Source organism: Adiantum capillus-veneris, chromosome 17 (assembly GCF_014529385.1).
Source record: "Adiantum capillus-veneris isolate H3 chromosome 17, ASM1452938v2, whole genome shotgun sequence".
In the NCBI taxonomy this organism is placed as follows: Eukaryota; Viridiplantae; Streptophyta; class Polypodiopsida; order Polypodiales; family Pteridaceae; genus Adiantum; species Adiantum capillus-veneris.
The window spans coordinates 63,475,117-63,742,428 of NC_140947.1; the positions used below are offsets into that span (position 1 = coordinate 63,475,117).

Consider the following 267,312-nt stretch of genomic DNA (forward strand, 5'->3'; position numbering starts at 1 on the left):
GTAGTGAATGGCCGGCCTTGCCAAAAAAATTTGACCATACAAGTCACAGGTTGACCGTTCAAGCCATTGGCCATGCCTCTATTGGAATGTACTACTAAACAACCTTGTCGATACTTATTGTCGGCCATACTTACACCTTGACATTTGTCCTTGACAAACATCCCTTGGAACAAGATCCCCTTCTAAGCAATGGCCTATTGAAAAAACTTCGCAAAATGAAATGAATGAGAAACATTAATTTCAAGTTTATTTTGCTTATCAATCATAAAAAATGTCTAGATAACCATCTCCATCATATATGAAGCAATTGAAGACGTGTTGTTGTAGTTTGCCACATGCCTTGCATGTTGTACACGAGTACTTCTCATATTTCCCCTAGTGGGCCCTCCATAAGCCTTACATGTGGCTCATTAAGTTCCCTTGCCTTAACGTGCTTGACTATAACTAGATGACTTACCAAACTCTTTAGACCTTGGTGGTCGTACTTGTCTTTGTCTGACATAGCACAGAATGAGCTCCAACTTTGTAGCCCAATTTGCAAGCCCTTCCAATCAGAAGGTGCTCCGTCGAGCTTCCCGTCAAACAAAACTGCTTTCCAAGCATAAAATATTATCACTTGAAGACTTTGAAAGTGGAAGCGTTTGAATGTTGCACGAATCTTGTGTGCCAAATTTCTACAACTATAGAAAATTGGCGGATTGCCGAAGATGTGCCAAACCCTTGCCAAGATGCGGCTTGAACTTCTTCACGACTCCAATGAGACAAGGGGGGGCGTGGGTAACCGCTCTTATTCAAAGTGTATTTCCCTAAGGCCTTATGGCCTTGGGCGTTCAGGTTTGAAAAGGGGGAAAAAAGAAACCACTACAATCGGCTATGGCGAGTAGAAGCTGTCGAGAGAGAGAGAGAGAGAGAGAGAGAGAGAGAGAGAGAGAGAGAGAGAGAGAGAGAGAGAGAGAGAGAGAGAGAGAGAGAGAGAGAGTTGCTACGAGTTGTGGTGCATCCCGACACTCGTCACAGAGACACGAAGTCCTCCTCCAGTCCTCGCGCTTCTATAGAACACCCTTGCGAAGTTTGGTGATGGTCGCCTTTGTTCCCCCCTTTCCGCAAGAGACTTTGCACATGGTGCTCTGCGACTTTGGCCTCGTGCCTTGGAAGAGATAATCTCCATGGCCTTCCTCCATGCCTAGCTTTGCATGAGCATGCAACATTGCATGAGAGGTCCACGACCCCTTTTGCCCAAAATAGCCCAAGCTTGGATACCAGTGTGAGATTGAGGGAACTGTCGTGGAGATTCACTACTCTACCACCCGTTATATAGGCCCTTGGCTCACCATACTAAGAATCTCCCTGTCCGCACTAGGCAGCCAGCCCTTGGCATGTCTGTGACTCCCCTTGGGTTTGCCCTTGGCATTATAGTTGTGCTTCTCACATTGTTGGAATTGGGGAGCGAAAGCGTGCTCTTCCTTAAGCATCATTAGTGTGCTAGGCTATGGTGGATGAAGCCTTAAGCTCACCGTGATGCTAATGTTAGGGTTAGAGCAATGGAAATTAGGGCTAGGTTGTAGCTTAGGGCAAGAGCATAAAGGTAGAGTGTAGACGCAAAGAAAAGTTTAAAAGTGTCATTGATTCATAACAGAGTAGCCTCTTAAATAAGCTCGGTGCTTTACATCCATTGGCTAGAGAGGTTGCATCCTCTTCCTATTGGACCATCTCATCATCTATCCTCTCCTAGGTGTCTAGGAGTCTTTCCCATGTGGTGCCACGAGTGTGGTCTTACCCTAACACTCACCCCTTAAGCCAAACTTGGGGCAAAATACAAAGGTTTTGTTTTTGTCATAAAACACTTCTAGGTTTATAGGATTCAGCCACCCTAATTCAACATGATTCATCATCATGGTTCAATGCCTCATGATTTATCAGAGTGGTTCTCTTCTAGATTTTCTATGGTTCACAAGTGAGACCTAAGATAGGTGCTCTAATGACCTAGGGTTTTTGCATCATTTATATCACGGGTTTTGATTCATAAGTGAAGGGTTTTCAATGTCATCCTCTTTATGTTGATGTCGTTCATTGGTCCAATTTTTTGAGGATGCAGCCTTCATGGCTAATGTTTTAGAGTACATACATATTTCAAATGTGGTGTTTGTGTGTGTGCTCATGTGTGTGCATCTTGTTGGGGAGGTCTTACCATATTCAATGGCAATGTCTAGTCCTATGTGCACATTGCATTCGTGCACAAATATTGCATACATTTGTGTCATGACATAAGTGTTGACATACATCTCAAAGATAAGTTGTGTGCATAGAATTCCAAGAAAGGTAATGTGTGAAAGATTGTGTGAAGTCAAAGATAGCCTTTGAAAAAGTTGGGCACTTGAATGCTTTTGAGCTTTTGATGAGAATGCAAGTAAGCATTCGAGGCTCATAAGCTGTAAGAAAGATGTCCATGTTCGAGTGTGTTGAGGCTATGCTACATAAAAAGCATAATCAAGTGTTGGAAATTACTTTTATTTACACATCCTGCATTGTCTCTTTCTATTTGTATTTTTTTATCGTGTGGAAAGGAACCAAGCATACCGGAAGGCCTTTTGTGATGATCTGAAGAAGGGTGGTTGCGCTCACTCTGTCCAATCACTCTAGAGGTGGTGCATATGGACCCCCTAGACCTTGAATCCCATAATGGACTCGACCTACATGATTTCAAGTGTTACTCGGAGTCTCCCTACTCGAAATCTGAATTGCCACCTTGTTGTTCACTCCTTTAATCTGATGCTCTTCTGATGACTCCTTCAATTTCTTAATGACTACTCGACCTCTCTTTTTTTCACTAGATGGTCCTCTTGTTGTTGTTTTTGGGCTTGGATGTCCCTTGGCTATGCTAGAAGAAAGGCATTCAAGGTTAATTGATGGTGATGCTCAAGCTCTTATCCTTTTCCCTTGCCTTTTTGTGTAGTGTTGCAAGTCATATCAATAGTGAGGACACTAAACACCAACAAGTGTCATGTTCTTTTCATAAAGAGAATAGAACTTACCATTGTATAATTTTGTTTTTTGTTCAAGAAACTCGCTATTGACATAGTCGAAGAACCATGGACAGTCTCTCAAAGCATCTTTACCATGGAGCTTGTCTATCCACTTGTCTGGATAGATCATAGATACCCATAAAACATAATATTAAATACCTATTTAGTAAGCCTCTCATTGTGCATGAATAGTGCACCCACTCCTCTTCATTGTTTGTGGCCCATATGGTCAACTTTTGCCGCACAAATTCTTTGCCAAAGTGATCGTTTTGAAAAGCTTACAGTGCCTCTTCAAGAGATAACCCGTAATCGCATGGAGCTTCTTCACCATTGAATTCTCTAACTCCATCTTCTACACCAAGCTCAATACATTGCACTCATTTATACGTCACCCTTCTCAAATGTTATTGTACTTACCTTTCTAACTATCACTAGTAGACATCTCAACCACTGTGAGACTTTTCTTGTATTGAAATAGATGTCTCGATCGTTGCAACCACCCTTGGCCAATATACCCACCAAATGATTTTTTCTAAAATGTGAAAATGATATAATGTTAGATTAATTTGCAAAAAAATATTTACATTCAAAAGTGAAGAATACTCACTCCGCAAGGCTAATATGTGCACGTGCAACCTTAGATACTCTGAAGGGGGTCCTTTTTCACCCCTTCTCTCCCCAGCCCGTGAATGAGCTGCACTATTGAAACAAATCAGTTTCATTATTTGGACTTGTAGAGACAAAAATTTCCAACTCCTTCTAAACAAAGAAGGTCTCCGTACCACTTAAAGACAAGGTATAGTTTGCTTTGTGTTCTTCTTCTCTTGACAAGTACTCCCTTGTGTCTCTTGCCAACAAGTTCTCCATTTTTTGACAATACATTGCATCGAACTCATGCTATAGTACACAATATTAAGGTGGATTAAATTTTAAACACAATATATTCAAGTCATCCAATGCATGTCTACTATAAATTACACTCACCTTTCACAAGGGCTAGGCTAGCAAAATCATTGGAAGTGCAATGAAGCACCCTTTCAACTTTTGCTTTGTGTTCCTTGTTGAATTTGTCCAACAAGGATTATGGGTATGCAAGTGCCAACTTTTTATCTTAAAAATGTCGTGGGCAATAGTGTGAGGCATGTGAACTCATATAGCCCTACCTAAAAGTACAACAAAGAAAATTTATAGAACCTTACTTGTTGATCATGTCAAACATCGATAAAAATTCCGTCATCTCCTGAGAGTCAAACTTCACAAGCGTGCACTTAACTTTTTGGATTGTGAATTCATCTAGTCACTCACACAATGCTCAATCTTTCTATGCATAAAGTTGACAATTCCCATCCACACCACGAGCATTTTTTCTGCCATATGGTTGAGCTCTGAAACAGTCCCGATCTGATCAATGAAAATGGCATACATGACCAACTCTCTCCCATGAACACTTTACCTGTTGAAAGATACAAGATCTTTCCCAAACAAGGCTTTAAACATAATAAAAGTGCAATTGTAGGCTGATAGCCTATGTTTAACTATAGAAGCGGTGAGCTATGCAATACATTCATTATTCGTTCTAATGGCTAGATTGGCCAAAACCAACAAAGAGGAATCCTTGGCAAGAGGTGATTGTATGAAACATATGTGGATCAATTTATTCCGCCAAAATGTGACTATCAACAACTGAATCAAAGAGACAATTAGAAGGTTCAGTATAGGAATTGTGCACATGTATGGTTGTCAAGGTCGTTGCACTCGTCAATGGAGCTACATGTGCAACCAACACTATGGATGCACCAACCACAAATGATGTTGCTTGCAACAAACCACTTTCTTAAGTCATGTTAAATGGAATTTCATCCTAAAAAACGATTACCTTGGATTAATTTCATGTCAAAATTGGCATTTTTTTGGTAATGGGAGAGGTGAGGTGAGGAAGAGAAAGGGACGAGGTGAGAGTGAGATAGCGTAGGAAAGTGGTAGTGTGAGAGAGAATGATGGTGAGAGAGCATAAGAGGAAGTGTGTGTGTGTGTGAGAGAGAGAGAGAGAATGATGGTGAGAGAGATCATAAGAGGAAGTGTGTGTGTGTGTGTGTGTGTGTGTGTGTGAGAGAGAGAGAGAGAGAGAGAGAGAGAGAGAGAGAGAGAGAGAGAGAGAGAGAGAGAGGAAGAGTGAGATAGAAAGAGGGTGAGAGAGAGCACAAGTGAGGGAGGCTAGGGGAGTGGTAGGGTGTGTGTGTGTGTGTGTGTGTGAGAGAGAGAGAGAGAGAGAGAGAGAGAGAGGGAGATAGAAAGAGGGTGAGAGAGAGCACAAGTGAGGGAGGCTAGGGGAGTGGTAGGGTGAAAGAGAGTGAGAGAGGGTGAGGTAGAGGGAGGGAGAGGGTGAGGGTGAGGGAGGGCACGAGCGGGACAAAGCATGAGAGGAACTACAAGAGGGTGAAGTACAAAGAGGGAGAGGGTGAGGGAGAGCACGGGTGAGAGAGCATGTGTGAGAGAGCAAGTGAGAGAGGGCATGAATGAGATGGGGCTTCTTTCCCCTTTTATAGGGGGATCCTCACAAATAATCCAATTGAAACGTTTGACCGAGGGATAGTCCACGTGGACTATCGGATGGACAACGGGTCATCTACAGTTCCGTGGGTGGTACACGTGGATTGGCCTTGTGGTCCATGTGGCCTACCATAAGGGATGTTAGGAATCTACATGCTATGGCCGGTGTAGATGAGTACATGCCATGAGAGGAGGGCGAGCAGAAGCAGAAGAATGAGAGAGAGAGAGAGAGAGAGAGAGAGAGAGAGAGATGATAGAAGAAAAAATCACATGCTATATCATTAGATGATGAGCCTTTTACACACACACACACACACACACACAATTTACCCTTAGTAGATGGTAGCTTTCTGCCTCATTCCAAATGCTTCAACCAAAACATATGGTTGCTTTTACCTCACTAATTTCTTTTTGGGCAAAAAAAAAAGGTACAAAAAAGTTGCATTTTTGCCATTCTGCGAACCTATCATCAAAGTTTCTATAGTCACGCTCAATACATATACTATATACATGTTTTCTTAGTTTCCTTTGCGCCTGTGGATTCAAAAGGAGCCATGGAGCATGTCAAAAGGATAATGGATCTCTTACAATTGGAACCTTGGGGGCAATGATAAGTGCTAAATACAGCAAACATGAAAAAACGGGGTTTAGCATTATGACCTCTAGAAACCCATAGAAACTACTCAATATCTAGCCAAGTTTGTAGTCTATGATTAGATATGGTCACTACCTACAAAATACACACAATTGGCCTAAGAAACTAGCAATATTGAGAGAGTTATACTTGCTACTCTAAAATGTATCGTATTCTTCAGCAAATAAAAAAACTCAACCATCATCATATACTATGCTATATAGCATATTAGGTCCCCCAAAACTCAAGGAAGATTAGCTTTATGTTATACATTACACTTACACAATCAAAATTGAATTTGGATATCAAGAAAGCCACCAAAAAAAATCGTAAAAGTGCTAATTTTGGCCAAAAAACAGGATTATGTAATTCTTGTAAATTGGTCATAACTTTCAATTTTAACACTTAGCTCTCCCTAAAAGCATCAAAACATGTTGAGAACTATGAAGGCCTAACCTCTAGCCATCTAAACCTCACAAACATGAAGTTTAGAGTGGTATAGTTGCCAAAAATTGAAAAAAAAGCCAAAAACAAGACCCGTTTTTTCACACAATTTAGGTTCAAAAATGTTGTGCAAGAGTAAGGTTAATGGTGAGATCGATAGTAAAAAAAAAATGCTAAGTTTTTTTCAGCTCATAAGGCAACTTTGTGGATATATAGCACCTAGAAATTCATTTTCATACTCTTCAAATAATTCAAGCAAAAGGGTCACTTAACAGGACACAAAAGTGTCCAAGGACATAAAAGTGTCATGTTACCATTCTAGTGTTAAGAGTTCAGAAATTACACGGTCTTTACAACACATCCGCAAAGAGAAGAAACAGATGGCTTGGGGAGATTCAAATGTGGCGGAGTGCCATGCGAGGTGGCGACGGTCACGAGTCAAGAGCGGGAGAAGACGGACCTGAGCCCGTCGTTTTTATCCTCTTTGATGCACCTCCTTCTTCCTCACTTTGTACCTCTTCGATGTGCAAGCTCTGTAGACGAGCTCGTTCCTCTGTTGATGGCAACATCCCCACGAGCATCAGGCGTCTTCTTTCCCTCAAAGACAGCCGCTTGTTGTATGGATCTAAGCTTTTCGAGTCTTCAACCCCTGCAGGCAGCCAGAGCTTGAGCTGTGTAGGGCATGAAATAGGGGGCTCTGAGTGCTTGGCACCCATACCCAATGCCAAATACGCGTAGAGAAAACTGTTTCTCAATCAAAATTAATCTTTCTACGTTTAGTGGGAGGGGGTGCCCACCACACAATCTTGTAATAACTTTCATTGCAAACAGTGGGAACTTTGCATTGTCATCGGAGTATTCCTTGTGGTATATTATGATCTACATAAAAATTGCAATGAATTTATGGGCCGTAAGTGAGATGAGTACAATTGCCAAGTACTTGAATTGTTTCTACAAACCTTTTTGTGGTTGAAACACCCGATGTAGTGAGACAATGCCGTATCCTTGCCTTGGACTCCAGTGACAAGCCCTTGCCGTGAGCCTCCCGCTCTTCTAAGGAAACTATCGTCATACACTAGCACCTGGCAGCAAAAAAAAAAGATCATGATATTTTATCACTGGGCCATCTCTATGCACGAAAAAAGTTACCATCTGATTCTCGTCCATTTCCAGCATCGACCTCCCCCACAAGTGAATAGACTGACTATTCATTACCTGATCTTTGGGTGCCACATGCCTACCCATGTTTTCCAAGCCGAGTTGTTTTGTTGTCGATTGAAACTGCTCATATGTTGGCAAATTGGCCTCTCTGGACTTCGCTTCATTGAACGTATCTTTGATCAGTTGCCACCCTGAAGTGAACTGTGAGTTGCGGACAACTGTGTCAGCAATAAGATGTTGGTCCACTCCATCATCGTCCACAAACCCCATGTCTGCCTCACAAAAATTTGCAATTGCTGCTAGGTAGTAGTCCTCCCGTATATTGAGCTCATGCATGATACCTGTGAGCAAAACATAGTGGGTGCCGCCCGCCAGAGCAAAGTTGGGAGCACAATTCAGAGTCAAAGTCACTTCCTTACTTGGACTTTCTTGCTTGCACCCTATTGCTGCATCCGCAAGAGAAACAAGAGTTAAGCCCGCATCAAATGTTTCCTTTACTGCCTCTACCCGCTCTTCTTCTGGGTCGAACTGCACCTCCACATCCTCTACCTCTTCCTTCGGCACCAATGGACAACTACCGAAAGTTGTTGACTGCGAAGTCTCTGACTCACCATCCGTCTGCAAGTATAAGTAACAGACAAACCCATGGTAGAATTACACTAAGCGAGACTTTTTGAAGTGCTTCATACACCTGTCTTGTACAAGAAGTGCATTGGAGGGACACTTTTCTAGACAGCGATTCAGTCTCCTTGAAGCACTCTTGTCAGGGTCAAGGTCGGATGAGTGCACATATCTCATGCCATCAACTGTCATGGAATTGTCACAAGTGACTGCCTCATATTGTTGCGAATGGGTTTGTAGGTACTCAAATGAGCAATCTATAATCCTATGTATAGAAAACTCTGCATTGAACATTCCTGATAGTTCTGGTGCACGGTGATGAGCACGGGCGTTATATAAGAACGTGAATAGTTTTTCTTCACATGTATCCTCGTTCACGTCTGTCTCCAGGGCTATGATCCCCATGACTGAAAGAAAAAGCAAGCCAAAACTATTTGGTGTCATAACCAAGAGAATATTGAGCCTCGAGTACCCCTCAATCTTTTCGCTTGGTTCTGTCCCGTGCGCTAATGTCATAAGAGGTGACGTTAGTTGAGTCAGAACCAAGCGAGTAGGGGCCCCAAGAATCGCTGAAGGGACCTATTCGCTTAGTTCTGTCCCGTACGCTAATGTCATAAGAGGTGACGTTAGTTGAGTCAGAACCAAGCGAGTATGGGCCCCAAGAATCACCGAAGGGCCCTATTTGCTTGGTTCTGTCCCTTGCGCTAATGTCATAAGAGGTGACGTTAGTTGAGTTAGAACCAAGCGAGTAGGGGCCCCAAGAATCACCGAAGGGCCCTATTCACTTGATTCTATCCCGTGCGATAATGTCATAAGAGGTGACGTTAGTTGAGTCAGAACCAAGCGAGTAGGGGCCCCAAGAATATCCGAAGGGCCCTATTCGCTTGGTTCTGTCCTGTGACCCAAGCATTCGGAACAGGTGGATAAGGACAGAGCATTTAATGTTATCAGTTATAGATTTATAGGCCTACTCACTCACTATGCCCAAACTCAGGCAAGGTCACATAAGGAGTAATTATTCCAACCATGCATGCGGTACGGTCACATAAGGAGTAATTATTCCAACCATGCATGCGGTACGGTCACATAAGGAGTAATTACTCCAACCATGCATGCGGTTTGAGACTTTTAATTTTACCCTAATGCAATGGCTTCGGTGTGCACACAGTTAACAGCACACAGGAAGGGGGGAGGTAGGGAGAAAGAACCTGTCTCTACAATATCCAATGGTGCCGAGTTGGATGGTGATGTCGCAGGCCACCGACAGCAAGAACCAGAGGGGGGCGATGGCGATGGCGATGTGGCAGCAAAGGACTCGACCCAGTGGAGGTCGCTCAACACAGGATCACAAGAGGTGGCCAAGCGAAAGAGCATAGAAAATGCAAAGGGAACGGCGATCTATTTGTTCTACTTGGACATGGAGATAGCGACTGCAAGGGCAATCAGCGTCTGATTCTCAACGTAGGATCACGAGAAGTGGCCAAGGGGAAGAGCGCAGAAAATGCAAAGGCGATGGCGATCTGTTTGTTCTACTTGGAGATGGAGATGGCGAATGCAAGGGCGATCGGTGTCTGACTCTAAACGTAGGATCAGGAGAGCTGGCCAAGGGGAAGAGCGCAGAAAAGGCAAAGGCAGCGGCGATTTGTTTGTTCCACTTGGAGATGGAGATGGCAACTGCAAGGGCGATTGGCGTCTGTCTGATACTAAACGGTCACTCAAAAAGACACGTGGGCTGCACTCATAAGGACAACCAGTAATAAATGGTCTCAGATTCCCATGCAGTACGATTTACCAACCACAATCTCGCACATAAGTGAAATTGTCACCCTCCCAGAGGTAAGCATTCTAAGTTGAGGCATTTCCCCCCGTCAAACATCTTAAGTTTCAACTATTCTGCCTCTTTTCGCGTCCTCTACTGTGCATCATTCTAATTAACTCTACCCCCATTGACGCTATGCGGTAAGAAAACTCCATCACCTCTTACTCTCGCGCATCCTCCTTCTCTTACTCTTGTTCTGTAGTGCTTCAGTGACGCGGAACTCTACACACAGTGAAGAGGTATACTACTTACTACCCGTCTGTGCACTTGTATTTTGTGTAGTCAGTACCAGGCGAATAAGGGAAGGTAAACCCTGTTTTCTGGACCTGTTCGCTTGGTTTTGACCATCGTCCTTGGTCAGTACCAAGCGAATAAGGGAAGGTCACTTAGTTCGAAGAGCCCTATTCGCTTGGTACTGACCAAAAGAAAAGTTAAGTGATGTATGCTAGTACAGAGGTCAATCCTAAGCAAATAAGGGGAAGGTAAACCCTGTTTGTTGCGGATTTAGGGTTTTTTTTTGTGCCAAATACGCGTTTTGATTTCATAAGAAAGAAACAAAATTACAACTGAACACCAGGTTTTGAGTTAGAAAACACTTCAGACTTTACAAAGAGTGGCCTACTAATTTCCGGGGGTTTAGGGTTTGCAATAACCATGTAGTCCTTTTCCTTCATAGCCAGACTATCTCTTCCTGAAGCCTGTTGGCAAAGTTAATGGCTTCCTCATATTTACTGGCTAGCTCAAGCACTTCCTCCTTCATTTCCTGAAGCCAATTAATGATAGCCTCTGTAGAGCCATTCTCGGCGAGCAATCACTGCATGTCTTCAGGCCTTCTTGCTTCCAAAGAGTCTTTAAGGATCGAGACCCTCTGCCTGACGATCAGCATTTGCTGCAGCTTCAGGCTAGCATCCTGCACAGAGAATTTAGCAAATAAGCTCTTCAAACTAGGAGCTTGGAAATTGGGAGCACAAAGCAAAGAATTACCAGCGGCTTACCTCGAGAATTGACTCCCGTGTTGACAGCAGCCACTCCCCGGATGTGTCGGTCGATAACATTAAGGGTAACATCGGGGGAGGGCCAAGGGGGGACCTCATGAGGAGGGCCCGGATGCGGTGCTTCTGGCACTGTGGTAGTATACCTTAGAAAGGCATCACCACTATCCTAAGCTTCTTGTAGTTGTTCTGCGAAACCCTGAGGGAGGTTCTGAAACAACTGTTGCTTAAATAGACTAGATGGACATGCCTAAAAAGTAGAGCCTGGGTTCTGGCTTATGAGTGAGTGGTCTGTGAGGGGTGGTACCGCCATGCGGTTTCATGAGAGGTGGAAGTGGGAGAGAGAATCAATGGTACCCCCCCCCCCCCCCCCCCCCCCCCCCCCCCCCCCGAGATTAGGGGAGACGATGGGAGGGAACGACATGACAATTAGGACCGCATGGATTTAAACGTCTCCTTCACATTGGTACTTTGTTGTAGGGGATGCAAACCTGTTCGCTTGCTTGTACACTTTTCTGAGGTCACTACCAAGCGAATAAGGTATTTTGTTGCAGGGGATGCAAACCTGTTCACTTGGTAGTGGCCTCAGAAAATATAAGTCATGTTTGCTATTACTATTTTCTGAGGTCACTACCGAGCGAATAAGGCAAGGCAAACTCTTTCCTATGTACCTATTCGCTCGGTAGTGACCTTAGAAAATATAGTTCATGTCTGCTATTACTATTTTCTGAGGTCACTACCGAGAGAATAAGGCAAGGCAACCTCTTTCCTATGCACCTATTCGCTCGGTAGTGACCTCACAAAATATAAGTCATGTCTGCTATTACTATTTTCTGAGGTCACTACCGAGCGAATAAGGCAAGGAAAACTCTTTCATATGCACCTATTCGCTCGGTAGTGACCTCAGAAAATATAAGTCATGTCTGCTATTACTATTTTCTGAGGTGACTACCGAGCGAATAAAGCAAGGAAAACTCTTTCCTATGCACCTATTCGCTCGGTAATGACCTCAAAAAATATAAGTAATGTCTGTTACTATTACTATTTTTTGAGGTCACTACCCAGCGAATAAGGCAAGGCAAACTCTTTCCTATGCACCTATTCGCTCGGTAGTCACCTCAGAAAATATAAGTAATGTCTGCTATTCATATTTTATGAGGTCACTACCGAGCGAGTAAGGCAAGGCAAATTCTTTCCTATGCACCTATTCGCTCGGTAGTGACCTCAAAAAATATAAGTCATGTCTGCTATTACTATTTTTTGAGGTCACTACCGAGCGAGTAAGGAAAGGAAAACTCTTTCCTATGCACCTATTCGTTCGGTAGTGACCTCAAAAAATATAAGTCATGTCTGCTATTACTATTTTCTGAGGTCACTACTGAGCGAGTAAGGCAAGGCAAACTCTTTCCTATGCACCTATTCTCTCGGTAGTGACCTCAAAAAATATAAGTCATGTCTGCTATTACTATTTTCTGAGGTCACTATCGAGCAAGTAAGGTAAGGAAAACTCTTTCCTATGCACCTATTCGCTTGGTAGTGACCTTTTCCGAAATTTGAAGTCCCTTGTGCTGATAAATGAATTGTCTTTTCGTGTTATGCTATTTGTAGAGATGCCTCGTGTTAAGGCCACGGCTAGGAGGACAACAGGTGAATCTTTGAATGCTCAAGCAAGAAGACGCCGATATGAGGCGCAGAGAGGTGTACTGCAAGAGTTGCGCAGGATAGAACGACACGTTCAACCTGCTATTCCACGTCTCCCTTTCCAACGAGTAGTGCGGAGATTTGCGAGCAGTGGAGAGTCGGCATGTGATGGGCCAGCAGTGCTACGAGTGCAGATTTTCGAGACGATCAAAACTGGATGGGTCGGGCGACCAAAAACTTACTATATTTGGAAAATTTTCACAAAAATTATTTTAATTCACATTTCAAAGCTTTATAACATTCTAAACATCATGGCACTGACAGAATTCGGAAAACTGCTAAAAATAGTAACTTTTTTGTCCATTATGATCATTTCATGGTACAAGGGTGCTCTTTTTGGTTGGGGTCAGAGACCTTACAGTCAAAGTTACAATGATTATAGCCAAAGAGACAGGGGAAGAGTCCGAACTCGTGGACATGGAGGTGGACGATTTGTACATCCTCAAAGAGATGGATATTGTAACAGATGTGGCATTTATGGTCACTTTGAAAGAGAATGTTACACAAGGCTAAATCAAAATCGTGATCGTGGTGGAAGAGGCCGAGGTTATGGCAGACATGGAGGAAATTTTGTTGGATAAAATCCTCATGATCAAAATATATATGACAATAGATCGAGTGGACATTTATTTCCTATGGAGCATGTTGTTGGAAGCATGGTGGAGCCACATCATACAGATGATTGGTATTTAGATAGTGGTGCCACAAATCATATGGCATATCATGGTGAATGGTTTGACAAAAAAGAGAAATTAGAAGAGGATGAGTTTGTCGCTACTACAGGTCATGATACTATGCATCGGATTACACGTGTTGGTTTAGTTCCATTGCTAGAAAAAGACGGGACATACAACACATTGGGAGATGTTCTATATGTCCCTTCACTCACAAAGAATTTAGCATTAGTTGGACAAATGACAGATCAAGGGTTGCAAGTCCGTTTTAATCGTTATGGATGCTTCATAGAGGAGTTTCACAAAGGCAGACCAGGAATATTGGCACGTGGAAGAAAGAAAGGTCGCTTGTTCTCATTGAAAGCTGGAGATCCATGTTTACACAGTGGTATGTATGCAAACAAATCAGCCACTCAAGATAATTGGGCAGAGTTATGGCATAAGAGGATTGGTCATGTCAATTTTAGAAGACTAAAGCATATGCAATCAAATCAAATTGTACGTGGATTACCAAATTTTGGCAGATTAAATTTTGATCATGTTTGTGAAGCTTGTCAATTTGGAAAGCAATCTCGTTTACCATTTCCAAAGAGGAGGAGAATTAGCCAAAGTCCTTTGGAAATTGTTCATTTAGATATTTGGGGACCTTGTGATCATGCTACGCCAAATGGTTGTCGATATTTGGGGACCTTGTGATCATGCTACGCCAAATGGTTGTCGATATTTTATCACATTCACGGATGATTACAACAGAATGACATGGGTTTACTTTCTAAAGGCAAAGTCAGAGGCATTTGAGGTATTCTTGGAGTTCAAAGTTATGGTTGAGAAAGAGAATGGTTGTCAAAGTAAATGCCTACGTACAAATGGAGGGGGAGAGTACATGTCACATAGTTTTGATGATTACTTACGTGAACAAGGCATAAGAAGACAGATTACTTACATATACACAGCACAACAAAATGGAGTTGTTGAGAGAAAGAATAGAGTCATAGCAGAGATTGCAAGAGCCATGATGAATGAGTTGAATATGCCATTAACATATTGGGCTGAAGCAGTTCATACAGCAGTACACATTATGAATCGAACACCAACAGCTGCTATTCATGAAATTTCACCTTATGAGAGACTTTATGGGATCAAGCCAACAGTTTCCTACATGAAATTTTTTGGATGTGTTTGCTATGTTCATGTGCCAAATGAAGCAAGAAAGAAGATGGAGCCAAAGGCAGTGAAGTGTATATTCTTGGGCTACCCAGTTGAAAAGAAAGGTTACAAGTGCTATGATCCTACGACAAGACAAGTTTATGTCAGTAGAGATGTCAGATTTTGTGAGTATGAACCATGGTATAAACCAAAGCCAGTGATGATAGAAGATGAGTATGAAGAGCAAGAGAATGTGCGTCATGTTGTTGATAATCCAGGACCATCAACAAGAACTATTTCAGGAACACATATGGCAGAGGAGATTACAGGAAGTGTCAACCCATGGAGCGGTCGTTTGTGAGATAAGAAGCAAGACGAGAAAGGCAAGAAGAAAGTGGTTGAAGAGAGTTCTGGAGATGAAAGCCTCAATGGAGAGCATGGTTTACCACATTTGAAGACACTTGGCAGTAAGCATATTTGAGAAATATGTACCCCCATATGCAAGAGTTGAAGAGAAGAGTGCACCACAGTTGAGAAGATCAGAGAGGGTTACATGCGTACACATTATGCATACATGGTTTCACGTGTGCAACATAAAGAGCCTACATGTTTTCAAGAGGCAATTGGAAAATCAGAATGGGAGTCAGCTATGGATGATGAGATGGATACTCTTGTGAAGAATAACACTTGGAATTTGGTTTTCTTGCCAAGTGGAAAGAAAGCAATTGGTTCAAAATGGGTATACAAAGTCAAGTGCAAGTCAGATGGTAGTGTGTAAAGATACAAAGCGAGGCTTGTTGCTAAAGGTTATGCACAAACAAAAGGTCTTGATTATGATGAGACATTTAGTCCAGTTGCAAAGATGACAACAGTCAGATTGATGATAGCAATGGCAAGTATGTTTGGTTGGAAGTTATGGAAAATGGATGTGGATAATGTATTCTTGAATGGTGACTTGAAAGAAGAAGTTTATATGATACAGCCAGAGGGTTATCAACATCCGGAGTTTCCATATTATGTGTGTAAGTTGAAGAAAGCATTGTATGGTTTGAAGCAAGCATCTAGAGCTTAGTGTGAAAAGATAACCAGATTCTTGAAGAAGATTGGATTTAAACACTCTATTGCTGATCACTCATTGTTTTTGAAGCATGTTGATGGAGAGATCGTCGTTATTGTTATCTATGTTGATGACTTGATTCTCACTGGAAGTCATGATAAGAAAATTTTGCATGTCAAGAAGAGTTTGTTGAGAGAATTCAACATGAAGGACCTTGGTGAGTTGAGATATTTCTTGGGAATTGAAATTGTCAATACATTATCAGGAATTTGGATGATACAAAGACAATACGCGTTGGATATGCTTGAGAAGTATGGAATGACAGCGTGCAAACCGGTTGATACACCTCTTGATCAAAATGTGAAGTTGTTTGATGATGGACATTACATCACTATGTACCGCAAGATGGTTGGAAGCCTTGTTTACTTGACAATAACAAGGCCAGATTTGAGTTATGCAGTGGGTGTTGTGAGTCAATTCATGCAAAAGCCATGTAAAAGTCATCTTGATGCAGTGAGACGGATTATGAGATATGTGAAATCCACCGTCAGTTATGGAATGTTTTATGAAAAGAATGGGAAGCTTTGTCTTTATGGTTACACAGATGCAGATTGGGCAGGAGATTTTATGGATAGAAGATCTACAAGTGGTTATGCATTTTCCATTGGCAATGGTATGATAAGTTGGAGTAGCAAGAAGCAATCAACTGTAGCATTATCAAGTACAGAAGCTGAATATCATGGAGCAGCTTTGGCAGCATGTGAAGAGTCATGGTTGAGAGTACTTATGGTAGACTTTGGTTTTGACTATCTTGACAGTGTCATTATATATTGTGACAATATTAGCAGCATCATGTTGGCAAAGAATCCAGTCTACCATGCTCGCACTAAACACATTGAGGTACATTATCACTTCATTAGAGAAAAATTTTTGGCAGGTGAGATTGATTTGGTGTATGTGAAGACCAATGATCAAGTTGTGGATATATTCACAAAAGCTCTTGGAAAGGAGAAGTTTTGCTACTTTTGTGAAGCATTGGGAATCCATCATATGCAAGATCACTCTGAGCTTGAGGGGGAGTGTTAAAGAATATGATGTTAAAGAATATGTCCATTGTGCTATGGGCGGTTGGACATTGACTATACTATGTTGAATATACTTTGGATAATAGTTAAAAGAGAAGAAGAGAAGAGCAGCTGGTTGAATGGCTGCTGTGCAGGGTAATGATTGTGTGTGTGTGTGTGTGTGTGTGTCTTGATGTGTGTTGGTGTGTGTGCATAGTCTTCTTTTCTACCTTCTCCATCACCTGCGCACTCTACACAGGCCAGGGTGGAGCCTGAGGCATCTATGGAGCAACCAATATTGAAGGAAAATGATCCAGAGCTTGAGGCTGTTAGGGAGGCTATTAGGGAGGAGCCTGAGGCAGCAAGGGAGCTAGCTCAAGAAAGGCAAGGGCAAGGCTCTGCATCATAAGGGCCATCCAACATATCGGATGACTCAATTATTTTAGAGAAAATCAACGAAGAGAATGAAGAGGATTTGAGAATTTTGTTGAGCTCAGCGCCTTTGCATGCGCAGATACAACTGCCTGCAAGGTCAGAGGAGGCCTGCATTTTCAACCTCGATAATCTAGACTTTCGGTGCATGCGCAGTTTCATCGACTCGCTCACAACGAATGAGTTCGTCAATGTTGCTTTGTGGTAATTCTCATGCTCATTAAATGGGTCTCTATCGAGACATGGGTCAATACCAAGTGAGATAGTGGCTTATGAAATTGGATAGTGGTACTACTCGCTCGGTATTGACCCATGTCTTTGCGGTAGTTTCGCCAAGTTTTTCTTTATAATGGCTCACTACCTTAAAGACATGCGTCAATACCAAGTGAGTCAGTGGATTATGGAATTGGAATCTGTCACTAACTCGCTCGGTATTGATACATGTCTTTGCGGCAGTCTCGTCAAGTTTTTCTTTATAATGGCTCATTTCCGTTAAGACATGGGTCAATACCAAGCGAGTCAATGGCAGATACAATTTGATAGCTGCCCCACTCGCTTGGTATTGACTCACTTGGTGTTCAAGTTTAATCTCTGCCATTTGTTCATGTTAGTCACGCTGTCTCGCTTCTGCCCCCTGAGGTCCAAGAGAAAGTATACGTAATAGATCTACTGATATCGCCTTATCTTCAGAACAACTTAGTTTCCTTTTTGAGTCTGATGAACTGGTTTAGCAGAGTCAACTTTGATCTAGCGCGCTTTCTGGTCACTGCGTACAATCAATCGTGAGTATTTTCTTGCCTTGTAGAAAACATCTTGCATTGAGAATCTCTCCTCATCTTTGATGGTATCTCTGTAGTGATCATTGGAGTCTGATGTTATTTGACATGGAAGCTAAGATTGTTTACTACGCAAACTCCGGGCAAAGCAGGACGTTTCACGGTCGTGTAAAAACGTAAGGTCCATTTGGGTACATTTGGAAAGCAGTGTCTCTTTGTAATGTGTTGCTGACTCAAGTGGTTATGTATGTAGTGCCGAGAAAAAACTTGTATGCTGTGTAGAGCATCTTTTGTTAGAACATGATATAGGAAATGTAGTCCGGCATGAACAGGTAACCGTGCCCACGTAGACTAATGACTATAGCTGTGGCTGGCGAACCTGTTTTGTTAGGAAATAAGACGTAGCTAAATAGATAATTGAGTAGATTACTTAATGGAGAGAGACAGATTTATATACACGAGATTATAGAGTAGAGAGAGAGAGAGAGAGAGAGAGAGAGAGAGAGAGAGAGAGAGAGTACACACGATATATGTGGTTCACCCAATGTGGGCTACGTCCACGGGAATGCAGCCACTCAATGGCTTTAGTACTTCAAAACAAGAAGTAGTTTACAAAGGGATTATACCCTTAATGGAGCTCCCGCCTTGCTTCACTCTCACCACCTCACACTCACCTTGTTGCATCAACTTCACACTATGAAATGTGTGTAGAAATGGCCTCCTTTTATAGGCCAAAAGGGCTGCCCTCTCTTATGAGAGACAGCCATGTGTAGCCGCCCTTGTGCGAATAAGTCCAAATCAGACCCTCCAATCCGCCCATGTGTGGCCGCCCTTGAGAAGACAAGTCCGCTTTTGAATTCGGCCACCGGCCATTGAATTCGTCCACCAACCACCAGCCATTGACTTCCGACCACCGGCCACCGGCGAACCGACCGGTTGTTTTTCGACCACTTTCCGGCCGCCGTCCGGCCATAATATTCCGGCGAAAAAAAAGTCCCGGGGGCCTCCGCCCCCGAGGCCTTTAAAGTTGCCCCTGATTCTTGTCCGTGAAAATTTTGGTTTTCGGTGAGTGATTTTCCTTCACGCACGATGGCTTCTCATCATAATGGGGGCCTTACAAATGTGCGCTTTTACCACAGAAAATTACAAGGGTAAATCAGGCTCCATACTTAACAATCTCCCACTTGGAGACTGATCTCCAAACCAAACCTGTGACTGATTTCTATTCTGGCTTCTTATCCTTGAATGCCGATTGAAGATGAGCAAAAGCTCAACTTCTCCTTGTTGACCACCTTTGTAAACATGTCTGCAGGATTTTCACTTGTATGCACATTTCCTAGCTTTAGTTGTCCCTCTTCCAAAAGAGTACGTATGAAGTGATATCTTACCTCAATGTGCTTTGTCCTTGAATGAAAGGCTGAGTTCTTCGCAAGATGGATAGCGCTTTGGCTATCACTGTACAAGACACAATTGTCTTGTTTGAATCCAAGCTCTTCTAAGAATCTGTGAAGCCACAGAATTTCTTTGCTTGCCTCCGTCATTGCTACATACTCTGCTTCCGTGGTAGAAAGTGAAACCACTTTCTGCAGCTTTGAAGCCCAACTTACTGTTGTGCCTCCAACCGTGAACACATAGCCAGTAGTGCTCCTTCGAGTATCTTTGTCACCTGCCATATCTGCATCAGCATACCCTTCTAGAAAAATATCAGTTCCTCCAAAATACAAAGCATTTGTTGTTGTCCCTTTTAGATACCTAAGTATCCACTTCACAGCTTGCCAATGCTCTTTACCTGGGTTGTCCATGAACCTACTCACAACTCCCACTACATGTGCAATGTCTGGCCTTGTCCAGACCATAGCATACATTAGAGAACCTACCGCTGCAGCATATGGAACTTTAGACATATAGGCTATCTCCTCTTGTGTCTTTGGACAAATATCCTTTGTTAGTTTAAAATGACCAGCCAAAGGTGTAGAAACTGGTTTTGCATTTTGCATTGCAAACCTTTCTAGTACCTTCTTGATGTAATCTTCTTGAGATAGCTTTATTGTCTTCTTCGTCCTGTCCCTTGATATTTTCATACCAAGTATCCTCTTTGCAGCACCTAAATCTTTCATTGAAAAAGATTTGGACAACTCCTCTTTTAGGTCTTTGATGTCCTGCATGTTAGCACTTGCAATCAACATGTCATCAACATACAACATTAGGATGATGAATTTCCCATCTCCCAAATTCTCCGTATAGACGCAGTGATCCGAGTTGCATCTTGTGAATCCATGATCCAACATCCATCGATCAAACTTCAAGTACCATTGTCTTGATGCTTGCTTTAAACCATACAAGCTCTTCTTTAATCTGCAAACCATTTTCTCCTTACCTTTTACTTCATACCCCTTTGGTTGAAGCATGTAGATTTCCTCCTCTAAGTCACCGTGAGGGAATGCCGTATTTACATCCATTTGCTTGAGATTCAGATCATGAGCAGCCACAAGGGTTAAAACAAGCCTAATTGAGTTCATTTTTACAACAGGAGAAAATATTTCATTGAAGTCAATACCTTTATTTTGAGAAAAACCTTTTACCACAAGCCTAGACTTGTACCTTTTCTTCCCACCTTCTTCTTCCTTTAGCTTGTACACCCATTTGTTTTGAAGTGCCCGCTTACCTTTAGGCAACTCAACCAACTCCCATGTTTGGTTGCGATGTAGTGAGTCCATCTCCACTTGCATGCTCTTCGTCCATTCTTCTTTGGATTCATGTTGCATAGCTTCTTCATATGATTCCGTCTCTCCAGAATTTGAGATCAAGAAATGGTTGAAGGAAGGAACAAACCTTTCTGGAGGTCTACTTGCTCTTGTAGATCTTCGGGGAATAGGTTGAGGCTCCTCATTTGGTTGACGTTGTTGCACATTGTCACCGTTTGCAGTCCTTGAGTCTTCACCGTCCTCAAGCTCCATGTACTCATCACCTGTTTCTTTTGTTTGTTTTCTTTCCAAGTAATCTTTGTACATATTTTGTTCGTTAAAAATTACATCCCTACTCCTTAAGATTTTACCATCTTCAGGATTCCATAGGCGATACCCAAAGTCTCCTTCTTCATAGCCAATGAAGAAACACTTTTTGGACTTTGCATCTAACTTTGATCTTAGGCTTCTATCTATGTGCATGAAAGCCTCACACCCAAACACTTTGAGAAATGCATAATTCACCGGTTTACCTGTCCATGCCTCTTCTGGAACTCCCCCATCCAATGCCGTTGAGGGTGACCGATTGATTAAGTACACAGACGTACTTACAGCTTTCGCCCAAAGCTCAAGCGGTAGGCCTGCATGTAGCTGCATGCTTCGTGCTCGTTCCATGATTGTCCTGTTCATCCTTTCCAAAATCCCATTTTGTTGAGGTGTCCTTGGGGTTGTCCTTTGCCTCCGAATGCCATTGCTAGCACAAAAGCTTTCAAAAGCTTGGCTGCAATATTCGCCTCCCTTGTCAGATCTGAGGCATTTAACCTTGGTACCTGTTTCATTCTCCACAAAGGCTTTCCACCTTTGAAATATGGAAAATACATCAGATTTATTCTTCATGACATAAACCCATGTTTTTCTAGTCACATCGTCTATGAATGTTACATAGTACAATGAGCCACCAAGTGATGGTGTACTTGCAAGACCCCAAACATCAGAATGAACCAACTCAAGTTTTTTATTTTTTCTTTCATTTCCTGATTTTTGAAATTTTACTCTCTTTTGTTTACCATAAACACAATCTTCACAGAACTCTAAGTCCACTTCTTTCAAACCTGGTAGAAGCTTCTTTGTTTGAAGGATTTGCATTCCTTTGGCACTCATATGCCCAAGTCGGTAGTGCCACACCGCACTGTCAACTTCTGTAGTTGCTGCACAAGCTGAAGGTTGCGTGCTAACAGTACACAAGTAAAATGTACCAACTTTTTCACCCTTGGCAACCACCAAAGATCCCTTTGAGATCTTCCACCGTTTGTTTCCGAATGCAATGTTGTGACCTTCATCGTCCAATTGTCCTGTAGAGATCAAATTTTTGCGAAGAGAAGGAACATGCCTAACATCTTTAAGCTTCCATTCATTTCCGTTAGCAGTTTTGACAGAAACTGTACATTTGCCGAAAATCTCACAAGCTTCATCATCTCCCAAGTATACATACCCAAAATTACCTTTGGTGTAGTCTTGGAAATGTTGCTTGTGTGGTGTCGCATGGAATGAAGCCCCGGAATCTACTATCCAGGAATTAGACACATTGTCTAATGAGAGAATTAGAGCATCTTGCTCTACTTTACCTGCCACATTGGTCTCTGATGTTGGCTTGTTGTCTTGAGACTCTGTATCCTTCTTCTTCTTGGACCAGCAATCCTTCTTGACGTGGCCCTTCTTGCCGCAGTTCCAACATTCAAGAACTGACTTTGTGCGTGACTTGCTCCCCCTTGAGCGATCACGACCCTTTTGGTTTTTGAACCTCTCCTTAAGCCTTCCTCTTGTTTCCACTGATAGTGCAGCACTTGATGATTCTCCTGTGCTTCTCCTTCGCATTTCCTCGCTTAGGAGAACACCCACAACATCATCAAACTTAAGAGTATTTGTGCGAGAGATAGAATTACTTACAGCCATCACAAGGCTGTCCCAACTATCCGGTAGAGATGATAGTATAAGGAGAGCTCGCACTTCGTCATCGAATTTGACTTATGTTTGTGTTAAAGTCATTTAGGTGTTCTGCAACTGAACCATTCTCTGTCATCTTTAGATTGAACAAGCGCTTCATAAGAAATACCTTATTGGATGCCGATGGTTTCTCGTAGAAGTCGTCAAGTGACTTCATCAAGTCCTCCGTGGTCTTCATCTCCGAAACATTGAAGGCCACCGTTGACGCCAAGCTTAACCGGATTGTTTCCAGTGCCTTTCGATCAAGGACAATCCATGCTTCATCTGCCATTGTTGCGGGCTTCTTCGCAAGACCGCCTAGTGGCAAATAGAGGTCCTTCTGGTAGAGATAGTCTTCAATCTGCATCTTCCAATGTTGGTAGTTTTTGCCGTTGAACTTCTCAATCTTGAGCTTCCCTTCCTCCGCCATAACTCCCACTCAATTCAAGGAATCCTTTCCTTGAGATAATTTAGCTACGAGCAAACCTTGCTCTGATACTAGTTGTTAGGAAATAAGACGTAGCTAAATAGATAATTGAGTAGATTACTTAATGGAGAGAGACAGATTTATATACACGAGATTATAGAGTAGAGAGAGAGAGAGAGTACACACGATATATGTGGTTCACCCAATGTGGGCTACGTCCACGGGAAAGCAGCCACTCGATGGCTTTAGTACTTCAAAACAAGAAGTAGTTTACAAAGGGATTATACCCTTAATGGAGCTCCCGCCTTGTTTCACTCTCACCACCTCACACTGACCTTGTTGCATCAACTTCACACTATGAAATGTGTGTAGAAATGGCCTCTTTTTATAGGCCAAAAGGGCTGCCCTCTCTTATGAGAGACAGCCATGTGTAGCCGCCCTTGTGCGAATAAGTCCAAATCGGACCCTCCAATCCGCCCATGTGCGGCCGCCCTTGAGAAGACAAGTCCGTTTTTGAATTCGGCCACCGGCCATTGAATTCGGCCACCGGCCATTGACTTCCGATCACCGACCACTGGCCAACCGACCGGTTGTATTTTGACCACTTTTTGGCCACCGTCCGGCCATAATATTCCGGCGAAAAAAAAGTCTCGGGGGCCTCCGCCCCCGAGGCCTTTAAAGTTGCCCCTGATTCTTGTCCGTGAAAATTTTGGTTTCCGGTGAGTGATTTTCCTTCACGCACAATGGCTTCTCCTCATAATGGGGGCCTTACAAATGTGCGCTTTTACCACAGAAAATTACAAGGGTAAATCAGGCTCCATACTTAACATGTTTGAATATCCTGTTGCTCATCAGTCAAATTATGGATGTACCGAACGTAAGTAATCTGCTGTTTTATTGTTTACTGCAACGTATGTATGAAGCAAAAAACGTCTGTATCACGCTTCTACAGGAACTTTGATTACATGACTACACCCCCAATGATGTGCGACATTTTTCTGTAATGGCCATCTAGCATATTATAATCTTGGTAAACAGGCGCACAAGAGAGGACGCGGCGAGAGCTGAGGAGTTTGAAGAGGCTCTCATTAACAAAATGACGCAACACCACAATCAGACTCAAGAAGAAGTTCGAAATATGCAAGAAGCAATAAACCAATATTATGCGGACGTCGCAGAAGTAGAGGAATGGGCTACACGTCGACGGCAAGAGCAAGAACAATGGGAAGCTTCACAGGTGCAAGAAGCATGGGAAGCCATGGAAGAGGCCCATGATTTCGAGCGACGCAAAAGAATGCCCGAGACCAGCGTCCCCAGAGGCAGAGGTAGCAGCAACTGGAGCAAAGGGCAGGGGAGAAACCGGAGCAGAGGGCAAGGGACGAGTGGCACAAACCGGGGAGAGGACAAGGGATGAGTGGCACAAACCGGGGGAGAGGACAGTAGCACGGAAAGAGAGAAAATTACTTGTATAAATCTTGACAGAAACAACACAATATGTAAAGTTTTAAAACATTGAAAATGTACATTTTTGAAACATTGTTTGACCGCCAAAAATGTCTCTGCATTAGTCATTTGAAGAGTACATCATGGTTTGCATGGCATCAAAGCTCTTTGTGTGCACAAGGTATGTGACCTAGCTTCCGATGGAAGCAATTAAGTGAAGTGTATTTGTTAGTGACTCCTTGCACAATGTTGTTTTCTCCTTGTGCCTTGGAATCTGAAAAGAAGAAAAAGTTAGATTCTGTCATAGTGTATTGAAGACAATCAAAATTTATCTATTTAGTAAGCACCTTTCTATTGTTGAGACTGAATGCATACAATTCCAGCAAAAGTGGAAGTTCTTCACATGTAAGATCTATCCTGAGCTGTGCAAGAGTTGTGCTTGACATTGTCTCCATCACTGTAAGTAGGATTTCTCGAAAGTAGAGCTCCATTGATAAAGGTTTGTTCTCGAGGCTGTTCTCTGTATCTTGGTCGAGTGGAATAAGCTGCCCACTAAGAAGATGATATCTAATATAGTAAAACGATACTAAGAAATTTTGAGAGCTTATAATGAACTTGCAAATTATGGACTTCTTTTGCAAAATACAGATTTTGTTCTGTGATTGTTTCCTATCCCAGTTATCATCTAAAAAGTCCAAACAGCTCTCAGACTTGCAAATGAACATTGTTGTGGTAGTTCTTATTTGCTCATCAAAGAAAAAATCTACAAACACTTCAAGAGGCATAAATAGTGCGAGCAGAACTATTTTTGTGGCAATTGAATACTTGAGGGACTTTTGTATATCCTAAAACAACTTATTTCTAAAGCTTTCACTAGTTTGCGAAGCAGGCAAGGACCAATCCTTGTTGTTAAAGGATGGAAGTGACAAAGGAGCTACATGACCCCAACCAATGGAAGTTCTCGGTTCCACATATGACATATCATAAAAGAAAATTTCATTATCTACAAGTTCCTTGTGTTGTCTTCCTCGGTACATTTGCTCACCCATAAACGCATGGAAAGCATCAAAAATCCCAACTATGCTCTCAACTGGTTGCCAATCTGTCCTATTCGATGGATAAATATCTGAAACATACCCAAGATGATATCCACCACTTAATATTCGAATATAATCATGCACTAAGCGAGATGTTGAAATAACTTACAGTTGGGTCGATGCCTTGGAAAACTTGGAGGAGATGTTTGCAACCTTAAGTCTGCATGATGGAAAGCATGTTGTATGAGGACCTCTTTCACCAGCTTGCTTTGTGCACACACTTTAAACTCTTTAAATTGACCCTTGAAAGCCTCCACAAAATCATTGCGTTGCCTCCTCTTCCTCCTCCTAGTTTGCTGTAGAACCCAACTTCCGATAGTTATTCGAGATGGAATCCATGCTTGATTGTCTGTAGTATAACTGTTAAAAATGCTAACAGAGTCAATGGTAGTGCTAGGCCTTCGAGAAGTAGACATGGTGTGCAGTAGAATGAATACACAGAAACGTTAGCGCAAATATGAAAAAGTGAAGAAGTTTTGAGAGGGAAGTAGATCTACTCAAAGTCATATTTGGGCGGGAACAAAGATACTAGATAAAGTCTTCAATGAAAGTTTTGAAATTCCTCGGTACACAGTTAGTACGAATTACGGCATTTATGCCTTGAAAGCGTGAAATTGTGCAATTTTATGAACCAAAATAATATTTTCTCCCTTTTTTTAAAAGAGTTTGACTCCCAAATATCGTTTTTCAACGTAACGTTGTCGTGCTGTGACACGTACATAGTGGAAACGCATGCTACAAGATCTATCTTGTATTTTTTTAGATACATAATTATATTTCCTATAGTTTACATATGCATATTTAAGTATAATAATAAGCCTTCTATCTCATCCTATTATTTTTCTCAAGGGTAACCTATCCTTACTTTACCATCAGAAAATACTATGGGAAAAGCATCAATAGCTCCGCCTCTTTAACTTGGGGCAAAAAGCATTGATTCTTTATTTCTACTATTTCATTATCATCTCACACCCTAGCTAGATCCTATATCTAGGGTAAACTCCAATATATATATATATTCTATGTATTTTTTATACTTTTCTGATATTTCTTTTTAAATAGCTACTAGGAGAGAATCAAATCCTAGTGGGACACTAGGTGGCATGATTTCAAAGATACACTTATTTTAATGCATTATTGCAAGCATGATTACAAAACTTTGTCAAGGAGCAATGTCATGCTTTCATATGGCATGAGGTGTCCTTTGGAATTAAATGAAAGTCTAGGCTAAGGAGACCACATGAAGACTTTTGCTGCCATAAATGGACCCTATTTTGATGAATTTTTTACACAAGGTTCCAATCCGAATTGGAAAACGATTTCTAAATGAAAATCGTAGCTAATGAGCTGAAGTTTTTGCCCATATTTTTACTTTTTTATTTGGAGCCACGGTTGAGGAGATATGATCAAAATACTGGACCCCAGTCTGCCCACATCATGCAGGGACAGCTCATTTCCAACTTTTCCAATTCCTGTTCACACTGGCTCCTCTCTTCTTGTGTAAACCCTTGGGGGTTCCCTTCACCTATAAAAGGGGACCTCTTCTTCCTTGGAAGAAACTCAAGCATTCAAGCCATTGATGAGAGGAATTCTTGAGGGAGTGAGTAGTAAAGCCTAATTGTACTTAGCCCCATTAACATAAGCCCAAGCCTACACTTTCTCCTAGAGGAAGACTAGCCATTCTTGTACGCTATCCTTGGAAGATCAACTCTAATCAAAGAAGGTGTTGTACTTGGTGTATTAATCAAAGTGGAGTGCTCCCCTCTTCTTCTCTCTCCATCAATAATGGTGCCAAAGGGTTTGTCAAGTAAGATGTGTTCTACATTGATGTTTTCTTGATTTCTTATTGTTTTCTTTTTCATCTCTAATCCGACATATATATATATATATATATATATATATATATATATATATATATATATATATATATATATATATATATATATATATATATATATGTGTGTGTGTGTGTGTGTGTGTGTGTGTGTGTGTGTGTGTGTATCTAATCTCATCTCCTTAACCAAATCTATCACTCTCACTCTTAGTAATTCATCCTCTTTACAAATTTTAGGTTCTCTTTGCTACAGGTACATCTCTCCCCGCAGTATCCTTATTGTCTACGTGCAAGAATAGGGCTTGGGAGGGAAATTTCTCATCTCTTCACTTCTCTTATATCTACATTTCTCACATACTATCCTAGATGAATAACCCACATGATGATCATTTCTATCACTTTCACTCTATACGATCTATTAGAATTAACGTATGGATTAGCCGTAAAATACACTTTCAACAACGTATAGTGTTTCTCTTCGGCCCTGAAAGGCTCAATGAAATACTTCTATCACCGGATCCCATCATACTACCTCTCATAGACTATAATTTTTCTTTTGATGTAAGCGTAGTTATCTTGCTATGAACCAAGAGGATTTGTACACACAATTAATCCCAATCACTAGACAAAATATATATATTATGGTAAGCACAAAACTACAATTCCAAAGAACAATTCGTAGCCTATTTGGTCAGCCAAGATTGAATGCCATTAACTCATCCATTAACCCTTTCATATTACCCATGATACGATATGACCATAGCCTTGATGTTTTCATCTTCGTATTGTTTTGACATTCTCTTTTGCGTTATTTCTTTGTGTGTGTGAGTGCAAGAGAGAAAGAGTGAGTCTTCTTTGATTGCACTTCTTTCCAAACCCTAGTCTTCACGGCATCTATGGTTTAACTCCTTCATATAGTTTTTGTTGAGTTCTCTCACAAACTCTCACAGCCATAATCCCGGTGCTTTCCTGGCAAGACCGCAAATTTCTCGACATATTTTTGGTGAACCCGATGTGAATCTGCTAGGGTGAGAGTTTGTGGGTAACCATGGGTGATCATGTTGAGCAACAGGGTATGCATTTTGACCCAGCAACAATGCAAATGTTTCAAGCATTTGCAATGTTCATGCAACAACAACATGCTACTGAAAGAAGGGAGATTTCAGCAACAAAGGCCATACAAGCGGTCGTCAACAGAATGGATCGGTTTAATGGCAAAGATGTAACCAAGTACTTACGCGAGTATGTGAAGGAGATGGAGTTGCATCGCGTGTCAGAAGGTGAGATGATTCAAAGCTTTGAGCTAGTTGTTGCTCCAGAAATTAGGGAGCATGTTAGGGCAATTAAAGATGGGCATGGGAGAAATTGGAAAGAACTCAAAGTAGCTTTAAAGGAGGAATATTTCATGGAGGACTCAGAGAGAGTGACCAAAAGGACATTCTTAGAATGGGTAGTGAAGCCAAAGCAAGGACTATCAATAACAGAACTACTTAGGGAATTTGAGCGGCGCTATGCACAACTCACAAGGACTGAAAGGGCCACACTAGATGGAGAGAAGACAGATCTTTTCTTACAAGCTGCAGGTAAAGAGTTTCAAGAAAATTTGGAGCTTATACTTGAAGATAAAGATGCTGAGCAAGGACTAAAGACCGACTGGAATGAGGTTGAAGGTGCTGTCTCATTGCTTGCCAAACGACAAAGAAGAAGGGACAAGATGGTACTAAACACTACAAGTCCTTCCACCTCAACTCCTGACAAAATGCTAAAGCCTACTTTTATCGCTCCTAAGTTTGATGAGTCCATGCTAGATGAGCTTGTGAAGGGAATGCGTGACTTGAAGGTGAAGCTTGCAAAGCTTGAAGAAAAAGGCCAACCATCAGGGCCACTTCCTAGGCAAAGACAACAGCCCAAAGAAGGGTTTGTTAATAGATGTATTTGGTGTGATAGTACAGACCATGTAAGAAGGGATTGTGATGATTTTAGTGATGCTTTGTCAAAAGATGTTGTCTTTTTTAAGGATGTTAAAATCCACTTAAGAGAGACAGGTCTACCCTTGAGAACTAACTTTGGGAAGGGGGGAATGCAAACCTTAGTAGAAGATATGGCAACCAAGCATGCCACCTCTTCAGTTGAGGCAGCTACTTATGGAGTAAAAATTGAACATTTTTGTGATGAAGAGGTGAGTGACCATCATGGTCAAATTTGGCCAAATGTCATGCAATTAGCTAAAAAGGGAAAGCTTACAAAAGAGATTCTACATGAAGCAGGTGATTGCATACGTCTAGAAACAGGATGGAATGATCCAGTGGACTCATTGTCAGTGCATGCCTACATTACAAAATGCCAACAAAATGAGGCAATTGTAGAAGAGAAGCGCAGACGTGAGAATGCTGATGAAGGACCATCAAAAAGATCTTCTAGAAGTGGGGGAAGAAGCGACTCAATGCCTTCTCAAACACCCTCAACACAAGGAGCATCTCCACCTGAAGTACTCATGGAGGAGTCTACAACAGGAAAGAAGAAAGAGCCAACGAAAGGTAAGACAAAAGGCCCAACTTATAAACTACAATATGATATTGAGGTTGCTACAGATTTAAAGAAAGTCTTGGACGAAAGGATCTTGAATAGCAAGATTGAGTTCACTCTGGGAGAAGTTCTTGGCATTGCAAAGCGTGAATTCCGCGAGGAGATCATTGACATCATCAAGAGGAAGAGGCAAACCCTTGCTGAAGTTTCTCATCCACAGGTTGAAGGGGAAACCTCGAAGACACAAGGGATGCAACTGCAAAATAAGGAGAATGATGGAGCTGTGGTAGGATGCTACCAATCTAGTGGGAGAGTGAAGCAAGTGTATTTCTCAAATGATGATGAAGAAGTTGAAGATATTCTTAGGAGTTACTATTCACGAAGTCATTGGGCAAGGGCTACTACAGAAACTTTGGTCAAGGTAGGTGATCTTGAAGAGCCATTTGTTGCCTTGATTGACCATGGTTCAGAAATAAACATAATGTCAAAGAGTCTCTACAACAAGTGCAAATGGCCGATGGACACAGATCATGGCTGGATGGTAAAAGTGGCAAACAATTCATCCGGTGAATTGTATGCAGCATGTCCAGGTGTGAAGGTAACAATAGGTGATGTAAAGATTGACCAAAACTTCTTTGTACAGGATACATCTTCATATCATCTCATCCTTGGACAACCCTACATTGTGGGAGTTCGAATGGAAACAAAGGTAATGGACGATGGTTCAGCATATGCTAGAATACGTAGCAAAGATGGTAAACGAGCTGTCCAATTTCTCACAGTCTGTGTAAACCATGAAAGAAATCGTGACAACTTCAGAGAAAATCCTCTACCAAAGGTAAGCAAAGAGTTTCATGATCATAGAGAAATGATGGGTTTTGGCCAAGTACCATTGTAAAGCGGGATTGCAGTGGTACAGAAAGAAAAAGGGTCTCACTTGATCCAAAAATAGGTGAAACTTTCTCGATGAGCTCCTTGGTAACAAGGAATGGATCAGTATGTTTTACAAAACTTGAAGATTTGAAGAGATATGAGAGGCAATATGTGCATAATGTACAAATAGGCATGAAAAAGAGTGGGTTGCTAAAGCCTACTGAAAATGTTTTGGGTTTGTGTGAACAAGTTTCTTTTGTAGATACTATGGGTGAGCTTGATGCTATAATGAGGTCTAGTTTGCATCTTGAAAATGAAGTTGTGGAAGTTTGCTCTATGGAAATGTATCAAGTAATAGAAGCCTTTAAAGAAAGCCAAACAGTTGGCCCAGAAGTCCATGTTGAAACTAAATACAAGAGTGTAGCAAAGAAGGTGAAACCAGTAGCTTCACCCTTACCACCCAACAACAAGGAAAAGATTGAACAGGCTTCTTTACAACCAAGTTTGCGGAATCCTAAAAAGATCGGGCATACCTTCACAAAGGAGTCCTTTCAAGAGTTGCAGATTGGTTGCGAGGAGTTTCTAACACAGGAGGAGACAAAGTGCTTCAAAGAAATGCTTTCAAAGCATGGTAAGGCTTTTGCATTTGAGCCACATGAGATAGGATGTGTTGATCCTTATATTGTAGCTCCTATGGTAATTTTCACAATACCTCATGTGCCTTGGAATTTGCGTCCTATTCCGGTTCCAAAGGCTCATTTGCCAAAGTTAGTAGAGCTACTGAATGAGAAAATCAAAATGGGAATCTTGGAGCCTTCTTGTGCTCCATACTCAAACAGGTGGTTCACAGTTCCAAAGAAGAATGGTTCTCTACGATTCATCCAAGATATGCAACCAGTGAACAAGGTGACAATTAGAAATGTAGGAACATGTCCAATTGTGGATGAATTTGCAGAGGCGTTTGCAGGGAGGGCAATCTACTCAATGGGGGATCTCTACTCAGGGTATGATCAATTTCAGATTGCAATCAAAAGCAGAGACTTGAAAACCATGAGGACACCTTTGGGTTTGGTAAGGATGTGTACCTTGCCATAGGGAGCAACCAACTCGGTTGCACATATGATGAATGGGATGAATAAGGTCTTACGTGACTTTATTCCTCAAGTCACAATGCCTTTCATTGATGATTTGCCTATCAAAGGATGTGAAGAAAGTGACAAAGATGAAGCTTTGGATCTCAAGGGATGTCGCAGGTTTGTGGTAAATCACATAAATGATTGTGATAAAATTTTGTCTAGGTTGGAAGAAGTGAATCTTACATTGTCATGGAAAAAGTCTATGTTTGGTGTCAAAGAAGTGCTCATTGTGGGGCACATGTGCGGGCCATATGGTAGGAAACCTTGTCCATCAAAGGATAATGCCATCCAAAGAATGAAAGAAACATGCACTAGCATCACTGAGGTTAGAAGGTTTCTGGGAGCATGTGTCTTCTATGTTATTTGGATTCCACATTATGCACATGTAGCTGATCCTCTTTATCAGCTGCTTAGAAAGAATCAAAAGTTTAAATGGACAGAAGCACATGTAAAATCCATGAAAAAGCTAAAGGAGTTACTCCAGTCAGCAACGACTTTGAGAAAGGTAGACTATGAGTGTCAAAGGCCAGTGATTGTGACAGTAGATACCAGTCCTACAGGGATTGGATGGGCAATAGGGCAAGATGACAAAGAAGGACACAGGTATGTGGTAAGATTTGGAGCAAAGGCACTAAGTGCTCGCCAAAGAAACTATCCACAGATAAAGAGAGAGTTATGGGGTATAGTTACAACCTTGAAAAGTGGGAAAGAGTACCTAATTGGTGCATGTGTGGTTGTAGAAACAGATTTTCTACCACTTCTTGGGATGATTACAAGCTGCTCAACACCAGACATTGCTATGTTGCGGTGGATTGCCTACATTAAGTCCTTAAATCTCGAGTTTAAGCACATTGCAGGTAAAGACAATACAGTGGCAGATATGCTATCAAGGGCAAGGTATGAAGATGAGTCACAAATGATTGATGAGGGAGATGATGTAGGCACAAAATTCTATTCTATCTCTCATGTCAAAGGTAACAATGTCTGCATGACTAATTCACTTGAATTGTTCTTGAAAGATCTTTATGAAGGTGATTGGCTTTCTATTGGAAGGTACTTAAGTACTCTAACAAAACAGGATGATTGGTCTGAACAAGAATTCAAGAGGATACGCAGGAAAGCATATGGGTACTTTTTAAGGGATGGTTACTTGTGGAAGCATCCTAAACAAAAGGGTGCTACACCACAACGGGTTATATGTAAAAAAGAGACTCAAGTAAAGCTCATGCAAGAGTTTCATGAGAGTCTATGGGCTGGACACAGGGGTGTGTGGGCAACCTTCTCCAAGTTGAAAGAAAAATACTAGTGGAAGGGTATGTATAAAGATGTATCTCAGTTTGTAGAGTCATGTGTAACTTGTCAAATGTATTCAAATGTTCGACATCGTGATGGATTGCACCCTACATATCCACTAGCCATGCACTATAAATGGGTTGTGGATCTAGTCACGATGCCTTTAGGAATCTGGTAGATGAGATACTTGGTTCTTGCACGAGAGGAATTAACTAACCAGGTTGAAGGAAGAGCATTAAGAGCTAAGACCACAGAAGCTGTGTGCAAATTCCTTCTTGATGAGGTGATTTGCCGTTATGGTTGTGTGGGAAAAATCACTGCAGATCGAGGTGAACTGGATGCTGAAGAAGCAAGGGAGTTCTTTTCTAGATTAGGGATCAAGCTTTCTCTTACTACAGCTTACAACCCCGAAGGCAATGGAAAGAGTGAAAGAGGGCATCCTCCTATCATCAAAGCTTTGGCCAAGGCTTGCGAAGGAAGAGTTGGTGAGTGGCCAAAATTGTTACCATATGCTTTATGGGCTGATCGTACAACACATAGCTCAGTAACTGGCTACATGCCTGCGGAGCTAATGCATGGTCAAAAGCCAGTGATGCCGATTGAGGATACAATTCCCACATGGAATGTACTACCTTGGCAAGAGGGGCTTAGTAGGGAAGATCTCCTTGCACTGCGTATAAGGCAGCTAGAGAGAAGACCTGGAGACATTGAAGCTGCAAAAGAACGACTCAAAAATGAAAGGTTGAAAAACAAGGACTATTTTGATAAGCGACATCGACTCAGGAGCAAAGCAATTGACAAAGGTGACTGGGTTTTAGTGTATGATAGTAGCCTTGATAACCAGCACATAGTCATGCGTAAGTTCTCAAAAAGATGGTTTGGACCTTATGTTGTAAAGCATGTGCATGAAAATGCTACTTACAGCTTGTCTGAACTAGATGGTACAGAAGTAAAGATTCCCATTGCAGGAAAAAGGATTAAAATGTTTAAGAGAAGAGGAGACAATGATCTAGAAGATATTGATGAGGAAGAAGAGAAAAACACAGGTGAAGATCAAAGTGATCATGAAGCTCTGGAATCATCCAATGAAGAAGAAGACAAGGAAGATGTACAAGAGGTCTAATCTTACAAAGAGACAATGTGGCACATACCGGAGGATGTGCAGGTTTAGAGGGGGTGGATGTCGTGCTGTGACACGTACATAGTGGGAACGCATGCTACAAGATCTATCTTGTATTTTTTTAGATACATAATTATATTTCCTATAGTGTACATATGCATATTTAAGTATAATAATAAGCCTTCTATCTCATCCTATTATTTTTCTCAAGGGTAACCTATCCTTACTTTACCATCAGAAAATAATATGGGAAAAGCATCAATAGCTCCGCCTCTTTAACTTGGGGCAAAAAGCATTGATTCTTTATTTTTACTATTTCATTATCATCTCACACCCTAGCTAGATCCTATATCTAGGGTAAACTCCAATATATATATATATTCTATGTATTTTTTATACTTTTCTGATATTTCTTTTTAAATAGCTACTAGGAGAGAATCAAATCCTAGTGGGACACTAGGTGGCATGATTTCAAAGATACACTTATTTTAATGCATTATTGCAAGCATGATTATAAAACTTTGTCAAGGAGAAATGTCATGCTTTCATATGGCATGAGGTGTCCTTTGGAATTAAATGAAAGTCTAGGCTAAGGAGACCACATGAAGACTTTTGCTGCCATAAATGGACCCTATTTTGATGAATTTTTTACACAAGGTTCCAATCCAAATTGGAAAACAATTTTAAATGAAAATCATAGCTAATGAGCTGAAGTTTTTGCCCATATTTTTACTTTTTTATTTGGAGCCACGGTTGAGGAGATATGATCAAAATACTGGACCCCAGTCTGCCCACATCATGCAGGGACAGCTCATTTCCAACTTTTCCAATTCCTGTTCACACTGGCTCCTCTCTTCTTGTGTAAACCCTTGGGGGTTCCCTTCACCTATAAAAGGGGACCTCTTCTTCCTTGGAAGGAACTCAAGCATTCAAGCCATTGATGAGAGGAATTCTTGAGGGAGTGAGTAGTAATGCCTAATTGTACTTAGCCCCATTAACATAAGCCCAAGCCTACACTTTCTCCTAGAGGAAGACTAGCCATTCTTGTACGCTATCCTTGGAAGATCAACTCTAATCAAAGAAGGTGTTGTACTTGGCGTATTAATCAAAGTGGAGTGCTCCCCTCTTCTTCTCTCTCCATCAATAATGGTGCCAAAGGGTTTGTCAAGTAAGATGTGTTCTACATTGATGTTTTCTTGATTTCTTATTGTTTTCTTTTTCATCTCTAATCCGACATATATATATATATATATATATATATATATATATATATATATATATATATATATATATATATATATATATATATATATATATATATATATATATGTGTGTGTGTGTGTGTGTGTGTGTGTGTGTGTGTGTATGTGTGTGTGTGTATGTGTGTGTGTATCTAATCTCATCTCCTTAACCAAATCTATCACTCTCACTCTTAGTAATTCATCCTCTCTACAAATTTTAGGTTCTCTTTGCTACAGGTACATCTCTCCCCGCAGTATCCTTATTGTCTACGTGCAAGAATAGGGCTTGGGAGGGAAATTTCTCATCTCTTCACTTCTCTTATATCTACATTTCTCACATACTATCCTAGATGAATAACCCACATGATGATCATTTCTATCACTTTCACTGTATACGATCTATTAGAATTAACGTATGGATTAGCCGTAAAATACACTTTCAACAACGTATAGTGTTTCTCTTCGGCCCTGAAAGGCTCAATGAAATACTTCTATCACCGGATCCCATCATACTACCTCTCATAGACTATAATTTTTCTTTTGATGTAAGCGTAGTTATCTTGCTATGAACCAAGAGGATTTGTACACACAATTAATCCCAATCACTAGACAAAATATATATATTATGGTAAGCACAAAACTACAATTCCAAAGAACAATTCGTAGCCTATTTGGTCAGCCAAGATTGAATGCCATTAACTCATCCATTAACCCTTTCATATTACCCATGATACGATATGACCATAGCCTTGATGTTTTCATCTTCGTATTGTTTTGACATTCTCTTTTGCGTTATTTCTTTGTGTGTGTGAGTGCAAGAGAGAAAGAGTGAGTCTTCTTTGATTGCACTTCTTCCCAAACCCTAGTCTTCACGGCATCTATGGTTTAACTCCTTCATATAGTTTTTGTTGAGTTCTCTCACAAACTCTCACAGCCATAAGCCCGGTGCTTTCCTGGCAAGACCGCAAATTTCTCGACAACGTTAGCCTCTTCCTCATTGGTTGAGCGCCACTCTCTCTATAGAACTGAAAGGTCCAAAAGTGAGTCCAACTTTCTCCTAATGGTTCTGCTTTGGTAAAGAGTGACATTGGCAGGATCACGAGCACTTCAAACATGTTTCCATAGGAGTGGTAATAGGTTTGCAATCCTCAAGTCCAAACTTACATAGCAATGTCTCTATGTAACTTGTCTGACACAAGGAAATAGCACCATCACACTTCTTATACTGTATACCCAAGTAATGATGCAACAACCCCAAATCTCTCATCTTGAAAGTAGCATTTAAACTAGCCTTAAATTCAGCAATATGTCTCTCATTTGGTCCAATGATCAACAAATCATCTACATAGAGAACCATAACGAGAAGTACATCACCCTCACACTTTACATACAATGTGCTTTTTGTTGGACTGTTACAAAAGCCTCGTTTGACAAAATGAGTATGAGCCTTCTCATACCAAGAACGAGGAGATTGCTTCAACCCATACAAAGATTTATTACATTTGCACACTTTATCCTCTTGCCCTTTCTTGACGAGGAGATTGCTTCAACCCATACAAAGATTTATTACATTTGCACACGTTATCCTCTTGCCCTTTCTTGACGAAACCGCGAGGCTATGTTACATAAACTTCCTCAAATATGTCACCATTCAAGAAAGCAGTAACAATGTCTAATTGATGTACATCCTTGTTAGCAGCAAGCTAACATGGCTACCATTTTTTGGAGTTCTCATTGTAAAACACTTATTATTTTGATAAATCGAGAATATTGTAACTCCTATTTTATCGGATAAACTCTGTAATTAATGAGCCGGGGCTACAAGCTTCTAGATTGTATCAACCTGTCATTACCCATCTTCGGTAGAGCTCCCAGATTATTAGTTTTCACCACCAAAAAGCTTGGCTAAGATTTAAAAGCCAATTTTTGTAATTTATTATCAAGTTTTGGATAATGAAATACACAGCATGAGCTAACGACGCTCACTCCTCTCCTTCTCGCGCTTCCTACTCCCTCCCCGGTTGTCACATTGCAGTCGCGTTTGTTGCATTGCAACCGCAAGTAAGAGCTCTACGCATTGAAGTAAACACATCAAGGTATTTCGTAGCTTTTGGCGTTGCCAATCTGCGGCCTAATTTCATCATAACTAGGAATTTACACTTTCAAATAAAAAACTAAGCATAGGCGGGGTATTGGGGCATCATTGCTAAGCATTTAGATGCATTCTGGGTCGAAAACGACTAGGTCAAAAATTTACTGCTGTTAATAATCGCGATTTTGGAACTTGACCTAAAGTGGGGCTTGAGACCATAAGCATGTGTACTTAGGTCTTATAAACATGTCCCAGAAGTTTCATTACGTTTGGATGTCATTTGATGTTGTAACGGATGTGATTTGTTTGCCGATGAGCGATTGACTTTTGGTGATTTTAGTCACTTGAGTGTAGCTTGAGTTATATGCAAGTTGTTAGTTGTTTTTCGAGAGATTGACAACCTCTTGTAGCCTCTATGCACTAGTCGAGTCAGCTTCATCCCATGGATTGACAATCTAATCATGGTTCTCGCTAATACTGCAATAAGATAGGATGGTGAGGTTAGACATGCGTCCCACAATTGGCACCGCTGTCGGGGATCAAAGAGACCTAAACTAGGGAAAACCACAAGCGTCTTGTGAAGTTATCCTTTAAATTCCTTTAGGATTGCTTAGAGTTCAAAAATTTCTTTTAGAAACCGCATAGCCTAAGATTGTCGTCTTTTGCTGTGTAGAGATAGCTTGGAAGTAATTGTACTTGCTGAGTGCCTTTAGGATTGTAGGATTGTAGAAATAGATTAGGATTTTGAGGATGATTGGTAGACGAGACAAGTTTTAAGATCAATGCGCAGAAAACCATAAAAGACAAGAAAACAAGTGTTTATGGGCACTTTCCACAACTCCATTGCATGAGAATCTAGGAGTAGTGTAAGTAGGATCCGAGGTGGAATTCAGAACATTGCTCTCTCTCAAAGAATCATTGTGAGTTGTTATTGGAAGTTGCAGAATTTCAGGTCTACGGTTAGAAATAGCACGAAAAGACTTGAAACCACTCAATTTGACTAGAGAGTAAGCTTAAAAGTTGTCTGAACCAGTTGATAAGCTCAAGGACACTTTGAGATAAAAATTTCAAGAGTTGGCCAAAACTCAAATTATTTACTTTTTCGTGACATTTTAGGCCAAATTAAGTTTTGACTTGATTCGTAGGCTTAAAATAGCTTACATAAAGACTGACTTTGAAAAATTATAAAAAAGTGTTCATTTCAAGCCTGAAGTTAATAATCGCGATTATTAACTTTTAGCTCAGATTTGACCAAGGTTTATACCATTGACTCATTGCATGTGTACAAACAACGTTTTGTAAAGGCACAAAAGATTTGGATCAAAAAAAGTGGCCAAAAACTGGGTTAAAACTAAAGTTTGTACTGACTTTTTGAAACTTGAGTACAAATTGGGGAAAAAATTGTCCAAACTTGTTGAAATTTGATTCATAGGCTTATATTGATGTGATAAACATGTGTACATGCTCAGTTGACCAAAAAAATGGAAAAAGTTGTCAGTTATAAATAATCGCGATTATTTACATCTGTCCCATTTTTCAACTTTTTTGACCAAGTCAATATACCACTAGTTTTACCATTTTGTAATAAGCCCACAAACCAAATTTGGTAAGATTTGGATCATTGGATTGAAAATTGTGACCAAATTTGCAAAGTTAGTCTACGGACAAAAAATTGATAACCATTTGACCAAAAATTGTCAAAACTTGATGAAACTGGGCTAGTGACCTTAACTTGAGGTGCTTAACACATATGTGTCAAAGTTAGGACAAAAATGTACAAAAATATACCTGGAGTAAATTATCACGATTATTTACATCTGCTTCAAAAATTGACAAATTTGCAAATTTGACTGTACCACAAGGTCAAGCATATCAAGAAGACCCCACAAATCAATTTGGATGAAACTTGGATCATAAAAGTGAGACTTAAGCCAGATTCTGGAAATCAGAGTTTGCGGACACAAAACAATTGATAAACTTGATCAAATTTTGTCCAAACTTGTTGAAACTTATCCAGGGACTTTAACAGGTTGTATACTTGCCAAACCAAGCCAAAAAGTGTAAAAAACTAGCAAAAGTAGATAATCGCGATTATTTACTACTGCTACCCAGGGACACCAGCTTTGACTTTTGAACTTGTAAAGTGTTAGACCAGCATAATACGAAGTCACCGGGCAATTTGGGTTCAATCGGATCCGAATTGGTACATGTTCACTCAGTTTCCAAGTTGCAGATTAAACCTTTGATTTTTTGCTAAGTCGAATCTGAAAGTGCGTTTGACTCCCATAGCTCGATTTGAAGTGGTACACATAGACCAATCACAAGAGTTAGCAAAAACTCTATTGTCTTTATAGAAGAATAGCTAACTTGATCAAATTCGTAGAGGAATCAAGTTGCAGACGAGAAATCAGTAGCTTGACAGAAAGTTGCAATCGAATCAAGTGGAAATTGACAACAACTCAATCCAAAGGTAAGTACTCTATCCAGGGCTTCATAAGTCTATATGAACCTTATATCTGGTTGTGTACTAGGAAATCAATGCATACTCGGAGAATTCTCCAGTAGAGTATCCACCGAAGAAAGCGTGAGTCAAGGCAATTCCTTACACACAATCCTTGAAGAAGTCTCAGACACTTTTTCAGATTCAACATATGAAATGTCTTCTTACTCGACTCACTCGAAAACCAGAATGACAATGCACTGTAAACATATACTCTCTTTTTATAAGACTAACCGTCATGGAGCTAAGGCCTACCTGTGTTAACCCTCACGCCTCACAGACACCATATCACCTACGACGGACGTTGTATTATTTACTTGGTAGAGTCAGGTACCAGGCTTGTCGGTCCAATAGGAAAAGGGTAAGACTGATCATCACCGATGAGAGGCGCACTCTAACTGGAACATTCAAGGGATTAGTTGGCTAAGCATGGGCGCCCAAGTGTGAATGGGGTGAGCTCATATAAAAGTCAACTAAACCTAAAATTCACTCATTCTCTCATTTGTGCAATTGAAGAGTCCTCTTGCTCCATCTTCTTCTTCTTTTTCTTCATCTCTTTGTGTGTGTGAGAGAGAGAGAGAGAGAGTGAGAGAGGGAGTGTGTGGGCGATCGAGCATTATGAAGGCACGACGGCAGTGAAGCGGTTGAGCGCGGTGTAGCGACGTCTCCTTCTTCTTCGCGGCGAGGAATCCTCCACGAAGCAAGCGTAGAGCGGTGAGTGACACACCATCGTCATCTTTGAGCTTACTAGTTTAGGCTTGTTGTGTGCTTGGAGCCATTTGTGGCTCGCACGCGGTGTATCGGCAAGTTCCTTGCATTGACACGTGCGACATACGCGCACATTTTTGGCGCCGTTGTCGGGGAATGTCATACACTAATTTTGAATGGCACTCTGTGCTTCTTTTGTGGTGCAATTTCTATTGTAGGAAAGGTAAGGAAGGAAGGTGTGTGTGTTGAGAAGAAGGATTTTGTGTCATACTGTGTATTTTTTTTGTTAATGGAGTTTTCAAAGGTACTGTGTTTATTCTCTGTGTACCGTAAGTAGGAAGTAGATCTATGAGAGTTAATAGAGTGTGTTAGTGTGTAACAGTAGGTGTATTAATTAAGAGTAGGTAGATAGAGTGTGTGTGTGTGTGCTCTCGCGCAAGCTACGGCGACCTTATCCTTTTTTTTTTAATTAAAAAAAAATCTTTCTAAAAAAAATGTTTAAAAAATTTAAAGGTAGGACCGGGATCGGGAATATCTCCCAGACCCAAGCACAAGCTCACGCTCAGGCCTAGGCCTCAGTCGCCTTTTAAAATTATGAATTTTAATTTCACACGTAGCTAAAAATGGATTTTTTGAGGACCAACGAAATTTCAGATGCCCGAAAATTGTGCTGTAAAGCACACAGCGACCCTCTAAGTGATACGCTCGTTTCGAGCTATCACAACACTTTAATAAAAAAATAAAACATTAAAAAACATTTTTAAAAAATTAAAAATGTAAAAAACACGAGTGAAAACGTACGCTTAAAAAAGTAAGGGGTTAACCTTCGAGGTTAATCGCCGACGCTTGAAGGGTGCCAAAGGCACATGCATTTGCGCTCTAGTCGTGTGCTAGAGACGGAGTAACTAGAGAGAATTTCGACTTACACGAGTTCTCAATCGTCAATATCCACCTACTTTAGGTTCTGGGCCCTCGGTGGGGATCCAAGGCAGTACAAACCAAGACCCGAACATAGCGGCTAGTGACTCTTCCTCTGACTACGATGTCATGGAGGTTTCCCAATGCCTTATCCCGATAGATCAAGCCAAGACATGCATTCCATGGGCCCGTGGTCTGGGCCAAGCGTGCTTAGCCACCTGAAGGAAACCTTTAGTAGAGCCACTCGCTCCGAACATGGAGCTAATGATGTAAATGAGGGGGGTGGGGAAGTAAATTCTCCATTCGTGACCAACGTAGACCCTATAACGTTAGAGAATGTGCACGTGAATACTTCATTCACTACACCTCCTGACTCTTTAGAGTTATTTCCCTCCGAGGTCATATTACCCGATGGTAGAAGCCTTGCCAAAGTGCAAGAGGTTGAGCGATATATGCTTGCAGCGAGGGAAAAGGAAGTCGAGAGCTTACGTAAGGTGGAGCAACGAAGAGAGTTAAAAGCAAAAGCCCCTATGTCAATATCCTTGCTAAGAGAGCAATCAAGTGCTCCTAACTTAGCAACTTCTAAAGGGAAACCTCTAGAAAGCAACATTGCATCTAGCTCAAAGGACGCCCCTAGCACCTCAATCCTAGATGGAGTGTTCTTAAATGAGAGTTGGGAGTACGAACTACAAACGGAAACTCTGACCGACCTATACACAGGTGGGTACGAACTACAAACGGAAACTCTGACCGACCTATACACAGGTGGGTAAGAACTACAAACGGAAACTCTGACCGACCTATACACAGGTCACACCTATCACGTGGGTTGGTTAGATGTCCTACAATCCACAATGGGCGCTACTAGTGTGGAGGATCAACAACAAAGAGTTTGTGAGGTCATCCATAGGGTCATTGAGTTAGAGAGACAGAACAAGGGGATCAACATGCCTTCAACGGGTCTCATGAGATTCTTGGATATAGGAAAGGCTAAACAACCGACCTTATTGCAAATGGAGACTCCCTCGGTAAGTCCGATGGATCCCCCATATGTTGTTTTGCCAGGGGTCTCGGTGCAATCTGAGCCCACAAGTGATAGCTTTACCTTTCCAAGTCTATCTCATCTTTCCCTTGATGACACCACGGCTACAATACCTACCCCAATGATGGGCGTGCTGAGAAACACGCCATGGACCTCATTTGTTAGTAAAGCACCACTACATGGTAGTTCAATGCTTGCAACAATACCTACAAGTGTGTACCAATCGTATACACCCATGGGTCCTTGTACTCATGTAGTCTCTACCCCTCTTATTGTTTCAACTACCTATGCTCCACAACCACAACACCCAAGTTCTTATTTCCATGGGACTACACTGGCTAGCATTAGCATGTCACATCCGACGTCTGCTATGCCTAGGGCCACACATATGAACTTTGGACCACCACATGGCACAACATCGTACCCAACGTGGAACCCAAGGGCTTCCTATGCGCCAAGCCCAATGCCAATACCTACTCCACATGTAGTCTCTGGAGCACCTCCATCCACGGTGCCTGCTCATTTAGGTGACTTGGCAACATTTGCTCAAGCTATCGGTCGATCTATTGCTGAGAATATGCGTTACACACCTGATAGAGAGCCTAGAAGTAAGGCAGTACAAATAGCCAAGCTCACACAAAAATTTAGTGGAGACGGGGATGTGAGAAATCATATCGAAGTGTTTGAACAAATATGCGATTCTCTAGGAGAACACAATGACCTACATAAGAGAAATGCTTTAAGCCTAACCTTAAGTGGAAAGGCTAGGGATTGGTATAGAACCCTAAGGGTGGAAGAAAAAACGATTTACCCTACTCTTAGGAGACTGTTCTTAAAAGAATACATACGAGAGGGAGGGGTGTAGCCTCTGAGCTCTAGAAATACCAACGAGAGGACGGAGAGTCGGTGAGAGACTTTATAAGTCGCTTGAAGCATTTGAATTCTCGTTGTAATCCAAATGAGCGCTTCAACAATAACCAATTGCTTGATAGATTCATTAGGGGATTACGACATGAGGATATCTACAATGGCCTAGTCATTAGAGGTATCACCACTTGGGAAGCAGTCACTACCAATGCGATCCAATTAGAGGATAATTTAATGATTCAAGGAGAAAGAGTGTCTGTTGAGCCTAAATCTATTAGCTCAAAAGCATCGGGGCATCAACCAATTACCCTAAAGCCTATTGCTAAGGAGCCAAATATATCTGAGATGACTTTAGCAGATCTCACCAAGGCTATTCAAGAGAGTCTTAAAGACAATCATGCTCCGCAAAACAATCATATGTATCCAAGAAGGGAGCAACAATGGTGCTCAGTATGCTATGGACCACATAGTACCAGTGAACGCCCTACTTTTAGAGTAAAATTCAATGGGAACTGCAATGCTTGTGGGAGGTATGGTCATCAAGCTAAGGATTGCATAGTATTTAAGCGCGCGATGGCCAATAGACCAACCTTAGCAAGGACAGACACACCTCGAGTGCCTGCATTGATGCCGGCCCCACCTCTTGAACAAACAACACAACACATGGTCCCTAGGGCCCAAAATGTTGTTCAAACAACACCCTTACCACCTCCAGTGCTAGGACCGCAACCACCACATCCGAAAATTACTTCTATGAATCAAGTGGGTTGTGAGTCATCTATTTCTTGTTTGGAAGGCTGTGAGGAAGATATAGATCCTAATATTGCCTATGGGCTAGATGTGCTTGAAGAAAGTCCACAATACTACATGGAGGACTTTTGGGGACAAGTCAAACCTGTATATCAAGTAGCTGATCTTGCTGCAAGAGGCCAAAATATCAATTACACTGCTAAGAGACCACCTCTTCAATTCTATGAGTGTGAAGGCCCACATCGTGTAGCCGAGTGTCCTATTAGGCTAGAAAAGAATGCCACACTTATGCAAACCAATCAAGTGAGCACGTCTACAATGCCAATACTCATGTGTAATCGATGTGCCATTGATCATTTGATTGCCCAATGTCCAAATAATCCAAATGCACCGAAGATCACGCCATTAAACTTGATTGAAGTTACCGAGGAGCCATCACAAAGTACACATGTGGTACCAGTAAACGTACTCACACGATCGATGCTCCAAAAACAAAACTATATTCTTGAGGAAAGAGACATGGCATCAATTGCCCAATCTCAGAAAAAGAAGAAAACATGAAGGAAGAGATCGCAAAAAGCAGCGAAGTCAGACCCCAGTTCAAACACCAACATAGGGATTGGTGACGAACCCGTATATATGAATGACGCTGAAGATGATTCTAATTTAGGAGAAACCATGGAGACCAAAATGACCACTAAGATAGAAACCAACAAGGAAGATCTTCATGAGCCACAATGGCCAGGATCCAAGAAGAAGATAGGAACTTACCCAAACCCTACAGAGGAGATTGAGCGAGTCAAGCAATTAAGGACTTTGGTAGAAGATACCCAAAGGGATCTAGAACCAGCACCTAGGAAGATCCAGATTACAGACACCGTGTTCCCTACGCAACAACAACCTCACCAAGACCATAGACCCTTAGCCATACCTAGTGTCATCCAAGAAGAAAGTGACTTAAAGTCATGGGAAAGTGGGTGTACTCACTTCTTGATGGACAGAATGTTTACAGAGGGACTACTTGATCCAAACAAAGAAATGGAGATTCCATCTTCCCCACGTCAAGGGACTGAAGTCCAAAAGGTGCCGTTAAACATTGCCAAATTGATGGATTTCATGTCTTCAGAAGTTAGAACCACCATCATGTCCAAACTATATAAAGATCCTGAGCTAGTCTTAGCTCTTCGAGCCTTCCTCAATGGAGAACTAAAGTTTGGGCTACCACAATTTGCACAGATGGATGGAGCTGGGGAGATGTCAATAGAGGAGGAATACATAGATCCACAACCCAACCTAGATGAGAACCTTGTTATAGAGATACTTGTTAACAATTTGGGACAATACTTTGAGGGTGATGAATCCAATGCGACCATACCAATCACTACTAAGGGATTAAATGTGAAGGGAATCCTTGATGGTGGCGCTGGGGTTAGTATTGTGACTAAAAATTGCCGGGAAACTATGGGATGACCTCACCTTGCGACCACAACTATAGTAGTGAAGATGTACTACCTGGGATGACTGAGTCGGACAATGTGGATTGGGTCCACCTAGAAGCAACCATAGACACTTGGGGAAATAGGGGGACGACCTGGGTAACACATGAGGGGGATGAAATGCCACCGCTCGTACCCTTAAATATGCTAGAAGCAATACATATAGCTTTTGACAAGACTCAGCCTAATATAAGAAAGCAAACATACAAGTGGGTCCCTAAATCTTCTTTAGCGACCATAACTAGTGCTAAAAAACAGAAGCCTTCTAAGAAACTTCCCACTCGCTCCAAAAAATGTAAGGAAACATGGCGTTGGATTCCTAAAAAACTATTGGAAGCCCAAGGCTACTATCAAGGAAATGATCAAATCTGGGTGCCAAAACGTAGATTGTATTCTTACCTGTCACCTGACCCATGTAAGCCCGTGTAGCTCCAAAACAAATTGACAATCACGGAAAGAGAAAAATTACAGAATGCTACACACCCGCTCCAGAGCTAGTTTGGGTACCGAAGAAAGAACAATTTGTTCCACCTAGCTCAGGAAGGGGGGAGTCCCATGAAGCTTCTAGCTCCTCATGTAATGCATCCATATAGGTAAAAGCTTCTCCAAAGCCTCCACCTACAATAGTGGACCTCCATAAAGCTACAAAGGAATCCACACCTCCCAGTTTTCAAGAATTACCTGCTGAACCACTTCAAGTTCGATCCTGGGAGAGTACCTTACCACCCTTGCAACTCGATGAGGCACCTAAGGTAATAGAAAACTACTGGAAAAAATCCCCACCTATAACCAATTGGAACAATTGGTTTCAAAGGGTGACAAGCTCATTTCAAACGGTATGATCTACCCAAGGAAGGGGGGAGTGTTTGCTGACAGTCATCATCACTTGCTTCCCTCTCAACCTTCCTTCCTGACCTCTCAATCTCCGAATCTTAGGGAATGTATATATAAAGACTTATACTCACAAAAAACAAAAATAATAAAGAGCAAGATCAATTAGCAAACGAGTATGCACAATAAAAGTCAAAACATTGACCCAAACTTCACATTCACATCCGATACACTGAAACAGAAACCTATGTCATAAAACACCTTTGATCCTCATCACTCGAGTGATGGAGGGTAGGTAAGATTAGTACGATAGGAGTGTTTCTGTTTTATAGTTGAATGATTAGCAAAGTTCTTTCTTCCCATTGATGTGCCTCCTAGAGGTATTCTTTGTGTTTCCTTGTGTGTACAGGAACGTGTTGCTGTGGTTAGGATTTGGACCTTCATAGAATCTTTCTCTCATCCACTTTTCAAATCAAGAGCGACCATCAACACAAATACGTGTTTCTTGTCCATTAGCATTGCCCCTTATCTTTTTTGCATCTATGTTTGTCTGCTTTGATTGTGATTGGTAGCATAATATTCAATGCATTTTCTTAGTATCAAACATTTAATTCAATGTAATCTTTTTTCATAATCACTTGTCTAGGTTTAAAAATCAAGCAGTCTGACTAAGCTAGTTGGACCAAGTTAGGTGTTACAGATCTTCTCTTAATACCATGGGGAATGCCTTCCTAATAATCAATGGTTACTTAGGTTCTTAATCCGATTTAGGCAGCATTGTGTGAAATGTACTAGGGCTTTCTAGTCGGCTTAGTCCCTATTGACCTTTAGCTTAAGTATTATAAAGGGAGTTTACTATTGTGATGATCCTGGGGAGGGTAACAGTGTTATATGACCCCCCAAAGTTATAAAATTAAAATGCTGAAAACAAACAAACAAAAAATCAAAGTGCCACAATGTAAAATCTTAAGCTGGAAGAGAAATCTCAGCTTGATTTTGTACTTCACTCACATGTATCGCCTATGGTACTAGAGCCCTAGAGGTTCCCAGTGTGGGCGCTTTTCCTTGAAAAGCAAAAAACCCAAGGCATACAAAATAAGAACACACATCAAAATTGAATCACTATGAAAAGACTTTGGGGGGTCAAAGAAAAGAAAATAAATCAGGCGATGATTTCATGAGCAATTCCTTTTATCATAGCTTAACTACAAGGTCTTCTAGGTATAGCCTCTAGTCAGCCCTCGAACATGAAATACTTGGCTCTCGCGATTAAACAACTTATTTGACTAGAGAAAATTGAGAAGCTTACCCATGGAATTAATAGTCGATCTTTAGTACCTTTCGACCGTTAAATTAGCGACCCCAGACTTGTTTAATTTTTTACCTTTACATCTGTTTATGCATTTGATTATATTACAATTTAATGTTTATTGCTGACAAATGGTTTAAAATTCTGTTACAATCACATTGTTTGCCTACAACTGTATATGCTTTTTAATTATGTATGAGAATGCAATTACTGTGCCAATGTTGTTTGATTTTGCAGTGACTGAAGAAGGCTAAGGACATTCATCTCAAATGCTCTTCCACTTCGACGAATGAGCTTCAACTCAATAGCTTCCAAGGACGGAATCTACATCAGAAAGGGGGGTATGTTAACCCTCGCGGCTCACGGACACCATATCACCTACGACGGACGTTGTATTATTTACTTGGTAGAGTCAGGTACCGGGCTTGTCGGTCCAATAGGAAAAGGGTAAGAGTGATCGCCGATGAGAGGCGCACTCTAACTGAAACATTCAAGGGATTAGTTGGCTAAGCATGGGCACCCAAGTGTGAATGGGGTGAGCTCATATAAAAGTCAACTAAACCTAAAATTCACTCATTCTCTCATTGTGCAATTGAAGAGTGCTCTTGCTCCATCTCCTTCTTCTTCTTCTTCATCTCTTTGTGTGTGTGTGAGAGAGAGAGTGAGAGTGGGAAAGAGAGGGAGTGTGTGAATGATCGAGCATTACGAAGGCACGACGGCGGTGAAGCGGTTGAGCACGGTGTAGCGGCGTCTCCTTATTCTTCGCGGCGAGGAATCCTCCACGAAGCAAGCATAGAGCGGTGATTGACACACCATCTTCATCTTTGAGCTTACTAGTTTAGGCTTGTTGTGTGCTTGGATCCATTTGTGGCTCACACGCGGTGTATCGGCAAGTTCCTTGCATTGACACGTGCGACATACGTGCACAACCTGGACCCTAATGAGAAGTATTCTATTCGCATTGATGACCATGGTATTGAGTTCAAAGAAGAGATTAGGGCAAACAAACAAGGAAAAATACACATGGACAAAAACGGAACTCAATATGTACAAGTCAAAAACCCTGATATGATAGACAAATGGGGGTTAGAAGTAAACACCATAATCCAAATATGTCAGCAAAAGAAGGACCACCAACTTTAGAGTTCAAGGGATACGATCAAGTAGATTTGAAGCCTTTGAAATTGCTTAATACGGATAATCCTAGGATCGGAGTCTATTGTGGGAGGATAGAAACATAAAATATCTTATGTGGACTTTGCATGCCAAATCAGGACAATCAATGGCCATGAAGATCATCTATATGTTCAAGATCAAAGATAAGGGATCAACAGACCTACCAACCTACCTCTTTAGGATTGTTATAACAACAAATTTGTTATGATGACTCCTGAGAAGGTAGAACAAACCAAATACCAAGGGTATTCTATAAGGGATTGGATAATGGGACAAGGACTAGAAACAATTCCAAGAGATGAACACCATGAGAGATCATCTGAGAACAATGTTAAGAAACCAAAAACCACCTTACCACGTACAAAACCGGGTGACACTAAGGTCAATCCAGGGCTACATGAGTCAGTATTTCCAACAGACTAGCTTGAAGGACTCGGAACAGGACCAACTGCCAGGAGACCGGGAGTTGAACCAAACAGACGCGTCAGACCAGCTAATTTTCAAAAATGGGTCAGAAAATACACTGGATCAGGGGATCCATACGACCACTTAGCAAGGTTTAAGCAAGTGCTAAGAGTAGAACGTATATTCAATTTCCATACTCAATTCCAGGGGTTTGGAATGACATTAGAAGAAAAAGCATTGACATGGTTCCAAAACATTCTACCAAGGTCAATCATGGACTTGAACACATTAGATCAAGGATTTGTAGCTGCTTGTTCCGAAACGCGAATCAAAGATAATACGGTAGCTCAAATCTACAGCTTTAAACAGAAACATGGTGAGTCTGTTAGGGATTGTGTAACTCGAATAAAACAATACATTGCCAGATTCCCAGGGCTAGAGATACCTGCAGAAGAATGACTCGCATCTTTGTTTCTAGAGAGACTGCTAAACAAAGGACTTCATGCTATACTCTATAGTAAAAAGCATACAACCCTAGAAGAGTGTGTCAGATGCTATTGACTTAGGAGACAATTGTGATATTTTTAACAAAGAAGATATCCCTAAGGATAACCAAAGCGAGAAAATAGCATCCACTAAACCAACACAAGTGGGAACGGCTGCTGCAGCACCACTTTCAGCCATAGAGGATATGCTCAAAGGATGAATGACATGATGAACAACATGCAAAAAGCACCTGTGAGGGGACAACCAATTAGGCCACAAAAATGATGTGCAATTGAGGGTTAATGGACCAACCATGAGACCAATGAGTGCTACTTCAGACCAAAGTATGATGGGATGTTTAGTACGTGCCTATGAGGCCACAAGGACAACCCATGTACATATATCAGCCTAATATGGCCCAAGTTCAAAGACCACCAATGGGTATGGAAAGAACTCAACCTATGTGGGTCAACCACCTCCGTACCCATGACATAATGCAGTTCCTGTAAAGTACATGCACTTCGAAGGAGTCATAGATGAATAAGCATTAGTGCATGTTACACCCTATGTGGAGCCTAGTCCATCTATAGTGATGGTAGAAGGAGATTGGTATAATTCACATCCACTACCAATGGAAGAAACCGTGACTTATGCTCCACCAAAGCTTGCACCAATGTATTATGTAGCTAATCAAGGTGTCAGACCACTCATGGTAAGACCCATAATTAAGCCAAGAACGGAAAACTGTCACAAATATGGCGCAGATCATCATTGGAAAAATGAATGTCCAGAGCCTGACAAAAACCTCAAGCCAGTTGAAGCCTATTGCATACAATGTTGCAAAAAGGGAGGACACTTTCCAGAAGATTGTCCTAAAAATCCTTTAAACAAGGGTAAAACAGTAGTAAACGTAGTCCAAGTGATACCTAGTAGCTCATCAAAGAGTGAATCAATTGTTCCAATCAAGGTAATCACTAGAGCCCAGACCAATAAAAAAAAACACAACTCCTTCGATGATTTGGAAAATATAAAATTTTCCTCTCAAAGAATCAAAAGAAGCAGAAGCAAAAGGTATGAGATGAGAAAACAAAAACAACGGGTTGAAATCGAGGAGAAAGCAAAAAAGATATTCTAGGAAAAGGTAAAAGAAACTGGAAGTGAAATCAAGGAAACAATCGTGAAATCTAGAGGATCCATTCTGGTTTATAAAATTTTTGAGCCTATTAACACGGCCTTGAAAGCCTACCAAGCAGGACTTAAAGCAGGCCAAAACATGGAAAACAAATGGAAAAACTATCCTTCTCCAGACATGGAAGGAGCTAAGCTGGAAGCTTATCAAAATTTGGTAAGAATCACGCAAGAAATGCTAGAAAAACAAAAACCCAAGCTTGAAAGTATCACAAAACTTGAAGAGCTTGTGGTAAGAGACACTAAACAAAAACCCAATGTGGTGGCAGAACCCCACCTTGAAACAAAAGAACCAAAACTTATAGTGCCGGACAACAAAGATGCCTTAGACGGAATTCCATTCGTAGAGGAAGACTAGCCAGGACACTTATGGAAAAAAGTTAGAGAGATCAATGATGGGAGCATAACTCTAAAGTCAGCTCCTATAGAGGAAGTATGGTTGGATAACATACCTTCTGATATGAATATGGATGTACAATCCTTGTATGGGGATTGCAGCTCTGAAGCTTCAGGAATGTCAAAACCATTGACCTTGAAAACATTACCTTCTTACTTGGGAGATAACGAAGATGAATCCATAGTGTGTAAGACCACTCGAGTAAAAAGAGCTGAACAGACCCTAGAAGTAGACAGCATTCATTCAATCATGTCTACACCCATCCAATGCACTCTTACCTTGGGAGAACTGTTAAAACTCATACCATACTTATGGACAATCTATAGAAAACCCTAGAGAAGGTGGGGATAATGGGGCTAATCTCAAAAAATTTAGAAAAAATAAAAAACAAAATGGACAACAAAGAGATTCGATCTATTCCAGTGAACAAAGTCAGAGAATATTACGAAGGGGAAGAAGGAAACACCACCCTTCCAGTGAGATATAATGACATTGAAACCATGTCAATACTGCATAGTGGAGCAGGCATAGCCATAGCCACGAAAGCAGTATGGGAATCCTGGGGACAACCAGCCATTAGACAAACTCTAATGAAATTGCAATTGGTTGACGGACACATTGGGAGACCATTAGGGCTGCTTGAAAAGGTGATAGTCAATTCCTATGGAATTGAATTTCAACACACTTTTGCCATAGTAGACTTTGGGAAAAAACTCAATTATGAAATCATATTGGGAAGACCTTTCATGTGATAGGTACAGCTTATCCAAGATTTGGGAAACAATTATCTGTATTTGAAGCAAGTGGGATCTATAATAAGAGTAAATCTAAAAGATCACACTTATAGAGATGTCTTGAAAACACCCATACAAGAGTTTGATTCAGTCTCTTCAGCTGAAACTAAGCTTCCATCCTAGTTAAACAAAGACGCTTCCTATTTGGATGTGTGGAGCTTCAAAAAATGGAAGCTTAAAACGACAAGATTGTATTCTAGAAAGGGATTGCACATACGAAGCCTATGTACTTGAACCCTTTCCAGAGCATTTGTTTGAGCCATTCGAGTGGACTCAAATTTTAGCGACCATGGATGTATGTGTGAATATGTCTATACCTACTCAATTTTGCAATGAGGAAGGCTACGACATAATTCACATCCAAATGATTTCAACCCTCAACATTGAAGACGAAGATGAGGAACCCAAGGACTTGATGAAAACTCAACAAGTCTTTTCAGACCTCTACTACGATGCAACAGATGAGTTAGATGAACACTCAGCTACCTCAGAAGGTTCAGGATCATAAAAAGAACATGTGAGAGCTAAGCTACTCTTGAAAGGAGGGGAGGAAATTTGTTTTGACTTTCCCAACCAGAAATCAAGAAGACAAAAATGGTATAGACAAAAAAGAGACACCAGAAACGTGAAAACACGACCTATGCCATCAGTCTCCAATGGAACACAATTCCTAATGCAGATAGATGCAAATGATTGTGTCAAGGACAAAATTACTGGTAGATATCCTTCAAACAAAAATTCAAAAATTTCTAAAACATTGAGAAAAACAAGGAAAGATACTCAAGCAAACCCACAGGATAAGAAACCACTCATGACCTGAGTGGAGCGGAAAAAGAAATATCAAAAGTTGAAAAAGGCTCTAAAGGAGATATATACGACCGAAATGGAAACCACGGAAGAGGATGGTAAGGATGTAATGAGTGTTCCATCCCATTACAAAAAGTATGCTCTCCAAGATCAAAAAATCATAGTCAAACAACCTGTTAGGGAACTACGAAAACAGGGTGAGTCCTACGAAGGGCCTGAAAACGCTAAAAAGATAGACCTGGTTGAACCAACAGAAGAGCTTAGACCCGCTAAAGGAAGCCGAATTCATTTACGAAATTTAACACACAGATTGGGTGTCTCCAATTGTGGTAGTACCCAACAAGAATGGAAAATTACGAGTGTGTGTTAATCTCAAAAAGGTGAATGCAGCTACCATTAGAGACAACTTTACTGTTCCAATTACTGAACATGTTTTAGAACGAGTTGCAAGAAAAGAAGCTTACAGCTTCTTAATGGCTTTTCGGGATACAATCAACTTTTGGTTGACCCAAAAGATCAACATAAAATTGCTTTTGCAACAAAATGGGATATTTTTGCCTATCGGGTTATGCCGTTTGGGTTAACTAATGCTCCAGCCACATTTCAAAGATTGATGAGCCATGCTTTTAAAGAATATCTTAGGAAATTCTTAGAAGTAAATATGGAAGATCTATGCGTATATTCATCAATCCGGGCTGATCATTTTGAACACCTCAAGAAGGTATTCAAAAAATGTAGACTTTATAGGATTTGCTTAAATCCTTAAAAGTGCACATTCATGGGTAGACAAGGAAAAGTTCTTGGACATATAATGTCTAAAAATGGCATAGCTACTGATATTGAAAAAATTTATGTCATTGCTGAATTCCCTAGACCAACAACAGTCAAGGGGGTAGAAGCCTTCATGGGGCATTGTGGATATTTTCGACGGTTCATCTACATGTACGCTATAATTGCAAAACCCATGTATAGCTTAATTACACACTTTGAGTGGACCGAGTTATATAAAGAATCCTTCATGAAGCTTAAGCAAGCTCTCACCTCAGCTCCAATATTGAAAGCACTAAATTGGAATAAAATATTCCACATACATATAGATGCTTCCAATTTTGTTATCGGTTGTATACTAGCTCAACCAAGAGATGGGAAAATTGACTTTCCTATTTCTTATGCTAGCCGACAGTTGAACATGGCGAAAAAGAATTACACCACCACTGAAAGGGGAGGATTAGGAATGATCTATGCCGTTAAAAAGTATAGCCAACAAGTTTGTGTTCTTTGTAGACCACCGAGATTTGTTGTATTTTGTCAACAAGCCATGCAGCACAGGAAGAATAGTGAGATGGTTCATCATTCTTCTGGAGTTTGATTTCACTGTGGTTGTAAAAAAGGATACTACACATCAATGAGCAGATCATTTATCAAGGATTGTTTCAAGAGAATCACCTAAAGGGGTAGACAATGATCTACCAGATGCCTATTTGTTCTTTGTAGAAATGATACCTCAATGGTCGAAAAAGATGGTGTCATTGATGACAATAGATCAAGTGGATTCACAAATATCACTTCCTATTTTAATTGGATTAATCGAGCAATCAGCTATGTATCAATTACTAGCTGGTAGGCTATACAAAAGAAATCGAGATGGAATATTGCTCTTATGCATTAATCCTGAAGAAAAAAAACAGTACCTAAGTCAAGCACATGTTATCATAATAGGACTTCACTTTGCGGAAGACCAAACTATGCAATGAATTTTGAGACTTGGAGTATTTTGGCCGACCATGAGGAGCGATGTTCAATATTTTATAAAGGATTGTCCTCAATGTCAAAAACAAACACCCATACCTCATGTAACATTGTTTCAAATGTCACATGTTCCTAAGTGGAGTAACTATATGTTTACTTACTTATCAAGCCAAACATTTCCTGAGGATATGAGTAAACGCCGTCAAAGAGAAATTGAAACTGAAGCAAGAGACTGTGCTCTTATTGGGAATCAATTATATCGGAGAGGTAAAGATCAATATTTGCGTCTTTGTGCAAATGAAGACGAGTATATTCTGATTATAGAACAAGCACATGTTGGATTAGCTAGAGGTCACTTTTCTAGTGAGACCACCGCAAGAGCAATCTTGATGGCAGGCATATGGTGGCCAACACTTTTTCAGATGCCAAAGAATATGTTCGAAGGTGTGATGCTTGTCAACGAGCAAAAATTCCAACATGTGTTAGCATGCCCTTAAGACCAATGATGGGGGCTAGAGCTTTCGCAAAATGGGGTATAGATTTTGTTGGGCCAATACAGCCGCTTGCTTATAGAGCCCAAGCTCAATATATCATTGTAGCTACGGACTATTTGACCAAGTGGTCCTAGGCTAAAGCAACTCAAAAGAATGATGCCAGAACCACTGCTGCATTCTTATATGAGTATGTATTCACGAGATATGGACTGCCAATAGAAATTGTAAGTGATCGGGGAACTCATTTCCTCAATGAGGTAATCGAGTATTTGCTTAATGAATTTATGGTCATCTATAACAAATCAACTCCCTATCACCCACAAGCAAACGGACAAGTTGAGCATACGAACAAAATTCTTAGCTCGGTGCTGACTAAAGTGGTTAGTTCAGGAAGGACAGACTGGGAAATGAATCTCCATGCTGCTATATGGGCTTATCGAGTTTCATTCAAAATAGCTTTAATGCTACACCCTTTAACCTTGTTTATGGTCTTGATGCCATACTGCCAATAGAATTTCTATTGCCAACATTAAGGGTAGCACGGAATCTTGAGTGGAGTAGACATGAATTCTCAGAAAGACTTGAAGATTTGGAAAAGCTAGATGAGCAGAGGCTAACAGCTATAGATTACATTAAGCAACACATTCCCAAGTTTAAGAAAAAGGGAAACGGACCGTTTATCATTGAAGATGTATCTCCAAGTGGAGACGTAAAATTGTCCACCCTAGATGGTGAACCAATGGCGAATTGGATTAGTGGATGTCGTTTAAAGAAATACAATTTGCTGCTAACCAATGAATTGCTAGAAAGAATGCATGCAGCCACACAAAGGAGGATTAAACGACAGCAGGTTATTGATGAAACCCAAGAGGAAGCTCGGCTTGGGGTACTCAAATGGAAAGCTGCTCTCAGGAATCAACAGATACCAATTCCCATCAACACTTTGGAAATAGATGACCGACAATGGGAATTACCTAAAGATGCAGTTTCAACAGATGATGACTGGTTAGATGGAATGGACCTGCGCAACAAAGTACAGCTCAACAATCATAGCACCAATGCTTTGGTCGACACAGGAGCTAGAGTAAATGCAGTCAGTTATTCTATGTACAAGAAGGCAACAAGTCAACCATTGACAATAGGAATAGCGACAATCAAAGGATGCAACAAGAACCCAACCCCAACATTGGGAGTAGTCAACTTGAACGTGATAGTACATGGATGTTCATGTCCTCATCAGTTTGTATGCTTACCAGATGAACACATGAATGAGATGATGATTCTTGGAATTCCCTGGATGGGGACATACAAAGCAGTACCATATTGGGATACAAATCAGCTAAAGCTATAACCTAAAGGTAGGCAACTCATTGTTCCAATAACACCAAGCAAGGAGGAATGGAAAGGAAGCAATCAACAGACCAAACCACGAAGTAATCAATCTTCTCCATCCCCTCAACAAGCAAATGCTACAAGTAGCATGCAAGGAGTCGGGAAAATTTGGGTACCAAAAGCACAACTTAAGGATAATCCGACTCCAATCTGGGTGCCCAAAACTTCACCGACAAAACAAAAGAAGGTTCCAAGGGTAAAAACACAGAGACGAGCATCTTCGAGTAAGGAACCTAACATGAAATTGGTTTAAGGAGCACTTATCTTATCCACAAACCGTAAGATCAATCAAGCAATGGCGAGTTAAGTCTCAAAAGACTCCACCACACCATATAGCAACAAGTAAACCAAGCTACCAATGGCGAGAAAAATCTCGACAACAAACAAAAGTGCTACCAACAGCTCAAACAATCAGCATGTTTGAAGCATCCTGATGGTACAATCAAATAGAGAGCACACAAGCTACAAGATTTTCTCTTTGGAAGACAGCATCAGAAAGCCTCAACATTAGAAACCCTTGAGTTAATTACTCAAGACCCAGCTCTTACACAACATAGTGTTTTGAATTGCATTGATCTTCAAAGCATGATAGAGCCAGCCACGGCTATGCATAGACACAATTGTTCAACCCATGCACACATTCGTCCCGGAGTACGCCATCTAGGAGAGGTGGAAGGACACTAAGTAATTAAGGGCAATGTTTGAAGAAGGAGGAAAAAGTTTGATGTTAACGTGTGATTTTTTACAAAATTACCTAATAATGCCCTTATAATTCATCATCAAGGGAAAATTCACTGATAATATCTTCCTGATGAGTGTAAGTAGTATATATACTATCAAAAAATAGTCCTTTTTGGTTATTTTTCATCATTTTTATTGATGATGAGACTTAAAAATAGAGAAATCCAACAAAAAACAATAAAGCTATGTTTTTCAATGGATTTTCTTAATTATTGGATTTTTACTTTACTTTTTTAGAGCATTTTGTTATTTTTCTGATTTTTTTAATAAACAGGTCAAAAATTAATAATAAATAGCAAAGAAGCTCATATGGAAAAACAAAAGACACGATGGTGATAAAAAAGACAAGGTGGACAAGTACAAAAAATTTCAATGAGATAAGAAGATGGAAGCGGGAAGCCTAAATTAGGCGGCCAGACCTACTTTTGCAAAATTCTTGCAGAATAAGCTATAGGAATCCGATCAAGGAAATTTTTGAGTGTAACATAGATTTCACGACCTAGTAGGACTAACGAGGGAATCTGGGGAAAATGGGTTCGAAAAGTCCGGGTATAGATATCCAAGGTAGGCTAAAACCACCTCATTGCCACTTGTGGCCTTTGCAGAGAGAGCTTTTCGACCTCTTTCGCACGTCTTTTCCAGAGTCTACAGTTGCTTGTTTTCAGCGCCGTCTCACAGGAGACATGAGGGGTAAGTTCTTTACTCATCAATGATCCATTTTCTATAGCTGGTAGCTAGTCTAAACTCCTAGAAAAAACCCTAGAAACCGAGCAGTGCACAAGGACCTACAACCAAAAATTGACCATAGCAGCCTGCCATCTCAACCAAATCAGATGGGATTTGAACTGTAGCAGGCCCTAACATAATAGAAACTTTCTATATCATCAATTGAAAAGCTAGGTTTTTGGTAGATGCCAGAATTTGGATTTGACTCCACAGAGAGCTTGCCTACGAGGTTCATATACAATGTATATGATTGGTTTCACGAAATCAATCAAGCAAAGCCCTCGAAAAGCAGAAAATGGCTCGAAGTCTACAAAGCGTCAAATTCGACATACACGATCAAACTGACTCCAAATGAGCCAAAATTGGATGAGTTGATTCACGACTATGTTGCGGACAAGTCCAAAGCCTCAAAATTGACTGACCAACTCAACAGGCAGTATAGTCACAGAAATCAGAGATTTCAAAGTCGACAAAGCACAAAGTGATGCCGACAAGACCAAACTTGACCAAATTCAATTTAGGATTTGTTTTAGGTGTATAGAATGTGTTTAGATAAAAAAATTTATGTGAATGCTATAAATAATCGTGATTATTTACTTTTGTACTATTTTTACTTGAAAATTGTATCATCACCTCACCTATCAGGTGTACACACCTATTACATGCCAAAAATCAAGAATGAGCCAAAATGAGCACCTATAACTTGGAAAATTACCAGAAAATGGAAAGAAGTCTTTGCAAGACAATTTTTGGGTTATGGACCACATTTCTTGATTCAAACCACCTCATATCTCATACACAGAGTCTATACAATGCCTAGAACCAATTTGTACCAAAAATGTTGATTTTGGTAGAAATGTTAATAATCGCGATTATTTACTTTCTAGCCAAAATAGGGGAATTTTAATATTTTGTCATCATACATCCAAAGTACATGATGTGTTAAGCCCACTAGCCAAGTTTGAACCAATTTGGAGCTCAAAATCTCAAATTTCCATTCTATCTACTGTTTGAGAGACCTAAAGCCAAAATCTGGTACCATTTTCACCCTATGCATCCAAATGAGGCCATATTTCACTCAAAGTATGTATTTGGTATATACTTCAAGCCTATGATGCCAAGTTTGCAAAATGTTGAAAAAAATACTCAGTTGTAAATAATCACGATTATTTACTTTGGTTGCAAAATTTTGTTTGGACTTTGCAATTTTGTTCCTTGCATCTTATGCATCTCTGCTTGTTCAAAAATTGATTTGAAGCAAATTGGACCAAAACTGTCAGCATTTCAGACTAAAGGACATTTCAGAGAAAACTCCGTCGAATGTGCTAACTTTGACACTCCATCCACTGCACACGCGCCATGCAAGCAGCAGAGAGGGCCAAGAAGAAGCTCAACCAAAACGAAAAGTTGCAAGAGCTACCCGCATACCAACTGGATTCAGATTCAGTCAAAGCCGCCAAGGCAGCCTATCTTTCAAAAGAACAGCTAGAAGAGCATCACACCACAATGTTCACCGGTAGATTCAAGAGTGAGGAGGGACATCAGGTAGAGTTGTAACTCCTACCGAAAGAAGTGTATGATGTCGCCGCGAATCCTGAGACCAAAGAAGCCAACCACAGGCTAGGACTCAGAGATTTCTATGAACAGGAGCCGTGCGGTGTGGATTTACAAAAAGCTTACAAGCTTTTATCCACGATTAAAGAAGATGGAACTGCTCAGATTTCTGACCCTCAGGGGAATAAATTTGAAGTGGTCAGACTGCCCACACAAGGAATGACAATGAGGGCAAGGGACAGGAAAACGGCAAGTACATTCACCACAGAAACCGCTGCAGCCATCTTTGCAGACCTAATTCACAAGAAGGTCGAAGAGCCAGCCAGGTTATACCGCCAACACTTTCACTTCTTGGCTAAAAGGTCACCAAGCTATACCACGCCAAATCATGCAATTGCCACCACTTTCACGCAAATCCTCAAGTTAACAACCAGGCAATCGGTGGACCACACAAAATATGTCTTGACCACTTGGAAAGGCACAAAGAAAGAATGAAAGATTACTTACCTGGGTGCACCAGAGGTATTGACAAGGATTGCATACCATGCCATCGGCATGGCCGACAACCTACCACCTGCCCCAGACCAAAATACTTGGATACTGTCAGCTCAACCATCTCCTCGAGCTACAAGATCAGCTAAGAGACCTTACAAATCTGATGAAGAGTCGGCTGAAAGCTTGCCAGAAAGGCACAGCAGAAGTGAAAGCTCAGATAATGAATAAAGGAGAGCACGAAGAGAGGAAATGAAGAGAAAAGCCATGGAATCACACCAAGAAGAGTCCGTGCAAAAGCAAGCCATGTTTGAAAGAGAGAATCATGCATACCAACGCAGTCGACAAGCACAAGGAAAGGACCCAGAAAAATGGGTGCCTAGTGGACTTAAGAGACCAAGGACCAAGCATCACACCAGGAAAGAGGCTGAAGAACCCGCTGAAGCACTGGAACGTATGTACCAAGAAACGGAAGCTTTAAAGCTAAAGGAATCCAAAGAAGCGACAAGGAAGTCAAAAGAGGAAGAAGAACAAAAGAGAGCAGAGGAGACCACTGCACAAGGAGAAGCACAACATACCCAAGGTGATGCGTCTCCCCACATCTCTTCTCCTGTCTCTGAACACCAAGATCAACCCATGCCGAGCCCACCACCATCATTGGCAGTTAAAGACACCACAAATGAACCAACTAAAGAAGTTGAGCCTGAACAAGAGAAAGCAACCGAAGCTACATAAGAGCCTGAACAACAAAAGGCAGATGAATCTACACAACAAGCAAGTGAAACTACTCAAGAGCAGCCAATAGAGAAGGAGCCAGAGACCAAAAAGGAAGCAAGTCCTGCAACAGAAGATGAAACCACACAGTTTGAGCAGCCAAAAGAGCAAAAGGCAGCTGAACCACCCTCTATTGCAGCACATCAAGAGAAGGCTGAGGCACCATCCTCTACCTCCACGGAAAAAGAACAACCACGACTACAAGAACAACAGCAACTAGCCGTCCTGACATAGTCAAAAGACACACAAGAGGCTATAGAAACATCCACCCAGTTGGCACGACATGAAGACTGGCAATCGAATGACGAAGTCATCCTGCGGGTTAATAAATATGCTAAGCAAATGTAGGAGATGATTGAAAGACTTTGCTCAGCAGCACTTGGCCATAGCACAAGGGCCAAAGAGCTAGAGATGGTGATCTACGCACTCTAAGGGGAGTTAGATGGCAGACTTAATGTCATCACCGATCTTTAGAGGCAAGTGCAGGAACTAAGAGCAGAAGCTGAACAACATCAGCTTGCTAGAGATAAGCAACAAAAAGAAATGGAAGAGCTGGGTGAGCTGCTTACCAAACTATCAAATGCGTGCAAAGCCAAGGATGATCAGCTGAGAGACGTTACAAATGAACTTCTCGCTACCACCCTCTCAACTCAAAAAATCCAGGTACAGCTAGATATAGCTATTGCCTCTCTACAGTACTGAGAACAAAGAATTAATGATCAAACGATATTCTTAAGGCAAATACGAGAAAATCTAGTCGTCACCTCAATCAAAGGAACAGACGAGGTCTACAAGGCACTAGAAAAGAAAAATAAAGACCTTGAGCTGGAGCTGAAGTTAGAGCAATCTCAGCACAGAGACCTGGCCTTGATGCAAGTCCAAAGAGAGGATGAACTGCTGAAGGAGATAGCTGAACTCAAAAGAGTCAACCAACTACTGAGAGAGGGAAAGCCGGAAACGCAAGAAGAGGCAGGCACTTCAGAGCAGCCTCAAATAGAAATACCCTCAGTATCATTTGCTGAAATGGAGACACAGTCCACAGTAGAGCTGAGTGGTGAGGAAGATTTTCAGGTAACCATTACAAAAGAAGACACAGTGCCCATGGTCCAGCTCTCAAAGGCTGAAGAAGATGCACTGAAAGAAAAGATTACACAAGAGGTAGATGAGTAGTGGAAGGCAACGATGGATTGGGAGTTGAGAGTTCTTCACTCCGTCAATGTTACACAACTCACTCCCAATCAAATCAATGTGCAATGGCACCAATAGTCCGTGTCCTACCCTCTGATAAAAGTTGAGTTGCTACAGGTAAAAGAAAGGCTTTACACATACATGCAAATCGAGGGTGCAGATAAAGACCACCCAAAGTGGAGGTTGAGCTAGCTGAACAAAAACCCATGATACTTGATTTTTTTCATGAGAGCACGTGCGACCCTGCAAAAAGATCTGACTTTCTATCCTGTACCAAGAGTAAGGACCTGGATAGCACATGAGGCACTACTCAAGAAGCGGCCAACTTGGCTAAACTACCCTAGATTGCCTGCTCCAGAAAAGGGACCAACGATTGAAGAATACATGGTGAAAACCCTAAAGGGTGCCATGTCATTCTTTAAAAGTCTACCAAATTTGTCATGTGCTATGCTATATAAGATCTTCCGAATGCTGCTCACATGCATCAAAGTGTTTAATGAGCCAGAGCAAGCCACGTCATTCTTTAAAAGTCTACCAAATTTGTCATGTGCTATGCTATATAAGATCTCCCGAATGATGCTCACATGCATCAAAGTGTTTAATGAGCCAGAGCAAGCAGGCACCCCTTGGATGTCATTGCTCGAGGGTAACAAAGGTTTGTGCTATGATCTCAGTGGCCAACCTTCCGAAGACGTACTCTATGGATTCTACACCAGATGAATGTTTCTACCTTCACACAATATGTTGGCATTCGAGGAAGCGTTCTACACGGGATTCTTCACTTGGCGAACGAAGATATTTGCGCCAGTGATCAGCAACCTCGTATCAAGGTTTGTAGGCTACTCATCAGTGGAGTTGAAGAAGAGAGTAACTATGTAGTGTTTGCAAGTGCCAAATAAAGAAAGGAAGAAAGGGACGACACAGGCGAGGAGGGGGGAATGTTAGTAGCAAGCTAATACGGATACCATTTTTTGGAGTTCTCAGTGTAAAACACTTATTATTTTGATAAATCGGGAATATTTTGTAACTCCTATTTTCTTGGATAAACTCTATAATTAATGAGCCGGAGCTACAAGCTTCTAGATTGTATCAACTTGTCATTACCCATCTTTGGTAGAACTCCCAGATTATTAGTTTTGACCACCAAAAACCTTGGCTAAGGTATAAAAGCCAATTTTTGTAAGTTATTATCAAGCTTGGATAATGAAATACACAGCGTGAGCTAACGTCGCTCACTCCTCTCCTTCTCGCGCTTCCTACTCCCTCTCCTGTTGTCACATTGTAGTCGCGTTTGTTGCATTGCAATCGTAGGTAAGAGCTCTACGCATTGACGTAAACACATCACGGTATTTTGTAGCTTTTGGCATCACCGACCCGTGGCCTAATTTCATCATAACTAGGAATTTACACTTTCAATCAAAAACTAAGCATAGGTGGGGTATTGGGACATCATTGCTAAGCATTTAGATGCATTCTGGGTCGAAAACAACTACATTAAAAATCCACTACTATTAATAATCACGATTTTGGAACTTGACCTAAAGTGGATCTTGAGACCATAGGCATGTGTGCTTAGGTCTTATAAACATGTCCTAGAATTTTCATTACGTTTGGATGTCATTTGATGTTGTATCAGATGTGATTTGTTTGCTGATGAGAGATTGGCTTTTGGTGATTTCAGTCACTTGAGTGTAGCTTGAGTTAGATGCGAGTTGTTAGTTGTTTTCCAAGAGATTGACAACCTCTTGTAGCCTCTATGCACTAGCCAAGTCAGCTTCATCCCATGGATTGACAATTTAATCATGGTCCTCGCTAATACTTCAATAAGATAGGATGGTGAGGTTAGACATGCGTCCCACAATCCTAACCAAAATGAACCGCCAATACACGTAAAAAACGCATAGTAGTCATACGACAAGTGGGAGAAAAAGTATCTTCAAAATATATGCCTTTTTGTTGTGCATAAACTTTTGCAACAAGTCAAGCCTTATAGCAATCAACATCACCATCTAGCTTGCGTTTCAACTTGTAGACCCACTTTGTACCAATGGCTTTTTTGCTAGGAGGCAAATCACATAAAGTCCATGTGTTATTTTCTATAAGTGCGTCATATTTTGATTGCATGGTAGCCGTTCAAATTTCTCAATTTTGTGCGTCATCGAAAGATAGAGGTTTCTCAACATCATGTAAGCTAGACACAGCCAAAGCATAACAATTTGATGCATAAGATGCATGGCGAGAACTTGAACGAGTATGACTAGACAAAGGTGCATCCAATTTACTTTCACACAAAGTATACACTAGCCATTTAGTAATACCTCTAGCCTGCTCATTGTCAACCCTTTCCTCATCAAGCACATCATGTACATCTACATCAGTAATAGGCTGATCCGTAACATTTTTAGAAACCCCCATAGGGTGTACATTTGCCTCATTGGAGATTACAGTCAAACTTCCACCACTAAAAAGAGAAAACAAAGTGTTATAAATGTCATGTGAGCTTACATTATTGTCTCTAGTACATGATAGCAAGGGGTGAACATAATCTTCCACAAGCACAACATCCCGTGAGACCAAGATACACTTTGTTTGCAGATGATACAACGTGTAACCTTTGCTTTCAGCACTATTTAAAAAAAAAATACATTTGAAAACCTTATCATCTAATTTCAAGCACTACGTTTGTGGCACCAAAGCATATGCCAAACAGCCTAAAACACGCATGTGCTCAATAGAAGGCCTATTTTTCTGTGAGTGACCTATTTTTCCTCTCAACAACACCAGTTTTCTAAGGCCTATAAGGCACTGTACATTGGTATTTTATACCATGACTAGCAAGAAATGCATTAAACTCATAAGACATATACTCCCCCCCTCGATCAAAACGGAGGGTGCCCATAGTACATTTTGAGACATTTTTAGCCATAGCCAAAAATTGTTTGAAGCACATAAATACTTCGGACATCGCTTTAAGCAAGTATACCCATGCAGACCTAGAGTAATCATCAAATGAAAGTCAAAAAGTAAAGGTAATTTCCCAAGGAAGAAGTTTGGATGGGTCCACAAACATCACTATGCACAAGCTGCAACCTGCATGTGGCCCTAACTGAACCATTCTTTGAAAACTTTGAACGTTGCATCTTACCCAAAATACAGCCTTCACAAAGATGTTTGATAGGTGCTTCAAGAGATGGAAAAGAAGCAACCATATCAAATTTTTACAAACGTAGCAAGCTGGAAAAATTCATATGCCCATAACCTGCATGCCAAAGTTTTTCATCTGAAATAGCCTTGGAATCCACAAATGCATTTGCAAAATTTTGCCCACACTTGTGATATAAAGTGAGATTATACAGCCCACGGCATAAAATGCCAGATGCAACAATTCATCACCAAAATTGAAATCATGTATTGTATATTTTTCATCCACAAATATGACTACAAGACCAAGTCTAGCAAGTGCAGATATAAACAAAAGATTCTTCTTGATCCCAGGTACATACAACGCATCAACAAGTGTGAAAGAACTACCATTTGTAGCAATAAACACAACCTTTCCAACTCCCTTGACCAAATAAGAGGCATTGTTGGCACAAATGACTGAATTCCCATGAGGGACATCCTCGAGAGAGGTACACAAGTCACGATAAGAGGTAATGTGCTTTGTAGCACCAATATCAAGGTACCACACTTGAGAATTTGCAGCAACTAACAAACATGCATCATGGTGGACAGAAGGATCATAAGTGCACTCTGCACTAAAAGCCCATTCTACATCAACATCAGCACCACATCCTCCTTTCATAAAAGACTCAACAATAGCTGCATTTGTAGTGGAAGCCAACATTAGTAGTGGAACCAGCCTCTCTGGCCTTCAACTTAGGACACTGCTTGATCATATCATCATTAGCTTTACAGTAATGGCAATGCATCTTCTTTTTTTCCTTATCACCAAAATTCCCATAAGAATTTTTGCCAGCAAAGAATTAGGGACAAGTGATTTACCACTTACAGAAGAACCATGAGAAGTGGCTACATTGTTGTTGCCACCTTTTCTTTGAGCAACAATAAAGGCATGTTCAATTGCACATTGTCTAGTCCTTTTTTTTTTTTGGAAAGTGACTCTTGCAATAGCAATGTGTGTAATGCATTAAACGAGACAACTTCAGGATTTCCTTGGGGCAGGAGTAAGCCTTGAGAGTGAATATCACACACATACATGTCACGGTAGGGAGAAGGCAAGAAGTGGAAAGTGTGTGTGTGTGTTTATCACATACATGATGGCTCTTTATCAATATGTACAAGAGCAAGAGCGTAAGTAACAAGGTTCACTTCATGAAGAAGCTATTCCATCTTTGTATGAAAGAAGGTGACATAGTTTTTAAAAACTTACACGTGTCAAATGTACTTTTCAATCAATTGAAATCACAAAGACTTGATTTTGACAATGAGGTGCAGTCTATCTTCTTGTTATGCTCTCTACTTTCCTCATGGGACATATTCTCCACAATCATAGTAAACTCCATGTCTGAGGGAAAATTGGTCTATGATTATGTGGTTGCTAGTGTACTCAATGAAGAGATTTCTAGAGAGTCTATGGAGCCTGCCGAACAAGGTGATCCATATATTACTAGTGACAGATGAAAGAGAGGTCACACTCATAATCGTGTAAAAAGCAAGGATTTGTCGGGACTCTTGTAGCATATCTAGGGGTTCTTTATGCAATGTTGAGTGCTATCACTACCACAAGAAAGGTCATTTGAAGAAATATTATCATGCATGGCAAAAGAAAAAAAAAGTATTAAGACAGCAAGAGATCTCGCGATGATGGAAAGGACAATGCTAAAATTGAGGAGCTCAATGTGCTAGAGTCTCTTAAGACTACAAATGTGCCTAGGGTCCAACTTTCCTCAGATGTTCTAGTCTTTACAACGGATCTTAGTCTAGATGCTCTTGTTGCAAAAGATGCTAGATTTTATCAAAATTGGGTCATAGATTCTGGAGCCAATTTACATGCCACACCTCATCCATGTGTATACAAGTACACATGGCATAGTAAATCTTAGTGATGCTTATGAGTTTGGTATACATGGTGTGGGAAACACTAAGCTAGTCCTATTAAACATGCAATTCATAGTCAAGAATGTCAGACATGTTTCAAAGTTAGAAAAGAGTTTGTGGTCAGCTTAACGATTAGGGTGACACGAAAACCTTTGGGAATGGTTCATGGACGATCAAGAAGGGCAATCATGTTATTCTTAGAGGTCAAAAGCATGGAACACTCTATTCTATGCATGTATTGTGTGTAAAAGAGGATTGTATATCCTAGCCAAGCTATTGTCTACTGAATTGTATCATAGACGGATAAAAGCATTAGCATGTTTTGGTTACTTACATGTGTTAAATTTTTTGACTTTTCTATGTGTCACAGTGATGTTTGTGGCCTATGTTGACCAGTCTCTAGGCCCAAGCTAGCTATTTTGTGACCTTCATACATAATTTCACTAGGAAGGTGTGGGTTTATCCTTTGTGCCATAAGGATCATGCTTATTATACTTTCCATAATTTCTTATTATTTGTAGAGAATGAATATGGCAAGAAGCTTAAGAGCTTACTGATCGATAATGGTGGAGAGTATGTCTCGAGGGAGTTTTAAATTTTTGTACAAGCAAGGTATTTAAAGGTAGCTTACTACTCCTTATGAAGGGGATCGGGGAGCACCACAGACGGAGAGTGTGAGAGAGAGAAGGAGACACACGACACACAGATATGGGTGGGGAGACTCAAAGAGTGAGCAGCCCCCTATACACTTATGCTATGTATAAGGTATACAAGTCAATGGGCGCCCAGACTCTGGGCAGCTAGGCAAGGCACAGGCGCCTATATCCCAACAACCTCCCACTTAAAGGCGACTGTGCCTTTAAGCAAGGGAACCTAGTCTAAAGATGCCCACTGGCTGGCTGTGATCGTGTGCATCTGGCTGTCCTGCTCCCGTGTAAGTCCATACACCACCAGACGTACCGCACACGTACTGCAAGTATGTACGCAATACCTGCATATCTCCCTCGTGCACTATGCCATCATCAGTCAACAAACGACTGACAACCCCAACTGCAAATGCTCCAACTGCAGCTACGATATCCGGTCTCAAGATCAACATCTCATACATGAGACCACTGAATGCCGATGCAATACTAGCGGGCCCTGCTAGCTCTACAGAGCATGCATCAACATGTATATCCCTGGAAATAGGCATCTCTGACTGACAAGGAGTGTTAGCCACATGCATCTCCTGACTGTCCGCAAAAGACGCATCAACCTGTCATGCAACCTCAGAGCAAACCAGCTACTCTAGGTGTCTGCTGGAAGACATATCCTGCACAACTATATCCCCATGCCCACTGTCGAGCATAGAAAGGAATGATTGCATAATCGCTGACATCTCAGTCTCCTCTACAATCATCCACTGCAAACATGATCACTCAATCTGTTGTGACTCACTAGAGCTCTCATGCTATAACTCCGTATACATAGACTCTTGCACAACGTCCTCCTGTCGTGACTCACTAGAGCAAGACCGCTCTACCTATCTATCCTGCATAGAAGTATCTCGCACAACTGACTCTCTGCTTTGCTCAGTCACTAGCAAAGCATGCATGTCTGACTCTGTCACCTCTCTGTGTGACTGCTCAAGTCGTGCCCCAAATGTGTGCACAACGAGCTCATTACTTTGCACTCCATGCAAAGCACCTTGCAACCCATGAGCAAAAGAGACTGTCCGGGTCTCTCGCTCTCTGCATGGCTGTAACAAGATTGAGACTCAACCATCTCGCACCAGTACTACGTGCAATGGGTACCATGTGCCAACTCTAGCACCTCTCGCAATTACCAGCGAACCCAAATGCAACGCAAAAGATCGCTCAAGCAGCGATACCTGACATCCACTATCCCGTAACTGTCTGACTGAGATCAAATCCTGTCTTAGATCTGGCACATAATGCACATGACGTAGGATAAATCTCATACCACTGGGCAAGGACAAACATACGTCTCCTGCACCCTCAATGTCATACACAACACCATCAGCCATGTGCACACAACCAAGTCTCCCACTAGAAAACGTGCTAAACCACTCACGATGCGACGTGACATGGAAAGTAGCATCTGAATCTAGTAACCAATGTGAAGACGATGTGCAATCCGATATGCAATCCGTAGACATAAGATCGTCTGAAGACAAGCTAGATGTAAATGTGACATCGCCGTCACAAGCATACTCAGTAACCACCGTACTAATCTCACTAGCATCTATCATGCCCAAATCTGCATCACGCATCTATCGCCTCCGTTGTCTCAAACACCTGAAACATCGACGCCTAATGTGCCCTCTATGTCCACAATGCCAACATGTCAAGTCTCTATGCCGTCGAGACTTGCGTGTGGGACCAATCTCTCCCATGGACATAGAAGTGGGACTAGACTCCCTTCTAGAGATGGATGTCGCGTACATAGCATGTAAACTCTGCCATAAAGCATGAGTTGTAGTCTCCCTCGAGACCTGCCAGTAAACAGACTCAACCAGATGCAATCGAATCATAGACATGGCTAACTCATCAAGATCCTACCAATCATCATCACGCATAGACTTGGGCTTCGCCGATAAACCACGCAAGGGTTTATCCTGCCCCAAATCTGTCAATGCAATAAGCATATGCTCCTTCCAAGCAACAAAATCTGCACCATCAAACTGTGTCAGACCATAACGCTGGAACTCAAATGAAAAATCAGCCATAATGCTCGCAAAAGAGCAACCAACAATGAGTAGCAAATGTCAACCAAATCAGCCCTAAACTGGCTCGAATTGCATCAACAAAAGTCTGCAAATATGGCTGCAAATCAGCCCCAAATCAGCCCCAAAATTCATCTCTTAAACAACTGCATAAACAAGTCACAAACGTGTCCCATATCAGCCTACAACTGAGCCATACATGGACACTTGCAAAGAGGAAACAATGGCTGAAAATTCAGCGCCCAAATAAGCCCTATAAACTTGTTCACAAGCATACATCACAATACTCACTCCTGTGAGTGTGCCAAGATAACTGTACGCCTGTCAAACCGTGAGCTAATCACCAAGCCCACACTGTGCGGTATCGATACATATACACGCACAAATCTCCCACCTACAGAGAACACCGCACGCAAATGCTGAGTGCAACCCGCAATCTCTACCTAGATCACATAAATGATGCGCATAAAACCTCGGGAAAATTTCGCCAGAGTTTCGTCAGTAAAACGGCCACAAAACCAGTAACCAAACTGACTGCACGCTCAAAACCATGAGCAACCAAAGGGCATCAAACCGCACTCCAAATGCATGCACCAATCTCCACACTTTGCATACATCATTGCAAACACCTGCAAATCTAGTACACAAATATTTGCTCTACCTGTGACTGCCAAAAAAACCTGCTCGAGGTATACATTGCCGAGCTCAAAATGCAATCACATTAGTCTCCCTGAGCATCAAACCACATAAGGCATACAATTGAAGAGGATCGGGGAGCACCACAGACGGAGAGTGAGAGAGAGAGAAGGAGACACACACACGATGTGGGTGGGGAGACTGTGAAGTGGCAGCTCCCCCTATACAATATACTCACTATAAGTATAGGGTAACACTGGGCGGGCGCCTGACCTGAGCGACCGGTCAAGACACATAGTCTTAACCCCAACAACCTCCCACTTAAAGGCCAATGTGCCTTTAAGCAAGATCTACTAGTGTACAAATAATAGAAGGTGAAATATTCTCTCAACCTATGCCCACTGACTCTCGATGAGCTAGTGCATCCGGCTCTATTGATAGACAAACATCCCACTGCGGAAGCCACACAGAGCTAGTAGCTCCAAGCTCTGCAAAACTATGGAAAACAATGCTCGAGATCACAAGACTCTCCCACCCGAGAGCAAACCATTGTCTCAAGCAAAGAAAGATACACAACTCCTCACTCTTGCGAGAGTGGATACAAAAACACAAAACTGTGTCCAAACTGACAAAACCTGTCAAAGTGAGAGTAAGCACTCGATCACAAACTATGGCGAGAATCTGAGAAAAATCCGACAGAATTTCCCCTGAAAACTGAGCAAAAAACTCAAGTACAATCTCTACCATAAACCATAACACTACTCAATGCCAATGAGTAGAAATGCCAAAATGGCTCCACATTTTCACATACAATGGCAATCCGCACTCAACGTACATCAACGGAGGGACCGCCCATAAGTAAGCGCCAAAAGATTTGCAATCCGGAAACTTGATCAATGCGAAAACAATTCTCTCAAGAGAGCTCACCGGCACTTGAAAGTGCTCGCCAAAATGCATGTATAATGGGCATCAACCATGCGCCATAACCATATGCAAACCATCCGCAAAGACCATGAATCCCATCACAAAATCACTGCCAAAGTATCCTGTGAAAACCAGTGAAAGAAGCTCCACCTGTGTGCTCCAAAAAACTGTGTCTCTCAAGAGACCGCCTCGGTGGTGTGTAAACACCTCCGTACTTCGTTGCCCAAGTCTACCAAAAAAACCCTCAAACCACAAGCTTAACACAAGCTGAAATTGCATCTGCAGCTCAGAATTTATACACTCAACTTCAAGCATCTCCCGTGTTTCCAAAAGTGCATCAAACTCGCACACAATGCGACAACAGAAAATCTAGAATTTCTGTATACAGTCAGTCTGAGCTGAATATCAGCAAAACGGTGAGGAATTTGCAAAACGTTTCTTCTGCAAAGTTGTAGACTAAGTCGAAACGGATGGACAAAATTCTCAGATCTGCATTCTACAAGGAGAAAAATGAATCTAAAAACAGTGCTGTTGCGCACACAGTTTTTAGGGTAGCACCTTCACTTACACACAGTCTTCCACACTCCTTTCTGAGCTTCCACAAGATCATACATCACTCTCAACTGAGCTCACAAGCTCCCATTGCATTCTCACAAAGCTTCCAAGATTTCTTAATCTCTCTACCGTCGAGAGCGAGCGAGCTATCGCCTCGAAGCTCTCAAAGCCGTCGTGCTCTCCGCGGTCACCATAGCTTTGATACCAATTGAAGGGGATCGGGGAGCTCCACAGACGGAGAGTGTGAGAGAGAGAAAGAGACACACGACACACAGATATGGGTGGGGAGACTCAAAGAGTGAGAAGCCCCCTATACACTTATGCTATGTATAAGGTATAAAAGTCAGTGGGCGCCCAGACTCTGGGCGGCCAGGCAAGGCACAGGCGCCTATACCCCAACACCTTACACACTTAATCAAAATGGAATTTCAGAAATGATGAATCAAATGGTTCAAGAGTGAGTCACATATATGCTTTGTATGAAAAAATTGACTCAAGGTTTCTAGGCAAAAGTAGTACAGATAGCGATACATATCATTAAGAGATTACCTAGTATGCCATTGAATTGCCATATTCTAGAGGAGTCGTGGTCTAGAAAGAAGACACACAATGATCATTTGCGTGTTTGGATGCAAGGAATATGCACGTGCCCAAGGAGATTTGAAAAAAGTTAAGAGACAAAGTGACAAGTGTATTTTTCTTGGTTATGCTGCAAATGGAGAGATGGGATATGATCTCTTGCACCCAAAATTTTATAAATTTATTCGTAGTTCACAGGTTATCTTCAACAAGTCAAAGTTGCACCAAAATGCTATAAAAAGATTGAGTATAGAAAGTTTACATTTAAGGACATTGCCTCATATTTTTGTGAAAACTCAAAAGGCAAATGTGCACCTTCCACAAGCAGTGCTCCAATTGATAGGTTAGAGAGCAGTAGTCAATCATTGAGACAATCTAGTAGATTCTCATATCCACCTCAACGGTTTCACATGAAGGGTTGGACTATGTCATGCTGATGGCTTCGGCGTTGAGTCGTCTTGTTACAAAGAAGCCATACAAATGGATGACAAGGTCAACTATGAGCAGTCCATGCAATCAAAGTATAACTCGGTTTTCAACAATGAGACATGGGAGGGACTTGGTTGAATTTCCAACAGATATGTAGGCCTCACCTTGCATATAAGTTAACAAGAATAAGTTTATATTTGATGATCCTAAGAATAAGTACAAGACTAGATTGGCTTCTAAGGGATTGAAGCAATAATAAGGATTTGATTTTGATAAAATCTTATCGCCCATGGTCAAGATGACTACACCGCCTATAATGCTTGGACTAGTAGACATTGAGGACATGGAGATTGTCCAAATGGATGTGAAGATAACTTTTCTTTGTATGAATATTGAGGAGGATGCTTTTATGAAGCAATCTAAAAGTTTTGAGTAGCCTAGCAAGGATGAGCTTGTATGCAAACTCAAGGAAGTGCTTTATGGCTTCAAGCACGGTTCAAAGAAATGGTGTCAAAAGTTTTATGCACTCCCAAGGGCTTAGAAGGGGTCAAGAGGGACATTGCTTGTATACATGGAAACTCAATGATGGTTCATTGATCATTCTCAACTTATATTGCAAGAAAGTCCACTAGGAAGGTTGTCAAATTAAAGAAAATATTGAACAAAAGATTTGCTATGAAGGATTTGGACGAAGAAAATTATTTTTTTGATATGTGTATCAAGAGGGATAGGAGAAACAGAATTCTTGAGTTGTCTCAAGAATCCTATATCCACAAGGTCTTGCAAGGCTTCAATATGCAAGGGTGTGTGTGTGTGTGTGGGGGGGGGGGGGGGGAGAGAGAGAGGGAGTACCCCACTACCATCATATTTTAAACTAAGGTAGAAAGGTTCTCCCAAATGAGATGTTGAGGGAGCAAAAATGGCAAGTGTGCCATATTCTTCAATTGCGTAAGAAATCTTATGTATGATATGGTAGCTATGAGGCTAGACATTGCATTTTCAATGGGAGTGGTTAGTTGGTATATGGAAAATCCTAGCAAAAAACATTGGATAGCAGTAAAATATATACTCAAGTACTTGAAGGGTACAACGAGTAACTGTTTACGCTTTGGTAATAGCATTGCATTTATTGTTGGTTACATGGATGTGGATTATGCACTTTGAAAAGCTAGTAGGAGGTCTACATTTGGCTACATATTCCTATTTGCACGCGAAGCCATTTCTTGGACATCATTTCTCCAAGATTATATATCTTCTTCCACTCCAGGGGCTAAGTACATTGTAGTGTCAGATTCCAGCAAGGAAGGTAAACGGTTGGCACTTTTAGTGGGATATTTAGACATTTAACAGGTTCTAGTTTTGCATTGATAGTCGCAGTGCCATTGTTTTGGTAAGGAATCCTATGTTTCACTCTAAGTTGAAGCACATTGAGATCAGATACCATATCATTCACATGCATTTGATGGATAGGATATTGGAATTTATCAAGGTCTACATTGATGAGACAAACCAATGGATGCTCTTACAAAGAGCCTAGATACTGAGCGATTTGCACATTGCATCGAGTTAATGGGTATAGGGTGAACACAATTGTGCAAGGGTGAAGCTTCTTCACTTCACGGTTGTATATACTAGCTTTAGTCATAGCCACTTATGTCCACATTGGCCTTTAAGTGAAAGATTATTGGGGTAAGTCCATTGGTTGCTCATCCCTTGACTAATCCTACACCACTAACACTAACTCTAATTTACTCTTTTCATATAAGTAATAAAAGAACACGTAAACATGGTCCTTCTAGTGCGTGCACCGCAAGCATTCTCATCAAATATGATTTGCTTTGTACATTTGGTTTCAAAAGACTTAGATGAAATACATCATGAACCTTGAGATGCCAAGGAAGCTTCAATAAGTAAGCTTGATCACTTATCACCTTCATAATGTGATCAAGTATGCAATATTGATAGCTAATTTTCTTATACTTACCTAAGGATAGCTTTCCCCTCGTGGTCTTTTCACTCTTTAGAAAACCTTACCACCATCCTTTTGTAACTTTTCTCATATGCATACTTCTACTAGTCTTGGGAAGCTTGGATTTCTTTTCAGATGGTCTTATTTTTAGGGTCCATTTCTTCTAGCATCTTCTTTGAAGCTTTTATTTCTTAGAATGGGGATTAAAAAGGTCCATTCCAATACCTAGTAGAGATGTTATATGCATATCCCACTAGAAAAAAATACTAAATCCATATGTAGATTCAATGCTATAGTTTTCTCTCAAGATGTCATTGTGTTAAGAGTTACACCACTATGCTCCTTCATCTAGATAGGCATACTTCTATATGGATAATGTACAACCCGAGTCGCCACCCTTGCATTGGCATTTTAGGTTGCATGGGTCGTGGTTGGGCCAGTTTGGTTGATCTGCCATTTTTGTCCTCTTTGTCCCTATTTTTTATCTGTCCTATTTATGGGATTTATATATTACATTTCATGGATTTTGCACGGTCCTCGTCTTGGCTGGGAAATGTGCACCCCCTATGAATATATAGGCAGCCATAAGAGCCCCTTGCCCGTTGTGTGTTGTGTGTATGGTGCACCCCCTCTCTTAGTCAGTGACACAATACGAGGCCTTGCCGCTTTCTCTCACTTGCAGTCCCTTGATCTAGCCCTTAAATTCCCTTGCAGAAGCGTTATTGAAAAGGTTGGGTCGCTACCTTTTTAAAATAACGTCATGAGTTCTAAAAAACTAGTATCATTGTCTACTTACACTTGAAGCATTTCTTCTTAAGACGGAGGCCTAAGGCGAGATGGCTTCCCGGAGTCGTGGACAGCCCTTCCTTACCATGTTGCCTCCTTGGATTCCCTCGTCAAGCCCATCGGTGGTTGTTTCTCTTTATCCTTGATGGTGTTTTTGGTATGTGCCAAACAACACCCTCCCTCTAGGTGCTTGCACCATCAGCATTGAATGACTTTGCATTGGAATTTCTCTCCATCATTGACATACTCCTCCAATCAACCCCACCTATGCAATTTTTGACACAGGCTTGGCCATCTTCTTGTGGATACAGGTTGGCCATGAGGTTTCTTGGCCATAGAGGACGATCTACGTGGCATTTTGGCATTGGATCTTGCTAAGAGACACTCTTCTACTCGATATCTACAATTGGTGTGATTGTGACTACTACATTATGGTTATTGATTTTGAACTATAACTAGACTTTCTCTATTTTCATATTTTTGATGGCTGTGAACATGGAAATTCACCCATCTTTAGACCTCTAAAATGCGCCAATATATTATGAGAGCAAACAAGCACGCTAATTTTGGTTGGACAACATATTTTTTAGCCGCTCGTGGGTGGGTTTTTGGGTGAGTAACAAGCTCAAAGTTTGCCACTTAGGCTCTTTTCTGGTTAGAACTCACATGAAACCATCCCAATAGTCTAACTTTTGTAGCTTGTGGTATCCTTGACATTGGCTTAATAATTTCTTTTGGGCATGTGATCTACGAGGGACCTTTCATTTCAAATTGATATCGCAATTATGACTCCAAAGGTGGTATAGTTTGTGGTTTGATCAATACATATCATACGAGTGGACTTTGTATGAGAGAGAGAGAGAGAGAGAGAGAGAGAGAGAGAGAGAGAGAGAGAGAGAGAGAGAGAGAGCTGTACTTACATCATATAGGAACATTGACTTCCTAGAGAAGACACCACCATTTGTTGATGGATAGAGATTTTCTATTAGACCTTGGTAAGATAGCTTCATTTCCATGGAGGAGAATTTTCTTGAACTTGATCCACAAATTCTAGTGGAGCTTCTATGCCTTGGTTTTCAATGTGGAGTTTACCCATGGGATGTGGGTGATCATACATAACTACGTGATTGGTAATTTTGTTGACTTCTTCCTCTCTTGATCATTGGATTTATATTTGAACAATTTCTACACTCACCCTTGGTAACCTTATAGCTTACACATCGTCAAATTGGGTAAATGTGATCTTGTAACTCTGTGGGAAGATAGTCGCTCTAACTTGTAATCTAGTGGCTTATCGACATGCATTATGCTTTGGTTGACATTGGAGGATTGTAGGTAGGAGATATAGGCATGACTGCTCAAACATGTTGCTTTGGGCACCCCTCTTCTTGGAGGATCTTATCAATGCATACTTCTTAGTTTGGCTACCCCTCTTCTCTAAGGGCAACTATGATGCAAACAACTTGGTCTGGGCATCCATCTTCTCAAAGGATGACAATAGTGGAGGTATCTTAGTCTTGCTTGGATGAGGATTACGATCCTACTATTTAGTTGGGTTCTCCCTTGGCTTTGGGACACTATAGCTACTGACATAACACCATCTGATGGTGGTATGTGTAGTCTATCAATACTTCACACTAGTGAGTTTTGTGGTTCAAACTTCTCAGTTTGACCATCTGTGGATCCGATGCTTGGCTATGATGGCTTGCAACTACTTCCTTTTTATTTAAATGAATGACCAAAGATCTTCTTTGGCACGATTGGACATTTGTCGACCTTTTGAAACTCCTACAAATGTTGAGTCTATAACAAGAGTTGTTTCTAAAAGTAGTTTGGGACATCTTTCTTGGAGCAATACACCTACCTAGCAATGGTGGCATATAGCCACATCTACTTAGAGATTTCCTGGCAGCTCAAGTTCTCGAAGTACTGAGACACATACTTAGTGGTAATGATGTGTATAGCTACAGGAATATCTATGACAAGTCAACAATTAAAATGTGATATTTTTTCTATTTCGATATCTATACAAAATTGTGGGGCTTCAACAAACATATATTTTAATCACCAATCCATTGACGTTGTGGGAAAAGTATTTTCATCGTCTACAAAAATCCCTATACTCGTTAGAATGGATTTGAACCATAGAATGTATTGTTCTTTTGTATACGGAGCAGTACATTGACTTTCAAAGCTCACTATGACCAAATAGTAATAAATATTGGATGTTATTTATTTTTCACAAAAGAAGTGGTCTATTAGCTTCAAGATCAAACAAGGATTTCCAAAAAATGACAAATGTTTATCCAAAACCCTAAAAGGATATTGTCGTGTCCTCTTAGGTTTCAAATCTAGTTTTGGGGCAGCTATGTTGGCATGCTCTCATTTGCAGCCATCATTGCACACTTGCAACACTTGGCATGCTATCCTTTACAAGTTCGGTCCTCGAGAGAAACAGTACAATACTTCTCAAACAAAACTGACATTGTTTTCTTTGCTGCGAAACCATATACAGCTGGCTGCAAATTGGCTGTAGCCAAAAACCCTATGCTATAGTGGTTATGGCATATAAGCCACACTCTTGGAACTTTAAACTCCCCCCCCCCCTCTCTCTCTTTGCTACTAGAGACAGATATACTAGACTGGCCCTTGAGTCTTCCAGACAATTAGCTCTTCAGGGAGACACTTCATGCTGGTATGCACAGATGACGTCATGGTTTCACGCATGGTTTCACCATGGACAAGCGGCCCCCATTCCAGTACTCTCTTAAGGCACCCTGATGTCTCTTACACCATTCGTCAAGACCTGATCCATATGGATAACAGGAGGACATGGATAGAGCCGCCGCATGAAGAGGGATTTCTATAGAGAGCATCTTCTCCACCTCATAGGAGATGGGTTTGTGATTCAACCCAACTACACGGACACGTATGTCTCATGGTTTGCGGTGTGCCATTGGTCAGATACACACATCCTCACATCAACTGGAGATTGAGACTGGTAGATTTAGAGGGATACCAACAGACGGCAAGATATGTTGCTTATGCTAGTTGGAGCCAGAGACAAAGCTACATTACATGTCATTGCACAGTGTACTATGAGATACGGGGCCATTTCCACTGCTTATTCAAAGAGGGTTTCGGTCATTTCTCTAAGGTCATGAGTTATGAGGATCAGAGATGTCTTGGGCTATATCTACTTGAGTTACACAGATATAGAGACACTTTACTGGGGAGAGATAGAGAGAGAGAGTCCCAAAGACGGATTACAGATTTCTTTTCACTAGATATGGGACAGCCAGAGGAGCAGTCATCACTACAGAGCTCGACCACTACCGGCACTCTCATCGATCGAGCATTGGAGCTACGGAGATCTAGACGGCCACAATTGAGGAGAGGGCCTACACAACATCGACGGAGACTACAACAGAGGATTCGAGCCATACTCTCTCGATATCCAGAGTGCAAAGATGAGGATGGATTCTAGTAGTAGTATCTAGTTCTTTTGTACCCAGACATGGTATTAGATTCACCATTTTGTAGCAGATTGGTCTCATAGGTCATTTTGGCCTTTTGAAGACGTTAATATAACATTTCATTTCATTTCATCTCTCTCTCTCTCTGGGGGACATAAGTGAACCGAACAAATTCATGTACCAAGTGTAAAGACTAGAAACTACATACTTCATATTTATTGGAATGTCCCCGAGTTTATCTCAAAAAGAATAGAGCAATTACAAAGGACCTCTTCAGTTGTGCAAAAAACTTCCTGAAGTTCCAACTCTTAGCATACAGAGTACCCCACAAACCTATTCAATTGCCTCATGTCCTTCGGTGAGAACTTTTCACCTCATGAATCATAAGAAAATAACAGGGTTGAGGTAGGAATAGCCAGACATTCATAAACCCACCTATGCGCTGACCCTGTTATCTAAAGCTGAAGTGCAGGATTCATATCAAAGAGGAAACTCATTTTCCTGCCTCTGCACGCTTTTTGAAAGAAAGCAAAACTCCATTCTGGCATACCATGGAATCTTACCAAGATGCCCCTATTCTATTGGCACCCAACGCCTATACATTGACTCATCATGTGCATAGTGTCAAAACCTTATGTCATCTTGTTTTGAATCTGCCGGTGAACGTGGACAAGGTACTCCACATACGAAAGACCCAAAGCATTCTTGTCCTCCACAAGAAGTGAAAAGAAAAGAAACTCTGCAAGAAAGACGATAACGATTTGATGGTCTGACAATCATGCAAATTAAAAAAATAAAAGCTTGCCTAGCTCGAACCATTATTACTAGCCCAAAGTTGATCACTACACAAGCATAAAACTCACCCAACGGATCTCCTCTTCGGCACCAGTGGAATCTGAAATAAAAGACGGCACAAACGTTAAAAAAAATTCAGGTAAAGAATGCAGCATGCGATTAAGACACTTACCGCAAGTAAGAGCATCGTTCTTTTCGAATCTCATTGACCAAAGCATTCAACTTTCTTGATGCATCATTGTCAAACTCTTGTAATACAAACTGTCAAGCATTAAAAGATCACAATAATCAGTCCACTAGGAGCTTCAAATTTAACTACGAGTAAACAAGCACATGTTTGTGCACAACCATGTCTTGATCAATGCTTCAGCACACATGCATAGGCTCCTGCTTGTGAACATTGGATCGAATACAGGACAAAGAGCTGAATGTCATGTGCAACAGGAAATAAAATCCTGGGTGTGCTCGCCCCAACAAAAGGCAGTCTTGTGTCCAGTTTGGGTCCTAAAAACGATTACTCCATTAAAATTTCACAAGCACATAAGTTTGTCACTGTACACCAAAACTAACTGAAAAGAGCTAACACCTCAATCACAGACCCTCATCCACAATGACAATAGTCCTCGATAGTGACTTATAAATTATTATTAACACGTAAAAGAATGGCTGGTGAGGAAGCTCAACCTGATTGGTTTGCATCTCGTTTACAGATTGTACACCAAAAAGTTGAAATAGAGTTTCAGATGAAACCCCTTTTCCTGCATAGATAAAGGCATCTTCTCCTGTTTCCAACAAAAAAACCCCTTCACTCTCTAGATTTTCACTCGACAAATGTAGAGGGGGAGGAAGGTTGCCATCACTGATTTCCTGCAAAATGAAGAAACAATTGTTTAGATGCTGCTGGGCAGCTTTCTGCAGAACTCAAATGACCTTTGACACATCAAAAGAAAATAAAAGCACAACCTTCCGAGAAAGATCATGAATGGAAAACATTCTTGGATATACTGTTGGAATAGCAAGGGAAGAGGCTATTGTCAAAACTCTTGCTAGCCAGTAGCAACGATCATCTGTACGAGCATCTGAGCGGAGCCCTATACTCTTTGTCAATGCTGCCCAGAAGACATACATACACTTAAAGACCTCTTTAGAATTTCAGCATTAGATAGAACCAGATACAATACCAAGTTTAGCTTGTTCACCTAAAGTATATAGAGGAAGAAGCTTGAGAGCTTCTGGAAGTATAAGCTGCCCAGCAGATGATGCAGTTGCACAAAACTTGCGATAGGTAAAAAGGATGTTAACACATGAGTTGGTCATCTTTTCCCTTAATTGAGCAAGCGAGGTTGCTGGTGCTTCTTGTGCAGCTGTCAAAGTCAAGTGAATCATCAACGTATTGCAAAAATCTACAGCAAATTAAATATGTGATTAGTTGTTCAACATGTCTTTTACCATGTTTCAAAAAATAAGTAAACTGAGCATCCAAATCAGCTCCACGGAAAACATTATTTAACACTGTGGTGCATGTAAGAGACAGGGTTGTCACACGAATTCTCCTCTGACCATCAATAGTTGTGTATAGCAATGCGCACTGAAAACAGAAAAAACATATTTGTCAGTAGCATAAGCTCACGTGAAAATAGAACCTCATATTTGTCAGTGGCATACTTAGTTTTTTTTAAATCTATAGTGCCAAACAGCTAAGCAGCTTGAAACAAATCAACTAGCGATCAAAGATTCAAAGGCTAACAAAATCAATTTGTGCCCATTAGTGGCTTGGCTCCTGTGACTGAGATATGAGCACTTGAAACTAACCCTACATTGGATGAGCTGAAACTTGGCCCTTTGATGACGTGTCCTGTGAAACACTACCCATGAAGGCTATCACAGGCAACAAACCAGATGAAGGCATTTTGATAGAGGACTTGGGATTCTAAAAATCCTTGCCAACTGGCCCGGAAAGTCTCTCAAATGGCTACTGTTTTGTGCCACAAAACTAGGCAAAGGTTTATGTTTACTATGCCAAACATGGAATTTCATTTCTTCCACATAGTATGACGTCATGGGGCAAACCATATAAGCTAAGTAGTGATGCTCTGTGCTTCTTTTGATGACTATGTTTGTCATCACAATTGACTCTTGCAAAATAGGTTCAATATTCATAACTATCAAAAGGCAAAGAACCATATCAGACACAACTTTGATTGCTGTTAAGTGAGAAACAACACCTATAGGTTGTATTATGAGTGACCTAAAGGTACAACCAGACAAGGATTCCTCTCTCTATCCAAAAAAAATTTCTCTCCATGCAAAACAGACCTATATTTTATATGTACGGGAAAAGCAAAAAACCGATTCAGACCACCTGTCAGTAGGGCCAACACCTTTGACCAAACACAGGCACCCTCCCAATTCCCTCGAGTGTATGAAAAATCCAGCACCGAGTGTTTCTCACCATCAAGGTGGTAAGGTATGTAGTCTTCGATACATGTTCGGTGCGTAATGTAGGTAGTACTAAATGGTTTGAGTTATTACGTACATAAAATTTGTAAGTTTTTTATTGCGAACGCCTAAAATGTAGAATAATTCTGGAGGTTTATGATATATTCGTAATTATCACTCCACAATGGTAAAATTACAAACCAAAACTGCCATAAACTAAAAAATTTGAGACTTTCATAAGACTGCTCAATATCATGGACAGCTTCAAACATCCAACACTAACCAAGTAAAATTGGACAACGGATACAAAGCTTCAATTACCTCTCAAATGTTATTATACATAAAACAACCACCACCTTCAAAAAGTTTAAATTACGTATCTGATGAAACTCAATGATAGATATTAGTCTCATGGAAATAACAAGATAATAGAATGCTGCAGTCATTTCATCTTTCCGACACGCACTCAAACAATACAACACATGAGACACCACATGTAACAAATTCATTTTAGGATTCCCATTTCAAATGTAGATCTTTTCATAAAGTCATTCAGCACAACATTGTCTACCTGTCAGTATCTTTGAAATCTCAAAGAGAAATCATTGACTTTATTCCCATCGAGGTAATCTGCGACAAAGGAGTGAGTAGCTTCCCTCTTGTGCAGTCTGCACCGCACCTGATTCAACCTACTGATTCATCGTTAACTTTCGGAATGGTCGGAGCTAAACTAAAAACCTCAAGGTAAAATCTCTAGTATCTAAGGAAAATCTGATAAGTCCTCCTCCTCCATCCACTCGGTATCAAGAGCCAGATAATTCTTGAACTTGACCAAATATCTTCGGATCAGCTTACCTTTCACTTTCCTTTCCTTGTGTGCTAGGACCTGCTCTCGAATCCCTTGCTTGCCTGGCTCCCTATCTACTAGCAATTCACCTTTGAAAGGTCTCACGAGACTTACATGGAACGCACTGTGAATCTTCTAAGTATCTGGTAGCTTCAGCCAGAAGGATACACCATTTATCTTTTCTTGTACCTGGAAGGGCCCATAGTATCGCATACTAAGCTTTAGGCAAAGCCTCTCCTTACCCTTCCGCTTTCGTAGGCGTGCTTTCTCAAACATAAATTGTTTGTTGCCTTCTTTTGCCTTCTGCAAAGCCTCCCATACCTTGGCAAAAGCAGAGTCTAGCTCCTGTGTATATTGATCTACTTCAAAATCTTGTCCTTGGTGCTCAGAATCGGTGCAACCTTCCTGACACCCTTGACGATCTCAAATGGTGCCTTCCCCGAAGATATCTCAGTTGTGTTATTCTAAGCAAAATCTACCGTAGGTAAGGACTTCTCCCATTAAGCTTTATGGTCACAAATATAGGACTTCAACAAGTCCAAAACCACTGAATTGGCCATCTTCAATTGCCCTTTGGTATGTGTGCCTATATTCTCCCATATTGCCCTCCGAAACAAACTCGTAAATTTGGGGTCTCTAACACTATAGATTAACATATGCCATGTAGTCGAAACATCTGTGAGACAAACAACTTGGCCAAATGATCGGCTTTCATTGTTTTCTTTACTAAAATGAAGTGAGCCTGCTTATTGAATATATCAATGACTATCCAAAATCTCATGCCCACTTTGAGTCTTAGAAAAATCGAAAATAGATACCATTGCTATAACCTCCCAACGTTAGTTCGATACCATTGTGATAGACTTGGACACTCCAAGCCAAAGACCTACAACAACACACGTGATAAAATGTCACAAATTGTTGACGTGTCAAGCCATTAAAGACCTAAGCTGACTTGCAAATCCCAGCCGAGGGGCCTAAACCCTAAGAAGAAGTAGAAGTATAACCAACTTATGGTTACCCCATCCAACAGCGGGACCTATAATAAATAAAGCAGGACCCCTACACACACAAAAAGACATTGCGTAACAAATTGATGACGTGGCCACAACTATGCGGATGCTCCGTAATTTGCACTCACAAGCTGATAATGTGCCAGTTGTACGGACCCCCGTGTTTTGCGTTACAAGTTGTTGACGTGGCAGTAGCTTTTGGGATTAAATGCTTTTGGACCATATGCTTTTGACTTAATGCTTTTCATGTACCTACTTTTGGGCCTAGGGCCTTTAAATACGACCCATGGGCTCTCATTCTAGCAATCTACCCGCGGGAGATGCAGAGCAAATCCATGGGGGTTGTACTTTTTGAAGCAATATAAACAAATTCCAAAAGGGGCGCCAATGTTTGGGCCAGTGCTCTCTCTCTCTCTCTCTCTCTCTCTCTCTCTCTCTCTCTCTCTCTCTCTCTCTCTAAGACACCCATGTACTTCTGTGTGGCTATTGCATGACTCTATGCAGTCATCGCACATTAACCAAAGGATATCAAGAAGCGGTCGAACAGTGAGCTCATCACCTATCAAAACAATGCCGAAGGACACGACCCCCCACGCCCCCCAAGGAATCAAGGGACATGACAATTACATGTACTACCCAAGACATATGGGACTGCTACTGTATATCCAGGAACAGGTACCGAACTTACGACAACAGAATGAGGTGATTTCACGTCAAAACGACGACATCAAAGCCCTGACACTGCGCAACCAAGAGCTAGATCATACCATTAAATTACAAGCTCTAAAGCTTCAGCAACAAGAAGACACCATGAAAACGTTGCAATCCCAAGTGCTGGAACAAGGAAATCACATAACACAGGTCACCAATAATGTAATCGAAGCACCCAAGGGGTCTCCTCCATCTTGGGCACAAATAGTAAAACAAGAGAAGACTAAGGGGCATATGACAGGAGAAATGTATACGCATGACGATCCTACTGAGTACAAGGAACGAGAGAAAAGATCCCAAAACATTGTGATACGAGGCATGCCAGAACCTGAGGGGGAAACAGTCATGTCATTGAACGTAGATGTTACCACCTTGTTAGCAGAAAAGCTTGACATGCAAGATGCAGGAGTATATGGGGCACATAGAGTGGTGATGCTCATCGGGCAGTTGTATGTACAATGTTGAATGCTCGTAAAAGGAACATAATTTTGGAAACTGCACGCTTCTAGTTGAAAGGCACTCAGTACTATGTAAGTGAAGATAGAACACCGGCACAATAGGCAACAAGAAGGAAAGCATATGAGGAACGCCTCAAGGAGAAAAAACTGACATCACCATCTAAGGATGCATAGGGGCACGCGACCCATGGGATCACGACCATATAGGTTACGAGTTGGAATTGTAGAGGTTTCCCATTCATAAGGGAGAAGGGTTGGTAGATATTCTACCACAAGCTGACATACTCTTTCTATTGGAAACATGGGAACAAAACACATGCAGGCTCCCGGACATTAGTGGGTACATCAAGCACTAGGTATGGTGGACTGGTACCAAAATGTGAGGACAAGGAGGTGTAGTTGTAATATATAAGGAAGAGCTTCAAAAAGATGGTTGATGTATGCAAGGTTGACGAGCACAAACGCTATATATGGGTTAAGGTTTGCTCATCAAAAGGATTGATCTTTATCGCAAGATGCTATATCCCGCATCGAGAGTCACCTTTTTATGATAGAAACCAGCTACCTAAAAAGGATCCCTTTGCTGACCTATGTATAGACATTGCAATGTATGCACGTGAGGGAGCAGTTGTCATTCTTGGGGATCTGAATGCCCGGATTGCAAACACACAGGTACAATTGGGACCATTCACTGCACCCTACGGATAAGAATGGAGAGCTTATGCTTGGTCCTATGTGGGACAGATGTTCAAGTGATAACATCATGAATGCACACGGGTCACCTATGATAAGTATGATGAACTCAATGTAGCTTGTAGCCATGAATGGTGCGGATAGTACATAAGCTTGAACCTGTACATATGTACAAACTCTGTATGCTTATGTACAAACTCTGTATGCCCCGCCGGGGGCTCAAGAGGTGATATACACGGGGCCTCAGGCTGAATATCCAAAGCCCATCACCTTCCAAGCAGTCATTAAAGACCTCAAAAGCCTGGCGAATGGGAAAGCAGCTGACACATTACATCTTAACTCTAAAATGCTGAAATGGTCAAGTAGTGAGGCTAAGAAATGGATACACCATATGATGAATCAAGCAATCAACCAATACCTACCTCAAGACTGGCAAGAGAACTGGGTGAAAGCGCTCTTTAAAGGAGGTGACCGCAATTTGCTTACTAATTATCGCAGCATCATGGTGAGCTCATGTATGGCAAAACTTTTTGGAACCATTATCGAGAAAGATCTTAGCACAAGGGCTGAAAATAACGGGAAACGCGCCATTGGACAAGCAAGATTTAGAGTCCGTCATAGCACGGTAGACGACCTGATGACACTCCGGGTCTTGATGGAAGGAGCCAGGCTAAAAGGCAAAACTCTGTATTGCTGTTTTGTGGACTTCAAGAAAGCGTTTGACACAGTACCCCGTCAAGGTCTATGGTCACGTATGGAAACTCTAGGAGTTCCTATGCATATCAGGGCAGCCGTAGGGCAACTATACCAAGAGGTCAGATGCAAACTCAAGACAAAAACAGGTTTCTCACAAGAATTCAGGAGCACCATGGGAGTTAAACAAGGATGCCCTTTGTCACCTACGCTTTTCGGACTATGCATAGACGAGCTTGATGACTTCATCAACGAGGCTATGAGAGAGGGGGGAGATCACCCTAGTATTGGCACTTTCACGTTGCTTCTCCTCATATATGCCGATGATGTAGTTCTCCTTGCCTACAATGCCCTCATTCTACAGAAACTTCTCGATGAAGTACATGCATTTTGCAATGCAACGGGCCTTGTCAGTCAATGTAGCCAAAACAAAGATTATGTCAGTCCACACATGTAGAAATGAGAATCAGCCCATCATCACGTATGACGGGCAAACACTCCAAGCGGTTGAGAGTTTCAAGTACTTGGGCATCTATGTTCGCTCAAACCATGCATGGGGGAGTTGCGTGCAAAACAGAATTGATGCAGGACATGCAAAATACTATGAATTTGAGAAACATGTGCAAGCAGAGTGTCACAAAGCGATGGGAAATTAAGTCTATGGCATTTGATGCATGTGTGGTCCAAACAATACTTTACGGTGTAGAGGTATGGGGGGGGAGTATCCCCGCTAGCACTTGGAACAACATTGAAAAGATACACAAGAAATTCCTATGTAGACACCTGGGGATCAAAACTACCACCCCATACTCAGTGATGCTTTGGGAGACAGGCAAGAGACCTATGGAAATGCAAGCCTTACAGAGAGTACACAGATACCTCATGAAAGTTAAGATGATGCCAGAGAGCCGTCTACCCCACATGGCATGGCAAACCGGATGTAAGCCGCAAAAGAATTACAAGAGTAAGTTTTTCACATCTAGTCTTGTAGAAGACATACGGAAATGGTTCTCTAGATGGAATGTGGGAGACCATGTGGACATGCATATAGAGGAACACACCGAACATGAACATGGGCTGAATTTTGACGTAAGCATACTTGAAGCCCTACACACCAGATGGAAGACAGCAGTACACAGGTCCAAATTTGAGTACTACGGCAAGCACATCAATACACAATATTGGGAGACCTACAAGACTGGGGACACTCAGATGCATATAAAGACACCCATGTCCCACCGGGCAAGACGAGCCATTACTTTGATGTGGATGCGATCACACATGCTCAAGATTGAAACGGGAGGGTGGCTGAATATTAAGGAAAATAGGAGGACATGCCCACAATGGAAGTTGAACAAAGTGGAAAGTGAGGCTCATGTCACCGTTGAGTGCCCAGCATACGTACACATCCGTGTTGAATTTCCAGAGCTCTTTCAAGGGAATGTCACCTTTGAGGAGCTTCTCTCTCGCCTCCCCGGTAGCTTTAGGCATCTACTTTGCCAAAATATTGGATCATCACACAACACTCACACACAAGAAAGCTACTAGCCCACTACCCCCTCTCACATGAGGGGAGCATCGTGTAGATCTTTTGTGGTCCCATGAGTCATTTTGGCCCCCAGAGGACTTAAATACATCATCATCATCATCATCATCTCTCTCTCTCTCTCTCTCTCTCTCTCTCTCTCTCTCTCTCTCTCTCTCTCTCTCTCTCTCTCTTTTTTCTTTTTTTTTTTGGGAAAAATCAGGGCTGTATATTACTGAGTACAATATAATATCCAGCGGATGCCAAACTAGCTTGTCACGTGGGGTGTACAAGCTGAATGTAAGGGTGAGAGCCACTATAGTGACAACTCGACTAGTACAATCTCATGGTGGTCTGTGTGATGAGTGGAGGAGAAACCACTGAGGGGGGGCATAATGCCATGTAATCTGGCCACCTGTAAGTGTGAAAAAGAGTGGAGCTCGGGCCCAACGCCGAAGGAAGGCAAATCGTCGAGCCTCGGATGCTCTAGATGTACCCGAGGAAGAATCCCTCTCTCTCTCTCTCTCTCTCTCTCTCTCTCTCTCTCTCTCTCTCTCCCCCCCCCCCCTTTTCCATTGGCACGTGGTGCCCGTCCCGTTACTGAAAACTACAAACAACTGATCTGAACTTGAGGGGGCGGGGGGGAGAAAAAGAGAGAGCGGCGGAGTTCCGCTTCTAGATGCACTCGCCCCAAAGACTGACGTCCCTTCCACTATTTCTTTATTATTACTTCTCAATAGTACAATGTCGGAGGGTCCTCTCTCTACAATTGCTCCCAAGCTGATCTGCCAAGAGAAGAGAAGAGGCCCTAGCACTTATTTAAAAGCCCTTGGCCAAAAGCATACAATGAATAGCTCTGCTCAAGCTCCCAAAAGCTTCCACTCAAACGCTGGCGCCCGGAGAGCTGCCCCGTAAAATGCAAAAATCCTTACGTTGTGCCACAACAGCAAGCTACCGCAATTTCCAGACCAGGCAGTAACGATCAACCACGTCAACATGCTCCACGCGATTTGGGTTCTTGCTTTATTTAAAAAGGGTTTAGGCCCCTCGGCCAATGTTTGTAAGTTGGAAGAGGTTAGATTTTTAAACCTAACCCCTTCTGGACCTCTCGACCATAATATGCAAGTTAAGACATGCCACCTTTCAAAATTGTGACACCAACCTTTGAGGTGCAACTAATATCACAATTGGTAATATCACTGAAAATTATAATCGGAGGTTTTGGCACACCTATCTACGAGTACCCTTCTTCAAGAATTTGTCTCTGGACATCAACGTGAGAGATACACGTTGGGCTTCCTTCACCCCTTTCCAAGTAAGTTTCTCCCATTCATAAGCTTATAAACATGCATCAACTAGAAATGTAATAATGAAGGGGAAATTATTTAGGAGGCAAAAAATAAAGAAGCCTCCACGGTTATGATATCAACTCGACCCAAACTTATTTCAAGCCAACACTAGAGCCAACCACCCTTCAAGAGACACCTTGCAAGTCCCAAAGAGGACCACACCCCCCCACCCCCCCTCTTTTGCGCCCACAAATTTTTTAACAAAAAAACTCAATCTCATTTGCCTCTACGCTGTCATGCCGAATTTCGGCTACCTTGTGACAGGTTGGACAAGTTCTATTAAAAAGGACTATTTAACTTTGACGGGGTTTTGGGGTGGTTGTGCATCGATTCAATGGCTTACAAGAAATTGGAAATCACTCTATGGTGTGTCAAAAAGCAATTCTCGTGCGGGGATTGATGTGCCCATCTTCAACCTTTATTCGGCTCAAATTTGAGCCAAAATGGATGGGTTTTGTGCAAGTTATGGCAGATTCGGGGGGTAATGTTTGTTATTTTGGAGCATTTATGGATACTTGGCATCCTTCATGTCGCCTCTAATTAGAGATTTGATGCAAAAGTCGGGAACTTGGATTTTTGGCCCCCGTCCGGTCAAGTTTCATCCAATTCTAGTACCCGAAAGAAAAGTTATGTGGGTTTTTGTGTAACAGCATTGAGGGAAATGTTAAGGGCTCAGACCGATGGTGGCTCCAGTATCTCCCAAGAGCAGATCAAGGAGTGAGGATTGTTTTGTGGTTGTGCCCGGCCATATCTGAGGTAGACGTACCTTTTCTCGGCAACACTCCACAGTGTTGCCCTCCCGGTAGGCTGGCATGAGGTGGGACCCCTGTTCCTAGGGTTACCGAGGGTCAATGTCTCCAGTGTTCCCCGTTCCTAGGGTTACAGAGGGTCAATGTCTCCAGTGTTCTGCATTTCTGCTGCTAAATGTGTGGTGCAGGTCAACACCAAGGTTGATGTCACTTTTTCGGTGGGAGTTCTCAATTCTTTCATGCAGAGACATACCAGATCACGTTTGGAGCACGGTCTTCGGATTTTGCGCGGTATTTAAAGGCGACCAAGTCATTAGACATTCACTATGCACCTGGAGGTACAGACTCCAAGATCATTCCTCGAGAATGGAGTGATTCAGATTGGGGTGGAGATCTAGATGGACGACGGTCGACTACAGGTTACACCTTTTCCATTCACTCAGGAGTAATTTCATGTGGCAATAAGAAACAACCTATAGTTGCCTTACCTTCCACAGAGGCGGAGTACAAGGCTGTTTGCAATGCTACATGTGAGTTAGTGTGGTTACGGACGCTACTTTCAGAGATTTGATTCCCCAGTAAATGACCATCATGTACTCTGACAACCAGAGTTGTATAGCCATTGCGAGGAACCTGGTGTTTCATGCCCAGACCAAGCATATAGAGATACAGTGCCATTTTGTTCATGAGAAGACCAAAGATGGCTCTATTCGACTAGAGTATACTACGATGTCAGATAACCTTGCTGATATCTTCACCAAGCCTTTTCTACAAGCAACATTATCCTCTCACTTGCTTCCCGTCCAAGAGCTGAGAGGATAATGTTGCTTGTGGAAGAGGTTTGGTAAAGATATCAAGAGGAGGAAGGGCTGTTTTGTGGCTCTGCCAGACCATATCTAAGGTAGACGTATCTTTTCATGACGATGCACTCCATGGTGTTGCCTACCTGGTAGACTGGCATGAGATGGGACTCCTGTTCCTAGGGTTACACAGGGTCAAAAGTCTCCATTGTTTTGCATTTCTGCTACTAAATGTGTGTTGCAGGTGACTTTGAATGAGTTTACACATTTATTAGCATGTTGGCAATTTATCAGGATCATGGGCTTTTTATGCCGGGTAGAGCAATTTTGTTATTGCCCTATATGCAAGCCCCCCCCTTGGTACTTTTGGCATGTTGTATCGTTTTGGGCACACCTTCTCTCTAGAGTTTTCTCTCTCTAGCATTTTGTGTGTGCAACCCCTCTCTCTCTCTCTCTCTCTCTCTCTCTCTCTCTCTCTCTCTCTCTCTCTCTCTCTCTCTCTCTCTTTCCTCACTTTCACACTCACCTCCCATTTGTCACACACACCCACCCCACTCACACAGCCACATACCACTATTCATTTTACATACGAGCTCTCTCATGTCTATGCACACCATCTCCGCACACATCTCCTATCTCTCGACCCACATGCCCCCCTAGAATCACTCACATCAGATCTTACCTCCATGATTCACACATCTGCCATTCAGAGCTTCCCTCACCACACACGCACACATGCACCCCGCACAGGTTCCATGCCACGGAACAGCTGGTATGACCATGATTGCAGAGCATTACGACGTCAGCTCAGAGAGGATGAGGCCCGCGGAGTACTCACACACCGCCAGGCTCAGCGCCAAATGCAGTCTCTCACCCGCCGTAAAAAGCGGGAATGGGAGGAGCAGCAATACTGGGACTTATATCACTTGCTCATGAGCCGAGATAGTGCAGAGGCATGGCGCCGCATCCGCGAGCGCAAGCCACCGACATCGATCGAGGACCCGGACACATGGTACCGCTATGCAAAGGACCTTTACCAGATACCAGGACAGCCGCCGATACCCCTGCCACAGGGACCACGGCCCACCACTTCGTCCTTCTTCACATTAGAGATGATAGCTCAAGCCATCCGGCATCTACAACATGGTAGAGCTCGAGACCAGACCGAGCTACAGGCCGAGCATCTGATTTATGGGAGAGAGACCTTGGCACCTTTCATAGCTCATCTCTTTAACCGCGCACTTGTGGAGGGATTTCCAGACTCGTGGACACAACATATCATTGTACCTATACACAAGTCTCGAGACACCATGGATCCCAACACATACAGGACTATTATGATTGGCCACATGTTGGCCAAGCTCTATGGCGCGGTTTTAGAGGAGGAGCTTAGCACCAGAGCAGAGGCAACAGGCATCCGAGCTGCAGGACAGGCTGGGTTCCGCCGCACATACTCTACCATCGATCATATCTTCACGCTACGCTGCTTGATCGACCAAGCACGAGTGAAGAAGAGGAGGCTTTACTGTTGCTTTGTGGACTTTCGCAAAGCATTTGATACAGTGCCACGTGAGCGACTCTTCAGGCGACCACTCTCACTTGGGCTTGAGGAGGACATGATATGGGGCATATATACACTTTATGAGAAGGTATGTGGGCGAGTACGATGTCCAGGAGGCACTACAGAGACCTTGTTTAGCACCATTGGTGTGAAACAAGGATGTCCACTCTCCCCTACACTCTTTGGGCTCTACATTGATGAGATAGTGGATTTTATTCAGCATAGAGGAGGTGATGGGGTGGAGATGGGTGGCACCACAGTCCATATACTATTATATGCCGATGATATTGTACTCATATCAGAGTCAGCAGAGGGGCTGCGTCAGCATCTACTTGGGCTTGATGACTTTTGTGCGCAGCGAGGGCTCTCAGTGAACCTTGGGAAAACCAAGGTTCTCATCTTTCATACATTAGCACAGATCAGACGAGAGAGCTCTTTCACAGCAGCAGGGGGCAGTATCGAGGTTGTAGGCTCATATGTCTACTTGGGGGTGACTTTTACCGCGGCATCAGGGGCCTTTTCCATGACACAGGCAGCCAGAGATAGACTGACCAGGGGGTACTCCGCACTCGCACATATGGAGAGACAGTGCCACCAGGCACACTTTCAGGAGCCCCGTACGAAGGGGTGGTTTTTTGACACTTTGGTTACACCGGCTCCTATGTATGGGGCACCCATATGGGGACCTAGCTTGGCAGACTCGATCTGGCCTTTTGATAGAGCGCCCACAAGTATTGATGATCTCCAGGATGATCCGCAGCAAGCCGTCCGTTCCACATGATATAGTCAGAGCAGAGCTAGCAGTCCCACCTATGCTAGTAGAGGCACTGTTTCAGACGGTTTGCTTGTTACATAGATTACAGAGTATGGATAGGGATCGCATTGCCTATCGAGCACTACAGGCATCACAGTCTATGGCACTGGCGGGAGATGCCTCTTCTTGGTATGCACAGACTAGCGAGTGGTTCACTAGACATGGGCTTGATATAGATCGACTACCACCCCTCCAGTATGACATCCATGCACCTACTTATACTCTCACTCATCAGGAGAGGAATAGGATCATCAGGCAGGAGATTTCGCATATTTACATTGAGAGGACATGGATCAGCCCCAGGCAGCCACTACCGACGAAAATGCTCCACTACCATGAGCATTTTCTCCAAATATCAGATCAGGGCTTCATAGACACCCCTCAGTATATGCAGCAATACATGCCACATCACCTACGGGTAGCCATCGGCCAGCTCCGAGTCTCATCACACCAGCTTGAGATTGAGCGGGGCAGAGCCAGAGGCATACCACAAGAGAACCGGACTTGCCCAGTGTGTCAGATAGAGGTGGAGACGGAGAAGCACTTCATGCTACGATGCCCAGCTTACTCAGAGCTTAGACAAAGATTTGGGATTGAGGGCACTCTCCAGACATGCATGAGGAGGAGAGACCAGACTCATGTGGGCCATTTCATCACAGGAGCACTCTACATACGTGAGGAGTCTACACGACCACGACCACATGACACTGGAGGTGTTCAGCAGACGATCACTCAGTTTTTCCAGAGAATGACTTCAGGGGATCCCACACCGCCGACGACGACTGGGCTGACACTCGAGCAGGCAGAGGCACAGCGAGCACGACGCCGACCCTGGGAGTCAGGATACCGACGGCCCCGTCTATACCAGCAGGATATACTGAAGATCCGTACACTTCATGAGCAGCAGCTGGAGAGCGCCCGCTCCACCACACATTGGAGCACCCACTTACATCGGGTTTTTCAGCCCCTCCCCCCCATGTACCACTTTTTATACCCATCACCCATTACACAGTACTAGCTAGCTCTGATACGGGTATGCCCTCACACTTTTACTTTCACTCAGCACGAGGTAGTCATTTTTTGCTGTGACAGAGCTACATCCACAGCCATATATTCATATGGTCAGTATCTGCGGTGCCAGAGCCATATATACCCATACCACCACACATTACCATCATACCACCACACTGCACATCCCGGTTCTAGATTAGCTTTCATTTCAGCATTTTATTTTCAGTATTTTCTTTTCCGGACACCCGGACTACCACTAGATGTACATTGATTTGTCTCATAGGCCGACTTCGGCCTTTAGAAGACGTAAATAAAGCTCTCTCTCTCTCTCTCTCTCTCTCTCTCTCTCTCTCTCTCTCTCTCTCTCTCTCTCTCTCTCTCTCTCTCTCTCTCTCTCTCTCTCTCTCTCTCTCTCTCTCTCTCTCTCTCTCTCTCTCTTTCTTTTTTGCCAACAATACCTCTCTCTAGTGCTCCACTTGCCCTCCGCGTTGAGCCCTAGGTGCATGCATGCACTGGCACATTGCTACCCATGCCCGTTCAATGGGCAGTACGCGGTAGGAGTTCGAGGAGATCTAGGGTGATAGATCGGAGATCCATTGGCTGCCCGTTCCCAAGAGGAGGCTTGCTCGCCATTGCAGACGAGATCATCACCCAATTCACCCTTTTCCGCTGCACCTTTGATAGGAAATTGTGGAAGGCTTGAGACCTGCCACATGGCAAGGGAGGAAATCCCACATTGGTAGGAGCAAGAGGGAAAATGGAGGGTATATATAGTGGAGTCTTAGAGAGGGTTGAAATTTTCAAAGCTCATAAGGAGATGGCTCTCTTGTATGCCGCATGGGAGGAGGACTCTTGGCCTTCTTGGTGCATGCACATGGGAGGTGGACTCTTGGTCTTCTGGTGGGCTCGTGGGTTTTGACTCCTTGGGGTATGCGAGTGGCGCCCTTACGACTCTTGGTCTTTATCAATTTAGCTTCTTTTTCTTTGGATTGCACCGTTTCAGCGCTTCGTCTTCAAAGGGGTGCGATTCTACCATTGGACAGGGTTACGGGAAGTACAAGCGCTTCATCTTCAAAGGTGTGCGATTTATACTAGGTTATGGGAAGTACGAGGGAAAGAATATGATTGTTTTGCTACAAACTGGTTTGGGTGTTTCTCAAGTGTGTATCATCATAATGTTTAAGGGTATTTAGGCTTTGCATTGGTTCTTCCGGCAGCCATGATACAGATTCTTGTACTCAATCTATTTAATTGATCAAATAAACTTTGGGTTTCTCATCTTCTACATCTCTCTCTCATGTTCCAACTTCTCTAGCTTAACTCTTCTCACAGCCAAAGGCCCAGTGCCTACCCGGTCTCCTCTTGAACAAAAAATAGTCCCACAGGGCGCATCTGTCTCTATTTATCTTTTTTGTTTGATTTCTTTTCTTTTAGCCAGAGGCATTTTTTTTAACAGTTATGGCATCTCTCTGGATTCGTGCAGTCAATCTTAGTTTCTCCCAAGGACAGGTGGTAGGGAGTGGGGGTTGTTTTGTGGATGTGCTCGGCCAATGTGAGGCAGTTTTCTCATGTAGGGATATGTATAGCCATGTTTAGCTAAGGATTTTGGCTTTGTTCCATGGCCATGTAGGTTCCTGTTGCCTTTGGGCATAGGCATTTTTCTGAGTTGTTCCCCTGTTCCCATCCCTTTTCTGGCTGTTCTCCCTATTGAGGGGTTTTTCCCTAGTCATGGGAGCTGGAGTGGGTCGGAAGCTGATGTCTGGGGCCTATACATAAGCCCTTAGGAGAGTTGTTTTTCTGCATGCAATTTAGCCCCGCAAGGGGGCGCCCTCCTTGGGGCACCACTTGGAGGCCGGCAGGCAGAATGCAGGAGGGGGGCCAGCCTAGCGTTTTTGGGCAGCGGCCAGCCTTCCACACCAGTATTTTGGGCAGCCAGCCATGAGTGGCAGATTGGAGACACATAGCAGGAGGGTCAGCCAGTCATATATTCGGCGGTCCTTCGACATCTGCTGAAATCAGGTCTCCATGTACCCGGAGCAGCTGTCCTAGATCCAATGATCCTAAGGGTATGTCTTCCTTTGCCACGAGGAGATCTAGACTCGTGCTTGCTTAGTGGTTTCCCAGTTGTTTCCATTGGTCTCATGTGCAGGAGCAGTTGACAATGTTAGTAGCACTCGCAGTCATGTGTACCTCGGGTCTATCCATTGGGGCATGTTAGATCTATGCCGGACCACCCTTGGTCACTTGTATGAGCAGCTTGTTATCAACATCGAGAGCCTTTCCTAGATCTCTCTCTCTCTCTCTCTCTCTCTCTCTCTCTCTCTCTCTCTCTCTCTCTCTCTCTCTCCGTGTATGTGTAGCAGGCTACAGTGTCACTTTCATAGGACACACAGTTAGTACAGTTGGTCTGGTCTAGTTCACACGGGACGGACTCTCTGGGCTGGGCAGTGACACGTGGCAGGGATACGGATGGTGGTCTAGTGGACATCGTGGCCAGGTCACCACCAGCACTCAGTTTGGGATAGACTTAGATGGCTGACATTTATCAGTCGTTGGTGGCTCTTTATGGTTGTACATATGAGTAGTAGCTGTTGAGTCATGATTCATCTTCTTCATATATGGTCTAGCGTCATCGTCTAGAGTAGCGAGTCTATACACACAGCACGTCTGCACTATCCCTGCACATCTGAGCCTCGACACCCCCATTGTACTTGTGAGTTCTGGGCTGGAGCTGAGTGTCCTGCCGCGCCAAAGTTATCGGTTCTTTGAGATAGTCAAGTCCATATGTTCTGGTCTGCTGCTGTGTCTCTGTGTTGATCAACTGTTATATATTGTTTCCTTTGTTTTCGTTCTATTTTGAGTGAGATGTCACGCATATTGCAATGAGGAGCACCCTCAGTAGAGAGCACGACACACTATCCGCGCTATAGGTGCTCTCATTTTTGGCACGCCCGGTGGGACCTCAACTGAAGTCTTCACTCTCTGTTGAGGTACAAATCGAGGAGCTAGCTGGGTTTTACCTAGCCTCGCCTACTTCATCTGGCCAGTGCAGCCTGCTGGTCTGGTCCAGTTTCACCCTAGACAGCTTACTCTAGCTGACCTAGTCTCTCGCCGTGCTGGTCTGGTCCTCTCTCGCCCTAGTCCAACCAAGCTCTCGTCTTGGTCTAGTCCTTCCTCGTCCCTGGTCCAGCGAGGTGGTCTAGTCACTTGCCTTGTTCTAGTAGAGTCTAGACTTGTGGTCAGCTAGTTAAAAGTCTTCTTGCTCAAAGCTTGGTTGGGTTTGTGGTCACTGCATGACACATACAAGGCGGTCATTAGAGCGTCAAAGCGCACTATTGAGTCCTCTGAAGTACTACAACAGAAGACGTCAACCCTTGGTACCTAGTAGAAGTCCACCAACCTCATCACCCATCACTCCACATGCGGCATCATCCATTCCTCCATCCGGTTCTACATCTTCCAGGTCACCTTCCCCAGTAAAGCTCTCTCCCATTTTGTTACAGTAAGCTATTGAGCAACGGACTCCTGAGCAAGCGGCCATGGAGGCGTTGACCAGTGTTTTGGCCAAGGTAAACATCAAGTTTCCTACTTTCAAGGGACTCTCCTCAGAAGATGCAGACGACCATGCAAGGAGGTTTGTATCTCTCTGTAGAGGTCGTAGAGAAGATGCTTATTTGGTGATGTTTCCATCCACATTGGATGGTTTAGCAGACAAGTGGTACAGTCAGTTTGCAGAGAAGCACTTTTCAACTTGGGCAGCTTTAAGACAACAGTTTTGTGAAGCTTTTAGACCAGGGGACTTCCAAGAAAGGGTTTTGGATGAGTTGGCTAACATGATGCTTCAGCCCAAAGAGACTTTTGCAGAACTCATGACCCGAACAAAGTCTCTGATCGCCAAGCTTCCTCAACCACCAGGTGAGTTCATGGTAAGAAATGGATAGAGAAGGTTCTTCCAAAGACTTCTCTACAAAAACTGAGAGAGAATCTCCGACCTGATGCCACCTTGGAGGAGTTTGTTGCGGCTGCTACTAGGGTAGGGGGCAAAGAAGCTGTTTACCGATGCTTCTCAGGTAGAGACTGCCTTTGTACTCTTGGAGAGTCCATCTGACCCTTTGACTTCTTTACGTAGGGAACTTGAAGCCCTAAAACTACAACGCGCTCTTCAAGAGGAGAAATCAATCTCTCTTAGACAGGAGAAGCCCACACATCACGATGCTTTGGATCAAATCAAGAGAGAGCTAGAAGAGCTTAGGTCTCAGCAGGAGACTAAGGCTATGGTATGGTGCAGCTCATGTCACTCTCCAGGACACCCTTCACAGGACTGTCCCCTTCGTGCTTATTGCCATTTCTGCGAAAAGCCTGGGCATGAAGACAAGGATTGTTACTATATCAAGGGATTACGGCAAATACAACAAAGTCTAGGTCCTTCTCTCCTACAAGGGCTAGCACCACCATCCAATATGGTTTCCCTCTATGGCCATTCAAATTACATGCCACCTTTGCTCAATACCCCTACTGTCCAAGGTATATCAGGTACTTTTCCGTCTCAAAGTTTTTATCATACTCATGCTCCCTCAGCCCCTCAGAGTTTCTACACCTGAGCTTCCAACTCCATGCAACAAGAACAGAGACCACCTCATCCCCCGTTTCGTCCAGCAAATCGGCCCATCTTATGCTACAGATGTGGAGAATATGGGCATTACCAAAGCAAGTGTCCTTTACCTGAAGGGTCTCCTCCTTGCTGTCATTGTCCGCAGTCTAAAGACCACTACAGTAAGAATTGTCCCAAGCAAAGGGCATCCTCATCTTCAAGCCCAACTCAAAACCAACAAGAATTCACATTTCTGAAGATTAATCTGACCACAGTGAACACCACCCCTCAGCCATCACCTGCTACTCATACACTTCAGCCAAAACAAGTAAGGAAGCCCGCTGGCATACTCCCTCGGGCACAAAGAGCAGCTCAAGGTCTCAGCTTCCCAATAGGTCCATCTCGTCCATCTCCACTTCCACAACTTGGAAAAACTGACAAGCCCTTCATTGGTGCTAAGAGTAGGCCAGTCTCTATGCTTTCGGACATTGATGGAGCCTTCTTAGAAGCAGTGGCTGACTAGGAACAGGTCAGAGTTCTAGAGGAAGCCTAGATTGAAGGAGCTAAGCCCACAGTGGAAGCAATTTTGAAGAACACCTTTCAACAAGCAAGTGTCCCTTTATGAGATGCTCCGGCTAGATGCAACCCTCAGAAGTGACGCCCTCTCAGTCATTCAGTCTCTATACCCGGGTACGAGCCTAGTGGCGGGCACCTCCCTGTATGGCCCGCAGAGCCTTACATGATTTCTTATCCAGCTCCTCCCCTCACCGACTACAAAAGTCCTTGTCTCAGTGGGCATCATTTCTCAGGCATCATAGTGGATGGTGGATCCGAGATCAATCTGATGCCAGAGTTTACTATGTTGGCTTTAGGTCTGCAGCCTACCCGTCCCGCTCCATTCACTGTTACATTGACTGACCAGAGGACAGTCTATCCAGTCGGCATAGTAGATAAGGTGCCTTTTAAGGTACAAGACTTCATATTTAGCTTGGATTTTGTGGTGGTCGGTCTTCCCAAGGAAGAGGGAGGATTTCCTTTGCTTATTGGTAGACCACGGTTGCGGCATACTAAGGCACTTCATGATTGGGGAAACGACACCATGTGGATACATACTCCTGGCTCCCCCATGCAACCAATTTGACTCGAGGGAGGTATGGACCCAATGGTTCATCACAGACCGTTGTCAGTACAGTCCAACCCTGACCCCGAGCAGCCTATCTCACCTGACGGGTTTGATGAAGACCTGCTGTAGTGTTTGGAAGCTACCACATCGATGCCGTGCTATGTGGTCTCTATTCAAGCATCACACCCTGTAACACACTCTCTCCCGGCTCCTCAGGCTGACACCTGTGACCCAAGTCCTACAACAGAAAGTGTGACAGTCAAAGAAGCAAGAGTGTTAGTCCCTGATGACCATGATTCAAGTGTTCCTCTGATAGAAGTCGTCGGCCTTGGTGAACCTATAACACATCACCGAAGGGGGAAGAAATCTCCTATGCATGAGTTCGTCAATGTTCCACCTCTTCCTCTAATCTCTTCGGGGTCTGACGCCCTGCCCACTCAAAAGCACTTTGCTGTTACCCTTCGAGGAGCTTCCACCAGGATGGTTACAAGAGAAATATGCGGAGTTTCCAATCGATCAAACACCAGCCCATGATGTCTCAAAGCTCCAAGAGGCAGCTCACTCTTCATCTTCTGAGGCACCGTCTCCAGCTACACCTCCTAACCCGGTCAAAGAAGTCAACCTGGGCGACCTTGACAACCCTCAGCATGTCCTCTTAGCAGCTTGGTTATGGGAGCATGTGGCGTTACTCGATCGGGTAGTCTCTTTTATACACACTTTTAAATATGTTTTTGCTTGGTCCTACAAGGATTTGAAAGGGATTCCACCAGAATCGGGTGTTCATACTATCACTCTGGTTGAGGGGGCTAAGCCTGTCAGAGGCCAAGCTTACAAGCTCAACCCAAAGTATGCAGAGGCTGTCAAGTAAGATCTAGAAAAAATGCAAGAGGCAGGGATCATTGTACCTGTGGAGCACTCTAAGTGGTTATCACCCATGGTGATAGCGCCTAAGAAGCAGTCCAATAAAATCCGTGTGTACGTAGATTACCGCGCTCTGAACAAAGTAACTATCCCAAATGGTTTTCCCACACCTTTCACTGAGCGTGTGCTAGAAGATGTAGCAGGGCATGTATTGTACAGTTTCATGGATGGGTTCAGTGGATACAATCAATTGGGCATCCATCCAGGTGATCAAATTAAAACGGCTTCTGTGACTCCCTAGGGTATTTTTATCTACACTAGAATGTCGTTTGGATTGAAAAACGCTCCACCTTCCTTCAATCGAGCAGTATATCTCATATTCTATCCTTTGCTTACGGATCATCTTCGCATCTTCATGGATAATTTTTCAACTTTCTCGAGTGCTCAGTGTTCAACCCCAGTGGAAAATCTAGAGGAGCACCTCGCTCAGCTCTCTGCTGTCTTTCTGAGGTGCAGGGAGGTACGCCTGAAGCTCAAATCCGAACAAATGTCATTTTTTGATCACTGAAGGTACACTTCTAGGCCATGTAGTGTCTGCTGAAGGTTTAGCGTCCGACCCAGAGAAGATAGTAGAAATCTTGAAGTTACCACCTTCCATCAACCCAAAAGGTGTGCAGAGCTTTGTAGGCCAGACAGGCTATCATCGCCGATTTATACGCATGTATGGACAGGTGGCTCAACCACTGAATTGACTCACCAGTGCTATTGTTCCCTTTCAATGGTCCAAACCTGAGGCTGAAGCATTTGCATACCTCAAAAAACGCCTAACTGAAGCGCCTATTCTAGTGGCTCCCGATTGGTCTCTTCCTTTCATGTGCATATTGATGCTAGTCAACTGGCTGTGGGTGCTGTGTTGATTCAACCTAGTAAGGAGTACAACTTGGATCGCCTTATTCACTATGCAAGTCGCCTGCTCACCAAGGCAGAGCGCAACTATAGCACCACAGAAAGGGAAGGTTTGGCTATTGTGTACGCTTTACAAAAATTTCGCCATTATTTATTAGGAGTCCACTTCACAATTATTATTGATCATCATGCCCGCTTAATAAGCAGCAAGTTGCAGGTCGAGTATGGAGATGGCTACTCTTATTTCAAGAGTTTAATTTCGAAGTGGTACTCAAGTCCGGCAAACATCATGTCCTTGCTGACCACCTCTCTCGCATTCACAGGTGAAGAAGCAACAGATGTTGCAGATGACTTTCCTGATAGCAGTCTCTTTAAGGTGGATACCACTCCGGAGTGGTATGATGATGTATTGCGTTTGCTATCTACTGGCTTGTACCCAGACAATGCGTCTCCACTGCAAAAGAGAAGATTGCTTTTAAAGTCGAGGCCAGTCACTCTAATTGGAGGCCAGCTCTACAAGTCTGGACCAGATGGTGTTCTGAGATGGTGTGTCTCCCCTCATGAAGTTGAGAATATTCTGGAGGATGCCCACAGTGGTCCCACTGGTGGCCATTACCTGGTCACATTACCGCCCAGAAGATTCTACAGAGTGGTCTATGGTGGCCCTACGTTTTCCGGGATGCAATTGCCTATGTGAAAGTATGTGATGTGTGTCAGCGTTGTGGGCCTAAACCAAGCAAGCAGTCCAACCGTCGTCTGCAGGTCTCTATGGCATGGCTGCCCTTTGAGAGATGGGGCATAGATTTTCTGGGTCCAATTGCTCCCCCAGCCCAGCCACGTAACTGGAAGACCTGCTGGTGGCTATAGATTATGCAACCAAGTGGGCAGAGGTACAGGCAACAACTGATTGCACTGGCAATATTGTAGCCAAGTTTCTATATGAAAATATTTTGTGCAGGTTTGGATGTCCCCTGGAGATCACCAGTGATAGGGGCAGTCACTTTGTTAATGAAATGATTTCAACCTTGCTCGCCAACTACAAGATTTTTCACTGTAAGTCTTGTTCCTATTACCCTAGAGAAAATGGGCAGGCCAAGAGCACCAATAAGGTTCTGATAGCCCTTCTGAGGAAAGCCTGTCATCTACATCCGGCGTCGTGGGCTCAAGCTATCCAAGGCACTCTTTGGGCTTACCGCACTTCTTTCAAAGCCACGACCAACCACACCCCATTTCAGTTATCCTTCGGTTTGGAAGCAATAGCACCCTTTGAATTCAACTCAGGATCTCCACAGGTAGACAGTCTCGATGCCAATGGGGTTTTGGGGTCTGCCTTTGTTTCTCGTCTCGCCCTATTGGATGAAAGCTGTCATTTGGCTTATCAGGCTCTTGAAGTGGAGCAGCTTCGTCGCAAGGCATGGCATGATCGCCATCTCAGAAAGCCAAAAATTATGCAAGGATCATTGGTGCTACTGTATCAAGCTAGATATCAGAAAAAAGCAAAGAAGTTGGTTCCAGCTTGGCAAGGTCCATTCATGGTACAGAAAATTTTGTCACAAGGAGCGATCCAGCTTGTAACTTTGGACGGTGTTCCCTTGCCGTTGGTAAATGGCTCCAGAATCAAGTGCTATTATCCCTCTGAGTAAACAGTCGGCAGCCGTTTCGCCACCTGTCATTGTTATGCCTATAAGTGTAGGTTCCTAAATCTCCCATCTCTTTCTATCCATTACCTTTCTACCAGAGCTAGTGTTATGTTAATGTCTCTGCACATTCTCACAGTCTCTGTTATGCCTTCTCAGTCTCTCCTATGCTTGTAGGAGTCTCCACATTTCCTCCTACGGTTCTCTACACTCTGTAATTGGGGTACTTGTTTCGTCTTGAACTTCTTTGAAATCCAATCACTCTTTCTATAATGCTTTCTATCATCTATATTGTTTGACGCTTTTATTAGGGTCTCTCTAGTTGAACTCCTCGGCTAAATCTTATCGTCTCCTCTTGTGATAGTTTTTTATGAAGTAAACTCCTCTTCATCGTTCTCTTCTTCTAGTGTAACACACTTGGGGCATTAGGAGACTTTTCTAAGTTCCCACTCTTCTTCCAGTAGCACGAATTGTCTGTCTCTAGTTTCCTAAATTGCCTTGCAATTCCTACATAAACCTTCACTGCCCCTAACCCCCCCTACTTCCTCCTAGGCCTAACTGCCCTCGCCTCATATCTCCCCTCCCCTCGTCCCCTCTTTACTATCGCCCCTACCCTAATTCCCCTCGCCCATCACCACCCTTCCCTCGACCTATCTCCTCTCCCCTCATCCCCTCTCTACTCTAGCCCCTACCCTAATCCCCCTCGCCCCTACCCTCATCCCCTCTCTTCTCTCACCTCTACTCTCATCCCCCTCGTCCCCTCTCTTCCCTCGTCCCCTGCCCTCATCCCCTCGCCCCTCACCACCCCTCCCTCGCCCCTATTTCCCCTCCCCTCGCCCCTCACCACCCCTCCCTCGCCCTATCTCCCCTTCCCTCGTCCCTACCCAATCCCCTCGCCCCCTCCCTCCCCTCGCCCCTACCTAATCCCCATCGCCCCTATCTCCCCTCCTCTCGTCCCTCAGCAGTCCTCTTGTACCTCACCAGTCTGCTCGCCCTCTCGTCCCCTCCACTTATCCCTCGTCCCTACCCAGTCCCTCGCCTCTCCATACACTCTGTCGCCCCTACCCTCGCTCTACTTGCTATCCTGACACCCATCTTCATCTTGATTATCCTCTGTCTCAACCCATCAGTGTCTGTCTCGTCTTGTTCTCTCCATTGACTGGACTACCTCCAACTATCTCACGCCCTACTCACGATGGCGGGTACAAGCAGGCAATCTCAGCAATCTCGGAAGAAAACCTTGTCTCGACAGAGACCCATTGAAACATCTCGAACTTCTTCCGAGGAAGAAGACGTCGAAACCTCCAGCCATGGCCTCACCAATCTATCCTCCACTCATCATAGTGATGAGAGTTACAAAGCGTCTGACTCCGACTCTCAGACTTCTAGCCAACAGGAAGATGATGTGAGACAAAAAGAAGAAGGCCAACACTCAGGTGCTCAGCCATCAAATCCCTAGGCCTCCTTCCAAAACTCAAACCAAATTTACTTTGAACTTCCATCTGCAGCAACCTCATCCGTCTCTTCAAGAAGTGATATCAAAAGATCAGCTACAAACGCTAGGTCTATCAGCATTAGCAGAGGCCGATCTCCCTACTGATTATCCCATGGATATGGTGCACGAGGTTCTCAAGCTTTTTCCCAAAGTAAGAGGACACCCACTGACGGCTACACGCATTGGTCATGCTTTGGGGATGACAAACTTTCCTTCAATAAAACCGGCTACAAGAACCTACTCACAACTTTCGAAAGATGCGACCATTCAAGCATGCAAAGAGCTACTTAGTGCTGGTCACACTGACTATGCAAGAAATAAAAAGCTCTGAGCCATTTTCAAGTACTACTCTCTGGTCAGAGCTGCTAGAGTAAGCAAGGGCAAATGGACGTGCCTACTATGTTCTCTCACTGCAATGGCCTATACTGCCTCATCAACACCATCCCGTGTGGCTTTCATCAAATTCTATTTACCTCCTTACAGTCGCGGGCAAAAAGATTCAGAGCTCAGGTGCAATCTGTGCAATCTAGCTTTCAGTGCTTTGCAGATCCCATGTTGGCCTGGGTCATTAACATACATGTTAGCCCCATGGATGTGGATACGGATATACTCCTGCTTCGATGGTATGTTCAGGCGCTGCAGATCACACTATGCATGTCACAGCTGTGGCTTCTATAGTGTGTGCCTCTCTCTACTGCTGCTATTTTTACTCCTACCAAAGTGACTAGCTCCCAAGCCGCGGTTGGAGTTGATTCTTCTCCTATGCCTAGTCCTGCTACAGCAACTCCACCCGTCTCTACTCCACCAGAGAGACATGCTCCCAGTCCACCACGAGCAGTGTCACTTGCCACCCCAGTGCCACTTGCCATCCCTCTCTCACCGGACACTGTTATGAGATCTTACACAGTTTCGGACTCTGCATCATTTTTTCGCCTATCTGAGGATATATTGCAGGGGTCCAAGGAGGCCATTGCTACCATTGAGCTTGGAGCACAACGGTTGGCAGCTACACACCAGCGTCGCGCAGCTATGGAGGGATCTCTACGAGTCGCTAAGAGCGCCATCGTCGATCGGGATGCTACTATTTTGGCACTACAACAGGCCTTGAAGTTAAAATCTCAAATGATTAATGAGCTTCAAGCTCAGGTACAAGGATTTAGAGAACTGCTTCTACATGAAAATAGGGCTACCCAGCCTACGATGATGGGTGTGGGGTATGGATGGACTGGATCAGGTACACCAATGCAGAATGCAACAACAGCTCCTTCTCAGCAATTTATGGGACTCTACCCACAACCTCCAGTTCATTACTACAATCGACAGTATCCTCAGGGGTTTCAATCGTCACCATTGCCTCAAGCGCAGAACGTTCCTTGTTGCAAAGGTATTGCTGGTGCACACCGCTATGGCTGTGTTACTCGACGTCCTCACTACACTACAGGACAGGTGCTACCCTCTGCCCAACAACAAGTGGCTGGCCCCTTTCCAGGCAGGCCAGTTACGCATAGGAGAGCCCACATACAGCAGGGTTCCACCATTGATTTGATGTCTCCACCTTCAGAGACTGATACTTCGGGTGGTGTGGCGACTAATCTTTCTCTTGGATGACTGCATGGCAGTTTTTTCACCATGGCAGTGCAGTGCACTAGTGGTTTATTTTGCAGTCTTACGATCTTTTAGCAGTTCCAGTTGTTTCTCTCACCGAGACGGTGAGCGGTCTTGTGGCGGGCAACCTGTAGCAAGCTACAGTTTCTTTCACAGGACACATAGTTAGTACAGTTGGTCTGGTTCACACTGGACAGACTCTTTGGACTGGGTAGTGACACGTGGCAGGCATACGGACGGTGGTCTAGTGGACATCGTTGCCAGGTCACCACCACCACTCAATTTGGGATAAACTCAGATGGCTGACATTTATGAGCCGTTGGTGGCTCTTTATGGTTGTACATATGAGTAGTAGCTGTTGGGTCATGATTATCATCTTCTTCATATATGGTCCAGCATCGTCGTCTAGAGGAGCGAGTCTATACACAACACGTCTGCACTATCCATGCACATCTCAGCCTCGACACTCCCGTTGTACCTATGAATTCTGGGCTGGAGTTGAGTACGCTACCACGCCAGAGTTATCAGTTCTTTGAGATAGTCGAGTCCATATGTTCTGGTTTGTTGCTGTGTCTCTGTGTTGATCAACTGTTATCCGTTGTTTCCTTTGTTTTCATTCTGTTTTGAGTGAGATGTCACGCACATTGCACTAAGGAGCACCCATTGTAGAGAGCACGACACACTATCCGTGCTACACTCTCTCTCTACCTCAATGATCTCTCTTCTCCACACGTGCCTTGTTTATGTATGTGGCATTGCAAGTATTCTAGATCGGAGTCAAGGTGTCCACCGGATCATGGGCCTGTTCTTGTCGTCATTGCATCTTCCGCTGCCACCTATGGCATGGTATCAAAGCCCTTGGTGACACGACCACCTTGGATGCTCGGATTTGGCTGACTTGGTAAAGTTTTGGGCTTGATTGAGAGAAGACGCTTGCTGTTTTTTTCTTCGTTTTTCTCCAATTTGGGTATGTGGAGGTTTTGGATCCTCATCTACGACTTTCTTGTCTTTACCCTTGTTTACCACGACCTCTCCACAGAGGGGAACCTGATGGAAGCGACAAGATGCGAGGCATTGCTCGATTGTTCCGGTTTTTCCAAACGGAGATTTGTGGCCATGCCTTCCCGCAAGAGGAGCACGGATGCGGTTCTAGAATCCAAAGGGGGAGCTAGTTATTTCCACTATTCTTCTTCAGGGAGTAGTGTTTCAACAGCAGTTTAATCTTCTTCAACACTTCTAAAGCAGGTTTCTATGGCTGTGTTTTCTTCGAGGTGTCTTTGTTGGAATTGTTGACAGAGTTATCTATCGGATGGGTAGTAGGTTGATGATTCAGTTGCACTTTGGTACCACATTGTGGATTATGGACGACAGAGGGGGGTTTCTTTCCTTCTTGAAGCAGAGGATGCTCTTTGATTTTCTCTTTTCCATCCAAGGAAGGAAGTTCCAGTTCCAACTTCAATTGACTCTTGTTCATCTCGTATGCAGCACTTCACGTGCATGTTCTAGTGCACGTGTTGGAGTCGGCTTTAAGAGGGGGTTATTTCCATCTCAAGAGCCACTTCTTGTTTGATCATCCAACAACACTTCTAAAGCAGGTTTCTATGGATGTGTTTTCTTCGAGGAGATGGATTAACAAATTTGCTGAGCCTTTAGCAAATGCGCGTCTTTCTTGGAATTGTCGACAAAGATATCTATCCGATGGGTAGTAGGTTGATGATTCAGTTGCACTTTTATACCGGATTGTGGATTTTGCACAGCCCCTAGGCAGTTCATGTACTCTTCCCTTGAGTATTGGTGTTATGTTGTGTAATGGATATTGATTGCATAGTTTAGTTGTGGGTATATTCTCTTCAGAACAAGTACAAAGGACAATATTGGTGAAGATTTTAAGGGAGCAAGTTACAACAGTGGTAGTATATGTGCTCTTTTAAGTTTGTATGGAGTTTGGCATATTGTATTGGATTGTACCTACACGTTTGACCTTGGCAAATGCACAGGATGGCGGACATTTGGTTTGATCTCAAGGAGTTCGCTTGAGTAGCTAGGTCCTTTTGGACCCCGACAGCTTCTTTAGCATACTAACCTTGGTCTACAAATTTTTGCCGAACATTTGTATATTAATTGCAGGTTGCACTTGCCAAAGCTCTAGATTGTTGCTAGAGATGTTGGAAGGCTTCTCTCTCCTCTAACCCTCCAAAACGTTTGACGCACAGATGCTATGTGGTGGAGATGCAATCTCTTGCTTGGAATGGGCCTCTCCGCCTTGGAGATTCTTTGGTGGAGTTTTCGGCCGCTCATACGCTAGGTGACCTATCTCAGCTGCAGCTTTCTTCTATAGTCCTCCATCAGTCCCTTGCCTCCAGCTCTTTCTGAAGCTCCCTCTCTTTCCCTGCATCATTGGTAGGCTTTCCACTATAATTTTGGAATCCTCTTATATCTCAAGGTGTTCTCCATTACCAGCTTGGTTGACTGTAATGTCTGTGGACCTTTGGGCTTTTTGTGACTTTGCTTCTGTAGCATAGAAGGGGTCCAAGCCCCACTATTCCTGAGAGAGAGAGAGAGAGAGAGAGAGAGAGAGAGAGAGAGAGAGAGAGAGAAGAACAAGAAGAAGAAGAGAATAGAATTTCAATGTCGTAGGAAACTATCCCAAGAGACCTTAAAAATCTATCCGATGACGAGAGTTGTGAACTCAAGACCTGTTATTCAAGAGAGAAAAGGCATAACCAATCTACCACACTTGGGTGATAGAAAGGTTATACCATTTTCCTCTCTTTATTAGCGCGCGCACACCACCCGAGAGAGAGAGAGAGAGAGAGAGAGAGAGAGAGAGAGAGAGAGAGAGAGAAATGAAATGAAATGTTATATTAAGGTCTTCAAAAGGCCATAGTGACCTATGAGACCAGAAAGTTACAAGGTGGTGGATCTGATACAAACTCAGAGTAACCTAATCAACAGTACAAAACAAAGATATATATTATTGGATTCTAGATAGGTCGATGTGAGCTAAGCCGAAAAACTAAGCAAAAATGGGCGGCTAGTTGGGATAGCTGAATCACAAAAGATCTAGCATCGGTCGTTCGCGGATCTCATCAATTTCCTCCATGGTTAGTAGTCTGACCAGGCGTCGTGCCTCCCTCGTCAGCGTGCTCTGAATCTTTTGACGTAGCCTCCGTCGATCCTGCGCAGTCGTGGACGCATGGATTTCCCCAGTTCAATCGCTCGGTCAATCAATGTGCCTCTGGTGTGAGACGGGGGGGGGGGGGGGGGAGCTCTGCTGTGGGAGTGGCTCTTGCGGCTGTCCCGTGTCTGCTCTGAAGAAGTCTGTAATCCATCTTTGAGACTGGTTAGCCTCGCCATTCATCCGGCTCTCTCTGTGTCTGCGCAACTCGAGCAAGAACAAACCTAGGCATCTTTGATCTTCGTATCTCATTACTCTTGAGAGTGGTCCAAAACCCTCTCTGAACAAGCAATGGAAGCGGCCTCGTATCTCGTAGTAGACGGGGCAGCGGCATGTATAATGCAGCTCTATCTCAGGTTCCATGTCACACAAGGGGCATGTCCTGGCCTCTGCTGGTACTCCGCTATATCTCCCGGTTTCAATCCGCAGCTGGTGAGAGGATGTGCGTAATTGGCCAATAGCACACCGCATCCCATGAGACAGGTGAGTATCCATGTATCTGGGTCTCATCACAAAACCATCCTCCGTAAGCTGGAGAAGGTGGTCTCTGTAGAAAGCCATCTTCGTGCCCAGTTCTTGTGCTGGTTGTATCCCTGTCCTCCTGGTGTCTAGCTGGGTCAGGTCTTGGCGGATGAGCTTGGTGATCTCTGACTGTGTAAGAATGAGAGATGGTGCATCCAATGCATACTGGAATGGTGGCAGCCTGTCTATGCTGAACCCATGCGCCTGAAACCATGATGTCATCTCCCCATACCAGCATGTTGTATCTCCTTGTATGGCTAACTGTCGGGAGGACTCAAGTGCCATGCGAGCATATCTGTCTCTGGGAAGTTCCCATGTGCGGTTTATGAAGGAGACTGATCTGGTGAGCGCCTCTACCACTAGTGGGGGGGCCGCCAGCTCTGCTCGGATAATGGCCCTTGGTACTGATGCCTTGGCTCTAATGAGCCGCGAGATCATAGAGACGAGAGGCTTCTCCATGTTCCCCCATCCGTCTGTGCGACCCGGCCTCCCGTGGTGATCCAATAAAGGTCCCCATATCTCACCCCATAGAGCAATGCTGAGGCCACCAAGGTGTCAAAGAGCCAGAGCTTCGTCCGGGGTTCCTAAAACTGAACCTGCGAACACATCCTCTCCAATCTACCCAATGCTGCGTGGGCTCTAGTCAGTCTGGTCTCTGCTGCTCTTTTGAGTGAGAATGTGGGTCCAGTAAAAACCACTCCAAGGTAAGTGTAAGCGTCTATGTACTCCAGAATCTCCTGGCCGTATGTGAATGTAGGTGCCGATCTCCTGATCCATTGTGGGGTGGTATTAAACACCATAACCTTGGTTTTACCAAGGTTGACAGACAAACCACTTTCGTGTGCAAACGTATGCAAAGCATCCAATTGGCGTTGCATTCCCTCTGGGGATTCGGAGATCAACACAATATCGTCCGCATATAACAAAAGTGGAATCCATGTCCCTGCCAACTGTGCACCTTTATCCCCGTCCCTGTCAATGTAGTCAGAAACCTCATCCACATACATACCGAAAAGAGTAGGAGAGAGCGGGCAACCCTGCTTCACCCCAATAGTGGAGTGAACCGGTATTGAGAGTCCCTCCGGGGTGCGTACATGCCCTACTACTGATCTGTATAATGCCATGATCCCCCAAATGAGCTCTGTGGGTACTCCCATTTCCTGTAATCTACGCATCAGTCTAGCTCTGGGTACCGTGTCGAAAGCTTTGCGGAAGTCCACAAAGCTACAATAGATCCGTCTCCCATGAGATCTGCCTTCCTCGATGATGGCCCTGAGTGTTAGGATATGGTCAAGAGTAGAGAAGCCTCTCCTGAATCCTGCCTACCCAGTTGCACGCATTCCTTCCCTCTCTGCCCATCTACTCAGCTGTTGCTCAAGAATGGATGCATACAACCGTGCCAGTGTGTGCCCGATCATAATAGTGCGATAATTCCCAGGCTCCATGGGGTCTCCTGATTTGAAGATAGGTACGATCGTAGAGTGTCCAATAAGCCCTCACACATGGCACGGTTAAACATAACTGCTAGAAGCTCTGCTAGTAGGTCTTTGGCATGCATGAAATGCTCAGCTACTAGGCCCTCATGATCATATGCTCTCCCAGTCTTCATCCTGTCAATAGCTTTCTTCACCATCTCATTGGTGAAAAAGACACACGTATGTGGGCATGGGTCGGGGGGGTTGGGGAGGGGCGGCTATTCAGGTACTGTGTACAGAGATGATGCGTACTGACCCCAGGTCTCTGTGGAGGAAATAGCAAGGGGGGGGGGGGGGGGGGGGGGGGGACTGCTCATGAGAGAGAGAGAGATGCTAGCGTGATCAATTGGATAGAAGAAGTATATATACCTGGAAGCAGAAATCAGAATTATCCTGAAGCTTTTCATCATGCTTGAAAGTCACCATAAGAGACTTGTCGCAATCGATCTGTACCAAAACTTTGTTTTAGTCTGGGGTAGAATGTCCTCCCTCTCTCCCTATCTGTGCAGGCTCATACACTTTAAGAACAAAAAAACTTACAGCAGGGAGGTCCACGTCAGTTAGCGTACCCCTGTGGAAGTTTCCCACGTATTCTTGAACTTGAAGGCCCTGTATTGCAGAGTTTTGTCAAAGAATGATCGTAGAAAATAATACATAACCAAAAGATAGTCCTATATGTACCTGACTACAGCGAACACGCATCACAGCCTCCATGCCTTGGGGCCTTGTGAGGTTCCACCGAAGATCATTGTAAAGCTTTGCAGAGTCTGAGGTAGCCGAGAAAGGATGGTAGTAGTAAATCTGCCATAAAACATTTAACCATCAAAAACTAGTATTATCTTAAGAGGCTAATCTTTTGCTAAACTGAGAAAAGGCTACCTGCCCACCAGTTGTACCCGGGACAACCGCAAGTGAGGCTACATCTACATACTCTTGTGTTGTTAAAAATAAGTCACAGCAAACCTGACATTTGGAAACAGAAAGCATGCAAGGATGATAACTGTTCGTCCAGAGATGCACAATATAGAAATCATTCAAGGATGATATCCTCATTAATTGTTTATATAAAGAAGAAAATCATACCTGAAGTTCTGCAAGTTCAACTGCAAGTGTTTTCAATGTCTTGTCAATAGGCTGCAATAATTTGTTAAGGTCCTGCAAAACACATGGTATACTTTTTAGCCTATCCAAAGCTCCTACTAACATTTGTAATCCCTGTCTGCATCAATTTCTATGCCATTGCTCCCAAACAAAATAAACGTTATAGAGGTGACCCCTGTACACTTACAAAGGCATATCTTACTTGTACTCTTATCTGAAATCTCCAGTACAAGCTAGGCAAAGAATAAATGCGGTGCTGCTGCACCCATTGCATGAAGCATATTAGACTCAGCATTATCCTCCAATATACTTAGGGGGGTATCAACTGGCAGTTCAAGGCCACCAATTCTTTCTATTAAGTGCTCTAGCTCCATGTGTCTCGATTTTATCCCATTTCTTTCGTTGTAAGCTTCTTCAAGTTCTCTTAAGTTGCAGTCACAAAAGATGTGACCATAGTTACCCGGAACGGGAAAGCGAAATAGCGAAATAGCATGCATAAAATGCCATTCCCTGTTTCAGATACTAACGTCTGAAACACAGAACGGGAAATTGGGATGGGAAAGGGGAACGGGGACCTGAAAATGGCCATTCCCTGTAACTATGGATGTGGCGTGTCTCTTTTTACAGATATTCTTGTCCACAGTCCTTGTAGCATGGAAGCTGGTTACAGTGCAAGGTAAACCATACACATTATTTCTCCTGAAAATTTTAAAAAGCATGGATAAACCAGAGCTTCATTGAGTAAGCTATGCCATTTGTAACCTAGGTGGGGGTTGGGAGTATTCAAGAATCCAGGAGTATGGTGGATTTAATGTGATGGTGTTATTTGTCAATTTTCAGTGTAGGGTTTCGAGAAGGTCATGTTTGGTTTGTATTGTGTAATAGACTTGGACACTCCAAGCTAAAGATTTACTGCAACATACGGGAAAAACTGCAAATAACTGAGCAAAACTTGAATAGAGACACGGGGAAGAGAAGAGTCCACGTGGCCCAGCAAAGTTCCGCGCCCAGGTGCACTGGCCCCATAGATTGACGCCCCTTCTCAGGATTTCTTTATTTTATTAAGGTACAATGTTGGAGGGTCCTCCTCTCTCAGTACTCCCAAGCCAATTTGAGAAGAGGTGAGGCCCTGGGCACACTTGTAAAGGCCCTTAGGCTATCGCAAAAGCGATTACATGAAAAGCTACACTTCTAAAAACAATACGGCTAAAATCTGGTGCCCCAAAAGCCTCAGTGCAAATTGCGGAAATCCATACGACTGCCACGTCATCAACCAACGCAAATCACAAAAATCCATACAGCTGCCAAGTCATCAGCCTCTATGCAATTTTGACGATTCTCCTTTCTTTTAAGGGTTCTCAACCCCTCGGCCAAACTTTGAGAAGTTGGTAGGCTTAAAGTTTTAAAACCTAACCCTATTTATCTTTTGGGCCACTCAGCCAGAATCTATAAGTGGGTAAAAACGTCTTATGCTTCTTCCGTACGGTTTAGGCCCCTCGCTTGCCCATTAGGCCATGCCATATCATCAATTTGTGACATACCCCCCTCTTGAAAGAAATGTAATCGCCCTCGATTACGCCTACAAAAACAGAAATGACAAAAACTAGTTTAGTAGACACTGACTCTAAGTATCGATGTACTAGACCCACACATATCGAGCATGTGCACAAAGACGACAGTCACTGACCATTCACATCAATATCCCCCCTCCAAATCTTAGATGAGAAGCATGATCATTGTCATTTAGCAATCATATCCAGACCACACTAATCTATTCACGAATGTCTTAATTTACTAAATCTCGTTCCTACCACATTCACATCACCCCTCTGGTGATTAAGATAAATACTGCAGTTATTTCATCTTTCCAACATGTACTCAAACAATACACACATGAAAGAGCACATGTAACATATTCATTTTAGGATTTAATTTCAAATTTACATCTGTACATAAACATTCAACGAAATACTTTCAATATCCCCGAAATCTCAAAACTTTATTCCCATCGAGGTAATATGTGACAAGGGAGTAGAGTGACTCCCCTCTTGTGCAGCCCCCACTGCACCCGATCCAACCTGCTGATTTATCGGTAACTTTTGGAATAGACGGTGCTAAACCAAAGCCTCTAGATAAATTTCTGGTGTTTGAGGAGTATTTGCTGAGTCATCCTCCTCCATCCACTTGGCATCCAGAGCCAGATAGTTCCTCATCTTGACCAAATACCGCCGTGTCAGCTTCCCTTTCTGTCACGTGACACATCCCAACCCTGTGTGTCCCTGGACAAGCTACACCACAGCAGGCTTCAGTCAGTTCAGTCAAGTCTAGATTAGCAATGATCTGGCACTTTTGTGAGTCTATTCGTAGACCGTGCATGCCCAGTCACTTAGCATAGATGCATATCCTCCGGTTGCACACAGCATGATCATCAGAATTCCCATCAGAATCCATTAGCATCAATTAGGGGAATTTTCTAGTGCATTTAGCCTATTTTCCTATTTATTGGTATTTTCACTTATTATTTTTAAGTGACTTTCCAACAAAAGTAGGTAGGGCAATTTTGCTCAGATAATATATAAGCAAACCCAAGTTAGCACTTTCTGGCAGAAGAGGCAGCAGGAGCTTCCAGCTCAACAGGCAACTTCTCAGGAGTTACCCCCGCAGCACCATCGCAAGCACATCCCGCTTCTTCAACGTTTTCCACAGCATCAGCCCCGCCATTGGAGTTCCCCCCTTCTGGCGCTAGTTCCCCAGCAAGTCAGCCCCGTCCTTGGCGTTTTCCCGCGACCAACTCACCTCAGCCCCTGGCGATTTTATCCCTGCATGCTCAGCATTTTTGCAGCCAATCACTAACGCTACGCAACCAGCAAGACATCAGCGATTTCAGCCTTAAGTGCCAGCGTTTTGGAATCACAGGAACTCAGCAATTCAGCGTTTTGTTAGCATGGGAAACAATGCTGAACCAGCGTTTTTCAGCATGCAACAATAGCACCAGAAACGCAGCCTTATGGTAACAGAACATCAGCATTGTTGTCTTCAGCATCAACCTCGGCACACCCATTGTTTTCAGCCATAGGGACAGCAGTACCACAGTCATTTTCAGCCCTGAAACAGTCCAAGAAATTCAGCATAAAGAAGATCACAGATTTCAGCCTCAGTCGCGGTCGTCGTCATCGGCATAGTCCAACTTGCATCAGTCCATTGCATACGCATTGTACACCTTTGTGCAATCAAAGTAGACCACTCTCGCCGACGAGAGTGGGGCCTTCGGAGGAGGGTTTTACAACCTCTCGGTGTCGTATCTCTTCTCTCTCCTTCTCTCAATCTCATTCACTTGCACGCACAATATCCACTCTTTGTTCGTGATCACAGCACTCTACAAGACGGAAGGCTCTCTCCTTCCCTAAGAATTAAAAGGAACCTTGAGCAATAAGGATCACTAATCTTGAGAAAATACAACATTCATTCCGCTGCACCTTACATTGGTATCAGAGCTTTGGAAGTGTTCTGCATTACTCAAGAAAAGAACCACAAGAATTTTTTTTGCTTGTTGTGATCGCACGAACCCAAGTTTACTTGGGCATGGCGATTCCTAATCGTGGTTTGTTGAAGAGTGACAGGAATCCCAAGAAAGAAGGGCTTGTCCAACCTCCCCTTGTGTCTCTTTTCACTCATTGAGAGCGAACCGTGCACTTGGCGGCGGGCCAATCAACGTGAGGTGGGAAAAAGCAACCTTGGTGTGAGCGCAAGGCCGCCAAGGGGTGCGCCCACAGAAACGGGTAGAACTCGAGTGAAGAGAAGATCCTTCTCCAACGTGATTTGCAAGCGAAAGAACACCTCAAGAACCCCAAGAACCCAAGACCTTCAAGACTCCAAAACCTCAAGACCCGAGAACCTTAAGAACCTTAGGAACACAAGATTCTCATGAATCAAGGCCCTCAAGAACCTTAAGACCCACAAGAACCCAAGCTACTCGCGAGCTTAAGATTCCAAGATCATAGTGCATGGTCGTCACCCGAAGCGGCATGGATACTTCGCATTCAGGTGATGAGCATGAGAGAGGCGACCAAGGATTCTCCCCACCACGAGATTTTCCAACCCTCCCCCTTCGCCATCTACGCCAGACCCTATGGAGGCAATGATGAAGCAGATGATGGCCATGGTGGATAGACAAGAAGACAAGCGTCTTGCTTTAGAGCGCGAGCACATTGCTCTTGCCGCAAAAGAAGAAGAAAATATCCTTGCTCAGGACCGTGAGCGCGACGAAACAAACGCAAGATTTGCTGCACAACAATAAGAAAATCGCCTTTCTCTCGAACGCGAGCGCGAAGAACGAAATGCACGAAAAGCAGAGGAGGAGGCTGAGCGTGAAGCTCAAAGGGAGCTTCGCAATCAAGAATTTATTGCCTAAATCCTAGCCTCGAAGACCGAACCACCCAAAGATCGTGGGAGTTCGTCAAGTGGCGCAAGCCACGACGCGGATTCCAACCATCCAGTTACAGAAAAGTTGAATTTCAGTAAGTATGACGGTAAGATGGATGCTACAGTTATTCATTCTTGGTTGCATCAATTTAATGCTTATTTTGCGACAACTAAGAAGACAAGCAATAGCAAAGTTTTGATGGCAGCTATGTATCTTGCCGTTGATGCCATTAATTGATACCACGCATGGCAAGAGGCACAGCTAGCCGCTCACCTAGAGGCAGCCGACGATTTCATGCCCCTCTCTTTTAGTTGGGCTGATTTCCAAGACAAGCTCCAGGCGCGGTTTATGCCACCTCAATACCTCGCACGGTTGAAAGACAATTGGCGCGCTCTCAAGCAAAATGGTATGCCGGTTATGTCTTTTTCTAATCGTGTTTTGCAGCTAGGTACCCAATTACGCATGTCGCATGATGAGCGCAAAGAGGCTTTTCTCTTTGGATTGGACGAGTATATCAAGTACGATGTCGAGGTACTCGATCCAATCGATCTCAACAAGGCCGTAGCGATTGCTCTCGCACAGGAGATGAAGCACAACAAGGGAAAGCCTAAGGAGAACAAGACTTCCACAAGTACCTCGCAAACTTCTCAGAACCCTCAGATCGGTAAGAACGGTAAGAATGGTAAGAATGATAACTCTCCTAACCAATCTACCAACAGTATCTCACCAAAGAATTCTTCCAATGAATCTAAGGGTAAGGCTAACACAACTGCTAAACCTAAGCTTACTCCGGATGAAAAGGTATCACAAGGAACTGTAGGAGATTACATCACGTCAGAAGAACAAAGCACTTATTCTAAGGAAGATCGTTGTTTTCATTGTCACATTAAAGGTCACATAAAAAGAACATGTCCAAAGCTTGAATCGAATGAATGTAGAGAACCCACAACACCCACTACATCTGTCAATGCAATGAATGATAACACAATTGTGCCCACAGTTTCTCAGGACCCTCCCATTGATGATTCTCTCATTAAATGTTATGGTCGTACGTCGGGGCACCATTTTGTCATATTGTTTAACCCAGGTAGTATGCATGATGTGATCAGCCCCTCTCTTGTTGAGAGAGCCCGCCTTGAACTTAGTCCGAGATCTCCTATCGAGGTCTCTGGCTTTCGTCCTGGTACGGACGCTCTCATCACGAAGGAGTGCCTTGATGTGTTGTTTGCAATTCAACAGACTGCCTTCACTAGAAGATTTGTTGTTTCTCCTCTCCTAGGATGTGATATGATTTTAGGCATGAAATGGTTTCGTGAAATAAACCCTCTCGTTGATTGGGAGGCTAGCACTTTAACTCTCAATGCCAAAAGTGACTCTCCTACTGTCTTTCATGGAGTGGATACTTCTCCTTCTCCATCTCTTATTGCTAATATGCAGGACAAGGTTGAAAGGATTCGACATAAGGAGCCTCTCTCAGTCTCTTTTTCTCCACAACATGACACACAGGATTTGCATGATTATGAGAAGCATGATGATTTGAAGGATAATGATTTGCATGATGATTTGGATGAAAAAGACAAGCATGATGAATTGCATGAAGATGATGTGATTGTCACAAGGATGATGTGTTAGTTGATGCTTTTTCTAGCGAAGCTAACCTCGTTGTAGAATCGATCAATCACGAAGATCCGATCTTGGCTTTCCAAGTCGAGGTCCAAAGAACCCCCACACGACGATTCGATCATTCAGGACGAACCGATCTTGGCTCTCGAGCCTTGGTCCACAGAACCATCACAGGAAGTATTATGTGTTCGCATGATTGATACGCACGCATTGTTCGAGTGTTTCATTCGTGAAGGTTTCCTGTATTTTAGTCAGCATCGTTATGTGATTCCTTTTCCTAGGCATAACATACTATATGTTGAGCACCTTCCTCTCATGGATGAGCACGAATGTATGCGGATTGTTCATAAACGGTTGAAAAGTTTGTATGTAAGGAAGCAACATTTCTTGTCTCTTCCTTGGCATGACACAGTTTCCGAAAGAGCACATGATTGTATGAGCACCAAGCATGGGCATTTCCATTGTGATTTGCCACAGTTGATTGATTTCGATCAAACAGCAAAGATTCGACCTCATTGTTTGCATGTGTTTGATGAACGGGTTGTCGCTCCGTCTCTATGTTCGTTTACATTGCATACAGAGTCTTTAGCGAAGACAAGATTTTTTTCCTTCACTTTATATGGAATGGGTATGTTCATGGTTTTGTGGTGGGGATGGTCTCAGGAATTTTCAGCCATGGAGATTCTTGAAGACGAAAGAAGTAGCACTCTCGACGAAGTTGAAGCAAGAAAGGAGATTCTGAAGACTTTGTGTCGCTTTCGGCGCGGCCCAAAGAAGCAAGCGTTGCAGACCTTTATGAAGTTCAAGTACCGCACGACCCACACATCAGGGTGGGCCAGCGAAGAGTCCCTTCCAGGATTCCGGATGCTGTTGGCGATCTCCCTGGACGCCATACAGTTCGGTACCAGTACCTCACTTTGAAAAGGAGGGGATGTCACGTGACACATCCCAACCATATGTGTCCGTGGACAAGCTACACCACAGCAGGGTTCAGTCAGTTCAGTCAAATCTAGATTAGCAGTGATCTGGCACTTTTGTGAGTCTATTCGTAGACCGTGCATGCCCAGTCACTTAGCAAAGATGCATATCCTCTGGTTGCACACAGCATGATCATCGGAATTCCCATCAGAATCCATTAGCATCAATTAGGGGAATTTTCCAGTGCATTTAGCCTATTTTCCTATTTATTGGTATTTTCACTTATTATTTTTAAGTGACTTTCCAACAAAAGTAGGTAGGGCAATTTTGCTCAGATAATATATAAGCAAACCCAAGTTAGCACTTTCTGGCAGAAGAGGCAGCAGGAGCTTCCAGCTCAACAGGCAACTTCTCAGGAGTACCCCCCCGCAACACCATCGCAAGCACATCCCGCTTCTTCAACGTTTTCCACAGCATCAGCCCCGCCATTGGAGTTCCCTCCTTCTGGCGCTAGTTCCCCAGCAAGTCAGCCCCGTCCTTGGCGTTTTCCCGCGACCAACTCACCTCAGCCCCTGGCGATTTTATCCCTGCATGCTCAGCATTTTTGCAGCCAATCACTAACGCTACGCAACTAGCAAGACATCAGCGATTTCAGCCTTAAGTGCCAGCGTTTTGGAATCACAGGACCTCAGCAATTCAGCGTTTTGTTAGCATGGGAAACAATGCTGAACCAGCGTTTTTCAGCATGCAACAATAGCACCAGAAACGCAGCCTTATGGTAACAGAACATCAGCATTGTTGTCTTCAGCATCAACCTCGGCACACCCATTGTTTTCAGCCATAGGGACAGCAGTACCACAGTCATTTTCAGCCCTGAAACAGTCCAAGAAATTCAGCATAAAGAAGATCACAGATTTCAGCCTCAGCCGCCGTCGTCGTCATCGGCATAGTCCAACTTGCATCAGTCCATTGCATACGCATTGTACACCTTTGTGCAATCAAAGTAGACCACTCTCGCCGACGAGAGTGGGGCCTTCGGAGGAGGGTTTTACAACCTCTCGGTGTCGTATCTCTTCTCTCTCCTTCTCTCAGTCTCATTCACTTGCACGCACAATATCCACTCTTTGTTCGTGATCACAGCACTCTACAAGACGGAAGGCTCTCTCCTTCCCTAAGAATTAAAAGGAACCTTGAGCAATAAGGATCACTAATCTTGAGAAAATACGACATTCATTCCGCTACACCTTACACTTTCCTTGTGAGCCAAGACTTGCTCTGAAATGACTATCTCTTCCGTCGTCGCTTCCACTTCTCGTTGCTCGTTTGGCTCCTTGTCCATTGGCAGTTCACCTATGAAAGGTCTCAATAGGCACATGAAATGCATTGTGAATCTTCCAAGTATATGGTAACTTCAGTCAGAAGGATACATCATTTATCTTTTCATGTACATGGAAGGGTCCATAGCTTTGGAAACAGCCTTTCCTTACCCTTCCACTTTCGTAAACTTGCTTTCTCAAACTTGAGTAGCACCCAATCATTTTCCTTCAACTCCAAGTCACGTGAATGCTTGTCTACCGCCTTCTTATGCGGTGTTTGAGACTTCTCCAAAGCCTTCCTTACCTTGGCAACAGTAGTGTTTATTCCTGTGTCTATTGATCTGCTTCAAAAATCTCATCTTTGGTGCTTAAAATCGGTGAAACCTTTTTGCTACCCTCAACAAACTCAAACGGTGCCTTTCCCGTAGATGTATAAACTGTGTTGTTGTAAGCAAACTCCACCAAGGGAAAAAACTTTTCCCACTTACTCTTCTGATTAGAGATATATAAAACCACTCAGCTCGCTATCTTCGATTGCCCATCTATCTGTGGATGAAACTAGGACGAGAATTTAAGCCATGTGCCTATATTCTCCCATATTGCTCTCCAAAGCAAACTCATAAATCAGGGATCTCTATCTGACACGATAGATTCAAGCATACCATGTAATCTAAAAATCTGTAAGAAAAACAGCTTGGCCAAATAACCGGCTTTCACTGTCTTCTTTACTAGAGTGAAGTAAGCCTGTTTGTTGAATCCGTCAATGACTATCCAAATGCCAACATGAAGTGAGCATGTTTGCTGAATCCGTCAATGACTATCCAAATGCCAACATGCCCACTCTATGTCTTTGGAAGATCAAAGATGAAGTCCATTGCCCAAGGTCGGTTAGGAAAGGGTAAAGGTTGTAGTAAACCTGGTGCCTTGTGTCTATCAAACTTGACCTTCTAACACGCTAAACAAGTACATACAAACTCATCCACATCATTTCTGAGCCTAGGCTAGTAGACATACTTTTTCACACCTATCAAGGTACTCTCAATGCCTCCATGCTCATCAAATAGTGGATTATGGCACTCTATCAAGACCTTGTTCATACCATGCATTAGACAACCTTCCTTTAGAGCATAGCTAGCAACTATCTCCCCACTCTGCAACCACTTGAAGATGTCTGCAAAATCTAGATCTGTAGCGTACTGATCAATCATATCTTCAAAATTATGATGATGTACCGCCGAAATGGCCGATACCTGTGGTTTTCGAGACAATGTCTCTGCCATTGAAATTTTTCTTTCCCATAACTTGAACAATTTGGAGGTGACAAAATGTTCATCCATCTCATTTGCTTATCCAAAAGTTGTTTCTGAAACAAGAAGTGTCGGAGATTTTGATGATCTGTAAACATTGTAAAATCTGCTCCGAGCAAGAAATGTCGCCATTGAGTAAGAGCATGTATGGCCGCTAACAGGTCCTCCTCGTAAATCTTTGCAACCCACTCTGGTCAAGAGAACATTCTACTCTCATAGGCTACAACCTGGCCCTCCTGCATTCAGACCGCCCCCATACTGCATCCACACGCATCACAGTAAATCTCAAATTCTTTCTGCAAATCTAGTAAAATCAATATAGGACCATTTGTCAACTTTTCCTTAAGAGTCTTGAATGTCGTAATCTATGCTGGTCTCCAAGCAAAAGGACCCCTTCACTGATGTATCTATGCTAGTCTTCAAGCAAAAGGACCCCTTCACTGATGCTAGTACTTTCACGTCTATTCTACTAAAACATGTAAAACCTTTAGGCTTGTGAAGTATATCATCGATCCTGGTATGGTATTGAAAACATGTTCTTGATGGTGATTTTGTTGAGAGCACTGAAGTCAATGCACATTCTCCAAGATCCATCTTTCTTTAACACTAGAAACATTGGTGACCAGGAAGGTGATGTACAGGGCTAGATTAGACCCTTTTCAAGAAGTTCTTTCACTTGGTTCATAATTTCCTCATTATGGGCTCTTGTGACGGGTTTTGGAGTTAGGGTTGCTGCATCGAGGTCATAGACGCATCTCATCTATGTGTTTGTGTGGCCAGTCACGGACTCACTTCCCCTCGAAAGGTGGTACATGCCAATCTCTATGCCGGGAACAGTTCTCTCTATGAGGTATTGGCATCAATGATCATCTACGTAGCACTAGGACGGGATCTGCAAAACACAGTCAAGTTAGCCCAAGAAGAAGAAGAAATTCAAGAAAACCCAACTTATGAAGTTATGTCAAGAGGACCTATTTATTACATGGGTTAGCATTAAAAATCCCAACCCCCAACAACTAGCAGATGGAAGCACCTGTCCTAAAGTGTATTGAGGTCACTGATTGACACAACCATGGCGATGTGCACCAGCAAAGCCACCGCAAGGAACTCTCTGTGTCAATTGCATGTATGTCATGGAAGCGAGCTATTGAAACCCCTGAGGATAGTATGGGAACAGCTTATAAGGCTCCTATCGAGGGGCCTAAAGGATTGTACTTCATTAAAAACTACTTATAGAGAGTTGGAAAATTCACAGGAAACTCATTCTTGAGTCTCCTGCTCCTCGCCCAAGCCTCCTCTCTCCCATCTGCTCGCACTCACGGGCTCTTGCAATCACCTGCACACCCCCGAGCACTCACGCCGATGTGGGAAGACTCTCGAAACTTAACTTTCCGCGAAGAAAAAGTGCCAAAAAGACCTATTTCATCATGGATTCCTCCAGCTCAATTGCACAACATGAAGACACGCCAAGTAATGCTCACATTCCCTTCAGTAATGCTCTATTTACATGGATTACAGTACTTTCCAGAGCCTCAATCAGCGCATATCTGCTCTTGAAAATACAAATGTACAGACGAACATTCGTATGTGCTCTCTTGAAGCAGCCATGTAAGGGTTTAATGCTCGTGTTGTCACTCTCGAAAATACGGCTGAGTCGACAACTGTTCGTGTTTCTGAGAATGACACCCATCTTCAGCAATTGCAGTTGCAAATTGTTACAAGCTTCGACACTCCAAGCGAGAAATCGACAGCAACACACAAACAGAAACTTCAAAATCACTGAACTTTACGAGAGAGAGAGAGAGAGAGAGAGAGAGAGAGAGAGAGAGAGAGAGAGAGTTCCACACCCAGAAGCACTGGCCTCAAAGACTGGCGCCCCTTTTGATGTTTCTTTATTATTGCTCACAGCAAAGTACAACTCCCAAGGGTCTTCTGCCATAGTTACCCGGAACGGGAATGGGAGGGTCTGGAACGGGACAGGGACGGGGAGGAGGAGGGGGGTACAGAACGGGAACGGGGCCGGAACGGTCCACCTAAAGTAAGGCTTGAATTACCTCCATTCAGCTTAGTCCCAAATAAAGTCCTAAACAACCCCAAAACTACTCCTAAATCTACCCCCTAACCTGCCCTCAAACTGCACCAAATATGTGCCCCGAACAGCCCCAAATCTGTCCCCAAAAGCCCACTTTTTTTCCCCCAAATGCCTACTTTTGCCCGTTACGCCCCGCGTTTCACCGTTTCGCCTCGTTCCCCCCATTCCGGAACACCATTCCGGCTACGCCCCGTTCGGGAACGGCGTTCCGTTCCCATCTCCGTTTCGGGAACGGGACTCGTCCGGAACGCCGTTTCGGAACCTTTGGGCCGTGTTCCCCGTTACACTGTCTTCTGCTCCCAGACTCTGCGTCCAGATGCTCTACAAAGTGAGGCCCCAAGGGTTCTTTATAAACAATACAAGGGACGCCTAAAAACAGAGCCCCAAAAGCATCAAATTCAAAAGCACTTTAATCCAAAACCATCTACTCTCAATAGCTAGCGATAGGCTCTCCAAAAGCAGCCAACCTAAATTACGAAAATCTGTAGATCCTGCCATGTGGCACCAGCAGCGCAAAACGTAGAAAATTTGTATTGTCCTGCCACATTGTCCGTATGGACTACCATGTCACTAGTCAACGTGTTAGTGCGATTTACAACAATCTTTTTCAGAGTTCAAGCTTCTGGATTTTAGGGTTTTGGCCCCTAGGATCGGTGCTAATACGTTCCTTCAATCGATAGTCATCTTCTTGGTTCAATTCCTCTTATCCACTCCGCCATTTCTCTTCTAGTAGGGCATGCCACGTCATCACTTTGTGACATTCCCCCCTCGTAAAAGAATTGTAATGGCCCTCAATTACACCTGCAAAAACAGCCATAGGACAAACTTTCTTCTATAGACACTAACTCTATGTACTCATACACCAGACTCCACCAATCCAACACTTCTATAAAGACATCACTCACAGATCAATCACATTTGTGTCGAGGGTCTTAGATACAAATCCTGATCATTGTAACCATTTAGCAATCACATCCAGACCACGTTGATCTTCTCAAGGATGTCTTGATCTACTAAATCTTGTTACTATCAGATTCATATCCTTTCTTTTCACATTTCAATCAAACAAACCATAGTCCATGGTCATCCCCACAGGACAAAACATCCACATAGCATGCAGTTCACAAAATCACACACTTAGTTCACACTAAACACGGTGTTTTCAATCACTCAATCTGGCCATCTCATTCTGTCTAGAACTCTTAATGCACCTTGATCACTGTGCAGCCATCTCATCCTTCCGGAACTCTTGATGCACTCACACCAATATCCATTCATCTCATCCACATAGACATCTTGATGCACTAGAATCTCATTCAATTCACATTCACTTAGGCATCACATCTAGATCTCACTAATCTCTAACAGATGTCTATATGCACTAAGTTCAAATCATATTCATTCTTCATTCACTTAGCCATCACATCCAAATCTTACTTATCTCTGACGGATGTCTAGATGCACTAAGCTCTAATGATTCATCAAACAAAATGTTGTAGACATTTCATCTTTCTCTACATGTCCCTAACAATACACACATGAAAGTGCACATGTTTTCACCAATCAAGGAAACTTCCAATTCAGTGTACACTTCATAAAGTCATCCCGCAAAATACTATCAACCCGTCAGTACCCTAAAATCTCAAAGAGAAATTATCGACTTTATTCAATCCAAGAAATCTGTGGCAAAGGAGTGGAGTTGCTCTCCTCTTGTGCAGTCCGCACCGCACCAGATTCAACCTGCTAATCATCGGTAACTTTCGGCATACACACTACTAATAGCCCAAAAGCTTCAAGATACAACTCTCTCCGAAGAGAATTTGCGAGCTTCTCTTCCTCCATCCACTTTGCATCGAGGGCCAAAAAGTACCCTTGACCAAATTATCCGGGGGACCTAGCTTACCTTTTTGTTCTTTTTTCGTACCCTAGGACCTATTGGTGGCCCTACTGGCTTCCCTCTCCTTGGCACCTCAATCTCAATCTGTGGAATTCTCTGATCTACCAGATGATTCCTGTTCCTTTGTTTTCTTGTGCCCTGGGACCTGCAATAGCCTCCCCTATCCATTGGCACGTTAGTCTCAATCATCGAAACCCCAAGACACAGTATCATCCAATCCCCTTTCTTCTCCGAAGACCTCTAATGAACGTGCATTTGGCTCCCTTACTTCGTCAGAACCCTCGGATGTGCTACCATCTGATTCTCTTACTCTTCCGGCATCATGTGATGAACTACCATCCGGTTCCCCTGATTCACTCTCTTTACTAGAAGACTCTTGCCATGTTGAGGTGGATCCTATCCTGTCTGTAGGATAAGTCAATGAGTCATCATGCATTCCAAATCCTTGCTGAGCTTGTCAGAGTCAGACTTTCGTTCTAGGCAATACTCTCCAATCTCTTTAGGCAAACCACGGCAAAACCGCTCAATTTGGTCCCTCAAAGTAATCTTCCGAAACGAAGACACTCGCAAATAAGTATCCCAAAACCTATGATAGTAGTCTTCCAATGTATCTTTCTTACTCATTCTCACATGATGCAAAGTCGTGATGACATCTCTTTAGTACATCTCTTTAGTATTCGTCTGATAACCAAGTTGACATGAAAATTTTCTTGGATTTTACCTACGTCGCAGGTGCTTCTCTGTGTAACAACAAAGTACACCACCATGTCTGTGAACTTCTTTTCAAGTAGGATGCCGCCCTTCGCACCTTGGAATGTTCCGTGAACCTACCTCCAAAGAAGGCAACGTCAAACTGCAATATACTCAAGGGCTCAATAATTATCCTAGTAGCCTAAAAACACCTCAAACCTTACGGCCTGATCCCCTTCCTTGAACTCCTTGGTCTTCTTGCTCAATTGTTCACTGCCAGCAGAGGACGAGCTCTCCTCCTCTGCACTGGTAGATGGCCTCCCATGCCTTCTAGACTTTTTCAAAAATCTCCTTTTCTTGCTTTTTCTCTCCTTCTTCCGCCTTTTCTCATCCTCTCTGAAATTAGAGAACGGCGAACTATTGGAACTCTCTGAAGACGCAAAAATGCCTGGGTCATCCTCAAAACGAGCACGCTTCTTGGATCTGCTTGCCACCTCAAACGTCTACTTCCGACCCAGGAAATCTGTCGATTCCCTCTTCTTTGGAGAGTGCTTCAAGCCTTTCATTATCTGGTTTTCGACAAGAGCTCTATCTAGCTCTTTCTACGAGTACAATTTCCACTTTTCTGCACTCGTCTGTCCTTTAAGCTTTCTTCCCGACTTGAGAGGAGAATCGATGGCCTCTCGCCTGAATCTCATCCATTGGGTTATGTCTTCGAGTACTTCACATATTCCAGGTTTTGGGAGTACCTCATAAATCTTTTCACACACATGTCAACCTGCAGTTGACATTTGTACTCCGCTCTAGAAAACTTCCAAGCCGAAAATTTTCCCAATTCTTTATTCTTTTCTTCGGTTCCCGCGCTGAATTTCAACTTTTCTTCGCCTCCCCCCTAACAGGTGTTATCTCTTTCACATTCTCCACGAGAACCCATAAGCGGTCTTGGGCTCTTTATGGCTTATGTCCTTATGACAGAGCAATGAAGACGAGAGCGCAAAAATGCCCGATGCGCGATGGACTAAGCGTGGGAGTAGCTAGTAAGTTTGGGGCAGGGACACAAAGATTCTTTCACAAAAAAAAACCTTGCCTACTCTGTCAAATTCTCCTCAAGAACCTATGTGTGCTGCTAAAGGGATCGGATCCTCCATAGAAGAAGAAGAAGCTTTCTAAGCTCTAATACCACTTTTATAGGCTTGGACACTCCAAGCAAGAAATAAATAGCAACACACGAACGTAAACTTCAAAATCACTGAACTTTAAGAGAGAGAGAGAGAGAGAGAGAGAGAGAGAATCGACACGGCACGACGGAGTTCCGCGCCCAAAAGCACTAGCCCCAAAGATTGGCGCCCCATTCGGTATTCCTTTATTATTGCTTACAACAAAGTACAACTCCCGAGAGTCCTTTGTTCTCGGACTCTGCGCGCAAATGCTCTGCAAAGTGAGGCCCCAAGGGTTCTTTATAAGCAGTACAAGGGACGCCCAAAAGCAGAGCCCCAAAAGCATCAGATTCAAAAGCAATTTAACCCAAAAGCATCTGCTCTCAATAGCGAGCGCTAGGATCTCCAAAAGCAGCTAGCATAAATTACGAAAATCCGTACAGCCTACCACGTGGCACCAGCTGTTCCCAGATGGGCACCACGTGCCAATAGAAAAGAACAGACTGAACAGACTTTTTAGCACTTCAATAACAACTGAATTGAAAGAGAGAGACGACATGCGACACGGTGGCGGAATTCCACCCCAGAGAGTATTGGCCCCAAATCTTGGCGCCCCTTTCGGTGTTTCTTTATATTGCATCATCAAAGTACAAGCCGGTACTCCATCCTCTGTACCTTCATCGAGAAGCATGCGAGAGAATGAGCCCTAGTCTCATATTTAAAGGCCCTTGGCCATTAAAAAGAGTTTACATGAAAATCCTTCAAACTCAAAAGCATATGGTCCAAAAGAAGATGTCCAAAAAACTTGCTTGCCTGATTTATAGAAACCCGTACAACTGCCACGTCAGCAGCGCAAATCTATACAGGCTACAAGGTCAGCAAGTCAATGTGAAATGCGAAAATCCGTACAGTGCAGCCACATCAACAGTCAACAGAAAATCCGTGTTGTACAGGTCTGCCATGTCATCAGCTGGCTACGTATCCTTTGGTGTGTGTGTGTGTGTGTGTGTGTCAGGTCCTGCTTCATCTTTTGCTGCTTCTACTTCTTCACTTAAAGTTTAGGCCCCTTGGCCGGGATCTGCAAGTTGGCTCCATTCTTCAAGGCTTGACACGTCAGCAGTTTGTGACATCCCCCCTTCTTGAAAGAAAGTAATCGTCCGCAATTACAGCATATCTGCAAAACAACTCAAGTTAGCTCAAAATTTTCCGAGCGTCATTCCGAGGGACAATCAGTTTGCTCTTTTTGTTAAGGAGTTGACTTCTCCTTTCGTCTAGATCGGAACTCTTGATATTCCGGCATAGTAAGATTAGCCATCACACCCATTCCGCATTGATCTTCCACGGGTGTCTTGATGCACTAAAATTACATACCCAGATAATCTCATCCAATTAGGAACATTCAGTGGTTGGCACTTTACAAATGCTCACATATGCATGTTACAAGCCATAGAAACATAAAGTCGCCGATGAACACTACTCGCCCATAACCTAACAAGCTCCGGGCCGGGAGATATTCAACGACTCCCTCATTACTCCTCCCGCATAAGCTAAAAAGGTCCGGGCCAGGAGATATAGAGGCCTTTTACAACCAAACGCCCCCCAGACCGCAGCCTGATCGTTTGGAGGTGCTGAGAGTTACCACTGCTGAGACTTCTTAATACTCCTCCCGCATGGACATCTAGGTCTGGGCCAAGAGTAACAACAATTTTTTTATATAAAAAAAAATCAAGTATACAACAAAACGCTCCCCTGACATCCTATCTGCGTAGTTCCGAGGTTCAAACAATACCAAAACAGTTTTTTCACTACTACAACCGGGAGTAAAATCACTGGTCAATAAAACCAGTATTAAACCCAGTATTAAAACCAGAGTCAAACATTTCAAAAATAGATACCATCAATTTCAAACAAATTTCAAATTTAAAAAGCAACCTCGACGTAAGTCAAGCTCGAAAAGTCGATTGACTTTCCATCCTAAAGCCTGCACCAAAAATAAGGGTTAGGTTCCTTCCATCAGGTCGTAGCCGATTGCAGCATGATCCACAAACTCTTGAATAGTCGAAACAAGCCTCGACAAGCAATGTTCCTGTGGCGGTGATGGTAGTCCCAAGGCCTAGCAATCACACTCAACCTTCAAGGTTACGCCTACTGAGAGATGTCGAGAAATTTCAAGTTATAATCTACTAGGGTTTCCATGACAAGCATTTCAGGATACCCCACTCTTCCATATAACTTCGGGCAAAACTTTTCTTGAAAGCTTGCCAAGTCCTTGGACTGTGCGGCTTGGTAGCTATAGACATCCATCACTGCTTGGCACTGCATCTAAGAAAAATCCCAGCTCGAAACAAATCATGGATCCTTCTCTTGCAAGTGATCTTTATGGCTTATGCCCTGTAAGACATGAGCGATGTAGACGAGAGCAACTCCGATGCGCGATGAAGTAAGAGTGAGAGTGGCTAATGAGTTCGAGGTCGAAGCACGAAGCTACTTCAAATAAAATTCAAGTAGTCACTGGTTTGCTTTGTCTGCTCTCCTGTAGGACCGGTATGCTCGCCTGATACTCTGATACCGCTATCACAAGCTGGGCACCACGTGCCAATAGAAACGAACAGACTGAACAGACTTTTAGCACTTCAATAACAACTGAATTGAAAGAGAGAGACGACACGCAACACAGAGTGGTGGAATTCCATTCCAAAGAGTATTGGCCCCAAACCTCGGCGCCCCTTTCGGTATTTCTTTATATTGCATCATCAAAGTACAAGCCAGTACCCCATCTCTGCACCTTCGTCCAGAAGCATGCCAGAGAATGAGCCCTAGCCTCATATTTAAAGGCCCTTCGCACTAAAAGCAGTTTACATGAAAATCCTTCAAACTCAAAAGCATATGGTCCAAAAGCAAATGTCCAAAAAAAACTGTCTGCATTATTTACGGAAATTTGTACAGCTACCACGTCAACAACACAAATCGCGAAAATCTATACAAGCTGTCACGTCAGCATGTCAACGTGAAACGCGAAAATCCGTACAGTTCTGCCACGTCAACAACCAACGGAAAATCCGTGCTGTCCGTACAGGTCTGTCACGTCATTAGCTGGCTGCGTATCTTTTGGTGTGTGTGTTGGTCCTGCTTCATCTTTTGTTGCTTCTGCTTCTTCACGTAGGATTTAGGCCCCTTGGCCGGGATCTGCAAGTTGGCTCCATTCTTCAAGGCTTGACACGTCAGTAGTTTGTGACACCAGCAACACAAAACCCGAAAAATCCGTATTGTCCTGCCACATCAGCATGTCAGTGCCATTTATGCAAAACCTTTTTCAAAGTTCAAGCTTTTGTCTTTTAGGGTTCTAGGCCCAACGGCCAGTGCTCATAAGTTCCTTTAGTCAATAGCCATCTTCTGCATTCAGTTCCTCTTGTCCGCTCCGACATTTCTCTTCCAGTAGGACATGCCATCTCATCACTTTGTGACACAAATTGCTATTCTTAGAGGCGTTCACAAAGTGGCCCCACTGCAACGATTCCGTACAAAACCACTAATTTCTCATAGAAAGAGAGGAATGTATCGAATTAGTTGTAAATAACTAGCTTCATCAGTGGACCACATATTTTGATCTCCATAAAGAGCATGATGAACGCAGAATTCAGACGATTCCCCTTTATTTGTATAGTAAGGCGTTTACCTAATGGCGTGATATGACAGAGAAGCCTACGACATGGGCTCATTTTTGTTTAAATTCAAGAAGGATTTTGCGAAAATCAATCCTCTGAAAGCCTATACTAGGTTACAGAGTCTTTCAATGGAAACTCCGTCTTTTGACAAGTGCACAACCGCTTTCAAGGAGGCACTCACCTTCAACAAGCTTTTTCTACACATGTTGTGTCACAAAATTACGACATGGCATGCCCAACTGACAGGACCAAGAGTTATAATTTGTTCCAACTTATAGGGTCCCGTTCGATGGGGCCCTAGGGACATTAGGCAAATAAAAAGAAGGTTGGCGAACAATTGTACGGACGGCGCAAATTGCAATGGCATGCTGACGTGACACAGCGTACGGAATTCCACGTTTCACGTTGCCAGCTTTTCGGGCTTGAAGCTTTTGAGTTGAAGCTTTTCATGTAATTGCTTCTCCATGGCCAAGGGCCTTTAAATCAGACCCAAGGGCCACTCTCTCGCTCAGTTGTGCTGACGAGCTTACGAGCAGATTGGACCCGCGGGCATTGAACTTTGCTCAAGCATTAAGATAAAAATAAATACCGAAAGAGGCACCAGTCCTTGCGGCCAATCTCTCTAGGCATGAAACTCTGTCGGGCCGTGTCGACTCTATTGAATTGTGATTAGAGTGTGAAGTATTTTTAAGTGATTATCTCGTGTATCGTACCAGATTCTTGACTTGGGGGTGCCCAAGTCTGTTTCAGTGGTATCAAAGCTCAGCCAATTTCTCTTCTACCGGGAAATCTGATCCCTTTTCACGCGACACACATGCATTCTGGTGATGATTCTTGCAAGAATCAGAAGAACCCGTGCAGCACGGAAAATTCAAATGGATCAGCAGATAAAGACTACGGGCCACCTGGGCCTACAGAGTATCGACTAATGGAGATGCAACGTTAGTAGCAGGTTGATGATTGCGCAAAGCAGATGCTCTAGTTTTGAAAGGATCCCCAGTATGCCAAATTTTTGACCCGGCACTCGATCGATGAAGTGCATACCCGATGGTAGAAAGCCATCAATTCCCCACTAAAGTCAGTCCCCACTAAGTCAGTCCTCAAGAAACCTCCTATCCCACGGATGTTTACTGAAGATGAACTTGATGACGTTGTCGAAAGACGAGTCAACCAACTTTTGGGGGCAAAGAAGCAACCGGAGAACGCAACAAGGGAACAGACTACCCTGGCTATTTAGGCCGTCTTTACTCAATTAAACTATGATTAAAGTGTGAAGTATTTTTAAGTGATTATCTCGTGTGTCGTACCAGATTCTCGACTTGGGGATGCAAAGTTTGTTTCGTGTTGTGCAAAGAAGATCAAGAAACCACAAGAACGCCCTTCGGTTCATATTCACAAGATCTCTGGTAACTCTGATGTTAAAGTTGAAATCCTTGATAATGGAAGCTCACATAATTTTGCGGAGTCAAAATTAGTAAAGAAATTGCACTTGTAGATGCGTGAATGAGTATCGTGTGAAGATGGCTCGAGATGAAGATACAGATGTATGGAATCATATGGTTCCTAACTTGACGCTCAAGCTAGGTGATTACAAAGAGAACCTGGAGTTCCACATCATGCGCCTAGATAGAGCAGATGTTATCTTAGGAATTCCATGGTTTTATGATAAACAAGATACATTGTATATAGAGGATGTACATCACTCCCTTGTTTTTGTTAGAAAGGACATGCCTCATGTGTTTGTTTCTTTTTGTAATCAGATTTCTGTAAATAATGGTTTTTGCAATACCAATTGTCACTACTTTGGAAATGTTTAAAGATACAAAGTCTTCTAATGTAGACTTTTACTAGTGTATACCATCTGCATGGTTTGATTTGTTTGTGCTTGGCACTTTGGTCACTGAATTTTGTAAAAATCTTTCATGTTCTTACGTTGAACTTCAAGATTAACGAGTCCACCATTATCCAAGAAATCATTCATGATTTCAAGGATGTCTTTCCTGATGATCTATCTCTTGGCCTACTGCCTTCGAGAGAACTAGACCATGCCATTGAAGTGGGGGCTAATAGTCAGCCTTTTTTGAAGCACCCCTATCAGTTTAGTAAAACCGAAGAGGATGAGACGTCACAAACTGATGACCTGGTAGTGCCCGAACACATACACACACCCTAATAAAGTTGTCCCAACTCTAGGGATTATTGCTGAGGGGCCCAAACTGACACTAGGGACATTAAAATAAAGCAAAGCGACTGCTGACGTGGCTGGCGCACTGACTGTACGACTCTCCGCAAAACACGCTGGTTGTATGGATTTCCGCAAATCGCGCTGCCAGCTTTTGGAGATTACTGCTTTTGAGTTTACCTTTTTGGGCCTCTGCTTTTGGGCATCCCTTGTAAGAATAAATACGCCCAAGGGCCTCACTTTGCAGGGCATCTGGACGCAAAGACTGAGAGTGAGCACCTGCAGGCTCAGTTGTACCTTGCACACAGATTAATATAAAAAAATATACCAAAAGGGGCGCCACTCTTTGGGGCCATTACCTCTTGGCACGGAACTACGCCAGGACTACCCAGTTCTTCTTCTTCCTTTTCTTCTAACAGTTCTTCTACCTCTTCTCACTCGAGCGAGGTAGACAGACAGGGCAAAAAGCGAAGCAAAAAGCAAAGCTTCGTAAAGGGCAAGAAAAAGGCAAAGAAACCCAGATTCCGCCCAGTTTCTGATAGCTCTACAGAGGAGTCATCCTCTGACAATTCGGACTCCGATGACCATATGTTTTATGCAAAGAAGAAGCACTTCTACAAAGCCAACCAATATGACTTCCTCGAAGACAAGACCAAGAAAGCAAAAGAATTCAAAGAAGGTGGACAGTCCATAAAATTTGAATCCTTTTCTGGATTCCGGGATGCCCCGAGGACTTTGGCCTTCATCCAGCAGTTTGACATAGCTTTCTCTGAAGGGCATTTCTCAGAGCACTCCAAGATCAAGAGGGCTGCACCTTTTCTTAAAGGAAATGCTCGAACATGGTGGTTCACTCTTCTTCTGAGGAAAGAAGCTCCAGTCAAGTGGTTGAAATTCAAAAGGCTCTTTATTTCTTCTTAGCTGATCCGGGAGTACGAACGTGATATACGAACTACTTGGAACCATCTTTGGATGTACAAGGAAGATTCTCTGTATGCTTATTGCGAGAAGTTTTGGGACTCTTTTCTACCAACCTCTTCATTTAAGAAGGTCTCTTATAAGGAATAGATTGAGCGGTTTTGCTGCAAACCCCCTATAGAGATCCGAGACTACTGCCTGGAACAAAAGTCAAAGTCTATCCAAGAATTAATGGGTCATGCGAAACGCAATTTCTCGATACATTCGAAAAACTTGACTTAGCCCATTGATGAGATCTTGACTCAGAGAACCAGATAGACCTCTAACAATGAAAATAGAAAGAGAAAGAGTTCCCAAGAGAAGGATAAGGATGCACGATCCCGACTAAGTCTTCGAGAAAGAGCTAACTATGTCAAAGATGGGAAGCATTTTGGTTGCGGGGATCATGGGCACATCTCTGCAAAGTGCCCCAAAAAGGCACAGCAAGAACAGACTAGAGACAAGCCAAAGAGTTCTACAGCAGCAGAGAAACGTGACAGAAAAGGCAAGATGAAAGCAGGTTTGGTACCAGATTGCATGGGTACTGACCCAAGCCTAGTTGATGAAAGTACAAAACTTTGCCGAGCTTGGGGCAAAATGAAAGATCAAGAAGCCCTGATTTTCTTCCATGGAGTAGCCAAGGCCACCTTCATTTCACCTAATTGGCGGCGCAGCTCGAGATTACACCCAACAAGATGGGACCACCGGTTCTAGCGGCACCCGGACAGGACATAGCCATTACACCTGTCATTGGCAAACTTCGGTTGCATTGTCAGGGGTATTTAGGGCACGAGGACTTCTACATAATGCCCTTGGAAATTGTCACAAAGTGATGACGTGGCGGACAGCAAAAACCCTAAAATTTCTACAAACCCTAATTTCTGCCAGAAACCCTAACCGCTCTCTTGTACTTTGATGATTCATTAATACAAAAAGAAATACCGAAAGGGGCGCGAGTCTTTGGGGCCAATATCTCTAAGCACGGAACTCCGCCGGGCCAATGTACATCTATTGTGATCTGTGACTTGTTTTGAAGTGGTTATTTGGTGCTGTCGCGGTTGATTCTTGACTTGGGGTGTCCAAGTCTGTTACAGTGGTATCAGAGCAAGGCCGATTTCTCTTCTAAGGGAAATCCGATCCCCGAAATTTTTTTTCCGCGACACCTATGGCTTCAAGCAATGATCAGTCGACTCCCTATGCATCTGGAGATGCGGGCTGGGATCACAACGAAGATTCAGACAGAGACTATGGCCCGCCTCAACCTACTCAGGTGGAGCAAAGAGAGATGGAGCGTCGTCAATTGATTGGCGATGCAACAAAGATGATGCTCAATTTTGCCAAGGACCCGAAGATGGCAAAATATATGAACCAGATCTTTGGAAGAGGTACAGATGGAGTGGCAGAGAACCACAACACCACTCCCGAAACCCGCTCTCAAGAAACCTTCTGCCTCCAAGAAAATATACGGAGAAGGAACTAGAGAACGTGGTTGATGCACGGATTGCCCAGCTTTTCGACGTGCAAAAGAAAGGCAAAAAGCACGGCAAAAAGCAGAAGAAAGGCATTGACTTCCCGGGACGTTTGGATCGTCGGTCCACATTTGACAAGGCAAAGAAATTGAAGAAGCGCGTCAAGTTTGAAGGTCTACCCAGTTCTTCTTCTTCTTCTTCTGACAGTTCTTCTAGCTCTTTAGATTCGAGCCAAGAAGAAAGAAAAGGTAAAATGCGAAGCAAGAAACAACGCTTCCGAAAGGGCAAGAAAAAGGCAAGGAAGTCTAAGTCTCGCCCAGTGAGTGACACTTCCAGAGAGAACTCGTCTACGGACAGTTCAGACTCTGACAACGAATACTTTCATGCGAACAAGAAGAATTTTTACAAAGCCAACCAGTATGACTTTCTCGAAGATAAAAGCAAGAAAGTCCGAGAATTTAAGGAAGGTGGCCACTCGATCAAGTTTGATACTTTTTCAGGATACTCAGATGCTTCGAAGGCTTTGTCTTTTATACAGCAGTTTCACATCGCTTTCGCGGGAGGACGCTATTCAGAGCACTGCAAGATTCGGAGAGCTGCCTCTTACTTTAAGGGGAATGCTCGTACTTGGTGGTCCACGCTTCTTTTAAACAAGACTACGCCAATTAAATGGCTTAAATTTAAGAACCTTTTTATTTCTTCTTGGTTGACGCAAGAATATGAATGAGATGTACGAGATGCTTGGAACCATCTTTGGATGACCAAGAAAGATACAATCAATGCTTATTGTGAAAGATTCTGGAGCTCTTTTCTACCCGCCTCTTCATTCAAGAAGATCTCAATCAGAGAACAGATTGAGTGGTTTACCTTGGGTCTACCTACAGAGATCCGAGATCATTGCTTGGAACAGAAGTCAGCTTCTATTCAGGAGTTGATGAGTCATGCGAAGCGGGGCTTTGCCATTCACTCTGGCAGTCTGACCTACCCCACAGATGAGGCCATGACATAATGAGCCGAACAGACTTCTGGGAATGAAAGTAGAAAGAAAAAGAGCAACCCAGAGAAAAAAGCATGCACGACCCAAGCTTACTCCTAAAGAGAGAGCTCGCTTCATCAGAGAGGGGAAGTGCTTTGAATGCGGGGAACATGGACATATCTCCGTGAAGTGCCCTAAAAAGGCATAGAAAGAACAGAATGATAAAGAAGACGACAGGCCTGAGAGTTCGAGAGCAGCTGAGGAGAGTGGCAGAAAAGGCACATAGAAAAGCAGAACTGGTACCACATGGTGTGGGACTAGCACCGAATCAAATGAATGAAAGTACAAACTTTGCCGCTTTTTGGCGCAAAGTGAAGGATCAGGAAGCTCTTTTGAAGGAGCCAAGGCCAACTTCTTTTCACTTGAAATTGGCGGCTCCATTTGGAATTACGCCCGACAGACTGACGCCACAGGCGGAGGTAGTTCGATTGGCACCCGGATGGGATGTTGCCATTACACCGAGCATTGGCAAACTTCGTTTGCAATGACAGGGTGGTTCAGGGCACACGAGTGACGTTCTACTCAGATACCTTGGTACCACAAGAACTACGCCATGGTTGACTATCGGGCCGAGAAAGCGACTTTGATAAATGAAGGGCTTAGAGATTGTACTTGATGAACTTCAGTTTCTTACTCATTCTTTTCGGAGAGAACTGAACGATGGATAAAGGTTGAATATGTTTTGACCTCATCAAAAGAATGCCAAGATTTTTCTCCACACTCATGCCGATTTCTTTTGGGAGGGCCTGAAGATCAAACCATTGATCTGATACCTGGAAGCACACCACCGAATCGACCACCTTACCGTGTGAAGCCGAGTACAGAATGAAAAGATTATGAACCCAGTGAAAGACCTCTTGAAAAAGGGTCTTGTCCAGCCTAGTACTTCACCGTATTGCTCTCTAGTGTTGTTGGTTTTTGAAGAAAGACGGATCTTGGAGAATGTGCATCGATTATAGCACTCTCAACGAAATCACCATCAAGAACAGATTTCCGATTCCTAGGATCGATGATATACTCAACAAGTTACAGGGATCCTCGTGCTTAAGCAGGATTGACTTGAAGAGTGGATATCATCAGATCAGGATAGCGCCAGGAGATGTCTACAAGACAGCTTTTCGGACGACTTTTGGGTTATTTGAGTTTTTCGTAATGCCTTTTGGCTTAACCAATGCTCCTGTGACATTTAACCGGATGATGGACAGGACTTTTCGAGAGTACATGCTATTTGTTGGCACTTTCTTTGACGACATCATTGTTTTCTCCAAGAATGAGGCAGAACACAGAGATCATCTACTTCAAGTCTTTCAGGCATTACGAGATCACACGTTAGTGATTAATGCAAAGAAAAGTGAATTTTTCCTACCAGAGATACACTTTTTGGGACACATTGTGTTAGCAGCAGGAGTGCAAATGGACTCGGCCAAGATAGAGACTATCCGTGATTGGCCCGATTTGAGGAATGTCCATGAAGTTAGAAGCTTCTTGGGACTCTGTTCGTACTACAGGCGGTTAATACGAAAGTTTGCAGAGGTTGCTTCCCCTTTGCATACCTTGACACAGAAAGGAGTACCTTTTTCGTGGGGACCCACAGAGGTGACTGTCTTTAAGACATTGAAAGAGAAATTGACTACAGGACCAGTTTTGACTTTGCCGGACTTGCAGACGTCATTTGAAGTATATTGTGATGCTTGTGGTCGTAGTCTGGGTGCGGTCTTGATGCAAGAAGGCCATGTCATAGCTTACGAGAGCCGTTTGTTCTCTAGGCCGGAGATGACAGCACAGATCTATGAGAGAGAGCTTTTGGCGGTTATCCATGCTCTTACTTAGTGGCGGCATTACCTACTCGGAGCAGATTTTACTGTCTTTACAGACCATCAGAGTTTGCACCACTACTTGTCACAGAAGCAGTTTTCGGAAAAGCAGATGCAGTGGGCGAACATCTTGTCACAGTTCCACTTCCAGATTGTCCATGTGCAGGGACAGAAGAATGTGGTGGCAGATGCTTTGTCTCGGAAACCGTTGGTTCTGGCTATTTCCGCGATACATCATAGGAGCTTCGAGGATATGGTCGATCTGTATGCCACAGATACAGATTCTGCAGATATTTTCACACGGATACGGGATGGGGAGACAGTAGCGGGATTCTCCCTTCAGGAAGGCTACTTGATGAGAAAGACTATGTTGTGCGTTACACAGCCGTTGAGGGATAAGGTTATGACTAAATAACATTGTCCACCTTTTACGGGTCACCGCGGCATTGCTACCACCATAAAAGGGGTAGAGAGATACTTCTTTTGGCCGTGACTCAAAAAGGACGTGGAAAAGTTATGCGCAGTATGCCAGAAGGTCAAGTTTGACAGGCATAAGACACAGGGATTGTTACACCCTTTTACCCATACCCACCCGCCCCTCGGAAAGTATTGAAATGGATTTCATTTTTGATCTCCTGATTACACAGAATGATCACAATGATTTTCCGATTACATGGCACGTCTGAGACGATTGTCTCCGACAGAGACCCCAGATTTATGAGTTTGTTTTGGAAGGCAATTTGGGAGAACATTGGCACGCAGTTGCAGTTCTCGTCATCGTTCCACTTGCAGACTAACGGGCAATTTGAGATTGCCAATTCAGTGATTTTAGATTTATTGAAGTCTTGTATCTCGGATCAGAAGACTCAATGGGAAAAGAACTTACCTTTGATGGAATTTGCCTACAATAACACGATACACTCTTCGACGGGGAAGACGCAATGTGAGATTGTTGAAAGTGCTGCGAAGGTTCCATCCTTCCTGAGCACGAAAGATTAGACATTTGAAGCGGATGAATATTTGCGAGATTTGGATATGGCTTTTGCCAAGGTTCGCGAGACTTTGCAAGAGTCTCAAGAACGACAGAAAAAGGCAACGGATATCCATCGTCGCGACTTGAAATTGGAGGAGGATGATTGGGTGCTCTTACTTTTGAGAAGGCACGCCTACGAAAGAAAAAGGGAAAGGAGAGGCTTTTTCCAAAGCTTAGTATGCGATACTACGGACCTTTCCAGATCACTGACAAGATAAATGATGTCTCCTTCCGATTGAAACTGCCAAATACTTGGAGGATTCATAATGCATTGCATGTGAGTCTCTTGAACCCTGTTAAGGGTGATGTGCCTGATGATGGGGAGCCTGATGAGCAACCCGAAGTGGAAGAAAACGAGGAGATCCTTGCTCCTGAACAGATTTTGGCACATCCCGATACGAAGAAAGGTAAAGTCCGAAGGCGGTTCTTGGTTTAGTTCAAGAATTTACCTGCATTTGATGCGAAGTGGATGGAGGAGGAGGACCTAGCAAATACTCCTCGGATTGTGAAACTTTACCTCGATGTTTTGGTTTAGCATAGTCTACTCCAAACGGAACCCAAAATTCAGCTTGGCCAGAGATCTGGTGCAGTGGGATGCACAAGAGGGGAGCCACTCCGCTCCCTTGTCAACAGATGCCTTGATTTTGATACTAAAGTCACTGATGTCTCTTTGAGCTTCTGGGATACTAATAGCTGACAGTATTCTGTTGGATGACTTTTATGAAATGGAATTCCTGATAATGATACTGATTTGTTCTTGACTTCTTGTGAGTGCAGGAACTAATAGACGAAATGACTGCGGCATTTTGGTCTGATTGATCTCGAATAGACATGGTTGCAATAGGGGTTAGTCAATCGGACATCGATGAGGTCCCGATTGGACCTAGATGTGATTGCTAGCTACATTGCCGATAAATCATGGTCTAAGATCCGAATAAATGTTGAATGTCATGTGATGTCCTATGATGTCTTGTGATGTCCTGTGATGTCGTGTGATGCGACTATCGATTTTGTACATGTGCTAGATGTGTGTTCCTAGTACGTAGGTACTAACAATCAATGTCTGCTAAGACGGTTTATGGCTTTTGTCGGTTTTGCAAGCGTAATCGCGGTCGATTACAATGCTTTCAAGAGGGGGGTATGTCACAAAGTGATGACGTGGCGGACAGCAGAAACCCTAATTTCTACCAAAAACCGTAAAATTCCTGCAAACCCTAATTTCTGCCAGAAACCCTGATTTTCGGAAATCGCGGAGGCTTTTTTTTTTTTTTTGAAAAATAATGAGCGACGCGAATTTTGCTATTTTTAATAACAAAAAGAGAAAAAGACTCTCTGAGAGAGAGAGAGAGAGAGAGAGAGAGAGAGAGAGAGAGAGAGAGAGAGAGAGAGAGAGAGAGAGAGAGAGAGAGAACTGATGCTTTTTATTTTAAAAGCTTTTGGGGCTCTGCTTTTGGGCATCCCTTGTATCTTTAAATAAGTGGTGAGGGCTTCACTTCTCAGAGCATCTGGACGCAGAGTCTGAGAGTGAAACCCTAACCGCTCTCTTGTACTTTGATGATTGATTAATACAAAAAGAAATACTGAAAGGGGCGCCAATCTTTGGGGCCAATATCTCTAGGCACGGAACTCCGCCGGGCCAGTGTACATCTATTGTGATCTGTGACTTGTTTTGAAGTGGTTATTTGGTGCTGTCGCGGTTGATTCTTGACTTGGAGTGTCCCAGTCTGTTACAGAAATGCCCTTTTCAACAAGATTGATTTGAAAAGTGGATATCATCAAATCCGAATCGCTCTGGGAGATGTCTATAAGACAGCCTTTCGGACAAGTTTTGGTTTTTATGAATTTTTGGTGATGCCTTTTGGCCTTACCAATGCTTCAGCGACTTTCAACCAAATAATGGATAGAATTTTTCGAGAGTATCGATCTTTTGTCGGTACTTTTTTTTTATGACATTATAGTCTTCTCCAAGGATGAGATAGAACATCGACACCATCTGCTACAGGTCTTTCAGACCTTGCAAAATCACAAACTAGTAATAAATGCCAAAAAGAGTGAATTTTTCTTGCCAGAGATACACTTTTTGGAACGCATTGTCTCAGCGGCAAGAGTACAGATGGACCCGGCCAAGATTGAGACTATATGTGATTGGCCACATTTGAAGAATCTTCATGAAGTTAGAAGCTTCTTGGGCTTGTGTTCTTATTATCGGCAGTTCATTTGAAAGTTTGCAGAGGTAGCTTCCCCTTTGCACATATTGACACAGAAAGGAGTCTCTTTCTCATGGGGACCGACAGAGATGACTGCCTTTCAGACACTTGAAGAAAAACAGACTACTAGAACATTGTTGACTTTGTTGGACTTGCAAAAGTCATTTGAAGTATATTGTGATGCTTGTGGTCGTAGTCTAGGAGCGGTCTTAATGCAAGAAGGCCATGTGATTGCCTATGAAAGCCGATTGTTTTCAAGGCCAGAATACATTTATGAGAAAGAGCTTTTGGCAGTGATCCATGCTCTTACTCAATGGCAACATTACCTTCTCGGAGCCGATTTCACGGTCTTTACTGATCATCAGAGTTTACGCTACTTCTTGTCACAGAAGCAACTTTCGGAAAATCAGATGCAGTGGGCTAACATCTTGTCACAGTTTCACTTCCAGATTGTCCATGTTCAAAGACAGAAAAACTTGGTGGCAGATGCATTGTCTTGGAAGCCCCGAGTCCTGGCTATTTCCGCGATTCATCAAGAAAGCTTCATGGACATGGTTGATCAGTATGCCACAGATCCGGATTTTTCCGATGTATTCACTCCAATACAGAATGGGGAGGTAGTAGTGGGATATTCCATACGGGATGCCTACTTGATGAAGAAAACGATGTTGTGCGTCACACAGACATGAGGGAAAAGGTTCTAATTGAGTGCCATTGTCCACCTTTTATGGGTCACCGCGCCATCGACACCACCTTGAAAGGTGAGGAGCGTTACTTATTTTGGCTGAAACTCAAGAAAGATGTAAACGACTTTGTATGCAGATGTTTAGTATGCCAGAAGGTCAAGTTTGACAAGCATAAGGCACAAGGATTGTTACAGCCTTTACCCATTCTCACCCGCCCCTGGGAAAGTATTGCAATGGATTTCATTTTTTATCTCCCTAAGACAGAGAGTGGGCATGATGGCATTTGGACTGTCATCAACAGATTTAGCAAGCAAGCTCACTTCATTCCAGTGAAGAAAACAATCAAGCCACATCATTTAAAGAGACTTTTTATTGCACAGATTTTCAGACTACATGGCATGGCGGAGACAATAGTCTCCGACAGAGATCCCCGATTGGAGGGCTATTTGGGAGAACATTGGCATACGATTACCCTTCTCGACATCATTCCACCCGCAGACAGATGGTGGGCAATCTGAGATTGCAAATTCAGATGTTTTGGATTTATTGAAGTCTTACATAACTTTGCCCTTGGTGAAATTTTCCTACAATAACACAATCCACTCTTCGACGGGGAAGGCGCCATTTGAGATCATTGAAGGTGCTCCAAAGGTTCCACCCTTCCTTAGCACTAAAGATAAGATTTTTGAAGCCCACCAATACATGAGGGATTTGGACACTGCTTTTGCCAAGGTCCGGGAGGCTATAGCAAAATCTCAAGAACGACATAAAAAGACAGCAGATTGACATCAATGAGATTTAAAATTGAAGGAAGATGATTGGATGCTCTTACGTTTTCAGAAGGCACACCTAAGAAAGAAATAGAAAAAGGAGCGGCTTTTTCCAAAGCATAGCATGAGGTATTATGGCCCTTTCCAGATAAAAGAAAAGTTAAATGATGTCTCCTTTAGACTCAAGTTGCCCAATACTTGGAAAATTGACAATGCATTTCATGTGAGTCTATTGAAGCCTTTTAAAGGCGATGTGCCCGATGATGGGGAGCCTGATGAGCAACCCGTAGTGGAGGAAAGCCAGGAGATACTCATTCCAGAACATATTTTGGCACACACAGACAGAAAGATAAAAGGTCAAGTGATTACGCGGTTCTTGGTTAAATTCAAGAACTATCCTGCATTGGATGCGAAGGATGGAGGAGGAGGACCTAGCAGATAATCCTCACATTTTGGAACTTTACCTTGAAGCATTCGGTTTAGCATAGTCTACTTCGATACAATCCCAAATTCAACGGATTTGCACAAGAGGGGAGTCACTCCGCTCCTTTGTCAACGGATTACTCCGATTTTGAATAGAGTCACAAATGCCCCCTTTGGGTTTCAGGGTACTCATGGGCTGAGTAGTATTCTGTTGTATGACTTTATGACGGGGATTCCCGAAAATGAATAAAATTGATTTGTACTTGCCTTGTTTGAGTGCAGGAACTGAAAGACGAAATAACTGCAGCATTAACATAGATTTCTATAGACATGTATACCTTCATAAGTTCAGAATAGTCTGAACTCACGAATTATAAGAGGGAATAAAGCACTCATAAAACTATAAAAGCAAGGGACACACGAAAAGAAGAGAAAAACAAAAACAAACAAACAAACAAACTAAATCACTTTGTTTGCTTCGAAACAAAACATTATTAACTTAAAAATGTTTTTAGAAAAGGCGTGTAAAATAAGTTGACGCAACTTACTTGGCTTAAAACGAGTACTCAACTTTAAGCAAAAAAAGGATAAGACATCTTAAAAACTTAATCCTAGAAATCAAACTTCACACAACAACTTATAACGGAACACATTCTTAAGTCCTCAAGTAAGCTAAATATGAAATCAAAAAATGAATACTACTACAAACCTACGAAGAGCAAAGAACCAAACTTGACAATATGTGATCTCAACTTCACTGCTTGTCCAAACAGAAAGAATAAGATTATCACCTTTATCATGCATAGCTTGCACAACAGCTATGACATCCCTACTCATGTCGTCAGTGCCCAAGAGTAGGTGCAGGTTTATATAGAGGTCATTCATGCTTTGAACGTACTCTACAAAACCAACGAGCTGAGTTTCTATCACCCTCCGGAGGTGATAGGCATACTCAGCCATGATAAAGGCTAGCAATTGTCAAGCTATAGTGAAAATACTAGAAGTGCTAAAGATCAAAACAACAACATAAGGTGTTATTAAGTCAAACAATAAGTGGGCTTTTTAGCTCCCCACTTCTATTGAATTTACTACTGATTATCTTGAACATTCCAAAGGAAGAAACACTAAAAATAAACTTACTACGATGCAAAAATGAACGAACTTTTTTCATGATTCTTTTGAATGAGTATCCTTTTTCAACTAGTAAAGAAATAAGATGGCAAGATTGAACAACAAAAGTAGATTTACTAGAACAAAGACGAGAAAATCTAAATAGTTGAGAGCAAATGACACCGTACTTAGCTAAAGGAGAAATGTTCGAAGAAATGTGAGGCATGCGGATGATTTTTAGATTGGCATATTTTGGTTCAAGGCGCTTATCATAGATATCTACTTCTAATCCCAAGGGAGTCTGAAAAATCTTAAGGTCTAAAAAGGCACAACAATCACTATTTGTGATACAGTTAAGTTCACAAAACTCCTTGGGATAAATTCCTCCGCCTACAGAACTCGAATTCAAGTACATAAAATCTTGAAAAGAAGGAACGTCAGGGAGAAAAAGATCATCTACAAAGCGTCTTACATTGCATAACTTGTGCAAAAATATTGGGCAAGTGTTAGCAAGGACAAGACGCTCCATAAAATCAAACTCATAAGTAAAAAGATAGAAATTAGCAAGAAAAACAACAGAATTGGTGCCCATAGGGATACCAATTGTTTGCTTGAAAAGAGAGTCGCTGTAACCGACCTGTTCAATCCAAAAAGGGCGGTAGACTTTACTTCAAACCTTGATTTAGCTTTCACCCATTATTAATCGTCTATTTTACCTGCGCTATAGTGACACAAGAGAGGGGAATGAGATATAGATGCTAGAATGCACCTATATGAGAAGACCGACACCAGATTGGCCCCTAACTTAGGCGCCCCTTTCGGTATTTCTTTATTCTTTAAAAGAGGGAATAAATGTTCTGGATCCCTACAAGCTGCCCCGCACAAACTTGGCTGAATTTCAACTGTTCCGGCCTGATTTCGGCAACATAACTGTACTAGGACCCTTCACAGTCAGTATTCCCACGCATTGACTGACTTTCCCGACGCATACGGGCACTTTGCAAAACCTGGCGAGAATCTGCAGCACGCTGAATTCTCTGTTTTCAGCCCTGAAAATGCGCCAGATCACCTGTACAGCGGTCCCCTTGCGTCCCCGAATCTCCTGGGGGTATTAGGGTCCATTTAGGGCCAAAACCCTAAACCTGCAAAAATACACAGCAGGCTGTAATTTACTGTTTCGGGCTCCGTTTCGCGTGCCGGTCGCATCCTTAGCAAGTCCTCGAGCTCCCGCACCTGTAGGGCTACTTGCCCTTTGAATCGGACGAGATTTCTGGCGTGAAACCTCTCCGAATTCACCTGTACCTGCGGGGGGATTAGCCGCTAGCTAATCCAGTACCTGTGCAAGAGGCTCTTGCCTCGGCAATCGCGCATGAACCCACACAACTGTACATTGGTCAAATGAAGAGCCCACTAGAGGGGCATAACATACTGCCAAAGGGGAGAGAGAGGGCAGTGCGTAGCGTGCAGGGCATCACTCCTGGCACCGCACTGTGCATAAGAGGGAAAGCAAGCACTCCATAGCTCTTAACCTGTGACCAATCTGAAAATGAGGCTCTCCCCCTCCTAAATTCAGTGCCACTTCTTGTTGCATGAGGCAAGTGCACCAGAAGGTGCCACTTGGCACATTTATAAGCATTTTCCCGTTTCGGGGTTGCCATCTAAAAATATCCCAACCGGTTGCCCAGTTGACTTCACGGCAGAGTAAGAAAATGTTCCCCTTGTCATTCCGGAGGTAATGACGCCAACACCTTTTCAGGTCCCAAAATAGCAATTCCCTAAATTTTAGGAGATGCTGCCATTGTATCTTTCTAGGTCATCCGACCCTCTTTGTACACTGCGGCCACATCCAGAACTGAAATGTAGCCTCTGTAGCAAAGGATTCCACTTTGGCTAGTCAATGACCCCACTTTGGCTAACCATAGTCCTTGTCCAACCTTAGTGCTCTCTTGCCCTCAGGCCTGGACTCCCTCTGGACAGTTCCACACTAGCTATGCAATGCAGAGCAGTGAGATTTCCCGAGGGGTGTTTCCAAAAAGTGAAAGTAAATAGATAATAAGAAAGAAATCAACAAAAAGGATAGATAGTAGTCACACGCTGGTGATAGTGGCCGATGGTTATATATAAATTGTCCAAAAGAAATCTAACCAAGATATGATGTCAATGTCATCTACAATCCTGGTGAATCTCTTTCTTCCTTTGTCTACATCTACATTCTTATTTTTCAGCCATAAGAAGTCAAAGTTCAAGGCTGACTTTTCTACTAGCAATGCCTTGTACCTATCCTTCTCAAGCTTGTACGCAAAAACTTTTGAAATAAGAGACTTGACTCTAAATTTAAGGTCCTCCAAATTTAGCTTCGTGTATAGCGTTGTAAAGTCAAAAGTTTGGAGACATGAAGGAGAAGATTTCTCCTTAAGGCTTCTTGAAGAGTTCCAAAACTTTAAAACAGGAATCACACCTACTGAATCATTTAAAATCCAACTTGAATCGGTAGGTACGTCTGCTTCCTTAAGCATATTATTCCACAATTCATTTACGCTAGGTAAAATGGCTTTGAAACAATAACTAAGCCATTTTGAACCCTCGGTCAAAGAGGTGTTACAAGAAGCAGCTATAAATCTAGGCTTTATAGGGTTCTTGTGGAACTTCCAAACGGTATATAAAAAAAGTAATTTAGGCTGGCACTTGAAACCAAAAGACTTACAAAAGTCTTGATGTTTCAAGATAACCTCTTGCATTGAAAGATCACAATCACTGTAAGTCTGAGAGTTAACTTCACCTAACAAGCATTCTAAATAGAACTTTTTGCACGTAACAACAAAGTTATTAGAGCACTTATCTACATAAGAGATTACAAAATCACGATGAAATTTCCTAAGAGCATCACGATCAGAAGAAGATAAGCTGTTCCTTCCTGAAGAAACGTTCCGAGAGCAAGATGCTAATTTCAAAGAAGCTTTCTTGAGGATTACAGACTTCCAATGGGTAAAAATACCTTGAACTCCTAAAGACTCCTCAAACTTTACTACGAAACTAGAAATTCCTTTTTCTATGGCTTTGAGAAGGCAAGAGTCGTTTGAGGAAGGGAGCCTATATTTAGTACCTCTTGAGAAAAGGTCTTTCAAGGAATCCGAAGGAAGGATAGAACAATCGGCAGTAACTACATGACCCAAAGCTCCATTTACGTAAGAAGAAAAGGCAGTTTTACTACAAGGGCAATCAATACTTAAGATTGCAAGCCTCTCTTGCTTTTTAAGATTACGTCCTATGTCACTATAGTTGAAAGCTTTTTGTCCTAAAGTTTTCACATATTTGAAAGCTACGACAGGATGGTTCCATACCTTTCTCACACAAGGAGGGAGAGCATCCAAAGCTTCTTGAGATCTCAAAATAGAGCTTAATCCAATCTTATCTAAGTCAGGGGAGGTAAAGATAGTTATCAACAAATCTTTCTTTCCAACCAAGGGATTTTTCACACTAGGACATTTGGACTTCAGAAATTTGCCTAACAGTACTCGAAGTTGAGTACTATGAGACTCTCTTAGCTCCAAATCTTCATAAGAGTAGTTCTCAAGGGTATACAAGAGCTTAAATAGGATCCTTATATTATACCTTTCAAATATTTTATAAGAAAAAGAACCCAAATCCATGGCTCTAGATAGGTAAATCAATCTCCGTTTGAAATCTCTATAAGCAAAAATTCTATGGTTAGAAGGGTCATCACTCTCAATTCTAGAGATTGAAGCCCTAGGGAGACCTTGTACTCTACTAGAAATAGTGTTGTGCAAAACAACTGGATTGATTTCAGGGATGGAAGGCGGATCTGAACGAGAACCTTTAGGAATCAAAGTTCTTTTAAACTGACTTGAAGGGAGAACTAACTCGGGTTTGGGATGCCTTCGCCAAAGCATAGGTTTCTTGTGGTAAATTGTCTTATTTTTACGTAAAGAAGACTTTCCTTCCAAGTTGAAACCTTTAGGGAAAAAAGTATGCAAAGTTCTCATCCAAAACAACTCTCGAGGCCACGTTGATTTATAGAACTCTTTAGAGTTTCTAAAATTACCTTCTATGTGCTCAATGGGAAAACAACGGAAAGACTCAAACCCATGTTTTGCTATTGCCGCATACAAGGGTTTCACACTTTCACGTACGGTGCTCTTACTTTGAACTTTTCTCGCTTCTCTTACATGTTCCTGAAAACGAACAAAAGCTGTTCGAAAGGTTTGGCCAACATACATCATAGAACTATCGTGAATATTATAAATAACATAAATAACTTGAGAGGTATGAACCGGACTTAGAGGACGATCTACCGCAAGATGTTTTTTTGCAATAAGGATTGGTTGATTGGGCATGTGAGGTCCAGAATGGATCCAGATGCCATTTCTAAATACGTTGCCGATGGTCATGGTCTGAGATTTGGAATGAATTTGAATGTGACTTGTCATGTGATGTCCTGTGATGTCAAGTGATGTCTTGTTATGTCCTGTGATGTAACTGTCGATTGTACAAGTGCTAGATATGTCGAGTCTAGTGCGTCGGTACTAACAGTCAGTGTCTACTAAGACAATTTATGGCCTGTATCTGTTTTGTAGGCGTAATTGATGGCAATTACAGTTCTTTCAAGAGGGAGGTATGTAACAAACTGATGACGTGGCAGTACCCATACACGTACACACACCCTAATAAAGTTGTCCCAACTTTAGGGATTATTGCCGAGGGGCCCAAAGTGACACTAGGGGCATTAAAATAAAGCAAAGCGGCTGCTGACGTGGCTAGCGTACGGATTTCCGTGAATTGCGTTGACTGTACGGATCTCCGCAAAACGCATTGACTATACGGATCTCCGCAAATCACGCGGCCAGCTTTTGGAGATTACTGCTTTTGAGTTTAACTTTTGGGCATCCCTTGTAAGAATAAATACGCCCAAGGGTCTCACTCTGCAGGGCAGCTGGACGAAGAGACTGAGAGTGAACACCCGCGGGCTCAATTGTACTTTGTACACAGATTAATATAAAAATAAATACCGAAAGGGATGCCAGTCTTTGGGGCCAATACCTCTTGGCTCGGAACTATGCCGGGCCGTGTCGTCTCTCTCTGATTTGTCAGTTAATTTGAAGTGAATCTCTGTTGTGTCGCAGCAGAATCTGGTGTCCAAGTTTGTTACATGAGATCTAGTGAGAGTTGAAAGATTGTCTCGACAAAGGGTTCGTTCGACCAAGTAAATTTCCATGAGGAGCACCTTTGTTACTTTCTTGGAAGAAGGATAGCACTATACACTTTTTCTTACAAGGATTAAATAAACTCACTATAAAGAATAAGTATCCGTTCCTACATAAGGATGACCTTATAGATCAACTCCATGGAGCGTTATACTTTACGAAGATAGACCTACGCTCGGACTATCATCAAATAGGAATCAAACTGGAAGATGTTCCTAAAACAGGTTTCCATACATGCTATGGCCACCATGAATTTCTGGTCTTACCTTTTGGCTTGACCAATGCTCCTGCTACGTTCAAAAGATGATGAACAATTTGTTGAGACCTTTTCTCGATTACATCTCGATTATAGCTGGAGTCTATCCGAACATGATGCGCATATTCTCGAAGTATTGGGAACTGAGAAGCTTTATGCTAAAGCCTATTTTAGGCTTGGACGCTCCAAGTGAGAAATCAATAGCAGCACACGAACAGAAACTACAGAATCATTGAACGTGACGAGGGAGAGAGAAAAGGAGACTTTGCATACTAGTACTTAAGCATCTGATTAGCGCAAGTGTCAACCTACAGTTGATGCTAAAACTCCATCCTGTCGAGGTCAATTGGTGAAACTGGGCCATACTCTACTCTCAACTCCTCGGAAAGAGGCCTGCTCCTACTAGGAGCTCCATTGGTCTCTTTACTCATCTGAGTAGATGGAACAATTTCCTCCCTGCCAGATTCACTGCCACAATCCATGTGTGCGACGAAAAAAGGATCCGATCCTTCATAGAAGAAGAATCTACTCATATGTGATGGTTATGAGTTTGTGAAGATCGCTTGTACTACATTGATGCCTGTGTGAACAGGACTAAAAGTTTTTAGTGAGCCTCCATGTCCTAATGACAAAATGAAGTTGCCACAAGACCCACGTTACAAAGGCCAAGAGCCAAACATCAAAAGCAAAACAAAAGGATAAAGCAGAAACTAAAATTTAAAGCATTAAGCCAAAAAGCTACCACTTTATGAACAAATGCTACATCTGTCAACACAAATCTTATTTAAAATCCTCAAAGATAACAACTCGTGAAGCAAAAGAAAGGATATATGTGTAGTCAATGCGGGTGTACCAATTAGAATCTAGACAAAAGGAAAGCAATTGCCCACCTCTAAGAAACAATTCATCAAGTGATATAGGCTTGCTTAGAAGAAGTTATCCCATTCTTACACTTGGGGAAGTTATATTTTGGTAATGTTTTCGCCTTTTAAGACAGCGCTTGAAGCCCCTTCATTTTACTTATATATCATCTCAGACTACTGCTTTGATTCTTGTGGAACAGTCAGTGTTTGCTAAATCATACCTTCTCCCCAGGAGGACCTTTTCTGCTATCAGAATCCCTCGCAGTGAGAGCAGCAAAGCCAGTGGAAGGAAAGCCTACAGCAATATGTAAAATAAAGCATTCCATTCGTTCCTATTCAAGAGCAACTTTAATTCAATATAGCTTGACAAACTTACCTGATTGAAACACTAGAAGCTTCCCTCCATTTGATTTGATGGCAAGAGAAGCTCCCTGCGCCAAACATCAAGCAGATAATGACTGGTTAGTTCAGTACAATACAAAAACCCATAGTAGAGTATCTTGAAAAATACGTCACGTAACAACTCTTGCCTTAATACACATCAACACTCACTGTTACCTTGATTGCAGCACCTAAAGCAGAATCTGCAATCGTAGTGCCTTGAAACATGCTTGGAATGTTTTCTAGAAGTTGCTCTAACTGCTCACGATACTGAAACATAAAATACTTCTTACCTCAACGGCTGATACTTTCAATATTTAACAGCAAGCTGACTGAACACAAAACACATTATTCTTCTTACCTCAATAACTGGCACAGTGAGCCCCGATTGCAAAGGAGCATAGACATCCTGTACATCCGGTACCACTAGCATCGATGGCTGCATAACAATGGTCCATACATTAATTCAAAATGGTGAAACCAGCATCAGTTTGATATGGCCACATGAAATCCTACATGCTTTCTGTAGTATGAATAATTCAGAGCTGGTAGAAGGTGCAAAGATGCCCGGACCATTCATAAATTACCTGTTGGCCTTGGTTAAAGTTGTAAAAATGAAGAGTATTGTCGAACGTAGCAATACCAACTTTAGCATGAGGAACATTCTGCAATTAGACAATTCGATGTGAGAAAATCGGAAAGAAATTGCAAACATAGGGAAATGATAAGACCCTCAAGGAGTTTGTTTCATACAAAAAGCTCTCCAAGGGCTCTGTGCACAGCACTACAAGCTGCTGCCGTGGCTCCAGTTTCTACAGCCTTCATGGAAACATCTATAAGGAAAAAGAACATTGGCAACATCGGAGGCCTCACCTGCAGGAAAAAGGACCCTCCATTAGTTCTCTCTCTCTCTCTCTCTCTCTCTCTCTCTCTCTCTCTCTCTCTCAGACGAGCATGCCCCAGAATAGCTGGCATGATGAGGAATGCAGAGAGATGAGAGCCCAACTTCAGAGCGATCTTCTTTTCGGAGTCATCACTTACAGACAGTCTCGGATTGCTTTCGGACGCCTTGTGCAACGGAAGAAGCGAGATTACCTAGCCCAGATGGAACGAGACTTATATCAGATGTTCTTGAGTAGGGACTCAGGAGAGGTATGGCGACTCTTCCATGAGCACTCCCCTCCCCCAGTGATTACTTCACCTGATGTGTGGGGCCAATATGCGACATCATTATATACGGTTCCTGGACAGGAACCCCTTCCAGACCCTACCAAGCCTTGCCCAGCTACGAGCACTTTCTTTACACCTGAGATGGTACAAAGGGCCATAGACGGGATGAGGACCGGGAAGGCTTATGATCATGACGGTCTAGTGGCAGAGCACTTTATACATGCCACGGATATGCTGATGGAGGTTCTCGCAGTGTTGTTCAATCGTGCCATGTGTGAGGGTGTCACGTGACACATCCCAACCCTATGTGTCTGTGGACAAGCTACACCACAGCAGGGTTCACTCAATCCAGTCAAGTCTAGATTAGCAATGATCTAGCACTTTTGTGAGTCTATTCGTAGACCGTGCATGCCCAGTCACTTAGCATAGATGCATATCCTCCGGTTGCACACAGCATGATCATCAGTATTCCCTTCAGAATCGACCAGATTCAGTCAGAGGAATTTTCCAGTGCAATTACCCTATTTTCCTATTTTTGGTTATTTTCACTTATTATTTTTAAGTGACTTTCCAACAAAAGTAGGTAGGGCAATTTTGCTAAGTTAATATATAAGCAAACCCAAGTTAGCACTTTCTGGCAGAAGAGGCAATAGGAGCTTCCCGCTCAACAGGCAACTTCTCAGCAGTACCCCCTCAAGCACCTTGGCGTTTTTGGAGATCCCATCCTCGCCCACCTGCAAGATCTTGCGTTTTTAGCCTTGCCTGGATCGTCAACACCACCAACACCCTAGCGCTAGCAGATTCATCAGCATTGCTAGCGTTTTCCCCAAATCAGCCCATCAGCGTTTTTAGTTTTCTGTCCCATATCAGCACTAGCGTTTTTGCTAGCTCAGCCTTGCATCAGCGTTTTTGAGTTTCAGGCCTAATCTGCCGCAGATACACAGCATTTTCAGCAGATGACACCGTAGCAGATCAGCCCCAGATTGGTTGCAGAAGTTCCCTCATTTTCAGCCATTAAAACGCAGCCAAAGCAGTCATTTCCAGCCACCGAAACAGTCCCGAAATTCAGCGATTAGAAGATCTCAGATTTCAGCCACCAATTTGTCGTCGTCATCACCGTCGTCTTCATCGGCATAGTCCCATTGCATCAATCCATTGCATACGCATTGTACACCTTTGTGCAATCAAAGTAGACCACTCTCGCCAACGAGAGTCGGGCCTTCGGAGGAGGGTTTTACAACCTCTCGGGTGTCGTATCTCTTTCTTTCCTTCTCTCAGTCTCATTCACTTGCACGCACAATATCCACTCACTTTGTTCGTGATCGTAGCAATCTCCATAAGACAGAAGGCTCTCTCCTTCCCTAAGAACTAAAAGGAACCTTGAGCAAATAAAGATCACTAATCTTGAGAAAATACAACATTCATTCCGCTGCACCTTACAGAGGGATTACCTGAGACTTGGAGGTTGTCTAATATTGTGCCCATCTTCAAGGTTGGGGACCCTATAGAGCCTCGGAACTAGCGCACTATTATGGTTGGACACACATTGGCACGGTTGTATGCATCTATTCTGGAGAACCACTTGAGTAATTGGGCAGAGGGCGAGGGTGTACGAGCAAAGGGTCAGGCCGGCTTCAGGAGGGGTTTCTCCACTCTTGATCATATTCTGACACTCACGGCCATCATTGAGGAGGGCAGATCACATGGGAGACGGATCTATTGTAGCTTTGTGGATTTTCGCAAAGCATTTGACATGGTACCAAGAGCTCGATTGATGTGCAGACTGCAGGAGATGGGGGTGCCCATAGAGGTGATTTGGGGGATTATGGCTTTGTACAAATCAGTGGTAGGACATGTACACACTCCGGAAGGGGTATCTGATTTAGTTCACTCTACTATTGGGGGCTACCCATTGTCTCCTACTCTATTTGGTATGTATGTTGATGAGGTGTCTAAGTACATTGACAGAGAGGGTGACAGGGGTGCCCAGCTCGTAGGGACGTGGATCCCATTGTTGCTATATGCTGATGATATTGTGCTGATATCTGACTCACCAGAAGGTATGCAACGACATTTGGATGCACTACGCGGTTTTGCAGAGGATAGTGGACTGTGTGTAAACCTAGGTAAAACCAAGGTTATGGTGTTTAACACCACACCACAATGGATTAGGAGAACAGTACCTACTTTCAAATACGGATAGGAGATTGTGGAGTATACAGATGCATACACTTACCTGGGGGTAGTCTTTACTGAGCCGAGATTTTCTTTGAGAAGAGCAGCAGAGACTAGACTAACTACAACTGGTGCGGCTCTGGGAGGAATGGAGAGGATGTGTTCGCAGGTTCAGTTCCACGAACCTAGGACAAAGTTATGGCTCTTTGATACTTTAGTTGCTTCTACTATGTTATATGGGGTGCAGGTTTGGGGACCTTCTATAGGCCAGGATGGTTGGAGGCGTATGGAGAATCCCAGTATGTATGATCTCTCGGCTGATTAGAGCCAAGGCTTCCGTACAGCATGATATCATTCGAGCGGAATTAGTTGCCCCCCCTATGGAGATTGAGGCGCTTACCAGATCAGTCTCCTTTGTACACAATCTGTGGGATACTACCAGAGACAGATATGCCAGGGTGGCTCTAGAGTCCTCCAGACAATTAGCTCTTAATGGGGATACATCATGCTGGTTTGCACAGATGGCATCATGGTTCCAGACACATGGTTTCACCATGGACAGGTTGCATCCTTTTCAATACTCTCTACAAGCACCCTTGAGGTCTCTGACACGGGTAGAGATTAATAGACTTATTCGTCAAGATCTGATCCAGCTGGACACGAGGAGGACATGGATAGAGCCGTTACAGGAGTTGGGCACAAAGATGGCTTTCTATAGAGAGCATCTTCTCCACCTCACGAGGGATGGGTTTGTGATTCGGCCTAGCTATATGGACACGCATCTTTCTCATGGTTTGCGTTGTGCCATTGGCCAGATACGCACGTCCTCCCATCAACTCGAGATTGAGACTGGCAGATTCAGAGGGACACCAACAGATAGCAGGATATGCAGCTTATGCCATCTAGAGCCAGAGACAGAAGTACATTACATATGTCATTGCACAGTGTACTATGAGATACGAGGCCGTTTTCATTGTCTATTCGGAGAAGGTTTTGGGCCTCTATCTAGGGTCATGAGTTATGAGGATCAGAGATGTCTTGGGCTATATCTACTTGAGTTACACAAGCATAGAGAAACTTTACTGAGGAGAGCTGAAGAGAGACAACCTTAGAGACAAATCACAGATTTCTTTACACTAGATATTGTACACCCAGAAGAACACACAGAGGAGCAGCCAACAGTGGAGAGGTCTACCCACACTACTGGCATTCTCATAGACCGAGCATTGGAGCTAGGGACATCTAGACGACCCCGATGGAGAAGAGGAGCTACACAATTTCGAGGAGGCTACGACAAAGGATTCGAGCCATACTCTTTCGTCGTCCAGAGTGCAGATCAAGATGGATCTCTACTCCCCTCCCATATTGTCTTCACATTGTACTGCTTAGTTTAGGATCCCGCAGTATTGTTATCCTAGTTTAATTTATTTTGTTAATCTGACTTTGTATCAGATACACCGCAGTGTAACTTTCTGGTCTCATAGGTCACTTTGGACTTTTGAAGACATTAATATAACATTTCATTTCATTTCTTTCTCTCTCTCTCTCTCTCTCTCTCTCTCTCTCTCTCTCTCTCTCTCTCTCTCTCTCTCTCTCTCTCTCTCTCTCTCTCTCTCTCTCTCTCTCTCTCTCTCTCTCTCTCTCTCTCTGTGTGTCATAACACGTCTTGAGTTCAACTCCTCGTCGGCTAGATCTCTAAGGTCTCTTGGGATAGTTTCCTACGACGTTAAAACTCTCTTCCTCCTCCTCCTCCTCCTCCTCCTTCTTCTCTCTCTCTCTCTCTCTCTCTCTCTCTCTCTCTCTCTCTCTCTCTCTCTCTCTCACACACACACACACAAAAAAGTGGGGCTTGATACCCTTTTGTATTACGTAATCAAAAATTACAGGCCCAAAGGCATTACATCAGCCCGTATACACACACACATAACAATTCTGGTAGTGAAAAAACCCCTCACATATTCAATGGTTACAAAGCATAGAGGAAAAACTACGAGTGATGCAAAGTTACAAAAGATGGGTGATACGACAAAAGCTACGAGCAGGGGAGTGAGGGAAGAAAGTAGCACAAAACAGAAGTAGAAGCAGGCAACCTTGACGTCGAGAGGAGGCCAAAAACTCCACCAAAGAGACTCCAATAGCCAACTCCAAATCTCCAAGGCCATATACAACGGGCGCATCCCAGCAGAAGAGAGATCACCACAGCAAGAAGACTCTGCACCAAAAATCAAAGAGAGAGAGAGAGAGAGAGAGAGAGAGAGAGAGAGAGGGAGAGGGATTTTATTATCATCCTCGGAGGTCAAATATGACCTATGGGACCAAAGTTACATGTGATGTAGTATGTGTATGGCTGATGAGTGACTCGATGCTCTAAAATTGTGGTGATGAGAGTCGCAATAGAGAGCCCACACTGTGGCTGGGAGAGGAAAGTGTGTAGGTCTAAGTCATGGCTGAAAATGTGAGAGAAGCAAGTTCGAATGTGACCAAAAGCTGAGCAGTCTAATAGTGTGTGGTACTCAGACTCTCGAACTTGCAATGAGCATAATGTGCACAGTCGATTTGACTCTTCTCCATTGCCCCAACGCCCTGTCTCGCATCGAAGGAAATGGGAGCTAAGCCGAATGGCTGCGATAGTGCGTATCGTCGAAAAGGGGATACGCTGTCCGGGGATAAGTGTTCGAAACTTGAGCCAGGTCAGCACTGGGCTGCTGGCTGTGGAAAAATTGAGAGCGAAAAATTGTCGCACCGCACAATACAGCAGCAATTAATTACTCGGTAATACTGTTGACGCACAAAACTTTCTTGAAAATTGGTAACACCGACGAAACTGATACGCAATCGATAAGAAGTGTCGTTAACGACACCATTAAATAATGCTAATGACAGTTAACGAGCTTAAACTCCCATTACATATCACTCCGGGCCGTTAACGACTCCGCAATCCATCAAAAAGAGATAATTAGATTAATTTGCTTGCTGACGAGGAAAACCCTATTGTCTCGATTCTATCTGTTGGATTTGTCTTCAATCAATGTCTATGCCGAAAGTATTTCTTCTCCTATGACTGCTTACAAGCCTTGATGATATCTCCTTGCCTAAGCCGATGAGAAATAGTCTCCTTGGTGCCTTGGTTGAAAAGCCTTTGCTTGAGCCTTGCCGAGGTCGATAGAGAGAGAGCTCGCCCTTGCATGGATTAGAGATTGAGAGAGAAAGCTCGCCCTTGGCTTGGTTTGGAGGTTGAGAGAGAGAGCTTGCCCTTGGCTTGGTTTGGATTGAAGGTCAGGGGAGAGAGCTCTTGGATTCGAGATCAAGGGAGAGAGCTCTTGCCTAGCTTACCCTCTTGCTTAGCTTTGATGGAGATCAAGAGAGAAAGCTTTTGCTTAGCATACCCTCTTGCTTAGCTTCGATGGAGATCAAGAGAGAGAGCTTTTGCTTAGCTTACCCTCTTGCTTAGCTTCGATGGAGATCAAGAGAGAGAGAGCTTTTGCTTCTTGTTTACCCTCTTCGTAACGCACATGCAAAAGAGTGTCCACTCATGCAAAATTCCCGCTATTAATAGCTCTTTGCTCCCCTTGCAGTAGCGCCGGCGTCATTGACGTGGCGCGTGAAACGCTACGATGACGTGGCAATTGGATTTCGGCTAGCATGAAAATGCGCGCAGCTGGTACCGAACATGGGCGCCCCGACCTCCTGAGCATTATTTGTCATTGCAGCGAGGGCATCTGAGGCCCTAGCTGGCCAACGCGACACCATTTCCATTTCCCTGCGCCTCTCCACGCTGCTGAACGCCCATGCCTTCCTTTTCTTTTTGTTTTTCACACCTACTCACCTTAGGGCTCATAGTGGGCGGCCCTTTGCTCATTGGGCGGGCTGCCTCCAACCATACCCACTTGGGCGGCCCTAAGGTGGCATGCATAGCTTAATGTCGACCAAACCATTGCCAAGCATGTCCTCCGGTTCCCCTCAAGGACACCCCATTTGGCATACGTAAAGGCACGTTATTTGGCATGCGGAATCGATCAAATCTTTGATTCGCAAAAATGAGGCATCATATTTGCATACATTCCGGACAAGGCAATGCCAAGCAGAATATCTTTCTCCTAGCAGTCCTTGACTAATAATATCATCGTGAATTTTGATGTCCATATCAGCATCTCGAATAATGATAAAATTACCCAGCTCAGCAATGTCAACAATTGTCATCGGCCTCAAGCCTTATTATCTGATCAAGCGGAACTCTGTCTGACGAGCCGTAAATCCCTGTAGACCTCTCAAGCTGCATAAAATGCATACAAACCCTGCTGAGGCTATAAAAAAACCCAGATGGCACTCCGATCGAGCAGACCGAACTAGTACGGAGCCGACCCTCGATGAATCTTTAACGGCTAATATCTTGGCAACCAGAACTCCGATCGCTGATCTGAAAAGACCGACGCGCTCTAGAAAGTGAGCACTTCAGCTCGACGCATTCACTTCATTTCTGTCACCTCAGCTACAGTTACCCAATACGGTACGGATCTGCAATCGACTTGAACTTTAAACTGCCATAACTTCTTCACCGTAGCTCCAATCCACGAGCCGTAAAGAGAGGCCGGTAGAGCTCTTCAAGCACTGCAGTTTTAGATCATAATCTTCCATCTATCCTCACTTCAAGAATAACACTTTTTAACATCATTAAGGCATGTTTTGGCTCTTTCAGCCGCATTTGACATACATTTAGCATTGAACTTGGCCTGTTACCAGGCCCTAATCACTGTTCATTAATCCTGTAAGCTTCAAACAAACTTGATGTGCATTTTCCTGGCATCTTTCTTAGCATGGAAGCGGAGCTGCACGACATCCACCCCCTCTGAACCTGCACAGCCTCCGGTCTGTGCCAACCGCACTTATAAAGCATCATCAAGAGCATCATCAGACTCATCGTCTGATGCATACATAACATTGTCTTGAAGAGGTTGATCTGTGTTGAAGTCTCCAATATTAATCTCACCATCTCGTTGCTTAAACAACTTAACTCTTTTCCCTGCAATAGGCACCTTGAGCTCAGTGCCATCAAGCTCGCATAACTTGTAGGTCGCATTATTATAAACATGAAGTACAACATATGGTCCAGACCATCGTTTAACCATCTTCCGCATAGCAGTGTACTGGTTCTCCAGGCTACTGTCATATACAAGGACCCAATCCCCATCTTTAATAGCATGAGGTCGTAGTCTGTGCTTACTATCAAACGCTGCTTTGTTCTTCAACCTTGCTTCCTTAAGCATTACTTTAGCATGTTCACTATCTTCTTGACGTCTCTCAAGTTGGCGTATGCGCAATGCAAGCAAATCTTCTGTAGACATACCTTCTTTCCATGGCATTATGGTCCAAGAGTTAACCGCTTCCTCTGTAGGCATAATGGGTTTTTGCCCGTACATTAGCTCAAATGGCATAAAACCTGTAACAGAACTATGTGTAGTTCGATCAGCCCATAAAGCAAATGGTAAGAGTTTAGGCCAATCACCAATATGTTCCTGGCATGCCTTTGCTAAAGCTTTAACAATAGGTGGATGCCCTCTTTCACTTTTGCCATTACCCTCTGGATTGTATGATGTAGTGAGAGCCAATATAATGCCCAAGCAAGCAAAGAAATCCCGAGCTTCATCTGCATCCAGCTCTCCTCTATCAGCAGTAATTCTACCAACACATCCATACCTGGAAATAACATCCTCAAGCAAGAACTTGCATACGGAACTGGTAGCCTTGGTACGCAAAGCTCTGCCTTCCACCTGATTAGTAAGATCCTATCTAGCAAGAACAATATACCACATCTGCCAGACACCTACTGGCATGGTAATCAGGTCCACCACCCACTTGTAGTGCATAGCCAGTGGATAGGTGGGATGCAATCCGTCTCGATGTCGCACATTAGAATATTGTTGGCATATTAGGCATGTCTCCACAAACTAAGCCACATCTTTATACATACATTTCCACCAGTAACGATCCTTAATCTTGACAAAAGATGCCCAGACCCCTCTGTGTCCAACCCCTAAACTTTCATGAAACTCTTTGATAACCTGTTGTTGAGTCGCTTTATCACAAACAACCCGCTGCGGTACTCCTTTAGGGCATTTTGACTGCTTCCATAAATGGCCATCCTTAAGAAAATAGCCATAAGCTTTCTTCCTGATCTTTTTGTACTCTTGATCCGTCCACCCTTCATGCTTAGTAAGAGTGCTAAGGTAGCGACCAATCAAAAGCCATTCTCCTTCATAGAACTCTTCAGAAAATACCTCAAAAGTATGAGCAATATTGCCACAATTTGCATGCAGATAAGAAGACGAATAGAACTTCAAGCCAACATCATCACTTGTGGTCAGCATCTCTTCTTCATCTTCAAATCTAGCTCTTGATAACATATCTGCAACAGGATTATCTCTACCTGCAATATGACAAAATTCAAGATTAAGAGATTTACTGTAGGCTATCCATCGCAGCATAGCAATATCCAGAGTAGAGCAATTTGCAATCATCCCTATCAGTGGCAAGCAATCTGTCTCTACCATGACTGAAGCTCCAATAAAGTATTCTTTATCAGACCTTAGAGCAGTAGCAACGCCCCAAAGTTCTCTCTTAACCTGTGGGTAGCCTCTTTGGCGAGCATTGAGCACTTTTGCTCCAAATCGAACCGCATACCTGTTACCTTCTTCATCATCTTGACCTATAGCCCAGCCAATACCTGTCGGGCTAGTGTCAACTTTTAAGATTACTGGCCTTCCGCATTTGTAGTCAACTTTCCTCAAGGTCGGAGCCTCAAGGAGCATCTTCTTAAATTTCCTCATAGCTCGTGTGTGAACTTCTTCCCAAACAAATCTTTTACCTTTTCTCAACAGTTGATAAAGCACTTCTGCAACATGAGCAAAATGTGGCAGCCAAATAAGATAGAATACACATGCACCCAGAAACCGACGAACTTCAATAACCGAAGAGCACGTTTCCTTCATCTTTTGAATAGCTTCAACTTTAGCTGGACTTGGCTTTCTACCTTCTGGACTGCACATGTGCCCTACAATTAGAACCTCTTTGGCACCAAAAGTTGATTTTTGCCCTGAAAGTGTTAAGTTAACTTCTTCAAGCCTGGATAAAATAGCATCACAGTCAGCAATATGTTGAGCAACAAACTGTCGGCACCCCCTCTGATCTTTTACTTCATCTTTTGAGCCTTCCTCACAGCCCTTAATCGGTAGATCATCAATGAAAGGCATAGTAACATGTGGGATAAAGTCCCTTAATACCTTATTCATGCCGTTCATCATATGAGCTACAGAATTAGTAGCACCCTGTGGCAGAGTGCACATCCTTACCAATCCGAGAGATGTACGCATCGTAGTAAGATCCCTGCTCTCCAAAGCTAACTGAAATTGATCATATCCAGAATAAAGATCACCCATAGAGTAAATTGACCTACCTGCAAAAGCCTCAGCAAATTCATCCACAATTGGGCCGGTACCCACATTGCGGATTGTTACCTTGTTAACAAGCTGCATATCCTGTATAAACCTTAAAAGTACCATCTTTTTTCGGAACAGTGAACCATCGGTTAGAGTATGGCGCACATGATGGTTCCAAGATTCCCATTTGTATCTTCTCATTAAGCAAATTGATAAGCTTTGGCAAGTGAGCTTTAGGAACTGGAATAGGACGTAAGATCCATGGCATGTGTGGAACAGTGAATATAACCATAGGTGCAACAACACTTGGATCCACACACCCAATCTCACTTGGCTCAAAGGCAAAAGCTTTACCATGTTTTTCGAGAATACCTTGAAAACACTTGATTTCCTCTTCGTTGAGAAAACCATCTTCTCCCACCTTAAGCTGCTACAATGTCTCTTTAGTGAATTTGTGCCCAATGTTCTTAGGATTTCTGAGCATAGGCTGTCGAGAAGTTTCTTTAATTACTTCATCACTTCCCTCTGGTAGAGGTGTAGCCACAGGTCTCACTTTCTTTGCAACTGTCTTGTACTTCGTCTCTACCTGTGCTTCAATTTCTTTGTCCAAGACATCCTCAATATGCATAAGTGCCTCGTATATGTCCAGCTCTTCATACATGTCCATTGAGTGCACTTTAACAACTTCAGTTCCACTTCCTAACCTGTTCTGCTTGATATCCTCAAGCTCTGACATAGTATCAACATAAGAGATCTCTTAGAAGATTCCTGATATCACATCATCTGGTTCTAGCACATCACATCCCTGCAAATCACTTTGAATGCTTGAAACATATTGTTTCTCCCATTTAGTTAAATCATTAAATTTCCTGTAAGATACTGAACCCTCAGATGTCAACCCTAGAAATCCTGAAGAGAAGGTTTCTCTTTGCGAGAACTTCTCCTCATTTGCACCACCATAGTCCCGCTTTATAGTGACACCCCAAGAAAATCCTGAGCAAATCTTTGTTCTTTAAACTCCTTACGTATCTTTGGCATTGGACGATCACGTAAACTGTCTTTGTTTCTAACATGATCAACACACACAGTTAGAAATTGAACCGCTTTCTTATCATCTCGGCTTCGAACCCTGGCATAGGCCGAGCCATCATCCAGCACCTTAGTTTCCATCCGCACAGCCTTAATGTAGGGTTGTCCTAGAATCAATGGGTAGGAGGAATGCTCCTGTATAAAAAAGTTTTGCCCATCACAGACATCCCCATCGTTACCTTAACATTTGCACATGCACCGTAAAGATCTCCAGGAAGCATGTTGGCAGCTCGAATCCGTCACCCGTGATCTACATCAATAGGCCACTTCCCCTCTTGGTGCCATGGTCTATGAGGGCTAAGACCGGCTCCTCAATGTCCCCAAGCTTTACCATTGTTTCTGTCGTTGCTCTTGCCCAATGAGTCCTTGAAAAGTGACTCTTGGGTATAACTTCTTCATCTTCACCGTCATTAAAATGCATGTTTCTTACCTCAGGTATAATCGGGCTGGGAACCACCACAGGCTTTGGCTCTTCTTCTTCAAGATCTTCTAAATACTCTTCATAGTCTTCCAAGATTGCTTCAATGTGACAAACCACTTGGCTTTTAACTGGATCTGACTCTTGATCACTCGGTACTTATCGCTTCCTTTTTATAATGTCGATGATCTCTTCGTGGAGCTCGCGCTTAGCAATTCCAAGAATATCCCCCAAGGTGAGCTCCACTTTACTATTTAGGATACGTTCTTCAAAAACTTTCTTCAAATCCGTAGCCAGTTCAATATCAGACTTGAGTTTATACGAGGGCCCTTTAGGCTTACCTTGCTTCTTGTCCTTCGGAGCCTCTTCCATAACCACCTCCGGAGCAGGTTTAGGAGCTGGCACTTCTTCTTTCTTATTGTTGGATCTCGTTTGCCTTTTTGACGTACCAACCACCTCTTCATCTCTTTTCCGCTTCTCTTTCACCATAGCTTCATTAGCTTGAGCTTTAGCAATATAAGCATATACTGAGAGAGAATCCACTGGATCAGTCCACCCAGTAGTTTCTCGAATTGAATTACCCACCTGTCGTAGCTTCCCGTATGTTACCTTTCCTGCTTCTGCTGTCTTTAGAGACATATGGCCAAAACTGGCCCTTTGCACCTGTATCATCATCATCTTCTTTACCACAAACTTGCAGCCCATATGCAGCTGCTTCCACAAGGGCAACATTATGCTATATTTCCTCCACTATCTTCTTCATTCCGCCTCTGCCAAAGTTCAAGCGGAGCAGTTCCCCTGTCGCCCTGAGATGAATCTTCTTGTCTTTCCAGAAAACCACATTCTTCTTATAAGCTTCATCAAACTCATTACACTCTCTCACAAACCTGTGGTCTTCACTATCGCACCACATGCATCGATCCCAATTTTTACGTGGTGGCTGCTGTAGCTTAGGTTCAGAAGTAGACGCCTTTGCAGCTAACCCTTCAAATTTAACAGTTTTAAAATTCAAATTTAGTTGTTGAATACCTTTAACGAGATCGTCAAGAACAGGCGCCTCCACTTTGGGTAATGTAGAGGGCGGCTTCTCTTTAAGCTCTTCTTCATCATCATCCAGTACCTCGATCACAATTTGCTTATCAACCCGCTTCTGTCGTTTTACGATCATGTTCACCGCTTCAGATACTATTTTCCAATCTGATGTCAATCCCAATTCTCCCGCCGGATGCTCCAATAATTGCACCAAATTCTTTTGTAGTCGCGGATCAGCAGCTTGAATAAACAATTCCACCTTTTGATCCTTCAAGGAACGTTGTTCTGCTGACGATAACTGATCAAACTTCTTTTCAAACTCTCACAACAGTTCTCGTGCAGATAAATTTTTACCCTTCTTCTGCACACACTTCGTAAAACTCTGTCTGGTCACCCGTTGATAATCCTCCAGAAAATATTCCTCTTGCAGTGTCTTCTTAAAATCCTGTCAGTTCGGCCCTTGAGCCGCTTGAATTTCTTTAATCTGGGCCCTAAGTTCTGGCACTACAATCAGATGAAATTCTTCCACTGAATCCCGGTCTTCAATACCATTATCTTCCATAGACTGCTCATACAAATTGCAAAATTTTGAAATATCTCGGCCCTCAAACCGTTGCAGCTTTTCCGTAACATTTTGACGAGCTTTACGAATCCGCTCTTGCAAATTATGTTGCTATTGGGCAGCCTGTTGCTGTTGCATGTATGCTGCAAACTGCTGCATCATCTGCTGGATGGCTGCTTCTTGTGGTGTAGACATATGCTTCAACAATTTTCCCACCCAGATCGTTTTCAAGTCGGGTTCACCAGGTGTCGGGGCATAAGTGTTCGAAACTTGAGCCAGGTCAGCACTGGGCTGCTGGCTGTGGAAAAATTGAGAGCGAAAAATTGTCGCACCGCACAATACAGCAGCAAGTAATTACTCGGTAATACTGTTGACGCACAAAACTTGCTTGAAAATTGGTAACACCGACGAAACTGATACGCAATCGATAAGAAGTGTCGTTAACGACACCATTAAATAATGCTAATGACAGTTAAGGAGCTTAAACTCCCATTACAGATCACTCCGGGCCGTTAACGGCTCCGAAATCCATCAAAAAGAGATAATTAGATTAATTTGTCAGGAAAACCCTATTGTCTCGATTCTATCTGTTGGATTTGTCTTCAATCAATGTCTATGCCGAAAGTATTTTTTCTCCTATGACTGCTTACAAGCCTTGATGACATCTCCTTGCCTAAGCTGATGAGGAATAGTCTCCTTGGTGCCTTGGTTGCAAAGCCTTTGCTTCAACCTTGCCGAGGTCGATAGAGAGAGAGCTCGCCCTTGCATGGATTAGAGATTGAGAGAGAAAGCTCGCCCTTGGCTTGGTTTCGAGGTTGAGAGAGAGAGAGAGCTTTCCCTTGGCTTGGTTTGGATTGAAGGTCAAGGGAGAGAGCTCTTGGATTCGAGATCAAGGGAGAGAGCTCTTGGATTCGAGATCAAGGGAGATAGCTCTTGTCTAGCTTACCCTCTTGCTTAGCTTCGATGGACATCAAGAGAGAAAGCTTTTGCTTAGCTTCGATGGAGATCAAAACAGAAAGCTTTTGCTTAGCTTACCCTCTTGCTTAGCTTCAATGGAGATCAAGAGAGAAAGCTTTTGCTTAGCTTACCCTCTTGCTTAGCTTCGATGCAGATCAAGAGAGAAAGCTTTTGCTTCTTGCTTACCCTCTTCGTAACGCACATGCAAAAGAGTGTCCACTCATGCAAAATTCCCGCTATTAATAGCTCTTTGCTCCCCTTGCAGTAGTGCCGGCGTCATTGACGTGGCACATAAAACGCTATGATGACGTGGAAGTTGGATTTCGGCTAGCATGAAAATGCGCGCATCTGGTACCGAACATGGGCGCCCCGACCTCCTGAGCATTATTTGTCATTGCAGCGAGGGCGTCTGAGGCCCGAGCTGGCCAGCGCGACGCCATTTCCCTTTCCCTGCGCCTCTCCACGCTACTGAACGCCCATGCCTTCCTTTTCTTTTTGTTTTTCACACCTACTCACCTTAGGGCTCATAGTGGGCGGTCCTACTCACCTTAGGGCTTATAGTGGGCGGTCCTTTGCTCATTGGGCGGGCGGTCTCCAACCATACCGACTTGGGCGGCCCAGGGTGGCATGCATAGCTTAATGTCGACCAAACCATTGCCAAGCATGTCCTCCGGTTCCCCTCAAGGACACCCCATTTGGCATACGTAAAGGCAGGTTATTTGCATGCGGAATCGATCAAATCTTTGATTCGCAAAAATAAGGCATCATATTTGCATACATTCCGGACAAGGCAATGCCAAGCAGAATATCTTTCTCCTAGCAGTCCTTGACTAATAATATCATCGTGAATTTTGATGTCCATATCAGCATCTCGAATAATGATAAAATTACCCAGCTCAGCAATGTCGACAATTATCATCGGCCTCAAGCCTTATTATCTGATCAAGCGGAACTCTGTCTGACGAGCCGTAAATCCCTGTAGACCTCTCAAGCTGCATAAAATGCATACAAACCCTGCTGAGGCTATAAAAAATCCCAGATGGCACTCCGATCGAGCAGACTGAACTGGTACGGAGCCGACCCCCGATGAATCTTTAACGGCTAATATCTTGGCAACCATAACTCCGATCGTTGATCTGAAAAGAGCGACGCGCTCCAGAAAGTGAGCACTTCAGCTCGACGCATTCACTTCATTTCTGTCACCTCAGCTACAGTTACCCAATACGGTACGGATCTGCAATCGACTTGAACTTTAAACTGCCATAACTTCTTCACCGTAGCTCCAATCCACGAGCCGTAAAGAGAGGCCGGTAGAGCTCTTCAAGCACTGCAGTTTTAGATCATAATCTTCCATCTATCCTCACTTCAAGAATAACACTTTTTAACATCATTAAGGCATGTTTTGGCTCTTTCAGCCGCATTTGACATACATTTAGCATTGAACTTGGCCTCTTACCAGGCCCTAATCACTATTCATTAATCGTGTAAGCTTCAAACAAACTTGATGTGCATTTTCCTGGCATCTTTCTTAGCACGGGAGCGGAGCTGCACGACAACGCTCAAGCATGTAAGTGTGAGTACGGTTTCCTCTTTCAGCGAAGAACGTGGTTTTGTAGTTGGAGGTAATATGGATGGTGTAATGTATGAAGCGTGACCCACCGGATTTCTCACAAGCCGTAATAGATTGGCCTTGTCGAAAAGCTTCATTCACTTGGGAGTCAATTGAAGCATCATGCAACAAGTGTAATGCATCCCATCTCCCAAACCACTTCTTTATGTCTTGCATCCATCCGTGCTCAAGATCTTGCTTTTATGCGTCTTTTGAACTTTTTTGCTTGCTTCCCATGCAATTGTAGGAAGTCGATGTGAGGGGTTTTGACGCATCTTTATCATGTACTCCACAACCCTTTCCATGTCCATAACCTTAATTGGAAGAGATTTCGACTCAAGAAGTAGGAGCATATATGGTGTTTGCGTCTTAACTTGGAGAATGTTTGTAAGAAAACGCTTTGGACATTCTGAAACTCTTTCCAAGTACACTTTGAGATGCTCCCGTCCCACACTTCAACTCTATAAAGAAGAACCGGTGTCACCAATGCATCAAATAGATACTTCTTGAGAACCCAACACTTGATGTTTCCCGCATTACACATGTTCTCAAATGCATAATATATGCTCTTTCCCGCTTCCAAACGACGCATAGCACATTCATGCCACTTGTGATTGGACCGAACTCAAGGCCAAGGTACTTAAGGCTCTCAACAACTTCAAGTGTCTCATTGTTGTACACAATGCATGGCTTCTCCTTATGGTTGGTTTTCACAAGCATAACCTTTGTTTTGGATTCATTCACAATTAGCCGGCTATGCAAGCAAAAGTTCTCAAGGACAATCATAAGCTTTTGTGCATCTTCTAAAGTGTGTGCTAGAAGCACTACATCATCCGTATACAACAAAAGCATGATTACCGCATTGCAAATAGTAACCTCTTCAATGCCTTCTTCTTGCATAAAGTCAAGTACCATTTGTTCCGATTGATCGATGCATAGACCAAAGAGAGTTGGTGACAACGGACATCCTTGTTTAACCCCAATAGTGCTTACAAAAATTTCTGAAGTTTCTCTTCCCATGCTGAATTGACAAATTACCTTCTCATAGATTCGAGAAACCGCAAGCATAAACTCTCTTAGCACTTGTAGTTCTTCCATTCTTCTCCACAAATTGTTACGTGGACTCATTTCAAAGGCTTTCTTAAAGTCCACAAAACAACAATACAATCGCTTGTCTTTCAACCGACTTTCCTCCATGAAAACACGAAGAGTGACAAGATGATCAATGGTGCTATGGCATCGAGGAATACCCGCTTGTCCTTTCGCACGCTTGTCATTCTCTTCAGCCCAATCACTCAATTTCATCTCCATTATACACACAAACAACTTTTCCATGAGAGACCCAATTATTATAGTCCAGTAGTTGTTTACATTCTTTACATTCCCTCCTTTATGCAAAGGTTTAACCCAATTAGTACTCCAATCATAAGGCATACCATGTTGAAATGCCAGGTTGAACATATCACACATCCACTCATGCGTAAAATCTCCCGTCCGTTTGATCATCTCCGGCTTGATACCTTTAAGATCTCCCGCTTTGCGAGTGGCCAACTTTTCAAGCCCACCGCATACATCCTCAATCCTCAATAGTAAAAAAAGAAGGCATATATGGGAGTGAACCATAAAATGGCATTTTTTCAGCATTTGCTTGCTCATATAATTGCCTACAATGTGTACTATCCACAAGACTCAAGTTACCAAATTCTCAACCCGCTTGCCCCTCAAGTTTCTCCAAAATCTTCCACATGCATGCGCCTTTCTTGGACTTGAAAAATTTGTTGCTTTACTTCCAATCTTCTTCTCTTCTTTTGAATCAATGCCTTGTATGTATGCAAATGACTTTGATAGTTGTCTTTGTCCATAGTTGCATGAAACTTTATCAAGGACTTTCAAGCATTTTGACATTCTTTATCAAACCACCTTTTGCATGATCTATCTTTGTTGATACCATGGCGATGCTTTATGGCAAAGCATTCTTTGGCACAAAAACAAATAACTTTCTTAAAAGCTTCCCATTTACTTTCCAATGGTACGTCATATTGAAGCTTTGTCATCCGTAACTTTTGCTCAACCATTTCAATGTACATTGGTGCCCGTTTGAAATCCATACATAGTGATCATTTCTCTTTCCTTTAGCTGAGATTATCATGCTCAGTTGCTTCTCAACATGAAAGGTCAATACATAAGGTCCGATGGTCGGATTCCGGGGTCCATTGGCCAAACATAAAACTCTTTATGCGATACATGATGGCTTCGGAGAGTAGCATATAGTCAATCACATTGTCCCCATTATGTTTCCTAAATCCATTGGTTCCACTCCACAAAGATACACCATTGGCAATGAGCATACCCGTGCTATTACACCATAGTGGTCTCGACGGTCCCGTACGTTTTATATACGTACGACGATGTGCGGTACTAAACGAACTAAAAAAAATTTAAGATGTACGACGACATTACATATGTTCAAAATACAAAAACAAATAATTCTTACGTCTAAGGCTTAGGCCCTTGGGTTTAAACTTTACACTTGAAGAAACTTGACATTATGAGATCTTCAATGCAAGCTTGAGAGGAGAGACCCAATGGAGAGAAGATGGAGAGGCAAGACTCTAGTCTCTAGAGCTTGTCACTTGAGAGCTAGAACATGGGAGCTGAGCAGTGAGAGCATTGAGAGCCTGAGAGCAATGAGCATTGAGAGCTTGGGAGTGTTGGAGAACAAGATGGAGAGGCATTGCTTTAATAGGAAGAGGCTAGAGAATGAGAGAAGGAGAGCATGGATGATGACTCTTAATGAGAGAGGGACAGCGTGGGAGAGAGGGAGAGCATAAGAGAAGTGGAGCCCTAGCACAAGGAATCCAATGTGGCTTAAGTGCTTGAATTGGTGCTCTAAAACGGCCCCAAAAGTTGTTCTCAATGGCCCTTGGTCAACAGTCAAGAGCTGCCAACGGCTATAAACAACCACTTAAAATCTAACCATACAAAACGTACTAAACGAACAGGACGGTACGTGATCTGTGGTTCCGTACGTCGTAAGAAAACTACCCTGTATTACACATGTGTAAAAGTAACTTTCCATAGTGATCCGGCGCTTTCTCATCCATTGAAGTACGATCATACAGGTGAACTTTCTCCAACTCCCTTGAAATGTATCGCATATCAAATTGTTGAGTATCATGTTGCAATGTTTTTGTGCGAGCATTCATATCCCCAAATACACTAACATCACCTTCGCCTTTGAAATAAGCAATGTCCCCTTCTAAATTAAAAAATGGTTGATCTCTATCCATGCAAGCATAAAAGGGGGAATCATGATGAGGAATGTCGGTTACAAAAATGGGTGCTTCTTTTGGTGTCATAATTTTCAGCCATCCATAACGTTTGTACTTATCATCTTTCACAATTGATACAAAATCTCCCAATCCTTTCTTACCATACATGCTATCCCTTCGTTGCTTGAGATTCTTTCACCACATCAATGAATGTACATTGTAATCCTCCAAGCCGTTAATCCTTTGTGTATCATACTCCCAAGTTTCAACAAGAAGTACAACATCGGCTTTGCTTGTTAGTTTATCAATGCCAACCCCCGCATTCCATGGGTATCCATTACAATTCCAAAAGCATATTTTCAATTGTAACTCGGTCTCATAGGTCACGCATCCCTATTTGCTCGAGGGACTTGCCTCCTGCTTGGACACATTTTCTTCGTGAGAGATCTCCTTGTCTTTCTTATTCTTTTCCTCTTTTGCCTTGTGACGCATATTTTGTTGCTTAATAGCGCGATCTCCACATACAAAATATTTTGTATCTCTCAAATGGATCCAACTATTATCAAGGATAATCTTTCGTTTGGTCTCATCCAGCATGTTGCATACAATTGGCCGTTCTCCCGAGCGAGGAGCTCCTTGCTTCCCCACTCTATGTGCTCCATAAACCATAACTCCAGACATGCCAAAGTGGGTTTTGAAGAAATCTTCGATAACAATTGCAACAAAAGGAGGTGTCTCTAACTTCTCTTCGGGAATTCCACGAATAACAATGTTTTTAGAACGTCGCTCTCGTTCCTTCAACTCCTCCACATCCACATCCTCAACATTCTTTATTTGAACCATATCTTGCATGAGTGAGGAATTAGAAACCACATTGTTACCACATACATTAGCCCAAGACTTGTTTGTGCATACATTTTTCATGTCGCATACATCCCGACTCATGGTGTCAAATTTCTCCTCTTTCAATACATGGTCATGCTCTACTTTGCTCATGCGCTCTTTCAAAGCATTCAAGTCAAGGAGAGAGAGAGAGAGAGAGAGAGAGAGAGAGAGAGAGAGAGAGAGAGAGACTCTAGCCATCCCTGGCAACGATCGACAAGGCTAGGACATTCTTCAACCTACAAGTAGAACCAGTATGTACAAATATGAAGGTGAGGTAAGAGCTGCCCAACACACCCACCAAACTAATTCCAAACCTAAATCACCCACCACACAGGAGCAAAAACAAAAAGAATAAGTAATACACAGGCAAAAGTAGCAAACTTACATGCGCACACACCTCAACCACAAGCAGCCATGCAGAACACACTCACCCCAAGCACAAGCATCGCACACAAAAGAAATAAGGCACATACAAGCCAGCAAGCTAAACAAACGGAAACCATGAAAAACAAATAAAAATACCTACGTAAAAATAGCAAACAAAACGAAAGGAAACAAAACGTCGAAGGCATCACATGTGCAATAAGAGGGGAACAAACATCTGGTGAAGGCGGCCAAGTAGAGCATTTGCACTTCTGTAAACCTTAAGCGACTAACGTAGTTAAAAGTACGATGGTTGCTTAAGGTGGGAAGCCGTTCGTCACAGTGGAAAATCAATCCACTACGTCCAAGGCCACCACGTCTCTCTCTCTCTCTCTCTCTCTCTCTCTCTCTCTCTCTCTCTCTCTCTCTCTCTCTCTCTCTCATAACAAGTCTTGAGTTCACCTCTCCTCATCAGATAGATCTTTAGTTTCCTATGACATTAAAATACTCTTCTTCTTCTTCTTCTTCCTCCTCCTCCTCCTCTCTCTCTCTCTCTCTCTCTCTCTCTCTCTCTCTCTCTCTCTCTCTCTCTCTCTCTCTCTCTCTCTCTCTCTCTCTGTCAAGGATGCGTCGATCGACTCCCAAGTTAGTGAGGCCTTCTTACAACGCCAATGTATTACGCCTTGGGAGAAATCAGAAGGTTCTCGTTTCAGCCATTACACCACACACATTGCCCCAAACTACAAAGCTCTCTTCTTCTCAGAACGCGGTCACCAAACCCATCCCTACATCCTTGAGCCCATCCCATTGAGTGCGATCCGCACCATTGCCTCCATTGGTCTTAGCTCCCATTCTCTACGCTGCGAGACGGGACGTTGGGGCACTGGCGAGGAGTCTCATCGACTTTGCACCTTATGCCCTCGTCAAGAGCGAGAGTGAGTACCACACACTACTTGAGTGCTCAGTTTTTGACCACATTAGGTCCTCTTTTCGCCATATATTCAGCCATGAGCTCTCCCTACATACCTTCCTCTCCCAACCACGATGTGGACTCTCTATTGCCATGCTCATTTCAGCCATTTTTGAGCATCGAGAGTCACTTATGACCTCCACTCACACCACGTGACATGTTCATTTGGTCCCATAGGTCATATTTGACCTCCGAGGACGATAATACATCTCTCTCTCTCTCTCTCTCTCTCTCTCTCTCTCTCTCTCTCTCTCTCTCTCTCTCTCTCTCTCTCTCTCTCTTTGCAAAAGACATGGCTTGAGACCCTTTTGTATTACATAATCAAAGTTACGAGCCCGAAGGCATTACATTTGCACGTAGGCACAGAAAGCAATACGAATATGATGGTGAAAAAACCCGTGCAATGTTCGAGATCGACAAACCTTAGGGGAAAAACTACCGTTGATACAGAGTTACAAAATATGGGTGATACGACAAAAGCTAGGAGCAGGGGAGTAAAGGAAGAAGAAAGCAGAGAGTTGAAGCAGAAGCAAGCCAAAATCAATCCACTACGTCCAGGGCCCACCACCTCTCTCTCTCTCTCTCTCTCTCTCTCTCTCTCTCTCTCTCTCTCTCTCTCTCTCTCTCTCTCTCTCTCTCTCTCTCTCTCTCACACACACAAGACAGACACCGCGTGCCAATAGAAAACAACAGACTGAACAAACTTTTAGCACTTCAGTAACAACTGAACAGAAAGAGAGATACGACACGCGACACGGAGTGGAGGAATTCCACCAGAGAGTATTGGCCCCAACCCTTGGCGCCCCTCTCGGCATTTCTTTATATTGCGTCAACACAGTACAAGCCCGTACTCCAGACTCTGCACCTTCTCCAAGAAGCATGCCAGAGAATGAGCCCTAACCTCATATTTAAAGGCCCTTGGCCTGAAAAGCTGTTATAGTGAAAAGCCTTCAAAACTCAAAAGCTTTTGGTCCAAAAAGCAATGTCAAAAGCTGTCAGCGTAATTTACGGAAATCCGTACAGCCTGCCACGTCATCAACCAGCGCGACACGCGGAAATCCGTACAGCCTACCACGCCATCATGCCAACATAATTTTTGAAAATCTGCCACGTCATCAGCAGCTACGCAATTTTTGGAAACCTGTTGCTGCTTCTGTTTCTTCTAGAGTTTAGGCCCCTCGGCGGGTAGCTCCGTTCTTCAGTAGGTCGACATGTCAACATCTCCCCTTCTTGAAAGAGAGTAATCGTCCGCGATTACAGCATATCTGCAAAACAACTCAAGTTAGCTCAAAAATTTCCGAGGGTCATTCCGAGGGACAATCAGTTTTCTCTTTTTGTTAAGGAGTTAACTTCTCCTTTCGGTTCTTTTGATCAAGTTCTCCTTTCGGCCAAACCGGAACTCTTGATATTCTGGCGTAGTAAAAATTAGCCATCACACCCAGACCGTACTGATCTTCCACGGATGTCTTGATGCACTAAAATTACATACCCAGGCAATCTCATGCAATTAGGAATATTCAGTAGTTGGCACATCACAATGCAACACAAATGCTCACATATGCATGTTACAAGACATAGAAACATAAAGTCGTCGATCAACACTCCTTCCGCATAACCTAACAAGGTCCGGGCCGAGCGATATTCAACGACTCCCTCATCACTCCTCTCGCATAACCTAAAAAGATCCGGGCCGGGAGATATAGAGACCTTTTACAACCAAACGCCCGACGGACTGCAGCCTGCGTCGTTTGGAGGTGCTGAGAGTAACCACTGCTCAGACTTCTTAATACTCCTCCCACATAACCATCCAGGTCCGGGCCGGGAGTCACAACAACAATTATTTTACAAGCATACAACCAAACGCTCCCAACGTATCGGCTTGCGTTGTTCCGAGGTTTTCAAACATACAACGAAACGCTCTCCAGGCATCGGCCTGATCGTTCCGAGGTTCAAACAATACCAAAACAGTATTTCTCACTTCTCCACCCGGGAGTAAAATCACCAATCATTGAAACCAATATCAAACCAGAGTCCAACAATTCAAATCGGCACCAAATCAGGTTCAAAACAGATACCATCCATTTCAAACAAATTCCAAACAAGATCAAACAGAACTCAAACTTAGAAAGCAATCTCGACATCAGTCGAGCTCGAAAAGTCGACTGATTTTCCATCCTGAAACCTGCACCAAAAAATAGGGTTAGCTTTATTTCATAAGGTCGTAGCCGAGCACAGCATGGTCCATCAACTCTTGGACAGACAATGTTTCTTTCGCGGCGATGGTAGTCCCAAGATAGCAATCGCACCAAACTTCCAAAGTTATCAACTCGAGAAGAGACATCTACTGAGAGATGTCGAGAAATTTCAAGATATAATTTGCTAGGGTTTCCATGGCAAGCATTTCAGGATACCCCACTCTGCCAGAAGTTGCACTCCGAAGGAAAATGTAAGAAACCATATAACTTCGGGCAAAAATTTTCTTGAAAACTTGCCAAGTATGGTGCTTGGTAGCTATCAACATCTGCATGGCACTACTTTTGAGAGAAATAGTGACTTGAAACAAATCTTGGATCCTTCTCTTGCAAGTGATCTTAATGGCTTATGCTCTGTAAGACATGAGCGGTGAAGACGAAAGCGCACCCGATGCGCGATGAAGAAAGGGTGGGAGTGGCTAATAAGTCCGGGTTGGAGGGCACAAATACCTCGCATAAAATTCCAATAGCTCTGTCTGCTCTTTTGTAGGACCGGTATGCTTTTTGAAAAGCACACGCCTGATACTCTAATACCATTGTCACAAGACGGGCACTGCGCATCAATAGAAAAGAACAGACTGAACAGACTTTTAGCACTTCATTAACAACTGAACTGAAAGAGAGAGACGACACGCGACATGAAGTGGCAGAATTCCACCCCAGAGAGTATTGGCCCCAAACCTTGGCGCCCCTTTCGGTATTTCTTTATATTGCATCAACACAGTACAAGCTGGTACTCTGGACTCTGCACCTTCTCCAGGAAGCATGCCAGAGAATGAGCCCTAACCTCATATTTAAAGGCCCTTGGCCTGAAAAGCAGTTATAGTGAAAAGCCTTCCAAACTCAAAAGCTTTGGGTCGAAAAAGCAATGCCAAAAGCTGCAAGCGTAATTTACGGAAATCCATATAGCCTGCCACGTCATCAACCAACGCGAAACGCGGAAACTTGTACAACCTGCCACGTCATCATGCCAATGCACTTTTCGAAAATCAACCACGTCATCAGCAGCTACACAATTTTTTGGAAATCTATTGCTACTTTTGTTTCTTCTAGGTTTAGGCCCCTTGGCCGATAGCTCCGTTCTTCAGTAGGTCGACATGCCAGCAGTTTGTTTCTCTCTCTCTCTCTCTCTCTCTCTCTCTCTCTCTCTCTCTCTCATAACAAGTCTTGAGTTCAACTCTCCTCTTGGGATAATTTCCGACCACATTAAAATACTCTTCTTCTCCTCCTCCTACTCATACTCTTCTTCTCCTCCTCCTCCTCCTCCCCCCCCCCCCCCCTCTCTCTCTCTCTCTCTCTCTCTCTCTCTCTCTCTCTCTCTCTCTCTCTCTCTCATAACAAGTCTTGAGTTCAACTCTCCTCCTCGCATAGATCTTTAAGGTCTCTTGGGATAATTTCCGACCACATTAAAATACTCTTCTTCTCCTCCTCCTGCTCATACTCTTCTTCTCCTCCTCCTCCCCCCCCCCCCCCCCCCCCCCCCCCCCCCCCCCCTCTCTCTCTCTCTCTCTCTCTCTCTCTCTCTCTCTCTCTCATAACAAGTCTTGAGTTCAACTCTCCTCCTCGGATAGATCTTTAAGGTCCTCTTGGGATAATTTCCGACCACATTAAAATACTCTTCTTCTCCTCCTCCTGCTCATACTCTTCTTCTCCTCCTCCTCCCCCCCCCTTCTCTCTCTCTCTCTCTCTCTCTCTCTCTCTCTCTCTCTCTCTCTCTCTCTCTCTCTCTCTCTCTCTCTCTCTCTCTCTCTCTCTCTCTCTCTCTCTCTCTCTCTCTCTCTCTCTTTTTTGCCAAAAGAAATGGGGCTTGAGACCCTTTTGTATTAGATAATCAAAGTTACGGGCGTGAAGGCATTACATTTGCCCGTAGGACAACAGAGTAGTACGGATATGATGGTGAAAAAACCCTTGTAATGTTCCACATCGACAACCTTAGGGGAAAAACTACCATTGATACAGAGTTACAAAATATGGGTGATACGACAAAAGCTAGGAGCAGGGGAGTAAAGACCGAAGGAAGTAGAGAGTTGAAGCAAAAGCAAGCCACCCAGACCTCATCAAGGAGACCGAAAACTTCAACCAAGAATCTCCAAAAGCCAACTGGTCTCCAAGGCCGTATGCAACAGCCCATCCAAGTAGAATAAGCACCACCACTGCCAGGACTTCGTATCAAAACTCTGGAGAGAGACAGCCTCACATGTCACGTGCGCACATCACTTGTGCTACGTGGACATGTTCTACCACAGTCTAGCATGATCCAGTACCCTCTCTTGCACAGTAGAATATTTTACCGTGTAGACGTTTGTCCCGCGTGAACGACCTCTTTTTTTTTCCGAGAAAAAGATCCTTCTATAAGTTAATGAAAACTGCCCATAGGGCTACATCCACCTCTGCAAGAGAGGGCTACGACAAGCATGATGGGGAGACTCTCCCAATGAAAAAACAGCATATATACAATGGGGCTAAATCAAGAGATGGGAGGAGGGAAGAGCCACACAGGTGGACAGTAGTGCCATCTGAGCACCCCCTAGACCATGGTGTAGAAAGGCCCAGGGCGCCAGAGTTGAAGGAAAGCCTCGCGGCGCTCCCGCATGCGGTCGGAGCTGCCCTGTAGTCCCTCAAGCTGTCCTCTGAGAGTATGGATCAGCTCTAGCCAAAAGTCACGAACAGTCTCTGCTGGTGGCACAGGGCGAGCCTCAAAGATGCGGAAACAACGAGCCCGCCAGATGAACCAGAGAGCTAGGCCGCTGATGAGCTCCCAGCACTCCTCTCTCTCACTGCACCACTCCTGTGGAGTAAGGTCTGTAGCAGGCTGGAGTGTAGGTCGCCCCCCCTGTATCACTATCATCCTGCTGGTGGAAGATAGCTCAAACTGTAGTGTCGGGCCCGTGAGGGTGGACCAAGCCGCTGCCCCCCAAGTGTACTGTCGAGCCGTGGAGAGGGCAGGCATCAGCCGAAGAACTCGTAGCCACACCTGCTGAGCCGAGGGACAGTCCCAAAGACAGTGTCGTTGACTCTCCACCAACTGATCACAGGCTGTACATGCGGCCGAGAGACCACTATGCACAAGCCATCTCCCTACTGCTGTGGCTCTATGTGCAACCAACCACTGGAACAAAGTGACGCGCCTCGGCTGTCTGGAGTCCCACAGCCTCTGTCAAAAAGCTGCTAAGAACTCAACTGTGAGACCCTCCTCCTGCCAATGCCGTGCTGCAGCGGGGCGGGCCTCCCTCTGCGCTGCAAGTATATGACGTCCAAGCCGAACAGTGTACTGAAAGAAAGGGACTCCTGGGCGGTCTACAGAAGAGAAGGGGTCCCTCCATAGCCACTCACCAGGATCCCACTGTACTCGTGTCAATGGACAGCACTCCCAAGCCCATAGCCTCCAGTGTCCTGTCTCGAGAGCTGCTGGGTCAGGGTCTATGACGCAAGTCCTCCCACACATGTCCACAACTCGGATCCTCTCGAAACAGCACTCTGCTACCTGCAGGGCCTCTACTGTAACTCGCTGTAATCGTCCCCCACCCTGAAGCTCAAAGAACAGGGCTGTGACAGTCTCTGAACAAGCCATGACTGAGATGAGAACCTCCAATCGTGTGAAGGCTCCCATCCATCAGGGTGCTACTGGCTCGAGAGGCGTGAGCCACTCAGCTGGAACTGACTCTGAGATGTCCTGACACATGCTCTGAACCCCTCTCATGCCCTGTAGCTGGACACCCTGCACCTCCTCTGACAAACCTGTGAACTCTAGCCAGTCACCTAGAGAGCGCGCTGGACCTGCTGCCATGGGACCCCAAGAAACATGAGGCCTACTCCCAACCAAGTGGCCTCACTGAGTGCTAACCATGGGGTTCCAGACGAGGGGCTGTCGTAGGCGCTCCTTCGTGCATGTCGGCTGTCTCTGCTCTAGGCCACGCCGTAAGAGCTCCCAAGAGCGAAGCAAACTCACAGCCAATCGGTCCTCCAGTCCCCTGCTCAAACCAACTCGGCGCAACTCTGTAAAGATCCATCTGGTAGAAGGTTGCCAAGGGCCTCCTGACTGAGGCACCCTGGCACGAAGCCTCTGCAGCAAGAACTCTTTCCAGGGCTCCTCGCCTGGAAGAAGTCCTCTGATGACGAACTTCCCAAGAAGGGCTCTGCTCTGCTGTGCTGGATCAATGATCCCAAGCCCTCCCTAAGAACAAGGGAGTGTGATGACCGACCAAGCCACCTTGGCTCGGGCAACCTGAGTGTCGCGACCTGACCAAAGGAAGTTCCTGATCAGCCTCTCTACCTGGCTGATACAAGAACTCGAGAAGATCCAACAAGAAGTGATGTACCACATAGTTGCCAACAACATGGGGAGCGAGAGAGAACAGATGTTGCCGCAGCAGTAAGACGGGCTATCTTCGAGGTTGGCTTGGATGGGGAGTAATCCGCATCCAAGCGTCCTCTAGATAGGCGAGACTGTAGTGAGTGCCTAGCCCAAGCCCAAGTAGAGCGAGCCGTGCGTAAAGCAACCTCCTCTGTCTAGGAGTCCTCATGAATGTATACATAGCAAGGCAAACACTGTGTATCAGCAAAAAAGTACACCACAATGTGCCTACATCCTGTTGAGTCTGGGGGTGTCACCGCAAACTTGGCCAGTGGCCACAAAGTCGGGAGCAAATCTGTAACTCCAAGTTCTCCCATGTGGTGAGAGAACTCGAGAACCTGTGTATGCAACCATCCCACCACTGAGTCGAGGGACCACTCTGTCTCAGTCCTACCACAGAGGGGAAAGGAGAAACCAACTGCTGAGTCCAAGGCCTCTGTCCCCCTAGCGGCGAGGAACAGAGCGTGGACCCTGAAGCAGGCTGCCTCGGGGTCTACTGCAAAATCGCCGAGAAAGCGAGTGAATCCGTAATCGAAGAAGTCCCAGCGGCGTCGGAGGTCAATGCTCGTCAGACCACGAGGGATAGCTGCAAGGGAAGATGTCTGAATCTGGAAAGGGGGCCGCAAGAAGGGCTGACCCTCTCTCGCTAGGCGACTCGTGGCAAAAGCGCTTCCAAGAGATCTCCTAGCCGCCGGCGAGGGACCACTCTCCTGAGTTGACTGTGGTACTGAAGCAGGAGGATGGGGAGAAGGAGCTGGGGGGGGGGGCGGAGGAGAAGAGAAGCGGGGCGGGGCGACAGAGACAGGGGGGCGAGGTGAGGAGTGGGCGGGGGAGGGGATGAGGAGGAAGAGGGGAAATCTGAAGGTGGGGGGACTGGCGAGGGTGAAGCGGAAGAGGAGGCTGGCGTAGGGGGCTCCTCCTGCTCAAGAGGACCAAAGCGGTTCCCCGTGGGAACCCACTGCTGCTGAGTAGGCATCTGAGGGCCACTCTGAGTGCCAGGCTGTCATTGTGGCCCCGGGCGTTGACGGCCACGGGCCTGCTGCCACCCCTCCTCCGCTGGAGCCCCAGGCTCGGAGGGTGGCTCAGAATCTGTGCGATGTCGCTGGCTGAGGCTGAGGTGCAAGTCGTGGCCTCCTCCGTGGAAAGGCCTTCGCTAGGTGGGCCATCTGTCTGCAAATGAAGCACTGGTTCGGGAGACCCGAATACTCCACACTCTGCCTAAACCAACCCCCACTCACCCGAGGTAGAAGGATGACCTTCGGGAGCATGTGGGTACCTCTGACCAAAACTCGAACTGAAGGGATGCCGGCCGCCTTGGCAGCTACTGATGCTGCCGTACGAGGTGTCTCCAGAACAGTCCCGATGGCGGAGCCAATCCTGGAGAGCAGTGGAAGGTACTCCCTCCGTAAACCCGGAAAGCAGACTGAGATGGGGATGTCTGCCTCCTCGACTAGCACATCCGAAGTCGGGTCAAAACCGTGTCGCCACTGTCGAAAGTGGGCGCGTGATGCTCAGATAGCCAGTGGACTCATAGCTATGACCTTGGAGGCCATCTCGGAAGTCTCGAACTCGATCTAGTAGTACCCCCGTCCGAGGATCTGGACATCCAAAATCTTGCCCACCTCTGCAAGAAGGCGGGACTGGAGAAGGTCTCGCAGCTCTCCTCTGCTAGGACGGGTGCCGAGAACCTTGCAGATGACAGAAGTCGCCTGCAAGCGCTCTACCCCTACAGCAAGGCTCGCTTGCTCTGTCGGCGAAAGAGCAAGTCGAATGGTGGGCTCAGCGGGGTCGGGGCGAGGGGGATTCAGGCGAGTCCCTCTGTGGCGGAGCTGGAGCCTCCATCTGTGTCTACTGCTGAGTCGAAGAAGCGGAGGGAGAAGAACAATCTGCAGCCGAGAACGCCGAACACTTGTCTGAAGAAAAGGTGTTGCAGAGCCAGGCGCAAAAAACCCTTCGGAGATAATGCGGACAAAAAAGGGGGGGGATGGAGGGAAGGAAAAAGGAGGCGAGAACGGGTACAGAAGGCTGCGGGGGGGGGGGGGGGGGGGGGGGGGGGGGGGGGGGGGGGGGGGGGGGGGGGGGGGGGGGGGGGGAGAGAAAACAGCCAAGGAGTGGGGGGGGCAGCGGGAGGGCTAGGGGGGGAGGGCGGCGGGCAGCAGGGGGTGGCGGGCTGGGCAGGGTGGGGGAAACAGCGCGAAGGCAGGAGGGAGGGCGGCGGGCAGCAGGGGGTGGCGGGCTGGGCAGGGTGGGGGAAACAGCGCGAAGGCAGGAGGGAGGGGATGCAGCGCGAGGGCGAGGAGAGGGGGGGGGCGGCAAAGCGGGGGTGGCTGAGGGCAGCGTGAGGGTTAGAAGGAGAAGGGGGGTGAGGGGGAGCGATGGCGCAAGGGGGGGGGGGGGAGCGTGCAGCAGCAGCGAGTCCCTTCGCATGAACGACCTCTTAGTTTGGTCACTTAATTAATAAGTGACACTTGGGGGCAATTTAATGGAATTGTGGAGTCTTCTTGTAGCTTGCTCAACCCAGCCAGTTCAACCTATATAAGGAGCATGGCCAGCGCACGGGAAAGTGGTGGTGCACTAGACCGTGCAGCAAGACAGCCAGCAGCCCAGCGTTTTCTCAGAAGGCCAGACCAGCATTTTCAGCTTGCAGGACCAGCGTTTTCAGCCCAAGACAGCAGCATTTTCAGCTTGGGGCGTCTGCAGATTCCAGCCCTAGCCTCGTTGTGGTTGCAGACCCCTAACCATCGACCTCGCTAGCAGTTCAGCATTCAACCGTAGACATGTCGTCATCGTCATCGACTTCGACATAGAACCAGTAGTACACAGCATTAGTACCCATTAGCATCAACATCTGAGCATTCAGTCTTTGTATGAGCATTTGTGCAAGAATAAAGAAAGTACTTGCTCTGGCAACGGAGCAAGCGGGCCCTTGAGGGTTGGGACCCGACATCCCTGTGTCGTCTCTTTTCTCTCTCTTGTCTCTCTCTTTCTTTCAGCTCGGTTCAGTTCTTTCAAGTGAAGTAAAGTGTCCCTTGTGTTTGTGCAGAGTACTAGATCCAAGCTAAATCCATAAACACTTCCGCTGCACCTAACATCACACTGACAAGATCAGCAGGGCTATGACCTTCTGCATCTGCATAAGCTAAACCCTTGGAAGAAACAAATTGAAGAAGAGGCTAAACGTGCAACCAAACAACCCTCCATGATCACCACAAACCCTAGCCACGTGATCTTATGAGCAAAAACAGGAGAATTAAACAGAAAAACATGCGAACGTGCAACAGGCAATCATCCACACACACACACACGCACACCACCCGCAAACAGACATGCAGCCACATGCAAAGAAACATGCAAGCATGCAGGCAAAACACCACACACACACACACACAAAAAGAAAAAAAGCACATGAATGAGTAACAGGCAGCAAGCCAACAAGAAAGCGAACGAAGGAAAAAACGTGAGTGAAGAAAGAAGGCAGCAAGCAGAAAACGGCACACGCCAGAGCGCAACAAAGAAGGAGGCTAGCCTAGTTGAGGAGCCAATGCATCCAAGTAGAAAACTGTCTCACTATGTCTGGTCTCAGATGTTAAGTCCTCTTTTAGTTCATGTATTTGATGTGTTGTAAAATTGCTCCGGTTATATTAAAAGACTGTTCTAGTCGGTCTTCAGTGTCGGCATGTGGTGCCTTTTGGTCACAGCAGCTGGCAGAGGTAAGTGACAGTAGCTCACGGTATGCAGAGGAGACACAATGGTTCAGCACACATGGTCCTGATATAGTTCAGCTCCCACCATTTCCGTACAACCCAGATTCACCATTTATACATTTCTCACATAGTGAGAGGGCCCAGATCCTCATATAAGATCTCTGGCAACTATACGCTCGAGAGACATGGATTACACCTAGATAGTGTTCCATCAAAGCTGCTGTATTAGTACGTCATTTATACATTTCTCACATAGTGAGAGGGCCCGGATCCTCATACAAGATCTCTGGCAACTATACATTAGAGAGACATAGATTACACCTAGATAGCGTTCCATCAAAGCTATTGTATTAGTATGTCATGACTATTCTAGACGATGGCTTCATCTAGCGGCAACGAAACATGGATACATATATGCCACATAGTGCTAGAGTGGCGATTGGACACCTCAGGGCCAGGAACTCTCTCAAGAGTTTGGTGCTCCTTCCAAGAGGAGAAGGAATTGCTGATTCCGCATACTGTGTGCACAATTCCTATTTGAAGAAGCAGTACTTGACTACACCCAGTCAGCAGAACTCAATTTAGTGAAGGAAAACCTAACCGGGGGCCCTGACACTGGACACTAGCCTCTCATGCAGGAACATCCTGTTCCACCATCCTTCTCTTCTCTATCTTGACTTTTATTTCAATTCAGTTTTTTGTTGGTTCTATATTGACTCTCAAGTGTTGCAAATTATGATACTTCACAGGATATTCTTTGCCTACTCAAAGTAGCTACATTCAGAAGAGGTAGGGGAAACTTGCTACATGGAACCCAAGCATACTAGATAGACCATATGCTTGACATCTTACCAAAAAGTCTTTTGTAGCCACAAACTCGACTGTGCCCCGAGAAAGTTCTGGCCTGCTATCAACATCACGCCTTCTGTTATCTGGTCCTAAATTACAATGATAGTCACGGGGCGTGTCATTTGTCTGACCTGCAAATCATGTAACAATCATAAGCGCAACACCTAAAATTTCTATACTATCAGCTTACAGTAAAAACAGAATATGACAGTCAATTTGTCAAACTACACCTTTTGGCATTATTAACTTCATAGCGTTACTTCAACACAATGGCACCACCAAAGAAACACATGTCAATAATTTGGATAAACCACTATACAGGAAAGTGGAAAGTATAGACATATAATATCATCCACAAGACAATAAACCATAAGATCTAAAAGCCCAAACTCAACCTTAATGGAGCGTGCAAAATAGAGACTCGTAGTAGACAGTAAACCATCAGCTTCATTATGCACTAGAGACAAAGGCATCCCCATTAACGTCATGAGTGCGCAATAGAGGGTGTAGACCAAAGTATCAACATATGCTCCAGACATAACACTCATACCACACACACATGAATGAGCATATATCAACATAAAGGTCTGTGTGCCTCAACATCCCTAGCAGAGTTGCCATGCATGCAGAACTAAGCATCCATGCAAGCTCCCCCAAACACACACACACTCCCAGATGAGATATATTAACACAGGTCTGTGTATACAGTTTTTGCCATTGCTCCAGAGATGCAAGGCAGCCTCAACCAAAATGAAGCCTAGGACCAAACAAACGTACTAATTAGAAAGACTTAATGCAAGACAAAATCTGCATGTCCATAAGTCAAATTAGATGTATACCTAGATGAATCCTGCAAAGCCAAATTCAACCAAGTCATTCAGGAGTTAATATAACCATCAGTTCCATCATGCATATTGACCAAGGGTGGGCAAATAATAGGTATCAATCGCTGCACCAACATACACATACATGAGCATACATTAATGACAATACAAAGGTCTGTGAACTGATTTCCTGTCATGGTTCCGGAGGTGCAATACAGACTCTGCCATATTGAAGCATAGCACCAAACAAGTGTCTTAAGTATGGAGAAAACCAGCACAGGCAATCGCACCACTAAAAAGAGAAAGAAATAAATCCATAAACTTATCGCACCATGAAATATTTTTTATGAGACACTTGACGCCACAAAAGAAGCCAAAATTTCCACCAGCTTTAATTTAATTAATCTTTCTTTAATAAAATCTAATGTCTTTTCTTTTTCTGTCAAATGCAAGGAGCCAATTGACAAACGTAAAAGCCAAGAGCCATTTTACTAATTTCAATATACATGGCAGGGGTTTTTGCAATAGCCCACATGTAGTATGCTAGAATTTACTAAGATAGATCTGAACAACAAGAGCGGCAAGCAGTGCAATGACCACACTAACAAATGTCAACCTAAGCATGAACAAAAAACAGGGGTCCACGAATACCAAGTGTGGTGTCCTATTCATTCTAGGAAGGACTCTGTCACACAGCTGCAAATGTGACCAGTAATCCCCATGTAAGAGAGCTGTATCAAACACGCATACCTCCTATGGCAACTACAACAAAAGCGAGTCATTAACGCACCGCAAAAGTTGCATTTGAAGCGGCGCCCCTGGTCAATAAACCTCATAAAAGGGTTTATATACGCCTTGCACCTGATACACCTGACAGGACCATTTTCACCAAAGTCTACCACCTGCAACCCAGTACATTCTCCAGTTATTAAAACCATGATTCCATAATCAGAAAAGAGCCACCTAGGCCACAGAAAATGTGCAACAAAGTTGGACTGCATCTTCAAAAAGCAGAAAGTATATTGTAAGATCAAAAAGACAACAAAATCTTTACGTGTATGGGCTCCTCCATGGGATGAGGCAGCGCCAAAGGTTGCACCATGAGCGCCAAAGGCATTCCAGAGTTTGCCAACAAGTCTCCTGAACAAGGAATCTAAAAATGTGGTAGTGTTGGAAGCTGCAGCTTGCGAACAACATTGAAATGTTCCAAAGTCTACCAAATTCTAAAGTACCTGATTGAGGGTACACCTCATGTACCGCGGGCTGCAGTTCCCCATATCCCTCACAATAAAAGTACTTGTTGCAGACTTCACAAAGAAAAGATGTACAGGAGAGTAAGAGGCTGGAAGAGATCTTTCAATTTGAACACATATCCACATGTATGATAGCCACATAGCAATATACCGGAGGTTGAGCAGCCTGATTGTTTATTCTTGTCTCAAAAGTGCTCACAGCAGAGCTAGTTTGAGGCCGAGGGATCTGAGTAGGATCGATTCTGGACGATCCTCCTGCTGATGTAGCTGCAGGAGAGCCTGGCTGGGAAAGGCCTTGTGCCAGATACTGGCTCATAGGTGGATGTTGCACAGGTGCTCCTCCTTGAACTGGCATACCAGGTATAGTTTGAGGCCTCATTACCTGCAGACCAGTAAAAAAATAGGACGCGTATCAAACGACTGCCTGAACTAGATTACAACGCTCAAACAACTTAATGCTCAGATAAAAGTGCAGGTAATAGTTGTTTGTTATCATTACTATGCTCATTTGCAAAGTGCATACAAAAATCCTTTTGTCCCAGCAACAAAGACAGACTAATCTGCAGTAGAGATGCCTATAGCCTTCGTGTCACATGTGATTACTATATGAGAAGTCAAGCAAATACTTCTATAACTTTATAAGGCCAAGATAATTTGAGACAAACATAGAAAGATGGCACAAAAAAATACAGAAACTTTAGACGAAAACGTAATCATACACATAAACGTAAGACACTATTACTGATTTTCATAAGAACAATACCAAAGCAAAACTACAGATACACTCAGATTGCATAAACCCACAGGAAATGAAGATCCCCACCCCAAACTAAATCACTCCATCCTTCAAAAGTAATCCCATTACCCTGGTGTCCGTACTTCCATAGGCCTAATGACTTTTGACTGCAATAATACAGCAAGATCCATAGAGCTTACTACCATTGTGACTTCATGGGCTTCTACATGAAGAAGTCCCACAGGAAAACTCAGGTAGAAACGGGTGTTAGCATAATGCCACAGTCTGGTGCTGGAACTCATCGCAATATAGATAGGCCTTTAGTTAGTCCTCTCTCTCTCTCTCTCTCTCTCTCTCTCTCTCCTCTCCCTCCTCTCTCTCTCTCTCTCACTCTCTCTCCTCTCTCTCTCACTCTCTCTCTCTCTCTCTGCCGCGCCCCCGCACCCTCTCTCTCTCGCGCGCTATCCCACCCCTGCCCCCCCCTGCCGCTCCGCCCCCCCCCCTCTCCCCTCCCCCCCGTCTCCTCTCGCGCTCCCTGCTGCCCCCGCACCCTCTCACCTCTCTCTCTCCTCGCGCTCCCCCCTGCTGCCTATCGCGCGCACCACCCCCTGCTGTCTATCTCCCCCCTCCCCCCTCCCCCCCCCCCCCCCCCCCCCCCCCCCCCCCCCCCCTCCTTCCTTAAATTTTTCGAACTTTCAACCCCCTCACCTCACCTAGCGCCCTCCCCCCCCCGCTGCTTCTCCTCTCTCTCTCTCTCTCTCTCATCTCTCTCTCTCTCTCTATCAACCCTTTACTTTTTTTTTTTTTTTTTTTTTTTTTCCAGCTATTCCCCCCCCTCCCCCCCCCTGTCTATCGCGAAGCCCCCCCCCCCCCCCCCCCCCCCGCCCCCGTTCCCCCCACTCTATCTACCATACTTAGTCCCAACCCCCCCCCCCCCCCTATCTCTCTCTCGTAACTAACGTTTTCACCCCCGGGCCGTACCGCCTCCGCTCTACCACTCGTCGGGACCGCTACTAGTGTGGGTGCATACGTGCATCTAACCCCCCCCCCCCCCTTGCGGACAGCGTTCAAGCATGAGGAAGACAGACAATAAAGCCGACCCCCTAGAAGATGCCATTCGAAAATGCAAAGAGGAAATGACGGAGACCATCACCAAGTTGAACCACAATCTCTGGGGCACAATAAACATTCTCGAAGGACGTGTGCTAATCCAAGAGAGCAAGATAAGCACGCTGGAAGACCGAGTGACAACCCAAGAGGAAGAGATCGCGTCACTCAAGAAAGAACTCGCCGAAGCCCGATCAAGAAACACACTGGAAGAGGGCGAATCGCAACCCTCAGTAATTGAAGAAATCAACACGATCAAGGAACAAGTACGGGCCATCAAAGAGGGAGAAGAACAGCACAAAGAAATGACGACTTCTTGGGTGGATGTTCTTACCAAAACCCAACAGAAGGCGGACGAAGCCGAGAAATGGATCAAGGTGGCCAAGAAAGGGAAAGACAAGGAGATAACGCCCACATCCACACCCAACAACATCATTAACCAGACACTAGAGGAGGAGCAGAGGAGAAGAGTGCGCGCTTTACATGTGAGAATTTGCGGTCTTAAAGACAAAGGCAATGTGGACGAAGAGGTAAAAGAACTCAAAGCCCTGATGGGGATTCATGAGCCGACACACACAAGGGCGTGGAGAGTGGGCAACATAAAGAAAAATGGAGGCAGTGGAGAAACCTCAAAAGAAAGAGCACTCATCCTCCGTTTTCCCTCTATGGAAGCAAAGAAGTCTTTCTTGAAGAAAAGACCAACTCTTAAGGAGACTGGCATCTTTCTCGAGGACGATCTCACCCTCTCACAGATCGCTCATATGCAGGAAGTAATGCCGGAGATTAGAGCGGCAAGGGGGAAAGGCAAGATCGCTTTCTACCGAGACGGAAAAGTAGTAATACTGGAGCGACGCTCCACATGACGGTGTGAGACTTATGGGACCACACTCAAAGTAGCTGCCTGGAATTGCAATGGATCTATGCGTCTTGATGTGGGTGCTTTTGAGGATAGCTTTACTGGAAGAGACATTATTTTCTACTCTGAGACACACCAGGCCCCGGGGCAATCCATGCCTCACATCACTGATATAGGTGGGAGAACACCTACAGACAGAAGACACGCTCAGAGCACAGAGGGCGGGCTCGAGAGGAGTGGCAGTGTTATTTAGAGAGGATCTGCAGCCACTGATACATATAGCCCGCAGGGACGAGCAGGCCAGTACACGTGGGTGAGACTGAAAGCAGAGACACAGCATACCTCTATCTAGCTATTTGTTACTTTCCCCCGAGCACATCAGTTTATGCACCACCTAAGGGACAATCCCCTTTCTCTATTTTAGATGACGACATATGGGAGTTCTCTAGAGACGGTGACATTATCATCCTCTGGGACTTCAATGCTAGGATTGCCCATCACCAGGCAGTGTTTTATGATACTTCAGAGGAGATGCTAAGAGAGATAGATGTGGCAGATACTAGCCTTTCGAGACTATCACACGATAAGGAATATACTGAGTATGGGCGACACCTGATAGACATGGGCACTGCACATGGATTGGCCATCTTGAACGGCCTACAAAGATTTCCTGCTGCGGGAAGTTTTACATGCTTCCCACACAGACATAGAGCCAGCACGGTGCACTATGTCATGGCACAACCGAATCTCATCTCTAGTATCCAGGATATCACAGTTGGGCCCAGACCGGCCGGGGTGGCAGTGGATCATGCTCTGGTGTCAATGGCCATCTCTTTCCAATTCAGTGTAGCACACAGGCCACGAGTAGCAGCCCCTACTCGCTACACAGTCACAAGGGAGACAGACTCTGTATACATGGACAGAATCTATAGACGCCTATGCACTGAGGACCCGGGACGACCTCTGGAGGAGCTAACTACTATACTGACATAGACATTACATGAGGCAGGCAGCAGAACATGCCCACACACCCAACCTCTATATCAGCTATTCATGAGTCAAGACTCGCGTGAGGCGTGGCAGCTCTTTCATGAGCAATCCCCCCCCCCCTTGCTATTTCCTCCATAGAGACCTGGGGTCTGTACCCATCATCTTTGTACACAGCACCTGAACAGCCAACCCGCCCAACCCATGCCCACATACATGTGTCTTTTTCACCATTGAGATGGTGAAGAAAGCTATTGACAGGATGAAGACTGGGAGAGCATATGATCATGAGGGCCTAGTAGCTGAGCATTTCATACATGCCAAAGACCTACTAGCAGAGCTTCTACCAGTTATGTTTAACCGTGCCATGTGTGAGGGCCTACCAGACACCTCGAGTCTATCTACGATAGTACCTATCTTCAAATCAAGAGACCCCATGGAGCCTGGGAATTATCGCACTATTATGATTCGGCACACAGTAGCACGTTTGTATGCATCCATTCTTGAGCAACAGCTGAGTAGATGGGCAGAGAGGAAAGAAATGCGTGCAACTGGGCAGGCAGGATTCAAAAGAGGCTTCTCTACTCTTGACCATATCCTAACACTCAGGGCCATCATCGAGGAAGGCAGATCTCATGGGAGACGGATCTATTGTAGCTTTCTGGACTTCCGCAAAGCTTTCGACACGGTACCCAGAGCTAGACTGATGCGCAGATTACAGGAAATGGGAGTACCCACAGAGCTCATTTGGGGGATCATGGCATTATACAGATCAGTAGTAGGGCATGTACGCACCCCGGAGGGACTCTCAATACCGGTTCACCCCACTACTGGGGTGAAGCAGGGTTGCCCACTCTCTCCTACTCTTTTCGGTATGTATGTGGATGAGGTTTCTGACTACATTGACAAGGACGGAGATAAAGGTGCACAGTTGGCAGGGACATGGATTCCACTTTTGTTATATGCGGACGATATTGTGTTGATCTCCGAATCCCCAGAGGAAATGCAACGCCAACTGGATGCTCTGCATACGTTTACCCACGAAAGTGGTTTGTCTGTCAACCTTGGTAAAACCAAGGTTATGGTGTTTAATACCACCCCACAATGGATCAGGAGATCAGCACCTACATTCACATACGGCCAGGAGACTGTGGAGTACACAGACGCTTACACTTACCTTGGAGTGGTTTTTACTGCACCCACATTCTCACTCAGTAGAGCAGCAGAGACCAGACTGACTAGAGCCCAGACAGCATTGGGTAGATTGGAGAGGATGTGTTCGCAGGTTCAGTTTTAGGAACCCCGGACGAAGCTCTGGCTCTTTGACACCTTGGTGGCCTCAGCATTGCTCTATGGGGCTGAGATATGGGGACCTTCATTGGATCACCACGGGAGGACGGGTCGCACAGACGGATAGGGGAAAATGGAGAAGCCTCTCGTCTCTATGATCTCGCGGCTCATTAGAGCCAAGGCATCAGTACCACGGGCCATTATTCGTGCAGAGCTGGCGGCCCCCCCACTAGTGGTAGAGGCGCTCACCAGATCAGTCTCCTTCATAAACCGCACATGGGAACTTCCCGGAGACAGATATGCTCGCATGGCACTTGAGTCCTCCCGACAGTTAGCCATACAAGGAGATACAACATGCTGGTATGGGGAGATGACATCATGGTTTCAGGCGCATGGGTTCAGCATAGACAGGCTGCCACCATTCCAGTATGCATTGGATGCACCATCTCTCATTCTTACACAGTCAGAGATCACCAAGCTCATTCGCCAAGACCTGACCCAGCTAGACACCAGGAGGACATGGATACAACCAGCACAAGAACTGGGCACGAAGATGGCTTTCTACAGAGACCACCTTCTCCAGCTTACGGAAGATGGTTTTGTGATGAGACCCAGATACATGGATACCCACCTGTCTCATGGGATACGGTGTGCTATTGGCCAGTTACGCACATCGTCTCACCAGCTGCGGATTGAAACCAAGAGATATAGCGGAGTACCAGCAGAGGCCAAGACATGCCCCTTGTGTGACATGGAACCTGAGACAAAGCTGCATTATACATGCCGCTGCCCCGTCTACTACGAGATACGAGGTCGCTTCCATTGCTTGTTCAGAGAGGGTTTTGGACCACTCTCAAGAGTAATGGGATACGAAGATCAAAGATGCCTAGGTCTGTTCTTGCTCGAGCTGCGTAGACACAGAGAGAGCCTGATGAATGGCGAGGCTAACCAGTCTCAAAGACGGATTACAGACTTCTTCAGAGCAGACACGAGACAGCCGCAAGAGCCACTCCCACAGCAGAGCTCCCCCCCCCCCCGTCTCACACCAGAGGCACATTGATTGACCGAGCGATTGAACTGGGGATATCCAAGCGCCCACGACTGCGCAGGACTACACAGCATCGACAGAGGCTTCATCAAAAGATTCAGAGCACGCTGGCCAGGCATGCACAGCGCCCGGTCAGACTACTAACCATGGAGGAAATTGATGAGATCCGCCAACGACCGTTGCTAGATCTTTTGAGATTCAGCTATCCCAACTAGCCGCCCATTCTTGCTTACTTTTTCGGCTTAGCTCACATCGACCTATCTAGAATCCCATAATATATATCTTTGTTTTGTACTGTTGATTAGGTTATTTTGTTACTCTGACTTTGTATCAGATCCTCTCTCTCTCTCTCTCTCTCTCTCTCTCTCTCTCTCTCTCTCTCTCTCTCTCTCTCTCTCTCTCTCTCTCTCTCTCTCTCTCTCTCTCTCTCTCTCTCTCTCTCTCTCTCTCTCTCTATATCTATCTATCTACGCGAGCAGGTCTCCTACGCGAGCAGGTTCTGCGCGCGAACTGAAGATTAAAGGTAGCGGGCTGCTCTCCCCTTCTCTCTGCACGCGAACTGAAGGCTGAAGGCATGAGTTTACAGTGTGCGACACCTCGTCGACTCATGTATTGCCTGCGTGTAAACCCTGTCCCAATGATATAGTGGTAGCTTCGCACTCTACCATTGCTTTGAGTCACTAACTTTCCAATGACAAAATGGTAGCTGCACATTTTGCCACTGTCTTATAGTACACGTTGGATCCAGTAACACTTTCGAGCATACCCAAACCGACAGTTTAAGAATGCAGTTACACATGTTCTCTTTAATAGAAGCAATTACTGTATCCTTGACAAACTGACAAGAAATACTCACTTCTATAGCACTGACCAAACTTTTGGACATTCCATAAGAGCAATTGCCAAACTGACAATCTGTACAGCTCTAACATTCATGTAACAGGTATTTGATTTGAGCTCACTTTAAATACCATGTACATCATTTGTTTCAGAAGCCATTGTCACACTGACAATCCATGTAGCTTTGAAACTCAAGGGGTCAAGGTAGGTTGCAAATCGAAGGCTTCCAGGTAAAGTGATAACACAGTTGGTGACTCTGCAAGTTCACCTTCTTCCATCCACTTAGCATCCATTGGTGGATAGTTTCTGAACTTTACCAAGTAACGCCTAGCAACCTTGCCTTTCACTTTTCTTTCCTTATGTGCCAAAATCTGTTCCGGGACCAAGATCTCGTCAAGTTCCTCGACTTCCGGCTGATCTTCAACTGGCATATGTTCTGGCACATCACCCACATAGGGTCCGAGAAGACTCACATGAATCGCATTGTGAATCTTCCAACTGTCAGGCAATTTCAGCCTATATGCAACATCACTGATTATGTCGAACACTTGAAAAGGCCCATAGTAACGCATGCTGAGCTTTGGAAACAGTCTTTCCTTGGCCTTCATCTTCTTTAACCTTGCCTTTTCAAAGCGCAAAAGCACCCAATCACCAAGTGAATATACCACTTCACGACGGTGACGATCAGCTGCTTTCTTTTGCTTTGCCTGAGTGTTTTCTAAGGCCACTTTGACCTTCTGGTACATTTCATCCATGTCCTGAACATACTTATCTGCTTCAAATATCTTGTCCTTTGTATGCAGTATGGGAGGAACTTTCTTGCCACCTTCAACTATCTCAGAAGGTGCCTTGCCATTGATGAATGCACTTATATTTGTATGCATACTTCTTATCTGCTTCAAATATCTTGTCCTTTGTATGCAGTATGGGAGGAACTTTCTTGCCACCTTCAACTATCTCAGAAGGTGCCTTGCCAGTTGATGAATGCACTATATTATTGTATGCATACTCCACCAATGGCAAATACTGCTCCCTCTTTCCTTTATGCTCTGACACATAACACTTCAGCAGATCTAGGACAGTAGAATTTGCCTCTTCTGACTGCCCATCTGTTTGAGGATGAAATGACGAAGAGAATTTGAGCGTTGTGCCCATATTCTCAAACAAGCCTCTCCTGAACAAACTTGTCATGCGTGGATCACGGTCGCTAACAATCGACTATGGCATGCCACGATACTTGAAAATATTGCTCATAAACAAGCGTGCCATCTGATCTGCTTTATCTTCTTCCTGACAAGAATAAAATGAGCCTGTTTGCTGAATCTGCAAATAATGGTCCAAATACCATCGTTTCCTGTCTGCGTTCTCGGAAGATCAAAGATAAAATCCATAGCAATACTTTCCCATGGTTTATTTGGAATAGGTAGTGGTTGCAATAACCCTGGTGCCTTTTGCCTGTCAAACTTGACCTTTTGGTATATTAGGCATTCTCGCACAAAGGCATCCACATCCCTTTTCAATGTAGGCCAATAGAAGAATGTCTCAACCGCTTTAACTGTAGCATCGATACCACGATGCCCTGCATACGGTGGGACATGACTCTCTTCCATCACTCTGCGTCGCAATGGCTTTGTGACACACAATCTGCCATGCATCATCATGAACCCGTCTTTAAGAAGATAGTGTTCATGACGTTGTCCATCCATTAGTTGCTCGAAGACCCTTGCAAAATCTTCATCATTTGTTGCATACTGTTCTCTCATATCATCAAGTTCATGATGATAAGGAATTGACACAGCTGAAATTTGTGGCTTCCTTGACAAGGCATCAGCCACAACGTTCTACTTGCCTACCACATGCACTGCTACTCATCGCAAGAAGAATCGCAAGGTCTGATGGTCCATTTGGACAACGAAATCTGCACCTAGCAGGTAGTGTTTCCAACTTAAGAGTGCATGAATCACAGCCAGTAACTCTTTCTCATAGACCTGCATGGTCATCTCTGAAATTCTACTCTCATAGGCTACTACCCTGCCATCTTGCATTAGCACTGCACCAATGCTACTACCGCAGGCATCACACTAGACCACAAATGACTTCCTAAGATCTGGCAACACGATGACTGGATCTGAAGTCATCTTTTCCTTTAAGAGATTAAAAGCTGAAATCTCTTTGTGTACATCTAAAGGTGACTGCCTTCTTTTGAAGAGCATGTAAAGGTGAAGCAATCTCAGCGAAATTTCGGATAAACCTTCTGTAATAGGAGCATAGTCCCAAGAAGCTTCGGCCATCATGCACCGTCTTCAAATCTGGCCATGACTTGATCGCTTCAACTTTTGCAGAATCCATTCTGACACCATCCTTTCAGACAATGTGTCCCAGAAAGTGAATCTCTTCCAGAAAAAACTCACTTTTCTTTGCATTGATAAGCAACCTATGACTGCGTAGCTCTATGAACACAATGGCCAAGTTATGCCTATGCTCCTCTTCATTCTTTGAGTAGACTATCATGTCATCAAAGAATGTACCAACAAACTGCTGCTGTGGACGGAAAATTCTGTCCATCATCCGATTGAACGTAGCAGGAGCATTTGTGAGACCAAAGGGCATCACTAAAAATTCGTAAAGGCCAAACGTTGTTCTAAAAGCAGTCTTGTGCACATCCTCTGATCTAATGCGGATCTGATGGTACCCACTCTTTAGATCTATCCTGCTAAACATAGCTGCTCCTTCTAATTTGTCCATAATATCATCAATTCTACGTATAGGGAACCTATTCCTGATGGTATTCTTGTTCAGTGCACGATAGTCAATGCACATACGCTATGAGCCATCCTTTTTCTGCACCAACAACACTGGAGAACAGAATGGAGATGAACTGGGCTGAATCAACCCCTTTTCTAACAGCTCCTGTACTCGGCCCATTATCTCTTTCTGCTGAGCCGCACTAACCCTGTACGGAGGCTTATTTGGTGGGCTATTGCCTGGCACCAAATCTATCGCATGGTCCTCGGGTCTCTCAAGCGGTAATTGAGACGGTAATGAATCGGAAAAACAGTCACTGTACTGTTGTAAAAACATTGACCTTTCTTTATCTAGCACAGATAAATTTGATTCATCACAATCTGACACTTCACGTGCAAAAACCAAGTACGCAGAAAGATGCTTTTTCATTACAGAAGTAATAGCAGAAGCTGATACAGTAGGAATAGACTCCCCTTTAAGCTTTACATCCAGAATGTGAGTCTTTCCCTTGCTCTGTACAGTGATCTTTTTGTTATAGGCATCCATGATTCCTTGTACACGAAACAACCAAGGAATACCTAACAACACATCACATCCGTCCAGTGGCATGATGTAAAATTCTTGAGCATCTACATAGGACTGGATATGTAGACGCAACTTTCCAATGATGGGCGTCACAGCCTCTGTATGGCCAGGACATGCCAAACCTGCTTCTGCTGTATACCCCATCTCTTCAGGCCTGATTCCCAACTTTGAAGCCAATTCTGGGGAAATGAAGTTGGCTTTGGCACCTGGCTCAAAGAAGATAAGCACTGTTTGATCCCTGACCTTTCCCCATGCTCTGCAAAGCTCACTTGCATCTGAATTTGGCTTGTCGCCCACCATATCTGGCACTAGACCAGCCATGGGCTTCTTTCCTTTCCTGTCCTCCTCGTCTTCAAAATCAGCTGGCCTTTTCTTTGTAGGACAATTGTAAGCAATGTGGCCAGGCTGCTCACAAATAAAGCATTTGGTCGCTGTCCTCAGGACCTTCTTTTGCTCTTCTGACTTGCGAGAAAAACGTCTTTTGCATTTCTTTGTTGGTCCCTTTTCTGATTCAGTCGTAGCTTTATCTTTCCCTACGTTGGCTGACTCCCGAGTCCCTTTAGGAGCCTCATTGGGAACGTGCTTCTTGGCTGAATTTTTCTTGGCTGATCCTGCCTTAACGCCAGTGTTAAATTCACAATCTTCTCCCTTGAGCAAACCATTGCCAGTGTTTGCTACCTCGATGAGCTGCGTCAAAGTAGTGACTTTTGTCTTCGTATAGTACTTTCTCAATCCTTTAGGTAGGCCACTACAGTATTTTTCAATCTCTTCAGTGAATGGCACAAACCTATAGGAAGTTACTGGAAGTAGAGCTTTCCAAAACTTCCGATTGTAATCATCCAGATTTCTCCAAGTGGCAGCATTAAGCTGGTGCCATTCTGTCATGACATCTGCTTCAAAGTCATCAGATAACCATGCTGCTGCAAAAATCTGCTTAAAGTAAATCCATGTGGACGGAACTTGCCCTTGAAGCAATAAAGTTGTCCACCATTGTCCCGCATTCCCTGTCAAGAAAGTGGCTGCCTTGCGGACCTTTGAAGCCTCTGTAAAGTTTCCCCCTGCATAGGCCTTGTCAAACTGTTGGAGGAATGAGAGAGCCTTCTTCCTGTCATCAAACCCTGTAAAGGTCGTGAATGACAAACCTTTGCCACCTTCTTTGTACGGAGTTGGCCTCTCCAGCGGCGTTAAATTGTCATATGGAAGTGACTGAAACATGGGAACACTCTTAGGGTTCATTTGTGTTCCTTGGCCGCTATTAAGTTGACCTGGAAATGCCATATTTGGCTGCTGATTTGTAATTCCAACCATACCAAAATTTGCATGTGGCATCCCAAATTGGCCCTGAGTGCTCTGAAACCCTGGTTGCATACCCATGACACTGTACATGGGGTTAGGCATCATCGTTTGAGCACCCCCAAACACTGTTCCTGGTGTGTAAAACTGATTTCCAGGTGCATGACCAGCCATGCTCTGGAATACCGATCCACCTCCAAAATAGCCAGGGTGTACTGAAGGTGGTGGGAAGACCTGTTGCATAGCCTGTAAGTTGCTTCCCTGCCCATTAGAACCAGCTATAGGCTGCTGAAAGGTGGCGGGCTGAACTGGTACAGCTTGAAAAACTGGCATCTCAGCCACATGTTCTTGGACCTTAGGCACAGGTTGTGGAGACTACATGTTCTCCGTCAAGTGTATATGTGTTTCCATTGACTGTGCGGTATGAATCACATGTGCTCGAGCCTTAACAGGCTTTTGAATATGATCCAGTGACCCAACTTGCTAAGACGGAACAGGAGCTTGCAGAAAGGCTAAAAAGCTCGGATTCTGCATTACTTGTGTGAACATAGCCACAGCAGTAGCCAACTCGGTCCTGAATATATCGTCATCTGTCTGTGGTGGTCTTGAGGACTCACCCACTTCATGTGTCTGTTGACCCTGTGAAGAGGAAACCTCTTCAGTCACATCATCTGGTCTGTCAGCCATAATTGCAATTCCCTGTGTCTGGTCTATGATCCCCTGTGTCTTCAAGCCCAATCTGACCAAGGCTCACTTCTATGGGAAAAAGTGATTTAATCCCGTCAATGGAACCATGTAACCGGCTTGTTCAATCCAAAATGGGCGGTAGACTTTAATTTAAACCTTGATTAAGCTTTCATCCATTATTAGTCGTCTATTTTACCTGTACTTTCAAGACACAACAAAGGGGGGAGGGATACAGGCTGCTAGATTGCACCTGTATGAGTAGACCGACACCAGATTGGCCCCTAACTTAGGCGCACCTCTCGGTATTTCTTTATTGTTCAAAAGAGGGAATAAACGCTGTGGATCCCTACAAGCTGCCCCGCACAAACTTGGCTGAATTTCAACTATTCCGGCCCGATTTCGGCAACATAACTGTACTAGGACCCTTCACGGTCAGTATTCCCACGCATTAAATGACTTTCCCGACGCATACGGGCACTTTGCAAAACCTGGCGAGAATCTGCAGCATGCTGAATTCTCTGTTTTCAGCCCCGAAAATGCGCCAGATCGCCTGTACAAGCGGTCCCCTTGCGTCCCCGAACCTCCTGGGGGTATTAGGGTCCGTTTAGGGCAAAACCCTAAACCTGCAAAAATACACAGCAGGCTGTAATTCACTGTTTCGGGCTCCGTTTCGCGTGCCGGTCGCATCCGTAGCAAGTCCTCGAGCTCCCGCACCTGTAGGGCTACTTGCCCTTTGAATCGGACGAGATTTCTGGCGTGAAACCTCTCCGAATTCACCTGTACCTACGGGGGGATTAGCCGCTAGCTAATCCAGTACCTGTACAAGAGGCTCTTGCCTCGGCAATCGCGCATGAACCCACACAACTGTACATTGGTCAAATGAAGAGCCCACTAGAGGGGCATAACATACTGCCAAAGGGGAGAGAGAGGGCAGTGCGTAACGTGCAGGGCATCACTCCTAGCACCGCATTGTACATAGGAGGGAAAGCAAGCACTCCATAGCTCTTAACCTGTGACAAAACTGAAAATAAGGCTCTCCCCCTCCTAAATTCAGCGCCAACTCTTGTTGCAGGAGGCAAGTGCACCAAAAGGTGCCACTTGGCACATTTATAAGCATTTTCCCGTTTCGAGGTTGCCGTCTAAAAATATCCCAACCGGTTGCCCAGTTGACTTCACGGCAGAGTAAGAAAATGTTCCCCTTGTCATTCCGGAGGTAATGACGTCAACACATTTTCAGGTCCCAAAATAGCAGTTCCCTAAATTTTAGGAGATGCTGCCATTGTATCTTTCTAGGTCATCCGACCCTCTTTGTACACTGCGGCCACATCCAGAACTGAATTGTAGCCTCTGTAGCAAAGGATTCCACTTTGGCTAGTCAATGACCCCACTTTGGCTAACCATAGTCCTTGTCCAACCTTAGTGCTCTCTTGCCCTCAGGCCTGGACTCCCTCTGGACAGTTCCACACTAGCTATGCAATGCAGGGCAGTTAGATTTCCCGAGGGGTGTTTCCAAAAAGTGAAAGTAAATAGATAATAAGAAAGAAATCAACAAAAAGGATAGATAGTAGTCACATGCTGGTGACAGGTGTAGCAGTGGATCATGCTCTTTTGACACTGTCCGTTTCATTTCAATATAGTACAGCCCAGACATCAAGAGGCAGGTCACACACCCGTTATACATTTACACGAGAGACTGATTTCGTTTATACAGAGATCTGGGACCGTCTATGGGAAGGCACAGCTGGTACAGGCCTCTCAGTGGAGGAATGCACTACTCTACTGACTGAGACACTGCATGGTGCTACATCAGTGGCATACCCATACACTCACCCGAGCAGGAGACGACATTCTGGGAGCATGCCCCAGAATAGTTAGTATGATGAGGAGTGCAAAGAGATGAGAGCCCAACTTTAGAGGGATCTTTTAGGAGTTATCACTTATAGACAGTCTCGGATTGCTTCCCGACGCCTTGTGCGACGGAAGAAGCGAGCTTACATGGCTAAGATGGAGAGAGAATTATATCAAATGTTCTTGAGTAGGGACTCAAGAGATGCATGGCGACTCTTTCATGAGCACTCCCCTCCCCCAGTGATTACTTCACCTGATGTGTGGGGCCAATATGCGACATCGTTATATACAGTTCCTAAACAGGAACCCCTTCCAGACCCTACAAAGCCATGCCCTACATAGTACAAGCACCTTCTTTACCACTAGGATGGTGCAGAGGGCCATTGACAGGATGATGTCCCAAATTGTGACGTGGTTGTCCAATGCTGCAAGAAACCCTAACCCTAATTGCAGGAAACCCTAACCCTAATTGCAAGAAACCCTAATTGCAAGAAACCCTAATTGCAAGATATTCCGTACAACTGCTGACGTGATTTGCGGCGGAGTTTTTTAAAAGCAGTTTTGCGGTAGTTTTTGGGCATAGCTTTTTGGCGTTGCTTTTTCCACGCAATTGGGAGAGAGAAATAGCCTCTTTGCTTTATTTTATTAAGCGAGAGAGAGAGAGAGAGAGAGAGAGAGAGAGAGAGAGAGAGAGAAAAAAAAAAAATCTTCTGCTTTATTTTTAGAAAGCTTTTGATTTTCAGCTTTTGGGGCTTTGCTTTTGGCATCCCATGTAACCTTTAAATAAACGGGCTGGCCTCTCACAACTCAGAGCATCTGGACACACAATCTGAGTGTGAGCGCCTGCCCGCACTCTTGTACTTTGAACTCAGGTTAAAACAAAAAGAAATACCGAAAGGGGCGCCAGTCTTTGGGGCCAATATCTCTAGGCACGGAACTCCGCCGGGCCAGTGTCGAATAAAATTGTGAACTGTGAATTGTTTTCAAGTGGTTATTTGGTGTTGTCGCGGTAGATTCTTGACTTGGAGTGTCCAAGTTTGTTACAGTGGTATCAGAGCACGGCCGATTTCTCTTCTACGGGAAATCCGATCCCAATATTTTTTTTTTCCCACAACACCTATGGCTTCAAGCAAAGATCAATCGACTCCCTCTGCATCCGGAGATGCGGGAAGGGATCACAACGAAGATTCCGGCAAGGAGTATGGCCCGCCTTGGCCTACTCAGGCGGAGCGTCGAGAGATGGAGCGTCAACGATTGATCGGCGACCCAACAAAGATGATGCTTAATTTTGCCAAGGACCCAAAATGGCAAAATATATGAGCAAGACCTCTCTGGATGAAGTGCACACGCAGTGGCAAAAAACCACAGAATCACCCCCAAAACCCGCTCTCAAGAAACCTCCTGCTCGGAAGAAGTATACAGAGAAGGAATTAGAAGAGGTGGTTGATGCACGAATTGCTCAGCTTTTTTTACACGCAAAACAAAGCTGAAAAGCACGGCAAAAGGCAGAAGAAAGGCACTGACTTCCCGAGCTATTTGGGTCGTCATTCGACATTTGAAAAGGCAAAGAAACAGAAGAAGCGTGTTCGAATTGAAGAAGTACCCAGTTCTTAAATCTCTTGGGAATTCCAAGGTACCACAAGAAGAAACGCCGTGGTCGACTATCGGGCGAGGAAAGCGACATTGACTACAGAGAAGGGCAAAACCATTGTACTCGATATAAACCTTAAGGGCGAGTCTGTCCCTACTGTATCAGCTTCGGCCATTTCTAAATCAATGAAATCCAGTCTGTTTGTTTACTCGATCTTTATGAAACAGTTGAGTGATGAGGATAGGACAAATATGTCTAAACTTGATAAAGAACGCCAAGTTTTTCTCCATTCTCATGCCGATTGCTTCTCAGAGGGCCTGCCAAGCGAGTTACCACCTACTCGTCCTGAAGATCATACTATTGATCTAATATTTGGAAGCACACCACCGAACCGGCCACCTTACCATGTGAGCCGAGCACAGAACGAAGAGATTATGAACCAAGTGAAAGACCTCTTGGAAAAGGGTCTTGTCCAGCCTAGTACTTCACTGTATTGCTCTCCACTGTTGTTGGTTTTGAAGAAAGACGGATCTTGGAGAATGTGCATCGATTATAGAGCTCTCAACAAAATCACCATCAAGATCAGATTTTCGATTCCTAGGATCGATGATATACTCCACAGATTACAGGGATCCTCGTGTTTTAGTAGGATTGATTTGAAGAGTGGATATCATCATATCAGAATCACGCAGGGAGATGTCTACAAGACAGCCTTTCGGACGACTTTTGGGTTATTTGAGGTTCTGGTGATGCCTTTTGGCTTAACCAATGCTCCTGCGACATTTAACCGGATGATGGACAGGATTTTTCGAGAGTACAGGCTATTTGTTGGCACTTTCTTTGACGATATCATTGTTTTCTCCAAGAATGAGGCAAAACATAGAGATCATTTGCTTCAGGTCTTTCAGGCATTACGAGATCACAAGTTAGTGATTAATGCAAAGAAATGTGAATTTTTCCTACCAAAGATACACTTTTTGGGACACAGTGTCAGCAGGGGCAGGAGTGCAAATGGATCCGGCCAAGATAGAGAGTATCCGTGATTGGCCCGATTTGAAGAATGTCCATGAAGTTAGAAGCTTCTTGGGCTTGTGTTCGTACTACAAGCGGTTCATTAGAAAGTTTGCAGAGGTAGCTTCCCCTTTGCATATCTTGACACAGAAAGGAGTCCCTTTCTCGTGGGGACCCACAGAGGTGACTGCCTTTCAGACTTTGAAAGAGAAATTGACTACGGGACCAGTTTTGACTTTGCCGGACTTGCAGAAGTCATTTGAAGTATATTGTGATGCTTGTGGTCGTAGTCTGGGTGCAGTCTTAATGCAAGAAGGCCATGTCATTGCTTATGAGAGCCGGAATTGACAGCACAGATTTATGAGAAAGAGCTTTTGGCGGTTATCCATGCTCTTACTCAGTGGCGGCACCACCTACTCGAAGCGGATTTTACTGTCTTTACAGACCATCAGAATTTGCCCTACTTCTTGTCACAAAAGCAACTATCGGAAAAGTAGATGCGGTGGGCGAACATCTTGTCACAGTTTCACTTCCAGATTGTCCATGTTCAGTGAAAAAAGAATTTGGTGGCAGATACTTTGTTTCGGAAGCCGAATGGAGCCAACTTGCAGATATTGGCCGAGGGGCCTAAACCCTAACAAGAACAAGTAACAGAAGAAGAAGTCCTACCAGCTTATGGGGACCCCGTCCGATGGGGCCCCAAGTGACATAAAGACATTAAAAATAAAGCAGAACACACTCAAAAGACTTTGCACCATAGTCACAAGGGACGCATTCCGGGACGGGGAACACGGGACGGGGAACACGGGACGGGGAACGGGGCTCAAATGGATTTTTAGTGTAAAAAAGAGGGCGGGACGGCAAGTGGGGACGGAAAAGTGGGGACGGGAAGCCCGAAAAAGGGCGTCCCCTATAACTATGCTTTGCACATCAAAATATGATGACGTGGCACCTATACGGACGATACGCAATTCGCGGCAAATTTTTAGAGAAATCCAAAAATTTTAGGAAAGTGTTTTTTTGGGGCCAGCTTTTCATATTTGATGCTTTTAGCCTTTGGGACTTTAAATATGAGCCTTGGGGGCCCTCTCTGCCACTCTTCAGCGCGCAGATTGCAGAGGAGGTGCTCCCCAGCTGTTGTACTTTGCGAATAAGCAGTAATACAAAGAAATATCGAAAGGGGCGCCAAGGTTTGGGGCCAATACTCTCTGGGGTGGAATTCCGCCACTCTGTGTCGTGTGTTCTCTCTCTCTCTCTCTCTCTCTCTCTCTCTCTCTCTCTCTCTCTCTCTCTCTCTCTCTCTCTCTCAGACATGCTACGTTGAGGTTCCCTGTGCGCTAAGGTTCCCTGCGCGTTGCCCCCTCCAACCCCGCACCTTTGCGCGCTGCAGTCCCCCTTTCTCGCGCCCTGTCTTGCCCGCCAAACAACCCCGCCCCTGCGCGCTGCCCCCTGCCTGCTCAAAGCTTGCGTCACCTCCGGCCCTGCGCGCTGCCCCCTGCAGCCCCGCCCCTGCCTGCTCAAAGCTCGCGTCACCTCCGCCCCTGCGCGCTGCCGCCTGCAGCCCCGCCTCTGCACGCAGCAACCCCCCTGTTGTTACACCCCTTCGCGAAGCTGCCCCTTGCATAAAAGCTGGACAGCAGCAGCTGGTGGTCACTAACGCAGGCGAAAACAATGCCGACGGAGATATCATACGTATAGATGTCGGGAAGAGAGCACGAGCGGCATCAACATACGCGTAGGCGGCAACAACATTCACACAGGTAGCAGAGGTCGCCACATTTCTGGCTTGGGTTCGATGGATTCGCCTACCGCAAGGGAAGGGCCAGGTGAAAATAGCTACACCACCCCAAAAATAACAACAACTACATTTAAACGGAAAAACAGAGATACTGTACTATCACCAGCATCCTTACGAGTTGGGAAAACCTCCAGGATACATGATGAGCTAATGATGGAGAAGGTCCAAGTGATGCTCAAATCAGAGCTAAACTATATGAGGGATGACATCAGGAAGGAAATGCACGCGAGCGCTGAGAGCTACAGAAACTCCATGTATGGAGACATGATGAGAGAACTAGGGAGAGAGATCCGGGGGATACAGAATGAGGAAATTTAGATCTTGAAAACGGAATTACGAAACCTAATCAACGCCGAAGTAAATGTAAAAGAATGCGTTATGCAACAGAAACTCGATGAGGCAGCAGCAAGTTTTGAAGCATGGAGAACAAATATGGAAAACCACATGGGGGAAAAAGATGCAATAATTGAGGAGCTAAAAGGAGAACTTGCGGCTTGCAAATCTGTAACTAAGGAGAAGGGAGACGACCAACCTTCGATGCTGAAGGAGCTCGAGGACATGAAGGATCAGATGAAAGCTCTACCGGAAGGAGATGAAAGAACAGAAATCGAAAACGGCATCTTCATGGGCGGAACGTCTTTGTAAGACACAAGAAAAGGTTGATGAAGCAAAGAAATGGATTGAAGATGCGAAGAAAGGGAAGGCCCAGATGCCCGATACCACACCTACCTCCACCATTATTAATATGACCATTGAGGAAGAGCAGAAAAGGAAGAATCGGGCTCTACATGTCCGGGTCACAAGAAGTGAAGGAACTGCTACAACGCATGGGCATCACAAAGCCTACTCACACAAGTGCATGGAGAGTGGGCAAGAAAGGAATCGATGAGAAGGGAAACGTAAAGGATAGGGCACTTATTCTCCGCTTCTCGAATATAGAAAAAAGGAAAGAATTTCTAAAGAAGAGGCCAACTCTTAACAAAACCGGTATTTTCCTCGGAGATCACCTTACATTGGCACAAGTGGCACACATGCAAGAGTTGATGCCAGAGATCAGGGCAGCAAGACAAAAGGGGAAAATCGCCTTTTATAGAGGAGGGAAAGTAGTGGTTCTGGAAAAGCGCTCATCACGACGGTGCGAGACCTATGGGGCGACGCTCCGGATAGCAGCGTGGAATTGTAATGGATCATATAGGCTAGATGTAGGTGCCTTTGAAGACAGCTTTAGGGACAGAGACATAGTTTTCTACTCAGAGACACACCAGATACCGGGACAGCTCATGCCACATGTGAAGGGTTATTTATAGGAAACAGTTGGTCGACCAGACAAGAGATCTCTACGGGGTAGCCGGGGTTCAGGAGGAGTAGCAGTCTTATTTAAAGAGCAGCTGAAACCACTACTACAGATTATCAGAAAGATGAGCAAGCAAGGTATATGTGGGTGAGAATGAGAGCCGAGACAGGTAGATTTCTATATATCGGTATATGCTACTTCCCCCCAAGTACATCAGTCTACTCCTCACCTAAAGGACAGTCCCCTTTCTCCATATTGAATAATGACATATGGGAGTTCTCTACAGATGGAGACATCGTTCTCTTAGGAGACTTTAATGCCAGAACGGCCAACTCTCAAGAAATATTCTATGATACTTCTGAGGAAATGCTTATATAGGTGGATTTATCGAAGAGGGGGCTTACTAGAACCTCACAAGATAAAGAACACACCGAATATGGGAGACATCTCATGGAGATGGCAACTATGCATGGTTTGGCCATACTTAATGGTCTAGAGAATTTCCCTTTATCTGGGGGATTCACATGCTTCCCGCACAGGCATGGGGCCAGTACAGTGGATTATGTCATGACTTCACCAAGCTTTATTTCTAGTATCGAGGACTTAAAGGTGGGACCCAGACCGGTAGGGATTGTAGTGGATCATGCTCTCTTGACCCTATCAATCTCCTTCCAATACAATGCCTCTCGAGTACAAAGAAGAAGACACACACAAGATATACTTTCACGCCAAAGACTGATTCAGTCTATGTGGAAAAGATCTATGATAGGATGTGGGCAGCCGAGCCACTATATACTGTAGAGCAGATTACTTCTCAGTTAACAAAGATACTACATGGAGCAGCACAAGAGGCATACCCACATACTCAACCTGATCAGAAGAGAGGATCTGGGAACATGCCTCAAAACAGTTGGTATGACGAGGAATGCAGAGAGACGAGAACCCAAGTCCAGAAAGAGCTTGCACTTGGTATCATCACATATAAGCACTCTCGGATTGCTCTTCGGCATATAATACGTCGCAAGAAAAGGCATTTTTAGAAAAACTAGAGAAGGATTTATATCAGCTCTTTTTGAGTCGGGACTCACATGAGGCCAGGCGTTTATTTCACGAGCACTCACCGTCTCCGACGATTACTTCTCCTGAGACTTGGGGTCAATAAGTAACATCATTATATATGGTATCTGGACAGCCTGCATTACCAGATCCACTAGAACCATGCCTTGTTACTAGTACTTTCTTTACTACGGAAATGGTGAAAAAAGCCATTGATAAGATGAAGACTCTTTAAGAAGAGCATATGATCATGATGGTTTAGTAGCTGAACATCTGATCCATGCCAGGGATCTTCTTTCAGAAGTCCTTGCTCGTCTGTTTAATCGGGTCATGTGTGAAGGATTACCTGAATCTTGGAAATTATCTACTATCGTACCTATTTTCAAGTCATGGGATCCTATGATACCCGGGAACTACCGTACCATTATGGTAGGTCACGCATTGACCCGACTGTACGCATCCATTCTTGAACAAAAATTGAGTAGATGGGCAGAGAATGAGGGCATAAGGGCAACAGGACAAGCTGGATTCAGGAGGGGTTATTCCACTTTAGATCGTATTCTTACGCTCAGAGCCATTATTGAGGAAGGAAGAGCAAGCGGGAGAAGGATGTATTGTTGCTTTGTGGACTTTCGGAAAGCTTTTGATACAATACCAAGGGCCAGATTGATGCGCAGGATGCAAGAGTTAGGGGTCCACAAAGAGATTATTTGGGGGATCATGGCCTTATACGGGTTAGTAACTAATTATGTACGTACTCCAGAAGGGGATTCCGACATTGTTCATTCCACCGTTGGAGTAAAGCACGGATGCCCACTGTCCCCTACTTTATTTGGTATGTACATAGATGAGGTATCAGATTACATTGATAGAGAAGGTGACAAAGCCTAGAGGTGCTCAACTTGCAGGGTCATGGATCCCTTTGTTGTGAGTTAGGGGTCCCCAAAGAGATTATTTGGGGGATCATGGCCTTATACGGGTCAGTAACTAATTATGTACGTACTCCAAAAGGGGATTCCGAGATTGTTCATTCCACCGTTGGAGTAAAGCACGGATGCCCACTGTCCCCTACTTTATTTGGTATGTACATAGATGAGGTATCAGATTACATTGATAGAGAAGGTGACAGAGCCTAGAGGTGCTCACTTGCAAGGTCATGGATCCCTTTGTTGTTGTATGCAGATGATATTGTATTGATAGCAGAATCACCAGATGGAATGCAGAGGCAGCTAGATGCATTACATAAATTCGCGGAGGACAATGGACTATCGGTAAACTTTGGTGAAACCAAAGTTATGGTGTTTAACACCACACCGCAGTGGGTTAGGAGATCGGCACCTACATTTGCATATGGCCAGGATACAGTAGAGTACACAGATGCATACACATACCTGGGTGTGGTATTTACAGGACCGAAGTTTACTCTTAAGAAAGCAGCGGATGCTAGATTGTCCAGAGCCTCTGCGGCCTTGGGAGGGTTGGAGAGGATGTGTTCACAAGTGCAGTTTCAGGAACCACGAACAAAACTTTGGCTCTTTGATACTGTGGTGGCTTCGGCTATGCTTTATGGGGTCCAGATTTGGGGACCATCTGTGGATCAGGATAATTGGAAGTCAATGGAGAGACCTTTGGTATCTATGATTTCCCGAATGATTAGAGCCAAGGCCTCCGTACCACACGCGATTACCCGAGCAGAACTAGCTGCCCCTCCGATAGAAATTGGAGCTCTTACCATATCAGTGTCCTTTATACATGGTTTGTGGGATACAAATAATTGCCGATATACTAGACTGGCCCTCGAATCTTCTCGACAATTAGCAATGAAAGGGGATACATCATGCTGGTATGCGCAACTGTCCTCGTGGTTTCAAAGACACGGGTTCATTATGGAAATATTACCCCCCTTCCAATACTCTCTTGCGGCTCCATCACTAGCAATTACACGAACGGAGATTAATAAAATCATCCTCGTCAGGATCTTATACAGTTGGATACTAAGAGGACATGGGTAGACCCTACACAAGAATTGGGCATGAAGTACAAAGAAAACTTCCTACAGCTATATGAAGATGGATTTGTGATTCGACCGAGCTACATGGATACCCACCTGTCTCATGGTTTGAGATGTGCTATTGGTCAGATTCGTACATCCTCACATCAGCTGGAAATTGAATTTGGCAGATTTAGGGGAATCCCACTTGAGAGCAGAATTTGCAAGTTATGCGGAATGGAGCCGGAGACAGAATTACACTACATATGCCATTGCACCCTATACTATGAGACACGTGGGCGTTTCCATTGCCTATTTAAAGAAGGCTTTGGACCTCGAGATAAGAGTCATGCAATACCAAGATCAAAGATGCTTAGGCTTGTACCTACTGGAACTACATCGGCACAAGGATAATCTAATGAGAAGACAAAGAGCACTACAGCCTCAGAGGCAGATCACAAATTTCTTTGGATCGAGAGAAGCAGGAGTGGAAGGAGAAGCAAGAGGCCAGCAGCCAGCACAAAGGAGTACCCACATTCATACCAAAGGCACCCTCATTGACAGGGCGATTGAGCTTAGGAAATCGAGACGACCACGACCGACATGCAGAAGCACACTTCACCGGAGGAGACGACAACAAAGGATTAGAAGCATTCTAGCCAGACACCCAGAATGCTCAATACTTTGGATGTAGTTTTTCACATTTATTTTCACACTTTCACACTTTGTACTTTAGTACTAAGGTACCCAAACATTGTAACAGATTCACCACTTTTGTAACAGTTTGGTCTCATAGGTCATTCTGGTCTTTTGAAGACGTTAATATAACATTTCGTTTCATTTCATCTCTCTCTCTCTCTCTCTCTCTCTCTCTCTCTCTCTCTCTCTCTCTCTCTCTCTCTCTCTCTCTCTCTCTCTCTCTCTCTCTCTCAGTTCAGTTGTTATTGAAGTGCTAAAAGTCTGTTCAGTTTGTTCTTTTCTATTGGCACGTGGTGCCCGTCTGGTGACAAAGAGCCCGATGAGCAACCCGAAGTGGAGGAAAAGGAGGAGATCCTTGTTCCTGAAGAGATTTTGGCACATAAGGCCACAAAAAATTAAGGGTAAAGTAAGAAGGCGATTCTTGGTTAAATTCAAGAACTATCCTGCATTGGATGCGAAGTGGATGGAGGAGGAGGACCTAGTAGATACTCCTCAGATTGTGAAACTTTACCTTGAAGCTTTTGGTTTAGCATAGTCTATTCCAAATGTAAACCAGAATTCAGCTTGGCCGGAAATCTGGTGCAGTGGGATGGATGCACAAGAGGGGAGTTACTCCGCTCCTTTGTCAAGAGATGCCTCAATTTTTAGAGTACTAGAGCCACTGATGTCTCTTTGAGCTTCAGGGATACTGAGAGCTGACAGTATTCTGCTGTATGACTTTATGAAATGGAATTCCTGAATATGAAACTGATTTGTTCTTGACTTGTTTTTAAGTGCAGAAACTGATAGACGAAATGACTGCAGCATTTTGGTCTAAATGATCTCGAATAGACATGGTTGCAATAGGGGTTAGTCAATCGGGCATCTATGAGGTCCCGATTGGATCTAGATGCGATTGCTAGCTACATTGCCGATAAATCATGGTCGAAGATCCGAATAAATGTTGAATGTCATGTGATGTCCTGTGATGTCTACTGATCTCCTGTGATGTCCTGTGATGTCATGTGATGTGACTATCGATTGGTACATGTGCTAGATGTGTGTTCCTAGTACGTAGATACTAACATTCAGTGTCTGCTAAGGCAGTTTATGGCTTCTGTCTGTTTTGCAGGCGTAATCGAGGGCGATTACAATGCTTTCAAGAGGGGGGTATGTCACAAATTGTGACGTGGCTGTCCAATGCTGCAGGAAACCCTAACTCTAATTGCAAGAAACCCTAATTGCAAGAAATTCCATACAACCGCTAACATGGCAGCCCGTGATTTGCGGTGGATTTTTCGGAAAGCAGTTTTGCGGCAGTTTTTGGGCATAGCTTTTTGGCATTGCTTTTTCCACGCAATTGGGAGAGAGAAAAAGCCTCTGCTTTATTTTATTAAGCGAGAGAGAGAGAGAGAGAGAGAGAGAGAGAGAGAGAGAGAGAGAGAGAGAGAGAGAGAGAGAGAGAAAATCCCTTCTGCTTTATTTTTAGAAAGCTTTTGATGTTTAGCTTTTGGGGCTTTGCTTTTGGCATCCCATGTAACATTTAAATAAACGGGCTGGCCTCTCACAACTTAGAGCATCTGGACGCAGAGTCTGAGTGTGAGCGCCTGCCCACACTCTTGTACTTTGAACTCAGATTAAAACAAAAAGAAATACCGAAAGGGGCGCCAGTCTTTGGGGCCAATATCTCTAGGCATGGACCTTCGCCAGGCCAGTGTCGAATAAATTGTGAACTGTGAATTGTTTTCAAGTGGTTATTTGGTGTTGTCGTGGTAGATTCTTGACTTGGAGTGTCCAAGTCTGTTACAGATGAGGACCGGGAGGGCATATGATCATGATGGTCTAATAGCGGAGCACTTTATACATGCTAGGGATATGTTGATGGAGGTCCTTGCAGTGTTGTTCAATCGTGCCATGTGTGAGGGGTTACATGAGACTTGGAGATTGTCTACTATTGTGTCTGTCTTCAAGGCAGGTGATCCTAGAGAGCCTGGGAACCACCGCACTATTATGGTTGGACACACATTGGCACGCGTGTATGCATCCATTCTTGAGCAGCACTTGAGTAATTGGGCAGAGGGTGAGGGTGTACAAGCAAAGGGTCAAGCCCGGTTCACGAGGGGTTTCTCCACTCTTGATCATATTCTGACACTCAGAGCCATCATTGAGGAGGGCAGGTCATATGGGAGACGGATTTATTGTAGCTTTGTGGATTTCCACAAAGCATTTGACATGGTACTGAGAGCTCGATTGATGCGCACAGTACAGGAGATGGAGGTGCCCATAGAGTTGATTTGGGGGATTATGGCTTTGTCCAAATCAATGATGGGACATGTACGCAATCCAAAGGGGGTAATTCACTTTGCTATTGGGGTGAAACAGGGCTGCCCATTGTCTCCTACCCTATTTGGTATGTATGTTGATGAGGTGTTTGATTACATTGACAGAGAGGGTGACAGAGGTGCCCAGCTGGCAGGGACGTGGATCCCATTGTTGTTATATGCTGATGATATTGTGTTGATATCTGACTCACCAGAGGGTATGCAGCGACATTTGGATGCACTACATAGTTTTGCAGAGGATAGTGGATTGTGTGTAAACCTTGGTAAAACCAAGGTTATGGTGTTTAACACCACACTACAGTGGATCAAGAGATCAGCACCTACTTTCACATATGGTCAGGAGATTGTGGAGTAATACAAATGCGTACACTTATCTCTGGGTAGTCTTTACTGAGCCGAGATTTTCTTTGAGAAGAGCAACAAAGACTAGACTGACTAGAGCTTATGTGACTTTGGTAGGATTGGAGAGGATGTGTTTGCAGGTTCAGTTCCAAGAACCTAGGACAAAGTTATGGCTCTTTGATACGACCTTCTGTGGGCCAGGATGGCTGGAGACGTATGGAGAGGCCCTTGGTATCTATGATCTCTCGGTTGATTAGAGCCAAGGCCTCTGTACCGCATGATATCATTCAAGCGGAGTTAGCTATCCCCCCCTATGGAGATCGAGGCGCTTACCAGATCAGTCTCCTTTGTACACAGCTTATGGGATACTACCAGAGATAGGTATGCCAGGTTGGCCCTAGAGCCCTCCAGACAGTTAGCTCTACAAGGGGATACATCATGCTGGTATGCACACATGACGTCGTGGTTTCAGATACATGGCCTCACCATGGACAAGCTGCCTCCTTTTCAGTACTCTCTACAAGCACCCTTGATGTCTATGACACGGGTGGAGATTACTAGACTCATTCGTCAGGATCTGACCCAACCGGACACAAGGAGGACATGGATAGAGCCGGTACAGGAGTTGGGCACGAAGATGGCTTTCTATAGAGAGCATCTTCTCCACCTCACAGGGGATGGGTTTGTGATTCGACCTAGCTATATGGACACACGGTTTGCGTTGTGCCATTGGCCAAATACGCACGTCCTCACATCAGCTCGAGATTGAGACTGGCAGATTCAGAGGGATACCAGCAGATAGCAGGATATGCCGCTTATGTCATCTAGAGCCAGAGACAGAGTTACATTACATATGCCATTGCACAGTGTACTCTGAGATACGAGGCCGTTTTCATTGTCTATTCAGAGAGGGTTTTGGGCCTCTATCTAGATTCAGAGGGATACCAGCAGATAGCAGGATATGCCGCTTATGTCATCTAGAGCCAGAGACAAAGTTACATTACATATCCATTGCACAATGTACTATGAGATACGAGGCCGTTTTCATTGTCTATTCAGAGAGGGTTTGGGCCCTCTATCTAGGGTCATGAGTTATGAGGATCAGAGATGTCTTGGATTGTATCTACTTGAGTTGCACACACATAGAGACACTTTACTGAGGACAACTGGAGAGAGACAGTCCCAAAGACAGATTACAGATTTCTTTACACTAGATATTGGACACCCATAGGAGCAGCCAAGGGAGCAGCCCCCATTGCAAAGCTCTGCCCGCACTCATACTACCACTACTGGCATTCTCATAGACCGAGCATTGGAGCTAGGGAGATCTAGACGACCGTGATTGGGGAGAGGAGCTACACAATATCGATGGAGACTACAGCAGAGGATTCGAGCCATACTTTCTCGACGTCCAAAGTGCAGATGAGGATGGATCTCTACCATATTCCCCCCCCCCCTCCCCTTTCTCTCATATTGTATTGGGCACCTTTTGTATTATTTGGCACATCCATACAATCCCAGTTTGTAGTAGTTGTATTTTTGTTTCAATTCTTTTTTATTATGGACATGGTATCAGATTCACTATGTTGTAACAGCTTGGTCTCATAGGTCATTTTCGCCTTTTGAAGACGTTAATATATCATTTCATTTCATTTATTTCATCTCTCTCTCTCTCTCTCTCTCTCTCTCTCTCTCTCTCTCTCTCTCTCTCTCTCTCTCTCTCTCTCTCTCTCTCTCTCTCTCTCTCTCTCTCTCTCTCTCTCTGTACCTATCTTCAAGTCGGGAGACCCTATGGAGCCTGGGAATTATCGCACTATCATGATTGGACACACATTGGCACGGTTGTACGCATCTATTCTTGAGTAGCAGCTGAGTAGATGGGCACAGAGGGAGGGGATACGCGCAGCCGGGCAGGCAGGGTTCAGGAGGGGTTTTTCTACTCTTGATCATATCTTGACACTCAGAGCCATCATTGAGGAGGGTAGATCGCGCGGGAGACGGATCTATTGTAGCTTTGTGGATTTCCGCAAAGCATTTGACACAGTGCCTAGAGCTAGATTGATGCGCAGATTACACCAGATGGGAGTACCCACAAAGCTCATTTGGGGGGTCATGGCATTACACAAGTCAGTAGTGGGGCAGGTACGCACCTCAGAGGGTCTATCCACACCGATTCACTCCACTATTGGGGTGAAGCAGGGCTGGCCACTCTCTCCTACTCTATTTGGTATGTATGTGGATGAGGTTTCTGATTACATTGAGAGAGATGGTGATAGAGGTGCACAGCTGGCAGGGACATGGATTCCATTATTGTTATATGCTGATGATATTGTGTTGAACTCCGACTCTCCGGAGGGGATGCAACGTCACTTGGATGCTTTGAATAGGTTTGCTCAAGAAAGTGGTTTGTCCGTCAACCTTGGTAAAACCAAGGTCATGGTATTTAATACCACCCCACAATGGATCAGGAGGTCAGCGCCAGCATTCACATACGGCCAGGAGAATGTGGAGTATACAGATGCGTACACTTACCTCGGAGTGGTTTTTAGTGGGCCAGCATTTTCATTGAGGAGGGCAGCAGAGACTAGACTGACCAGAGCCCATGCAGCATTGGGTAGATTGGAAAGGATGTGTTCACAGGTTCAGTTTCAGGAGCCTCGGACGAAGCTTTGGCTCTTTGACACTTTGGTGGCTTCTGCATTGCTTTATGGAGCTGAGATTTGAGGACCTTCATTGGATCATCACGGGAGGACAGGCCGCAGTGATGGATGGGGGGACATGGAGAAGCCTCTGGTCTCTATGATCTCGCGGCTCATTAGAGCCAAGGCCTCAGTACCACGTGCTATTGTTCGAGCAGAGCTAGCTGCCCCCCCACTAGTGGTTGAGGCGCTCACCAGATCTGTCTCCTTCATACACCGCATGTGGGAACTTCCCAGAGACAGATATGCCCGCCTTGCACTTGAGTCCTCTCGACAGTTAGCCATGCAAGGAGATACAGCATGCTGGTATGGGGAGATGACATCATGGTTTCAGGCGCATGGATTCAGCATAGACAAATTGCCTCCCTTCCAGTACTCACTGGATGCACCCTCTCTGACTCTTACACGGTCCGAGATCACCAAGCTCATTCGCCAGGACGTGACTCAGCTAGACACCAGGAGGACATGGATACAGCCAGCACAAGAGCTAGGCACGAAGATGGCTTTCTACAAAGAGCATCTCCTCTGACTTACGGTTGATGGTTTTGTGACGAGGCCCAGATACATGGACACCCACTTGTCTCATGGGATACGATGTGCTATCGGCCAGATACGCACATCTTCACACCAGCTGTGGATCGAGACTGGGAGATACAGCGGAATACCAGCAGAGGCCAGGACATGCCCCCTGTGTGACATCGAGCCTCAGACAGAGTTGCACTACACATGCCACTACCCCGTCTACTACGAGATAGGAGGCCACTTCCATTGCTTGTTCAGAGAGGGCTTTGGACCATTCTCCAGAGTCATGCAGTACGAGGATCAGAGATGCTTGGGTTTGTTTTTGCTCGAGCTACGCAGACACAGAGAGAGCCTGATGAGAGGACAGGCTAGCCAGTCTCAGAGACAGATCACAGATTTCTTTAGAGTTGCCACTGGACGCTCGGAGGAGTTACTACCACAGCACAGCTCGTCGTCTCACACCAGAGGCACACTGATCGACCGAGCGAATGAGTTGGGGAGATCCAGACGCCCACGACTACGGAGGACTACACAGCATCGGCGGAGGCTACATCAGAGGATTCGGATTACTTTGGCTCGACATGCACGACACTCGATCAGACTACTGACCATGGAGGAGATTGATGAGATCCGCCAGCGACCGATGTTGGATCTCTTGTGATCTAGCTATCCCAGCTAGCTGCTTAGTTCACACCTAGTAGTTTAGGATTCCATAGTATTTTATTGTGAAATTTGTGATTTCATTTTTGTCATCTTGTTACTTTGACTCTGACTTTGTATGAGATCCACCACATTGTAACCTTCTGGTCTCATAGGTCACTTTGGCCTTTTGAAGACGTTAGTATAACATTTCTCTCTCTCTCTCTCTCTCTCTCTCTCTCTCTCTCTCTCTCTCTCTCTCTCTCTCTCTCTCTCTCTCTCTCTTTTTCTCTCTCTCTCTCACACACACACACACAGAGTCAACACCATAAGTAGAGGTCCAACACCATAAGCAGGCGGCCAAGCGTAGTGATCTCTAACTCTCACCATAGCTCACATCCTCATCGTCATAAGCAGCACCGTCATCACCACCACCATCATCACCATCACCATCATCCTCGTCCTCATCCTCATCCTCGTCCTCATCCCAGAGCACCAACACAATTGGTTGCATTGTCCATGCAATATGCATACCTGTACAACATTTGTTGGGCCAAACTCTTTGAGATGCTTAAAAATGAATTCCGATATCTTTGTTTCCCCAGATGTGTCTACAGCTTTCAAAAACACTGACCCATGAATAGAGCATGCAAGAAAGTTAATGATAGGCTTGCGCCTAGTATCAAACCATCCATCACACACAATAGCGCATCCATGTGTTTTCCATTTCTCGCGCACACCCATGATCTCAGTCTTTACGCATTTGATCTCCTCATAATTGACGCATTTGATCTCCTCATTCAATTATGTGGTGTGCAAAGCATGGTAAGAGGGGGGGAACATACAAAGGACCTGCTTGTCCAATTGCTTTCACCATATGCAAAAAGTAAGGGCTCCTTACTTTCCATGTAGGAACATCCTCAACATAAACAAAACCTGCGCAAGGCTTGGTCTGCTTGCTTCCGTGCTTGAAAGCCAAATGCACGCAATATTTCGTCATACTGTTTGACCCAAGCAGTATGCATGATGTGATCAGTCCCTCTCTTGTTGAAAAAGCTCGCCTAGAGGTTAGTCAAAAATCGGTCTCTAGCTTCACTCCCGGTATGGACTCTCTCATCACGAAAGAGTCTCTTGATGTGTTGTTTACAGTTCAACAAGCTGCTTTCCGTATAAAATTTTTTGTCTCTTCTCTCTCAGGATGTGATGTGATTTTGAGCATTCGATGGTTTCGTGAGCATAACCCTCTCATTGATTGGGCAGAAAATACGTTCACTTTTAATGCCAAAAGTGACTCTCCCATTGTCATTCGTGGAGAGCAAGTTGTTTATTCTCCCTCTCTCATTGCTAATGTGCAGGCGAAGATTGAACGGATTCAGGAGAAGGAGACTCTCTCAGTCTCTTCTTCTCCAAAGCATGACACACAGGATTTGCATGATGATGAGCATGATGATTTGGATGACAATGACAAGCATAATGATTTGCATGATCAAGATGTGATTTCTCACAAGCATCATGATTTGCATGAAGAAGATGTGATTGTTCACAAGAAGGATGAGTTAGTGGATACTTTTTCTAGCGAAGCTAACCTCATTGCAGATTCGATCAATCACGAAGAACCGATCTTGGCTCTCGAGCCTAGGTCCGGAGAACCCTTACAAGAAGTACTATGTGTTCGAATGATTCGTCAGCACGCAGTGATCGAGTGTTTCCTTCGTGATCATTTCCTGTATTTTAGTCAGCGTCTTTATGTGATCCCTTTTCCTAGGCATGACATCTTGTACGTTGAGCACGTTTCACTCATGAATGAGCACGGATGTATGCGGATTATTCATGAACAGCTAAACAGTATGCATTCAAGGACGTCACATTCCATGTCTCTTCCTTGGCATAACACATTTGTAGAAAGAGCACATGAAAGTATGAGCACCAAGCATGGGCATTTCCGTTGCGAATTTCCACAGTTGATTGCTTTAGATCAGAAGAGAGAGATTCAATCTCATTGTTTGCGTGTGTGGTGAACGGTTTGGCACTCCGTCTCTTTGTTCATCTAATTGCATGCACAGTCTAACGACAAGATTTTTTTCACTCACTTTACATGGAATAGGTATGTTCATGGTTTTGTGTTGGAAATGGTTTCAGGAATTTTCAGCCATGGAGATTTTTGAAGAAGAAAGAAGCATGACTCTAGACAAAGTTGAAGCATCAAAGGAGCCACAGAAGACTGTCGCTTTCGGCGCGGCCCAAAGAAGCAAGCGTTGCAGACCTTTATGAAGTTCAAGTACCGCACGACCCACACATCAGAGTAGGCCGGCAAAGAGTCCCTTCTAGGATTCCGGATGTTATTGGCGATCTCCCTCGACGCCATACAGTTCGGTACCAGTACCTCACTTTGAAACGGAGGGGATGTCACGTGACACATGCAACCCTGTGTGTCCGTGGACAAGCTATAGCACGACAAGGGTTCAGTGAGTCCACTCGGTCTAGATTTAGAAGTGTTCTGACACTTTTGTGAGTCTGTTCGCAGACCGTGCATGTCCGGACACTTAGTGTAGATGCATATCCTCTGGTTGCACACAGCATGTTCATAAGCATTCCCATCAGAATCCTTCAGGGGAATTTTCCAGTACATTTAACCTATTTTCCCTATTTTTAACAGTTTTCACTTATTATTTTTAAGTGACTTTTGTTGGAAAGTAGGTAGGGCAAATTGAGTAAGTTTGTATATAAGCAAACCTAAGCTAGCACTAATTGGCAGAAGAGGCAGCAGGAGCACCATTGCTCAACAAGCAACTTCTCAGCAAGAACCCTCTTGGTGGCGTTTTCCCTCTGAGCAAGACTCCCCCTTCATCTAGCATTTTCATCAGCAAGTACCATCGCCAGAAGACTTCATCACTTAGCGTTTTTTCATCAAGCATCCATCACCCAGACCACCTCAGCCCTGGCGTTTTCCAGAAGCCCAAATCGCCCCCTTTGCATGGCGTTTTTCAGCAGATAAAGAACCAGCAGATTTCAGCCTTTGACCACCTAAAGGAACAGCAGATTTCAGCCATCAAAGACCCAGCCATATCAGCGTTTTTGGTTCCAATGATTTGCAGCCATTAGCGTTTTTGGGACACCAGCAAATCTGCGTCAGATTTCAGCCACTAGCGTTTTTGGACAGCAGTACGAAAGCATCAGTTTTCAGCCCTTAGATCAATCTCGCCATCCCCGTCATCGTCATCGATCTAGTCTAGACTTGCATCAGTCACATGCATCCACTTTGTACCAGTTTGTGCAATCAATCGTAGACCACTCTCGCCAACAAGAGTGGGGCCTTCGGAGGAGGGTTTTACAATGTCTTTGGTGTCGTATTCTCTCCTCTCTCCATCTCTCAGTCTCATACACTTGCACGCACAATGTCCATTCACTTTGTTTATGATCATTGCACTCTCTCATTAAGAACGGAAGGCTCTCCCTTCCACAAGAACAAAAAGGAACCTTGAGCACATTATGGAGCACTCATCTTGAGAAAAGTACAACATTCATTCCACTGCACCTTACACCACCGCTGGCCATTCCCACGCTTTTCAGCGACGGAACTGCCTCCTTCTACCTGCATTTTGGGCAGCCAGTACCTGCGTTTTCTCGACATAGCAGCAACGTTTTCAGCAGAGGGAGCGGTGGGCCTAGCCTACTACAGATCTTGCCTACATCACCGGCTTGGCATCCGGTGCCTTGCCGGCACGTATCCTCTCCATTTCCACCGGATTTCAGCCATATTTTCCCTGCTGTTCTCTCTGTTTACAGCCCATCAGGGGCAGTGACTTTGATTCACCACCATCCCTATACCCTCTGCATCGCTCCGGACCATGCCGGGTGCGTACGAGCACACTGAAATTTGCAGGACAGCAGCATTTTCATCATCTCGCAGTTGCGTTTTTGGGTGGACAGCAGCCTCTTGGCTTGAGTTTTTTTACAGAGGATGAGGTTACCTCCTGCCAAGACACCATCCAATGGTAGTCCATGCGATCTCTTGGTGACTGTTGCAATACACGGTATCATCGACATCGGCTTGATCATCTGCGGGCGTACGATCCTTGGGAGATCCATTCATTCCAGTCCTTGTTTGACGGTTGCGCACTTCAGAGGGGGTGGTGACTTGTGGTTTGCTATGGACGCACCTATGCACTCATCAGAGGAGTTCACACGAGATATGGCCATGCTCATGACATATGGGATTCCGACATTCCAAAAGAGGACACCACCACCTTGGGTGGACAGACACTTACCACTTGACCTCGACATATAGATCATTTGTTTGCCGAGGCGCAGCAACATGGACTTTAGGAGAGGATCTTGGATCCCTTCCTGGACAGGTTCATTGTTTGGATCTACAGACTGGAATGGGACTTCACTGCTTTAGACTCTCTTGGAGAGTTTATGCGCGAGATGCGGGAGATCATGCATCATTACGCGGACTAGATTTGGAGTCACCCCGAGCTTGGATTGGATGGTAGTGCAATTGCTCTTCTACGCTCCTGATCATTTGGATTGCTACCTTCAGAGTTGCTTACACTCACCCTCGATAACCTTACAGCAGACTTATCCCCCGACCTAGGCAGTAGGCCACTCCTAGCTCATTCGCGTTGAGAGCCACACCAAGTTGCCGTTTGCTGGCGTTGTTGGCGCGGATTTTGTTTTGGTTGACCCCGGAAGATTGGAGGCAGGAGATATAGGCAAGACGGCGCAAACAGATTGGTTGGCCTTTCCTCTTCTCAGAGGTTCTTCACATCGTAGACTTCTCAGTTTGGCTTCCCTACTTCTACAGGATGATTATGGTGCAGACAGCTTGGTCAGACCACACCTCTTCTCAGAGGACCTTCACAGAGCACTCTGTTGAGTCTCGCTTCCCCTCATCTTGGATTACCCTACCTGCTGATAGGACACCATCCGGTGGTGGTCTGTGCGGTCTCCCGGTGACTGCTGCAACTTAAGGTAGCTTCTACATTGCAGAATGTTTAGTCTGGCTTTCCTTGATTCGAAGGACGTTTACGGCGCAAATTGCTACATCTTGCCTTCTTGAAGTTTTTACATAGCTTAGCCACCTGGCCACACTGGTTTAGAGGTTCATTCATTGACAAGCTTCCGATCATTCTCGTGACGGTTCCTAAGCTTCCCATTTTCTCCAGATGGTTTGACTACAGACACCACAGATCCTATTGGGCAGGACACTTGCAGGTCTATTGGCACTTCTTTTACCACAAGGAGTTGTTTTCACACTCAGTTCGACACCATCACGCAATATTTTCACCCTGTATCGGCGGAGTACATCAATTTGCTAAATTGCTCGTGACGGCATCTTTCCACGGATATTTCTTGGCGGTTGGGACAACCCAGACTACTGCTACACTCATGGAGTATCCTTCAATGGACATTGCAGCAGACGTCTTCATCATTTGCCTCACATCTTCGGCTTCACGCAATTTGTTCAGCATCACGTGCTGAGAGGGGGTGTTAGATTTACACCACTCTGCTACTTCACAAGTCTAGGGCATGCATGTACGTCTAGTGTGCCTCCAAGCTGGCCACCCTTTGCGTACGCATACAGACTGCATTGTCTGGCAGTCCACTTCTAGGCCGGCCGTTTCATTTATTACTTGTTGGGTCATGGGGGCTTTTCTATGGCATTGCCCTACCTCCCCTTGGGCACCTATATATGGGGCCAGGAGGGGCACCCACAGTTAATTATCTGATACGCTGTATTACAGGTCTTGTGGTTGATGGTGGTCATGGGGGTCTGATTAGCTCCCTCCTCTCACATCTAGCGTTTTGTCTTCTGTCTCGCTCCTCTCACGCTTCCGCACACGAGCACTCACATTGTAGTCATAAATTCTTCGACATGACAGAATGTATCATTGAAGACATGCACTAGAAACATGAAGATGTTGATTGCAAGTATCAGGATTCGTTAACAGCCTATAACAACAAAGAAAGGCATCGTCCAGATCAACCTATTAGCTTTGGAGTCTTTGCATTGTTTGAACACTCATCTCTTCCATATGCTTAAAGAATTCCACCATTCTAGAAGAGGCATTGCATCGTCATTGATTTGTACACATCTTTGGCACCAAATCAGTTCCACACCATCTGCATTTTCTTAGCAATCGGTAGCCATAAAGCCAAAGGGTTCCAATTCGAGGCAACCACCGCGTGAGTTTGCAAGCATCGTGAGCGTACATTCGCAGCCACATCCATTGCAGAGACGAGGACTCGTCTAGAGCTTCCATCTTATGGCAATCTAGTCGAAGCCCCAAGAGGAGCCTCTATCTTTGAGGAGTTATTTGGTGGTTTCATGAGACAGCACACAAAAGCCTTGCAATGGTTCGTGGGCATTCCAAAGGACATATCCATCTTCATCTCACATTCGGTGTTGCTCTCGCCAATCTTCCCGCGTAGGGATAGCATAGGCTAGCCAATAACCTTCACGGGCATCGGCGTTAGCATATCCAGCCATCCGCTCTACGAGCATCCATCCGGTTTGTAGTTTGGTTCACACCATCCGAGTTGAGGTAGCAAAGACTGCCCGGTAACCAACAAGGTAATCGTTTATCCAAGAGGTAGTCCATTGCTTGCGAGACGATGTGTCATCACCATGCCTGTCTTTTGAACATTTCCACATATCGCTTCAAAATTGGGTCAGATCTATGGTGGGAAGTGTGGTTAGAATGGACCCAAAACCTCCCAACAACTCACAAATGCATTCTACGTCAGGGCATTGGGGACACTTCTTGCTTTTGCTTGGAGTAATTCAAGAGGACGTGTAGCCACATTTCGTCCAAAAGGACCAGCTTGATCTAAAAAACCAAGTAATGTGGTTCCTATAGCACAAACTTGTGGATGCTTTGCAAGAATGCAACTTTAAAGTCGGAAGATGGAGTACGAGTCCCATCACCAAGATTTTTTTTGAAGGAGCTATATCGATCAAGCCCAAGAGCTGTAGGAGGATATAGATGACAGAGAGCCTATTATCGTAGGTACCACAAGTAGGAGCTTCACGGCTCTTGTGCTCATAGCATGGAGTAATGTCACGTGAGTCACAATTACTCTTTACATCTTGTAATACACATCTTTTTGTGATGAAATGTACAAAGCTTCCCTCCCGTTCAAATGTTTTGTATTGGAGAGCTAGAAGCTGCATATGTTGACTGTTCTTTATGCCAAAAGTGCACATTAAATCAAATACTGCAGCATTGCTAGGGAGAAAAGAAAGGGGAGGGAGAGACCCACCAATCACAATGCCAAAACGGCCCCAACAACAAGCAAAGCAATACCAGAATTTTTACTGCATTATATCATAAGCATCACAATCTAAAGATTTCTGTAACTCTCCTTGAACAAAAGATGAATCCCCTCGTCTCCAACTAATCATAGACATTTACATAGTCGTCCGTGTAGTTTCACTTCTTGCTCAGTTTTTTCAGTACAAAATTGTCACCAACGATGCTTTGAAGGTAGTGCCATGGTCAAAGGCAATGCCATGGTCAAAAGGGAAATGTCGATTCCACACACAGTGCACACAAGCAAAATATACACACACTTTAACAAAAAACATAAACATGAGCATATAATACTTACTGGAGGCACCCCAGGGTATGCTGGCTGAGCTGCTGGCCAGGTTGGAGGTGCTCCTGGGGAAGTTCCAGTGCCTGGTCGGGTAGGCAACCCAGCTCCAGGATACATACCTGCTGCAGTCTGAGGTTGAGGTGCCCTCCAGGGAACTTGGGTATTTGCAGTTGATGATGAATACATGGGAGGTGCACCCATGACAGAAGCTTGGGTAGGGGGTCTAATTGATCCAATAGGTGGCATTGGTGTGGGACCTCTGCCAGTATAAGCAGGGGGCCCATTAGCAGGGGCATTGTTTTGTTGCCAGCTTGGCACCGGGGCACCTGCAGATTGTATGGGTGGTCTTCCGGCATTAATGCCCTGTTGGTAGGGCAGGACTGAAGCAGCAGAAGAGACTCCAGGTGGTATCATTTGAGGCGGCCCATTGGCTGATGCTGTCAAGGGCAGTATTGTAGTTGGAGGTAAGTTCGTGGGTCTTACCATAGGTGGAGCTGCATTCGGATTGAAGGGAGATGGCCCTGAAGGACGATTTAGGGGATTTTGAACTGGGAAACTTCCGGCAAATGGTGGCCGAGCTCCAGCTGCCGGCCAGGTTTGAGAAGGCGCTCCCGCAATGTTGAGATTCTGCACGGCGGCCGAAGGAGTGGAGGTGGGAGGAGGAGCATATCCTTGAGGTGGATATGGTGAACGCTCCGAAGGGTTTTGCGAAGCCATCTGAGACCTCCTCGATAAGAAGCGCACTTGCAAGGCCTGGGCAATCAGCAAGGAAGCAGATCTAAAGATGTCTTCTTTGTAATGGCGTGCAGATCGCTCGTTGCACGGATCCCATTCACCTTGTGTTCTGCGATCTACAAAACAAAAAGCTCCAACTGCGTTTTGGCGCAGACTCTAAACGCAGGGATACCAATTGGTGGTGTTCTACCTAAGAGGTTTATTACCGACCCAGTAAAAGCACATACTGTGTTCCACCTCATTATGCCACTTGTCGGCCTATGATTGGCCCCAGTAGTGATTCTCATAATTTAACTGTAGAACCTCGTCACACACATTATGATAAGCACATGTTACAATGCTCCAAATGAGCCCGAAGCAAATTTCCAGCCTCAACAAGGTCTCTTGAAGGTTGTGTCTCTCTATGTACGCTCACCAATCATCCCCTCAATCTTCGAGGTGGGAGCACCTTTGCTCGAGATCTTGAAGCATGCTCTAATACCAATAGCTAAAAATATAGCTACAAGCCCTGCACATAAAGATAGAGAAGATGAAGGAGAAGCTCAAGAGCACACTACGTAGGAACTAGTATTATTGAGTTTGTTAATACATAGATAAGGCTTGCCCTACAATGATGGGTGGAGAGGGGGAAAAACCTTCTAGTTAAGTAAAAGTGCCTTGGAGGTCCTCACTGTGTTCACATCACTACCATATATATGGTAACACTCCCTTAAATCCGCTTCAAGAGAGAGTACTGCCTAAGCCAACCATCAAAGTTTAACACCCTGACAAGGACGTTGAGAAGTACAAAGGCAACAAGCCTAAATGTGAAGAACAATAAGACATGAAAGGAAATGAAAACACGATGGACAATTCTCAAGATTTCAACCACATACCCGTGCTTGAAGTAGACTTTGGGAACAGTACAAAATGCCAAAGGTGGTAGCAATACATTTGAATGTGCTCCTTTCACGGAAGTGAACTTAGACCAAAAAAGTGCTCCTTTCATGGAATTGGACTTGGACCAAAAAATGCTAGACTATGAACTCAAATATCTATATCATGATGCAAATTCATACAAATCTTAGGAGAGCCAACCAAAGACACTAAGAATGCAACCATCATATCTAGGAGAATACGAGGCTAAATTGGACATTAAATTACTTTCATCAGAGAGAAGACCAACACTTGACCAGTGGACTTTCAAGAGTTGTTATCAACCCCAATCAGATGTACCATCCCTCTTGCAAAATTGTTGAAGCTAAAACCACACATGTGGGTTGATGTAGGCAAGTGTTTGCACGAGATGGGCATCAAGAGTAAAGTCTGGAAGTTGCGTTGGAAGTCTTAAAACGTGCAAAAATAAACATGGAGCTTGTGCCAATCAATAAGGTAAAAGACTTGTGTGGAGGAGAAAATGGAAATACCATTCTATCTATAGATATAATCGAGCCATGATCTTAGCTACACTTGTTAGTGAAGGAGGAGTGGTAGACTTACTAGCTTGTGTCCATGCTTTAGACATTTAGAAACACTACTTGTTGAAATTAAAGTCATAATTAAAACAAATCAATAAGCATTAAAAAACTTGTTGACTCAATTTGGCATCTTAAATCTCCATATAAAATGGCATGGTTTCATTCGAAAATTACATCCTAAGATCCAGTATCAACCTAGTAAGCTAATGTAATAGGAAATGCTTTATGTTGCAAACCTCATGTGAATCAATTTTCTATGACTCAAACTTGTTTTTCTAATAAAATCAAACATGTTTATTTCGACAACGTTTATGTAGCTCAAGCTCAATCGTTTGATACTATCCATGACACCATTGTGAAGATCCTTTACTTTGTGCATGCACAGTATTTCTTCAAAATATTTGTCTATTGTTGGGATACTAAACATTTGCAAATGGTTCTTTCTACTTTCAACAGAAATTTTGCATTACGACACCATTTAGAGAATTATAAATTAATGAACTACATGGTCCAACATGCACAGGTCATTGAGAAATTCATGCCCATTCTTGTAATCACTTTTGGGTTGCACTCACTAAGAACTTAAGGTCTAAGATTGACCTCACTTTTTCTTTTTATCCTAAGAATAATGGATGCACCAAAGCGACCAATAATACCATCATGGACCTCCTTAGAATTTACACGAGTAGGAACACTGCTAATTGAGACCAAAATCTCCATGTGCTTTAGTTTGGTTATAATAACATGCAAATTGAGCTCCTTTTGAGATTGTTTATGGAAAGAAATTACATGTTTCAGTCTCCACTATTAGTAGTGATGTGAGGACAAGGGTCCTAGGCAAGGGCAAAAAGCCCACATAGGGATAGGTTGGGTGGAAATATCTATGCCATAACCCACTTCCTCATAAGTGATGTCCCAGCCACTGAATCCTTCAAACGAGACCATTGCAAAAATTTAGAAGAAGCTACAGATTGAATTAGAAGAGCACAACAAAGGTACACAACACATGCAAATAAGAAAAGTAGACCCATCCCTTTTAAGGAGAATTGCCTTCTCTAGCTTAGACTAGAGAAACGAAGACTACAAAAAGACTTTCTTGATATGTTTGTTGTGAGACTGAAGGAACTGCCGTGGAGATTCACCGCCCTACCACCCGTTATATAGTCCCTTGGCCTTCCATACTTAGAATCTCCTTGTCCACACTAGGCAGTCGGCCCTTGGCCTGAGTCTGTGACTCCCATTAGGTTTTCCCTTGGCATTACATTACTCCCCCCTTGGAGAAGTGTTTTCGTCCTCAAAAACAAAAGTGGTTTTATCTTCATAAGAACACTAATGTTTTCCACAGGGGAATCCTTCATGGATCCCCCGTTCATTTGACCATAACACGGTTCAGAAGGAGGCTCAATGAAACTAAGACTAACATCTTGATTTTTCACATTGTTGTCCCTTTGCAACTGTCTTGTGTAACGGGCCCATAAACAACATAGTGTGTAGACTCCATTTAGAACCCACATGAGCATGCTAAAGGAGTTATCACAACAAAGATGTACTCCAAAGAGTATCTCTTTTCACTTTCCATGAAAGTAATTGGTTGACATAACTCATCAGCAAAGTATAAGTCCTTGACTTGTTATCGTATCGTATCAATAAACAACTCCACCATAACAAGTGTTCAAGGTTGAGAACCCTACTTAATCATGAACTGACTAAACCTAGTCAAAAACATGCTTTACCTTATGGTTAGCAAATTCCAACTTGAGCAATACATGATTTCTAATTGGATTGCTTGGTGCTAACGGACGCGCTTCGCATATCCTTTAGCACAAGATTACACTTGTAATTTTCCTATCCTCTTTGGACAACTGACATTACTAAGGTGTGTTTCCCCACGATATACAAACAGTCTTCCAAAATGACTAGTAAACGGGGCTCACAATGGCGTATAACATTGCTTGGGAAATCAACAATGTCAGGAATAACCATCTTAGTTAGCTTGAAAGATCTACAAGCAGCCAAACCAAGCCATGACCTCTATTGGTGATTGTTAGATATATGTCATGAATGTGCATGCAGTTCCTAACAATCCTTTACTAAACACTAAGGCCCATAACACCTAGTGTGCATGCATTTAGCAAAAACGGATCCGAACCTGCATATCGATGTCTGTCCCCGGTCCTTGGCCTAACACTGGACCATAATGAAATGTGAAAATCAATCACACATAGGTACCAATGAAACACCTAGTGTGCATGCATTTAGCAAAAATAGATCCGAACCTGCATATCGATGTCTGTCCCCGGCCCTTGGCACCATAATGGAATGTCAAAATCAATCACACCTAGGTACCAATGAAACATGTTCATCAGTAGAATGGAGCCTTGCTACATGTATAAACCATTAGTTAAAGTTGTTTAACAACACGTGTCTCATAAAATCTAATATCTAACCAACCCAAATGATTTTCTCATACTAAACTGATCATTTAATGTGTGAGAATAAACGAGAACAAGGGTTAAGATATAGACATGTGCTTATAGATATATCTCAACACAGGGTCAATGGTAAAGGGGCCCAAATGAGAGATGGTATATCAAAGAGCAAGGCTAGCCAATGGAGCATAAGACCTTAGGGTTAGCTTCATTGAAGTCCTCCAATAGTTAGTGTAACAGTCCTTTGACCTTAGGTAAGCTAGGGATGTGCTTGAGGTGGGAACCCGGCCCAAGCTTGAGGTGCTTGAGGTGCTGTTTGTGCTTGATGACTAAGGTGATTGAGGTGCTTGATGACTGAGGTGCTTGAGATGCTTGAGGTGCTTGATGATTGATATGCTTGTCATGCTTGAGATGCTAGGGTTGTACTTGAAGTGAGAACCCAGCCCAAGCTTGCAGTGTTTAACGGCCAAGCTTGTGGTGGGAACTGGGCCTAAGCTTGAGGGGCTTGAGGTGTCAAAAAGTCAAGATTCAATCCCTACAAGGAGGGGGCGAGCCCTACAAGAGGGGGGATGAGAGAGAACACCCACACACTCACACAAGACATGCTTGGTACAAAGAAAGCAAAAGGGACACTTGTCAAGGTCCTCCTCATGTTGCCATCATGGTGCCTATTGGTTGGCCACCCAAGGGGTCCAATGATAATGTAGGAGATTTAATTAATTGTCTTTGCATATATCAAGTCATGTCTCTGAAAGTGGAAAGGGGGACACTTGTCCCAAGGCTACACTTGTTGCTTGTAATGCCTATTGCTTGTGATTGGCTAGGCCTGGAGGGGTCCAATGAGCTTCAAGCATGAGCTACAAGGGGGGGTCGACCAAAGCAAGCTAGGGGGTTGCTTGAGGGGTATACTCTCCCACACACACTCTCATTGTGCATTGTGCAAAGTGCAAGAGCTCCCTCTCCTTCTCCAAGCAAGTAGAGGTTGAGAGCCTACACCAACAACACTCTTGGCTATGGAGTGCAAATCCAACCAAGAGCCATGCTTCAATGTTTGAGCTTGCCATCTTCTCCATCTTCATTACTATTCTATTATGTATGCTAGCAAGAAGAGTGATGATAAGTGAGGAACTAATTCTTTCTCCTATGAAATGTTTCTTCTTCGTCTTCCCTACCCTCATTCCCTCTAGCTCTCTCCACCTTCGAAGGTGTTTGAGGTCTTGAGACTGAGGCTTGGGATAGTTAAAGCTTTCCACAAAGTTTATGTTGTGCTTGTGATGCATGAAGCTTTCTATCTTCATTGCATCACCTAGGTCACAAGGAACACAAAGATTGTATTGTAACAAGTCTCTTTTAATGGGAGAAATCATAATACAAATGCCTGTTGGAGGGGGGACGGCTCCAAATAAATCCGATCATCAACTGTTGTCATGTTCTCTAAATTCTCTCTCTTGCAAAAGTATTGTTCATGCCAAGTTAACTAATTTCTTTGTCTATGTTGTTATCTTCAATTATGTTCACCCGCTATGCTCACCAAGTAATTTCTCAAAAGTACTCATTAATTTCCGCTACTCTCAAGTTAATAGGCCAATTCCATTACATAGGTATCAGAGAATTTGGTTTCTCTTTTCTTGCTTAAGAAGAGAGGTCCTTAAGTAGCCTATAAATGGTTGATGTTCTTAATTATATTAGGGTAAGTGGAAGTGGGATCTATTATCGGTTTGTTGAGCCCACTATGTGAGACATGGTGCACACCTCGGGAGCTTTGGACTTAATAATGGAGTTTTTTTAGACTTGCCTACGACATTACCATTATTGAGCCATAAGAAGTCCGAAAGGAGCTAGCCCTCGACAACTCTGCTCTGTTAGACCCACTCCACTACTCTGTATAATTAACCACTTCCAACCGTGGGTATAGATACTTAAGAGCCAATTTTCAAAGGCTAAGAGGAGTGGCAACTAAGGTTTTGAATTGCCAAAGCATACACTAAGTACGTACACAAATTTTGTTAACATGGTTGACAATAACCAAGAGAGTAGAATAAACATTGATAGCTTTGATTTTGCACATGAAGGTGCTAATGATGATGCCCCCATGTTTGTCAGTTATCTCGTTACTATGGTGCAACAAGCTATGGGCAACCCTGCTTAGCAAGCCGAAGTTAACAACTTCGCGCTTATGGAATTTCCTTTCCTCTCTAAGAGGAGAGAGAGCTTAGGAGGCCTCTTGAAGAGACCCCCAAAAGAAGACTCTCTCCCATATGAGAGTAGGAATCCAAAGAGCAAGAAAGCAATGAAACTTTAAGTTCCTTTGAAGATGTGGCTCCATGAAGACGACGGTCTAGACGATCGTCCACTCCTCCCAAGAGGAAAAGATCAACACACAGTCCTTCTCCTCGTCATTCTGAAAGGGAAGAGAGGAAACAAAGGAAGAAAAGGGCTAGAAAGAGGTCACCCTCTTCTCCTTCTTCTTCACCTTCCTCCTGTTCCGATGAAATCTATGGCTATTCTCCTAGAGAATACAAGAGGGGAGGACATCGCAAATCATACCTTGCATGGCGAAGGTCACGAAAGCTAAGGAAGTTCAAGGAGGGAGGAAAGAGTATCTCTTTTCTCACCTATGATGGCACCTTTGGTGCTATCGACAAAGTGTTGGCCTTCATCCAGCAATTTGATGCGACCTTTGGAGACGAGGGCTTTACGGAGTCCTCCAAGCTACGCCATGTAGCAATGCACTTCCAAAAATCAGCTCGTCAATGGTGGGCTAGCCTTCGTGGCAACAACAAAGCCCCAAAGACATGGAAAACTCTACGAGTTTCCATCATGAAGAAATTCCTTGCAAGTGATACAAAGGACAAAGTGCTTACCGAATGGCGCAGCTTGAAGCTTATCTCTCATGAGTCTATCCACAAGTATGTAGACAAGTTTTGGGATTTATATCTCAAGGCTACTGTCTTTCAAAAGATAGACTTTGTCGAGCAAAAGCAGTAATTTTGTGCTGGATTACCTGAAGAGATGGCCGAATACATCAACTCTCAATGGCCCGGTTCTATCATCGAAGTAACCCATCACACCATGGTTGCTTCACACATCAATTTCCATCAAGGGGCTAGACGGAATGTCAAGCCCATGGAAAACAAAGACAAAAATGATGCAAAGGGAGAAAACAATGCTCAAAATTCTTCCCAAGGCACTTCCATTAACAACAACAACAATCGGTCCAAGGAGAAGGGAGTTTACAAAGGCAAAACCAAACTCTCTCCTGAAGAGCTTGAAGCTTTTCGCAAGGACCATAAGTGTTTCAAGTGTGGGGAGCAAGGACATGGCTATCATGCTTGCCCCAAGAAGAATGCTCGCAATGAGACTCCTAGGGTTCCACCATCGAAGCTCCATAAGAGGATGTTCATTGCAAATGATAATCACTTTCCTATGTTTGGGGAAAGGTAAGAGAGCATGATGCCTTCATCTTGTTTGACCCTGGCTCTACTCACAACTTCATATCAATGGAGTTGGCCACCAAGTTGGGCATTCAAGCTTTTGAGATGGGAGATATGATAATGGCTGACACAGCTTTCGAGGGACAGCAAGCCTCCGTTACTCCCTTGATTGGGAAGTTGAGGCTTCATCTCCAAAGTTATGTCGACAAAGAAGACTTTTTCATCTCTCCTCTCCAACATGAGGATGCTATCCTAGGGGCGCCATGGTTTGATCGCATGGTTGCCAATATGAAGTTCCTTGAAAGGAGAATCTACTTCACCTACAGGGAAAAGAACATGTATTTAGATGCGTGAGCGTGGTTGCCAATATGAAGTTCCTTGAAAGAAGAATCTACTTCACCTATAGGGAAAAGAACATGTATATAGATGCTAGTGAGCGTGGTTGCACTATTCCACTTGTAAATCCTCCTTCTTTTGATAAATCAATAAAGAGCTCAGTTTTTGCGTACATGATTTTTGTCAAAGAGTCTCTAAAAGATCCTAATGTTTCGTAGAATATAAATGGTAGGAATAAAAAAGAGTTAGAATTGTCTAATTTTCTAAAAGGATTCCAAGATGTGTTCATCAATGATATCCCTATGGACTTACCTCCAAAACGAGGGGATGATGACCATCGCATTGAGCTCCTTCCATGAAGCTCACCGCCTAACAAGCCTCCTTATCGAGTCTCTCAAGCTCAACAAGAGGAGATCATGAGGCAAGTACAGGAAATGGTAGACAAAGAGAGGGTGAGGCCTAGTTCCTCTCCCTTTTGTTCTCCAGTCCTTTTAGTGCAAAAGAAAGATGATACATACCGTATGTATGTGGACTATCGAGCACTAAACCATATCACTATCAAAAATAGATTTCCCGTGCCTCGGGTAAGAGATCTTTTTGATAAGCTACAAGGCTCTACCTACTTCAGTACGATTGACCTTAAAAGTGGCTATCATCAAATAAGGATAGTGGATGAAGACATCCTAAAGACCGCGTTTCGCACAACGTTTGGTCTTTATGAATATCTAGTCATGCCTTTTGGTTTGACTAATGCACCAACTACATTCAATCGTCTAATGGATAATTTTTTTATTCACTGGAGTGTTCTTTCATGATATCATCATCTACAAGTCTTTGGAGGAATATAAGCAACATCTCCAAGCGATTTTTCAAGCATAGAGAGAGAACAAGCTTTTTCTCAACCAAAAGAAAAGCGAATTTTTTCTCCAAGAGATTTAATACTTAGGTCATATTATCTCTCAAGATGGTATCCGTATGGATCCATCAAAGTTAGAGTGTTGGTAGCAAGCTAACTCGGTTACCATTTTTTGGAGCTCTCATTGTAAAAACATTTAGTATTTTGATGAATCAAAAATATTGTAACTCCTAGTTTTTAGATAAATATTGTAATTGATGAGCCACGGCTACAAGCTTCCAAATTGTATAAACCTATCTTTAGTTAGAGCTCCCAGATTATTAGTTTTGACCAGCAAAAACCTTGGCTAAGGTATAAAAGCCAATTTTTGTAAAGTTACTATTAAGTTTTGGATAATGAAATACACAGCGTGAGCTAACGGTGCTCACTTCTCTTCTTCTCGCACTTTCTACTCCCTCCCCGGTTGTCACATTGCAGTCGCGTCTGTTGCGTTGCAAATGTAGATAAGAGCTCTACGCATTAGCGTAAGCATTTCACAGCATCTTGTAGGTTTTGGCGTCGCCGACCCACGGCCTAATCTCATCATAAGTAGAAATTTACACTTCAAAATAAAAAACTAAGTATAGGTGGGGTATTGGGGCATCATTGCTAAGCATTTAGATGCATTCTGGGTCGAAAACAACTAGGTCAAAAATCCACTGCTGTTAATAATTGTGATTTTTGTACTTGAACTAAAGTGGGATTTGAAACCATAAGCATGTGTACTTAGTTAGGTATTATGTCCTAGAAGTTTCATTACATTTGGATGTCATTGATGCTGCAATGGATGTGACTTGTTTGTCGATGAGTGATTTGCTTTTGATGATTTCAGTCAAGAGTGTAGCTTGAGTTAGATGCGAGTTGTTTGTTGTTTTCCAAAAGATCGACAACCTCTTGTAGCCTCTATGCACTAGTCGAGTCAACTTCGTCCCATGGATTGACAATTTATTCGTGGTTCTCGCTATGTCTGCAATAAGATAGGAGTGAGGTTAGACACCTGTCCCACATTTGGCGCCATTGTCGGGGATCGAAGAGACTTAAACTAGGTAAAAACACGAATGTCTTGTGAAGTTATCCTTTAACTTCCTCTAGGATCTCCTAGAGTCAAAAATTTCTTTTTAAAACCGCATAGCTTAAGATTGTCGTTTTTTGCTGTGTAGAGGTAGCTTGGAAGTAATCGTACTTGCTGAGTACCTTTAGGATTGTAGGATTGTAGAATTAGATTAGAGTTTTGAGAATGATTGACGGACGAGACAAGTCTTAAGATCAAGGCTTAGAAAACCTAAAAAAACAGGAAAACGAGTGTTTGTGGATACTTTCCACAACCCCATCGCAGTAGAACCTAGGAGTAGGGTAAGTAGAATCCGAGGTGGATTTCAAGACATTGCTCTCTCACAATGAATCAATTGTGAGTTGTTATGTGAAGTTGCACAATTTCAGGTCTACGGCTAGAAATAGCACCAGAAGACTGTCAACCACTCAATCCGACTGGCGAGTATGCTTTTAAAGTTGTATGAACCAGTGGGTAAGCTCAAGGACACATTGAGGTAAAAATTTCAAGAGTTTGCAAAAACTCAGATTATTTACTTTTTCTTGATATTTTAGGCCAAATAAAGTTTTGACTTGACTCAGAGGCTTAAAGTAGCTCATGAAAAGACTGTCCAGTAAAAAAGTTCAAAAAAGTGTTCATTTTGGGTCTAAAGTAAATAACCGCAATTATTTACTTTCAGCTCAAAATTGACCAAGGTTGATACCATATACTATATGCATGTGTACAAACAACTTTTGTAAAGGCCCATGAAATTTGGATCACCAAACTGACCAAAACTATGATAAAAACTAAATTCTGTATCGACTTTCAAGAAATTGAGTGTAAATTGGGAAACTTTTGTTCAAACTCAATGAAACTTGACTCATAGGCTTATATTGATGTGATAAACATACATGCTCAGTTGACCAAAAAGATGCAAAAATTTACCAGAAGTAAATGATCGTGATTATTTACATCTGTCCCATTTTCCAACTTTTTGACCAAGTCAGCATACCACTAGCTTTATCATGTTATACTAAGCTCACAAACCAAATTTGGTAAGATTTGGATCATTGGATTGAAAATTGTGGCCAAATTTACAAAGTCAGTCTGCAGATACAAAATTGATGACCATTTGAACAAAAATTATCCAAACTTGATGAAACTTGGTTAGGGAGCTTAAGTTGAGATACTTAACAGATTTGTGTCAAGATTGGGACAAAAACTTGCAAAAAAATAGATGGAGTAAACAATCGCGATTAAAACTTGATAATCTTGCACATTTGAGTATACCACAAGATCAAGCATATCAAGCAGACCACACAAATCAATTTTGGTGAAATTTGGATCACAAAAGTGGGACTTAAAGCTAGATTCTTGAAAATCGAGACTGCGGACACAAAACAATTGATAACTTGAACAAATTTTGTTCAAGCTTGGTGAAACTTGTCTAGAGACCTTAACAAGTTATATACTTGGCAAATCAAGCCAAAAAGTCCAAAAATTTGAGAAAAGTAAATAATCGTAATTATTTACTACTGCTACACAAAGACACCATTTTTGACTTTTGAACTTGTACACTGTTAGACCAACATAATACAAGGCCACTAGGCAATTTTGGGTTCAATCGAATCCAGATTGGTACATGTTCACTCAATTTCCAGGTTGTAGATTAGTCCTTTGACTTTTTACAAAAGTAGAATCTGAAAGTCTCAACTGCTGACTCACTTAGCTCAGTATGAAGTGATACACATAGACCAATCACAATAGTCAACAAGAATTGTACAATCATTGTGAAAGAATAGCTAACTTGATTAAAGCTGATACAGAATCAGGTTGCAGACAAGGAATTGAAAGCTTGACGGAAGTTGCAATCAAGTCAAGTGGAAGAAGTTGACAACAAGTCAATCCGACGGTAAGTACTCTATCCAGGGCTTCACGAGTCCATATGAACCTTAGATCTGGCCATATACTAGCAAATCAAGGCATATTTGGAGAGACCCCTAGTAGAGTTTCCACTGAAGAAAGTGTGAATCAAGGCAATCCCTTGCACGCTATCCTTGAAGAAGTCTCAGACACTTTTTCAGATTCAACATTTCAAATGTCGTCCTATTCGACTCATTCAAAAACCGGAACAACAATGCGCTATAAGCATATATTCTCTTTTTACAAGACTAATCGTCATGGAGCCGAGGTTTACCTGGATCCTACTGAATAGTATGCTATTCGCATTGATGAACATGGTATTGAGTTTGAAGAGGAAATCAAGGCAAACAAACAAGAAAAAATGTACATGGATAGAAACGGAACTCAATATTTACAAGTTGAAAACCCTGACGTGATAGATAAATGGGGATTAGAAGTAAATACCATAATTCGAGATATAGCAGCAAAAGAAGGACCACCGACTTTAGAATTCTAGGGATATGATCAAGTTGACTTAAAGCCTTTGAAATGGCTTAGTACGGATAATTCTAGGATCGGAATCTATTGCTGGGAGGATAGAAACGTCAAAGATCTTCTATGGACTTCACATGCCAAATCAGAACAGCTAACACCCATGAAGATCATTTATATCTTCAAAATCAAAGACAAGGAATCAGGAGATCTACCAACCTACCTGTTTAGAGATTGTTATAACAATAACTTTGTTATGATGACCCATGAGGATTTAGAACAAACCAAATATCAAGGGTACTCCATAAGGGATTGGATATTGGGCCAAGGACCAGAAACTATTCCAAGAGATGAACACTGTGAGCAGATCTTTTGAGAGTAATGTTAAGAAACCAGAAACCACCTCATCACAAAGAAAGCTGGGTGCCACTAAAGCCAGTCTAGGGCTACATGAGTCACTATTTCCAACAGATTGGTTTAAAGGACTCGGAACAAGACCAACTTGCCAGGAGACCGGGAGTTGAACCAAATAAACGTGTCAGACTAGCTAATTTTCAGACATGGGTCAGAAAATACAGTGGATCTGGGGATCCATATGACCACTTAGCAAGCGTTAAACAAGTGCTAACAACAGAACGTATATTTGATTTCCATACTCAATTCGAGGGATTGGAATGACATTAGAAGGAAAAGCATTGATATGGTTCCAAAACATTCCACCAAGGTTGATCATGGAGTTGAATACATTAGCTCAAGGATTTGTAGCTGCTTGTTCCAAAACGAGGATCAAACACAATACGGTAGCTCAAATCTATAGCTTTAAATAGAGACAAGGCGAGTCTATGAGGGATTGGGCAACTAGAATGAAGCAATACATTGCAAGATGCCCAGAGCTAGAGATACCTGCAGAAGAACGACTAGTATCATTGTTTCTAGAGGGACTGCTAAACAAAGAACTTCATGCTATACTGTATAGCAAAAAGTACACAACCCTAGAAGAGTGTGTGTCAAATGCTATTGACTTAGGAGATAATTGTGATATTTTCAACGTAGAAGATGTCCCTAAGGATAATCAAAGTGAGAAAACAATATCCACCAAACCAACACAAGTGGAAACGGTTGTTGTAGCACCGCTTTCAGCCATGGAACACATGCTCAAAAGGATGAATGACATGATGAATAACATGCAAAAAGCACCTATGAGGGGACCAAGGCAAGGGATACCTCAACAGGGAGAACCAATTAGGCCACAAAAATGGTGTGCAATCAAAGATAAATGGACCAACCATGAGACCAACGAGTGCTGCTACCGACCAAAGTATGATGGGAATGTTCAATACGTGCCTATGAGGCCACAAGGACAACCCATGTACATATATCAACCTAATATGGCCCCAGCTCAAAGACCACCGATGGGCATGGAAAGACCTCAACCTGTGTTGGTCAACAACCTCCATATCCGGGACATGATTCAGTGCCTATAAAGTACATGCGTCCAGAGGGAATCATAGATGAACAAGCACTAGTACCTGTTACACCCTATGCTGAGCCTAGTCCATCTACAGTAATGGTAGAAAAGAGATTGGTATAATTCACATCCACCACCAATGGAAGAACCTGTGACTTGTACTACACCAGAACTTGCACCAATGTACTATGTAGCTAATCAAGGTGTTAGACCTCCTATGGTAAGACCCATGATTAAGCCAAGAACCGAAAACTGTCATAACTGTGGTGCAGATGATCATTGGAAAAATGAATGCCTAGAGCCTGACAAAAGCATCAAGCCAGTTGAGGCTTATTGCATGCAATGTTGCAAAAAGGGAGGACACTTCCCTGAAGATTGGCCAAAAAATCATTTGAACAAGGGAAAAACAGTTGTGAACGTAGTCCAAGTGATACCTAGTACCTCGTCGTAGAGTGAACCGATTGTTCCAATCAAGGTAATCACCAGAGCCCAGGCTAAGAAAAAGAAACATAACTCCTATGATGACTCGGAGAATACAAAAATTTCCTCTCAAAAGACCAAGAGAAGGAGAAACAAAAGGTATGAGATGAGAAAACAGAAACAAAGGGCTGAAATCCAGTAGAAAACAAAGAAACTATTCCATGAAAAAGTAAAAGAAATTGGAAGTGAAATCAAGGAAAGCACCGTGAAATCTGGAGGATCAATTTTGGTTGACAAAATTTTTGAGCCTATTAATGCAGCCTTGGAAGCTTACCAAGCAGGACTTAAAGCAGGCCAAAACATGGAAAACAAATGGAAAAACCATCCTTCTCCAGTCATGGAAGCAGCTAAGCTTGAAGCTTTTCAAAATTTGGTAAGAATTACTCAAGAGCTGCTGGAAAAAGAAAAACCCAAGCTCAAAAGTATGGCAAAACCTGAAGAGCTTGTGGTAGGAACCAGTAAAGAACAGTCCAAAGTGGTGGTAGAACCCCACCTTGAAACAAAAGAGCCACAACTTATAGTGCCGGACAGTGAAGATGCCTTAGACAGAATTCCATTCGTAGAAGAAGACTAGCCAGGACACTTATAGGAAAAATTTAGAGAGATTAATGATGGGAGCCTAACTTTGAAGTCAACCCCTATAGAGAAAGTTTAGTTAGACAATCTACCTCCTGATATGGGCAGGGATGTACAATCCTTGTATGGGGATTGCGGATCTGAAGCTTCAGGAATGTCAAAACCATTGACTTTGAAAACACTACCCTCTTACTTGGGAGATAACAATGATGAATCCATAGTGTATAAAACCACTCAGATAAAGAGAGCAGAACAGACCCTAGAGGTAATTCAATCATGTCTACACCCATCTACTGCACTCTTACTTTAGGAGAACAGTTAAAAATCAGACCATATTTATGGAATGATGATCTACAGAAAACTGTAGAGAAGGTGTGGATAATAGGGCTAATCGCAAATAATTTGGGAAAACGGAATTGGAGCTGATCTCTTTAGATAGCTGATTCCAGTGTTAGAAGTTTACAGCTACTGGTGATGTGTTAGTTCAAACAATAGAATTGGAAAAGGAAGTAGAAACTGAACTGGAATACATCTACTGAAATGAGAAACAGACTGAAGTATTGAGAATGATGTTCATATTCAGATTCAGAGAGAATGAGTACAAAGTATGTATGGCTGAAGTACACTGGACTGCTATGTTTAGGATTACAGATGAAAGATTACAGATGGAGATAATGTAGCTCAGGAACAGCTCGGGAACTAAGGATTATGAACCAAAATCTAAGCAAAAGTACAATCGACAAATGCCAACCCAATTACAATGTAATGGGTCCTATTTATATGTCTTGGGAGTTACTGTGGTAACTGCCGTGGTAATTACTGACTGATCCGCTGTTCGTCTCACAAGAGCCGGTCCCCACCCAGTGAGACTGTCTCCGCCATCTACATCCTTCCCTCCTTTCTTGAATTTTGGCAAGATTCCAAAATTTCCGAGAAAAAAATCCACCGTCTGATTCTTTTGGAATTTTGCTCTTTGAGTGCTTGACACCCCTATAGTTGTAATTCCAGGGGCATCTAGCCAAGAGACACCAAGTCGGACTGAAAAAATCCACCGTTTGATTCTTCTAGTGTTGGGTTGTTGAGTGCTTGACACCCTTGTAATTGTAATTCCAAGGGTCGTCCAGCCAAGTGACACCAACCCCTGAGTGGAAAAAATCCAGCGTCTGCTGCAGAAACTGTTGGAAAAATCCACCGTCTAATTCAAAGACCGGTGGAAAAATCCTTGTCCGAATTCTGAGATGGAACTACCCAGTATCCTTCCACTGAACCCGCTTTCGTTTACCCTTTGGCCTAGATGGCATCTGAGAAGTCCCAGTGCCAGCATTATCCTTCTGAATGAGCTTGTAAATGGCCTCCTGCTCAAGCTGATCCCGCCTTTCCCAGTGTTACTAGGTTGTTGCTCTCCTAGCTGCTGATTACTCGACCGCTGCCCTTCATGCTCGTCTGGTTCGTCTACCTGTGTGACTGATTTCCTCCAGTTGGCCCTATACCACCAGCACCAGGTTCTGAAGGTGGAGATGGTGGAGAGGCATCATCATCATCATTCTTATGCCCTTCGTCTGGTTCATCCTCCTTTTCCACTTCTTCTTCCTACTTATCCTCGTCTTCCTCAATGGTGTTCTGCTATTCAATGTAATCAAGGATAGCTTGATTCGTCAGAGCACTGTTATATTCAGTAATTTTATCCTGCAAATCACTCTGCATCGTCTCCATAAGAGACTTCAAGTTATCTATGTTGAAAACAACATTGCCTGCTGGATTCAAGATCTCGGCCAGATTATTATAGATATATCTTTCTGTTAATGTGGCCTTCAGAGCATTATGGCAGATCAGTAAAGAGTTGAACTCAACTCGCTTCATTCTCAGCATGGTTTCGAACCGATCAATAGCTCATTCAACTTCTGCCTTTTCTTCCCGCATGGTCTGCATGTCAGACTCTACCATGGCTAGCTTACTTTGTAACTGCTGAATAGTCCTATCTGACTGAGCCTCAAGGATACTGTGGTGCAGGTTCTGGGCTGCTCTCCCTTGCTCTAGCTTTTCGATCTGCTCCTCAGCTTTCTTTAGTTCAGTTTTTACTTTATTCAACTCATCTTCTGACCTTGTAGTATCCAACATTTGTCCCATGCAATTGACAATAGTATTCCATGATGACTGAATGAGTACTGAATAGCCATCATCAACGTTTGCTGGGTCAGAGTCAATTGGCTCATAGACTGTGAAGGAGCCAGATAAGGTAATGCAACATAATCAAATTTTTGCAATAGGAGACGTCCCTTGAGCGGATGAGTCTGCAGCTGTTGTAACCTGTCTTTCTTTGTCAAGTGCAGGGCTGCTTCACTGTATGGGATGGAAACTCTGCCAAGTGGATTTGGAGAAGCTGGGCCTTTACCCTTATCAATCTGGTCTGCTGACTACGCAAGACTGGCCCTTTCTGACTAATCTTGTCCAGTACTGGTGGTTACTGAAATCTGGCCTGCTGACTAGTTGATTCCACCAGTGGTCTGGTCAATATGTTGTTTAGTCTGGCTAACTAGAATCCTTTCAGTAGACACCGTTTTGATTTGACTTTCCAACTGCTTCAGGAGAGCAATGCTTTTAGTCAGTGTCGTCCTTGGCTTCTTTGAACTGCCAGCTTCATCTTGTATAGCCTTCCTTTTCTGTCCAGTGGGGGTTGACTAGCTTTCTATCTCTTCTTCATCCGATGACAAGTCTACATTCCTGGATACTGGGAACGGCTTTTGGCTCCAAGCCATTCTCACCTGATCATGGGCGTCTCGAGCACTTGCCCAGTACAAAAACTGCCAAACATACCAAGCCTTGAATACACTTTGAGATTTCAGCTTGGCAGTTTGCTGAAGCACATTATGCGACACTATCTGGCAGAGGTTGATAGAGACTTTGGAATCCAGTTTTTTTGGTAAAAGCATAGAAAAAAGTTTCTCTAACACATATGTTGGATTATTCTTCAGGATCACAGCTTCAGCCACAAATTGGTAGGCAGCGGGAGCTTCCAGTCCTGCTACTACTGGAATCCCTTGCGCACTAGCTTTCCTTTTCCTCTTGGCAGCATCATCTTCCTTTAGAGCTGCACTGATCTGCTCTGCAGTTGCCACAGATGGCTTGGGCCCATTTGGCATGCGAAATGCAAAATCAATACTTTCTGGTGTGATAGACACCTTGCCATAAACCACATCATTGCCATCTTCAACATTAAAAGAGTCCAGGACTTGCCTTATGATGGTTGTGTCAAATTCAATCCTCGTGGCTTGCAAAACCACATGCAAATCCCACAGTTGGAGTAGAGCCTTAGCTTGCTCAGTAAACACATAGCGCTAAATTTTGCTATGCAGAATGAGTGGAAGAGTTGCCTTTGTAGCATTAATAAGGGCTTGGGTTTCGTCGATAGTCTCGAGCATCTTCTCTAATAGTTTCTTCCTAACCATGCACCGTGAAGATGATAAAGCAAGAGAAGAAGAAGATGACTTACTTGATTCTTCGAAACCGTATCCAGGTGTGGCTGGCAAAGACAGTGCTTAGCTCGGTGTTGACTAAAGTAGTTAGTTTAGGAAGGACAGACTGGGAAATGAATCTCTATGCTACTCTATGGGCTTATAGAGTTTCATTCAAAACAACTTTAAATGCTACACCCTTTAACCTTGTTTATGGTCTTAATGCCATACTGACAATAGAATTTCTATTGCCGACACTAAGGGTAGCTAAGGATCTTGAGTGGACTGGACATGAATTGTCAGAGAGACTTGAAGATTTAGAAAAGCTAGACGAGCAACGGCTAGCTGCTGTAGCTCACATCTATGCATAAAAGCAAAAACAAAAATAGTTTTTTGATTCCCATCTAATTACGATAATCTTCAAAAAAGTGGACTTAGATTTAGTCTATTTCCTTAAGCAACACATTCCCAAGTTCAAGAAAAAGGAAAACGGACCATTTGTCATTGGAGATGTATCTCCAAGTGTGGAGCAGTTAAGTTGTCCACCCCAGATGGTGAACCAATGGCTAATTGGATCAGTGGATGTCATTTAAAGAAATACAATTCACCACTAACCAATGAATTGCTAGAAAGAATGCATATAGCAAAACAACAAAAGATGAAACGACATCACATTAATGATGAAGCCTAAGAGGAAGCTCGGCTTTGGGTACTCAAAAGAAAAGCTGCTCTCAAAAATCCACAAATACCTATTCCCATCAACACTCTAGAAATAAATGACCGACAATGGGAATTGCAGAAAGATGCAGTGTCAACAGATGATGAATGGTTAGATGGAATGGACCTTCGCATCAAAGTACAACTGAACAATCATAGCACAAATGCATTGGTCGATACAGGAGCTCGAGTAAATGTAGTCAGTTATTCCATGTACAAGAAAGCAACAAGTCAGTCTTTGACAACAGGAATAGCGACTATTAAAGGATGTAACACGAACCCAACACCAACATTGGGAGTAATCAACTTAAATGTGATAGTACATCGATGTTCATGTCCTCATCAATTTGTATGCTTATCACATGAACACATGAATGAAACAATGATTCTTGGAATCTCATGGATGCGGACGTACAAGGCAGTACCAGATTGGGATACCAACCAACTCAAACTATCACCTAAAGGTGGACAACTCATTGTTCCAATTAAACCAAGCAAGGAGGAATGGAAAGGAGGTAACCATCAGAGTAAACCACAAAGCAATTAATCTTCTCCATCCTATCAAGAAACAAATGCTACAAGTAGTATGCAAGGATTCAGGCAATTTGGATACCAAAAGCACAGCTTAAGGACAAGCAGATTCAAATCTGGGTGCCCAGAACATCATCTACAGTACCAAAGACGGTTTCAAAGCTCAAAACACAAAGAGGAGCATCTCCGAGCAAGGAACCTAACACGAAATGGATTTGGACGAAAAAGGAGCACTTAACTTCTTCAAAAACTGTAAAACCGATCAAGCAATGGATAGTTAAGTCTCAGAAGACTCCACCACTGCATTCTGACCAAAGCAAATGGAGATATCAATGGCGGGTAAAAGCTCGACAATAGTCACTATTGGTACCAACAACTCAGGAAATCAGTATACCAAAGCATCCTAATAGTACAATCAAGCAAAGAACACACAAGCTACAAGATTTGCTCTTTGGAAAATAGCAAAAGAAAACCTCGACATCAGAAACCCTTGAGTTAATTACTCAAGACCCAACTCTTGCACAACATAATGGTTTGAACTGCATTGATCTTCAGAGCATGGTAAAGCCAACCATGGCTATGCATAGACATGATTGTTCAATCCATACAGACAGTCATCCCGGAGTATGCCATCTAGGAGGGGTGGAAGGAACTAAGTAATTAAGGGCAATGTTTGAAGAGAGAGGAAAAAGTTTGATGTTAACGTGTGATTTTTTGCAAAATTACCTAATAATGCCCTTACAAATGTCCAATAGGGGAAATTTCACTGGTAACATCTCCCCCGATGAGTGTAAATAGTGTATATACTATCAAAAAATCATCAAAAAATAGTCTTTTTGGTTATTTTTCATCATTTTTCTTGATATTGGGACTTAAAAATAGAGAAATCCAACAAAAAATAATAAAAGTATGTTTTTAAATGGTTTTTCTTAATTATTGGATTTTCACTTTGCTTTTTTAGTGCATTTTGTTATTTTCTTTGATTTTTTCAATAAACAGGTTAAAAATTAATAATAAATAGCAAATGAGCTCAGATGGAAAAAATGAAGACATACTGATTATCAAAAGGACAAGGTGGACAATCAAAAAAGATCTCAATCAAATCGACAGACAAAAGCGGGAAGCCTAAATTAGGTGACCAAAACCTACTTTGCAGAATTCTTGCAGAATGACTTACAGGAATCCGATGGAGAAAATTTTTGAGTATAACGTAGATTTCACGGCCTAGTAAGACTAACAGGGAAATTTTGGAAAAAATGGTTCAGGAAGTCCGAGTATAGATATCCAAGGTAGTCGAAAATCACCTCATTTCCACTTGTCGCCTTTGGAGAGAGAGCTTTCGACCTTCTTCGCGCGCATTTTCTGGAGTCCACAGTCGCCCTTTTGCAGCGCCGTCTCACACGAGATATGAGGGGTAAGTTCTATACTTATCAATGATTCATTCTGTACGGCCGATAGCTAGTCTAAACCTTAGGAAAAAACCCTAGAAATCGAGCAGTGCACGAAGACCTACGACCAAAAATTGACCATAGCGGCCTGTCAGCTCAACCAAATCGGACGAAACTTGAACTGTAGCATGCCCCTACATAATAGAACACTTCTATATCAACAATTGACCATTTGACAGGGGTCGAGGGGGGTCCCAAGTAGTAAAGCTAGGTTTTTGGCAGATGCCAGAATTGAGTTCTGACTCCATAGACAACTTATAAACTAGGTCTATATACAATGTATATGGTTGGTTTCATAAAATCAATCAAGGCAAGCCCTCGGAAAGCAGAAAACTGCTTGAAGGCTACAAAGCGTCAAATTTGACATACGAAGTCGAACTGACTCCAAATGAGACAAAAATGGATGAGTTGTTTTCAGGACTATGTAACCGACTCCACGGGCCATGTAGTCACAAAAATCGGTGAATTCAGAGTCGAGAAAGCACGAAGTGATGCCGACGAGATAAAACTTTACCAAATTCAATTTAGGACTTGTTTTAGGTGTATTGAATATGTTTAAGTCAAAATTTGTAAAGTTTTCCAAAAAACGTTGACTGTTGTAAATAATCGCAATTATGTACTTTTGTAAATTTTTGGCTTGAAAATGATACCATCACCTCACCTATCACTTGTACACACCTATTACAAGCAGCCAAATTGATCAATGATAACTTGGAGAATTGCCAAAAAACGCAAAGAAGTCCTTCAAATCCAAATTTTGAGTTATCAGTCTCATTTTTTGATCCAAATCACCTCAAATCTCATACACAGAGTCTGCATCATGCCTAGAACCAAGTTGCTTTAAAAAATGTCCATTTTGATGAAAAAGTTAATAATCGCAATTATTTACTTTTTTGCCAAGATGGGGAGAAATTGCAACTTTGCCTTGATGGGACCAAAGCACAATTGATGTCCTAAGCCCACTGACCAAGTTTGAACAAATTTGGAGCTGAAAATCTCAAAATTTCTTTATATCTACTGTTTCAGAGATTAAAAGCCTAAATCTGGCACCATTCTCACCTTGTGCACTCAAATGAGCCCACCTTTCACTCAGAGTATCTAATTGATATATATTCAAGCCTATGATGCCAAAATTGCAAAAAGTGACAAAATTGCTCAGCTATAAATAATCGCGATTATTTACTTTTGTTGCAAGATTTTGCTTTGACTTTATGAATTTGATCTTTACATGTTTCTATGCATCTATGCATGTTCAAAAATTAATTTGGAGCAAATTGGACTCAATTTGTCAGCAATTCAGACCTAAGGGTATTTCAGAGCGAAATTGCAAAAATTTTCTAACTTTGGCACTCTATTCACTTAATAGGAGCCATGCAAGCTGTGAAAAAGGCCAAGGAAGAGGGTCTTTAGCACTACGTTTGGTCTTTATCAGTACGTTGTCATGCCTTTTGGCTTGACCAATGCACCAACCACATTCAATTGTTTGATGGAGAAGTTGTTTAGGCCTCACCGAAGCTTTACTAGGCTGTTCTTTGATTATATATTCATCTACTCTAATTCATTAGATGAACACAAGCAGTGAATTTTTCTTACAAGAGATTCACAATTTAGGTCACATTATCTCTCAAGATGGCATCCAAATGGATCCATCAAAGTTAGAGGTAATAAAAGGATGGCCTAATCCAAGGAATCTGCATGAACTAAGAAGCTTTATAGGTATGTGTGCATACTATAGACGCTTTATAGAAAAATTCTCACGAATCACGGGATCATTACATGACCTAACAAAGAAAAACGTTAGGTATATATGGTCCACCTAGGAGAACAATGCTTTCAAAAAGCTTAAAGAGAAGCTTATCTCTCAATCTATGCTTACATTGCCGAATCTCTCAAAGACATTTGAGGTCCAATGCAACGCTTGTGGTGATTGCCTTCTTGGAGCTGTTTTGCTCTAAGAAGGGCACGCCATAGCCTATGAAAGTCGAAGGCTCAACCCTGTTGAGCAAGCTCTAGGTATATATGAGAAGGAACTCTTAGCAGCTACATGCTCTAGACTTGTGGAAGCACTATTTATTGGGGACTCCTTTCATTCTACGAACGGATCACCAAAGCATTAAGTACTTCATGATGCAGACCAAGCTCTCCGGCAAACAAATGATGTGGGTAAATTTCCTTTCGTAATTCCATTTTCATATTGCTCACATTGCTGGCAAGCATAATCAAGTTACCAATGCACTCTCAAGACGACGAGAGTGAATGCAGTATCCATAGCAAATCACAATGATCTATCTTCTATGATAGATGCATATGCTATCGATCCCAATTTTAAAGATGTGATTTCAGCCCTTGCACTAGGGAAGAAGGAAGAACCATTTACCTTACAAGATGGTTATCTCCTCTATGGCAACAAGCTATGTGTTACTAACTCACTACATGAGAAAGTAACGTATGAATCTCATGCTCCTCCTTATGAAAGGCATAGAGGGATTCAATCTATCCTAAAAGGGATAGAAACATACTTCTATTGGACTGCCATGAAAGCAAACATATAAGAGTATGTTTCAAAATGTGTGGTATGCCAAATGACAAAGTTTGATAGAGGAAAGCAGCCTGGATTGCTTCAACATTTCCAATCCCTAATTCACTGTGGGAGAGCATATCCATCGATTTTATCTTTGGATTGCCCAAGTCTATCCATGGGAATACAAGAATATGGATGATAGTGGACAGGTTTAGCAAACAAGCGCATTTCATACCTGTCAAAAAGACTATCAAGGCCCATCAAATGGCAATCCTCTTTATATCACAAATCTTCAAGTACCACGGCTTGCCAATGTCCATAGTGTCGGATAGAGATCCCAGAATGACCAGTAACTTTTGGAAGGGTCTCTTTGAGAATTTAGGTACAAGGATAAACTTCTCTTCAGCCTATCACCCGCAAACGGATGGCCAAAGTGAATGGCTAACCTAACAATTCTACTAAAAGCTTATGTCACAGAAGTAGATTAAAAGTCCCAATGGGAGAAGTACTTACCTTTAGTGGAGTATGCTTACAATAACATTGTACATACTTCCACGGGAAAATCACCTTATGAGGTGATGGAGGGAATAAAAAAGTCCCCTATTACTCAAGGTACATGGGAAGATCTTCATTGCATATGAATATAGCCGAGACCTGCAAGAATCTTTCCAAAAGATTAAGGATGCTATATCCATCTCTCAGCAAAGGCAAAAGGTTGCCACTGATAAGCACAGAAGATCTCTAGCCTTTAAACAAAATGATTGGGTCTTGCTTAAGTTTCCCAAGGCTCGATTAAGGCACACGACGGGCAAGAATCCTACGAGACACCAAAAGTACTATGCTAAGTTAGCAAAAAGGTACTATGGCCCCTTTCAGATTCTTAGGCCGATCAATGAGATGGTCTATCAACTCAAGTTGCCCAACCATTGGCTCATACACAATGTGTTCCACATGAGCCTAGCCTTACAAAGGAGATCCACCTCAAGAAGCAACCATTGAAGGCCCATCGGAGATCGAGGACCAAGAAGAGGTGCTGCAGCCCGAGTCCATTCTCTGACATGAAGACAAGGTATTGAGAGGCAGTAAGACTATCCGACAATATCTTAAAAAGTTTAAAAATTATCCTTTTGAAGATGCTATATGGATGCAAGGCATACAATTAAAGGATAATCTAAACCTTGTCAATGCTTACAATGATTCCCTAGAGTAAGAAAATGTAAATATGTATAAATGAACAAAGTTTTTGTCTTATAAGACTCTCTTTTTCTTTATTGTCCACAAATATTAATAAATATGCATGCTTAGGATCATGTTTGTGGAGACGACGTCTCCCGAACACCAAGTAGAGCTTGCCACTCTACTATGGCAGATTGATACGAACTAATGTGCAGACATGCTTGCGTCAGCTAAGGCTCTAAGGCACCAAATGGACTAGTCATCCAATTTGGAACGGTGTCGTAGGGTAAAATAGGGATCCTCTACACACTAGCAAACAGACTAATGACTAGGCTTTATCTTCTCTGTCTCATAGTCGAGGATGACTATGATTTCAACAGAGAGGTAATGTCATAAAAACTAATATCTAATTCCCCCAAACTATTTTCTCATGTTAAATTGACCATTTAATATGGGGAGGTATCGGGGGAGTAAAAGCTAGAATATTGGTAAGGCTGCCAGACCGGTCTCAGCAGGGATCCAAAGGGGGACATTCTGCAAAAGAGCAATGTGCATCAATGGAGCTTAAAAGACCTAAGGTTCAGCTCCATTAAGACTTCCATAGGCTAAGGTTCCAAAAATTAATTAAAAAAGTATATTGGCCAAAAGTGGAAAAATTGGATGGTTATGGGAAGACTAAAAAGTCTTCCCACATCCCTGGGAAGGAGGGGGCGAACCCTAAAGGTAGGGGAAGAGAGAGAAACACACACACACACACACACACACACACACACACACTCCGAAGCTCTCTCTTTACACAAAGGGAATAATGGACACATGGCAGGCTCCTAGCTCAGATGCCCCCAATCTCCCCTCAAATCCTATTGGATGTCTAGAGTAAAATTAGTCTAATCAATTTAAAAATTCTTGATAAAATAACTAATAGAAATTAAGCTCCCTAGAAGACTATTGGACAGTCTACCAAGGGGTCCAATTAGCATCCAACATCCCAATGGCTTGCTTGATTCCTATTGGCTAGAAGACTAAAAGGTCCAATGAGAGTTTAAATAAATTATTTTAATTACCTAAAGCTTTCACAAAAGGGGAAAGGGGGACATTTGTCACAAGAGTATCAACTATGCTTCTTAATTTGCTATTGGCTAAGCTTTGCAAGAGCCAATGGGAAGCCAGCAAGAGAAAATGGGAAGAGGGATCGACCAAGAAGAGAGAGAGAGTTTGCATTTTTAGGCTAACTAATTTTGCTACACACTGACACACACAACTCGTGTTGAGCAAGAACTTCATCTCCTTCTCCAAGCATTGAGAAGTAGAGGCCTACACCAAAAACTCTTGGCTATGGAATGCAAATCCAACCAAGTGCCAAGCTTCAATGGCATGCTCATCTCCTCTACCTTGCTAATTACTAAGCTAAGCTATGCTATAAGAGTGATTATGTGTGGAGAATACTTCTTTCTTGTAAGATACATCTTCTTCCTCTTCATCTTTCCTCATTCCCTGCTACCTCTCACCATCTTTGGAGGTGTGTGTGAGGAGAAGACTTCTTTCTTGTAAGATACATCTTCTTCCTCTTCATCTTTCCTCATTCCCTGCTACCTCTCACCATCTGAAGGTGTGTGAGGTCTTGGGCCTGAGGCTAGGCCCACTAAGTGTGTTTTTCAAGCATAATTTGGTGCATGAAGCTTCCATATTCATTCACCAATGAATTTTATCAAGGAACACAAAGATTGTATTGTACACAAGTCTCCCTTGATGGGAGAAGCTATAATACAAAGCCTTTTTGGAGGGGGGATCAGCTCCATGTAAATCCGGCCCTTGAGTGTTGCCAATTGTTCTATTTCTCTCTCTTTTTAAGTATTGTCTATCCCAAACGAGCTAGGTGTAATTGTTATGTTGCTTTCTCTAACCAAGTACTCTCTCTATGCTCATTAGGAACTTGTTCTTAATGAAATGCTCACTATGTTATCATTTTCTGCTACACACAAGTTACTAGTGCACTAAATGTTACACAAAAGAACCATGAGAAGTGGTTACATTGTTGTTACCACCTTTTCTTTGAAAAGCAATAAAGGCATGTTCAATTGTGTGATGTCTATAGAAATAAGTTGCTCATTGATATCCTTGACATCAACAAGGAAAGTGTCCATATCATCTTCCTCATGCATAATGTTCGACTCCAGCTCTTTACGTAGCAATGCAGTTTTTGCATCATTGCGACTTTCATAAAGACCAACCAGAATATCCCAAGCCTGTTATGTAGATTTTGTTGAATGAATGTGAGGAGTGATAGTGCGCTTCATAAACAACACAATCAATGCATGAGCCTGCACATCTTTTACATCCCAACGAGCTTGCTCGGTTGTAGGCAAAACAACTCTAGCTGCAACAATCCTTCCACCGAAAGTTGCAACATCCTCAACATCGCCTACATCCTCAGAACCAGGACGTACATAATTGCCTTGCACAATGTTCCAAACGCCCTTTGACACAAAGAAATGTTGCATCATATAAGCCCACATAGGGTAATTGTCCCCATCCACAGCCGCAAACATCTTGAACACATCTGTGTTGTTGTCAACCATGGAAAATGTTGTAAGGACCTGCTATGCAAAAAACGGCAATGATAGAAAGGCTACACAAAATGACAAAATAGCCTACACAGTACTACTTGTAGTGGAAACGGAGGCTGCAATGAGCCTGAATCAATAATCTAAGTGGACTAACCTCTACGAAATTACCCAAAGTATTAGTCGACCTGCGGACGCTCATCAAAGCTCACAAAAATTCAAAGAAAGTGAGCAGGCATGTGCTAGAGCTACTACTAACGACTAAGCCCAAGAAGACACAACCTGCTCTGATACGAATTGTTGGATTTACGATTGCAAAAAAACACACACATATTGAAGAAGACGAAGGAAGCTCAAGGCACACAATAGAGAGTGTATTACTTAGTGTGCAATAAAAGATAAGATAGTCCTAGAGTGATTGGTGTATCTACAATGCACAGGGGAGTGAGGGAAAAAATGCCCCGTTGGTCCTAAGTGTGTTCACACACATCACTACCATATGTATATGGTAACAATAGGTACAATGTTAAACAAATTAAATCTCTCAAGATTCATGCTCATTTCGATGAAGACACTGGTCCATAAAGGGACTGAAGTTGGTTTTGGAAGATGCGCATATTTAACAAATGAGTAGTTAGTTAAGAGTTGGATGCCATGTACTAGTGCATTGGACATATAAAGATTCTTGAAGTCTTGTATTTCACACCATCATAGGTTTTAATTGATGTATTTTATTAGTCACTACACAATGTGAGAGGTACAATCCTTAATTGGGTGAAAATAGCTTTTATATATTCAATCAAATGTATATGGGGACTACAACCCTTGATTGGGTAAAAGTACTCCTCAAGTGTGTAATTGTATTGAAGATTTTATAGTTTTATTTTATGCATAATGTTAGATAGAGAGTGCATTGTGTATTGTGAAAGATTGTTGGTGCATGACATTGAAATCATACATATTGTTACTTTTGTTTATGTTTTGTAAATGATGATCATTGTTCTAATGTCTTTGATTATTCTATGTTGCATGTGAAAATAAGTGAGAAAATTAAAAACCCTAAGCCACTACATATAGACAATGTGATGTTTTAAATATGTCTTATTGTCTGCAAATTGTAGAGTGTGTAAAAGTAATCCTCAAGTGCGTAATTGCATTGAAAAATTCATAGTTTTTTTATATGCATAATGTGAGATAGAGAGTGTATTGCAAATTGCGCAATGTGTATATTTGATAACTTTCTTAATGAGCTTTTAGTTTTAATATATATTTTTAAAAAAAGAGAATTGGTCTTTATAACTAAATATGTAGTTCTTATACCTTCAGCTATTAATGCAAGCAATGGACCAAAATACCAGCACAAGTGGTATGAAGTCATGAAAGAAAAAAAAAGCCCCAGCAAAGAGTGGGAGTTTTCTCACAACATATGCAGTCAATATATGGAGTGGCAATGTAAATTATGCTTCACCACAAAATCAAGCGGTGCTTCACGTATTAGGGATTGTTTTTTGGGTAGCTTTAAAAAGAGTTGTTGCAAATACAATAATCCTTAGGCACCTACAATTGCAAAGCGTTTGAGAGAAGAGCTGGTGAAGAAGGGTGGCAAGAGACAGTGGGTAGAGGAATCTGTAATGGATGCATGCCAAGGGCAGCCAGAGCTAAATACCAATGAGATACAATACCAAGTACTATTTCTTCTAAGCGCCACAATGAGGTTGCGCTTCGGTAAGTGAGATAAAGATCATTGCACCAAAGATTTCGAACGCAAACGCTAGAAGAGGCACAAAATGCACTTGCAAAAGAAATTTTTTTCATTGGGAGTGCATTAGTCATGGTTGACATCCATCATTGGAAACATGGATGAAAGAAAATTGGTGAGTATAGTCTAGGATTTTCAACCCCTTTGTATCACACAATATGAAATGATCTCTTGGACAAATGTTACGTCAAAGTAAAAGAGCATGTTTTCAAAATAATTCTTGGGAATATATCGCTTTCAAGATGCACAATTGTCAATGATGGTTGGTAAAATTTTCAAAGAAGACCACTGATCACCTTGGTTTTTCCAAGGGGAGAGACATTCATAAAAGCTATTGGTAGTTCCAGTACTATTAAAAGTGGCAAATATATTGCTAGGGTCTTGATTAATGTAATTAAAGAAATTGGCGTTGAACATGTCGTCCAAATATTCATGGACAATGCAAAGAAAGTAACATAATCAAAAAGTGCTTTCCACACATTTACCTCAATGGTTGCAATATGCATAGTTTAAACTTGGTGCTAAAAGATTGGTATACTAGTGAAGAAGCTACATGGTTTGTCGAAATAATTAATGTAGCATGACAAGTTGTAGAGTGCTTGATTTATACAGGATGTACATGTGAGTTATGTTGAAATTGTCTACTGATACTCGATTTTGCACGCAGTATTTTACATTGAAATCACTCCTTTGCCGTGTGCTATGATTGATACGTTTCACTGCACAATATTTGACGAATTGCATCTTGACCAAACTGAATGAGTGAAAGAGAAAATTACGAGTTTACGTGGATCCATAAACACGCCTGCTTGGTGGAGGAGTATAATGGATGCATACCACGTAATGATGCCCATTATGTTTGCGATTTGCAACCTTCAAAAGGCGTCAAATCTGGGCAAAGTGTGGAGGACTTGGCGGACAGTTCAACAAAGCTTAAAAAGTCGTAAGGAGTTAAAAGACTCTGTAGTAAAGGAGTGGCAAATACCATTCTCTACAAAACAATGTAAAGTTTTGTCTAATTAATTTCATGCAAGGTGGAAGAGTGCTCATAGTCCACTCCATAGTGTGGCTTACATGCTGGTTCATGAGTATTGAAATTTAGACTTGATGTCAGATACAAAGGTGGTCAACAGTTCCTATAAGGTAGTCAATATGTTCTACTTCGATGTTCAGGATCGATTTAATTGCATCAAAGAGATGAGTGCATTCACACTAAAGGAAATACCTTTTGCGAATGATTTTATCCAGTTGATGGCAAAAGAGAAACCTGCCTGGTGACGGAGACAACCAAATCCTCTTGGTATTGGCAAGCTCGGTGGTACTGTCTCGCCCCCACCCATGAGATGCCTCGCGCTGCCCCCCCTCACGTTGCTCCCTCACTCCACCCCCCCCGCCCTCGCACTCCATCCCCCTCGCTCCAGCCCCACCCTCCAGTCCCACCCCCACCCCCTACGCTGCTCCCTTGCACCCCCCCCCCTTGCGTTGCCCCTCCCGCTGACTGCCATCTTGCCCGCCCGCTCGCTACCACCGTATCCCTCCCCCCCCCCCCCCCTTCCTCCCCGTGGCTTGTGTTTTTGTTGACGCCTCGGCTTTGATGGCTTAACCTTCATCATAGGAGCTTTCTTGAAAATCGTCATTGTCTGGTCCTCTTCATCCACAACATTTACAATACTAGAGGCATATGGAGGCTCATGCTCTGCCCTAGAGGGACTCTCCAAAATCCCCCTCACCCGACCCTATAGAGCCCACCATCCGACTTGCTCTCTCGTCGAGAGAGCAAGCGATCCTAGCCGCAGAGGTGGAGCGCCTCCAAGCGACCTCCGTCATCTACAAGGTCATCGGCCCCCGACCTAGCAAAGGAGAGGTGCGTGATCTCCTCGAGGCTCGCCTTTTAGCAGAGGTGGGCAAGATCCTCGACGTTCAGCTTCTTGGGCGTGGCTATTACCAGATAGAGTTTGAGACCCCCAAGATGGCGTCCAAGGTCATTGTGAGACGAGCCCCCTGGCCATCCAAGCAGTTCGAGCTCATTTTCAACAGTGGCACCATGGTTTCAACCTAGCTATCAGCGTTCTTGTAGAGGAGCATACCTTCTTTGAGTACTAGGACTTGCTTGGCTCAGACCTTTACAGCGCTTTTCAGTACATCTTGCACACAAGAGAGATGCTTGATAGCATGAGTGAGGGCTTGATCTACCTCATTCCCAAGGAGGGTGGCTCCTTGGATGAGATTGGGAAGTGGCAGTCCACCACCATCCTCAACTCAACCTACAAAATTCTAGCAAAGGCTATGAGTTTGAGAATTCAGTCACTTCTAGAGAGAATTATACATGGGACCTAGACAGGTTTTGTCAAGGAGCGCAGTATCCTTGACAACATCTTTACTGTTTGGGAGGCATCTGCCCTCGCGTGCCTCCAAGGTGAGGATTTGGTGATACTTCTTCTCGATTTTGAGAAGGCCTACAGCAGAGTTGACTGGGACTTCTTGGAGGGCACTCTACGCAAGATGGGTTTCTCAGATGCTTGGATCAGAGGTGTGTCATCTCTCTACAGACGTGCACACAATCAAGTGCTTTTGGTAGGAGGTAGAGGAGACCGTTTCATGCTCACACGCTCGGTTAGACAGGACTGTCCTCTAGCCCCCTTCCTTGTTCTGTTCTATCCTGAGGCGATGATCAGATTCTTGGTTTCACTGTAGGTTGGTCTGCGTGGCTTAGTGCTCCCTATTCGGGGTGATGAGCTACTAGAAGCTGAGTTTGCAGACGACTCACCTTTGTACTTGGAGGGCTAGGAGGCCAGCTTGCATAGGTGTGAGCACGCTCTAGAGATGTTTTGTTGTGCATCAGGCACAGTGATCAACTGAAGGAAGACAATGGATTTTTGGGTTGGCAGTGCTCCTACACCTGATTGGCTTCTAGGTGAGGATTTATATGGATTCCCCCAGGGACTACAGTTCACTACATGGGCTGTCAGGTTGGACTGGACTTGTCTCTTGAGCAGCAGATTTCTCCCCTCCTCTTGTCCATCAAGAGAAAGTTGCTACATTGGAGTTCAGCATGATTGTCTTTGGTAGGCAGAGTTGTAGTGGCCAACCAAGTGTTGTTGGCTACTATGTGGTACATTCCATGTTGTTGGATCTTTTCGAGCTCCTGTATCAGCTAGGTAGAGAGGTTGATTAGGAACTTTCTTTGGTCAAGGCGCGACACTCAGATAGTCCGGGCCAAAGTAGCCTGGCAGGTCACCAACCCACCTACACGGAGGAGCGCTTGAGACAGCCCCTTGTTTAAAACCCCATGGTCAGCACTCAAAGAGGCCACTTGGTTGCTAGTAGGCCTCATTTTTCTTGGGGTCCCATGGCAGAGAGTCCAACACACACTCTAGGCGATTGGCTTCATTTCTCAAGTTTGCCAGAGGAGTTACAGAGCATCCAGCTGTAGGGCATGAGTGGGGTGCAGAGAATGTGTCAGGACATCACAGAGGCATTACCAGGTGAGTGGCTCACACCTCTAGAGACAACAGCTCCCAGATGGATGGGGGCCTTCACATGATTGGAGGTCCTCATCGCAGTTCAAGCTTGCTTAGAGACTGTACCCTCCATTTTTTTCAAGATACATGGTGAAGGTCAACTACACAAAGTCTCAGTAGAGGCTCCATAGGTTGTAGAGTGTTGTTTTCAGAGGATCCTAGTAGTGGGCATTTGAGAGAGGACTCGTGTCATCGATCCTGACCCTGCAGCTCTTGAGATAGGCCATTGGAGGCTTTGGACTTGGAAGAGATGTCCACTGGCACGAGTGTAGTGGGATCTTGGAGAGTGGTTTTGGAGGACCCTTTCTCCTCAGCCGACCATCCAGGAGTCCCTTTATTTCAGTACACTGTTCGACTGGGACGTTCCATATTGGCAGCACGTAGAGAGGCTCTTCCTACTACAACACTTCATAGGCAGGAGGGGGTCTCACAACTGAGTTCTTGTCAGCCTTTTGGGCGAGGTTGTGGGACGTTAGACAGTCAGTGGCTAGTTGCACATAGAGATACAACAGTGGGGAGCTAGCTAGTACATAGTGGTCTTTTGGCAGCATGTGCAGCTTGTGACCATCCTTTGGAGAGTCAGTTATCACTATCTGTGGGACTGCCCTATGGCACAAAAGGTTTGGCTTCGGGTCCTTCGGCTGATGCCAGCTCTTTCCACAACACGACAGTACACTTGGGGGGCAGCTGTGCTGATCCACTCTCACGGGCCTTGCACTATAGTTTGAGCTATCCTCCACTAGTAGGATGATAGTGATACAAGGGGGTCGACCTACACTCCAGCCTACTACAAAGCTTACCCCACAGGAGTGGTGCAGTGAAAGAGAGGTGTGTTGGGAGCTCATATGTGGCATGACACTCTGGTTCATTTGGTGGGCCTGCTGCTTTCGCATCTTCAAGACTCGCCTTGTGCCACTAATGGAGATTGTTCGAGATTTTTGGCTGGAGGTAACTTCATCCAAGTGTGCACCTTTCGCTGAATAGCCCTGAGAGTATCTTGGTCAGGGTGACAAAACACTTCATCTGGGAAGTATACTTTTGAAGCTTCACTTCAAAAGTCTATCAACATCTTGTACATGAAGCCTAATGCATATATATCACTAGCCTTTGTGTATATATCTAAACACTATGGATCATATATCTCTGGCGCAATCCATGGCCGCTTTTGGAGCTCATGTTCTCTTGCTTCCTTTGCCTTCAAATTTGCAAATGAAGACTGAACCACATTATGTACAAATTATTGGACACCCACTTGGCTAGGGTTCTAAGCATCATACCCCAATCAATAATGCCGATCCGAGGTTTATTAGCGTGGGTAAAATCAACATTACATTATAGGGATGCAAATAGCAGTGCACTATGTTAGCAGAGTGAGCGGTTGCAACGCCATCAATCAGAGCGTGTAAAATGGATTGCCTTTACTCAATCATTGCTTTGAGACGTGCAATCTGCATCTCTGATAGTTGCTGACTTGCAGGCGGAAAATTCTTTTGGCCACACTAAAGCCGATGCATGCAACAACGAAACGCCTTGCAAGGACATGCGGCACATCAAGTCTCCCAATGAGTTGCCATTATAGTATGAAAGAGTGTGATCTAGGGAGTCTCTGTAGTAGTAAAGCCGATGCATCTAACAGTAGAGGGGTGCAATGTTTGCATGCCCTACTCCGTTTGGAAGATATCAAACTTCGCTTCTATCCCTCCCTTGTAGCATTTAGTGATATGCTCTGGAAAGAAGGATATGCTTTTGATAGTATATCATTTGTAGATACCAAACGAGCATGCTCCAATCCTGGCACCTTTTATTAAGGCTTTGTGAGAAATGCCTATTTAATGTGCGCACTTAGCATTCAACGTTGTGCGCATGAATGTGCCAGTGCAGCTGGCATCTGATCGGCTACCGATGCCCCCCCCCCCCCCCCCCCCCCCCCCCCCCCCCCCCCCCCCCCCCCCCTCGCATCTTGCACCATCTTGATTCACTTCGGCAAAGTGGATTGATCTTGGAATTTTACCCGCTTTATCTTCACCTTCTGCTCCTTCCACTGTTTGTCCCACAACTCTACTTTGTCCGTATTGCAAGTGGGAGAGAGGTCTTCTTTCAAGTCTCTGCAACACACCTTCTGACTGCCAAGTTCTGATTTTATGCTGCGGGTTGAATTCTCTGATCCCTATTGGCACCAGTAACTCGTACTGGCCTTCTCCACGCAGTCTGTGCTATGTTCTGCCAGATAGTGCTAATGAAATCTTTAATAAATATGTCACTCTCATTTATTTCCTGGCTTCGGGCATCTGCACACAAGGCAATTGCATGAATACACTCCTTCGGAATAGCTTGCGTGATAATTTTCCTTTGTTCATGCGTCATTTTGCCACTAGATAATGAAAAAGACAATTTAAATACAACTACATAGCGCACCAACGGTCTCACGCATGTTAAACTATCAAAATATCAGGTTAAAGACACATAACACTTCAAAAAACTATCTCAAATCATAAGACGTTGATTCACGATAGTTCGCATGAACCATTATGATAACACAAATGAAATATATTGACTCAGTGGCTTAGTCGTTCGGACCATACAGGTTAAAAACCATAAACACTTCAAAAAACTGTGCTAGATCATAAGACATGAGTTCACATTTTGCAGGTTTACATTTCAAAAAAAAAAAAGGTTACAATAGAAATCATATTCTCGGTTATGAGGTGAAGAATCGTGCCAAATTGATATTTTGCCAAAATTAATACCAAATTAGTATTATGATGATAAGTTTTAAGATAGAAAAATCATGCAAAGTTAGTGGAGCTATGTTCGAGTGGAAAGCTTGGTGATGGCCTAGGAACAACCACTTATGTAAACTGAAAACCAAGGATATTTACCACACTCTAATAGTGGTTTGCCCCCCTTAACAAGCTTGGCGCAAGCAATGGCCAGAGGCAAGATGGATGGTGGTTGCAAGTAACGTCTGGAGCCCGCAATGACCACTGGTGATGAAGATCTTTCTTTGGAAGGTGCTATGAGGGCCTCTCCCGACATGAGTAAATGCTCTTGCCAGAGGTATTGGATTTGACAAATGCTCTGGGTGCAAAATGGCTTGTGAGGACCTCCCTCATATGTTCAAGGAGTGCCCAGCTATAAATGGCATGGTAGGCAAGATGTGCAAATGGTTACGAAGGACTTGGAAAACATGACGATGGTGATGAAAAACCAAGTGCTACTTGTTTGTATACAAGTTGTTAAATTTTGCTATTTTAAGCAAATATGGAAGGCCAAGAACTTTGAGAATGTGCCTTTTGCTAGTTTCACAAAGATCATACAAGAAAGCAAGGAATTGATTGTATCCATTGTAAAAGGAAGAACTCGGACGAGTGGTATAGGGTCATTAACGCCGTCCTGATGGACTAAGGCTAGCCAAGATATGGGTAGATTCTCTCCTCCCGGTGAGACTTGGTAGCTTTTTGATGTCTTACGAAAGCCCTCAAGACTCAACACAAGCTTGAGGCCACTTTGTACAGTTTTTATGGTGAATATAATAATATAATATACACTCACAATTGTGAGTTTGGGAAAAAAACAATAAAACAATTACTAAAACCCTCAAGGCTCCACACAAGCTTGAGGTCACTTTGTATAATTTTTTATGGTGAATGCAATACATACACTCACAATTGTGAATTGTGAGTTTGAAAAAAAAAAACAATAAAATGAAAGGAACTCAAGCAATGTAAGGCTATCAATGAAAAGACCTTTTGACAAACTAAGGCTGGGTTGAGCTGAGACAGAGGAAGAGAGGAGGAAGGGGACGTGCTTCCTTAGTGCCGAAACCTCATTGGATAGAATCCTTGGTGCAAACTTTCGGACCCACCTCAAGATGAGCGAGCGCCCCCTCGAAAATGCAAAGCTCCAAGTGCTTTTGCAATGCACAACGCAGATTTGCAAGCTTCAATGGCGATAAGTTTTTCTACGTAGCTATTTGAAAGCTTGTCATTTGATGAATGATCATTTAAACATTTGAAGAGTATATCTGCCTTTGCCTCTTGTGAACGGGGATGCTGCAGGCAGACTTCAATTGAGTCTCTCATTACCGCCGGACTCGGGTACCCCCAGCCTAAACACAAAAGAAGACTGCAATGCTTCAAATGAAAAGCGAGGTCCAATCATAATATGAAATAATGAAATATCAAATCTATGCCTCAGCTGAACTAATTTTATTTTTTTTTTCACAATGGTGAGTGGATTATATTGATATATCCAAAAAATTACATATTACTATCATGCTCGTGTCGAGCCATGGCCACTTCAACGGATCATAGATACATCGGCTGATGGGGGAGCCACCCCATGACCATGGATGAATCCATACTTTCACCTTTGCACGTCCTTTATTGCGACGCCCAGGGGTTCTGCTCCACTCCTCTGAGTTCTTTTGCTTTCCAATGGCGATGATCGTTGCTCTGCTTTCTTGCACTATCTCTGTGAACTTAGCTACTTCCAAGGAGTTCTTGAAGATTCGACAGTTCCTTCTCTTTCAAATGTGTTTAAAGTGGCAGTACCTCACGAAAAGTGTAGCAATGAGCAGTGCTTGGCTCTGAAAAATCTTCCCTCCCAAGAAAAGATCGTTCTTAAAGAATCCTATTTACTAGGTTTTTTGGACCCATTTGTAGATCTTGCCTGCCAAAGGGTTGCCAAACCACAAATCGCGAGAGAGGTCTTCACAAGCGGTTCCGCATTGGAAGTATTTGTCTAGACCAATTCCCTTGGCAAGGGCTCCCCATAGCACCTTCCATAAGAAAGCCTTCATCCCATGAAGCCATTGAAAGCGGCATATGTCCTTCACGACTATCTCCCATCTTGACCCTGGCCAAATTTTGCCCCACTGCTTATTGAGCAAGGAGAACCAATCCTGTGATGCCGTAAGGGTGAGATACACATCCTTAGTTTGCGATTTCAGGAAATGCCTGTTCACAGGCCAGTGCCAGGCTTTCCATTCGAGCTTGGATTCACAGTCCGGTAGATACCACCCATTGAGCCATTCTAGAGCTCTACTGATCAACAATCTTTCTGACCCACTGAGGCTAAACTCAAAGGCTAGTTGGTTCATTTCTTTCCAACAGCCTCTATTGTAGTCCCATAATTGGCCTATACGTCTAATACTTTTGTTATTAACCTTTCTGGCAATTTCCCTCCAAAAAGAAGTCAGAACGATGCTTCCAGTCTTAGAGCGCCAAGGGGACCATGACCATTGAGATAAAGAGTTGTGGAACTACCTTGTAAGTTGTCTCCATTCCAAAGCCCTCGTTGCTTTGTTGCATTTTCGAGTAGGCTCGCATGTCATACCCCCAAGTTGCAAGATGGCCCACTATGGGGCTAACAGCTTCTCGAGCACCTCAAGTCCTTTCCACTGGCCGCCTTGCGAGCGTATTCTAGAGCTGTCCATCATATCCTTGGCCATAATTGCCCCAGCGTGACCTTGCTTAGCGAGAGCTACCACAAACTTGGCACATTGGGCTTCCGTGTGAGTGCTAGGGTTAAGGGAAATCTAGTTACTTCACCTCCCTTGGCCTTCCCTCTAGTTATTGGCAGATTCCTCTGAATCCCGCAAATGCCCCCAAGACAACTTTCCGAACTCGTATGAGGTTATTCCAGTTTACCTGCATGCCTTCTGGGCTTTCCGATGCCAGCAGTACTTTCCAACAAGCTGCCAATTCCATTCTTCAAGATCTCAAACTGCAAGGTGTGGTTTTGGCTTATGTGGATGACATTCTCAACCACACATCTATAGGGACTCAGCATTTGCAGGTTGTGGGAGATCACCTGCAAGCTTACAGCTTGCAGCTCCAGCTCAAAAAGTGCAATGGGGAAACACCAAGCTTAAATTTCTTGGATTTGTAATATCTGCTGACGGTATCCAAATGGACCCTTCTCAGGCAGAATTACCCTCCCACTACAACAGTCAAAACCCTCTAAAGCTTTTTAGGAATGGCCAACTTTTCCTTGCATAGATGCTCATTGAAACAGGCCAATGACCATCAGCCATTAATCCCTCTACTTCACAAGCACCATCCTCCTGGCTGCCTATTGTGTTGGGCCCGAGCCCTTCAAGAATACACATTCATACTCAACTACTGCAAAGGGATCACAAATCTGAGTAGCCACACAGTTCGCCCCTATGTCTACAGAGGATCTTCCTGTTCAAACAGAGCAGATGGCTACTTTTCAACAACACAACCCAGCCATTCAGCTTATCATCCAACATCTTCAATCTCCAAATCCTTCAAATCACCAACACCGGGTTGACATAATTGATAGGGTGTTTTTATTTGTCTTATCTGGAAACGACCCTGACATCTATGTGTCCAAAGCTTTACAGCAACATTATCTACAGTTCTACCACGCACACCCATTGACAGGACACCTGGGGCTTCACAAAATATCACAAAAGCTGTTCCATTTTCTTTATCCAATTGCAATGTTCATGTCACGTGACACATCCAACCCTATGTGTCCATGGACAAGCTACAACACGACAAGGGTTCAGTCAGTCCAGTCAGTCTAGATTAGAAGTGATCTGACACTTTTGTGAGTCTGTTCGCAGACCGTGCACGTCCAGTCACTTAGTCATATCCTCGGGTTGCACACAGCATGATCATAAGCATTCCCATCAGAATCCTTCACGGAAATTTTCCAGTGCATTTAGCCTATTTTACCTATTTTTGACATTTTTCACTTATTATTTTTAAGTGACTTTTGTTGGAAAGTAGGTAAGGCAAATTGAGTAAGTTTGTATATAAGCAAACCTGGACTAGCACTAAATGGCAGAAGAGGCAACAGGAGCCACGCTCAGCAGGCAACTTCTCAAGCAAGACCTTGGCGGTTCTCCCCTCCAAGCAAAACTCAACACCTAGCGTTTTGCATCATCAGGCATTATCGCCCTCATCTGCATCAGCCTAGGGTTTTCATCATGAAGACCTTCACCGCAAGAAGTCTCCGCACCTAGCGTTTCCAGATGGCAGCCCTAGTGTTTTGCACACTAGATCGCCCTTCCTTCCTGGCTGGCGTTTTTCAGCAGTAAAGCAACATCGAATCAGCATTTTCAGCCATAAAAGAAGTTCAGTTTTCAGCCCTAAAACCTGCAGATTTTCAGCGACAAGATCATCAGAAAGCAGTCTCAAAATCAGCGTTTTGGATTCGCAGCAGATTTCAGCCCATAGCGTTTTTGGACAGCAGATAAAAGATTGTAGAATTCAGCCCTTAGGTCGGTGTCGTCATCCCCGTCGTCATCACCGACATAGCCTAGACTTGCATCAGTCACATGCATTCAGTTTGTACCAGTTTGTGCAATCATAAGTAGATCACTCTCGCCAATGAGAGTGGGACCTTTGGAGTAAGGTTTTACAACAGTCTCTGGTGTCGTATCTCTCTTCTCTCTCTATCTCTCAGTCTCATACATTTGCACGTACAGTGTCCATTCACTTTGTTTGTAATCATTGCACTCTCATTAAGAACGGAAGGCTCTCCCTTCCATAAGAACAAAAGGAACCTTGAGCACAGTTCGGAGCACTCATCTTGAGCAAAGCGCAAACATTCATTCCGCTGCACCTTACATTGGTATCAGAGCTTTGGGAGTGTTCTGTATCACTCAAGGAAAGATCCACAAGAATCACAAGAATTTTTTTTTGCTTGTTGCAGTCGCACGAACCCAAGTTTGCTTAAGCGTGTCGATTCCTAATCGTGTTTTTGAAGAGTGACAGGAATCCCAGGAAAGAAGGGCTTGTTCAGCCTCCCCTTGTGCCTCTTTTCACTCATATAGAGCGGACCGTGCACTTAGCGGCCGGCCAATCGACGTGAGGTGGGAAAAAGCAACCTTGGTGTGAGCGCAAGGCCGCCAAGGGGTGCGCCCGCGGAAAGGAGTAGAACTCGGGTGAAGAGAAGATCCTTCTCAAACACAGATTGCAAGAAAAAGAAGCAACTCAAGAACCCCAAGAACCAAGACCCTCAAGAACCCAAGTTCCTCGTGAACTTAAGAACCCAAGACCCACAAGAACCCAAGTTCCTCGTGAACTTAAGAACCCAAGACCCACAAGAACCCACGACTTCAGCGGAATGGATACTTCGCTTGGAGGTGATGAGCATGAGAGAGGTGAAGAAGAATTTTTCCCACCAAGAGGTTTTTCTGACCCTCCCCCTTCCCCATCTACGCCAAAGGATTGCACTAACTCTTATGAAGGAGTTGGAGAAGATGTTAATGGACAAGAAGTTAGAACGCGAAGCAAGACACGCAGACAGAAAAACAGCAATTCAGCGTGAACACGAAGAAAGAGTGACAGCCATACATCGCAAAGCCAAAGCAAGACAAGAACAGAGCGATCGACACATGAAAGAATTCTTGCGACTCTTTTCTCAAGTTCAGGCA

The 267,312-nt window shown here is 43.7% G+C and overlaps 2 protein-coding genes across 2 annotated transcripts; one reads left to right on the forward strand and one right to left on the reverse strand.

The window, feature by feature from the left end:
• Positions 1-79,957: 79,957 nt before the first annotated feature.
• On the reverse strand, positions 79,958-226,887 carry LOC147437380 (protein transport protein SEC24 C-like). Its single transcript, XM_086486926.1, has 24 exons — positions 225,986-226,887; positions 188,539-188,769; positions 188,367-188,441; positions 188,189-188,287; positions 187,925-188,036; positions 186,314-186,441; positions 153,970-154,089; positions 153,804-153,881; positions 153,578-153,655; positions 153,394-153,486; positions 153,212-153,266; positions 153,057-153,130; positions 113,705-113,776; positions 113,501-113,584; positions 113,303-113,422; positions 113,162-113,230; positions 112,991-113,068; positions 82,015-82,153; positions 81,765-81,929; positions 81,529-81,674; positions 81,250-81,432; positions 80,738-80,826; positions 80,634-80,665; positions 79,958-80,509 (listed from the first exon to the last, which is right to left on the reverse strand). Exons 1-24 carry the CDS (start codon positions 226,688-226,690, stop codon positions 80,403-80,405), a joined length of 3,132 nt encoding a protein of 1,043 aa, XP_086343052.1. The 5' UTR covers positions 226,691-226,887; the 3' UTR covers positions 79,958-80,402.
• LOC147437381 (uncharacterized) lies at positions 93,946-95,551 on the forward strand. The gene has a single exon (XM_086486927.1). The coding sequence runs from the start codon at positions 94,069-94,071 to the stop codon at positions 95,233-95,235; it is 1,167 nt and encodes a 388-aa protein (XP_086343053.1). The 5' UTR covers positions 93,946-94,068; the 3' UTR covers positions 95,236-95,551.
• Positions 226,888-267,312: the final 40,425 nt, after the last annotated feature.

Bases quoted from the DNA above. Each gene is read 5' to 3' on its own strand.
- LOC147437380 (XM_086486926.1), bottom strand. From the start codon at position 226,690: ATGGCTTCGCAAAACCCTTCGGAGCGTTCACCATATCCACCTCAAGGA. The intron at 154,090-186,313 runs GTAAGATGTCAA...TTTTTCCTGCAG, and splicing joins TGGCTACAAAAGACTTTTTG to GTGAGGCCTCCGATGTTGCC. The intron at 153,131-153,211 runs GTAAGTTTGTCA...ATATTGCTGTAG, and splicing joins GCTTCTAGTGTTTCAATCAG to GCTTTCCTTCCACTGGCTTT.
- LOC147437381 (XM_086486927.1), top strand. From the start codon at position 94,069: ATGGGGCACCCATATGGGGACCTAGCTTGGCAGACTCGATCTGGCCTT.